This window comes from Corvus cornix, chromosome 2 (assembly GCF_000738735.6).
Source record: "Corvus cornix cornix isolate S_Up_H32 chromosome 2, ASM73873v5, whole genome shotgun sequence".
Taxonomy (NCBI): domain Eukaryota; kingdom Metazoa; phylum Chordata; class Aves; order Passeriformes; family Corvidae; genus Corvus; species Corvus cornix.
The window spans coordinates 16,845,845-17,110,367 of NC_046333.1; the positions used below are offsets into that span (position 1 = coordinate 16,845,845).

The window sequence follows — 264,523 nt, forward strand, 5'->3', positions numbered from 1 at the left end:
ATTGCCTTCTAAATTACATGTGCATGGAAAATTTAGAGACCTTTGTCACTCTCGATGTCTCATTTCTTTCTTCCCAGAAACTAACAGTATTTCTATTGCTCTTTCCCCACCACAGGAAAATAACTAATGCAATTTTAGCCACATTTTGGTGCCTCATTTTCATTATATGGTTTACAACAACTCAAGATCGGGGGCAATTTTTCATAGGGAGGCACTTCCACTGAAGGAGGCAGAATTGGTATGCTTAGAACATTTTGCTTTGCAACAAAGCAGATTTGGAGTATGACTATGAGGGCAGACTGAAGGAAAGTGAATATTTCTCATAAATTTCCTGTGGAAACTCAACTTCAGAGGTGACTGGATGAGCTTGTCCTGGATGCTTCTGTCCCTCAAAGCATGACTGAAATGCACATAGGTCATGCCCTTTGCTCAAAGATGAAAACTTGAAGCTCTAAGAAATACAATCTCCTGATCATCTGGAACCTCACTGAACTCTCTGGCTCCTTTTGCCTTCCTGGAGGGGCCAAAACTTGCACTGTAAAGGTTGTGGGCTTCCCTGTCACCTCCCATGCCATCCCCATTCACACTGAATTTTAGTTCCTCCTTGTGCACAGCTCAGCAGACAGCACCCCTGCCACCCAAACCTGCCCATCTCCATTTTATATAGCATCAGAAACACTCTCATTTTGCTAATACCACAGTAAGTGCATATTTTGAAACTGAGGCAGAAAGAGGATGCAACAGCCATGAGAGAAACAGCTACCACTGTGAAAAACACGGCACCAAATCCACAGGTTGAATTTCAAAATGAAGAAAATGTGTGTGACTCTGAGGGGGTCTCAGCCATGGGAAGGAGCAATGGCTGCTGCTCCACTTTCCTGTGCTGTCATCCCCGCAGTGGGTGGATGCAAAAATTTTTGAAAGCCTTCATTTGTTTTAAGTCCCTTGTGTACAAATTTTGCAGGGTGACTCCCAGCTGTTGTAGGTGGAGCCTTGCTGAGTAACTGCTCACCTTACAGAAACTGTCACTTATAAAATGTTCTAGTGGTTCTCCCTTTGATCATAATGTTTGCAGTGATACTCTCTTCAAACAGTAGCTGCTACATACACTGATCATTTTAAAGAATACCTTTTAAGGCCTTTTTTATGCTTTTATAGTGTGGGGAAAGAAGGTGGCTCAAATTTTGCAGTATTTACACTGCGGCATGTGGCATTGCCTCTTTTAGTTACTCTCATTGTTAATTCCTGAATATTTAACTTTCCTCTTTGGCTGCTATCAGGAACAGGGCTGAAGTTTTTCTAGGACTCTGGGAAGTTTTTCTCACTTATTCAGGTGCTATTTTCCATTTGCAGTTTGTATTTTGTCTCCTGCTCACCTGCCATTCCTGCAGCAAGGGTAAGGCATGGCCACATGGATGACCTGAGAGGATTATGGGGGTCCCTGCAAGGTCTGGCACCTCAATGCCATCAGCAACCTGGCATCAAAACCTCGACTACTTGTTTAAAATTAAATCCTCCATTTTCCAATCCTAAATTTGTGCTCACTAACTTGTAGGCTAAGTGCCCTCTTGGAGTAAGAGGATAAGTATGGAAATAATAAGGAGCTGATGTGTTCCAGCTGTTACATCCCTCCCCAATGTCTCTGCTCTACTTTTCATTCCTTTACCCTGTGCATTTTGACAAAGACCAGCTTCTGTTTTTATGATGAGACCCTCCCAGAGCTGCATGTTATGCTCAGGTAGATGCTGCTCCTTTTCACTCTGTATCCACTCTTGTTTGAGAAGATGATTTTACAGGGGTGGGAAGTGTGGTGCTTGTTAGCCCATACCTTAGACAGGCTTGGTTATATAGCCCCATCCTTCCACTGCCTACAACCATTGTGACTTTATGTCTGTTTGCAGACACGTTACCCTGAATGTTAAACTTTTTTTGCTGTCATTCTTTACTTGCAGGGTCTCAGAAAGCACCAGAACAAACCCAGAAATATGCTGTGGTGACTTGCTCTTCCCATCCCATGCCTGCTCCGAGGGGGCTGCCCATGGGTGTGACGAAGTGCTGCCTGCATAGTTCTCTGCACCAGGGCTGCTCTCAGTGCCTGTGCCCGCCCTCTGCAGCCTGGGCTAAGGGCAGCCCTCGGGGAGGGTGCTTCATATGCATGCTCATCGCCTCAAACCGAGGAGTAAAACTCCGGTCCTGGAAGCACAGGCAGTTCCTTTTATTCTGATTACCAAAATGCCATCTGGAAATGACTGAGCAATACAGTAAAGAAGGGAGGCATAACTACTTTGTAGCATCCTTATATATTCACTCACCTTGCATCTCTCTTTTCTATTATTTTGGAACCATCATATAAATAAAGGATTTTTTCCTTCCTCTGTCATCCACATCTTTTACTTTACGTTGCAATAGACTTGGAAACCACTTGGGGGAACTTTTCCCACTGCATTTAATTACACATAAAAGATTATTATCAAAAATACCTACGGATCTGACTCAGCTGCTTTTATGAGCAGTGCGTATCACAGAAATCCAGCAGATTTCACTACGAAATGTCTAATACTTAGGACATTTGCAGATAAAGCATTCTTTAGATTCTTTACTCTGATCATACAGTTTGGGAAACTTTGAGTTTGAGTGAGCGCCTAATTAAGCATTGAACTGGCACTGAAAGAGCTCTTTTAAAGTCTTGAACTACATTGTGACCTATACAAATGGAGAAATGTTATTTAGTTGCGAAGTAGGACTTCGCGGCGCTGTGAACAGTTAGGGTAACGTCATGCACAGATTAGTGTGAATCCCGTATGGATTTTCCCGCTTATAACGCCTTTATTTGAAGCGCTGCTCGGGCCTCCCGGGCAGAAGCTGGGAGCGGGGCGGGCGCGGAGGGCCGCGGGCAGCAGCGCGGAGCTGCGGAGCCGCCGCGCCGCCACCAGGGGGAGCCCCGAGCCCCCCAAAAGCGAAGCCCCAAATTCCTGCCGGGCCAGGCCGCGCGTCCCGCGAGCACGGGCCTTCAGGAACAGCCTCCGGGCCCAGGTTTCAGTGCTGGATGGCACCGGGGCGCTGTGCCGCCAGTTTGCAGGGCAGTGCCCCGGGCCCGTCACTTGCAGCCCTTTCCCTCCGCCCGTCACTCCCGCTTTCCGCGCTGCCGGTTTCCAGCCCGGCTGCAGGAACCCGGCGCTGCCCCCACGTCTTTCGCCCGTCATCCAGTTCCGCCCCTGGGATGTTGCCCTCTCTCCTGCCCGCCCTGCTGCCGTGTGCAGCCTCGTCCGGCCGGGCTGCCCAGTGGCAGACACCGGGATCACAGCATTTCTCGGATACCAGGATCACAGCACTTCTCATGCTGTGATTTTTTCACAACACACCAACACAATAATCCAATAAGCTTCTAACAACGGCAGGAATCCAAAATTACTCAGTATGAGGCCCAGTCACATCCCTTAATGCATCAAACTACATCTAACTCCAGGAACAGCTTTACTTAAAACAAATGGACAATTAAGGCCTTAATTTATGCATTTTTACAAATATCTAAATCCCTTTACCTGTGGCAAATCATGGAAATATCTACGTATGTTCCAGTGAAACCAATGGAGATAGTTCCAGGGCTGAGGTTAAGCATGCAGCTGGTTGCTATCCAGGACAGGGGCCCTGTCCTCTTCCTCTCCCCCTCATGGGGCAAGGAGAAATGCTCTGAGCAAAATTTTTCTTTGTAAGGATGTTGAATTCTGTGGCAGAGGCACCAGTGTCAGTCCCTGGGCCAGTGCCCAGAGTGCAAGTGGCTGGAAGAAACTAATGGATATGTGTGAGAAAGAAAAAAGAGAGGAGATGCAAGATGAGGAAGGGGAAAATACGAAAAGAAAATAGAGGAGAGGAGAGGAGAGGAGAGGAGAAGAGAAGAGAAGAGAAGAGAAGAGAAGAGAAGAGAAGAGAAGAGAAGAGAAGAGAAGAGAAGAGAAGAGAAGAGAAGAGAAGAGAAGAGAAGAGAAGAGAAGAGAAGAGAAGAGAAGAGAGAAGAGAGAAGAGAGAAGAGATGAAAAAGTGGCTCTTCCAAGATCCTGTAAATATCTTCCAAGACCCTTGTCAGATGAAGCCAGAGGGACCACCAAAGTCTGTTGCTCCCTTCTGCACCTCCCAGAGAGAGTACAGACCTGCAAACAGCTGCAAGGAGTAATAGTCCCAGAGGATGTTTTTAGAAGTCTTTCCCATAAGGTAACTCTCCAGCATTGAAAACAAGAGAATAAATGCAACATATCCATGCAAAGATAATTCAAGTACTTAGTTCTCATTTTCCTTTTTAGGTAAACCCAAGGAAGTTCTGATGTTCCCTTGCAGAAATCATTGCCCCCCCTGGGAACTGTGTACCTGCAGTGTAGCTGAGACATTTCATGGTCTTGTGTTATTGAACCTAAGGCACCCTGTGGTGCCTAAGTGCTGTTGAATAACCTGGGAGTGTCGTGTCAGCTTTTTAAAGGCAGGAGAGCATTTCTTTAGGCTGAGGTGAAAGTCTTTAAGCCACAGCCACCGATGCAAAAGGGACTCACTAGACCTCACTACCAGCCACAAGCAGGGGAAAAGCTCCACAGAGTGAGCAGGGAGGAGGCTGGGCATCAGCAAGCACACACATCCTTTTAGAGAAGGGAAGGTTAGAGAGCTGGGAGGAGGAGTATCTGTCACTTTGCTGCTATTTTAGCACTCTGCATCCAGCAGCCAAGCTGATCAGAAGCAATCAGGACAGGGGTTTGTTTGATGGCCTAAACTGCTGCTTCTGTGGAAAGTGGATTTCATCTATGTCTCCCAACTGCCCAGATGTGGGAGATGCTCTGAGAGAAGGACATGCACAATCACCACAGAATATTTGGCCCTCCAGGCTGCTGCTTTCCTTGCTGAAGCCATGGCAGTACTGTTCTTTGCACTTCCCACAACACAGACAGTACTCCCCAGGAAGGGGGAGCACCCCAAGAAAAGCCTTGGCTTCTCGGTTTAGCCACCTTTTGAACCACAACCAGTGCTAATGGTCCCTTCCTCTGGCTTCTTCTTCCAAGACATATATATAGTTATTTTTAAGGTTGGGGTTTTTTCTGTAATATATATGATTTTGTGGTCTCTGTCAGGTCATTGGATAAACCTCAGTGAGTCAAAGCAAAGCTGGGCTTATGCAGCTGCCCTTGGTGGAAGGTCATCGTTGGGATTTGCAGAAATTTGCACTATAAAGTCTTGGCTTTGACTGAACCACCAGGACATTTCTGCCCAGGCAAAACAACAGATTGGCACTTGGTATCTCCCTGGTATGACTTTACACAGTTAACAGGAATCAAAAGACATTACCATGCTGGAGCTCAGAGGCCCAGAGCTGCCTGACCAGCTCTTGCCAGGGCTCCAGTTTGCCCAGCAGCCTTGGGAGAACTGGCAGGAAACTCCTCAGCTTCTGACTGGGACATCTTGAGCTTGAGGATTTATATCACCCTTTGAAATGTCTGAGTCACAGCAAACATTATTTCTATTATGACAAATTTTTGAATAGAGATTGAAATGATAATTTTTCTTCTTGGTGTAGGAGTAGATGTTTTCCTTTGCCTCCTAGTCTAGAGACTTAGGGTTGCCTGGTTACTCTGACTCAGAAACTCCGTAAGGTGTCTCTTGTTGAAGGAGCAGATACAATTTGGCAATTAGAGAAGCTTTATTTGTCATCTAAATGTAGAAATCCTCAGGAAAAAATAACCATTTGAAGAGCAGTTGTACAGAATCCACAGTGAGAAAACTCTCAGAACATGCATTGATATTGAACATTGCTGATTTGCTTATTGTAGAGGCATGAAGGTCATTAATAATATATGCAATAATTAGGAATGTTTTTCAGTGTTCAATTAATAGAATCCTGTTCATAGCATATATGAATTGCAAATGTGATCAGAAAAGCATTTTGTTGACTAGTGCTATAAAAAGACTCCATTCAGCCAGCAATCTGTTCATTTTGGGCTGGAGTTAAAGGTATGTGATCAGGTATATGGTAATAGGTAAAAGGTATATGTACAGGTGAGGGCCCCAGTACAGCCAGCACAGCAAGCTAAAGCATGTCTTATCTGCTTGAGTGTGCATGTGGCTACATATGTATTTATATATAGTACACGTGTGCCTGTTAATGTGTGCAGATGTTCTTACAAAGATACATTTGTGCTGATTTGGAAATTTGTGATTGTAGGAATGATTTTATTTTGCAAAGTATTTCCTTTAGAACTGAAGCCATGTTGTTTCAACAGTTGCTTTGTAGATGCCCTTTAGTTGTTCACATTTTGATGCAAAAACACTTCAAGAGCAAGGAGGGTCATTTAATGGTTGGGACAGTGAGAAATGTTTGATGAAAAAGTCAGATCTGTGGATCAACAGTTTTGCTATCCAGGGAGCAGAAAGGCTCAGCTAGCGTAAAGTCTAAAAGGTCAGACTTTGATTTAATGAACTGAACTTTCAAGACAAGCAGCGTTTTTCATACAGGATATCCCCTCAGGTTTGCTTTATTCACATAGCAAAAAATGCAGAACAAATAGAATGACAAAAAAGTCCTGGTTTGTATATCTTCCCACGTTTTTTACTCAAGTGTCACCACTATACACTTATGATTAGATTTTGGATACCTCATGCTGTATTTAGTAGGGCTAGGGCATTAGCTGTTTCCTTTACAGCCTTACGTTATGCTCAGTACTGTATCCACCATCACCAGGATCTGAATCGTTGTCTGCAACTTCTGCACCACGTCTGCTCACAGACTTACTTTGGACACAGCCCAGTTGCAGTGGGCTTAAACACCTCCCTGCTGTCGGGATCTCCCACTTCTCAGTTTGCTTTTTTTGGCTCTTAAAATGCAATGGCTGTAATAGGAACACAGAAAGTCACAAGTGTTTGTCCTTTTTATTAAAAAATAGGGATAATTCAGGAAAATCATACATCATCCAGGGCTGTTTTCAGAAGTATATAACTTGCTGTAGCAATCATTTTAAATGTGAAATGGTGAAACTGTTAGGTAGTCATGATATCATGAGATTCTTGCCAGAACTTTGATAAAGAAAAGAAGTGGCTCTCTTTCGTAAGTTTGTTGGGTGTTTTGGGGGTTTTTTTGTTTGTTTGTTTACCAGAGTCAATTGCAGTTAACAATCAGAACACATACCTTTTCAGCCAGGCACAAAGTAAGCCTACAATATTCTCTACAGAAATGGTATGTAATCTGCTTACTAGATACTGCAGGAAAAGTAAAATAAAATGAGATAATTTGCAAATAAAACTGCCCTCCAAAAATATTTACATTAAAATATGAGAAATGGAGAAGAGTTCAGGAAGCCTTACTGCAGCAAAATTGTGTGAGCGATGAGGTGGGACATGCCATGCAGAGAGTGGTGGTTGGCAGGAATAATTAGAGTTTATGTTAATCTGAATTAGTACTGCCAGTTAAAAAACAGGTTTGCAGTTCAGGTGCTTGAGGTGGATCATGGATGGCCTGTGGTAGCTCCTCTCCTACACTGCCTGAGGGGCCCTCCACAGCCTCCCAGGACAGGCAGGACCCCAAGCTTGGCAGTGGCTTTCCTACTGCTCAGCATGCAGTGGCAGCAGGGAAGGGAACAGGGAAAATTAGATTAGGAAGAATGGAAAAGAAAATGGCACAAGAGATTGCACTGAGGGTTTGTTGTTGCAGATCACAAATCCTCAGTCTGGCTGTGGCTAGAAAAAGGAATTGAAATCTGGTCACTACAACAAAGCAGGATTTAACAACAGGAGAGTGAACATCAGGATACAGTTATTGTGAGTGAGGGCTACCTCCTGACAGGCTGCTCCTTCTATAATGACCTATGAAAGCAGTGACGACCTATTTGTGTCCTCCCTCTAGGATTGTCCACTTGGTTCCTTTCTGAGTCAGTCTGCTGGGTCAGAGGTATATTTGTTTTTATATTAAGGTTCACTCATGTTTAATATTATTATTCCGACCACTATTATAGTTTTGACTGGTATATCTTATATTCTGTTTTCTGAAGTTAATATCCATGTTAAGTCTTGGAGTCACAAAATAGAAAGAATTTCATCAGCCTATTTTGTATGTTTTCACTGACCTCATGTGTGCAGTCTAATTTGTCTATACGGATAGTTTATTGGGGAGGACTTAAAAGAGGAAACTGCAAATCAGAGATACATTATATTTTTATTCCTGTCTGTTAAAACTATTTATTTATTACAAATTATGTTTGTCTTGAGTGAGAAAATGGTCTCACATCTTTTGCCAGTCATGTTTTGACTTACAGAAATCGCCATAGTAAAGAGAGACATTGCATTTCCAGGTTGTCTTCCTCCAGCAAATGACCCAATCATGGTATTCATAGGATTTTTGTACTTGCTATTGCAGGGGAAGAAGGAAGCAATAACAACCAAGTGGAAAGCCCAAGGATAAGAACGATCTGTTTTTACCCCAAATTTCTCACAGCATCAAATGCTTCTTTGTAACATGGCAAGTATCATGGTACTCCAGGAAGATTCATTTAACAAAACCACCTGAGATATACACAAACCTGATACAGAAAAACTTCCAGATCCAAACTTGGATGCAAAAACTTTATGGAGAAATAAAGAAAACACAGTGGAGAGAAAGCGGACTTCTCAAGCCCTGAGGGACTGACAGTCTCCTATCAGAATTAGGTAAATACAGTTGCCTCAGTGTTTGCCTAAACTGCAGTCCTTGGAACAATCAGGCTGGTGGCAAGCTGCTCTTTCCTGCATTTCTGATTTAATTTTAGTACAAGAAAAGGGATTTTATTATTGCTCTTTCTTGCCTAATGAATAATCAAAGTTTTCTACATCTTTGGATGGAGACATACTGGGATGAATTCTTTTCCCCAGTTTATGTCCACTATTAATGCATTCACATATGAATGCATTCACAGCCTCACAGGGGAGTAACATTAGTTGAGGCTCAGAGAAAGAATAAATAAATAAATAAGAGACAGTTGTAAATACACATCCACATAGCTGTGAGGTTCTGGCCTCATAACTGGAGATCCTTTTTACAGATTTATCCACAGCCTGGTACACTTCTGGCTTCCTACTGTGAATTAGTTTACCCTTTTTTAAAAGTCACTTTGTTACCTATCTGGTACATAATACTAATGATGTTCTCAGCAAATGAGGAGAATTATAAACACCAGTGATGACAGAGAAATAATCAAGGATCAGGAAGTTTCTAATGGGAAAATGGAGCCTCCCACAGAGAATTCTGCTTAAAATATAATCTTTTACTAATTGATACAGTCACTGGTGTTGGAGATGTAGTTGTTTTGCACCTGATTTAAAAAGAGTTCAATGAATACTTAAATAAGAGTAGGAATCTGAAGTGTTTATTGTGGTTTTTTTCTGAAAGGATGTTGTAAAAAGAGTATTTTAGAGATGCTGAAAACTCAGCAGCTAACATCAGTGATGCTCCAGCTGTGTGGGAAAGGGCTGGAATAGTGCAGTTTCATATTGTTAGGTGGCCTAAATACTCACCCAGCTATATCCACCTCTGCATGAAGGAAAGATTTTGATGATTGCCTGACTTGTTACTTCCCAGAGACCAGTGCTACTGGAAAAGGAGGAGGAGATGAGAAAAATTAACTCACCTGGGCGGTGAAGGCATCCTTATGAAACCTGTGTGGGGTGAACATGGATTTGTAAGAAGATTTCTGAAATGTAGCAAAGTCCAGGCTGAGTTTGCCAGGCTCCTGTGAAGGATTAAGTGCACCTTGCAGTGGATTTTCTTGTGTGTGAAGCTGTGAGTGCAGAATGACAACATTCACACAGGACCCCTGGGACCCTGGAATCCATTCCTGACAAAAAGTAGGCTGCATGTATGTGTTGCTGCATGTAGGAGGTAGCTGCTTCACTGCCGTGGAAGTATCCTCCTCAAAGTTATTTTTGTATAGCCACTCTTTCTCTCAGTATGTGCAAAGCCTGAAGTTTTAATTGCCTCTGATGTCTGAGCCTTTAGGATTCATGTTTTTATGATCCTCCTTGCAGCTATTTATTTCATACAAATTCCTGTAAGCAAAAGCTGATCTTTTCCAATTAATAAAGTCCCTTAATTTAAGTAAGGAAACTAATGATACACATTCCTATCAAGGAACTATTTATTTCAAATGTCTTCCTGCATTATTACTTAAGGGTGTAGGAGGAGGAGGAGAGGGAAGGAATGCATTTCTCTCTGATTCAACCACAGAGGTGCAAAACCTAAGTGAAGATGCCCCTCCAGCTCCCTTCCTAGCAAACAATGGTTCTTGGACACAGTTTTAAGATCACCTTTTCATCTTATTGTTGACTTTCTCAGCATTGTTGACTTCCTCAGCACTAACTTTGAGGAAGAGAAGTAATGCCACACAGCGATCTGTCTTAGTGGGAGATGGCAGCAATAGCTACAGGAAGCTTTTTTAAACCTTTCTGAAAGCAGCATATCAAAGGGTAAAAGCTAAGCTACAGAGGATGCTTATTGTGCCAGGACAATAGCACTGACACCCTCACTTGAGATGGTTAAGGTTTATTTTTCATGAAGCCTTTCATACTGCTGCCAGAAAATGCCATCCCATTGAATGTTTTGATGGCAATGTACTGCTGTACCTTTCCTCAGCAGGAGCCTCTTGAATTCATAATGTACACATGGTCAAACAAGAGACGAAAACACTGCATGGTGTTGCCATGATTTCCAAGCTGCAGTCAGTCTTCCCAGATTTTTTAAATTAAGCTTGAAAAAAACCCACCTAAGCAAATAATGACACTCCACAGAACAGGGTTTTTATTTCTGCAGCCCTCCTTAGTCCATCCCTAATGGCAACACACTTTATGTTGACTCAAAGTACAGATATCTCAGAGAAGCTCTGTCAGGAAGAAGGAAGTTGGATTCCTGTTCCTAGAGGGACAGAGCTGGAGTTTCCAAGGTATTTTAGTTATACATTGATTTACTTTCAAAAATGCTCATATTTTAGGTCTAAAAAAGAGGCTGAATTCGTAAGTTGCTACAGGTTTTCTTGTAATTTAAATATTTTTGTTCTCTTCAGGCTGCTGCCATATATGATGAACCTTAACCATGTTCAGTACAATCCTAAGAACACAGTATATTGCCAGCATCAATCAAGACTATAGATGCAATACCATAGTCATGTATAACACTCATATACAAATGTACATGCATTTTGTACATTGGTAACCTCTGAATGAGAAAATTAACACCATCAGAACCTTCCTGACTCTGGCAAAAACCACTGCCAAATAGGACCAAATAAACTGAGACAGAAGACAACTTGGATTAGCATCTCATGCCAGAGTACACTGGAGTAGATAGGCTTCTTTTTACATTAAGGGATTTCTAGAACAAGGCTGATGTTTCAGAGCTTCTTGATATTTCAGTCTCTTGTCTAAAGGTCTGCCTGCAAAAATCAGCAGTTCACTCCATAGTGACTCACTTTATGGATAGAAGACAGAAAACCTCCCCAACAGCACTTCATTCTGAGTCACAGTTTTCCAAAGTAGCATTTATTCAATGTACATGGACTGACTGTCATCTAACTTGATCAATTAAATTCTGGAGCATTGCATAAACATCATTGAAGAAAGGTGTAGCCTGATAGATTTGCAACTACAGTGGTGATGGAATACATCTGCATAACAAGAAAGTTACCATGTAGTACCAGTGTCCTGCTTTTAGAGCTTTTGGTTGGATTTTTTTTTAGATAACTGCTGGTTTATGTCAGGGTCTTTAGGCAGCACCTAGGAGATAAATCAGGGATATCTGGATATAGTTGTGTATGATTCTGTGTCTGCCTATTTGTGTATTTAAATGCATATATATACACACACCACACACGCACATACACATACATGTATGTATATACATTGTATATATATATACAAAAACACATGCACAAACTATTTTTTTCACATAAATTGCTATGCATTTTGGTTGGGTATTCATGAAAGTATAGTACAAGACAGAGCTTGAAGACTCTTGGCAGAGAGTTGTGATCCACTGCTGGCCACCTACTGTCAATTCTCGCAGATGGACTCTGGCTGAAGTCAAAGCAGCCTTCATGGGGCAGGAGAGCACAGCACAGTGAAGAGCCCAGGGTGGCCAGGGGGCAGGTGGTGAGGGACTGCAGGCACAGGGACAGCACGAAGGATAAGAACTTCACTTACGTACTGACAGCAAACTAATTGCATTGGTGCAAACTCAAGACTCACACAAACTTCTATGAAGTGTTTCAAGCATATTCAAAATAAGATTAATATGGATAATTATAATTCTGGAATATCAGGGGAAAAATTACAGTATACCCACTAAAGTTCAGTGAAACTTGGCAATTACAGTTTTTGACAAGCCTGACATGCAAAGGTGTTTTTGCTCATAATTAAGTAGTAATCCTGCTTAACAATATTCTGGGAAGAAAATACGGCTTTATCAGTAAACACAACAGTGGTGGCTTTTACCCCAATTAAACTTTAGACATGTACATGGTCAGCATTGTTGCTTGAACTTGAACACTGACATCCTTCATATTCAAGAGAGAGAAAGTAGTAGCATCACACAATCATTTAGGTTGGAAAAGACAATTAGGATCAAGTCCAGCTGTTGACCCAGCACTGCCAAGTCCACCACTAAACCCTGTCCCTAAGCACCACATCTACACATCTTTAAATACTTCCAGGAATGGAGACTCAACTACTTCCCTGGCAAGCCTGTTCCAGTGCTTTGCAAGAAATTTTGGGGGATGTTTTATTTGATGTCTTAGATATGGAATTAAAAGGAGACTAATTGTGTCCCAGACTCCATCAACTGTATTGATTCAATGTCTGTAAAGGGGACCTAGGGAGACTCACAGATATGTTGGCTCTTACTCAGATGGATACTATTTTGGGGAGTCTTTGCAAAGTAAGTTGATGATACTTCCCAGGTTTCCTCAGTTCCCTCCTTCATCCCTCCCACACACCTTTCATGGTGGAGTTCTCTCTCTTGCTGCTTGTTTCCCCAACCCCTGCAGCACATGCAAATCATGGCTCCTCTCGGTTCCCAGCACAGATTTGGCTGGAACATGGTGTGAAGGGCAGTTCTCTCAGTGAGCCATTGTGATCTGAACAGCAGGTTTGACAGAAAGCTCCATTTCACCTGCCTGCACTGGGCTCAGCCCCTTCGCCAGGTCACGATGCCAACCCTGCCACATTAGATGTGCAAAAGAGGTGAGAGGAGCCTCTGTGCACTGGGATGACTTGAGCACACCCCAAGGCTGCGGAGTCCTGCTGCCATTCAGAAACATTTGGTACCACTATTGTATTCCTGAATGAAGATATTGACACAGGAGAGCTGTCCTTGCACACTTAAGCAGGGTTAAGAAGAGTGTTTAAGTAAGAAAGTGTTTGGAAGGAGGTCAGGTCTCATCTGCGTGCAGCTCTGCTGTCTGTTCTTGAGGCCATTGGGGGAACATGGTATCCACGGTGCATTACTGATGCAAATAGTTTACTACACTCATGGTTACTATGGACTGCAGCTATAATGCAGGGCAAAACACAACATTCATGTACAAAGAAATGTATGGATATCCATTTCTCAAAGAAAGAATGTTATTTTGTTGAGTGGGGTAGAAGATTGGCTTCAACAGCAAGCAGACCAGCTATGTGACTTGGGAGGTGTGATCACACCGCATATATCGCACTTGTGCTATGGCATATAAGTTTCTGAGGAAGAGAAAGAACTGAAATGGCTAAGTAGATGTGCTGATTTACCTCAGTGATAAGTGACATTTCAGGGGCAGAACAAAGGGGTGGCTGGATCTCTGAGTGGGTTGGAGTACGATGTACAGTTTTTACCTTCACCATTGACATGGTGAATGTCAGCTGCTCCCCGTAACTTTACAGTGACTGTCCAGCTCTCTGCACTTGTTTGTGCATGGAGCATCTTTAAAGCCTCACCTCATGTTAAGCATGACCCACCACAACATTAGCATTATAATCCATACACTTCATGGATATCCATTCTCACTGTCATACATATTTTCAACCTTGGCAAATTACAGACCCCAAATTCATCATATCCATATTTAATGGTTTCCAATGCTGGAATAATACAGTACTACCTAGCACTACCTATGATTAATAGCCTTAATATTCATCTCACTATGCACATACATTTTACCTGATACTGATAGTATGCTGACTCCCTTAATTTCATTAATTTAGGGTGTTATTTCAGTGTTTAAAAACTATATCAATTTCAAGCTAAATTGCAATCCATATATTATTTAAATAATTCTAAGCTTCCAGTCACTTTACATGACATCATTTCAATTACATCCTTGATCAATATAGAGAGCATTTACTCATAAAAGAGAATGAGTTAGTCAGATTGTACAGAGTTTTCAAGGTCACTATATTGTTAATAAAACTTGTTAACTGACACAGGCATTAGTCATAAAGCTGAGTAAATGTAATGATTAAGCCACTCACAGCTCCTCACCATTCTGTTATATCCTGTCTTCTAAAGAGAGAATTTTTATTGTGGGGCCTAATTTAAACCTACTTAAGTCAGTGGAAAAACTGCCTGTGGCTTTGCTGTGCTTCATATCAGACTGCCACTAAATAACAGAACCACACTCATGAAAGGAGCAGACAACAAGCTGGTAACTCAGGCAGACTCCTACACATCAGCTCCTGGCAGTCTTTAGCTGTAATGTTCATCTCAGCAAGACAGATGGAGCTTGACCAAGCTCTAGGTGGAACTGTAATTACATTTTATTCCTTCAGACACCTTACTGCAGAAAGCACAACATTTTCCCTGCTGCAGAAAGAGTGGAATAATTATTGTTTAAACTTGATGGGGGGTTTGGTGATCCCCCAAGGGTGGGCTGGTACCCATTTGCTGGGTGCAAGGGACCAAATGAGAGTATACATACAACATGCAGCCATACAAAGTGTGCAATAAACAGAGTCATCAGTACCCAAATGGACACACCTCAATTTAATGAAAACCCCACTCAGCTCCTGGGAGAGTTCACAACAGACAAAGCTCCCTTTTCATGATAAGAAGTACATTATTTCTGTGTACATGACCACTCAATACTATTAGGTGCTATGGGTTCCGTTTAAAAGCGAAGGATTTTGTCTGGCTGGTGTCTGTTTTGCCTTACTCAGACAGTCACCAATGATGTAAGATCAGGAATTTGAATTATCTTTGCCTGATGAAAAGTTGGGAGGCTGGAAAGAAGACTAAGGCATTGGCAGTGCCAATATGTACAATGACAGAATGAATTACATCCTATGTGGGATCCCACATCTCACCTAGTATGAGACATCTTGGATACCTCTAAATCTGAGATAGTCATCCTAATCTTCCTCAGAAAATGGAAAGATGGCAACTACCTCCTGTATGCACTGGCTTTAGTGTGAAAGGAATTACGCCATTGACTCCAGGGAATATACTGAGTAAGTCTCCTTTGACCATACAAGGGCCCAAAGAAGAATCACCTCCATGTAGGTTTCTACATGGGGAGATTCATTCAAGGCAGTCCCAAACACCCAAAAGCATCTGCTGCTGGCTACCACAAGGCAAGAGAAACACCAAGTTGCCAGTAAACAATGCCACCAGAATGGGCAGAATCCCTCCTTGGCAATGCCAAACTGCTGCAATACACCTCTGAGGGAGCTGAGTCTGACACAGACACTAAGGGAGCACAAAACCCTTCAATGAGTAGACTGTACATTGCAGTTGCATGTTGAAACCCCTAGGGCTGCATACAAGAGAAAATGTCCAGTTAAATGGACAACTTGCTAACCACAACCACACTTACATGACAAGTATAAAAGGTGTTTACAGACTCCAAAGAGCAAGGCATTAAATTCACTACAAAGTAGCAGGAGACAGGCAGTACCTCATCCAGAAAGCTGATCTGGTTAGGAGCAGCAAGACAGAGAAGTCTGGCATTACACAGAGCAGGGAAAAACAGAGCATATGAAAAACAGAGCATCAGGATGTCACATGGCAGAGGGACAACAGCAGCAAGGTCAAAGGACTCCTCCTCCTGATCATAATAATAACAAGGGAGCAGTCAGTACAAAATCCAAGGTACTCAAAGGATGTATCTGGAAGGTACAGCAGAACAGCAGCAGAGACTTTGTCCTTCCATGTCATTCATTTATCAGCACCACAGCCCCTGCTACAGCCATCTGCCAATGAAACAGCTTTTTCTAAACAAAGCAAATCCTAATCCAGCATGGTCTGAAGAAAGGAAAATAATGGGTTTGGGAGCTGGACCTGAAAGAAGCAGCAGTCTGTGCACATGGCTATACTGCTGTCAGCAAAGCATTTAGAAAAAGGAGCTACAAAATTCTCTTAAGAATCTGTAGCTTATGTAAGTAAACAAGCATGGAGTCTTCCTACATCACTGTAGAGTTCCTGTTTCATGAATCAGTATGGATACATGCAGAATTTAGTTTCAACAGAATTATCTTAATAATTTAAAATTATTTTTGTCTCTTTTGTATTCTACTTTTGCCTGAAAAATACTCTTTATGGATCTTAAACAGTATCTTAACAGGCAAGTATAGCTGAAAAACTGAGGAATTTTTTTTTAGTGTCAGTGATGTGTTCATTATACTCACGTGATAGTCATCCCTCTTCCTCTTTTGCTTTTGTCTTTGTCTTCCCATAATCGTAGGCTGTAAAGACTAAAAAAAGAATAAAATTGGCACTTAATTTTGCATGTGCATTTTTGTACAGTTCCCAGGACAACCTAAATTGATGCAATGATGCTGTCACTCCTGCCTGTGCTGCTCAGGGAATTCAGAAAGACTGGGGAGGATGAGGGAGAGGGGGTTTGCTCAGGTGGGCAGCAGTGTCTGGAGCAAAACACATGTCCATGGGGAGAAGAGAATTTGAGCAGATGTCAAGGTGAGGGGTGATGACTGTTTGGGATGTCAGAATGGAACACATGGTTTTTGCTAGCTGAAATGATCTTGAAGCTGAAAGAATAGGAAAAAAATTGGGGGCTTTAACAAAAGCACAAGCACAGACCTAGTGGAAAAGGCAGAGGAAAACTGTAAAACAAAATTTCTGTGTCTGATGGAGAAGCTGAGAATAAAAGACAAGGAAGCACATGGGAGAGATGGGGTAAACAAGATTTTTGAGAACACCTAAATTCTTAGGGCTTCTAAGTGTCTCTTATTTTCAGTGTCCTACTTGGAAGCAACAGGCTGAGTTGACAAATCCCCCTGAAGGAGAAGAGCTCCAATCAGGGCAAGCAAGAGCTGGACATCAGGCATGCAAAAGAGGTTATAAAAGAAATATGCAAGTCTAGGAGACATCTGTGCATCTGAGCCAGTGTTGATACATGAGCTCATTATGATCACTCTTCCTAAGAGAAGAGGGGGAGAAAATGCAGCCCTTGAAGGAGATAGTAGAGAACAGTAGAAAGGAGGACGAGGAAATGAACCTAAAGCTTTCTTCAAGATCTGAGTTTACTATGCATGAAAACTGTGACAGTGACATTAAACACAAACAAACTGGATGCTTACAACAGACTTGGTCTCCACATTGTGCCTACCCTTGGGGGATCACCAAACCCCCCATCAAGTTCAAACAATAATTATTCCACTCTTTCTGCAGCAGGGAAAATGTTTCTTCTGAGCAGAGTCAGCTCTGTTTAACAGAGCCCAGCTATTTTAGTTAAGGATGTAAAGAGGAACAGTCTTTGAGCTCCATGGAATTGAACTGAGACGAAGACCTGCTGAAATTAAACAGACATATAAAACTGTACCAGATGTACCAGATGTACCAGATGTACCAGAGACACAAATACCCAAGACCCTCCCTGTGACATTTGGATAGTATTTGAAGAAGCAAGGAGGATTTTTAATTTGCTCTTTACATGTACACAGGAATGCTGCAATAGCACCAGCAAGCTGTGCAGGTGGGCAGGGGAAATTCTGGACAACTCTTGCACTGGTGCTAAAACCAAACAAATATTAATTTCTTACATCTAAACAACTCAGGAGACTATATGAATTTTAATATAGGAAAAAGTTAGGTCATTTCAGCTCTGAGTTTGTCTGGGTTTTATCTATTTTGCTAAGAAAAAACTCAAATTATAAAAGAGCCAAGAGGAAATTTCACACAGTATAAAATGCTTTAATTAACCCAGCTTCCATAACCCAAAACTTGATAATATCCTGCTTTGTGAATCACCTTTTGTGTCATTTAACACTATATAATCCTTTGTCATGTAGAAGGTGAGGAGCTGTATCATACATGGGTTTCTTAAGGCTATCAAAAGTACCTGAAGACTGTAAGATTTTAACTGCATCCTTCTTCCCATCAGTAGGAAGCAGTCAGGTCTTCCTCACACAATGATAGAAAATCAAGGCACAGGGAGCCTGGGAGCCAGACCAGTACCTGTGTAAAATGTGTGCCCCTTAATGGTTTGCCAAGTATTACATTGGGAATTTACAGTTAGGCAGAAAAGTGAATGAGTGTGGCTTTGTCCTGGTTTGAGATGGGGGGAGGTATTTCACAAAGATAGCTTTGGTCTGTATGGTAGCATGTTTTTTAAAAATAAAGTGGAATGTTTGAAGGAGATGAAGATAATAGTGCTGCCATCTGCCCAGGACTCAAGCTTGGGAAAGTGATTAGAGGGAGCTGAAGGGACCTGAACAGCCAGGAGAAAAAGCTGAAAAGAGCTTTAGTTTGCAGCACAATGCTTCTGGCCTCTGGCTGAAAAGAGAGCAGAAGCAAGTGTAAGCTGCTGCGACATTTCCAATGAAAAGGCAAACCTTTTGTACTACCTGCACGGTGGCAAAGGGCAGTCAGCACCTGGTGGGACCACCAGCTGGAAAGCAGGAAAGTGAATGAGCAGTGGCAGCTCTTGGAATGATGAATGCTTTTTTGTTCCTTCAGGGTTTTGTATCAGGTGGATTGCTGACAGCAGGTTTCTGTTTCCCCGGTATGAATATGAACCAGATCCTGACTTAACACGGGCCAGCTCTTCGGTGGCCTACTTTGTATGAGCCTCCTCCATCCCAGCCCGGCTGAAAAGGTGTTTATGCTGTGAAAAGTTTTCTTTCCTGTTTGGCTCTAATAACTCATTCCTGGTAGTGCAAAATTAATTCTGGATATAGGCAATGTGTGGTCCTGTGTGTTGTTACAAACAGCATCCCATGCCAAGAGCCCACCTGGCTTCCCACCAGCTTTTTTCTCCAAGCAGCTGTACAAGGGCATGGACTCTATTGCTGACTTTGCAGATTTGTTATTGCCATTTGTAAAGACTTGGCACAGCATCAAAACCAATAATCTAGCCTGTCAGACTGGAGTTTTCAAAGAAGTCACTGAATTCAAAGAGAAATGGTGACGGAATTCCTTCTCCAGTGGCTTTTAAAATCAGCAACTTCTGTACTAAGAATTAACTTACAGTTTGCCTCTTATTCAGTAACTGATATTGTCCTCTAAGTCTTCTTATGGGTCATGTTAAGTTACAGTAGAAAATATGTTTCCTATGTGAGGAGACAACAAACAAGCAGAGGAAAATGGGAGCTCTGCTTAAGCAGCCCCCAAAATGCTGCTTTGTTTACTTTGTGTCAACGTGTTTCTTTATATAACCTACCTGCTTGACACTTCAAACATGCACACACTTTTGAAGAAACAATATCCAAATAATTTACTTCCAGCAAAAGGCAATTTCCTGCAAGGTGAAAGCAGGAACAGCATAAAATGGTGGATAAAACCCAAAAATCATAAGCAGGCATGGAACTTTAATATACATATATGTGGTTTTGGCACCTTCTGTTGAAATCCATCCCCACTGGGCAATTTTTATCCTTAGTAAAAATTGAGTTTGGGGCAAGAACTAAAAGATGCATACCTCTTTCAGCTGGAATCTACAGAGCAGTATTTGATCAATCATCAGAAACGTACAAGTTTTCTCTAAGCTTCTTAATACTAAAATAATTTGTTCAGAATGTGAAAGAATAAACAAAATCCTCATTGTTTGGTTCTGTTTTCTTCCCCAGAAATGCCAGGGTTTTCACATTTTCACTCTCACACTTTTAACAAAATAAAGAATATGCAGTTTTATCTCATCGATTTTTGATTTTTATCTGTTTGTCCATTATATTGAATTATAATGTTGTTCCCCAGGAATTAAGAACACTATCTACATTTACAAGGCAATGAATAAAACACCAAAGCAAGTAGTTTAGTAAGAAGTTTAGCTTGTGTGTAAAAATGCTTGTCATACATGCATGGGATGGCAAATCCAAAAAATCCAATCCCTACCTAGGCACTGATTATTTGTAATATGACTTTGCAGTTCTAGTTGTAACATAGACAACAAACAGTTGCATGGAAAGGTCATGCAATGCACAATTGCAATCTACAATTAATCATAAATTGTAGAAGGAAAAATGCACCTAAATGACACCTAGAAAGTAATGAATGTAGCTTTTTGTTACCAATTCTTATTACTGCAATTTTCTTGGTCATGAAAACAGAATAAATAATTAATCAGAATTAAAAATAACAAAATCTGTATTTTAAAACATTTAACTATTTCTGAAAGAAAATTCCACAAATTGTGGAACTTCTTTCTGACTTCAAACACAATAATTTTGTGGGGATAATGCTGGCCTTGCAATGGAGCCGCTAAGATACAAATCAAATTTAGTAGCAAGTTCCTGTAAAAGGATAAAAAAAATCATCACAGAGCTAACAAAACTTCTATAAACAAAGAGAAATTGAGATGTTGTACACCAAAAGCATTAAACTGAATATAAACATAAAATGCACTGCATACAGAGTAGCACTAGCCAATTTTTCTGGCTTACACAAATCCTGTGCATTTGCCAAGGATGTCATAAAACATGATGTGAGAACAGAGCTGGACAGGTGGCTTCTCAAGTGCTGCTGTGATTTTCCTTTGATGATGTCTCCAAGATGACTGCTTTGGAACCACACAGTTCTTACCCCCCTGCAGCTTAAAAAAAACCCTTTCATGACAAAGACATCATTATATGATACTATTTTTAGCACTGAAGTATGTCAAATCAACCTGGTTTTTATCTGTAGTACTGCAGCCAGTCTAAACTCCTTGCCAACATCATCTGACAAGCAGTACAACTAATAGTGTTCAAACAGAGTCAGGCAGCCTCCACTCTGCCCCGCTTTGGCAACCCTGCAGCATCCAAACCCACGTCATGGCCACTGCTCTGGTCACCTCTGCAGAGCAGCAGGGGAAAAGGTACTGCAGGGAGCCACCACCATGGGTGTTTGCCAAGCAGATCAGCCAAATACAGCTTTTTATGTCTACACCATGATTCAGCATCATTAAATAAGGGCACAGCAGGTGAACAGCAAGCAGGAGAGTCAGAGGTCACACATGTGGGCATGACAACCCAGGCTGTGGTGGGACCAGAGAGGTATCCGCATTTGCTCTTCCTCTGAACACCTCCTCAACAGCCAAGAAGCAAAGGCACAGACAAGCCCTAACTTCACACACATTTTATACCCACAGATCCAAAAGACACCCAGTGGTTTGCATTTCATTAAAAGACTTCCATTAAGCAGGCTTAGCAATCTTCTCTTTTAATTGCTTCTAAAAGCAGCTACTTGTCTACTGAAAAACTTTGCCTTCTGCAGCTACAAGGCTGCAGGAATCATTCTGTGCCTCGTATGTAAGATATGTATATTATATAGAAGACCATAAATGCACATTTCAAAAATATATATGGCTAATTTGAATACAATTTAATGCTTTTTCATGCTTTGACACAATGAAAAATTTAACCTGGTTCATATATCCAGAAATCTAAAATCCAGTGATTTCATGGTAAAATATCCAGGGTTTGATTTAGTTGTACACTTTCAGTGACTAAAAGAGCTAACTCATAAATAAATGAAAAAGAAAAAAAAGAAAAAAATCATCTGCATAAATGGAGTGACAATGTTTAATTTTCCAGGTGTTAAAAGAACCAGAAGATTGAATATTGCAACACGATGGCAGCCTGCCAACTCAGTGAAATAATCAGTATCTTTTATTAAATTTCAAGCATTGTTTGTTGATGAACAAGCTCCTTCAGAACTGGAAAAAGTTGGCTTCAACCTGTCAGAAATACTATTTTATTGTAAAAACGCACATTCAGTTTGAAATAATTTCTTTGCAGGCAGGCAGGCAGGCAGTCCTGTAACCCTGAATCGAATCAATTGCCTTTTTGAAGAATTGAATTCACAAAACTCCCCAAAATTTGGAATTTCTTTAACGGTTCCTTCAGAATCCAGTACTGATTTTTAAAAAACCCTCAAATTGTTAGATAAAAACATTACAATTTTTATAGGGCTTATTTCAACTGTGCATCAGCTCAAGTACTCACTAAACACAGACAGCTAAAACTTCTTCCCAACCAGCTCTAAACAAAATGATTTTCCTCTTCACTTTTTTACCATGGTAACTCTGGGCTGTGGGGTCAGAGGAAAAGCCAAATGCCTTTCTATTTCAGCAGCTGGTGTTTGTTAGGAGGGCTTGCCCAGAGTTCTCTACTGTATAAATCAAAGTGTGTCCTGTGCTCCCGGCTGGGAGTCGGAGCTGCCTGGTTTTCCAGGGGATGGTGGGAAGAGTAAGTTCTAGTAGCGAATACTCTTCACAGGATGATAGGATCATTGAGGAGGTCTCCAATCCCACCCTGCTGCCCAAAGCTACAAGATCAGGTTTTATCCAAGAAAAACTCCAAGGATGGGAGCGGCACAGCCTCTGAGTAACCTTCTCTACTGTTTGACTTCTTACGGTGAAAAAGTTTTCTGAGTATCGTTCTGAGCTGCTCTTGTTTGAGTCTAGGCCTGTAACTCTCTTCCCCCCACCAAGCACCACTGTGAAGAGCCCATCTGTCTTCTCCATACCCTGCCCCTGGGTGCCAGCAGGCTGATTGATGGTGGGACACCCCCTGCCCCAGACTCGCATGGCTGTGCAGGTGCAGCCAGTTTCCTCTCATGAAATATAACAGGAGAAGCAAGAGGGTGTGTGAAAATACATCTCTGGATGATTTCCAAAGCCACAAAACTGTGGAAATAATTTCCTTACTTCTTAAAAGCTGTGAAAAATTTAGAAGTGGGGCTCCAAAGGCACCCAGCACCTGAAAGAGCAAGCTGCCCTCAGTTTGAGCTGAGTGCCTTGAAGTGGTTCAGTGACAAATCTCCAGGCCTTATTTTTCTGATATCTAGACTTACTGCTTTCAAAGGACTTGTATACAGTTCATTTAAAGAACGTAATTCATTCCCTTCCCTTCTTTCACACCTCATGTTTCCATTACACGTGACACCATGACTCAGACTGGTTACCCAAACGGCAGCTTTTCAACCCAGGAGACACTGGGAGAGGTACAAGTGAACACATATATATGCCCATGCAGAAACCTACCAGAGCTTGTACATCAATAATCAGTCATTAAAAATCACCAGGATGACAACTGAAAAGAAATGAATTGAGCCTACACTATCCGCACTTATGCAGACATAAGAACGTACAGAGGCTGTGCTGGATGAAATGTTCATGTAGCACCATATCCAGCAGTGGGTGATTAAGCTGAGAGAACTGGGTGATTATGCAAAGAGAATTATACTATTTATCAGCTACCTAGAGGTTAGGGATTTAAGAGTTTTCTATCCACCATGTTCAGGGATCTTGATGGATTTGTCTTCCATGACCTCTCCAATGCTTTTTTGAGCCCACGATAAGCACAGTGATCTGTTAAAATGAGCTCCACAATTTATTTATGACAGATGCAGAAGAATATTTCATTTATTTTAAGCTGCTGCATGATAGCCACCCTGGGTGTTCTGTAGCTCCTGATGACAAAATTCAGCAAATTCCAGTCTCCTAATTACCTTTGAATCATTCAAAATTTTATAGGTCTCATCCCTCTTTCTGAGTCATCTCTTTCCCAAGGTAAACAAGTTGCACTTACATAGCTGCCATTCTCTGTCTCTCATCTTTTTTGTAACCATTCTTTGTATGTTTCCTATACCTGTTAAGACACATATTTGAGATGAGAAATTCAGGCATGTGCACACATAGTACAGATGAGCTATAGGGTTTTACAATGACATTGTAAAATTTAGTCTATTTATTTTCCATTGTTTTCTAACATTGTGGTTGCCATTAAATTCAAAAGAATATAGAACAGACTCTACAATTTTGACCTCAAAATTGCAACCACTGAGAAAAGAGAGCTATTTCCTTAACCTGAAATCTTGAACATAGTACACATCTGCTCTGATGAAAATAAAAGGAAAATCCAGAAAATGATAATGGCATGATCAGATCATAGAAGCTGTAAAGTTAGTTACTTCACAAGTTTGATGGGAAACCCGTTCAGTTTGGATCAGTAATGACTTCACAAAATCACAACACAAAAGCCTGCAGACAGATTTAATATAAATGTGCTTTATTGCAGAGAAGTTACATTATTTACATGCTGCAACACATTACAACATAAATCTATCAAGTATTTCATGGTGGATGCTGTTGGTTGCCAGACAACATTGTCATAAGAACCACATTATAAAGTGAAGAGACTTACAGCTTTATATACTCTACATCTTGGAGTAGCTAAAATTTTAAAAGTCAAAGGCAGTGTTTTCTCAGGCCTGCCTGTTGTCATATGCATGCAAAAGCCTAAGGAGAGCAAATATAAACGTCTTGTCTGGTTTCAGGTCTATGATGCCACCAAAGCTGATGATAGGTATGTACTGATTTATATTTTAAAGCGCATAATCTTGCATAAATTATACAGGTCTAATAAGATTGGTATAAATCTAATTATTTATAAACCATGGCTTAGAAATAAAGGAGAAATGCAGCTTGCACATGCATTTAGAAGGGCAACCTAGCAAATGTTTGTGACCTTCACATTTATTGTCTTTTCTCTTAACATATCTGCTAGAAAACATCTTTATAACATCTTTACTCTAGTTGCGCTTCTCTTGGCTGAACAATGACAATGAAATTCCAGAAAAAGACATCTAAGCAATCTAGTCAATATATGCTGGTGGAGAAAAATCTATGAAATACAGAACATTATTTATGTCTAACTTAGTATGTCTTCATTAAGCAATGCTTCTAGCAGCATCATAGTGAAATAGAACAGTTGAGTGAAGTTTGGCCCCTCATTTTCTTGAATGTGAAATAATTTAAGTCCCAATTGAATCTGTAGCCCAAAGATCAGTTGTGATCTGGGGAAAGCTTTGTTGTTTTCTAAAGGAAAGTTCTCCAATTGTGTCAGTCTTAAGGGATGTAACTTCAACGAGCCTAAAGAACCATAACAGACAGTTTTTAAGAAGTGAGGGAAAGGGTCAGGATGAAAGAAATCTAAACCAAATGAGAATATACAAGCCAATGCCTTCCCTGGTAAACCAGCCATCAGCTTTCGCTTGCTGTGCAGCTGGGCTGTTTTACACCAGCCAAGGAGTGGGCTTTGTTTCTGCGTTTCTAATGAAGTTACCTTTTAAGAAAGAAAGAACGGGAAAAGAAACCAAGCAAGTACAGATATATAGCGATGGCACAGACACAGTCATGCATAAAGGGCTTGATCCTGCCAGGAATGCAAGGGGCAGTGGTACTGTGTGGACACTTTGCTGATGTGGATCCCCTCATCCTTGGTGCACACTAGGATTCTCTACACAACTCCTGCAGAGCAGAGTGTGGCCTTGCCCAGCTCCCAGGTAAAGGATGGAGGGCCAGATGAGCAAGGGCACAAGGGCTGGTACCTTGCAACCATCTGTCTCCAAGAGGCAGTGAGTACATACAAATATCTCCTTCCATGATTCTTCCATGGATGCCCACTTCTAACCTCACAGTCTGGCTCCTGTAAGTGAGTCAGGGCCTGACATAAGCTGTCCCCCCATCCCAGTTCCAAAAACCACTGCTGAGACTGCAGAACTTCCTTTCAAGGGTAGGAGAGGTGTGGGATGGTCACCTTTTCAGCAGGTGTAAAATTGCATATTTCTCTGCACACAGGGTCAGTGTGCTCCTGGAGGTCTCCCAGAAACTTCTGTTCCTAGTATAGACTTCTTCCCATGGAAATACAGGGTTACTTTCTCTCAGAAAAGCTGATCAAGTCCCATTGAAGCTGACAAGACAAGTTACAGACAAATCCCATAAGTGTCTGGGACTGGAAAGGGAGAATCTAAGCACACCAGGTCTAATCTCAACTCTTTTCCACATGAAGGACAGAGGTGGATTTGGGTTGCACATAGGATGCCAGTGGCACTGCGTGTGCAAAGTGGGTGCACTGATGTCCAAAGCACCCAGACCCATATGCCTGACTCCCTTTCATGGGTGGAACAGTCAGATCTCCTAGACCATAATTATGCCCTACAAAAGAGGGGTGGGAGAGCCAGACAAGCCCAGGGTAGTAAAGACCTAAGTCAGCACATCCCCGTGGTGGAACTGAGCACTATCCTGGATAACCAGGTTGGCTGGGGCAGTTCAGCCACTTGATCTGGAGCTAATGAGCAGAATTTATGAGTGAGGTAACAGGCTTAGACAGCACCAAGACCTGAGTCAACTTGTCCCCAGCTGGCTCAGGTGTTGGCACATTCCAGGTTTGGGCTTAGCAGCGGCAGTAGGAAAATCAGATCCATCTTGATCTGTCAGTCTAGACATGCCCATAAACTCTTCTCCTCCTCATGCCCAGGTTGTCTAAGTCCCTCTGCTCATTGCATTTTATCTTAAGCCACTTTTTCTATGATGCCACAAAAAATCAGTTTGTACTACATATGTGTATGTGCATGTGTGTATTAGATATGACATTTATATATATATATTAAACATATATAAATATCTATTTTTATATATATTATATATATATTTAACAACACATTCTATTAAATCATCCACATTTCATGTTCTTTGTCTGAATCCCATCACTTCTCTCAAATTGCACAAGTTCTTTAGGACTGAGCTGGTTTTCTGGAGTACACTACGTATAGCCAATTCCTGTGAACAGCACTTTACTGGTACTGCATTGAGATGGCTGGGGGTGTTTCATTACTACTGATACTCCTCAGAACCTTTCAACACGTCCTCAGGCCCTGATGGTGAACTGCCACTAAGACTCAGAGTTGTGAATGAGCCACCTATGAATTAAGCTCCTATGCACGATGAGGACTGTAGCTATTGCTGAAAAGTAGCACTGTATCAAACACTAACTTTTACTGTAAATGTACATATAAATTTAAAAAAAGTCAAAGCATTTTGGAGAGTTGGAGAGAGATGCCATAATTTCTGTTCCCAGTATCTATCACATTTGCATATATGGAGGAAGAGTAATATTTTAGACTTCTCACTCCAATGGCCAATTTTTTGAGGTTTGCCAACAGGGATAAACAGTACAGTGTTGTTCCATACAGGCTAACTGATATATCTTCCAGAGGTGTCTGGTTTTAGTAAAACAGGTGATCATTTCTGGGGTATTTTCACTGTCATTCTTGCTTGTCTTATTTAACAGGATAGGTTCAGGATGAAATACTGAACAAGATCATCACCATTGATGCTTAAAGTAGGATTTCTGGTTTCTTAGATGGTATTTTCCAATTAGTAACAAAAAACCCATGTAAGTTGTCCTAAGACATACCAAAATAGGCAGCTAAGACGACTGAATTTCCACTATTAACAAAGTCTATGAGCATTAACAGGGAAGTGCATAACTTACTGCATATAAAACCCCTGAATAATACAGTATCAAACCATAAATTTAAATAACAGAGAGTAAACAAACAAACAAAAAAAATCACTCTATATAAATCACAGGAAAGGAAAAAAATACAATCTCCAAAGCCCAAAAGAATTTCCTGATATGAATTACAGCTTCCATAGCCAGTGAAAGATTACCGCAATTCTACATATAAACAAAAAGGTCTACAGCAGGTATTTTAACTTGCAATTAGAAGACAGTATCTGCAGATTTCATAAATGTGTTGTTGTGTCACATAATATCAAAGTTATTTGCAAAAATCATATAATCTGGAATGCTTTAATATGAGACACAACAATGTACTTAAACACACAGTAATAAGAAAATGAGAGCAATCATTTTATAAAATATTTTTGGGATGCATTGAGTTAGCAGTGCTATTTAGATTAAATATGTAAAGTGAAAAGTCGTCATTTTAATAAGCTGCTCGTTGATACCCCTTTTTGCCATCAGGACATTTTCTGTGCCCTACTTCTGCTGGATCTTTAAAGTCCCAAGGGCAAGTTACAGCCAGTTATGGCATCCAGAAATAATTTGGTTAAGATCTACACTGTGCGTTTGTTACCATCTTATTTGTTTTTTCTTTTAAAAGAGAATTGATTTCACAAAGGCAAATTTCTTTCATTGACACAGTAAAATCCTTGGAGCAGGGACCATATTCTGGGCACTGCTAATCACATTGTTGGCACTCAACATATAAATAATAACAACATTAATGATAATTTACTTTGCTTAATTCCTACTTATTTGTAGTGCTGATTCCCTTGATTTAAGTGATGCTCCTTAGGAATTTTCAGATCCTTTTGGCCTAAGTCCCCTCTGTCTTTCTTCTTGTCTGTCTTCTCAATGTTGCTACTCTCCTCAGTCCAAAAGCCTCTTATTTTCGAGGTGCTGCTGTTTTATTTGCACTTATAGCAGAGGTGTTCAATAAAGCTACACTTCTTTCTGCATTTGGTAAATCTGCTGTATCATACTCCCAAGGGCAGACTTCAGCTCGAGATGCTAAAGGTTGCTGTAGGTAACTACTTGGCTTATGGGAGTTAGATGAAAGCACATTTCCCTCAGAAGAGGCATTTTTTTTCTGTTCAGCCAATTTATTGAGGTTTTCCTTTTCTGCTGTTTTCTGGGGCAGCTCCTCCTGGTCCACAGCACGAGTATTAGGTGTATATCTATTAACATTCTCACACTTCAGCCCAGGAGAGACCTGGGACTTGGAATTTGACTGTTTTTTCTCATTTTCAAAGATCTGCTGCTCTTGCATCTCCTGAGTGGCTGTTTCCACCTTCTCTGAGCTCTTTTGATTTGACTGTTGGTACCCCTCAGGTGTCTTCAGCTTATGATGAGTCTTCCCCTTTGGCTGGGAAGGGTGATTTTTCTCTGGCTCTGAGGAAGCAATAGACACATGTTTTTGAGCTTTAGAGTCAAAAGGCACAGGACCAGGAATTTGGTCATATATCTCCCAAGGACAAACTTCTCCTATGTTGAAATTGTCCTTGTGCAGAGACTTACCTGGGCCTGTGTCTGGATTTGCAGGTGTTTGACTAACCCTTTGCTGTTTAATAATTCCAGATTTATGGGTTTTCTTTGTTTCCTCAGACTGGGTAGAGTTTTTCCGGTGGGAATCCTTATGTTCCCCTTTATCGGAGGCTGAGTGCTTTTTGCTGGCCTCCTTACCCTTCTGCTGAGGTTTATGAGATTTAGTGCTTTCTTCTAGACTTTGTGTTTTACCCGTTAGTCCCAGAGTCTTTTCCTTGGCACTAGCAATAACACTGAGAGATTTTTGTAACACAGATGTTCTTGGATGCAGAGGCTTCTTATCAGCACTTAAATTATGCGCACTTACTGATTTGCACACCAAAGGGACCGATTCAGTTGAGACAGCTTCAACTTTTTCAGGAGCATTTTTGGTTAATTTGTTACCATTCAAGGAGTCCAGAAGCGTTTTCTCAGCAGCTATAACTTCTGCACTTTCTGTAGTTAAGCCATTTGGTTCTTCTGTTTGATCCCTAACATGATCGTAAGTGCTGTGGGACTTTTTTAAGGAAAAGACTCTGTTTTTCAAAGTCTCTTCTTTTGGCTTTGCAGAACTTGTGGAATCCGGTGTGTTTTTCTTCATTGTGGCCAAGTTCTTCACAGCACTGTGCTCCATCAGGTCCTTCTCATCCCTGGAGCATTGCCTGGTGACTGTCTCAGGGATTTCTGTAATACGTCGCATTATCGAGCGCCCCAAGCCCTTTTTAGAGCACCTTTTTTTCTGGAGATGTGGATTATTAGCAATCATCTTTTTCCTTTTATAGATTTCAAGCTGAGCATATAGTTTCTTCAACTCATCCTGCAAAGCAAAGTGAATGGCAAAACTAGTACGTACACAGAGAGTATAGTAAAACAAGCAGCTTGATGAGCAAGACCTATTGCTCTAAAAAGGGCATTAAATTCATTTCACTGTCTTTTCTAATTCTTGGATATGCCATTTCTCCATCAACGTGAATCCCATTTTTTCCCACTTTAGAAAAAGTTCAACCTTCATGCACAAATGTGTTACTTTCCACAGCATGTACACTTCATATTCATTTGTGCTGCTTCAGATTTCACAATGCTGTAGTGTATGCCTTCCTGCTGAACTCTGTAGCTATTCTTTGTTCTCAGAACATAACACCTTTAATCATGTAAAATAAGACTAAAGTATTTTTCTCCATTAATCACATTTTAAAAGTTTTATCTTTATAGTTATGTATGCTTATCTATATGTTACATACAAATGACTGATTACACTGAAACCAAAAGCTGTTTGCTCTTCAAGATAATTCAGAGAACCTGTGTAAATTGAATAACAGCTCTTGCTAAGGATGATTCCTCCTCCTTAGCCACCACTATGACTTTTACTACAACTAGTAATGCAGCATCTCTTCACACTAGTAAATACTTTCCATGAGAGTTTACATGACCTGATACCACAATCATAAAAGATCTAAGCTGGCATTTTTCAGCTGGTATCTGCAAAGAGAAACAAATGCATGCAGGTTGGAGTTTTCTTGTAGGAAGAAGTATTCTTGAAAACAAATGCTATTTAAATGAGTTATATATACCCGAATATCTTCAGGATCCAAACTATGTTCACTCCATGCTGAGTTGATACTGCTGTTCAGATAGGATCCAGACCGACCCATATCAAGCTCATCTTCATAAGCTTCCGTAGCTATATCATCTCTTGGGTTATTGCTTGAATGTGAAAACTGCAATAAGTATTCACAAAAAATATGTTGCCGTGAGTGCAAAAGTTTACTTCAACATCAATGTAAGAGCTTACAACAGTTTTTATGGTACAATGACCCTTCTACAGATTTGATGTGATTCTCAAACTCAAGCATTACTGTAAGCTTCACTCGCTTAAATAGTGTTCTATAGGGTCTCAGTATTGTACGGAAGGAACTCTTATTAATGATGGCTTAACTTTAAATCTTAGAGATTCACATCAGCTAAAAAAAAATCCTACTTATTTTGATACTTATTTGAACCTCTTTAAATGGCATTTCAATTAAGCTGGCATGAACAGTATTTCCAATTAGGCTGCTAAAACAGTAAGACACTATTTTATACTACATACATCTTAATAATCCTGCAGAAAGCAATTCTCCCATTTTAGATCCTGACCCTGAAAAGGAAGACATAAGGTGGAAAAATAAACAAAAAAAGGAGAGAAAAAAAGAAAGAAACTAATGAAAAAATAGACCATTTTTCTCTTCTATGTTTTAGCAAATCCTTGAATCAGGAGTTGGAGTGAGGTTGTCATTATTGTTTTGTTCATATTGATTCACTCATCTGGAGTTACTATTGTCCACATAGTCATCTGTCTTCAGGACTTTATGAATAGAACTAAACCTTGTGAATCTTAATTCTCTGAATTCTTTGGAGTGCTGGAAGGCAAGTCTGTGCAGCGTTACACAGATAATAAGCTGAAAATGAAAATGTTGATCAGTACTTATGAGTCAGCTTCAGAAAGGTCAACAAATTTTCTAGGCTATTTTAGAAAGACACCTCTGAAGAGATCTAATAAAGTACATGAATATAAAACAGAAAATACAAGATTATTGCTAAAGACCAGAAAAGTAATTTAAAATAAAACAAGGTTATGCGTATTAAGGCTGCGTCAATGAGTCCCCTGTTATGACTGTTCAATGTACATATATGTGACAGTCATCAGCATACCCTGTTCTGACACACAGGAAAATGGGCAGGGATAGCAGCTTCATTAACCTGGAAATTTTATCAACTTGAACTACTTAGTGCTCCTTCTTCATATGTAGATTTCACCTTTACTGTTATTTTGACTCTTGAGCTTCTGATTAATATGATTAGTCATTTCAAAAGCCATTAGACAATCATTCCTTCTGCTGGGATACTGTCTTAAAAAGGAAGTTCCACTCCATTCCTGGGGACTGTTGCTGGGGACAGGTGGAGCCACCTGCAGACCTCCTGCCCCCGGTGACACTGGGGCTTTGCTTCCAGTGCCCCATGGGAGGTGTCCGGGCTGCAGCTCGGGGGCTTTCCCTGCTCTTCCCTGACTCCTGCCATCCCCATTTACTTGTGCCCCTACACACCTATCTTGGCACCCAGCACCTCTCCTGGCTCCTTGTCACGGGCATATCTCCTCCCAGTATGCAGCATCTGTCTGTCCCAGGCTCTGACTTGCAAAGGGTTCTCCTCCTCCAGCCTGCAACTGCCTGGTTTAAATCCCTACATCCCTGTCTCATGGCTAGTCCAGCCTCCTGATTCTAGTGTTTCTAAGCCCTTGCCTAAATTCTTTTCTTGATCTCAGCTAATTCTGGCAGCAGCACAGTCACACACAAAAAAAAGCATAGTTAGGCAGGATTCTTTCCTTCTTGTATTAATTACTTCAAAATTTTAAGTACTTTAATTTTGAAAGCTGAAAGAAAGAATCTTTGAAAATCTATACTTTTTAAAAATAAAGAAGTTCCAGTTTTTAAGGTAAAATAGCCAAATTTTACATCCTCCTTTTCTATCAGTTGCTTGCTAGCTAGATTTAAACAGAATTGCTTCTGCATGACAACATTTATCTTCCTCAGTCTTGGCAAAAGAAAAGAGACAGGAGACTCAAATACCTTAGGGATCAGAAGTAGCCCAACAGTGACTGTCACAGTCAAATGTGTGTGTGCAAAGAACAGCATCAGCATCCAGTCAGACTGAAGTCTTGAAGCAAGAATGAATCTGAAAATAGAATTCAGGGTTGCAATTCACTGCATTTCTCCAGTGCACTAGATTTAATATCTCTAATATTCCTTAGGTTTCTTTACACAGAATGGCCAAACACAACTGGTTTTGTTCTGTACTTCTTTCATACGGACTAAAAATTACATCCACATGCTTTCCGTATATGCTACAATTTCAAAACAACTCTGAAAAAAACAATCAACAAACCAAAATATAAAAGGAAACACCAGACCTTAAATTATACTCCATATTCCATCTTTCTCACTCTATTGAGCTGCCCTTTTTTTGTGTATATTGTCACAGTTTCTTTGGCCTGAGTTATGGCAGCTTACATACATTAAGGAGCTGAAGGGATGATTTTTAGGTTATGTAAGCACATGTACTATGGTGAATTGCAGTGCACTTCATAAACACAGGATGTCCACAGATCACAGCTACTGAGTACAGCTGATAAGCCATCCAAGGGAGAACTGAACTGAAATGCATTTTAGCAGGGAGCAGAGAAATGGTCTTTATTGCAGGACTGCCCAGCTCACTGCTGCGGGGCCCAAGAGCCTGTGAATGCTTGGAAGTGAGTGGCTGAACTACTCAAACAAAACAGTTCCTTGCTGAGCTTTCTAAAGGAGTGGTAGAACAAGGGGTGCATTTAAAGCTGGAGCATGCTTGGCTTGTCTGGTTTAGTGAGCTCTCAAAGATAGAAGCAGTAAGCAATGCAATGGATGAATGGATGTACTGCTGGCTTGCAATTTCCAGGTTTAAAAAAATCATTCAGACAGGAATGACATTCGCAACTTATCCAAGTTCACAGATGCACATTTTGAAGAAGCTTTTGTTAACAGATATAGTCTGGCATGAAACACTGGCTTACATGCTGTAATAATACAGTCATAATTACTTGTTTAATACTTTGTAAATGAAATGTTTTATGTACACAACAAAATATTCCAATTAATTAATTCTTAGAGAGATGTTGCTTTGGGGTGTGCAGGAGTATGAGGAAGCTCAGGCCTGAGATTTTTAGTAAACTGAACACAACTGAACTGATGAAGATGACATGAGAAACTGATGGATGTAACAACAGAGCAAAAAGTGAACAAAAGTTACAGACAGTGCTGTAAGGGATGGCAAGACTTCACAGGTGGTTAATAGGGAGTCATTTGAAAGATGGCCAAACTTCACAGGTAATTGAAGGACCTTTGAGGGAGTAGAACTTGCAAGGTCAGTGGCACCAATGTAAACATATCAGTAAAAGCAGATAAGACACTGACTACCTAGCTAATGGCATCACAGATACCAAATTTGAGCACAGATGTAGCAAAACTGTGACCAATAGGAAAAAAATAATGAGGGTGGGTTGTTTATTTGGGAGAAGACAAGGACTGGGACAGATAGGGGATTGGAAGGGGGGGGGGGGGTGTAAAATGGCTAGTGACATGTAAGCAAGTTATCACTGAGCCCTCTACCTGAAATATCTCCTATCTTCTCATTAAATCCTTCTGATATGTGTGATACTGAATCAGGGGGACGGGGAAGCAGAGATTAAATGATTTACTAGGAATTGGTTTGTTAGAAGCAATGCATACCGCTTGCCCAACACTTATTGTACCCACCAAAGCAGGATGAGAAGATATGAGACTATTGATAAAGGGAAGGAATCTTGACCAAAGATCCTGTTTTTAACCTAAAGCTAACTCAAACCAGTCTTGAAGTTTGGACTTAGCCCAGGGGCATAAAGAGCATGCGCAGGGAGGAAAGGTGAAAAGTTCAGGATGAGGAAGACCCTTTACTTCATCTGAGGAAGACTCTTATTTCATCTCGGAGACCCCTGCCCACGACCAGCAGACAGCACTGCGCAAGCGCAACGCGGATGTCAATGACTTTTGGGCTCACTGCAATACGGAGCGAGGCTGGGCGGGGCCAGGTGATGAATGTGTATAGGCATATGGGGAAACTCAGTGAATATGGAACTTGTAACCCGATAAATACCAGGCTGAATGCAGCTGTGGGCACGCATGGCTTTGGAGGAGCGATCTCCCATGTGTCCCAGTGCTGGAATAAACATACCTACTTTACTATTTATTCCAGTAGTGGAGTCTTTCCCGCTCATCAATAGCACTTCTCTCCATGGTGCATGTGGGTATGTGCAACTGATGAGCAAACCTCAGGCAGCACGTGGGTGACCTGCCCCTGGGAAGACCCAAGGTCTCAGGCCAGGCCCAGCTGCAGAGGAGGAGCAGGACCAGGCTGTGAGTGTTGGACCTGCGCTGTTCCTGTGGCCAGCCAGGTGTTGTGTGACTGCCCTGATGCAGATTTGCTCAACCTGCAAATGGAACCAGCAGCAGCCAGATCCATCAGACAGACAGGAGAAAGCACCCACATCCTGATGGCCACTGGATTTGGTTAACACTTACGAGATCCAATCCTCAAATTCTGTGAAGGCTTTTTTGCTTGTTTTATGCTTGAGACCTTGACTGATTAAGGTATACATGCCATACCATGCCTCTGAAAGCAAAATTGCATTTGTAGTAGCCATTCAGCCCTAGAAAGATGGAATTTCTATTTGAATTAGATTTTTTCCATATAAATTTTGGGTTTCTCAGTAATATAAGAAAAAGAGCAATGCAGGAATTTAATACTATACTGATCTGAAGATAATCCAGAACCTTCTGTTTCTGAAATGGGAATACTTTCAAAGGAAAACAAAATGCAAACAGTTCAAGGTTTTATTTAGTGCTCACATCAATCTCCTAAGAGCTTTGGGAGTTTTCAAACTGGATGGCTGCCTTGTAGGTGTCCTTCAAGGCTCCAGTACTTTCAACTTCATGACAATTCAGGTATGTCATATAAATCTAAGTTTTACATTTCCGCCCTTTCAGTTGCATCCAGAACTTGGCAGAGAAGATGGAAGCAAAAAAAAAAAAAGGTAAGGAAATGGATTAAGAGTTGTGCATGCAGAAATGGACATAATCTCAGGAGGGATCATGTGCATTTTATTCAATCTTATCTATAAACACTACACGATATTTCGTCAACAAACCAGCATATATCAGACAGATGGCAGAGAATCAATACAAAATGTACATTTAAAAAAAGAAGAAAATAAGGAAGAATAAGATCAGCAGACCTTAGGCTGCAGGCACAGGATTGTCAGTAAGAAAAACTGAAAGACTTAATCCTTTTGTGTCTCCTTCATAAAGCATGTATTAAAATGTCACATTTTCCCCTTTTCCCCTCTCTTTAATCCAAGATTACCTGCCTCCTGTTCTATTGTTAAAAGAAACTTGCAGCCCACAAAATAGCTCTGAACTCTATCTTCTAACATGGCTCAACACACAGTTTAGGAATATGAATTAATGGGGGAAAAATTGACTGAGAAGCTGTCATATTGGTTATAATAAATTCAAAAGTATTGTAAGTCAATTTTATATCTATCAGGAATTAAAAGAAAAATGCTTCCATCAAATAAAGATTTTAAACAATAACTTTGCAGATGTTTGTGTTAGGGAGTAGAGATTTTGAGAGTATGTGGATGTTGAGATACAGGGTTAGGAGAACGGGAAGGAAAAAAAATGGCAAGTCTGAAAAATGCAGCGAACTCTGTAACAATGATAAGAGGAAAGAACATCAGGAAGGAAGAGAGATGAAGGACTTGCTTTGCTGATGTTTACTCAGAAAAAAAACACAAAAGCAAAAATCAAGAAGACAGGGAGAAAGGTTAGTGCCAAGACAGAGCAAGGAACAGAGAAGAATCTTTGAAGACTGTCAGTGAAGCAATGCAAATTTAAAAAAAAAAACAACTTAGTAGATAAGGTCTGTTAGGAGGCAAAAGAAGGCGTGAGAATGTCAGAAGAAAGCCTTAATTTACAGGGTGACATGAAACTCATGTTATCTTGCTCTTTTGCATTTTCTAGGACCAATTCATTTTTACAGGGTACTCTGTAGGAAAGGCAGATTTAGTAATTTTCATGTAGCTCTAGCAAAGACCCTTTTTTATTTGTTACTACCCAAATAACTTACAAGTATGAAATGTAGAGCTCATTATACACTTTAGAAGAAACATGGGCTTTATATTACTGATACAACATCATACCATAACAGCTTTTTTGTGTTTGCATATAAAACACTATGCTTCATGCCCAAACCAGTACAATAATCTTAACATACAGCTGCAGCTCGCCAATCTGCTACACACCAGCAAAAGTTCATACAAACCAACATTCTTACCTGCTGTTTTTCTAGGGATACAAAACAGTGAGCAGTATGCAGATGACTGAAGACAGACAGTTGTTCTTCTGTACCTAATTTATCATATATACTGAACTTTGATCCAAGAAAACATCACCTAACTATGTTGAAAAAAACCCTAATTATACAATTTCATATCCTTGAATCTCATGGGAACAGTTTTAAGTTTAGTAATCACTTAATTTGCAGAAACAAATATTTATAAGACCTTCCATTATGCATCCTATCCCATTCAACCATTCTAAGTTGCACCATATGAAACCTGAAAGATAAATGGTTAATTACTAGATCTACAGATCACTTGCCTAATTGTATGGAATATAGCAGAGATAATGAGCTCATTGTGAACTGCAACAGCCATATAACGTGGCTCATGAAATGCTGATGGGACTGTCCGCACTGCATAGCAGAGATAAACACCCCACAAGAGGAATAAAAATTCAGCTGTGAGAAGAACAAAAAGAAATAATTTGCAATTAGTTTTATAGATGGAAGGAAATTTGAAGCACTACAGTATCTTCTGTATGTGCGAGTATCTATGCAAAGACAATACACATGTATATACGTACACACATAGGCATTCAAACTCTTTTGGATATTGTCACTGTACATGATATATTTGGTTTTAATTTTACACATCTTTTTCCAGATCAGGAACCTTTACATTCATGGTGTTTCAGTTTTTCAATTGACAAACTTTGAGACAATGTCTAAAAATGTCTTGCTTGCTTTTATAATCAGTACTACAGAAGTCTGACATCACTTCAAATACCAACTATTTTTAATTGTAGCTCTGGTTCTTGTTACAGAGGCAGATACAGTGCTACTACCAGGCTATATGCTTTTTAAGACAACACTTCCATTTCAAAGGTTTATAACTTAGATAAAACAATATATTTTGTGTTTAAAAAATTCTTCTTCATGACAGTTAATTCTGTTGATACCCATAATATGATGAGTCACTTCTGAGGGTTTAATGCAATTAAAACAAATTATGTGCTTCTGTTAGGAGAAAAATCAGTAGAGGAAGAAAGGAGAAGTAGAATGTCTGGATCAGCCTAAACTATTTAGTTAGAGCTAGCTCATCTGTACCCAGCAGTATGCTGACTTCAGCTTCCAGTGGACAGACTCTGATGTGACATCATTTTGATCTTGATAGGAACGAAGTGATTTCCTAACCATCTTGAAAAAACTCCCAGGAAAAAACCCTACAGCTCTGCCATGCAGTTATGAATAGAGCAGGTGCCAGTCCCTCTTGCCTTGCAGTGGCTGGATGTGTTTGAGTGTCATCCAGCAATGCGCAGTTCTGTGTCAGGCCCCTGCAATGCCAGCACTGCTCCACACCAGCTTCAGAAACTGTTATCCCATTGTTATTCATACACTGCTTTTGTCTTGTTGAATTTTTCCACTAAAAACTACAATTAAAAGCAGTATAATGGAAAATTAATTCTTTTTCAGACTTATGTTTGCCAATTATTTTTCTATACTGTAACTAAACCCAGTGATCAGTGACATCATGGAAGTGATCAGCAAAAAATTACTGGTCTGGTTTCGATAATAACACAAATGCTTGTGAACCCCACCATTAACAACAGACTAACATATAACATCAGCACTGGATATCTCATTAGAAAAGGTCCTCTAGTTCCTCCACTTTTAGTAGTGCATGACTGCTGTAACTTACCTATAATATATTGTTACACCATTTTGAAACTTCTAATTTTGCTATTAATTTCAGCTAAAATCAGTAGGAGACAAGTCTGGATAAAGTGAATTCAGTTACATAGGTATCTTGTGCTACAACAAAAGTTCAGTTTAAACTCTGAACAACACTTTGCACGTTTCTTAATGAAATATAGATGTTCTAGATCCAAGATCATAATTTTTACTAGAACACCCATAGACCCAGCAGCCTTACCAGTTACATAAACCCAAACATCTGAAGAGGTATAATCCATCCATACTGCTGGTTTTGTGTTCTTCCTCACCAAATCCTAACAATAATAAAGTTTTTGATCTTTTGACTAAGTAATAGTATGATTTGAGGCCTTACTGAGCGTCAAAAGGAAAAAAAGCTTGGTATGAATCTTCTGATACTATGTGTCCCAGTCTGGTTTTGAGCTCAACAAAACCACACATTCAGGTATGTTTTTCCCAAATTCCCTATACACTTGGGCAAACTGGATGCTACTTCCATTTAATTCCTAGAAAATTAGCTATTCTGTAAATGAAGTCTATCATTCTGGTTTCTTAAAACCTCCTGCACAGAATGACTTACTCAGGCATTTTGATCCTGACATCTTTCCTGAACAAGTGGAATACAAATTTGGCTTCAACGAAATAAGAATAAATGGTTTTTTACAAATGTTAGCAGTTTGGGTTTTTTCTTTAGGTCATTGCCTCACATATGCAGAATCACGGCACTGAAACGTATTGCTCTTCAAATTGATGCCATGAAGATTTTTTGCCTTTTCTTTTATACCCCTGTTATACCTTTTTACAACTTCTCTATTCTTAGTGCTTTTTGCCTACATTCTTGGACTTGTTTGTCAAGCTGAGAGACTAAACATTTTAGAAGCTTTGTAGCTAGGGATCAGTGTGCCCCAGACCCCAAGGTCCTCTCCAGAACACATTCTGCAAACTAAGATAGAACCATCCAAGGGAAGGTTCCTTGGGGAGGGGGCTCACTTGAGCCTCTCATTGGGGAATCTTTGATAGATATGCTAATTAGTAAAACCTATAATGTTATACCCGATCATTGGGGAGAGACTCGGCGGGGTGCATTTCCATGCATATGACCTGGACGTGTGCACCCAAGGATCCTTAAAATAAATACCAAGGTAAAATCCCTTTTCCCCTTCTAATCATGCATGACTCTTGATTTTAAGGAAAAGGCATCAAAATGACCGTAATTTATTGCATTAATTGCTCCATAATGATTTAGAAGTCATTGAAAAGCAGAAAATGGTTAGAATTAGGCTGCTAAAGCCAAATCACTGTATCTTACTGTCCTATCTTCCATAGAAACTCTTCATACTAACACAATTCAGCAGGGCTCCTCTAACATGCCAGACAATGCCTATTTCCTCACATTTTGCCTTTCATCCAAATTTCCCCTGCTCCCCAACATGAGAAGCAGAACTGAATAGATGAGCTAATTGTGCAGCAACAGGCACACTCCACAAAACTACCCATGGTCTGTTCTTCTTCCTCTTTCTCAGCTGAAGCAAGAAGAGCCCCAAGTCTCTTTCTGACTTAAAAGATCAGTTACAAGCGCTAACAGAGGCTGAGAGTTTGGAAAGGTCTGGCTTTCAAAGTAATGAAAATACCCATTGTATGGGTAAAATTTCATGTGCTGAAGGTATTCTTACTTGAACTAAAGAGTGAAGGCCAAATTTTGCTTATTTTTAGAAGAAGAAATAAAATTACTGTAATTTTGAAGATTAACAAGAATTAGGTTTTTTGTTTGTTTGTTTTTTGGTTTTTTTGCATACAGAACAAATGAAAATGAAAAAGCCATACTTCCATTAAAAAAACCCCAACCTTTACAACCCAAACATTTCAATTAGCTGGGCCAAGTAGGAAGGTAGGTAGCATTTGATCTCCAGATCTGATTAATTTTGAAAATTTTTCAGTTTCACAATCATAGTTACAAGGAGTTCTTAAGACAAGAGGCAATTACAAAGTATTAATATACTGGAACATAACAGTAGTTTGTACCATCAGTGCATAATGCTTTTAGAAAAGCTTTACATTTAGAACAGAGTTGGCATTCCTGTCTGCAGATAATAATTATAGTGACATCTGGTATGGAACACAAATAGGGAAGAGCTCTTAAAACGTAAGGTAAAATAACAGAGTTCCTTTACTTGCTAAGCCCAACATTACAATAATTTCATTAGCAATGGCAAAACAAAGCAGACTGATAGAAAACCAATTTATTATCTAAACCACTAATTAGACAGCTTAAATGTATCATGTAAAAGCTGTGTTTGAGGGGGGAAGATTAGCTACAGACTATTAGTGCAACTTGCAACAAAACCTGAAGGTGTTATAAAATTTTGCTGTATTGTTTTTCTAAATGGCCTCTTTTCTTTCTCAATATAAAGTAAGGTGACATATTAATGTATTTATTGCTCCAAAGAAAAACAAAGATATAACTAACTAACTAACTAACTAACTAACTAAAAATAGACAGATAATTGAGTACATCTGGCCACCATGCAGCAAGGTTCTAATGTACAACTCAAATCTGATGAGATTTGTTTACGGGACACTAGCAACTGTTTTGGACCAAATATCTTTAATGATCAAAATCTGTGAAATGTGACATGAAATTTCTATTTGGCTTGCTGAATAATTTTCCACTAAAAGTCTGGTGTAGAAGAGTGACTCTCTGACCACTAAAGGAATATCTTAGCATACTGCATAACTGTCAAGAGCAAACTCAAGGCTCAAAACACATGATCTTGCTCCTGTAAGTATGATTTAGCACAAGGCTTATAAATGATCCCATTTTACATATTCAGCACAAAACCAAGAAAACCTTCTTCTCCCCTTCTGAAAAATTATGGAAACTCCTAGGAGAGAGAGCCGTCAACTGTTCTCTAGACAGAAAATGCAGAGTCAAAACAATAAAACATAAAAGCTGTGAAAAAACCTTGCAGTAGCTACTCTATAGTTGTCCAAACCAGGTGTTCAGATTTTGGGAGAAAATCTCTGCTAGATAAGAGGTTATGAAAAGGCACAGTTGCTTTAAAGGCATAAATGGATGCAAATACGAATGGAAGGTAGGAGATGAAAATGTAAAGTGACCTCAATATGCCATGCGCACAAATGAATTAGTCTTTAAATATATCTCTTCTTAGTCACTACCTACTTCTTATCCACAGAACCTTTTATCTGGTCTTTGCATTATCTGATCAACTTGCTTAGTATATTCTTTGGTGCTTAAAAAGCAGCATTCTTCCGTGTCTTCATGATGCTGATTACGTTTTTAGAAAATGAAGCAACTTGGAGCACTTAGCTTGATCATCCAATACACTGGGCCAGACTCACCTGATGCCACGGGCCTGTTACAACGAAGAGTGTGTCATGCCTACTCACTTGAGATCTTTTTAGGCCATTGCTTACATTCTGCATGTTCTGATAATGAAGGACAATGATATATGTTCACAGTTGGAGGTATATATCTGCTTTATAGAAAAGGATGGACTCAGGGTTGTTATTACTGACTTAACCAAACTTCCTCAAAAGATCTGGGTTAATATATTTTCTAGGTTTTGCTAAATGTGCAGTGGTGTGTGTTGCTCTGAGCAGAAGGAAATCCCCAAGTTAATCTATCGCTGCTTTCATTCCTGCTATGCAGATGTCTGTACTTCACCTGACTGCACTGAACTAGAGAGCAAAATATGACAAACTGAGAGCAGTGACCAAAGTTACTGTCCTCTCTTTAGAGATTTGAAGAAGTCATTGAGACTCATATAAGGAAACATGAAAAATCAAGAAATGTGAAAATGCACCTTGGAACATGGCTTTCATACCAACTCTTCTCAGAGGCCTCAGCAAAGTACTTCACCCTTACTTCTACAGCTTTGTTGTCTAAAAGCCACACAGCACTCAAATAAAAATACCACACATGCAGCCCTAACTTGCTCTCTTTTGCATATATCATCTTCAGCTAAATATATAATGTCTTAAGAGACCAGACTCATTTAATGCATGTGACAGAGCATTTCCAGGGATAAATCAAGGCTGCCTAATGAAGAAAGCTCTGCAATTTTTTGCAAATGACATTTAGATGTCTAGTGAATGAGAGGAAAGACTGCAAGAGGGAAAGGTGGTCTAGCACACATGCACAACTGACTTCTAACTCTGCTTGTGCCTCAAGCTCCTATGAATATGAAAAAAGCCCCAACTTCAGGTCCCCATTCAATCCAAACTTTGCAGAGGTGATAATTTTTTGCAGAGGTAGGAGTATTTTTCTTGCTATTTGGGTGCCAAAGATGCATTTCTGCTGAGATTTGCAGCAAAAATAAGCATGCAGGGCTGTATTTGTAGCCAGTGAGACCATACATAATGTTACAAATACATTTGACTAAGCTCTGTAACTGAGCCAAAGGCGGTGCAATATGGACACCCGGATTAAATGGACCATATAACCCTAATCTCACTGTGCCTCAGCTCTGCCTGTGTAAAATGGGGGTAATGCCACCCCCATTGCACAATGATGGTGGAAATAAATTTACCCATATTTGTAAAGAGCTTAAGTCCTAAACTGTGGGTTTCCTTCCTGCCATGGTCAGGAGAGGAAAGTGAATTATTTTAGACTTTCCTGGTTGCTTCTCAGCCCTCCTACCCTGGCAGAAATGCCTTTCTCTACATTCTCTTCTTCATGCCAGCCCCTCGGTGAAGATGGCTGTGGGCTCCCTGGAGCCAGGACACCCATTCCTGTGCTCGCTGGCACTCTGTTGTCCAGAAGCTACTTGCAAAGACAGCCCTGAAAGATTAAAGCCCATTTTCATGATTCTCTATGAAGCTTTATGTCTGACCACACTTACTTGTTTAAAAAGCACCATCATATGCCAAAACCAGGCCACTGATCCCCAGAGATGGTGACATTAAAAAAAGCTGTGACTTGACTACGTTCCCTTGGTGTTCCGAACTCTAGACTGTTTGTAAAATAGTACCATTCCAACAGTTATACCATTATTTCCCCAGGTTTTAAACTCAAATTACTGATTTCCACTGTACTTACATCCATAACACAGCTACGACAACTCATCTATTTCTCGACCACCTCACTATATTTTAAATCCCGTTTACTGAAATAAAGTGAGCTATGGATCTGGAAGCACAGCTCTTCCATCCATTCATTCACTCAGGGTGCCAGCTGGAGCTGAACATGCACCATTTTAAAACTGGAAAAAAACTGTGTCCTCGATTGCTCCTGTGTTGCCAGCCAACGCAATCTCTTTCTGCATTGCTGTGCCCAATCTCCCACCTGGAGAGTTGCACCATGTCATAGGAGAAGCTTTTTTCTTCAACTGAAAGGATTTTCATATATTTCAATGAACTGTGATTACAAGTCTTTAGAGTTATTAGAGTTATTCCTAGCAAATTATAAATTACCAGAGGTTTATCTGTCTCTCCCACCATATCTCAGCATCATTTTAATTAGCTATGCACAGCAATAAAGAGACCTATGTGTGGTAAAGGAATTGACGGTGCCAGATTCAGACTTTTTTGCCTCCCAGAACTTCCATGGCCTGTGGCTGTGAAGGCTGAGAAAGGTGACTGGGGCCCTTGGGCTGGTGGGAGGCATAGCATACTCTGTCCCCCACACCGTCACAAGACCGCCTTGCAGGTCCACTCAAAGTAATTCAAGGGACATGCTGACCATGGTCTGTGGGTCCCATGGCTTCAGGGTGCCCTAGAGATAGCTTTTTCTGGCAATGGAGACATATCCACTGACTTAAGTGCAAGCAACACACCTAGGAGTCTCACTGCAATAAACACATGCCAGTGCTCGGGTCTCTAGGAGCTCCCCTCATTTCTGCACTTCTTTTAGCCCTTGTACTCAAGCATTTTTTAATTCCTCTACTCAGATATGCTGCCCTGCCTCCTGACTTCCATAGTTCATTGTTGTTATTAAAGTCAGCTGGACATTCTTCTTGTCTCCATGTGCCCCATCATCCTCTTCACTTGCTTGTGGATGAAAGAGGGAGAACAGGATCAGCTAAAAACTGGCTAAGTGTGGGGCCTCTTCTCTCACATCTTAAAGAGGATGCAAGCAAATGCCAATGGTGTCAAAAGTACTTGAAGTGCTGGAAAGATTTGGAGCAGTGCCACTAGAGGACTCCAAAAAGAGCAGTGCAAAGACAAAAGGAAGCCAGAGCGCCTTCCAGCCTCTCCCAAACCACAGGTGACTTGCAGAAGCAACTAAATATGGCATTCACCAATACATAAACACGTGGCTCAGACAACACTAACATGGTTTCCTGAACAGAAATATTTTGTAGAAACCATGCCTAAGTAAAGGGTATGGGATTTCACTTATCACGTAGCAGGTAACAAGAAACAGCAATGTTACTACAGGGGGTAATGCAACTCAAATGCTGAACCTGGGGGTTCCAGCAGCACTCCCCATCTTTGGTGCTGTCCCCCATACTCTTCCAGATTTACCTTATCCTAGCGATGAGTGCCATAAACCGCACACAGTGCCGGCGATGCGGACTGTGGAAGGACTGTGAAAGAGGTGTACATGGTGGCAGGAGGAGTGGTTTACGGGCACAAAAGGGACAGAGCTGAAGGTACTTTGTAAAACAGTCTTCTTTTCCTATTTCTGCTGCAAACATTTTATACAGCCCTGGCCTTATCACTTAGAATAAGCTTTTCTCAAGTGATCACTACTTTTACATTATACATTTTTTAAGTATCTAATGTGAGAAATGAAGCCAGATCCACACCAGTGCTGAATTCTAAGCATCTCCTGGTTGTGCTTTCCACAGAGGAGGCTATAAACAGTACTCGGAAAAACCAGTCCCTCAATGTCTCAAGACAGACAGCAAAAATAGATAATTTTGGCTTTAATCTTTGCACATTGATGCTAAGAGGAACATGTTTTAAAAAGCCCATTTGGAAACGAACAGTTCTTTATTCATTGCATGCTCTGAACAACACATCCCAAATATGGCATAGGGCCACATCAAATGGGGATAACAAAAAAGAAATAATAATCACTCATTCATTGAATGCAGCAGAAGGCCTGTAGAAAATTTAATACAGGGCCTCATAAGGATGTATTGCAATGCCCTAGCTCAAAACTGTACAGGCAGTCTTAATGCCAAATTTGTCAGAGCCTGTCCTGACACCTCATGCCCTCTTTAGATACAAAGATTATATATGTTAAATATCAACAAATGAACAGTGGGAGGGAGTTCTTCTGGCAACAGTCCAAAATACTCACTTTGTTCCTTCTCCTGGCTGAGAGCATGCAGTAATCATGAGGAAGCTTCATATTTGAAACAATCCTGATGCCAAGACCCAAAGCATGACCTATGGATGTGTGGCCCATGGCAGCAGCTCAGCGCAGTGGAGTAGCACTGCTCCTTCCAGCCAGAAATCAAACAGATGCAGGGGAAAAACATCTCCCTGTGCTTACTTAATACCTGTCATTCACTTCTGGTCTAAATAAAAACTGAAAAACACACACAGAAGGCAAAGGGGATTTTAAAAAATCTTGCCCTATCTATTCTGGGCAAAACTGGCCCTGCTGAAGTCAGGAACATCTACCTGTCAAGATTTCACCTCTGCTTTTTGTTTGTGTTTGTGCATGTTTATCTCTCTGCCTGCCTTTGTCTCCTCCCTGGGGCTTTGTTCATTAAACTTATTATATTGTCTCTTTTCACAATTTCTGGGAAGCTCTTTTAAATCCTGTGCCACTATCTGTTACGCTTACGGGATGTTTTCCCCTCAGGATAAAGAATAATAGTTTGATTTGCGACACTGCAGGCCCTTAGGTACCAGAAGTTTATCACTTGGAGTTTTTTTCTAAGTCACAATCTGACGGTGACAGGTAGTGGTGTAGAATATATTCAGGCCATAGGAAAAAGGCTTTGTGGGTGAGTGTTTTCAAGGCCTCAGGTCTTTCTCTGCAATCTCAGATTGTCAACCATGCCATGGCTTGTCAATGAGACAGATGCCCCGACTTTGAAAGGGATGCAGAAACTAACACAAAGGAAATAAAAGAATATAGGGAAGTAACAAATAAGCTACCCACAAGTAAACAATCCTAAGGAAAATACACACTAACTTACAAACCCTAAGGAAATAGACACTAACTTACATTATATTATATAGATAAAATAAGATTTACTGAATGCTAATTGTTCTCATCAGCATATCACAGAGTACAGAGGCAATGCTAGAAATGGTGATAACCATTGTGTCTAAGTCCCTCTTCTCTCACAGAGAGCATCCTCTTAAACTTAATGGAAATGTAAATATAAAACATTCACTGCAATAAAAGTCTCCGGAGATAGACTCTAAGTAGTATGATTAGTATGGAAAATGCTTCATAAATCCCAATTCCAATAACCTCTGGTAGCATAAAGGATTCATCTCATTACAACTTTCTAGCAGAGCCTTGTTAATTCTCACTTCACTAATCAGTGACCTTGAAAATTCCCTGTCCACATTTCAGTGAAGTGTTGACAGCCGAGTGAAATAGGGGGGCATTCCAGCAAGGGCTACAAGTGACAGAATATATCGCAAAACACTCACTAGATTTATATAAAATACTGTGCCTGACTAAATGAAATGAAATAACAAGTCTTTTATAAATTACCATCCACCATTTTTATTTTAGCATTTGAAATCAAATAGCAGAATCTATCGATTAATTTATTACATATTATATCTTGCAAGGCTGCTGCCACAGGAATAAAAGGAGTTCTGTGTTAAGGACATCACTTCTGACACATTTCTGAGATGAAGTATCTAATTCTGGGACTAGTTCCTATTGACTGTAAGCTTATCAAGCTGCTATTAGCAATAAAAATCTTGAAGTACACATGCACACACACATACACATATATAAATATATATATAGACCACACATTACTACAGTCTTGTAAGTGCACATCTCCTGGTACCACTAATATGACTGCATAGTTTACTGAAGACTTGCATAATTCTGTTTATGAGGTAGCGTGGGTAAGAAGATAAAGTGACTGAACAAAATAAATTCTGCCTGATTTTTCAGGCTCAAGCGCTCACTTTGCTTCTACTACCCCTGAGTGTATTTTGAAAAACATTAAAAAATCTTCAAAATGTAAGTATACCTTAAAAAAACCAATCCTTACTTTTTTTCAAAACTGTGCAGACAGCAACTGATGTAATTTCTTGCCAAAAGAGACAATTGATCATAATTGGGTATGAAGATCTGAATTGTGAATCACTACACCACCAGAATTACAAAATCCAGAGGCTAAAAACATTTGTTACCATTATGCAAAAACCTCCACTATCAAAATATTAATAAAACTACACTGTCGAATGCACCAAAGTTTTGATCCAAAATGCGTTAGTGCAGATGACATCATCAAGTGTTTCACATTTAATTCTTTTTTGTTAATTTTACAACATCCCTGGCAACACTAGTATTCCACTACTGCAAAGTACACCCTCCAGAGGGACCCAAATCGAGATGCATTTCAAAATGTGCTCCTTTCTACTCCTCTCTGTGTGGTTTACCAGTGAGCACATTGACAGATGGGGTACCCCTGTGCCTGACGGTCTCTGAGATCTTACACAAAGGAGAGAAAAGTGGAGCACAGGGTCACCTTGGAGCCATCAGTGAATCTGGCAGCAGTGTTTTGTCATACGCTGACTTTCTGTACACTACGCTCAGAGAAAACACTTCTGTCCATCTCATCTGCACTCTCATGCAGAGAAGCCATCATTACCTCTCCCTAATCCTCAGTAGCAGAGCTCTGTCAGTGGGATGTCCATGGGAGAAGCAGGGAAAGGGCAGAAAAGTAAGAATTTATTTCCGATTTCAAAACACTGATATATTTGAGACAGTGGGTGGCTGGCCTGGGCTGTACAAGAAACACTGGCTCTAGGTGGAAGCACTGAAGCTGTGAGGCCGTGGGAGAAAGCACATTACACCGTTTAGCTGAACCCTGGCATGGGGAACCCACTGTTTGCTATGGAGTTAAGGAAACAAAAACTAATCTTTTCTCTCCTTTATATGACTTCTGCAGGGTGTCATTTTTTAGTTCCTGCCTTTTCCATGCACATCTAACAAGTACATCAAGCTGGCGCATTTGATGTTCATTTCCTATTCCCTGTACTTTGATTCGAATTTCTGTAAGGTTATGAATGAGCAGTCTTGGAAGTTCTTTCCCTCATCACACAAGACCTCTGCCCAGTTCTGTGGTGTACAATCAAAAAGCCTTCATTAAACTAGCCACAATTTCTCATTTCAATAGTGGAAGAACTGTTGAAGACCTTCAATAGTAGAAGAGCTAGTTCTTCCTTCTGCCTTCAAAGATGAACTGTCTTGAGCACCCATCACTTTGTTACTACAATCCAAGTTACAAACCTTTGAAAGTCATAGAAGTGTCAGCATATTTTGTTTTACTTCTCAGCCCATTTAAAAAACATATATGCCGATATTTTACTTCCATATAAGTTTGCACATGATATTAGGCAGTCTGACAAAACTTTAAGATATTCTAAAAGAAGAAAAATTAAAAGGCAACCAAGCTTTATTTTAGAAATTAAAGATAAGCTAGAAAATTAACATACCAACAGCCATCATGTAATCCCAACGGTCTATGAGGCACATATTGAAGATCAGATGGTCAGATGTTTGCCCTTGACCAATGAGTGGAATGTTTCTCTCCAAATTTTGGGTTATTGCAGAAGTCCAGCCAATGAGAAACCAAAAGACTACCAGAAGAATAACAGACAGCATCCTCATCACTCTCCCACCTGTCATATACGGAATACGCTGAGCCGTTCGGGACAGAAATACCTTCAAAACCCTGAAAAATTCAAACAGTGCAGAATTAAGAAGAGCACTAGCAGTGTCGCAGGAATTAGACTTTCATTTTATTTCAGTATCAGATTATTTTTAAAAAATCAACAGTCTTTCCTCTGACAGTATGTACAAGAGTGAAGTTTGGAACATTATTACTTTCATATTAATCATATTTAAATTGAACTGATTGCTGCCCAGAGAGTGTTATACAGCAATAATAGAAAATATTAGCTATGCTTATGTTAGAGACACACATTTACAGGCTGTGTTGTCAAGCTGTTTTGTACATTTCATCTCCCAGTGGAAGACTTCTGTCTTTAAAAGACAAAAGGTCATTTCCATAAAACAGCAACCATGTATGTGAGATTTTATTGTTTTGATGCTGTCAAAAATGATGCTCACCCCTAATCCTGCTATTTCCAGAGAACAAATTAACACTTCTTAGATATTTTTCCCACTGAGTTTGATGCTGCTGAGACAATAACCTATTCATCATAGAAATCACTGTGGAAGGCACTTTGCTAATTAAATGGGGTTTGATTTGTTTAGAGGAAACAACATGTTTTTTGAGCTAGGACAGAACCATCATAAGAAAAGCCACACCACACGTCAAGCACTTACACCACATAACAGCTACTGAACATGTAACACTCACTTTAAAAATAATTGCACTTATTATTGGGATAAGTTTACTCCCACCAGGAACTGTTCAAGCAAATATCACCTGCATTTTCTATCCATCACCACCTGCTAATGCAGAAAAAGGTCCTCCTGGGAGCATGAGAACAACCAAACTTTGAGGAAATCCCCTTGGGAAGAAGGAGTAGTTTGATTCTTCATGTAGCACAAAATATCTCTCTGTGCTGCCTGTAGCATGGGATCTGCCAGAAGCATCTTCTGGGAGCATTGCAGTGCTCCTGCCTTGGCCCTGTTCAGCTACCAAGGATGAGCACTGAGGAAAGGCTATCACGGAAGTTTTTATGTACCCAGACCTTTAGAAGCAGATCAGCAGAAGTTTAAAGGCTGTTTTAGAGACTGGGGTGAGGAGTCTTTCAAATTGAAGAGGTAAGCTGTTTCAGTGATTTTGTTTTCAAAATCATGGTGGTTCCTGACTCCTGAGCATGAGCATGTCCAATGTTGATATCCGTGAAGGGACAAATTATCACTGAAGTTTCAGGATCTTGATTATTTTTTTCCTAAAGTTGAGTTTTTAAATGCCATTGTCAGCTCTTAAGTTATTTCAGTGTACCAAGCACCACACCACCTCCCAAGACATTGGCCTACAACCAGGCCTGCCTTTTCAGCAATACAAAACCACACTTCAGATTAACATTTATGCTTATATTTGTCTGAGAGAAGGCAGAATCAACTAGTGTTGCCTCTCAAACAACTAATAGAGCAGTGTCTTTAAAGGCAGAAGCACAAAAGCTTTTCTGCATCCATAAAAATGAATCAGCATTTGACTACAAACACAGCCTTCCCAGGTGAAGTCAGAGATCTGAATATGTCCAACATTATTCAGCTGTTTTCCCCCCAACAGTTACTCTACAGGGAGTCACAGTTTTTGATCTTTCCATGTTTGATGGATGTTCTGCTCTCGCTTTACAGATGCTAAGTGCCTTATGTTGGAAACAGACTCCCAAAGACTTCAGCCAGGAGAGACAGAAAGGCAAGGCAGGCCACATCCCTCTGCATTGCTCAGCTACAGCACTACTGTTCCCGGGCAGCACTGGTGAACTCTCATTTTCTAAACAATAAAAATCAGAAAGCAAAGGCTTCCCTTCTCCCTATTCTGAATGCTGGTCAATAGTCAGCTTCTCTGAAGGGAAGAAAAATGTATTCTTTTTGTAAGGAACTGGAAAATTTCACAGCTATAGTTTGTCATTTGAGAAAAAATCTCATAGTACATTCTTATGAATGTTTAATTGTTAGAGAAATACCACAAACCAGCTGAGAACTATTAGAAACTTCTTGTATTTTGGCTCCAAAGTCAATTCTTGATGATTCTATTGAAAGTCAACATGTGAGCCTTTTATGGGCATGATAAGGCAGAACCCATTAGATTTTTTTCCAGTACTAGTTCATTAACAGCTTTCTAAGGGAGAGTTTCTGTGGGCTGCTGTTACATTATTTACCTAAGCACAGTGAAACAAATAATATTTTGCAGTACAGCAGTCAAACCCCCTCCAATGTGGATAAAATCACATTTCTTTTTTTCTCCTCTTTTTCACAAAAATAAGCATCCCCCACCACAACCATTTCTACCTTGGACACATAGGCTTACAAGTAAGCCAGCATTTATGCTTCTTTTTTCAAACATTCTTTTTCTGAAAAGCTGTGAAGTTGGGTTACATTAGTAATGGTGCAAATCTCATTTTCAGAGGTTGTGGTATAAAAGCAGTCAAGCAGAACACAAGCTCCCAAGTTGCAACTCCCTCATCCTCCTGTCACAATGTGAATCCAAAGAATTGCTCACCACCTCAGCACGGACTTACATGCTCGGTCTGCTCTCATCTTCTATGTATTATTGAACATGTATCAAAGCAGAGACAAGTGCCCAAGACTTCCTCTCCCAAGGGCACGCCTTCTCACCAGACTGGAGGGTCATTATCCTTCCTGTACCTCTCACTCATACAATCAAAGTTCACTGTAAAAAAGTTGAATTGTTGCAGTATGAGACCAAACTGCCTCAGCAAACACATAGTGTTTGATTACTGGTACCCTCTATCAGAAAACAGGAGTTCTTGATTCAAATCCTTGTCCTGATTTCTGGACAGACAATGATCAAGCCCCCTTTTTTTACTCAGTTCAATATCTCTATATTGGGTCAAACTAGCTATTGAACAAATGAGAGAGAATTCTTACAGGAAGGCAAGAAATGGGGCTGGTGGGCTGCACTGATACTAGGAAATTAAATATGCCCTGGGTTGTTCCTGGCACGGAAGCCAACTGGCACAGAACAACCAGCATCCATACTATTACCCTCAGCATTACAATTCAGCAGGACAGAGGATGGAGTCCCAGTGCCCAGGAATGTTCTCAGATGCTAGTTAATTTATGAATATAAAAGTAGCTCTAGACTCAAGTTCCCGAGCAAATTAATGTTTAATTATGAGTATCAAGTAAGGCAAACTGGACAGACTCCTCCTCCTGTCCTATCTACATCCAAAATTCCCAGTAGTGCCAGTCAGTGCCCTGGTAGAAGCTCAGGGGTCTGTTTGAGACATATGGTCTCTGGTCTAAAGCAGAAGAGGAAACTTAACCGTTCCTCAGCATCTTCTAGCTATACTCCCACCTAAAGCCACTCAGGATATGCAATCCACTTTCCTGCACTGTTGTTGGATCATCAAACAATCATTTCCAGTGACATGTTATCAGCTCTGTTTACAGGCAGATCAGACAGAACACTGCAATGTGTTTTATCTGCTTTTCTGGAAGACGCAGCTGCCTTCAAGCAAAGCTTTGACTCGCAGGCAGCTACAGGCAGCATTAAAGCTGATATGCAATAGCCATTCTTTTTACAGAGTAAACAGAAGGTGAAGTTCAGGCTGAATGAACTGCCTGGAGATCACCACATGTAACGCCCAACTCTGCTGGCTGCACCGTCAAGTCTGGGGAGAATTAAGCTACATGGTCTGAGGATTTTCTTTGGGGTGCTTGGCTCCATATAAATGGAAAAAAGGAAGGCTTGGTTGCAAACACTGGGAAGCCAAGGGAGGCAATGCTGCAAGTGGATCTGAAGCAGAGGGACAGAGGATGCTAGTTCACAGGACCAGCTGGGATCACCAGCTTGGAAACATTAAGTGAAGCACGTGGCTGCTGCTGTAGTTATATCCTAAGATGCAATGTGTAATCTTAGAAAATAAATAAAACCATATTAAATTTTCATGTCATATCAACAAAATGATGGTCCCCAAACTACCACTGACTGCATAAGCAGAAGAAGCAACAGGTGAAGGATCCTGCTTTGACAGCAATGACCTGGCACAGTTTATTTTTTATTTCTAGCATCTGTCATTTTGCAGCTCGACTGAGTCATTCTGTCAAACTGTTCTGTTCCAGACTGGTGATTTTTATTGTGATACAAAAGCTACATCAGAAAGACAACAGGTCAAGCTCTTCGGAAGTATACTGCCCTCCTACAGTGCAGGGATGATGTCTTATCTACATTTTTTGGACTAACAGTGAACATGCCACTAGTTACTTTGAGTTTGTAAACTGATGTGATTCTACTAACAGTGAAAAGGTACCAGTGGGACATGTATGGCATCATGTCAATACAAAAGATTGCCTACACTTCACACTTGACACACAGACACACACACAGATACTGACTGCAGGTATAATTTCCACATCAGGAAAGATGGCTGAATAAAGAGTATCAACATTTAAGGCCCAAGACCTCAGAAAATATATTTAGATAGACTTATACCATCAGTTACTGGCTTTCACTGGAAAGGATAAATCCCAACTGAGGGAGAGAAATTAACAGCTTTCTAAACAAATCCCCAGCTGAAAGTGTCCAAATTAGTCATTATCTACTTCCCAAGTGATTTCTCAAGACCTCAGCACAGAACAAACTAGAAGCACACCACTGAAGAGAACACTCTTTTGGGATGACATTTTGCTTTATTGTTTCTGACCACACTGAACCTGAGCAAACCTGGACTGAGAGGCATGCCATGTCAACAGCATGACAACAGCATGGCAAGACCTGCATCACATGCATCATGTCCTGTCCAGAGAAAACATACAACAACTAGAAAAAGAAGTTTTGGCAATTATGGGGGCATATGAATACTTCTGAGAGCCCCCATCTTGTGTGTAGCCAGCAAACTTGGCCACATACCACCATCAAAATATCTCAATTCCACCACACTTCTTCACTGTGCAGGTGATCACACACCGGAACATGTTGCCCAGAGAGAGTGTGGAGTCTCCCTCACTGGAGATATCCAAGAACCATCTGGATGCAATCCTGTGCCATGTGCTCTAGGATGGCCCTCCTTGAGCAGGGAGGTTGGACCAGACCCACAGTGGTGCCTTCCAACCTGATCCACCCTGTGATTCTGTGAAGGCCGGTCTGCACACTGAGGCCACTAAGGGTATCATAAGCTTGCTCAATAGTTACAGGGTAAACCATAGGTACCAATAGCACTGGAAACAGGGGGAGGCAGACTGTGCTGCAGGATTGTTTCCTCCATACTGGAAGTGTACCTGACTTCAAATCCTTACCTGGAGCTCTGTGTTTAATAAACAGCAATATTAATATGTGAGGATATCTTGATGGTACAGTAAAAATTCCCAACCAGATAATTTTGTATACTGAGTAATGAGAGAAACAGTGCTGTTTCCAAAACATTTTCTGCAACATTTCTGCTGCAGAAGCACTTTCTGCAACAAATTATATTTACTTTCAAAAATGTTATTTTGAAAATACAGTTTCCTTCACATCTTCCCTAGAGTTTTAAAGTGATTTTCCATTGTGGGAAATTAATGCTATACAAATTTATAATGTAGGGCGAGCATAACAAGCTGTGAAGATGTATTTTACCTCAGTGCCTGGTAAAATCTACCACTAGTAGGCAAAGAGACGTGTCATGACTTAATGCTAACCTACTCCGCACAAGAGTTTCCTAGATTAGTTTTAATTCTACATATATAAAGGTAATCCTACAGTGCTTAAATGAAAGTTCCCTTTCTGGATCAACACTGACATAATTTCCAGGAGTTTAAACAGACTGAGGAAGGTGGGAGGAAAATCACATGCAGTTCAAGGAAAGGCTCTGCGTATTGGGAGACAACAGGACAACAACAGATTTCCCACTGTAATCAGATCCACTCACTCCCATCTGAGCAGCACTGGACTCATATTTTCCTGCATATTTAATAACATGGAAAAAGTCTAAAAATATTGCTTGCTTTGATGAAAATTTATTGATTTGAAGTAGCTTTTGTCTGCCAATCTGTAGGTAAGCCTGGAGTGAGCAAACAACATTATTTCTTTAAACGTAGCCTAGGATTCTGACATTTTTCATGCTATGCATAGGTTTTATTTTCTCCTTTCACCTGCAAGTCTAAATTCCCACCTGAGAAAAGCTCAATTTCCTGGTGGATCATAGAACAAAAAGCTTTCTCTGCCTGGAGCTAGTTCCAAGAACTGCAGCTGGAGTCTTTTGACAGACCAGCTGAGCTTTGCTTTTCCCCAGTGCCTCCTTGCTCCCCAGCTCACTGCCCTGCTGCCTGCATCTGTTCCAGCTGCCTGCCAGCTCCCATTGCAGGAGATAGTGAAGCTTCTACCGGTGTGTGTGTTGCTTTTTGATGTGCTTTTGTTTATATCACCATATCATCCAGGTAGGTCTTATCAGAAATGGTCACTCCTCAACAGGATTTGCCCACCCTGAATGTGTGTTGATGGATGTATTAGGCACTGGGGAGCTCAGAGGTAAAAGTCTCAACAAGGGGACTTGCCATGTCACGTAACTAGGTTTCAAGTGATGCAGACCAAGTCTCCTTATTTATTAAATCCTCATCTGCTTTGTGCTAATTATCTCTTCTAATAAACTACTTACTGCACTAATACCCCCACGAATGCTGCTGGGATTAGCAGAACTACAGAGGGCCAGTGAAACATCTGACACTCCACTGTCAAACTCTGATGAGGCAGAGCTGCTACAGAGCACACTGTAAACCATGAAATAAAAAGCCCATCAGTCTGTCCCCGGACAACTAGCAGTGACATATGACAGAATGGTTAGGTTTGGAAGGGACCTTAACAATTACCTTGTTCCACCCCGGTGACATGGGCAGGGACACCTTCCACTAGACCAGGTTGCTCAAAGCCCCATCCAACCTGGCCTTGAACACTTTAATGTCTCCTGTTTGTCAACTACTTGGTCTTAAGGTTAAATCACACCGAGCTCATGACCACAGAATCTGATGCCTAAAGTTCTGAAAACCCCAGGTCCTTGGGATAAGCACAAAGCCATCTCTTTCCAAGTCCGCTATTGAATGGTCAACACAGCCATTTAAATACTCTCCTCCTAACAAATCTGTTTAAATAACTACATCACTCTCTCAGTGAAAAATGAGGTCAGCTCCTCAGACAATTTTCTCCAAAAGCAAACCAATCTTGTTGAAGTCTTTCCTTCATCCAAATTTGTAGTGACTTTGTGACAAAAACTTTAACTCATAGATCCTCAAGACTCCTGCCACTAGTAGTTTGGTCTAAAGATTATAAATCCTTCAGCCTATATAAGCTCTGGCTAAGTTAATTATTTGCATTTTAAAATTCATCAGGTGGTTATTATCTTTTTTGCAAATCTAAAGCCATTGAGTTCTTTATCCTTACCAAAGACTTTCAGAAAGGCAGTACAAAAGATCTCAAGGTCACTATTTATCAGGAAGCTTACACTGTGAAAACAGATGCAAGAGCTGCCTCCTGGTAATCTTTTCCTACAACAGGTCAAGAACATTTTCAAGGCTTTAATTCCAAAATTTGCTTCACAGACTACTGTGGAGTTGAATATACAAAAGGCAACTCCTGTCGTTAACCTGGCTTACAACATTTTATTTGACAAAGGCTGCTGAGTAAAACCAGCTGGGATGAAAAATTCCCCTCCTTGTTAATGCTGCTCTATCTAACACTGCTCCTCTACCACTGAAAACATTCACAGACAATTTCAACAACCTTTTCAATTTTCAGAGGCATTTTCTACCATCATCAATAAGGTAGCTGGGCAAAACCTTATGCCAAAGCTTGTACTTTTGTTCTTAAAATAGTCATACTACAAACAAGGAAAGTCTTGAAATGGATAAAGCCCAAACCCAAACTCAAGTAAATTTGAGAGCGGCTATTTATATTGATGAAGAAAGATCATGGTGCTAATAACAGCAAGGTCGGGGTTCGTTTCCCTCACAGGCCATTCACTTAAGAGTTGGACTTCATGATCCTTGTGCGTCCCTTCTAGCTCAGAATATTCTGTGATTGTATGATTTTCTTTCCTTTCTTCTCCTCCTTAAGTTCACTGGCAAGCATTGTACTTCTGATCAGAGAATGATAAGCCCCACCTAAAAAAGACAGTACTTTTCCAGCATTTTTAATGTGGCCAGAAAACCAAAATACCTCACTCTTTTTAAGCTAAAGATGGTAAATATTCTGGTCCATTTGCATGATGTGAAAAGCTGCCACTTTATTAAAGATTTAGCAATCCACTGCAGCTGTACTACGTGTTTCACAACTTCTATAAATGCATTCGATTAATTTATTCGGGTACTGCATAAGAAGAATCTAAGGCTTTTCACTGGATCAAAAAATAGTGAATAAAAATTTAGTGGGCTTGAGTGAATTACAATTCACTCTGCTAGCAGTTATTTATTGTGAGGACTGAACTATATATCCATGGCATATTTACAGATCACTATACTTCGTTTTTTGAGAACTGCACTAAACAGTAGTTGGCAGCTGAAGGAAAACAACCATAATTTCACAGATAAATGTTTTCATGTTCACAGATAGATGCCTCATTGTTTTACCCTTTGTATCCTACTTCACTAGTAGTTAATATGATACTGTAACTGTTTGTTTGTGTGTGCTACATTGTGGATTTGAACAAGATAAAAAGCTTTCACTTAAAATATCTCATCCTTTACTTGTTTTTAGTCCTCATTACATAGCGAGTTTCTACACTAAAGCAGAATAAAATGAAATGTGTTGCTATGTGATCTCTTTTGTCTTATTAGCTGTTTTAACAAAATTAAAAACTATTTAATAGTGTTCTTCTAATAATACCATACAACTATGCTACTGAATTTTCTAGAGCAGCATCTGTGATCCTGCAGCTTTCAGGGCAGATGTAGCTCTTCATTTTACCGAGGCTGACAGTTCATGGCTGACATCCCTGGGACCCCATTAATGCACAGACCAGTACAGGTGCTTGCATGTTCTCCACAGCCCCAGCAAGGAAGAGGTTCCCAACTCTGCACTAAAGGAACAAATACATTGATTTACAAGATCTAACCACAGAGTTTGGGTTTGGATTTGTTATCACAGAAGCTTCAGTGACCTAATGATTTTTTTGAAAATTCCACTTGCAGGAGATGAAAAGCAGGAAAATTGATTTCTCCTTGGAAGTCAAATTGTGTTTCCTTTATAAAGTTTCTTGTGATGATGACATTCTCTTGTGGATCTTCAAACTCCATGTGATGTCTGGCAATAGCTATATTTGTAAGACATTAAAGATACAATTTTTTAAGAAACAGTGGGGTCAGTAGACTTCTCTGACAGAAGTGCTATTTCTCTGTCAATCTACGGACTGCTGGGCAAGCTCAGATCTGGGAGACAGCAGCAGGTAACAGTAGGAGACCTAGAATAGATGCAGGAATCTGGAAACAAAATTCCCAAGAAACAGAGAAGACTGTAGAGAACTTGATGTAACTTCAAAATTCACCAAGCCAGACCAAATCAAGACCACCCTGCAAGAGCTTGGCACACGAATCAAGAATTAGGCACAAGCACTGCTGCTTCTGGTCTGATGCATCTCATTGCTTTGAGGTTTTTCCATTAAAAAATAAGTCACCTTGATTTTCTGAGTTTTCTCTTTGTATTTTTGGAGGGGGATCCTGCAGGAGCAGCTGCAAAAAGCTCAAAGGTGTCACTGACTGTGGGTCCAGCTGCATTTTCAGAGGATGCTCAAGAGAAGTATTTCTCAAAATAGACTGGTTTAAGTATACTACATGGAAAAAAATCCAGTAAAAAGGAGTCTAGGAAAAGAACTGTATCTGTGAAGCACTGACTAAAGCACCATACACAAAATCTTTTGGCACTAAAGTATCTCCTCACAGATTTACTTGCAAGCACTTACTTCCTTTTCTGCTGTGCAATGACATTCCTACACCGAACTTTAAAATGGCAATTCATTATTAAAGATGCAGGAAGCAAACATCAGCAGTCGAAGGGACAGGAGCCTGTCCTGTCTTTATACACTGCAACAAGCCACATTTTTACGTCCTTATATCTTTTGGAGTGTGTTTTTGTTCTTTCACTTTGCTTCTGTCAGAGCGTTTCAGTGCTGGCTAAATTGCTTCCATTTTAAATGACCAGAAGCATGTGCATCTTTACATATCCAAATAAAGCCACATTTATGGTAAACGTTTACTTTTTTAACACATCATCCTCCTAATTTTATCACTTCATTGATAATCATAAATACGCATTTCTTTTCAACCATGAGGACGGAGGAGGATACATTGGAAGGTCCAGTCTTTGATGAGTTGTGCTCTCGCTTAGATACATTCATTGCCTTGCCAGCTAATTAAACAGCTCAGATGTAGCAGAAAGAACTTGTCTTGACTTCTTTTCCTTCTTTTAGGTGTGAGAAAGAGTAATAATCACACCCACTGGACACAATCCTTCCCTCAGATCCACAATGCAGATTGCTGTACCTAGCAGAGCTCAGAAGAGGTGCTGGGTTGCCAACACCCTTATTATATGATGCCAACTTGACAGGGGCTAATGAAATGTGGTACAGAAAGACACATAACTGCATTATTTAGTTATAATATTTGTTGCCAGTTTTTTGCCCACTTTAGTAAAACAAATGTTCACCAATTTATAATGAGATTGACAGGCAGCAGTGTTTTGTATAAACCCTACTGCAAAAGAAGCTCTTTATCAGCACTGTGTTCTCCTTCCACTTGTGGAATAAATATTAACTTTATCTCATGGTTGTGCTTGCAGGTATCATGGCTAAGGCCTTCATGTGTAGTTGAAAGGAAAGTTTATTCTTCAGCTTGCCTGCAAAAGATAAGATTCAAACCACTTTTTTAACAGATAAAATCAGGAACATCTCCACCTGTCACAAAAAATAAGTGTCAACGCCAATAGAAATTGAAACCATAAACAACGTTAACTTCATTGAATAAAATTTACATGCTATATTGTTATTATTAAAATATTCCTCTGTAAATGTGCACCTGGAGTAACTTACACTGAATGGAGGGAAACTGCTGGCCAGGGTATTAAAGCTCATCAGGCATCTGGGGAGTTATTACATCTCTGGTTGATTAACTCACAGAATAGCCAAGGTTGGAAGAGAGAAATTGAGAAATTCTCTAATACAACCCTGATCCAAGCCAGATCAATGACAGGAGGTTACTGAGGACCTCGTACAGTTGGGGTTTGAGTTATTAGACTATGTCAAGAACCTCCTGCAGAGGGGAAAGCAAGAGACCAGTTGCTGGCATGGAGGAGCAGTGACCCTCTGTAGAATAGAAAGTCTAATATACAAGTTAAATGGCAAAGGTTCCCATAGAAGCTTCATGTCTTTCACTGCAAGTTCCAGGCTCTCAGGAGATACTTAACACGAAGGAAAATCATCATATAAAAATATGCCTCTAATCTATCAATATAGGGGTGCAGATATGGCTATTAGAGGTTGCAGTACTACTACAGTCTGTTCCTTGCTTTGCTAGTCATCTTATTTTACATTCTCCATTCTCAAACACAACAATTGCAAGGGTTCCAAGCCTTCATTACTTCAAACTCCCGTCTTTTCTTCTAAAGACAGATGATGTAGAGGACAAACAGACATTAATTCATAACCAAGCAGAGTCACATAAGTTCCCTGACAAATCGCCCCAATTACTTGTTTCCTTCACTAGGAACTTTAGGAAAAAAAAAATTCTTCAGTAAAGGTAAGCAGAACAAAATAGAATTTTTTAGGTACTTTAGTATGCCAAACACCTCTCCTGCTGGAAGAACAAGTGCAAGAAAATGAACATTAGTATGTGCAAAACAGTTCCTCAGCTAAAACAAATTCTGGTCAGAACAAAGTTAAATACAGAAGGATTAGAAGAATGCACTTCTTCAGTTTATAATACTATAGTAACAAGACAAATAACTAAAAAATCCAGCAGCCAAAAAGCCCCAGCTGTATAAAACTGACACCTGATAAAATGCATCCCTATGGATTCCTGTGCTCCAATTAGCTTCAGCTTGGCTTGTGCAAGCAGCACAGTACACAGCAATACAAATGAACCCTGTGTTCTGGCATATAAAATAAAATATACAGTTATAAGACATTTAAAGAATAGTAGCCTGGAATCATTGTATAGTGTTAGCAATATCTGATTAAAATTAATTCTTTGATAAGCTTCCATGATCTTATGCCAGGTAAATGCTCAATCGACTATGTTTACTCTCAATACGTGTAAGCATGTGTGGCAATCAGAAAAAAATGCTAATTAGGTTACTAATGAGTACTTCTGAGGAAGCTACAGTTTCTTGGAAACTAGTTTCTGAATGTCTGTCTGAATTTAAATTTTGGGAAAATGATTAAAGTTGCATGTCTCGGTAATTGCTTGCTGGGCAAGAACAATGCCATGCAGCAGCACATTCCGGGGGCTGACTGGCTGGAAAGCAGCTTTGCAGAGGATGACTTGGTGATACTGGTGGACATCAAACTGACCATGAGCCAGCAGTGTTCCCTTGTGCCAGAGAAGACCAACAGCCTTCTGGAACATATCAGGCAGAGCATGTACAGCAAGTTGAGGGGGGTGATCCTGTGCTTTACTCACCATTGGTGAGACCAGAGCTGGAGTGTTCTGTCCAGCTCCAGGCTCCCCAGTACAAGAGAGACACGGACATCATGGAGATAAACCCTGTGAAGGGCCACAAAGATGACTGAAGGACTTGATCACCTTGCAAGGGGAGAGGCTGAGGGCTGGGACTGTTCAGCCTGGAGAAGTGAACGCTCAGGGAGAAACTTACCAATGTATATAAACATCTGATGGGAGGGAGTAAAGATGATTGAGCCAGACTCTTCTGAGTGGTGCCCTATGTCCAGATAAGAGGCAATGGGCACAAACTGAAACCCTGGAAAATCCATTTAAACATAAGAAAAACCTTGGAGACATTCAGAACCTGACTGTACATGGCTCGGAGCACTCTGATCCAGCTGAGCCTGCTCTGAGCAGGCAAGTTGGACTCTATGATCTCCAGAAGTCCTTCCCAACCCCAGATTTTCTGTGACTCTGTAATCTTTGTGCAGTTGATATACAGATGTATAGATGGAAGAAAATATATTTTCTTAGTATGCTTTCTGTAACAAGCTTTTTAATCAGATCTTAAATCTTAAGATTTAATATGCTTTAGAACCGTATTAGTATTAAAAGCAGTTAGCAGTAGAAGCTCTTTTGTGTAACTTGTTCTATGATCTTCTGAGCTTTGACTAAATATTCTACAAGGCATCACAAATTATGCTCTCAGGTGCCCACTAAAGTACACATTTTCACTTTTTTTTCCCTCAAATTTATTACTATACAGTGCCGTCATCCATTCTAATGAAGAGGGCAATGCAATTACTCATAATCCTCAGCACGATTATATACATCACTGCAACATAAAACTTCAATAAATAAGTGAAATGTTCTCTTTATTTGTCATTCTGCAATAAAATACTCAAGTTAAAAAAGTTAACTGCAAGAAATACTAACTCTCATCTTCTATGTTTCATCTCACAAACAGAAGAAGAAATAGCATCATCTGACAAGCTGAATTCCACAAACGGTTGTTTTCTGTTTTGACCATAAAATAATGAAAGAAATTTTAATTTAAATTGCAGTCAAAGGTTTAGTTGTCAAGAAAAACAAGAATAATGTTTCTATTTAATGAGACACAGGAGAGCTAATTTAAATGCCACAATTTTCAGGACAAAAGAGGAACAGTTGATTGCTATGAGATAAATAAAACACTCTTGTATTCTCACTGAAATCAAATGTAAAAGATGTAAGAAATACAGACACAGGCAATCTACCCTCACAGAGCAATGAGACCCTATTGCCAGCAACATGGACTGAACAGAATGGGAGTAAAATGCAATAAGCCTGAAGCTCCATAAAATCTGCAAAGACTAAGGGCAGATCAACCCCATCTTTACTTTGTGGTCACATACACTTTAGAAGTGTTGATAGCCATGATGTTTTTTAAAGAGTAGTTGTTTACAAAGAAATATTGCAATTAGAGAGACATCAAACAGTGCTAAGAAATGCAGTGGCAATGACCTTGCTTCACAAGCAAATAATCCAAGGAAGAAAACAGGGGGGAAAAAAAGGGGAATTAATAAGATTTCTCTTTAATTAATAGTCAGATATTGACTCAAGTTCAGACTTGGTGACATCCATGCAACAAGAGCTAATCACACAAGAAACAGATTTGTACTCTTGAATATAACAGCTTAAATGTGGTGTTTCATGTAGCATGAAGATGAAAATAAATAAGCCTGGTCTAACTGAGCATGCAGACAAAAAGGAGCAGAACACTCACTGTGTTTTCACTGAAAATAGTCTAGATACATAATTTGGTTTCTGTATTCTATCTGATAAGTCTTGCAAATGGCATTGATGACTCTGACTTTTCATGCTAATGATGCATGATGACAGACTTGAGGCTGTCCAGGGCAGGGCGTGCTGCCAGCTCTTCATACATCTGAGCCTGCTAGGGCTGCATCCAGGCTGCAAACCTAGGAAACAGCTAAGCTTCAATGCTCACTGCATTCTGAGAAGACAGCTACAAAACCTGTCTTGTTAGTTTTGATTTCCAATATATTTCAGGGTACTCAATTTTGCTGTTCTCGACAGTCTTGTGTTTATTCCAGAAACTGAGGAGCACACCCAGGAAACCCTATTGGGATTTGGGACAAATAGCATTGTGTGGGTTTGTAGGATGATCTTTGTCAGTGGCTTTACTACAGTCACTATGCTTCTAGTAAATAGGTGCAGAAAACAACTACAAAGTTCACGGACTTGATTTATAAATTCTACCTTTTTTCTTACAAAAAAGCCTCACAGTTGAAGTCTCAAGGGCTTTGGGTTTTTTGTTTTGTTTTTTTGTGTGGTTTTTTTTAGAAGGCTTGTGCACTCTGGCTGGACTGCAGATGTCACAGACAGGACACTCTGTCCACCCTGTGACTCTGTACAAGAAAGTGTTGGTCAGCTGAGGGAACTGCATCTTTAGGAAGGTGTGGCAGCTGGTGGCTGTGCCCCTCCTGTCACACAACACTGGATTGTGCCCACTGAGTAAAGCAGACTTTGGCTCTTCATGAACACTACAGAAGGAAAACAAAACACAGACAAGTCTTAGCTCTCTGTGGTCAATCTACCTTTCTCAGCGCAAGCAGAAGGTTAAAGTGTTTCATGGTGCCTGGGGATAAACCCAGGCAAGCTGTGCATGTGCAACCAGGAGCACTGAGGCATGGGCAGCAGGCATAGACAGTAGCAGCAAGCTATGGAACTGCTGCACTGACATTTCAAAGTGCAGGACCTCCTTCTCAGAAGCGGTATTTCAAACAGACACCCCAAAGAAGGTGAACAAGAGAAGGTGAAAAGAAGGGAAAAAAGAGAGTTTGTAATGTACCTATGACAAAGAATTGGTCTTGTCATTTGAGGCGGAGAAACTGAGCAACAGACCTGGTTGTGGCTGACATTTGCTTGAAAAAAAAATCAGAAGGGAATTACTGGGACCCCAGAATTAGCCCTTTAAAAAGCCATAAGAATTTGTCTAGCAATTAAATTACCTAAACAGAACTTTGGATCAGAAGACCTGTGGGACAAAAGGCATGTGAAAAAATCTACAATAAACACTGCACTGCACCTGATGGTGCTAGACAAGACATCTGTATTCTTCAAATACCAGTTACAGTGTTTGAAGAAAAAGATGCCTTACATGGAGGCATCTATGCCTGTTTGAAGAAGGGCTGAAGAGCGACACAAACCTGCCTGCCCTTACATCCTACACAGGACTAAACCAGCAATGCTGCTGGCTCCACAGGAGTGATGAATGAACCAACAAAGTACCCTGTGGTCAAGCTTAAGGTGATCCAGGGCTTACAAGCCAAAATGGCAGCTGAAATAATGCCTAGTGCTCAAAGTAAATGCACAGCTGATGTAAAGTAAGTGTAGTTTCGGAGTTAATTAGTGCTCAAACATCCTGTAAGCTGACTAATTAAATATACATACAGATAAATAGATAATTGGAAATTACTCAGTTTATAGCTTTTACCAACAAAAACATGGGTGAATTAAGAGGATAACAGCATGCCTCATTCTTGGTCTTGCTCAGCTTTGGAGAGGCAAGGAACAGGCAACTGAGGAACATCCTGGCAGAACACAGCACATTCATAAGAGTCCAAATGACCTATAGTTTTATGGTGATTTATGCTGCTTACCACAGGGCAACAGCTTAAATGGTGCTCTGACAAACAAGCAAGGAAGTAGGTAGTTCTGGTTCTCCAGAAGGGAAATAAAGACAGCTAAATATGCAACCCTGCCTCTGTAAGGCTAAATACAAATAGGAATTTGAAAGAAATATTTGGTTGTCCTAACCACGGAAAACCTGGAGGACATGGACTAGGCCAAATGCTAAGGCAACTGTGCAATACTTTCATCTTCAAGGGACAATATGGATATGGCACAGAAATGCTGTACTAGTTAAAAAGCACACCAGTATCAGGACTGGAAGCACCATCCCTATGTTACTGAGATACCCACCTCAGCTATTTGTTAAGAGTTAGATTTTTTGTTCAGTTTGGCCTCAAGCTGTGCCAAGGGAGGTTTAGATTGGATATTAGGAAAAATTTCTTCCTGAAAAGGATTGCTAGGCATTGGAACAGGCTGCCCAGGGAAGTGGCAGCCTGGAGGTATTTAACCCTGGAGGTATTTAAAAGATGTGTAAGTGTGACACGCAGGAACAGAGTTTAGTGGTGAGCCTGTCAGTGTTCAGTTTATGGTTGGTCTCAATGATCTTAAAGGCCTTTTTCAACCTAAATGATTCTGTGATTCAGTGTTTGGCACACTGCTGCAGGGCTCTATGTATTTTAGGTATCCACATGATGTTGTATCATGTGGAAAACCATCAAGTAATAGCATTTGTTTGGTAGTCCTGCCCCATGCTTCTATGCACGGCAGATACTCACGTTCTCCTTTGGGCAAGGTAGTTTATCTTTGGCATACCAAAATTTTCAGCCAGAAAAAACAAAAGCCATTTGCTAGCACAAAAATCATTCAGGAAGAACTCCAGGACAGTTATAATAGCTGTCCAAGATCCTGAGAATCTCTGATGAGACCTAAGAGTTCGGAGCAAAGATAAACAAGTGCCAGAATGCCACATGAGAGAAACAGCAAGCACAGAAACAAAGTTCAAAGATGAGTATAACTAATCAGTGGGCATCACCATCATGTTTGCCACCCAAATTAAAAGGAGCATGAAAACACACAGAATGGTCACAGAATGGTCAACAGAATGGTCAACAAGGATTTTGTGCCTTGCTCACATCTGTGGCCCTGATGGTGCAGCTGTGCAGCACACGTGAGTGCAAATCCCAATAAAGAATGCAAAAAACAGTAGGAGTTTGTTCACTGAGCTTCCAGACCTGAGGCAACATCTTAGGAAGCAAACAGAGCACCAGCCAATATTTCTGAGGCTACACACTGACAAAATTTCCTTATAAGAGACTGAGCCAGAGACAAAACTGAACATTCCATAGCATATGTTCTTGCAAACCCCTACATTTTCATACATTCAAATGGTAAAACAGTCTCTTTTTCCTGGGTACAACAGTGTCATGGCTTACCAACCAACACTAATAGGCTTTCGCTCCTCACAGGCCAATGGTAGCTGACACTCACTGGAAGCCATCAATTGCTACCTTAACACAAGTTTGACAATCATGCCCTACAAGGATCTCAGAGCAACACACAGGCCATTTTCTCAACTAGGAAAGTATCATTTTCAAATTGAATAGAAACTTAGAACTGAAATTTGGTCATTGCAGCCACATTCTCCAAAGCATTTGAAAAAGTGCAGTGGAGCAAAGTCCAGAGCTGGATTATGTTAATCCGATTTAAAAGAAAGAAAAGCCTGTTCAGTCTAAGACAGAAGGCAGACTTATGGCTGAGGCAAGATCCTGCATAAAGCAATTAAAGCTTTTACTAAGGGATGGCTGGGACAGTGTAATTCCAGCTCTTTTATCAGTTTCAAGCCTCTCAGTACTGTATGGAGTTTTGTTCAAAGCCAACAAGAGAGTGATTTCTGAGGTGCTAGAGAAATATCTCAGGAATATATGATGGTCATTTACAGACTGAAGGAAACCATAGGAGAGCTAGAAAGTACATGGTTTAAGAAAAAAATAATTTAAAATATTAATTTTAATACATAACTTTACAAACAGTGGCATGAAAAAAGTCCTAAAAGCTTGTCACATGCAAAAACTAGAAAAGCAAGTCAAGGAGAAGACTAGAAGACTGCAAAAATGTGCTCAAAAATTTGATTGCAACATCTGGAACTAAACAGTTCACAGATTTTTAGCCTTGTTTCAGTAAGACAGTGGTACCATACTTGCTTATACATATCAACTTTCTTGTTACTAGCCCTTGTGAAATTGCCACAGTATCTTCTGACATTTCTCCTTGTTTAGAAGCCATGAATTTATGTAATTTGAACTGAAGTATGATTTCAGACATGTAATGCTTATTTGCATTATTCCCAAGCGAACAGTGGAAAATATTATCAAAGAATTGCTGAAAAACATCTCTGACAAAGACCCTGATCCACATAGAGCAACAAAGCAGAACCAGTGAATCCCTGGTTGCCAATGCCTGATGCTTCTTAGAATAGAATGGTGAAAACAAGAATACCTGCACTGGTGAGGACTGATACCAGAGAGGCTTAATGGTTGCACAGAAAGATAGGCAAGGAGAAAAAAAAAGCTTAGCAGGATTTGTGGTCACAAGAGTGGCTGCCACTTCCCAACAGCTCTGTGCAAGCCAGCGCTTGAGGCACAGGCTGCCAAAAGCTGGGGCCTCCCCACCAGCAGGCCCACACTCACATGGAATTGTAACCTCCCCTAGACACACCTGGGAGGAACAGGTGACATCTCCCCAAAAGCCCAACAAGGGGGGAGAAGGATTTTTTTTGCTCAAGAAAATCTCAGAAGAAGAGACGTTGCTGTAGCAGAGGCCAAGGGCAGAACACGGCTCCACCAGCACAGCTGTGTTGCCCTGAACTGCCAGAGCATAGCACTGCTGATGGCTGGGAAGAGACTCAGAGACCCTTGAATAATTCAGCACCCCCAGCTAACTTAGTTCACACATTGGAAATAGGCACTCAAAATTTTACACTGATTACTAACACCTGGTGTTTTTAGATTTGCCAGAAACAGAGGCTCCAGCTTGAACCAAGTACAGTAACTGCAAGTATGAACAGAGGCTGACACTGTGCACACAAAGGAGGTAGGACTCAAGAACATCCAAAACTTGTCCTGTACTGTAATACTCTACAGCAGAAAAACAGTTTTTATTTTTAATACTATTTTTTTGGTAGTGAATATCAATTGAAAATACTACAGATTAGCTCTAAAAAGAATAGCTTAGTACTTACAACTGAATTAATACTGAAACTTTCTACAGGACCTACTGTGTATGTATTCCTGAGCTTCAAGCAGTCAAGCCAGCATTGTCTTGGCCTTTCCAGCTCAGATCATGGATCCAATATACCGCATGTTAAATTCTTAGAGCACCTCGGGCTTCTTTCAGAAAACCATCTATGAGGGTAACTCACCAATGTGCAGACCAGTACAATGCTGAATGAGCTTTATCCCTGTCTATGTTACAGCAGAGCAACACAGCATTTTATGTCACCAGTAGCTGGTTACCACTGATCAGATACTCAATTTTTCAAGAACATAATGGCAATTTTTGGCCTTCATAGAAATCCAGAAAAGAACAACTAATATGTGAGAATATATGGTCCAGGGACTGCTTTCCCCCGTACTTAAGATCCACATTACAGTAAGTGATCAGGAATAATGAATGTCAAAGCAGCTGGTACACTCCAACAAACAGTACCACTATATGTCATTTCAGTTTACAAATACACTTAATATCTTAATAGATCTATACTAAAAAGAATGCTTAATTTAATTTTTATTGCATGTTTGTAAAATATAGGCCAAATGCTGGATTAACCACTAAATTATACAGCTTGATCAGTTGTATAACACAGACCACTACATTTTTCTATTGAAACTCCTGCCATTTGTAGTAGTACTTAGCTAGAGAATCTTCCTAGAGAGGAATCAGTCTTGAACTGAAAGCAGCACAAAAAATTTTTCATTTCTCCTCCAATCTATGTGGAGTTTTCAATAGCTAAGCACCCTTCTGAGAAAAACGTATGCCAGATTGCTCATTAGAATTTCTCTGGCTTTAGCTTCCAGCTACCAGATCTGATTAAACCTCAGTCCAATAGATTAAAGAGTCTTTTGTGACTACTTTTCCTCTCCCTGCTTGTTTATACACCACAGAAGTCATCTCTCAATGTTCTTGTAGATCTAAAAACCAGATTAGCTTTCACAGTATCAAGCATTTTCCCAGCCCTCAAATAGTTTCTGAACCACAACCATCTATTGTACACCTCCTTTAAAAATGCATCTCAAGAATAGGACATAATGCATTTATACGAGTTTTGAAGATGTTGTCTCCTGTTGTAAAATCAATTCCCTACTGATTAACCTCCTATTCTCCATACATTTTTGTCTTTAAATAGTCCCTAGTTATAATTTGCCTTTTGCTTACATTCAAATGCATCTCTTTGACAAAGCCCAAGTTACCAAACAATAGCAACAGGGACATGGACAGAGATGTTTAATGCTTTTGTTGCCTCTGTCTGCAACACTGATGATGGGCTAAGGGGGTCCCAGTGCCCTGAGCAGGAGAACCATGGCTATGAGAATGAAAAACTCCCAGTTGATCCCTGAACAGGATCTGCTGTTCCAGCTGGATCCCTCTAAGTCTATGGGGCCTGATGGGATTCATCCAGGAACACTCAGCTGGATGATTCATCGCAAGGCCTCTTGTAATGCTTTTTGAACAGTCTTGGGAATCTGGAAAGGACCCAGTTGATTGGAAGATGGCTAATGTTGTCCCAATGTCCCAAAAAGGATGACCCTAGGAACTACAGGCCTGTTAGTGTCTCTTCAGTGACCAGTAAAATTCAGAAGATTATTATTGTGGGAGTTATTGAAAAACACCTGAAGGACAACACAGTCACCACTCACAGACAACATGGCTTCACGAGGGAAAATCCTGCTTGTCAAATTTAATTTCCTTTTATGACAAGGTAACCCACCTAATTTATCAAGGAAAGCCAGTTGATATAATCTTTCTGGATTTCAGCAAAGTGTTTGTTACTCTCTCTCACAGTGTCCTTCTACAAAAGATGCCCATCTCACAGCTGGATAAACACATTATGGGATGGGTGAGCAGCTGGCTCATGGGTCAGGTGCAAAGGTTTACAGTAAATGGGTTACATCAGCTGACTGGTCAATAGAAGGGTTTTGTAGGGCTCCACTCTCAGCCCAGTTCTCTTCAAGATCTTCATAATGACTTGGACACAGGACTCAAAGTAATACTAAGTAAGTTTGCCAGTGATACTAAATTGTGAGGAGCTGCTGACTCCCTTGAAGGTAGAGAAGCCCTGCAGAGAGACCTTGCCAAATCAGAGGGCTGAGCAATCACCAACCACATGACATTTAAGAAAGACAACTGCCAAATCCTGCACCTGGGATGGAGCAACCCTGGATGTACAGACAGACTGGGGAATGAGAGGCTGGAAAGCAGTGCCACAGAAAGGAACCTGGGGGTCCTGGTCCATGGTAGATTGAACATGAGCCAGAAGTGCCCTGTCAGCCAGGAGGGCCAAGCGTGTCCTGGGGGGCATCAGGCACAGCATCACCAGCCGGGCAAGGAAGGGGATTGTCCCGCTCTGCTCTGCACTGGGGCAGCCTCACCTCGAGTCCTGCATGCAATTTTGGGCACCACAACTTAGAGCACCACATAGGAAAGACATTAAAGTATTAGAGAGTATCCAAAGGAGGGCCATGAGGATGGTGAAGGGCCTTGAGGGGAAGCCGTATAAGGAACAGCTGAGATCACTTGGGCTGTTCAGCCTGGAGAAGAGGAGACTTCAATGCAGTTGCAACTTCCTCATGAGGGGAAGAGGAGGGACAGGCACTGATCTCTTCTCTGTGGTGACACAAGAGAATGGCCTGAGTTTGTGTCAGGGAGGTTTAGGCTGGATATTGGGAAAACATTTTTCACCCAGTGATTAGGCACTGGAACAGGCTCCCCACGCCAGTGGTCATGGCACCAAGCCTGTCTGAGTTCAAGAAGTGTTTGGACAAAGGCTCAGGCTCATGGTGGGATTCCTGGTGCTGTCCTGTGTGGGGCAGGAGTTGGACTTGGATGATCCTTGTGGATCCCTTCCAAGTCAAGGTATTCTATGATTCTAGTGAAGAATACTTTTCATTATTATACTTTCTGAAACAGAATTTACTATTTCGCCAAGCTTTGTTATCCAAAATTTTGTGAGTAATCATTTTGTGCTTGGTTGTTCATTGCAACTGAAAATGCTAAATAGTATCCGGCTTACTCCTCACCCTTCAGAGTAGCCCACCAGAAGCTTCCTCTCCAGTCATGATTCTTCACTGACAATCAGCATACGTGATCTGAAAATCTCTGCTTCCACTGTGATCAGCCCGCCTGTGAGTCACATACTTCACTCCCTCATCATGCTCCTCCACAAATAGCTATAACTCAAGTATTGCAGTGTAATGCCTGGTTTCTCTTTTATGCCATAATCCCACTCAGCAGAGATACCTTGCTCCACTGACCAGTTCCATCCTTCCCACATAATGAGAAAAAACCAGTCTGTAGAGCTATTATTACTGGTATTGCAAATGCACGCACAAATGCACACCTACCTGGAAGGTACTGCATCACACACAAAGTTTTGCTACCCGAGGGAGGTCCTGGACTTGGATAAGGTCTTGGAAAGGATAGGTTCCAGATCCACCTCTGAAGCCCTTCTCCTATCATGTTTACCTCGTGCAAAACCAGCCCTTTCTCACAATATCTGCCAGGGTGCTCTTGCATGCCATGGAAAGACATCTGAGAGGCCTTGTGATACCTGTGTATCATTACAAAGTGCCTTCCAACCCACCGCTGGTTTTTTTCTAATCATGATAACAATGTAATTGAATATTAAAACACCAGATAATTTCTTTATCTTCTCTTTGAACCTTCCTAGCCAAACTCAGTCTGCTATGATAAAGCAGGATGTTTGCTACATTAAGGTGATTAAAAACCCAGCCCTTGGAACTGTACAGCTGTATCTACAACATTTTTATATAAATTAAATATTAATAGGAATATGGATGAGAATATTTTCCAGGATCCCAGTGCTCTAATAATCTTAAATACATTATATGCTGCTGATTTTTTTGCTTTAAGATAATGTTTATTAACCCCACTTCTACATGATGCCCCATCAAGGTTAGTTCTGCACTGTTTTTTAACAGCTGTGCTACATAACAGCTAGTTTATACATAAGAAAGTAGATACTTTATTCAGAAATATGAAACTGAACCATTATACTGTCTAGTTAAGGCTAGTTATTGCTTGACAATGGCAGGGATACAAAAGAGCTAAATAAGATTTTAATAATGCAGGTTTTATTGAGAAAAAAAGCCACAGCACAACAGAATGTGACTCATTTAATCTAGAAGAACTGCAAAAATGAGAATTTCATCTTGAAGGTGCATCATGCAAGAATGCTATTTGGAATTTACTCTCTAAAGCCCTGTTTTGTTGTATACCATAAAAATAAGTAAACAAAGTAGCAAGGGTTTGCAGCAGACAAGAGGCATGAATTATACTCATGAAATTAATTAATTAAGGCATGCTAACAAGAAAACCGATTTTTCCATGACTGGTCTAATTAGTGAAACTTCATTCCTTATGAACTCCTACTGTATGTGCGGACACTTTTTCAGCAAGCCCAGCTTCCTCCCTCCCTAACCTGGATCCCCAGCCTTTCACTCAGTCACCAGCCCTTAAAACCTCGTTTCTCTGCCACTTTCTCCAGCAGCCAGGCCCGAGGCACAGTGTGGCAGCCACCAGCACAGTGTGCCTACTGACCACCCAGGGCATACCAGGCAAAGAAGGACCTGATGCTGCAGGTTTCAGCCTTTGCTCTGTGGGAACACTCATAAGGTCTGTTTTCTGCCCCAAAACTGCTTTTCACAAAGCTTAGTAAGACTCAGCGCATACAACCTCAGGTATTAATATATGCCACTTCCAGGGAAGAAATAGATAAATGGTTGGAAGAGTTACAGAAAGTCCCTACAGTGTAAAAATCTCTACAGCTTGACCAAACCACTGTATTGCAAACAGACTGAAATCCTGTCAGTCAAGTTAAAGCAGTAAAAACCCAAACAGTTCAACAAGACAGTATCAGACCAGCACTCTGGACACTGCCTTTCTGCAATAGTAACATCTGCCTTGAAAACAGATGTTCCTCCTTTTGTTTCATGTGAGGTAACAATAACTACAGAAATCACTATGGACCACATCCAGTGGCAAAATCCATCAAAACAGTGACTGCATCTGTCTGAAGCTACTTCACTCTTACCTTCCACAAGAAAAAAGAATAATTCAATAGGAAGTAAATCTTCCACTTTTTTTGTGTGTTCAACCAACATAACTATGAGGGCCTGACTCATTTCAAAAAAACAGGCTGGTTCACCACTACAGCCCATGCCCATCTCACTTTGCCTGCCAATTTAAGCTATTACCAGTAACCACTTCTCCGAGACAAAACTTCTCTCTGCAGTGCTTCATCACCAGTGTCCCATTTCATGGAACCATGGGGTAGAGGTGTACTGGCACTATGGAGCTGTTACCTGTTGGCACTATGCCCTGTGAAATACTGGCCATGGGATTATCCAGCTGTACAGGTTCCAACTGCCAAGGTACCTTCTGCTCCTTTCTGCACCACATTCCCACCAGACACTTTTAGACAAGTTCATCTGTATCCTCTTTCCCAGTCCTAGCTGACCTAGGGGAGGTGATATATGCCATGTGTTGTAGTTAGGAACGGTATTTCCAAATTTAGTGTTCCCACTGAAACAGCCCAGACCCCATGTTGCTTGCTGACTTTCCCCAACCTTCCCTTGTGGCAGGATGAAGAGAAGAACTGAAAGCACAAAAAGATAAAGATCACAGGATAAGAACAATTTAGCAGAAACAGCAATGAACTAAGAAAAGGAACAGTAACAACAAATAATACTAATAACAGAGTGTACAAATTAGGCAAATGAGTCATACACGAGTGCTCCCCACCCACACACCCACCCTTCACCCTCAGTCCCCCTGCACATGGTGTGAGTCGATATCAAATAACCCCAGGGTCCTGGCTGTGCCCCTCCTGGCTGATGCTAACTTTAACCCTGTCCTGGCTGGAACAGGACACCATGTCCTTACCACTGATGCTTCAAGAAGCAAACTGACAACTTCTCTGGGGTCTCTGCTAGCATGAGTCTCCTCTTTGGTTAGATACTGAACCACAATCCAGAGAAACAGAGAGTCATTGAATTGTCTGGGGTGGAAAAGACCCTTAAGATCATCAAGTCCAACCATAAACTCAGCACTGCCAAAAGAGCCACTAAACCATGTCCCCCACTAAAACATGCCTCTAAACACCTGCACACTACCTACCCACACTGCTTTTTTCCTCTGTTCTTTACCACCTCCAAAACCTGTAGGAAGGTCCACTACTTGCTCCAACTGTACCAGATGGCAAAGCACAGCAATATAATCTTAGCACAGCATTTAGATGAAACGCAGAATTGCATCATAGTGTTAACATCTTGTTCTCCCACTAACACTCCCATCCCACCATCATTGCTGTCAAAAAAGTGTGGATTATGTCACTGTCATGTTTCCCATACCTGAAACATTACCTTCCCCATACCTTCTCGTTCTCCTCACTTTCCCACTCTCCTCTGTTTCTCTTGGTAATATAAGAAATGGAGATTCCCACAAACTAGAGACCCCATACCTGGGTTTCCTTTCCCTAAAATAGCTGAAAGCTATCCTATGTATACACACACATATGCATACTTTTGTCTGTATGTAGCTTTGTTTCATTCTTATGCTTTAGTCCAGAATTAAGGATTCTGTATTAATCCAGACATGAAGATGACAGAAGTTCACACAATATCAAAAATAATGAGATAACCTGTTCATAAAATACAGGGCTTGAAAAAGGACATAGAGAATCTTCAGTTACAGAAATATACTGAAAGGTGCAGCATCAGCAGCCCCTTTAAACCCAAAAGGTTAAATTTGAAACATCATTATTTCTTGAGTTATTTTGAAAAATTCATTGTTAAGGAAAGTGTTTTATTTTATGTTCATAGCTCTTCAGCTAGATTTCTTAAATTAAGCTCATTTCCATGCCCCCATCTTTCCACCCCCATAAACATCAGCTCGTTACTTTAAAAATGCACAGTGAATAAGAAAGAGGCAATTAAGGATGAGGCACTGTAGAAATTGACTGTGACAGGTGTTCAAAGAATGAATCAGTACATGACTTCCCTGTTCTTTTACTCTTCCTTAAGCATCTGCTTTTGACTTATTTTCGGATTTCCCCTTGATGCCTGACCTGAACAAAACCTCTGAGACCTCCTTAGGAAGTGAGGAGCTACAGGAAAACTAAAAAAGCTACAAAAACCCCAAGTGTTTCCAGTGACTCCTGGCTTTGGTTAACCTTCATGCTCCAGTGCTACTCAAAGCACCTCATTTGTTGAGAACTACAGCATTAGACTTTCTCATTATCATTAAGAGCTACCTCTACACAGTATTGGTTTTCCCATTTAACCCAGAAAAATCACAAGTTCCTTGCTGGCAATTGCTTCTTCCCCCAGGCAGGACACAGGTTAGCTGTGGGAGGGAACCAGTGCTTGTCATGAGTATTTGTGATGTCTGCAGTATGCCATTCCTCAACCCTGTAAGAACTGTGGATTGAATTAGATCTGCCAACATTTTCTACCAAATTTCTATTAGTATCACATTATTCCTAACAGCATAATTGCTGTGAATGTGTATAATAACATATATATGTACCTTGACTCAGTCTTTTGCAAGGCACACTCTGGGACTGAGATATTCCGCACCAAAAAAGACCACAATATCACAAATGTAGGAAAGGAATGGTTAGGATATCTGGGTGGAAAACAAAAGATAGATTCCTAGAGAAGTACTTCTAGATTAACATACTAAATAGGTTTTTTCCCTCTTTGTGTTACACAAAGAAATACAGAATTATTCAGAAGGCTATCCAATGCTCACAGCATGCTTAACAGTGAATCCAGACAAGGTTGCTCAGGGCTTTATCCAGTTGGGTCTTGAAAACCTCAGAGTATGGAAATTAATAACCTCATGAGCAACCAGCAACCTGATACTGAAAATTCTTTCCTTGTATAACACTGACCCTGATAATAATTCATACTATATGAAGTTGAAATCTCCTATTTCAATTTGTCATTGTCTTTTGTTCTCCCACTATACACTGCTGTAAAGAACTTCCCTGTGCTTCACCTCCCTGTGGGTGTTGGATAGCTCATGTTAGGTCCCTCCAGTGCTATATTTTCTTCATGCTGAACAAACCCTGTTATCTCAACCTCTCCTTGCAGGACAAGTGCTCCAAGCCCTGACCATTTTGATGGCCTTTCACTGAACTCATCCAAGTTCACTGATGTCTGGAGGCATCATCACAGATATGGTCTGAGTAAAGGAGAATAATCACTTCCCTCAGCCTTCAGACTACTGTCCCGTTGATACAGTCCAGTCTGCTGCTTTCATTGCTTTGCGATGATCAAGGATGAGGATGCAGTGCATTCTTGGTTTCTTATTCAGTTTTGTCCTGTTTGCTGACCCTGTCAGCACATGTGCCAAGTAACACCAAACAGCTGAATGAGCAAAGCAGAAGACTTTCTGCCCAATTTTGCAGCCTATCCTCACTTAATATGAATGGAAGATCAACTGTCCTGTCAGGATAGCTGCTTCCTCACATCATGTAAAATCATATAAACAACCTGTTAGGATAGCAGAACTGCGGTGACAACATGAGCCACCCGCAGTCATAGGCTTTTTATCTATCTGATCTATAGATAACAAAGCATCCAAGCAAAGTCACCAGCTCCCTCTCTTCTCTACTGCTCTAGTTGTTTCACTTTTTTCATCAGAAATTGTTCATCCCAGAAAATACCATGGAGGTGTGGGATTTTCTTGATCAATTTCAAAGCAAAGATGTGACCAGACACAGCATTTTATAATTGGAGTTTACTAGCCTAAGTGTACACTTGTAACCAGGGACACAAATAAAAGGAAGCTGCAAGAAGGAACTCTGTTTTAATGGGAAAACAGGGGTTTCCACCCAAAATGCGACAAGCCAATAATACATCATGAAACACAAGATATTTTTAGTTCTCATTCAGTTTGTGAGCATAATATCAAACCTCCTCTATCTAACATGCCAACACAGTAATGAAAATAAGATAAAAAGATGAGCGAGTGTATGTTATTCAATATGTCCAAGTATCAATATACTGCTTATCTCTTTGCTTGAATAAAAATACTTACAGAATGTATCAGTAATTTTTTTCATTAAAGTTTAAAGAGGGGAAAGTATTAGGATTTTATCCAGCATACACAGAAAAGGCTTCAATTTTTAAGGGGACTGTAGGAGTGGGAATTGAAGTTGGGCTGCTAAGTTGAGTCACATGTGAATGCACTGCCAATCCCACGGAACCCAGAATTTGCCCCACATTTTTGCTGGCAGGTACTGATGCTTGTGAGTGTGTAGCCTGTCTGCTACGACTCCCTGAAGAAAACAGTCCTTGACTTAAAAGCCATAAGAAAACATAGTAAGTACATGCACCACAGTCCATTGTTTTACCCACCATTGCTGTGTCTTAACACTTCAAAAGCATCTCTCTATGAACATTCCACAGGGAAACTTTTGGACACTCTATGAACACTTCTTTATTTTTTATATTCGAAGAAAATACATTCACCTCCTGTGAAAAGGGGTTCTTGCACAATTTTACAGTTGATGCATATATATTTTTCATCAAATCCTGTCAGCATTTATAGCTCTCAACTCAGATTAGTGGCATATAATTTGAGCAGGAAAATTGAAGAGAAATACACAGTGAGTTTAAAACCAGAAATGGCACTTGTTTATGATAATATTTGCAGCTCTTCCATCTAAGTACCCACACAGATTGCACATACTCCCACAGAGATGGAAATTAATATGTGAAATACCTGTGCAGCTTGAGTGTCACAGTTCCATAAACAGTAGCAAAGCCCAGAAGACGAACCCATCTTAGGAGAACACAGCGAAATATACTTGGCTCAAAATACAAAATGACAACCTATAGAACAGAAAGATAGAGAGAGCTTCAGTACTGCTTTCATGAAAAAGTAGTTCTTCATTCAAATGCAGAATAGTTGCAAAACAGGACAGCAGACACATTTCAGCTCGTACTGCTGTATATTCAGATTTTCTAGTAAAGCGTCGGGATGATCAGATCAACCAGCTGGCACAGTTCTAGGCACCAACTCCATTTTGAAGAGAGCTGGCAAAAACCCTGTGACAGACTGTGAAGTGACAACACTTTTAAATGCAATTCCACTGACTTTTCTTAACTGAGTGAAAACATGTACCCAGAGAAGAGGATAGAACAGACAAGGACATTTTCCTTGAGCTATTCAAGTAATAACGCAGCTGGCTTAATTCTGGTTTGATAGGCTGTATTTACTAGGTTACACTTCAAAGTCACTCCTAATAAACCTAGCAAAATGATAGCTGCTCATTTTTCTCTGCCAAACTAAAAATGATTGCACTAGTCTCTATCCAAAATACGAAATATTTATGACACACTTAACTCTTTCTGCCCCATATATTTTATCTAAGCTATACCAAATCTCCCTATGCATCACCACTTATTTAAGGAAAATAAGCTTTTTGTTCACCTACATATTTCTCTAATCACAACAAAAGAGGTCCTACAAGCCTTTTGCCCTGTCTGCCAAGGACCATGCACAAGGACAACACTCTGTAAGCAGTAACAGAAAGCTACTTCTGTAGGTACAGTGCATATAGAAGCTTCACTATCAAGAAAAATAGCACTCTTCTCTAAAACAGGGTTGCTCAGTGAAAGTCACAATTTGAACCAGGAGTCCATTTCTTCTCCTTCCAACAGACATTGTCCCTGGTGTCCTGAGGGTTGATCCCATATACCTTCCCACTCATCTGGTCCCACCAGGAGCCTGCTGTCCCAGGGATTTATTGGTAACCTGTCCTTACCCCACCTGTGGACCCTGCTTGGTCCAACAAACCTAGATCCCGTGCATTCAGTGTGTCTGACCACAACCCGGTAAAACAACCCAATGCACCACAGTACAAATTAATTAGGTAATCCTGGTCTAGAGAAAGCAAGCACTGAAACATTTCAGGCCATCTGTCACAGCTTCATTTACAGTCAGTACATTCTGGCAGCAGAGGTAGTATTGTGCCTACTGGCTGTCACATATTATTTCCCTAAGTAAAAGCTCTTCTATGTGGAATTCAAGTTCAGGATATTGGCCAAAAGCCCAGGACTACATCCTTCGGGTGACATAGACTTCTTCAGAAGAGTGGGGGCAAAAATGGCAGATGTGGGCTGAGAGAGATGGAAGCCGCTGTGCTTCACTGGCATGCTCTTTTATACAGCACAATCAAACTATTTCTTTTAAAAATATGATTTGCTGAATCAAACTGTGCTGCAAAATTTAACCTACTTTTTTTCACTGTTATTGGACTGACATAGAATCACAGAATATACTGAGTTGGAAGGGACCCACAGGGATCATCAAGTCCAACTCCTGGCACTGCACAGGATACCTCAAGAGTCACACCGTGCTTGAGACTCTCCAAATGCTTCTTGAACTTTGTCAGGCTTGGTGCTGTGACCACTTCCCTGTGGAGCCTGTTCCAGTGCCCAACCACCCTCTGGGTGAAAAACTGTTTCCTGATTTGACATGCTTCAATGTAGACATTTTCTGGGATTCTGACAAATTCTGCATGTTGGAAAGGCAGCAGCATTCAGCTTTTCTCCTTGGAAAATCAGCTGGAAAACCAAAATGCATCAACATGTGCATGACCATGCTTGGGCAAACAGAACATCCAGCAAAAAGCTTCTCAGAAAGACCTGAAAGGCAGCGATGACCTCTTATCCTAATATACAGTTATATACATTAGGACAGTTGCAGAACCTGAGCAAAGTCTGTAGCAGTAACTTGTCTCCTGAGGTTTGCCAGGGGGTAGAAAACACCATGTTTCGTTTTTGATTCTTCCAAAGAAGAAAAACAATGTCAAAAAAAGACTGGCATACAGAGACTCTGAACATTTCAAAGTTGATTTGAAAGCAGAATTTTTCAGATAATTGAAATGGGAAGGTCTGAAAACTCTCCAGGCATAAAATTTTCTGAACAAGGGCAACAGCTCTCTTTGCCATGCAATCTGACACAGCAATTTCATCTGCTGCTGCTTGTTGAAACATTAACTGCTTGTGTCTAGAAAATCTCATTGATTTGCATTGAGTCATTTGTATGAGCAGCTGAGGCATTTGGCTAGATATCAACCAAGAAACCACCACTTCAAATGCAGCCTGGTGTGAGCTGGCATGTGACAGCTCACCGTGAAGGCTGCAGAGGCAAGGCTCCCATATGAAATAGACACATTTTAACGGCTCCTTCACCCAGTGGGGATGGATATTGCAGAAGAAAGACTTTACCCAAGTTTGAGTCCCTTTTGGATCTTCCTGTGTTTATATGATGGAGAATTGTAACAGTGCCTTCAGTAGGGCCAGTGTCCATTTCTGCCTATTCTTGCACGTGGTCTGTCATGGACCCAGGCTTTGAAGAGCAAGAATTGCTATGTGTATATTTTGCTTTATTCTTAGGCATCACAGAAGGCTATTCTAAGAATATGTCATTCCCATTCCCATCAGGGCTCGCGAGGATGTTCAGGTGACTGCCCTCTCTAAGTTCTTGTTAGCATTACATCTCTTATAAGCCCCATGAATTTTAGAGGAACGATTTCTAAACTGAAGAATCTTTAATGGATTGGAGCCAAGAGGCTACAGAAACACTGCCCTGGAAGCCTTGCTCAGTTTTTTAACCCAGGTGGAATACAATTCTTGCAAAGAATCTGGTCCAAAGTATGGCTGCTGCATTCCATCCCTCACTCTCCCCTAGTTAAAAAAAAAACCCAAAAAACCCAAACAAAAAAAAAAGAGGAACATAACACAGAAAAGTCTCCAGTTTGTTTTGTATAAGCCTCTTCCACCTTATCAAAACCCCCATTCCCTACTGTTATCCCCAGAGTTAAGCCTTCTTCAAGTGACGACAAATGTGCAGCAAAGGGTTGCTGAGCTCCAAGTGAGGAGTGTAGGATGAGCATCAGATTCACCCACATATCCAGGCTGCTCTCAGCAGAACAAGGGAATCCCTCAGTTCTAAAAGACTACCCTACCCACCAAAAATCTGGCAATATTTCATTTTCCCTTTTTGCACGTGTGATCCATTAGACCATTATCTCCTTAAAAATGCTGGGATATTTTGCTGATGGATGTAACAAAACCTTTTTACTGTACATAAAGAAATGTGTTATCATCAGTTCTGCCAGCTCCTGGCATCCACTTAAATACTAGACATCAGTTTCTGCTACTTAAACAAAATGATCTGGGGAAAATCATTTGGTAACCAGAAGAAGATAAGTCAAACAATGTCTGTTCTTGTCCTGGTTACTGCAGCTGTGCGTGAGATTTCATGAGCTGTGGCTCATCTCTGTCATTTGGACAAATGCATTTAGATGTTTGCTTTTAAACTCAGCGTGGTTTAAGCTATTATTATCCTTGCCAAAACATTGTTCCAGTAGTCACGCTACCACTTGTGGAGTCAGAGATGAAAAGACTTCCTAAGGTCACCAGCTAACTGTCAAGTGTGTTTAGAGCTGGAGAATTACAGACACGGAAGAGGGACTTAGCTTGCTGACACAGAGATCAGCCGGCTCAGTTATTCATCTGACATGGTGAACAGACACACGCTCTCTAAAGACAACAGCTGAAGTCAATAAAAGCACCTCACATATTACAGCAAATTTTCCTTATCGGGACAGGTAGGAAAGTAAAAGTGTGAAGAGAACTAACACTGAACAATTGAACATTCAAAAAGCTAACAGAGTTCATCCACACAAAAAATTGGGAATTATTGAGTTTTAGAGCTCAGTGCCATTGCTTCTTAAAAGATAAACAGCATTTTAGAAAGATCCTTTAAAAAAAAAAATAGACCTTATTATAGCCCTATAATGTTAATAGTGAGCAAAACTGCATCACAAAATGCTCTTGAGTCTTTCAGATTAACTTTACTGTGCACATTAAAAGATGGTTAATTCTGCCTTTCACCTTGGCATCAGATGTAGGCAAAAATATTTTTATACTGTGCACTTCCCCAAGGTGCACTGACCAGGATTTAGTCTGGCTAAATCAAACATATAATTTCTTCCTACACTGTTTTAGGGGGTTTAGTAAATCAGGACTACTAATGCAAGTTTCATAGATAACCCAGTACCTTGAAGAAATTCAGCTTCAGCTACTTGGACAGGAGCTTGGCCTAAAGGTTTCAAATACACATCTCCATTGACTAGAAAGGCACTACAGCATTTATTTTAGGGAATTTGCTTCACTATATGTCAATTAATAATCTGCATTAGGAGGACTAAGCCAAGCACTTTATAGCCAGCTGTAATTATACAGCCAACTTTGTAATGTATTTAAGACAAGTACTTTTTACTTAAATTCTTAAGCCACAGAAGTCACATGAATAGATCGAAAACTCATTTTCCTCTACAATCATCAAATTGCTATACTTCATGTTGAGAGGGAATTGGCAACACTACAACATCTCATAAGATCAGAAGTCAAAGAGCTTTAAAAAATACGAGTATTGTCACTGCTAATAATCCTAAAGCTAAACATGAAAAATTTTGAGCAGGACCTTAACTCCAAAAGCCCCAAGGTGTTCGAAATTTTTGAACTCTTCTTATTTTTGCCCTCAGTTGTAGACTCACACTAAGATTTAGGCTGGAATGGACCTTTAGAGCTCATCTAGTTCCTAGTGCTGTGGACAGGGATGTTATCCACGTTCTATAGATGAAAATGAAATTCAGAGCTTAGAATTTGAGCATAAGCATCATCTGCTTAGAGATCTGAGGTGCAAGTCACCCACTTTAGACAAAAATGACGCAAAAGTAATGGGTTTTTTCTCATTTGCAAATAACCAAATTCATCTTAAAATTGTGCCCACTTAACACAAAAAACTTTACAGGAAAACTACCTACTTTTTAATTGAACTTCAGAGTTTTCTGGAAGTACTCTGCACAGTTCAATGCAGGACATGACACAGCTATTCAAGATAATACCTTTTGGGCTAATTCCATTAACGAGCATCTAGGAGATACTGTGAAGAGATCCATCGGATCTGTTCCACTGCCCAGCACCATCTGCCCTTGCCTGACTGCAACAGCTGTCTCTAGGCAATTCTGCTATGCAACAAGCCATCAGATACTTCCTCTCAGTATCCTGCCATGCTGAGGGATCAGCAGTCTTCTTTCTTCTGCCATGTTTCAGCAGTTTCTTTCAACTAGTCAAATATCCTCCAGGGTATCTCAAGTCACCTATTAATGCTTCAATCCTAACACTGAGGGGGGATTTCCTGCAGCAGAGATGTTGTTTGCAATGTTAGATAAGCTTGCCATCCAAACTCATAACAGTCTGGCACTACACTTCCTAGGAAAGGGACCAATCCACTTGTATGTGGGCACACTGCCATCTCAACAGATGGGATGAATGAAGGCACTCATGAGCCTGTGCACGGGCTCCACATACCACTGCTCGCAGCATGAGTCACAGCTCAGATCATCTGCTTAAATATTAGCGAATGCACAGCTCCTTATCCAGCCCTGTACCATCCACAAGCATTTCCGGTGCAGCTACACACAACATTTTAGTATGATAATAACTGAATATAAGAACACTTCCTTCCACTTCCACCCCATTTTTTAAACCACATGTGCTTTTTGAGACATTACATCTTCCTATAATAGGCCTGTGAGCACACAGTACATCAAACCCTGCTATCCTTGCAAATCTCACCATTTTAGAGCCAAGCTGCACCGGATCATTAGCTCGATGCCTCTGTAAAGCACACATTTGCTGCACAAAACAACGGTAACTACCCAGTAGGTTTTATCATTATAAATTCTATATTTATAATAGAATAATATTCTATATGCCTCTGAATTGGAACTGAATCAACTTCCCAGTATACAGCATTGGAAGCACTCTGCTGCTGGGGGCAATGCATTTCAGATAAGATGTATCTCATAGGCAAAATCCTTGCAGCCATTTAAGTAAAATCTTCTGGGTTTCTTCATAAAAGAAGACAAACTTTTCCTCATCACCCACACAAAGTCCAGATTGAAACTCTACCTACTGAAATCTTTTTTTCCTTCCCACTATACTTTCAACTGTAGATATTGCTGTCTTCTTCATTGCCTATCTTAAAATATCTATTAATAAAATACCTATTAAACTTCTGTCTGTGTTTTAGCAAAGATATGTCTTGCCTGTAAAGTCTTTTGGAAGACCAAGACCCAGTATAAACACATAACCACCAACACCAGTGTAGAATGAAAGGGCAGACTTCTAGAACTTGATTCATCAGAATGTTTTGCTATCACTAGGTTTTATTACCCTTTGGATTCATCCTCACCAGGCAGTAACAACAGAACTCTAAAGTTCTTTATGGAACGCATATTTTACAGTAGAGACATTTAGCCTCCTGAGAGATTTCACTGGAGATTAAGCAAACAGAACCTTCAAGATCATTCTGGTTTGACAAAAGACTGCATACTTAGAATGCCTTTTTATGGATATATCTTCGATTACTTTCCCTCTTTTTTTTTCCTTCCTCTGTTCATAAGGGAGATCTCAACTAACTATTGACAAGACACCCCTGAATAGGTTATTTTGAGGAAAAAAACCCCTTCCATGTGGTTTCCAAGATGCTGTCATGTATTTCCTCCAATCCAAAGAGAAAAAGTGATATGCCACAGATCCTACCAGCTCTGGAAATATTTATTCATAAATGACTTGAACACATGGCCTGAAAATGCATTTATTCCCCATAAATTCTAGCCTTTGCTTAAGCCTTACTAATGATCCAGCTTCACTGTTCCTATTTGCTTTGGTCTAATAAATAGTATTTTAAAGTCAAGTAATGAAAAAATCAACATGTAATCCACAACGGCTTTAACAAGAGACATGCTTGCACTCTTGTAGATAGATTTGATCACAACAAATGAATTTTTATGTCCAACAAGGTCCACACAGTAGAGAAGAGCAATCCAGGACTTTTTCCTAATAAAGGATAAAACTTTGTCACAAAGCAGTTCATTAGCTTATGATAGACATCAACTGATGCCCTGGCTGAATTGGTTATAAATGCTAAGGGTTGAAAGGTACTCCAAGTGTCAATTCACAACCAACAAGAGAAAAGGGTTACAAAGAAAGATATCACACCAGGTCTGCACCCTCTTTGGGGAAAAAAAAAAAAAAAAAGCATAAAAACTAGTATTACCAAAAGGACTAGACCTCTCCTCCAGGCTGCTGTGGGAACCCTTTGAGGAATTGAGGAGAAACAGGAATCACCTTGAAACGCTGGATTATCACATATGTTCTCTGCATCTGTTTCCAAACACAGAGATCATGCTTAGCTTTTCACTGTAATAGAATAAACTATTTAACTTCAGCTGCAAAACTCTCAAATACAAGGAGAGATTTCAGTGGTACTGGCCCAGGGAGTGGTGACACTAAACAGGTAAAACATGATCAATCAGTAAGTATGACATCTTCCAGTCTAAGGGGCTGTAGGCACTGAGGTGGTGGAGGTGGCAAGTCCAGTTCCTTAGGGGCAAATGTTTGTCCAAGACAGGTGTCTTCCTGACCACTGCTGGTTATTGGATGCTTCTGTAGAAGCAGTACAAGACAGGGAGAAGGTCTGAGGCTCAGAAGTTCCATTGAGACCACGCCAAAGTGTACCACAATGAACAAATTACCTAACACTGAAAAATCCAAGCTGAAAAAAAAATCTGCTAGCTTTAATCATGTCCCATGTAAGGCAGAAGAGAAAATAAAGTCAGAATTTCACACTATGCTTTCCCTTTCACTCAAAGGTACTTCTGCTTCACCATTACCATAAAGCAAAAGAAGCAAATAAATACTTTTCAGGGAGTCCAAAAAGTAATGAGCTTGGTTGGCCCAACTGACCTTCCTACTCATCTGCTTGGATGTGCCACTTATTTCTCTGTCTTTGGTAGATGTCTATGCCACACATGTATGTTGGCTCCCTCCTGACAACCTCACAGTCTTTAATACAGTTACCCTAAAAACAGCCTGAACAGCCTCAGAAGTCAGTCCCTGAGGACTTGAGAGTTGGCTCATCTCAGCAATTCAGACACTTCAAACTGGCCAGATGTGGACTTGGCTGGAGGTCTGAAGTTTCCTCTGAAATCAAGACACTGCCTCAGAAAGTTTAAAATGTGTTTGAACAAGATTCTTTAAAAACAACAGTAACTGTTGTGTTTGAAAATTTAAAGCCTACCAGAATCCACGTAGTTTGTGGATTCTCTGTTTGTGTACAGAGCAAAATGCTTTTCCTGACTCACGTAGGTCACCAACCACAGCCTTGAAGCACAAAATTAATGCATAGTCATTGATCTGACTTTAAAGATTCTAAGGGCCTAGCAAGGGAGTCAGGAGCCATCGACTTCACTGAAAGGCAACTACCAAATATTTAAAAAATATCTGGCTTCTTGTCTTCAAAAAGAGTGCTAAGAGCAGTGTAGATAGCACTGATGTTCTGCACTTTTTCATTTGATGTTTTTTAAACTTAGATGAAAAGGTCTTCAATTACTTTCCAGTTAAATACTGAAAGATACATGAAAATGTGGGTTTCCTGACCAAGCAAATGGTCAGGTTTTGAGTGAAGATTATTAGACATGATCTGCCAACAGCAACACTAAAAGCAAAGATGAGCAGATGGGGCATTCAGGGCTCCAGCCTCATGCACACTAAGGCTGAGAAGAGAAACACAAGTGAAATACAGAGGAGAAGCTGAGCTCCTTAATCATTCAAAGCTTCTATTTTCATAGTTTGCATTACACTCAAAAAACGTCATTCAAAATTAATAGAAATAATTTCATCCGAATGTTTTATCTAGGCAATGTACAGGCACACCAAAAATTGTTCATGCTGATGTTATAAAAGTGGAAAATCAAAGGAAGCTGCAAAGTCAAAATATCTTCTAAAATATTTGCTTCTTCTGCCAGTTAACTTTTATAATCCAACTGCTTCTTTCATCTGTTCAGATACATTTTCTTCCATGTGCCATGCCACCTGGGTAAATGACAACAGTCAACTGAATGTCCTAGTTTATCTACTTCCTATGTGAAAAAAACCCCTTAACTTACTTATTGGGTGCATTACTATCATCTTTTCTTAAAAAGAATGTGGTAACCGAAGAAGCAGAAACATTTTAACGAGCTGACCCATCTCTAATGAAAAAACCTTGACATCTCTTCAGTCTCCTCATTTGCCAAATCACTGACACATTTTAATAATAGTTTTAAGGACATGTATTTCCATTATTTTATTAAAACTACGGAAAATCTAACAATTAATTTTAAGACCACATCTGTGATTTTAGGAAAAAGGAATCTTTTAAAAACATAATTGTGAAGTAGTCTATATTAAAATAAATCTTGCAAGAGCTGCAGCTAAATCAAGACAAAATAGATTAAATTATTCAGAGCAATTTGTCAAGTATACTTAATGCAAGACACAGGTCACAAAAGAGACTCACACAGACTTTTTTTATCTTGTTACACCATAGCTGAAATCCCTACAAATATACAGTGTAAGATGTGGGGGGGTGGAGTGTTATTTGAGTATTTCCAAATAGTGACTCCTACCTGGGGAAAAGAAAACTTGCAGTATTCACAGTTCCAAAAATACCTATCTCCTCATTTTAATCTAACAAAGCCAGAGAAGTATTTAACACAAACTTCGTGAGAAAAAAAGCTATCTGATGGTTTAGGTTCTTCAGAAATGCCTCCTTTCTGTCTGCATGCTCTGTCTGAACTGCATGCTGGCAGGTTCATGAGTCATTGTAGGAATTTTATTGACATCAACTATTAAGATGGCTATTTGGAAAAGATAATGGGGACAGACCAGGACTTTGAAATACCCTGCTAAACCACAGCGAAGAGCAGGACAGAACTGTCTGCTATCCTCCTCAGGACAATTTTTGTTGGTATTTATTTTGACAACAAGCAATTTAGAAAAACTCTCTCCACAAAACACCAGCCGGACATCTCAATCCAGCCAGTGCTGATTAGTTTACTGCAGACATCTCTGCTGGAACTATTGACTTTTCATTTTCAGCTTATGCACCTGTAGCAACAACAGCAGTGGGGACAAGCCAGAGACCATGGCGTGACCAGCCTCCAGAAGAAGTGCTGGGAACACTCCATCTCCTAATGTTCCCTAATGAAGAATGTCTCTCATAAATCTGCTTTAGGTAAACTGAAGCTATTGGTAATTGGATGAATTGTAAAAATGAGTGATATACCTTGCTGGCATAATCTACATTAACCTTCAATCTACACTAACTGTATCAAACAAATTATGTTATTAACATAATTAATTCATTACAGGTAATTAATGAACGCCAGAAGAAACCAGCCAACCAACCAACACCTGCAAACTCAAAATTCACTCCATAGTAGAAACTATGGAAATAGGAATGAAACACAATTTTTCTTCCTAGTAGGAAGACATTCTTATTGTTCTTTTATCACATGGATACAAACATTTCCACCTTCCAAAAAAATTATTTGGACAGTTTGCTTGCCTAAGAGGGCCAGAGTGCTCATACTTTTTTAGTCTAGTCAAAAGGAAAAACAACCCTGTTTAATAGAAATCTATGCAAGAAGAATATTTGTAGAGTGTTGAGCAGATATTGAAAAATTATTATGACTGAGAAATTAAAACAAATTTAGCAAAATAAATTTCTGTATTCAAGATGATCAAGCTCTTCTGTCATTTTCTTTCAGTCACATATGCCACCCAGGTGATTTTTAAAGAACAGCATAAAATTAATCACGTTTGTATAAATATTTGAATACATATATATTTAAATACAGAAACAGATTTGGTGCATTTGTTGTGATTTTTTTGCCTGTAAAATCATGATTCTCTTTCAAAAGTTAGTTGCTTTTCATGCAGATTCTAAAGCACATTGATTCCAAAATAGCAGCATAATTTGAGTGTATCCGTGCCAATGTTTTCTGCTTTGTGAAAAGCAACACAGAACGTGATCAGCATCAGTCTCCTGCAATCCTAAGCAGCCCTGAAATACACTTTATTGCAGAATGATTCACAGGGCATCTCCATGAGCCATAAACCACTCCTTCACACAGTATGTGAGAAGTTCTCTATATGCATTCTCTTCACCACATTCAACTAGGGTGGTTTGATATTATAATCCTTCTATTTCTATTGGGACTAGGAATCTGGAGTAGATATTCTACACACCTGAGCTAGGGAAGACAAGTGAATCATTAAATTCCAAGACAGTTGGCCCAAGCTCCCTCTGTGTTGAATGGGGAGCACTGTAGGCAGAGGGCAAACCACATCATCCTTCTACAGGTACCTAAGGTGGGTTACGAGTGCTGTCCTCCAGAGGTGCCTACTTCCCTCCACAGGCAAAAGGGAGCCTAGGGTTAAATGCGATGTTCAGAGTTAAAATTAATTTAAAAAAAAAAAAAAAAAAAATCCCTGCACTGCAAATAGCCACTCCAAAGTTTTACTCTGAGTTTTCAGTACTCCCTCTTTTTTCAAGTGCAGGCAGCAGCTAGTAACCTCTTAGACCATGTAAAGCCCATCCTTCAACTCTGAAATACTACAGAGGAGAACAAGCTGGAAAAAGCTTCAGAACTATTTAGACTAATTTCATATTTATTGCTATTTTAAACTGGGTGTCTCGAAGCAAAGAACTTTAGAACACTGAACTGATTTGGAAAGAAATGGGCCTAGAACAAAAGTCATGTTTCATGGATCTAATGCAACTCTTGAAAAATGCAGGAACACAGAAATAAGATGGTATAGAAAGTAACAGAGACATCAGCACGTTGAGGGCCATGTTCTCAATGGACACGTGACATTTCCATTACAGAAGAAAAATTAAAAAGTCCTAAAATGGAAAGCGTTGATCTCAAGATTAGGCATACAAGCTGTCACAAAGCAACCTCAAGCAATGTATCGGCAACAGAGCTGGATGGCCTGAGTGGAGCCTGAGAAGAACTCTTCATCACAGAACTCTTCATCAGGAAGAATTTTTCTTTAAGAGTTTGAGAACAACATACTTGACTCTGAAAGAGCAGTCTTCAAAAGCTTCAACACGTGTAGGTGGCAACCAACTAAACAGAACAACTCAGAACAGAAATCTCCCTTTGGAAACACTGCATGGAAGTGGAAAGTAGGAGATGAATCTTGAAGCAGATTTTTAGGAAACTGAGTGTGGACTTGAAAAACTTTAAGGAGTCTGTGGAGGTCACTGAGCAGTTGATGAGAAGTCTGAAGTACAATGATGCAGGAAAGAGAGGAATCAGGTTGCACAATCTGGAATTATTGACTGGGAGAAACTAAGGGTAGTAAATTCTCCTCCTCTGGAAAACAAAGTTTCATGACACCTCAACAATCTATATAGCTGCTCATCACCTGTAACATCAGCAACAGTACAATCCCTAAGGGATAACAGGCATATCATCTTCCAAATATTGCATTTTCTAACCTTTGCATACATTCAGCTTTTCCAGAAAACTGCACTACCAAACGCACAAGTTAACTTATTGATGAATTCTTAATTGTTTCACATGGGCAATGTTTTTTTCAAAAAGAAACTGAGACACCACAAAAACATTTGAGATGTAAGGTTGCATTAGATAGGCATATCTTTGATATTTAATGTCTTTTTCAGTTATCATTAAAAACTTGAATCCTTTTCCTCACATGATATGAAGTCTTTTCAGGTCCTAAAGATTTGAACTCAGACACTCAGAACAACTCTGGGACTTGGAGTTTGTTTTGCTGAACTATGCTTCCCCTGTAACTTAGGGTTTGTTTCATGTGATTATAATGGCCATTTATTTCAAACATGCATTAACTACAGAGAAATTAATTGTGAATAAGGAAAAAACCCTCAGAGGAGCCAATTTTTTATTATTTTGAAAATTTAGTGGGATTAGACAAAACAACACACCTGTCTGCAGTACAACAATTAGCAGGTTTCTGAGGAAAGCTCTTGACTGTGAATGATTTAACCTGGAAAACAACCAAATTCAAGCTGTGTTTTTTTCAGTGACAACAGTTGAGGCCCATATGCTACTTTCTGCTCATACCTAAAAATAAGTTAACCATTCCATGAAGCAGTTATAAAGCCACGTCACCCCATTTTAACCAATATGTAATCTAACCAATGGGTACAATACCTTTCCTACTGCTCTGTAGTTGGATTTGTGTTTATACCCATTTACTACTGTTTAGTGGAGCAATGTGAAATGGAACAATATCAGCACAACAGGCTGAACACCTCTCATGCTATGGCATCCTAGAGACAAATCAGTAAATCTTTCTTCAAGGTGGTAAAAGTTTGTATCTTCTGAGCCAGAGAGGGGAACAGAACCCAAGTGCCACATCCAGAAGGAAAATATTACCAAGTGGGATACTGAATAAAAATGCTGTCTATAGGCTGGGTTTTTTACCACCTACCCTTGGTACAAAAGTGAGGATTCTGTACCTGAAGAGGGGGTTCGAGTCTGCAGCCCTGGTGAAGGAAGGCACTTTCCCATGCAGAAAAACTAGGCAGATGATAAGCACAAATCCTTCTCTCTACAGGACATCCAGCTCCCTAAGCAAACAAAGCAGGCACGCTGGTGTCTGTGTCCCTGACTGAGCACAGTCATCTCATGCAAAGAGTACCTCACTTGACCTCAAGGCACCAAAACTGAGCACGGCAATCTGAGGTTGCAATGCTTACCCAATGGTAAGCTGAGTCCTTAAAAGACTTGGCATGATAAAAATTGAGGCTGTATTAGGAAACATGTTCCCTACTAATGGCTAAACTATTCAAGCATCTTTGGTCTCCTCCTTTGAGAGACACCAACCAAAATACCTATAACCAGTACCTGCTGCTTCCTTCCTGTTGCTGCAGTTGCAAAAATAAAGCATTAGAAATAGCAGCCTTCTCAGGCAAGATTGCTTATTGGCATTCCTGGCACAGCTCACTTGCACGGTCCACAAAATGCGTTCATTAACAGCTAACAAAACAGCAGAAGGAGGCTTTCTTCAAATGTTCCACTCCTTCCTGAGCACAGGGGGAGTCCTCCAAACATTTCACCAATTTATCAAAGAAAAGGCCCATCTTCTAGCAGGACAGACATATTCCACTGCATTTTGTTGCTAGGCAGTCCTCTGCATTTAACTGCAATTATTTATTTATATGAACTTCCTTCTCCATCCTCCCTACCAAGATGCTTGTGGTGTTGAATAAACAACTGCACAATAAAAAGAGCATAAAAGCAGAAGGGCAAAATATTTAAGAGCAAAATTAACAGTTGTCACCAGAGCTAAGAATGAGATGGCAAACAGAAACCAAAATAACTGAACTCCAGGGGGCCAGGGAGAAACTTCTCTTTTTTAAAAGAGAAGTCAGGCTGCTAAAATAGATAGAGAGATAGCAATGAGATAAACCAACCAAGTGGTGAGACCCCATATGTGAGACTGCCCAAAACAAACATTTCAAGACTCATATTTAGTTGAGGAGCTGTGAGTACTCAGAAGGCTGTGACCTTCTTTTTCTTCAAGGTTCTTGAACATTTACTATATATATAACAAGTATTTATGATTTAAAACAAGTCCATCCAGGCAGATTTTGACAGGATTGTTTGTGACATGTCTGAGAAAAATGCATTACTTTAAACAGTCTGAGGAAATGAATCTAGCAGATTCGGTGCATCATGCCACAAAATTTCATCTACTTTATGAAAGACATACATGGAGGGTGAAAAAACCCATATTTCTTTGAACTTTCTTAGATAACTCAAGATAACTCAAAATCTCAAGAATGTCTGCTGTGCTCTCTAGACCAATAGAGCACTCTGTTTAGCAACAGGGACTTCTCTGTGCTCTATACAATTTTCTCTCTTTCACTCTGAACGCTTTCAATTTTTTTCAACATTTTTCCTGTTCTCTAACATATTTCTTAATGATTTAAGACTAAACATTACTTGAAGTTAGATCAAGGTTCCAAACTTTTTCTTGCATTTGTTGAAATTAACCAGAATTTTTCTCCCCTTTACTGTCGTCTCAAGAATTCATTCTGCCAACTTCCTTGTTTAATCTGATCCATTATCATTATAACTATTAACAGCAACACATACTAATTATGGTATCGAATATAATTAGTTATCTATCAATTTCACATCTACAAGTTCTTGATCACATCTGATGTTTGCTATACACACTGGAGAGTCAAACCAGAAAAGAGTGCCTTGCACAACTATGTCATTTGGTACGAAAGGCTTTCCATGTTACCAGGTTAGCCAAGTCTGTAAACACTTGTGAAAAATCTAATACACTAGAGGGTTGCTTTCCAAATGTAGTAAGCACTGATGTCCCTTATCCTAAACAGACAAGATATCCTGCCTGAGAAAAGAAGTGCTCCTTATTATTTGTTAATCCCACACCGACAGCAGTAACTGCAGCCCATATAAAGTCAGCTCAGGATCAAAATAGATTAAGTTTCTTGTCCTGCAAATCTAGTAACTTGGAATGTGCTTTGGTTCCAGAAAAGTTACATGAAGAGCAGCTAAAAGAGAAACTTTGATTTTTTTAATGTATTCTTGGTGACATCTGAAATTGGCAGATATTGTTGCCAATAATAAACGTATTAATCTTGCTTAAGACTTACATGGTAAGCATTTAGAGTATTTTGCTGATTCAGCTATCTTTCAAAATTCCTGGGTCTTCAAACAACTGAGCATATGAAACTCTAACAGAGCCTTACATTGAATTAATGGTCAACAAACATGTTCCTTAGGGATTTAAAATACTTGTTATGACAGCATTTTGCCTTCTTGTAGCAACAACTGGTGATTACTTGAACAGAGTGCCTGCCACTTTGGCAGTAACTTATTTTGATTGTGATTTCAAAGATGTAAATATGCCTCAAGGCTTGGAAAGTAGATACAAATTTAATAAATATGGATATAAATAGCTGACTAAGTAACTTCTATAGATCACTTCTCTACAGATTTCAAGGCAATGCCATCAACAAAGACAGAAAAAAGGATGAGCTGACTCTACGGGCCAGCAAGCTCTGTCAGATTTAAAGAAAACCCCCCACATTTCAAGGGTTCAGCATGCTGGTGATGCCAGATTAAGAATTTAAGAGAGAGAGCTGAACACTGAGAACACTTGCTCTGTATATAGCACTCCAGTAGGTGCTGAAGATTAGGTAGTTAACAAATTGAGCAAGATTAATACATTCAACAACACACTGGTGGAATATGTACAATTTTTTTTTTTGACTCTGACTAATGTGAGAACTTATACACTTGGACTGACATAGAAGAAGATAATCTGAATATTAAATCATAGCTCCATGTTTTTAAAACAGTGGTTATTTAACTATTTCCTATAGAAAATTCCAAAATTTAAAAGGAAGATTAAAGTTTGAACAAGACAAAATACTTGAAGGAAAAGTGGAAAGGACTTCCTTATACCAGCGTAATTTCCTTTATTTTTCTTCCTAAATGTCACAGAATCACAGAATATGCTGAGTTGGAAGGGACCCACAAGGATCAAGTCCAACTCCTGGCCCTGCACAGGACAGCACCAAGAGTCACACCATGTACCTGAGGGTGTTGTCCAAACACATCTTGAACTCTGTCAGGCTTGGTGCTGTGACCATTTCCCTAGAGAGCTGTTCCAGTGCCCAACCACCCTCTGGGTGAAGAACCTTTTCTGGATATCCAACCTAAATTTCCCCTGACACAATTTCAGGTCATTCCCTCCGGTCCTGTCTCTGGTCACCACAGAGAAGAGATCAGTGCCTATCCCTCCTCTTCCTCTCACGAGGAAGTTGCAACTGCAATGAGGTCTCCCCTCAGTCTCCTCCAGGATGAACAGAACAAGTGACCTCAGCTGCTCCTCACATGGCTTCCCTTAAGGCCCTTCATCATCCTCATTGCCTTCCTTTGGACACTCTCTAATAGTTTAATATATTCCGTATATTTACCTTTTTTAGATTTCTTGTATTAATTTCATCATAGTCTGCATAAGTATCAGCATATGCTATACAAAATATACCTGTGTGATATACATGTGATGGGTTTAAATATTTCTTTCAGTGACATCGATCAAAAAGGTTTTGATTATATAACAAAAGCTGCATCAATATAAATTAATTAGAAAAAATAAGTTAAACAAAGAACTATTAAAATTTCCCTTTATCAAAAGCTGTTTCTTCCCCAAACTTTGTACACGCACCATGAAGTAGTCCCAAACCTCTTTGTAACAACCTCTCAGTCTGCAAATGCTGTCAGAGATGAAGCACTGCTGCCAGAATGGCAGCCAGCCACGGCTGCAGCATAGGGAATGCTCTCCTGTCAGGAATTCCTAACACAACTTTACTCCACCACAAAGCACCAAGATTGCAGCACACCCAAGGAACACACTCTGCCTTTGTGGTGGATCTGCCCACGTGCACCAGTGCAACACATTCACAATATGTCAGAATTTATGTGTATGCTATGACTGTGGGTTGCATTCCCCCATGCATTTGGCCCTTCAGATTACTTTTAAAACCAATGACCCTGGCACTGATAAAGTTTCCAGGTATTCCAAATAACTGCTTAGGTTTACTTTTGCCTGCTTTTTGGCTTACTGCCTTTCTCACCAGCCTTGAGTCAATCTCACACAGGACATACAAAGCAAGGACCCTCTCTACTCTACACTACTGTCTGCAATATATAAGAGAAAACCAGACAAGTAACCCAGTAATAATTACTTGCCAAGGGGTCTGAGGCATCTAAAGGACTAGCTTCCAGACCAATTTGCTGCTGTAAGTCACAAAAACCTTGTCTAACCTAGCAAGTATCTGAACCCACCCAACTCATGCCAGTGCTGAACCATGTAACATCTAACTCCCTTCTAAGCCCTCCTCAGCTGTTAAGGCATAGGATCCAGTCTTGCTGCCAAGGAGAAACCAAGGGACTGATAACCCTACTCAGGCTGTGGAAAAGCAGTCTTAAATCCCCGGTTAGTTTGAGAGAGTCTGAAGTCCCTTATGTGTAAAGGCATGCCCACCATGAGGTAACTCAGGGATCTGAAGCTGGCCGGTTTACAACCCATGCCAACAGAGCTGCTCCAGTTTATATGGAATGCTTGAATGCATTCACTGTGACAGTCTGCACCTTATGAGCTCAGGTCAGCCCCCTAAAAATGGGCAAAATCATCATTCTGTGTCTATTCAGAAGAAGACAGAAATATTCGAGTAGAACTGGGACCTCTTCTTGCTGTTGCCCCTTCACATTGCCAGCTTTTCCACTATTCCCCGTTATCTTAAATCCCACAGATTTCTACTGAGAGCAATGAATTTTCTTCTACTATTTCTAACTGCTTTGTTTATCACCTAACGCATGTCTTCTCATACAAGTTGGGTGCAGCTCCACAGAAATTAGCAGAGCAGTTTCATGTGGGATCAGTATTAGGCTTTTTTCTGCTAGTATTATTATGGCTTAATCTTTTCAAACATAACTCAAATATTCTCAGATAATTCTCATAAAGTTCCTATACTCTCTAGCAGTATAAAAACAGTTGCATGCTACCAATCCTTTGAGGAGATGAGAAATTCACCGTTAAATGTGTCCTTGCTCACACCTTTAATAAAATACTTTTAAACACTTTCACTGTTGTTATTATTAGTAACAGCCATTTGTAATGTGATTCTTACTCATTGATTAGGACCCTGCCGTGCATGGCACAGCAATGCCAAACATTCCTGTACCAAAGGGTTCATAACTTAAATATGAGAAGAGAAACCACACATCAATAAAGAGGAAGCAAAAAGAAAGAATAAAAGATTTATCTTCTACAATTATGTAAGTGGTGTTTTAGGAAAGAAGAAAGCTTGCAAGGAGCAGTGAGAAATAACTGTATGCAAGTAAAGAACAAGCACTGAATGTACAATCTGTGGTTTTATAAATATCTCCTATAACATGTAGTCGTGACAATAAGAGTCCTCACTGTATTAAGGTGCAAGATGTCATTTGTGTCTTGTTTTCATTTCTGTACTGTTTGGTACAGAATTTTGGATAAATTTTCCAGTTGTTATATTAGACTTTTTGCTGTGTTTTAATCCTCAGGGGGAAGTTCTCTATTTTGTTTTCTCACTATCGTTCTTTTCCTTTTTTCTTTACTTTGCTTTTACTAACTAAACCATATTCAATAAGGCTCTGGCTTATTAAAATATTAACATCAAATAATAATAAAATTGTGGATGATTGAAATAATTGAATTTTGATAAATTATCATGTAATGATATGTAAGAGAACTGTATAAAATGTTGGTTTTTTCCACTTACAACCTTTTGTGCAAAGAAAGTCTCATTTCATCCTCTTATTTTCTATATGTATTTTGTTCATATGTATTATCTCGGAATTGCTTTAAATTTTTTTTAGCTTGGAAATCCTGCCACCCATTTCTGAGTTTTGATTGAACTGATATATTTCTCTTTGCTGTTTGGTTGGTTTTTGTTTGGTTAGTGTTTTTTTACCCAAAAATGTGCAGAACTTACTGCACGACATCACGCCACTACAAGAAATCTACTTTGGATTCAGATTTCAGAGAGATCAGAGAAATGGATACTGTATATTGGTTATAAAGGACAGGATATTTCCTAATAGCTTCCTCAAAACTTGCATATATTTGCAGATCTGTGCTTAGTCCCACAAAGGAAGAAGATCTAGAAATCAAATAGTGAAAATATAGTGCTTTTTGTATGTGATCCTAATAAACAGAGTTATATCCAAGAAATCAGAAAATTTGTATCACATAGAAAAAAGCATCTTTTTGTAAAGACTAATTTCTTGCTCTAATGAACATCTTTTGTTGCATCTGCAGTACTGTTGTTACTTCTAAGAACAGAAATTTCATCTCTCCCTACTTGATGTGATGTAGATTTAGACCCAGGCATGAGTTGTTTGAATGTCTCCTTTTCAGAAATCCATCTGGCTAGTTACATGGCAAATTTTTTACCTGCTGGGCCCTCCCTCTTCATTTTTTTAACCCTGGCAAACTAAAACTTTGGTATTTTCGTCGGACGACTCTACTATTGTCAATACTAGAAGAAATACAGAATATCTTGTACACTGGTACTTGTTGATGTGTTTTGATAATTTCATATTGCAACTTATATTGCAAACTTGTCTCTACTCTCATAATTATTTATATTACATTTCCAAGTTCCTCTCTACACGTAAAAAGCTAATTTCCTATACACATCGGATGATACGTGGCTTTGGGTTAAAAGCACTGATTTAAATTCCACTGATCTCTTATCTCAGAGTTTAGAAATGAGATGTTTAGAAGTGCTATACAGTAATGAAAACTTTGCACTATCAGTGTTATAATTCTTTAAAATTTTTCCAGTGCAAAGATTTCACTAGTTGTCATATAATTTTGCCTGCAAACTGCTTAACTTTTAGCAGTTGATATTAAAAACCATAAAGATACCATTGCCTGCATCTTCTCAGTTCTCAGCTTGTAGAATGACTAAGAGCAGCCTCAGCTCTGATGGATGAAATTCTCCTTTCTTAAGGATCTCTTCCAAAAACATCAACTCTTCTCTTCCTCCATTGTAATGTATTGAATTTCTTATCTCTCCTATCATTAACCATTAATCATCCTTCATGGTGCAACACTTAAAATCTGAGTAGATGGTTAGGAAATACCTAATGCATTCATACATAAAAGAAGAGAGACGGAGAAGAAAAACTAAAGGAGAAAAAAACCCATAACTCAGCTCCTGTATTATTCACAGGGAACAGGCTTTGAGATGGAGACTGACTTGTCCTCTGTGTTGATGCAGTACTCTGTCAAGTGACACAGAAGCTGATAGGTAGGATATCATGTTTTCTCGCTCACCTGTACATTTTGTACTGGTCAATGTCTTACCTCGGCCTCATATTCCAAGGCATGGTGAGTTACGATACCGCCAGTTTCCTCTGACAGCGTTGGTTTAGAACTGCAGCCAATTTCATATCAGAAACAGCATGGTAGTATCAGCTTATCTAACTCAAGTCTTCCTTAGGCATGAACTGCTTCTGCTTTCACTTAGCTTCAGATTCTTGTTGATGCAGATCACAACAACCACAAAGCAGGCAACAGCTGAATCTAATGAGTTCAGCAAGATTTTCATACAGGCTTTTCACTTGACTATAGCTGTTGTTCCTCGGCTCTTAGGTATGAAAGCATGAATAAACAAAGAGAAAAGGCATTTGTTGGATAAAAAGGAACATGCCCCCAGCTTTCACTGAAGGACACCTGGATAAGTGAAAAAGAATGACTGAAATTTATCTCCCACCAATATGCAGTCTCTCCGGTGCGAAACTAATGAGTGAAGGTAAATCTCTGATGCAAGGACTATGCCTTACTGAGAATATGTACGTGGTGACTACAATTCTTAATATTTTCCTTTCCAGCACAGTTCAATCCTGGCTCATCTCTACTATCAAAACCTATTGCCTCTTTAGTTTTACAATTTAATAAAAATTTAATATATTGTCTTTCAATATCTTTCCTGTAAAAGTTTTATCACATATTTTGAACTAATACATGAGAGTGCCTTTTTTCATGTGTCAATTTTTTCATAAATTTAAGTCACTACAGTAAAATTCAAACATATTCTAAGCATCATGCCTATTGACTCAGTTCACTTGCCAAGTGATCAATGTGGTCATCAAAATGTTTGGCTGAGAAAATTATTCCACTCCTTTCTAGCTTATTTGCACTGAGATCCAACAAGCATTATATAAAAGATATATAAAAGACTATACATAAAAGAGTTCTGTAAAAGACTTTCTTCCTGTTTTCTAATTCAGCAGCAACAGTAGGCCAAATGAAGACTTCCACTGATTAAATTTTTTCAATCAGGTGTTTTTCAGTAATTCTTTGGCATGGAAGTGGCCCTGCTGTGGTCTCCTGCTCAAGTGCTCGCCAAGCACCGAATGGTTCAGCTTTAGAGAGCAGAACAATGAGGATGGATTATTAGAGCATGGTCCAGGCTTTAGTAAGGAACATACCATGAATATGTCCAGCACTATTTTCCTCCATATGAACACACCCACATTTTACCCTCTGATAATTTTTGTATTTCAAGTCTTTCTGTGATCAGAAAAGAGTTCCCCACACTTTTACTTTTCAAATGTAGCACATTTTTAACTTGTGCATGTGTTACTGCTCATGCTATATCAAAAAAAATTTAAATCCCCTGGCTAAAAATTGTTCACTGCTTTTTAGGACTTCAGTCTGGTTTTTTATATCACTTCTCTGAAAAATATATTAATGTAGAGTTTTATCTATGAATTCTTATATATGTAAGTTTATTCATTCAAGTTACTTCAGTGGAATTATGAGTAAAGAGGAAAGACCACAAGATCTTTCTCTGCTCCCTTCACTACAAGATTAATTTCTCTGAATGAAGGGCTGGCAAGACTGTACCACATAAGTCCTTGCAAGCTGGCAGTGCAACATATTAATTTAAAATAAAAAGGTCAAGGAAAACCCAACATGGCAGTTGGCTCAGGTCACTGGCTGCTGTCCTTTTCTCTCCTACTCTCAAGCCCTTCACACATACACTTGGCTATTCAGTGAACCCAGACTCTGAAAAATGTGCCCTTTGAACTCAGTTCTCAAAAAAAGCTTTCAGACTAGCAAAAACAGCAAGGCCCTCTTACAATACCATATTGTACCCTCAAATTCATAGAAGGGGAAGATCGAGCTTTGTCATGGTATCAGAAGTAGTGCCACAAGGATGTGCATGGGAGTCCAAGAGGTGAAAGAATAGTAAAATCAGTACCTGTACCTTCACTGACCTATTTTCAGCCTGCTATGTATAAATTCATTTAAAATATGTTCCAGCAGCATCACATATTTTATCACTATCCAAAAACCTACAACCATGTGACTTTATTGCATGCCTGCACACTGCCTGATTGGGTAGTCTCTATCCTTGCAGGTTTTTAAGACCTATTGGATAAAGCCCTTAGTAACCTTGTGTTGTATAAAGTCTTATAGCTGACTGTCCTTTGAGCAGGAAGTTGGACTAGAGGCCTCCTGAGGTCCCTTCCAGCTTAAGGTATCACAACACACTGATACACACAAGCACACAGAACACACACAAATACTCTTCACCAAATTCCACCTGTATAATCTCTTAGAATTTATGATCTCATAGCTCTACTGAGTTTCCAATACCCCAAACTTTTGTCATATACACCAATATATATACACCAATATATACCAATATGTAATTAAGATCAGGAGACACATAGCTCTGCCTAATCACAGTTCTTAAAGTGGATAATATATACAACAGCCTCTAGTTATCTCCTTGAGATAACTAGAGCCTTGAGAGTAGCTGACAGAATTTTTTAGGATAGCTATGTAGATTAGTGGCGACACAACCATGAAGAATTATCACACCATGTATCTTGTTTTTCTGACATTTAAAATAAACTTATTCAAAAGCAGAAAATATTCAGTGCTTGCTTCCTATCAGTAAAAACAGTCACAAACATTTTTCTTAGCATGGTTCAGGGCAAGGACACAAGTGTTTCCAGTACCTATGATGTTTCTGTACTTTGTAGCCTCTAATGCAGAGGCTATACCAGCTGACTACTGGATTTTGCATTCAAAGCTCTCAAAAAAACTATTGGTTTACTGGTTGCATGTTAACTTCAAAAAGTATGTTTGTCTGACAAGGACATTGACCAAGAGAAACTAACTACTGCATTGTCTTCTGCCTGGTTCCCTCACCTCTATGCCCAAGCAAGACAACGCACATATAAAATCCTTGCAACATGGTATTTAAAATCTGCTTTTTGCATTGGCTGGATGTCTAATCCACTGTGATCCAAATAAAATAGAAAGACTCTTTCCTAGAGTACTAGGGAAATCTGCAGTGACTAGCTCAGAGCAGGTATTTACACTGTGTCCTTGGACTTCAGTGACACCAACACCAAAGACAGGCAAGTTCTTTACCCGAAAAAGAATAAAATGACAAGTGTTCATTCTAAAAGCTTTAAGCACTATTTTGTGAGTAAAGGCAATGTAGTTATATCCTAAAAAAGAATCAACCTAAAACATCTAGGGTATCAGAGCAGACTTGCAGTGCTAATTGTGTTGGAAAAAGCAATTTTTTCAGTTGGCCTCAGTGCACATCAATGTGTATGGAATAAACAGTGACTGTGCTTTAGTAACACATCCCTCATTTGAGGGACAAATGCATAAGAGTATTTTGCAGTGTTCCATTTTCACATTCATTAGCGTCAAAACCAGAGCTTCCCAGTGACCTTGCTCTGCTCAGGACTGTTACCACTAATGGACCTACCACAGTCTCATGCTCCCAACCCTCACCACTCACTTCTTCCATGCTAATGCACATACAGATCATTTGAGGGGAAAAAAACCCATATCCATATCTAAGCTCCATGACTCCCCACTTTCTATTCCTTCTCATAACACAAAAGAGTAGGTGACTTCAGCTTGAGTGTGAAAGAGGGAGTAAGACAATCCCAGAAACAGATCTTAACACCTAATGCATGTAACAAATTGTCTGAGCACAAAGTTTACTCCAGGATTCACTACTGAACTATTTCATGAGCATTAGGAAGTCAATGCCCTCCACCCCACAGCTCCGTTTCTCTAAACTGATAACAATATTGCCTTGTTACAATTTTCAGTTTGGAAAAACAGGGCAAAGCTGTAATGAATCTGGATTTTTTTAGCCAAAGGAAGAGTGAAAGAAAAAAATCCTAAGTTTTAAAAATGATACTCTGCAGCCTCCAAAGCTAGTCCATCTTATGATCTAGCTGAACTTACTGTTATAAGATTCAACCTCACTGTCTAACAACTTTCACTTGCTGGAATTTAAATCTAGTACTTCTTATCTGCTATATCAAGAACATGGAGAAGAAATTATTCCCTTGCCCTTTGAATCATCATACTCACTTAACTTTAATCACTGACTGTACAAATTATATCATATCATATCATATCATGCAATCCATTCCATGGCATGGAGTTTGGAGTTTCAGTTAACGTAGACTAGGAGCATGATAGGTATTTAATATATCAGATAATCCCAGATGCCTAGGGTGGAACTCATCACCATTCGAGGCAAGCACTTCAGACTTTGTTTATAGTCCATGAAGTGCTGTCCATGATGCACCTCATCTTCAAGTTCCAAGTCTAGAACAACTCATAAAAGGCCCAGTTCCTCTTCAGGATTTGGTGAGCATAGGGTGACAATCTCAGCTATTGATGCATATTTAAGAAACACAGACTCAAAGAATTTCATTTGCAGGGGAGCTTTGGAGGTCATCTAGTCCAGCCCCCTGCCCAAAACAGGTGTACTAGGTCAGGTTGCTCAGAGCTGAGCCCAGTCAAGTCCTGACACCTCCAAAGACGGATATTTCATAAACTCTGGACAAACAGTTTTGGTAATTGACAACCCTCACAATTAAAAAAAGGTTTCCTGATATCTTGTCAGAATCTCCTATTTTTCAACTTGTGCCCATTACAGATGTCTAAAATCACCTAAGGTCTGACCCCTAATACAATTAACAGGCTACTCTCTTACAACATTGTGCTACTGCTCACTTTATTTTAAGGTCTTTGTAGCAAGCAAAGAGTCTTTAAACTTGTGGTAGCATGCTCCAAGCATTAGCAAGACAGGGAATTAAGAAAGGTCTAAAGGTTTCAAAATAGTTAGTATTTCTGGAAAAGGAAAGTAATGAGAATCCTCCCCTCAGATGCCAAGTACAGAAATTAAGAGACCCATCCATAAAATGGTTGGGTTTTGGCTTTCTGTTCAAAATCTAAGAACAAAGAAATAAACAAAATCAATTAGAAAGCCTAGTGTTCATTTAGAGGAGATCCTTCATAATTGGAAAGACTAAGTAAAGGGAAATTAGAGATGTTACTATGAGACTACAGAAAATATAAGAAATTAGAGTTTCAGAAATGTGAGCTGCCCAGCAACTTCTGAGTAAAATCTATGCATTTGTAATAGAAAAAGCTCATCTGCCTGCTTATAATTCAGGAAAGATCAGTGTTGTTATCAGTATAGCAGAACTTGAATAATAAATTTAGGTGGAGACCATCATTTGCACTTCCCATTTGGTTAGAAGGGCATCGTAACAGCTGTTTTTCTCACCAAAAGCAGCTGACTGGTGATACTATTTTTCAATTAATGATGTTACACTATGAATAGATCACTGCATGTAGGCATGAAAACAACAACAATTAGTGAAAGAAATTCAGCAATGTAACAAAGTAGGTTTTGGCTTCCATTTAATTGGAGGGTAGGGAAAGTCAGAGATGCAATAAACCCCTTCTAGACACAGTGAAATTTGTATGCTGAAGGCTCTCAAAACAATCCGAGACAGACTGAGTAAACAGATCTAGAAAAAGCGAGAATTATGGAAGTGTAGAAGAGCAGAGAACAAAGAGGCCAAAGGCTTAAAGCAGTGTTGAAAAAATCTAAGAGGATTTTGTTTTTTAAATAAGAATGTAATTTTGCATTGAATCCTCAAATGAATAGAGATTTCAGTTATTTAGAACTGAAATGCCGTCACTTAATGTCCTTACATTGTTACATGCACTAAGCCAAGCTGTGTAATTCCACACTTGGTTGAGTGTGAAAGTAAATATTTTTAGTTTTACATTCCAAATCACAATAGAAGAAGAGATGATACAAAAGTAAAACAGCCTTATGTTAAAAGACAACACTGTAGTGCAGTAATGCTTATGAACTCCATTCCATATATTAACTCGCATTTCATATTATCTATGGAAAACATAGCCTAATTTGGGTGTATAAGATGTGAGATCTATATTAACTAGCCTTAGAGCTCTCATGTACTCCTCTAGCATAAAATGAGGACCAAATCAAATAGCTGAAACAATGACCTCTGAGAACATATTACTACGTCTTAAATCACACCTCTAAGACACAAAACATTCCCATTTCTTCTTGGAAACAAATAAAAACACCAAACAACATGAAAGGGGTAAATAAACAATGTATATAACCCAGGAAAAGCAAAATCTGCTTTGCAGGTACCTGACTTATGACAAACATGTATATTGATAATATATGCTCTGCACCTGCTATGAATGAATATGTGTGTGAATGTCAGCTGATGCAAACATGATTCCGTTTAAAGCTTGGGTTTTCTTGCGTCATTCTGCTCTGCTTTGTGCTTCTTTCCCAGACAATAAGCAGGTGAACACATTTAGATTCTGGACATGTACAGCAAAACATCAAGAGTTCACATTCCAAGGGCTCACCCCTCATAATTCACGCCTTGCAGTTTTTCTTTCTTAAAAAGACTATGCTTTATAGTTTTCACACATTTACCGTTTCACTGTTTTGCCCTGAATCAGAAATTAATGAAAACTTCCTTGCAGTGAATTGAGGGACAAGGATATTGAAAAGCTGATCTTTCTGCTCTTCTTTGATTTTATGAAACCATATTTTTCTGGTTGGTGAAATCAGGATTAATTTCTCTGTCTGAACATGCAAAGGACCTCCCACTATCACATTTGCAACATCCCTCCCCTAAAACTAGAAATGATAAAATTGCTCTCTTTTTTTTTTCCACCCTGTAGGAGTAAGCAGCCTGATTAGTATTTACCCTTGTAAGAAAGAGTGCCCCAGCAAAGAGTGTGGGAACATAAAACTGTTAGAAAGAGAGAAGCGTCGCACATTTTGCCTATTCATTTCTGATAGAACGTGTTCTCAGTGGAGTTTTATACAGTAGGAGCTTGAGATGTGCAGAGAAAGATAAACTCTGGTCAAGTATTTACATCCCACCTGGGACACAGGCTAATCAGGAATTTCCAGCAAAAACTTTTTCCTCATAATACATCAAACTGTCATTTTGCACTTACTGTACATTTAACATACTAAATGTCAGTGAAAAAAAGGGGGAAACGCTTAAATGTCAGTGAAGAGCTGAGGGGATGCTTGGGTTACTGAACTGCTCCCTCCCAGAACCATTTCCTTTCTTCTTCCTGTGCATTTAAAGGTTGTGGATGGTCACCAGGTCTGGCATCCAATGGCATGGTCCTTCAAGTCAAGTGCTGAGAGAAGTCTTTTTCCACAGCAGTATCTCAGTGTCCCTGGTGCTGAAGACCTGAAGCCTGAAGACAGCCAGCCACCAAAGGACATTTGTCCTTTGTGAAATACAACAAATGGAGGACCAGGACAAGAACTGGGAAATGAACTGAACAATGGGTGACAGGTGAGCAGACTGCAGACACAACTCTGATGAGCTGTGATGAGGCTTCTCACACTTTGGAGCTGAGGCTGTACAGACACTGACGGGTTCTAATCGAGCATCTGCCTGGGGAAGCCACTCCCTGGCTCCAGGGTTCTCTGAGAAAGCAAAGAGGAGACAGACATGGAAAGGAAACCCCTTGCATAATGCTTTATGCCATGAATTCCTGTAAATGTTCCACAGCACCAGCTGAGGAAGCAGTGCATGGGCTTTCTGTTCTGTTCACCGGAAAGAAATGTGAAAGAAGCTCTAAAAACCCACGGGAGGTGCATTTATTATAAGTTGTAAAAAACATTTGTACAATATGAAAAAAAAAACTTTTGTTTCCCTGACTTCTGAAAAGTGAAAGATGAAAAAATACATAAAACTATCCTAGAAGCCCATACAGCTTTTCTTTAGAACTTGAAAGGCCCACACGATTCAAAAAGCAATGTATAAAAATTCCACCAGGATTTGTGTTTATTATAGTATTCTTCACACGTTCTACTGCAGTTTATTTCCTACTTGTTCTGCAACTACTGAAGAGTTTTGTTATCCAGCTCATCTTTTAGTTACTACATGATGGTCTGTAAAAGCACAGAAAATTCTGACTACTGAGGGAAAGAGAACATAAACATATTCTAAAAAGTCCACAACTCCATCTCTGATTATCTCCTGACATGCATGCTTTCTATCAACTTCTTTCAATCTACACTTTGACGTCTCGCTTTATCTAGTCATTGTTTTGGGTTTATGTGGCAATTAACAAACTCAGTTTTTCTGGGACTTTTGAAAAGAGAATGGACATGTGCTTCTATGACTTTTGTGATCTATTTCTCACATGACTTTTTTTTTCCACTTACAGTGTAAGGGTAATGTCATCTAATTTTCCGGGAGACATGGCACTGAAGATGCCACATACCTTCAGAAACATCAAAATACATGCCACTGAAATAATTAATCTCTTTTGTACTACATTCCAGAGAAATACTTGGTATAATCAGTGTCTTCCTTTTACATACCTTGCTTTTTTTGGCCATAGCATAGATTAGAGAGGTATTGTCTTTCAAAGCCAAATCTCAGCTTAACCCAGAACACCCAAAAACTTCCAATTAAACCACTGGCAATATTACTAAACTGAAAATGGAGAATTATTACAAATACAGTAAAACATTTGACTGTTTTTAAGCATATTTACAGAACACAGCACATTTTGTAGTCAGATTAAACTAATAATTAATAAATACTTTTGACATTTGTATTTTCACCACAGTCATTCATACAACGTTTTAAAATGTCGGCAAGGATAGAATTTTTTTTAAAAGTTATAGTTTGACTTACTGGGAAGTACAGAAGAAGTGATCCAAAAAGAATGGTTTCCAACAGCACCAGTCCTGAAGCCCTGATACTCTAGAAGACAAAAGTCAACACAAAATATTAGAAAATTCTCTCTGTTTCCCACTTTGATAAAGGTACCTTCACTTTTGTCAGTATAACATTTCCACAGTAATGTTTACTAAAGCACAGTATTAAGCTGTCTGTCATACTTGCATGCTCTACACTTTTTAATTCACAGGCCTGTTAGAACGGTTGTGTTTTACAAAATTCAATCTAAAAAATCTTTTTCCTATGTTAAATACTATTAAACACACGTTACCTGAATATGATTTGAAACTGCTAAATTTGCTCTCAAGTGTCAAAAATTAGAGACCATGGGAATTACAGACATGAATTTTACTGTAGGATTTGTTCTGCATTGTTTAAATTTCAAGAAGTCCCTTGAAGAATATTATGCTTATTTAATATTAATGACTTGGTTTCCATAATAAGTATGAATAATCTACAACTTCACTGAATATAGAGTGTGCTCTTAGACTGCAAGTGCATTTACTTTTTCTGAAATTTTTGTACAAAGATGTTGATTCATTAACTTATCAGGATTGTAAAATATTATGCCATTTCCTCACTGATTCTAATGTAGTCTCTCCAATGTGGTTTTCTTACATCTTAAAATTAAACAAAAAAAATCAATTATTTTCCCTAATACAAAGTGTATTCCAGTAAGTTTGATGATTTATGTACAGTGCAATTGTGCCTTATCTTAGAGACAAAACACTTGTGAGAAACAGAAACGTTACGGGTTAATGACTCAGAGAATCAACCACTGCAAAAGCAGGGGTGGATTGCTGAGATGTGTGAGGTACAGCCCAGGTGCAGAGGCTGGGAGCACCAGAGGATGACCACAACAAACCAACCTTTGTTTAGCAAGAAGCTGAGACAAATAAGGGATGGGGCCAAGAACAATCAGATCCTGACAGGTGGGATAATGCTTTTTATCATTCCAGTGCCCTCCCTCACACAAGTGACTCCAACATCATACAAGACGCTGGCAGAGGTCAGTGAACTCATGTCTCTCATGACTGAGCAATGCTCAAACCACTAAAGAATATTTTTTTTCTTATTATGTGCAATGAATCTCTATATACTGGAATGACCAGCAAAGCAACTGAAATGAGCTTCATACAGAGAAGATGGAAATTCTCTAAAACATCTGATCTCCATGTAACTTCTGTATGGATATCCTTTTCTAAACGAGTCTTTCACATCCTGATCAGTCTTTTCTTATCAAGCTTGTTTCTGGGCAGCATGATGATAAGATAACCTGCCAGGGCAAAGAACTTCAGCATTTCCAGTTCTTCTTCCATAACAATAAATTATCCCATGATTTTCTTCTCACCTGTGTTCCAGTAGGGACCATTCTCTGTGAATTCTACCTATGCACTTCTGCTTCCTGCCCTAAAAGAAGTGTGGCTTGCAGAGCAATGCTGGAATTCAAAATGAGCTTGAATCCAGGTTTTGACTGTACTCTCACCTCAGTCTTTGATACCAGGAGAACAGGGGTTTCACCCAACATTTACAGATATCACAGCTCTTCTAAACAGGATCCTTGGCAAATGGAATAGACATTCTAGCAGAGATGAATGCTATCCACAATGATGAGGAAAAGCTCAAAACTTCAAATACAAACAAGTACAAGCAAAGAACTATTTTTGCATAAGTGTAGAGAAAAGAAAAAGAAATCAGTTGGAAATGGTAGTATAAGAATTCTCCCAAACTGCATTTTTGAAACTGTTGGTTTTCTCTACTGCAAAGAAAAAGACGTATTTTAACACTTGATTTTAATTTCCTTTTTTTCTTCCATAATGACCACCATAGCCCAAGAAGTCCAGGAAGAAAAGACTATCTAGCACTGAATGGATTAACTAGAGAGAAGAAAATCAAAACTAAAGCACAATGTTTCAAAATTAATTTATTAAAAATATTTTATATTAGATATACAGGTATTTCCAGCAGTCTCTGGCTAATAGATTATCCACCAAAAGCTGAATCTTCCACTGTAAAGACGTTGCAAATACGAGTCCCTAAGGCATGGCTGGGGACAGGATCACAAATGCTTGACTTTATGGGCATCAGCAACATAAACAGCAGTGAATATGCCCACACACCTCAGGAAAAAAAGCCCTTGCTCTTTTAAGAAAATAAACAGAAGAAAGGAAACTAATGATAACCCAAAGTCTCCACCAGCTGGTGTCCACCTATAGAGGCTGCACAAATAAAATTCTCTAACAGAATTCACAGAAATCAGGGCATTTTAGGATAAAGCCCTCAAATTTCAGGCAGTGGGAATTTCTTCCACTTGCGTGTAATATTCGTGCTTTTTTTTTTTTTGGTCTTTTTTAACAGCTGCTTGGAGGTTTTTGCATCTGTCTTGCTTGTTGGCATTTATTTTGGTTCTACTTATTTAGTTCTCTGGCTGTTTATCTTGTGTACAGTTTATTGCCACTTTGTGTGTTCATTTCCCATTCAGGGTTTCATTTCTATGTTTACTTATTTGTCTCAGTAAAACTGTCCTTTCTGGATTTCCTTGTCTCACTCAATGGTTACATGTTGCTGGCACCTAAGTAATACTGCAATTTATTTTGTTTCTAGCTTCATACTAACTTTTGTACTTACACCATTTACTTATCTAAGCCTGCAAAGAGTACTGCTTGTGAAAGATTGATTTATGCCTTGGGATTTGCTCAGTCTTCCATCTATCCATTCTATCCAGACCACATTAGTAGCCTTTGAGATAAACAGTCATTCCTTATCCTTGAATCTCAGAAAGTAACACCATTTCTGTGAAAAATCACATTAAGAAAGTCATAGGTGTCTCTTGGCCACTGCTAAACGGTCATAAATAAATGTTTAACAATTATTTGCATAAGGAAAATTTTTAAAAGTGTAGCTGCCCAAGTTGCATCAAGTGTAACAAAACAAAAGCTGAAACGATGTATAAACAAGCACAGAAGATACTGCATTTCAATTGTCTGCGGTCCTAAGCAATCCAGGAAATACAACAGCATTAATTAGCACTGAATTCCTGAATGTCATCACATAAATAAGTGATACGAGTGTCAGAGTATTTTCATAGTGGAGAAAAAAGAAGAAATTAAAAGCCAAAAAAAAATTAAAGTCATCCTGTATCGGTTACATTGTGTAATACTGAATTAACTGAACTGTAGGCTTTTGGTGTCAGTCCAGGAAGACTGCAGGTTCCTCCAGGGCCACATGTCACTGTGTATTATATGAGCATGGTACCATGGAAACCTAGTGAGGGGAAAAGGTTGGCATATTTTGATTTTTTTTACTTTTGTTAAACAACTTCTGTAACATAAAGAATGACCAAAGAAGGCTGTGATTTACAGAAAATTTCCTTTTACGAAGGTGGTTTCACCATAATGTGAGCTTGCCTTTCAGATAAATGAAGCAGGTCAGAAATTACTAGAGAAAAAAAATTCAGATACATGTCTTCTTTGATCTGAACTTTGAATACATTCATATTTATTGAATACATTCATATTTATTAAACTGGACAGTGTATCTATCACTCCATGGAAAACACGTATGGATACATGACAGAATGGTAGAGAAGCAAGGAAATCTAGAGAATAGGCACAGGTTTGCTCAGCTATGCTAAGCTGATGTATTTGAAGTGACTAGAAAATTACTATCAAAATTTCCCTCAAAACAAGTGAAATAAAAAGCGTAGCCAAAGGTAGATGTGAAGGCAATGTGCTAACTCTGCAGCGCTACCAGGACAACCCTTGTGGTGCAGATCTGGCAGATCCATCCCACTCTACATGTGAGGACATGGCAGATGTGATGAGACCTTACAGGATTGTATTCCCAAATCTATCTCTTCCTTCTCTGAAAATTCTTCCTGTTCAAATTCTTTTTTTCCTGGTACAGGTGGTTCTTCACTTCTCTTAAATGACAGAAGTGAGAAGAGATTTTTGTCGAGTTGAAAATACATAGTCTGGAGCTGGTTGAAATGTTTTATTACCAGTTGCTTTTCTTACTAAAACACACCTTCCCAACAAATAAATTTTTTCCAGTATGACTATATTTCTGTCTTGATTTCCATGTGCTGTTTTTCTAAAGCCCATTGAACCTTTTTCCTCTTTCTTATCCTATATACCTTTTCCCAACCACAAAGACACTGTTATCTTTCTTAGTGAAAGAGCTGATTGAGAAAATTTTCAGAAATTTTATCTCAATTAAAATTTACTTTTAAGAAATAGAGCACAGAGGTTCTTCTTTCTGTCCCTGAGGCAGAAAGCAAGATGTTTGGCTCTTCTGTTAAGAGACGGAAGTTGGACTTGCCAGTTCCCAGACACTGATATTAAGAGTTGCAGAAAAGAGTGGAACTACATTTCATTGAGGTGGTTATCCTAATACTATTCACACCTGGAAGAGAAGTACTGGGGACTAAAGAATGGGCACAAAACTCACTGGAAGGAGTCTTCTGAATCTTCAGTTAGTACCCTGTAACAGTAGTGTCATAAGCTATTTATTTTCTTGATAATAAATTCAGGGATTGATTAGGACTGCTACCCAGGAAAACATAAATGTCAAATTCCATGACAAGGCTTTGCTTTAATTTTATTATTGTTGGTTGAGGTACAAAATTCAAGCAACTCATTCCCAGCTAACTGCAGGAAACACCCTTCAATTCAAGGGAGAAAGAGTTGTACCTCTTTTAAAAATTTCTCTGTAAAATAATGAAAAGGAAATTGTGTGTCCTGCTCAACCTTTCATCACACTGACAAATACATTTAACCTATTTGAATCATAGCCTCCGAATAGATTACAGATTGCAAGCACAGAAATATTCATACCAAAGGCAAATTTTCCAAAGGCAGGCCTACGGTTATGGGCTGCCACTTAAACTGTATTGACAAATTGTCAGAATTTTCTGGCATTTGAAGGTTTTGTGCAGTAGTCCTAAACCAAATAAATATAATCCTCATGTTCTTTCATTTCCCTTTCAAGCCTTTGAAGAATACTTACGTGAAGGTCAATTTATTTTTCTATTACTAGTTATAGCTGAGCTCAAACAGAATATAACTATTAAATTTACTTTTTACTTGAAAAAAAGTCAGGAAAAGCAAAGGCCATCAATCATAAAGCAATTTCATTAAAAGTGCACAAGATGTCAGGCATCCAAGAAATCCCCAAATACTTTATTTTTCAATTCATGTGGCCCTTGATCCTTTCTGTTATGCAAGTAACGAAACCTCTTGAGACATACCATGAGGAAGGTAAGGTGTTTTGCATTTAGAAACATGGGCATTGCTGCATCTAAGTTGTGCTACACCACCTACAAGACAGACATTTGAGAAAACAGTATTTGCTGGTGAAGAACCCTCACAATAAAAATGGTTAATGTTCCAGGGACATCTTTTCTTATATGGGCAGAAATTCCTTCCGTGGGGACATACTGCTTAGATCAAGACACCTGCTTCTCATCAAATAATGGTGAATATATATGTGAAAGAAAATCAGTAATGAGGTAAATAGCACCTAAATTCAATTTCAGTCTATTCAAAGCTTTATCGTTAATTTAAAAGATGAATACGTACAAGGACAATCATCAAAAATCTGGATCACTTGAAGTACCTGTTTCACTAAGTTATGCATTCAATTAACACAGAAATTAAATGAAGATCCTAAGACATTACTTTCAAGAATAAAATCCATTCCAATATTGATAGTTGCTTAATCACCAAGAGATAAAATGGAATACACAAAAAATCTGATAGAATAGGAAACCAAATTTCAGGAGCAGTTCCCTTGTTTAGTTTACAAACAGCTTCAGAATACCTGAATTTCAGCTTTCTTATTCAACTTGGCCTCACCCATTACAGAAGATAACACCACAGCTCACCGAAGTTGTCTGTATAAATTGTAGTGCAATCATGCAGAAATAAACAGTTTATGGTAAAATACAGGATAAAAAGATGAACCTGACTGCAAAGCTCAAGATTCATAATATCTCAGAGGAAACAAACTGAGAATGATGTGAGAAGCGTTAGAAAAAATCTGATTAAGGTAAAAAAATCTCATTATTTTCATGACTTAGAAGGCAAATGAACTATAGATGAAAATCATTATATTAATTTCAGATCAGTCAAAACCTCATAATTCTGAAGATTTTGAATCCAACTTCAGTTTATTTTATTCACTTTCAGTTTACAAGAGCCAAGTGCTAAACCACTCCAAACTAATACCTTATGACTGGATCTGAGAAATCCTGATCCCAAAAATGGTGAGATTTTTCAGCTCTTCAGAATTTGCTATGCTAAGTAATCTCTCATAAAGTTTAGATCATGGAATGTATGTTTCACTGGAAATAAAAGCACATTTATCTTTGAAGGAAATACTGCTATGCATAACTTAATTATTCTTCCTACCACTGTATTGCTGAAAGGCCCAACCCCAGGGAAGCTTCAAGTTAGTGCAGACCCTGCACAAGGAAAAAGTGGAAATGGCTGTACTATCTGCACAAAGTTAAGAGTTTAAGACAAGGGACAGCATATGGATAAGGGCAGATGAGAAGAACACTGGAACAACAAGGCAATATCACATTTCAGAACTAGAAATTAGTAGTCCCAGCCTATCAGTATCCCACTCTAAGTCACCTACTTTGTCAGCACTTGAATCTGAAGACATGATATGAAGAGCAGGGGATACTCTCAGAAAGCCTCCACCAAGCATGAGGAAAGTATGAAAGGAACAAGGAGTGCTTTTTGGAAAAGGTAACAAGGTGAGACTGGTGTTGAAACATCTGCACCAAAGAAACAGCATTAGGAGAGAGAAAAAAGTTCATGTGGGAGTTGAAGAAAAAAGAGATATACAGCTCATGTATGATGTCAAGAGGGAGATGCAACAAGGACAACACAAAGTGGCAGAGGAGTAAAGCATTTGCAGCATCATTTCGAACAGACAGGAGCAGGCCGTGGCTGCATTTGCCAAGGCCAGATGAAAGGACATCACAGTAGTCAACTCACAAGACACCAAGCTGAGACAATAAACTTAGGTCTGCAGACCAGCAGAAAACATGTATTAAAAGGGAGTTCAGAAGGAGTTCAGCAAGGCTTAGACATAGCCAGAGGCACGGTGAGCTCCAGAGTCCAGAATGACGTTTGGTAACAAGCAGGTTGCTGCAGAAACTAAGGAAGCAGTAGCTGGGATGTCCTAGAGGGAAGCAGGAGGAGATCAAGGTTTTTTTTCTGCTATATTGAAGTTGATAAGAAGATGTCAGAGAAAAATGTCATGATTTTATTCCAGACAGGGGGAGGCATAGCTGGAACAAGGAAGGCAGAAAGCAATCTGACTGTGCTCATAGCACAAAGTCCTAATGAGAAGCTGACAGCATGAGCTTGCTCCTAAAAACCTTCAACTTTCACCCAAAGAAATGAAGAAAAGAATGAAGAACAGGCATATGTTTTAGTCTGAGTGATCTGTATTCAGCTTGTACCCCATGATATAGCCAAAACCAACTGACCAAAATATTAAAACCAGCACGAAGTTTCTCTGAACATTCTACCATTAACTAAAAGTTTTGCAGTTACAAATATCCAGTAAAAAATGCAAGACTTCCTAGAATAAGGTTTCCAATACAGTTTTATTTCTACTGCTTGAAAGTTCTCATGCTACATTTTTTTCTGGTGTTTTCTTTCCCTGTATCTTATTTATGTTACTTCTTTCTTCTCTCTGAGTAAAACTTCTAAAAAACCCTATTTTCGCATCTTCATAAGAGCTTCTCCTTAGTTAAACTGGTTTTTCAACATCAAAATGGGGTCCTACTATTAGACCCTTAAAACAAAAAGAAAGCCCTGCTTCAGACAGAAATCTTCTTTTGGAGAGGGAGGCATGCCAAAGACCTCATGCAAGCCACCAGGGACTTTGCTATTGCTATTGATTGTCCAAGGAACGTTCACAGCAGGATATAACTCCAAGACAAATAGCAGAATAAATAAATAATGTAGCTGTTATTCTGCTGACATGATAGCAAGTCTCTTCCCAGCAAATCTGTAAATGCCCATTCAGGAACCCAAGCGAAACGCCTAAATTATTTGTGTGGGAGTTAACAAAGTACAGCATCCCTAAATGCACATCTTAACTACACAGAAAAATGGGAAGGGACATGCAAATAAAGGAAATGCGAATTCCACTAAAAACAAGAGTTTTGAAAAAAACATCAGCAATGTCTTTAAAGTTGCACACCTGAAGGCTGCAATAAACTTCCTGTGAAATCACAAGAAACTAGGTTCTCACCCTAGGATAGGATGAAGAAAGGGTATATAATGCACTGCACAGAATGTGGATATGCTGAGTGAACTATCAGGTATGCCCACCAGCACAGCGTGTAAAGGCAGCTGCTCCATCTGCACAAGATCTCTTCCCTCTATCAAGTTTCCACTTCAGCTGAAATGTCAGAAATTGTTGTCTAGGGAGAAAAAAGCAGAATGTGCACCAAAGATGAAAGGCATCCAGGCATAAGCACATCGAGATGCCACTGTGGAGTCAAAAAAAGGAAAAAGGATTGGCTGATTTACATTAGAAAAAGAGGTATGCTTGCAAAGCCAGCATGCTTTCATATTTAAAGATGTAACACACATCAATAGCCTGTGATTACCTCACTCTGAATTACTGTATCCTATCATGGCTGCAGCAAGGGAGAAAAGACATTCTTGATTTCTCAGTATTAGAAAGGGGAACTACAGCATAAATTTGCATGTTGCCTTTCCATCTACATGCAGTTCTGTGCAGTGTTAAAATTGCAGTTTAGGGACTATCTTCACAGTTTTGAAATCATATTTAGCAGAACACTTAAATATATTTACACTAAATGGAAAAATGGGATAGTGGTGGCAGCCTGAACTCCAAACTGAAAATCTGTATTTGACGGAATAAAAACCATATAAAAACAGTCTGTAGCTATTATTTGCCCAGTTCCCTCAAGAGAGGTAAAATGATTTATTCCTGTTGATGATTAGCCATGTGGTCCTGCTAACAGTGAGTTTTTATCTTCATCAGTGTCCAAGATGAGTATTTTCCTCCTCTCATTAGAAGTATTTGTATTTCTGTATTTCCAACAGTTCTTGAATGTTCATAAATGGGGGAGGGAGGGGGGAGACCAGTACAATGAAAGGTCATTTAGCTAAAAATTTCCAATATTTGGGGTTGGAAACAGTCTTGAACAGGGCAAGGCCCTTCATTCCAATGGGCTGTATCACAGTCCTTCATCATTGTTAATGCCATATGACAGCACCATTCCAAATTAGTGTTGGACTCCAAGCATTTTTTCCATTATTCTATGGAGCTGAAAATCTTTTCCAAGTGTGCTCACTGCTACCAATTTTACCTTGACATGCTGGATTTACATCCACAGGTACATCAAGAAGATGGAAAGACCAGATCCCTACGCTCGCCCTTCATTCCCCTACTTTCAGAACCTGGCAGCACCATAGGGTGGTGAGATGAGGGCAAAGTAGTTTGGCTTTAGTGCAACTACTCTGAAGCCTTTAGCATTGATCTGAACGAGAATTCCCAGCAAACAAGACCTCTGAAAAGGTCTAGCATGAGTCAAGGCTGGCAGCACATTCTCATCTCTCCTTCATCACAAAGTAGCAATTAGTCTCTTCCACTCTATAGCTGAGACCAACTTCTCTGTTCTCTTTGCCAGTAGAGGTTCTTGGCATTTCTTAAGGGCACTTAAAATTTCTCACAGCAGCTGTATTCCACCTGAGAGCTCCCTGTTTGAGTTGGGAGGCTGCTATGCAAAGGTCAGTTATTTTCAGCTCTTCTTTCCAATTCATTTGAAAAGGCAGCCTGATAACTGATGAGCCCTTTAGGTTCTTTGCAGGTAATGTCCTTCCACAGTCCAGTACTTTCACAAAAACATGATTAAAATGCAGCTGGTTTTCTCTTTAAGGCTCTGGTAGATTATTAGCCCTATGTTAAGTCTGAAATTAAAAGAAAAAATCTGATTTTTATTCATAGTTATTTAAATGTTCCGTTTCTTTCCAGTAGCTTTGCTACCCTCACACTGCATGTAATCAATACTGCAGTTGGTCATTCCCTGTTTGAGCTCTCTCTTGGTCCACATAGCACTACTTGCACAGGTGAATTCTCCTATTCTGTTGATGCTTTTTCTTACAAAATCACTGTTCAGCTTCTCATTTTTGAGAATATTTGTTTTAACATCCATGATTTCTGTCCTTGTCTAACCAGCTACTTTTGTTAGCTTAGCCTCATACTTTTTGGACATGTTTTTGTAGCGATGTTTGCATTATTCAATCAATAATAATGCCACAGCACATAAAGATGTTTACTAGTATCACCTTGAGCTGTTTTGCTCCTTAGTTTTTCAACTTAGAGAATGTTTTGCACATCTGTATACAGCCATGAAAATCTGACTTGGTAAGGCTGAAAGTTGTTCTGCAAGATCCTCTTGTACTTATACTCTGTCAAAGCCTTTGGAAACCAAGGAAGTAAGAGAAGCCTGTTCCTTTACAGACTCCTCTGTGATTGCTAAGACTTATCATGACCATCAGAAGCACTGAGCCTGTTCCTGGTTTTGCATCCAGCGTCCCTTTACTTTTCTGAAGCCTCACCATCTTCCCAGGTCAGATTCAGGAAAATCACTCTGTCAGAGCAGTCAAATAGAGTTCCAACATTTTCCTTATTGAGGAAAAATCTCTTTTTCCCATGCTTCATCACAGAACTCCCTCAGTGTCATTAAACTGGTGCTGTCAGGTGCTGTCAGCTTTTTTGATGTGATTTCACAAATTTTCATCTCCCTTGAGTTTTTGAGCCTCTTGCACCTTGTGTCAATGCCAGGCTCATGGCTTCCAGCTTTTACTACTGATTGGCATGAGGGCTATCCGGAGCAAAGATTTCTTTGGAGTGATCCACACATCTGATTTCCCTTCTGTATTAGCTATGAATAATTTTTCTTCTTTTCTCTTTGTTTGGCCCATTTCCCCCATTTCTCTCCTGCTAAAATGCTTCGTCTTTTCCCATTATAGCAGTAGCATCTCCTCTTTATCTATGTTTCATCTTTTTCTGTCTTTCCCTACAAAGCTTTTCACTAGTGGTTTAGCTTCTGCTACTCCTTCTGTACCTTCTTCAAAATTTTTTGTTCTTATCGTTTTGGAGTTCTTCCTTCTCTTGGCAAAGGGCTACATTTTCTGCATGTGACTTTCTCCAGTTATGACTCCTGCAGTTTAATACCATTGCTGCTGAGCTGATCTCAGAGCTGCTGAGTCATTTTCACCTGTGTTTGACAAAGCCTCAAATGAATTCCTCAGCATTGATCTGAGCTTTGTCACAGTATCTTTTTGCCATTCTATTTTGTTCTTTTGGCCAATTCTAACTACTGCTTGAAGTCACTACTTTGCTATTACTTTTACAGGTTGGCAATGGTCAGATTGGTCAGTGGTACCAGAAATTTGGACCAACTGTGTTTTGAATGAACAAGCTGAATTTTGTTTTGCCACCTATCAAATGCGCAAGTCTACAAGAGTATCCACAAGGTTTTTAAAAAGAGACATGAAATCTAACTGAATGACTCTTTGCCAAGAGAGCAAAAGATTTTCTGATTTAGACTCCTGCCTCACTTCACAGTCTGTGGTGCATTACTAAAGAAGCAGTGAGTGATCCTTCCTGATCTGTCCTCCAAGTTTCCAACAATAAAATTATGGCCTTGTGGCACCAGATATTTCACCAAAACCACTGCGTTTAAACACCCTAGAAATATAAAAACATATACAGAAATATAGAAATATCCTCCATGATTCCTTCCTGTTTGAATTGCTTTATACTTTGGGATCTATGATATTCTTTGCCAATGAGTGACATAAAGCAATTAAAAGTGGTGTAATGCAACTACTTCATCTTTTGAAAACATTTGAGAGATCTCTTGAACATTTGAGAGACTCCCTTGATCCCTAATCCCTCTAGTGATACCATAAAAGGAACCATGAATATATATATAAATATGTTCACACATCCACATCTCTCTGCTGTACATGATTTTATACCATATTTCCTGTCCTGTCTTTTCCTCTGTCATCCCTTGGTTACCTAAAAATAGTGCAGCTCACCTAGTCCTTTGAGACCATAATTTTTAAGAGCTTTTGGTGGCAGACCTTGGAAGAAGTACTCTCATATCCATAATCCCCCTCATGCTTATAATCCCCATTCACAGAGCTACAAATACATTTGTAGGGCATCACTTTCTCACAAAAGTGCACTTCCCACACTTGCCCATGGACCCAGTAGTTCTATTATTATTACTGTTACTCTGAATCTTCAGGTGTCTAAGTTGGACCTACTGGTCTTTAGTTCTTGTCACTATTATGGGGAGTCTTCATAAATACAGATGTCACATTTCCTATCTTCCATTGCTCCTCTACTGCTATTAATGTAAACTTATTACACAGTAAATAGTTCAGCAGTTTTCTAGACAGACATCTGAAGAGGATTCTTTAGAGGAACCTTAGTGAGTTCTAGAAGAAGACTCAAAACTTCAGAGACCTGTAAAAGTTCCTCCAAAAAGAAGCCTGGCTTTTAAAAGCCAGTCATCTGGCTTGCTATAGGCTTTGCCTGTTTATTACCATTCATTAACCATCAATATCTGAGTGGGAACTCACAAGCTGCTATTTACCAGGTTTTCTGTAGAGTCTTATTATTATGGCCTAGGTCAGTAATAAAGATCATGCCAAAATGAAAGTTGTATCATCACGTTTTGTTAGTAACACTTTGGCAGTAATTGTCCAGGTCTCTGTTCTCATCCATTCTCCATTCTCTGCCACGCTCTGTGGCAGTGCAGCACTCTATCTTTTACGCATGGTTGGTGCTTGAGTAACTGCCTTGGATCTCACGTATATTCCGCACTGTTGACAAAACTAGGCCGATGGCAATGTTCCATTTTAAGTACTGGTCATAAGAAGTGCAACCAGTATGATCTGAATAGCTGAGGTATTTCTTCACTTCCCTAAAACACTTAGGATCTGCATCTGCTCTTACTGATATGTTGATTTCTTAAGACAAAACAATGTCTTGTCACTTCCATCATAAGCTAAAGGATGCTTATAGACCTTTATCATTCTTTCTGTGAATTATTATACTCACAATATCACTGCCAAGGTGCCTGGGGTGTTTCTTCCCAAGTGCTTTCTGTTGGCAGACCTTAACTTTTCAGGACCTTAGCTTTTTGAAGGTAGTAATTATCAGGAGTAATTACCCCCATGAAGTACAAGCATTGAGAAGTCCTCTGCAGTCACTTTTACTAAAGAGGTTACCTGATCCCATTTGCATTCTGATTTTACTGATCAACAGCCGAATCAAAATGCCACATATCTACTCTTCATTCCTTTCAGCACTGAAAGGGCTTTAATTTAATATCTTTTATTCTCAACCCCCACCTTCTGCTCCCTTAAACACTTGGAAGTTTGCTTCTTGATATAGTAGCAGTACACCGTTCTTTCTGTTAAAATGTTGCATTAAAAACTATTTTTGCAACCATTTGAATATTGTAGTGCTACACGTGGGAGAGAATCCAAAGAAATGCTCTTCTCTGACACCCACACAGCACAATGGAAATGAGCAGTTTAACACAGCAACTTTAATCACAGACATATATACTAACCTAATTGTGGTTTGCTTCACTAACAGTTGGAAATTCTCAAAAAGGCAGATATTTTGAATATACTTCAATATGTGTTCTTTCATTTTCATGATTTTACCTCCTTGCCAGAGAGTACATACTAAGCTACCAGTTTTCTTTCTTCACTCCCAATTTCTGTCATTTCCCAATGTAACCAGCAGTTTCTCATGCAAATACTCATTTTTCTCAACAAGTTTGCCCTCCATACAACTTCTCATTTCATGGTAAACACACAAGATCTTTTTCATGCTGTACCAGCAAGATAAAGAACACGAAAGGAATAGCCAAGAAAAACTCAACTGAATGACATGAAAAGCAATGAAAAATCTATCAGTTTCTATTCCTTGAAAACATCAATCAAAATGGAAAGGTTTGTTAATCACCATATTATTTTTTTTGTCTCATGTTTCCTTCCCTTTTCCTTGTGAGGTACACATTTAGAGGAAAGTCAACTTTCTTATAAGGTACCAAAATTGTAACTGAATCCATCTCTGGTCAACTGAATGAACTGCAATGTCTCAAAGGCATCATTTTTCTTTCTAGGAAAAAGAATGCTTTGTTCTATGTCTGGTTCTCACTCATTCATATGTCATGATTTCTAATGGTAAGAGGGAATATGGAAAAAATACCAAACTTTTTCTTTATGACTGAAAAGCACTTCAGAAACAATGAAAGATGTGTATATGCCTCCTTAGTATTGCTTTGGTATGAAAGATTCAGATTCCATGTGTTTGTTTACTCACAGACTACTTTGGAGAAATGACTAATCATCACAAACGTAAAAATGTGCTTTTCATGACTAGCAGGTTTTGCGAAACACAAGATTTTTGTGTTATGTCTGATAAAGATATATCTTTTTACTGTAGCAGATATCTATATCAGAACTTATGCAAATGTACAAGTGCAAGAGTGTACACAGTTTTACATGTGTCTGATCTCAACCTATTTGTGAGAAAACATAAAAATTTCCTATAAAACAACCAATATTTCAGTGTGTAAAAAAGAAGCTGTCCAGCTTGCAATAGCTGCATATCACCTTGCAGGTCTAGAAATAGTTTTCACTCACAAGAAATGCTTCTGTCATTATGTTGTCTATGACACTAAAAGTGAGTAACATTACCATATTAAAACCTCACAAAATCAGAATAAAGTTCTTCCGCTAAGTTAATGTCAAGCAACTAAACAGATGCCTACAATAAACTTTTCATAACAAAAAACTTTATGAATACAATTAAGTCTGTAATTTGACTCATTTAAGGCAACATCATTAAATACAAAGACACTGTCAGAAACAGAAGAAGAAAAAAAAGGAATGTTATTGCTCGTTCTGTGATTTCCTGGCAGGATATTAAAGTCTTTCAAAATGAGCCATGCATCTGTAACAAAGACACTGCAGGATCAGGAAGACTGGCGGATCAAGTGTTCCAAAAACCAAAATGGAAATACTTATCTGGTTATAGAATGTGGATGAAGCTATTAATTTCAATAATGTAGCATACTGTGTGCACACCTACGTCTCCCAAATGTAGGTAGTGAATATATGCCAGCTTCAGTTAATTTCTTTTTAGTAAATTTGAAGTTTCAGAGAATACTCTGCTTTTACTGAGGCAACAGTGAGATTCCAAGAGATGTTACCAGATTTTCAGTGAGGTGAAAGTTGTTAGCTTAGTATATAAATGCTGCATCAGCAATTTACAGACATTCCTTAATATACTCATGCTTTAGCGAAAAAAATAATAATCTTTAACCATAGAATCACATTTAAACTCTCTAGGAACTAGAATTATTCAGAAAAAATTCTCTTTGCCGTAATTATTTTCCAGTTAGTCTCTCAAATAGATTGAAACCAAACATCATTTCCAATAGTGGCAAAATAGAGACCTTCAAGATCCCCAGTTTCTAAAATCCCCATGTCCCCCTAGATACGTGCATTATCGGTCTGATTTTCCAAAATTACTTTGAACATAATAGTTTCCTTGATTTTGCTGAACATCTATAAATGTAAGCATATTTCATTGGAAGAGACAAATTACTCAGCTTTTTTTTTTTTTTTTTCCTCTAAAACTATATCAACAATTTAGGAAAACATTCCTGTTTTGGAAATCCCATCCTCCCCTTGTGCTGAGCTCCTAGCCTGAGAAACTGACTCTCCAAATGGGAAGTTATACATCTGAGATAAATGATTGTGTACCACACAGTGAGCAGGAACATCAAAGTAAAACACGCGGGTTTACCTTTGCCTTGCGGAAGTGGTAGACCACCAGCATGCTTATGAAATCCAGCAGCATACAGAGCGTTTGGAAGGAGATGATAGCCAGCCGTAAATACTTGTCCTCTTGTGCATAGCAGGGAGTATCATCTGTGCAGAAAGAACATCCTTCTCTGCAGGGTAGGCAGGTGTAGACTTCCTCCGACAATTCACCACCAGAAAAGCGATTCTCTGCATCCTTTCCTGAAAGTATCAGAAGAGCAAGGGGAGACACCTTCAGTTGTACAGGATGGGGAGTTCAGCACCAGTCCTCTGCTGGGCTTCCTCTCCCTCCCCTTCTCTCTCTTTAGGTTACAAGATAGCTTGGCCAGTGCTGCTTTTCTCACTGAACCATCCTTTATAACATTCAGAAAACACAGACCCATCTAGACATGAGGGAATGTGAACTTTAACATTAAACATCAAATGTTTTCCTGTTATATTTAAAGTGGGCTAAATCTGCACGGGAAATTCTACAAAGAAGGATTTTGAATGGGGAAAAAATTACATTAAATATTTGGGAATAAGGAAAGGATTTTACACAGACACATGAAGGGCAGACCCATTAACAACCTAATGTTCATAGTACAAACTCTGATCCTATTTCAGATTGTCCCTCAGTTTTATAAACATGCTATCTAGTGAATTAATGAGCTTCAAATTAGATAAAACCCCTCTTAATTAACATTTGTTCAACAGGCTGTTGCATGATTGCACTACTCTATCCCCAAAGCAAAACCAGTGCACTCAGACTAAGTATAATTTTCCATTGTTCACACAAGGACACCAGGAAGAAAACCTATTGGAAAGTTAATATTTTGTCTAGGAAAATCAATGACTCTTGAACTGACATCTCATCCATCAAAGTGAACCCATCAACAGTGCACACAGGATTCCTAATTCTTCTGATCCATGACACTGGCCCATAAACCCCTCTAAGGCTGCTTGCCCTACAGGCCATGAATAGAGTTAAAAGGTAAAAGAGAAAGGGGGCAAAAAAAAAAAGAATATTGTTAAATAAAAGGAAAAAAAGGATTTGTTGAAAATGTTTATTATAGGCAAGACAACCTTAGGAACTCACAGAAACAAGAGAATGTGGCTAAAGCCAAATCAACGGTGTGTTAAAATGTGTGATAACTGCTCTCACTTTTCACAATTCTAGAGAATTTCTTCAATTTCTTTGATCAAAACTCTCCTTCTCTGTCAGTGAAAGTAGTAAATCATGCATTGTTGAGTCCTTCAAGAGACAGCCTATTCCACCTATGCTGCACATGCACATAGCCTTATTCAACTCTCTTCAGACTTTTAGTTTGAAACAATTGAAGGGAAGGTTATCTATACAGGAAATTACCTCTTGCTTTCTCAAATCTATGCCCAAATGCACATGAGCATACATCTGCTGCCAGGAAAAGCCTGGGAAATGGACACATACTCAGGTCTGTTTATCTGGCTTGTTGTTCCAGCAGCCCCATGCTCCTTGTCTTCAGTGTAGGATGCCTCACTTCTACATCCCATAGTGAGCAGAGAACAGGATGGTGTTTCTCATGAAAATCATTAATTCCTCCTTGGAGCTTTTCTTAAACAAAGATGTTGGAAACCTGAATATACCATAGTGCTGACTCATGTTAGAAGTCAGATTTTTAGATACAAGGAGTGAGCAAGAAAAGATCTTGCGCTTTTTTGACCCAGACTGTGTGAGACAGGAATGGAAATCTTGGAAAATAATGATGCTTGGGCATACCAAGCAGATGGAGAACCTCTAAGGAACATTAAGCTTGAAGATACCCTAGGACTGGAATTCCTCTTCAGAGCACACACCCATGGACCTCAGCCCTTTATCATTCCAAGAGCTTTAACAGAAACCACCTTCTCCAAATCTAACATTAAATCCCTGCTTTCTTAATTACAGCTAGAGCAACAGACTCATACTGTCCTCTGTCAGAGACAGAAGTCATAGCCTTCCATCTCCATATCCAAACCAAGAGTGCATTCCCTACTGTCCAAGTTTTCCACTTCATTTCCTCAACATTTAAGCTCATGTCAACCTGATTTTTCACCATGTATCTGTTCCTTTATCTCTTCTATAGTTGCCCTTCAATTGGCCCATCTCTTTTAAACCTCACATTTCTGAGCCCCATGAGCCATTCATTAATATATTTTTATTGTGTCAACTAAATAAATTATTTGCAGTATAAAAACTTACACACTGAAAAAAATAGTTTAAAACCCACAGTTATGAGACTACTTGTCACAAATATTATATGAATATGGCTGGATTAATTTTTCATGATCCTGAACTTGATGCAATCACTTTATTTCTGAAATGTTCAACCTTGAAAGTCATTGCAAATACATTATATTCCATTTCATCAAGCAGCTTCTTATCTGAATCATATGTGGGAGTTTCTTCATGTGGATGCTCATCACATACTACAGGGCTAACAGCCAATAAACAGTTGCATGTTGAAGTAAATATCCCATGGATATGACTTCATAACACAACAGCAAGCTTTTGTTTAGATGTGTCTGGCATCACGAGTAGAGGCTGCCCGGGGAGGTGGTGGAGTGACCGTCCCTGGAGGAGTTTAAGGAAAGACTGGACATGGCACTCGTTGCCATGGTCTATTCCATGGCAGTGTTTGGTCATAGGGTGGACTCAATGATCTCAGAGGTCTTTTCCAACCTACTGGATTCTGTGTTTCTGTGTGATTCCTCCTTATACCAAATAAAAGAATGATCAAAAAAAAATTATCTATTTGAGATTTTCTACAATGTGATAAGGAACAATTAAAAATTCCCTTTTTTTTTTTCCTTTTTCTTTTTTTTTTTCCTTGACAAAAAGAAAGTATTTTTTTCAGACCCTCTAAAATAAATTCTTGGGAAAGAACTGTTCATTGTATATACCACTGACAGGGATCTTGTCCGCCCACACCCTTGCCCTGACTACATGTCTCAGGGCACAGCTGCTCAATGCATAGTTGAACATTTCTGCCCTTTTTGTCTGGTCCTGTCCTCTCACCAAAGCCAATGTACCATCAATTCAAAACACAGACAGTCCAAGCCAAGCCTGGAGTGCCTCTAACAGCACTGCTAGATGTTTCATTGTGCCTTCTCCTATCTCAGCAGTTCTTTGGGATTACACATCTCTTGCAGTGAATAAAAACAGTTTTTCCACCTCAAAAGATGACAAAAGATTCTAGACACTGATAAGGTAGATGGACAAGAAGTCATTTCTGCTCTGTGTAAGGCAGCAGCAGTTTTAGCACTGTCACAAATGAGATGGAAGCAAACACTGTGCTGCAGGAGTTAAAACTGAAAATGTGGAAGGTGTAAAAAAATACCATTCTAAAGGAAAGAAGAACAGAAAAAAATGCAGCAAACCAAAAAATAAAAAGGATAAAAAAGAAGGAGAAAAGAGCAAAGCAAAGTAGGTGGAATGTAGGAATAGAGACACAAACTAACATGAAGTATAATAAAATAAAAAAAGCTTAAATGTTTCATCTATTTCCAGTCTACCATATTTTTTTCTTAGCTCTTCTCTCTTCTATCCCAGCCTTATTTTTCTGTGTGATTGGCCCATCTGTTTTTGAAATGTTCTCCTGAGGGCAACTCTTCATCAGCTGTGGTTCTCCTAAGGACACTTTGCCACGCAAGGGATGCCTCAGCAGCTGCGACATTGCCAGCTGAGATCTTCCTGCAAAGTAAGAATGGCACCACAGACTGCTGAGAGCCAGGGCAGGGATTGCTTTGTCCCTAACCAAATCATCCTGCACTCCAGTCAGAACTCAGCACAGGAACACAGAGAGCACAGTGCATGCTGAGCACTGAGCAGAACAAAAGACTGATTCTGCTCTTGTTCTATAATTGAGTAAATTAGGAACACTCCAGTCACATCAGCAATGTTGCAGTAACTTAGTGAGAATATACCTGGACCTCTTGGCACCAAAACCTGGTCATCAGCCATGGTCATAAGCCTCACCCCAGAAAGGGATCACTGAAGTCAGTGACAACCTTCCTATGTGCAAAGATCTGCACATGTGAATTCTGTTGAAGAAGCAAAGCCAAAGGGCAGGTGTAAAAAATAGGAATTCCTGTTGAACTGGAAACCCCTCTTGGAAATTTTTACGTAATCATAGCAATGTTAGAGACTGCAAAGTCCCATACTCAGACAAAAGAGCCACTGCTGGTGCAAGCAGAGCAGGTTTCACATCCAAACAGCAAGAGCTGAGAATTTCTGCAATATATAGATGATGCATTGCTAAAGAGCAAACTTCAAGGTTGAACAAAGCACCATTGTTCTGCTAAGGATTTTCCAGTGCAAACCTGATTACCCCAGGAGGCAGAGAACAGAAGTGCTTTGGAGAAGGGTGTTACAGGAATGTTAAAATATAAGTAGTCATCAGTTAGTCTATTTTACCTACGCTAATAGTGCTACCTAAAAATAAGCCATTAGGAGAAAGTGCACAATCATGTACTCAAGCACTTACAGGTTAATACAACCTGTGCACATGAAATGTGGTTTTTTCTAAAATCAATTTCCAACCTCAAAACACACCCTGGAAGTATGGTAACAACTTTGTGCCCTTCTAGTACCCAAGGTCCTCATTAACACATGTAGAAAAAATAGAAAGGTTTTACATATTTTGGCACCATCAGTTCTGAAGAACTTGGGAGGGAAATGCCATCCTGCCTGGCTTCTTTTTCAGTAAGAGAACAGCCTGAATTCCAGCTGTGCTCCTGTCCCACAGTCTTTGGGAACCTGCAACACATGCAGCCTCTCTGGGAACAGCAACACCATGCTGCTTTAAGATAGAAAAGCAACTGATTTGCAGAATCTTTCCTACACAAGACACTATTTATGTCACGTTGCAGGTTCCCAAAGAGTCTTCCAGTAAACTCTGTAGAGTATTCAATGTCTGTGCAAAGCCATATCATACAGCTATCTTTCAGACTCAAACCAAAGCATTTATCTGGGCCTAAAGCAGAACCTTTCCCCCACTCAAAAGCTGGACACTTCGGACACAATGTGCAACTGTAGTTAACCATGTTTTGCTGCAGTGCAGAATCCCAGTATCGTTGAGAAATGCTCCCATGTCAAGACACAATACAATCCAATTTTTCAATCGAGTGGAGTACAAAACTGGTCATTTTTTCCTATCTGTCTTCTTTCTTATATCTTGAGACCTGCAAATCTTTGCTGCCTCCTTATTTTTTCCCACTAGGAATATTTTCTAAATGATTAACATTCCTATTCAGTTTCATCTCTTTTATCATCAGATTTCACCAACCTAGCTCCACAAAGAGATCTTCAGGTCAGACAGCTTCTGTCAAAACTGCTTGCAGAATTCGTGTTTAGAGTTCCTATGTTAACATAATTTTGAACCACCAGATACATACTACAGCCATTTTAGCCGTGTTAGTTTTTTCCTCTTTTCTTTTTACAGAATGCAGCTGTGTGACAGGGCCAAGTTTCCTTTGAATCACAGACTTTCCTCATTACTTTAGTCATTTCCAGTCTCACTGTTCACTTTTTGAAATCATCTATAGAACTTGGCAGATGGAGCTTCATCTGGATGAATTTAAAAAGTTCTTCATTACTGTTCCAAAACTCAAGTTACCTCACAGCAACAAAGGCTCAAATCAAACTGGCCTCCCACATTCTACAATATCAGCATATACGAACTTTCTTGAGACATGTTTCACTTTATCAGGCGCTAAATAGCCATTTTAAGGTAACTATATGGACTCTTCATTCTACAGCAAATGGAGAAAAAAAATGGAGGTATTACTTTTTCCACCTAAAGACAAATCACCCTCCAGAGGAGTCATGCTCTTCATGCTGACTGCAGTTGAAACCTAGGTGACTAACACATACCAAGCATATATATTTTGCACAACTGATATGAAATAAAATTAATCTCATCCCTAATGATCACTGTTGTTATGATCTCTAGCCACATTTCTGCATGTGTTCTAGAGCATTTGGTATGACAAAAATCAAAGTTTTTCTTTATATGCTCTCTCAAGGAATTAAATCCTAATTCCACCAGAAGTCACTGCACTTCAGGAAGAACCAAACATCTTCCTTACTCTAGCAAAAGGTTCACACAGCCCAGAGAAACAGCACTCTCACAAGGTTGCCTTCTGCAACACTTTACAATATGAAAAGGGAAAACAGTCAGCAGATAAACTGTTGAACAAACTGTGCTATTTATTCTACAAATATATACAGAAAACATTATATACCCTATATATATATTTATGTATTTTTTTACTTATATATATGCACACATTAAGTGTTGATTAGTACTAGAGGTATTTCTCTAGGGGAACAGAAACAGCTATTTGCACACAAGGCAGGAGATAATGCACACAGTCCTGGACCAGGCTCTGGGAAGTTACTCGTTGCCATTCCCTGGATATCTCACACAAACTGATCTCACAGTGAGAGCTGATGACATGAACCTCTGGTGAAAAGATGGTGCAAAGAAGCTGGGCATGATATGAACCTGAAAGTAGGAGGCAGAGAAGGATACCCTGTTACACTTTCAAGCAGTAGCTTTGCACCTGTGACTGCAGCATGAGCTCTACCAGTACAGCTGTAACAATTTCAGCACAAAATCCGTACAGAGACTTGGTCATAGGATGACAGTAACAGACACCAGCTTTGGGCATGCAGTTTGTCTGTCTTCCCTGCTGAGCATCAGCCAAGTTCTGTTTCTCCTGTTGTGGGCAACTCAGTCTAAGAGCCATACGATGTGTGTCCTGGGCATGTGCAGGATGTATGTCATCCATACATCCAGCCCAACAGACTCCCAGGCTTGAACCACCTCTATTACCTCATCAGTACATAATAGAGTTCGGATGCTCCTTTGAATTCTCCTTTGCAAATGAAGTAAAATGAAAACAATTAAAGCCCGCACAAAGCCAGAGGCTAGGGCATTCTCATTTCCTCTGGCTAAACAGAAAATGAGTAGATTAATTTTCAGAATACTTGTGCATGAGCACAGATGCCAGAAATCTCTATTTCCCCTTAGCAAGACTTCTTTTCATGTTTTTTAATTTATTTACAAATCAAATATTCTTCAAGTGGGTATGTTTTACAGGATTCTCAAGAGTATCGTGAATGACAAACCAAAGGGCTAGAACTCCTTAAGTGATTATATAATCCGAGAGTTGCAAACCACTGGGATTTTACTGTATAACCCTGATGAGGATAAAAAGCAGCCCTGCATTATTAATGCTAGCTCTCTTTTTTTTTTTTTTTAACTCAAGCAAAGGCACTTACTCTGAAAGCTGTTCACTGAGAAGATGTTGGGATGATAGAATCCAGCCTTGCAAATACATTTGTAGGCTCCAAGCACAAATCCAAGGCCTTTAATTGGCATGCACTGTGAGAAAGGAAAAAAAAAAAAGTCATGCAGATAATCATACAACTGGATACTCAGAAGTACATTCAAGCATAAAAACATTACAAGATGCTCTGCGCAGACTTCTAAGAACAAATAGGCACTCCTTCCAGACTGACAGTACTTTCTCAGCAGCTTTTCCCATAGTCATATATCACTCCAGGTTTTTTGCCTTGTTGTTCATCTCCAACAAACAGCAAAGACAGCTATAATCAAGCCTGTCCCACTGATAAACTGACCAAGTGACAAATTTGACTCTTGCACATTTGATCTAGACAGGACATCAGACAGTTGTGGTTTTTCCTGAGGGGTTTCCAGCACTTTTTCCCAGCCCAGCAGGTGGGTTTCAGACAGCTGGAGCTCACACTACATGAGGAAGACCATGAACACCTGCAGCCAAGCCCCAACCTCCTGCTGGCAGCACATGCCAGTGCCCCTGCAGCCACAGCAAAGTGGAGATAGTCCAGCTAAGAGAAAGACAACAACTGGTTACAGAAAACGGCTGCAGACATAAATCTGACCTGGGTGAAAGAGAGAAAACCTACACCAAGAGGAGCCCCATACTTTTAAAATCTCTGGTAATTTTTCAAGGTAGCAATGTGTGAAACAAGTTTTGTTTAAACTCAGCTTCACGCTTGCTTAGTTTTGACATCAGGTCAGCCACAGCAAATTTATTACCATGACAGAACATCTACTGTCAGACCATTTCTGTACATCAAATAGACTTTGCCTAGTACAGAGGGAAGAAACAGTCCAGCAACATAAAGGTAGAAACACTTGTAAAATGATGATTCCCAGTACCGTTTATTTCACTTCATCAGATGAAAGTAGACTACTATACTAGCTGCCTTTCCCATGAGTACAGGTGTACCTATAATGTAGGTGTACCATGAATATGAACTAGACACTAGCAGCTCCTCAGTGACCAACTGAATGACTTAACTAAAACAGCCTCTGTCCTCTCACCTCCATATTTTTTACTTGTTTGTGACTGTCTGTGACTCTAGGATATGCTTCAATATCTAACTGCCTGTGACTGGGAGGAAGATGCAGAGGACAGAGTTCAGCAAAAAATACCTGAGTACAAAAAAATCAAATGTACACCAAGAGAGGACAGTCTGCACTGTAGACACTTGAGAAAAACTCAGGAAAAAAAAGTTAAGAGTCTCGTATTATCTCAAATTTCAGCTTTTTGACATAATTCTGCCTGATGTTAGGAGAGACACTTTGCTTTTCTTTGCCTCAGTTCCCCAGATAGCATCATCTCTTCTTGCACTCTTTGCCAATCTGATGGCAGTGCAGGCAGTGCAGGCAGTGCAGGCCTGCAGGCACTATTGGAAAACAACTAGTAAGTATGAAACCGGTATGCAAGAACACTGAAAATTCATTCAGCCTTTGTACAGACATGAAAGGAAAAAAAAAAAAGGAAAGAGAAGGCCCAAACCTATTTTTTTTTTTTCACACTTTATCTTCACCCTGCAGAAATGTGACTGTTGACAGGGTGGGGGACGGGAGAAATTGAAGTGGGATGAGTGTATGTGCAAGTCCAATGACAGCCAAACCTCTTTAACCAAGCACAAAAAGGTAGTTAAAGTAGTAAAAAGACTTTTTCAGAGAAAAATTCTCATCACCTTTCTGGCTTCTTGCTCTGTAAGATGAAGATACATGCTGCTGTAGAGACAGCATTTTTTTTTTGAAGGAAAGGAAGAAGCAGCTCCTACTGTTTTGTGTGAACACTGCAGCACCCCTAGAAATGCATTCATAATCCTTTGCCACTGAACAAATCCATAGAGTCATAGAATTGTTCATATCAAATATGCTGAAGGTTCATGAATCTGTTCTGCATTAAAACAAATGCTTTACCAATGATCCTTTCACAAACATCCAATATTCACACCAAATAAACGCCTGTAACTTTTATTGTCACTGAGCAGTCTAGAACTTGAAAATGGACAAAATACTTCAAATGCTGTTATCTTTCATTGGTCTAGGACATTATCCTTGTTTCCAGATGTTGGCAGCTGTAATACAGCTTAAAAACCATCAGTCAAATTGTTTCTTGCAGTCCACATAATCCCAGGCAAAAGTGTAATAGAGATCAGAATATCATGTTGAAAGGTGGGATGCAGAGAAGGAGAGAAAGAAGCCTAGATCCCTTTAGATGCAATTTCAAACTCTGAAATTCCACTGTGCTCAACATTGCATGCAAACAGAACTATTTACAGCCTCAGTTTTTTAAAGAAATTGCAGCATCTAGGCAGGAAAAAACACTAAATACCATGAGGCCAAAAATGGGAAAAATACTTTCTCAGGAAAGAAAAAATTTCATTCTTTTTACAAAAGATTTAACGGATAATGTTTTATTAAGCAATGGTGGTAAATATTATGGTGAAAAGGGTAATAAATAAACTGTTTTCTGCTATACAAAAGGAGTTTAGCAAACGCAGTCCAGATTTGTTTGTAATGTTTATTTACAGATAAAGGCTTTTCCTGTAGGTGAATCTGTAGGTGAATCTACACAATACATAGCAGGCACAAGTAAGCAGCTTTTGTCCTTGCCCTGACAAGTGGCACCTGTTTCCAGTGGCCCCAGTGGCAGACTATGAGCCCAAGCCCTGCAAAGCTGTACTAGCTCAGCCCACAGAACTGGCCATGGGCTTCAGACCCTCAGGAGCACAGGAACTCAGTGATGCAAAACACGCTGTGTAGACACAGCCAGTAAAATATTAATCTGCTGCTAAATTACCTAAGATTTGATCCATATAGAATTTAGCATTGAATAAAAGCAGATGCGTGAAAAATATCTGCTTCCACATAAGCAAAAAAGAGGCAAGCATAAAACTGACGTGGTTTCAAATTTCATTATAAATGTGAAAGCAAAGCTCTGGGAATAAACCCACCATATTCCTGAGTATTTTTGCCTCATCAGTAGTCATCAGCTTTTTTAAAACCATACTTTATTCAATTCATGAAAGCAGCTACCTTAGGTAGCTCCATTTAGGCTTGTATCACACCTCCTATGTGCCAGCAGCCAGTGTTGAGGCAAACAGTGAAAGATGCAGGTGGCTATTGAATGATCCTTCACCCATATGGCCTTCAGGACATCACACTCCTAAAAGGAATTGGTATCGCTTTAACTTCCAGTCATTAGTTCTTATAGATGGCTTGGTTACAATTAAGATCAACTTTATCATCATGTTTGCTAAAGAGAGAGTAATAGATATCTGTAGAATTCACACAGTGCATTTATTCCACTTGTCTCTTCCCTGGTATTATATTTTTAGCTTTACAGCAGTAGTATAATATAATGACTCCCAAGCTTTATATAGTAAGCTTTAAATCATATGTTCAGCTCAAAAAAAAATTAGATATTCCATGAATATTTATCTTGAAATTATAAATTAATAGCTCTTGAACCAACACAAGATTCTAACACATTTAAACACAACATCTAAACCAGTTTTTTAAAAGTATGTATTGGTTTAATTTTATGCTGCGTGTTGTAAAGGACTAAGTTGGTAAAACCTAATGCAATAAAGATTATCTCTGTTGGAAAGAAAATAAACCCTTCAAATAACCTGTGCAATTGCTTTGGAAGTCTGAGCCAAAGCCCTTCATCAGATGTGATTAGCCAGAAACCAAGTGACAAAGTATTCAGCAGACACACAAAGCAGGTGAGACATCCAGAAGGGGAGAACAAGGCAAAAACAAACTAGTAGTTTAAGAGAAAGCATGTGGCATCGTGTCCCACATGTAATTTAGAGACTCAGAGATAAAGCACTAAACAAATCCATCTTTTGGCATTCTGGAGCAGAGGGGGTAAAACCAGTAATTTTAGAATTTAGGAGAAAAAAAATAAAGAAAAAAAGAAAAAAGACTAAAAATGCAGCCAGCCTTGAGTTGGGTATTTCAAGTTTCTCTAAAGAGCAGCTTTCAAAATCTATATTTCCACATGCATACAGCAGTGAGAATGTCTCCCTTTTCTAAAGTCAACTCCTTGTTCAAAGGACATAGTAAGAGCAATGTCAGGATAGATAAAGCTTAACAAAGATATTACAAGTCAGCCCATGTTTCTTTGCTTTGGTTAGGGGCAGCACATAAGGGATTCCTAGAAAATGCAATGTGTAGAGTAATTTTGTGCCTGGCACACAATAGCAGCTGGAGCAGGTTGGTGGCCTGCAAGACCCCAGGAGGATTTTTCTGATCCTGCTTACCACTCAAGTCAAGCACACTCACTCATTAAAAAAACCCCAAAACAAAAAAAAACCACCACCAACAACAAAACAAAAAACAACCAAAATAAAAGGAAACAACAACAAAAAAGAAGATAAAAGCCAAAGTCTCCTTGCCTAAGTCAGTGACAGCTCTGTCATTGACAAGGCTTTACCCACTGCATTTTCTCACTTCATTTACCCTTCAAGACCAGAGTGTTGTGTTACACTGTGTTTGCAGCCCCACAAGCGAGCAGTGAGCACATCCATGCATCCATGAACCTTGTGCATCACCTGGGAGGCCCTGCTTGCCTCCAGACAGCTTAGGAGGCAGCCAGCTTGCCAACCACACTACTCATTAACCTTTCTTTTCAAATACAACATTTTGTTTCAAGGAGACAGGACAGGGTTGGACACTCCGTACTTTTACTGCAGGGTTGCTTAGGCCCCTGTAGCTCTTCTCCTCCTTTCTGAGTGCATTGGTGGAGTTAAATTATTTTTTATATTCAAATTAAAAATGTGTTTTCCAACAACAAGAGACTTAGAATAACATTGAGTTGTTTAAATCTGAGTCAGTCAAAGCACAGCAAGAGCTGATCTGATTCAGCTTAGAGCAAAGGTAGCTGTCAGGACAATATTTGTCTTTATAGCTTGATGCTTTGCTAAAAATTCTTCAGTGCTTTCAAATTTGATTTTTCATTATTTTGGTCTTGTTAAGCATGGGATGAGAGTAAGCAGTGATGGAAAGGAGCCTCAGCTCATTCACACAAATAATGATAAATGACACATGACTACTGACAAACCATAAGCAGAAAAGTTAATGTCATTCCCTGAATGTAAGGGACATTTAGTGTTTAACATCTAATTAACCTCTTTTGAAATGTGACTCAGTTTGGTGATCAGGCTGTATGTTTGAGGAAACACAGGATTGATTCCCTTCTGGTTCTCATCTCCTTCACTTCAAAGATGATGATGTTATCAGCCCATTGGTGAACAAAAACTACAAACACGCAAGTACTACTGAAAAAAAAATAATGGTGGAAGTGGAGTACTTTGCAAAGAAATGAAGAGAGGAGATCAGAAATATGTACAAATCATAGTACCTTCTTAGAAGGTGGTGAAAGAGGAAAAAGTTTAATTGAGCAGTGTTTAAAAGCAGGTTACTTGGGGGCCATGGTGGGGATAAGGAGCAGAAAACTCATTGACAGCTGCTGTCATACACGTCGAGAACCTGTGGTCAGCTTACAAATTAAGCTTCCCACAAGATCCTTTACAGACAGATCAAAGTACAACAATTACAGCAATTTTCAGAGGATGGGTAGCTCGGACACTCATAGGTTCTCAGCAATGACATTTTTAAAGACAGATTTTTCATTACTGCTGAAAATATCTGTGCAATCTACAATCAGACTACTTTAAAAATAAAATTCTCTTTATTTGATAGTCTGGAATTGACATTGATAACCTGAATATCACTTTAGAACACATCAAACTTCACTTCTGGTTAACATACTAAACAATAAAATTACAATTTCTCCTCTCCTAGAAAACTGCACTGCAATTACAGGGGAATCTGTTAACAGACACCAAAGGGACTTAGAATTTTATAACCATTAAATAATGCAGTGTAATTAATTCAAAGGCACTTTCTCAGGGCCAGATATCCTTGGCTTTGAAGATAAGACATTTTTCATCATTAGCACAGGTTAAACTTCATTTAGAGCAAGGTTTAGTTCACTTCCTCAGTATCTTAACTAAGAGAGAATTCTCTTCATGCTGTCTCTCTAACACTTTCTTCCTATCACTAGGGTAACTGCAGGCTCTAAACACGGGCAATACTGGAAAAATCAAACATCGGTAGAAGACCTTCCAGAAGGTGTAAAACAATATGCCAAAACACACAGAGGTCCCTCACCTCTGGATGTCTGCTTCTGCCAGCTACTTCTGCATTCATCTGTAGCTTGGCAGCAACTGTTGCAAAGTTTGCCTGGAAGATGAGCCACACAGTGAGACAGGGGATTAAGAAAGCTTGCCAAACGCTGCAAGAATGTGACTCATTTCCGAAACCATTTGGGGAGGGGGGCGGGGAGGAAAGCTGCATCTATTTCTGATCCCTACAAAAGATGCAGCGTTTTAAGAAACACAGAACCCCTCAGCTTTGTATTACTTATCAATGTCCATTTTTTAACCAAATTTCAGTTGGCCCACCTCTGCCAATAAATGCAATTAATGGCCCTATGACAATGTAATCTAGTTCCATTCTGAAATCCATTTTGCACATTTATAAACTTTATTAAAAATATTTATTTACAATACTAAAAACAGTCTTTCACATTTTCTTATAAGGGCCAATAGAAACTATTAGAATAGCCAATCCAACCCAGTAACTTCATCAAGACAATTGTGGTGCTTAAGCAAAGAAAACTCAATTAGAATAGGAAACAGTAACGGGGGTGCACGGGAATTCCACAGCTCATCTCACAGAAGGGCTCTGCCAAACATCCAGGAGACTGAACCATTCTTTGGAAAGAGTCTGACTGCTGAAGTGCTTCCAGCATGGACAGCCTGCTGGCCCTGCTAGCTGGAAAGGGAAAAAATTTTCTATGGTTCATCCAAAAGCTAACAAATAGCTGCTATAATCAGTAGGTAATTTAGATGCATAATTCAAAGAGGGGAATAAAATGGTGGAAAACAGTGCATGATATCTTAATAAGTTAACGTGGACAACATTGCTAAACCAACATTTTCTAGCCAGTAGATATATCTGTCATTTCTATTGCATTTCCTAGCAACCATTCATGTAATTACTTCTTTATTCCTAAAACATGATTTTTAGGCTGATTCAACACACTAGCAACCATAACCACATTGAAAAGATCTGCAACAGTTTGTGTCTGTTTTCCCAATTCAATCACTCTTTGGACTTCGTGCCTGGTTTCAGACAGTGCAAGGGGGTCAGAAACTTGCTAAGCTCCCACAAGCTTCATGAAAATAACATCCTGGTAGAGAAGATATACCCTCTGAGTGTCCCTTCTGAAGGAGACACTACACCACAAGGACATACCTTTTATTAGACACCAGAAAATGCTCTTTGAGCATGCCACAGTCACAAGGAATGCTTTAGCTGGCACTGGTGCCATCTTAGACATCAGTGAACAGCATAATATCCTCATAGACAAACTCAGGAAGTGTGGACTGGATGAGTGAACAGAGAGGTGGATTGAGAACAGGCTGAATGGCAGGTCTCAGAGGGTCATAATCAGTGGCACAGGGTCTAGTTGGAGGCCTGTCCCTAGTGGGGTCCCCTGAGCCCAGTATTATTTAGTTTATTCATCAAGGCTTGGATGAAGGGGCAGAAGCCTCCTCAGCAAGTTCACTGTCAACACAAAGCTGGGAGGAGTGGCTGATACCCCAGAGAGCTGTGCAGCCCTTCAGAGAGACCTTGACAGGCTGGAGAGATGGACAGAGAGGAACTGTCTGAAATTCAGCAGGGGCAAGTCCTCAAGAATCATCTGGACACAATCCTGTGCCACGTGCTCTAGGAGAACCAGGCTCGAGCACGGAGTTTGGACCAGATAACTCACTGTGGTCCCCTCCAATCTGACCCATTCTGTGATCTATGATAAGAAAATATATTAGGAAACCAGGCTACAATAACCTGACGTTCCCACTCCTTGGTATTCAGCCCATCTTTAGGACTTGTTGCCTATTTTTCCAGAGCTTTTGACTACTCAAGACTGACAGGAGTCTTGAGTTGAGTCCAACTGTGTGAAGTTGAATAAATGATGTTCCTACTTACAAAATTAATTCTTACTGAAATTCTACTTGAGGATTTCGTGTGCAACATGGTTGAGAAGACAGCTACATAAAGGCTCGGATTTTGATATATTTGGTCAATTTTACAGCATTTTTTCCCTTTTATATTGGTGTCACATTAGACAGAAATTGAAGGAAAATACCCACCTCACTACTACGTGAATGAAGACATGGCATCTTCTACCACAAAACATAATCAATTACACAAGTCATTCTGTCTATTGGGTGGTCACTGGTAAAACTAAACTCTCAGATATGTTCTGTCCATCAGCAGCATGCATTTTAAAAGCATATTTCTTTAATTCAAGACAATCAAGTCCTGCAGCAGAGTGCACTCTCTGTCCACAACTTGGTCAATATCCTTTCATTAATTTTGGTTCATTCTGGACTGTAGCCTCTACAGTTTGACCATGTGTCAACTCACCAGGAAAGTTAATCTTAGTTACAAGATACTGTCAGAATTTGAGTTTTTCTACTTGTCAAGCATATTTCCATGTTCAGACACAAGTCTCCCATCCTCAGAGTTGGAATGTCCCCCAGAACTGAAGTTCAGAGCACAGTTTCTGGGTTTAACCACGATCTGAGCTCTGTTAAATTACAGATTCTTCTTGATTGCTTTCAATCCCTCAGTGAGAAGAAGCACCATATTGTTGCTGTCAGAAAAAAATCCTCCCCAAATCCCACTACTTGACAGCAACAACTTCACACTGATCTCCACAGCCTGGAGCTGCACACTCACTCATTACGAGGCACAAGTCTCACAGAGGTGCTGCATGTCCCACTAGCACCATGAAAACAGAGCACCCACCATTTGCCAGCTATTTGATAGCTCATTCCACCTCTTCTTCAGCACTAGGCAAGCACAAGAGTTTTTAAAAATGCTTTGGGCAAGACAGTTAAACTTTTGGGTAACAAATCAAAAACAAAATGTTATAACAATCTAATATGAAACAGCAATATACTTGATAAATTAATACCTGTCTACTTGCTTACTGCTTCTCATCCAGGACACCTCAGAGATCATCCAGGAGAACACACCATGAAATCCTGCTTTTTGCTCTGAACACTTGTTTTTTCCTGCAACCTTTATCAGATTTGCTGAAAAATGCCCTGAATAGTAACTGTTCCATAGGCATGTCCTCACTTCTAGGTCTAAGGCTAGCCAGAGGGTTGGTGATCAAGCCCAATATATGAAGCCACCATATTCTAGACAGACATCTTGAAAATAGTTCCTCTATTCTTCTGCTTCACTTATTTCAAATCTAGATTGTTACTTTTTTCCAAAGCCAATGTAGCTTTGATGACTCATACCTCACTCCTCCATTGCCTTCTGGAGCTGGAGGGTTTGGCCATGAATGTAAATTTCTTAGAAGTTCCATTCTAAATGGCTGCTTTTGATATTTAATGATGCTTCTCTCTGCCCATCATTATTTTTCCTTCAGGTTTGCACTTACTCCAACAAGGCTATTCCTGTGCCCTGGTGATTAAAAGACACTTTTCCTTGTTCTGCTCGACTGCCATTTCCTGCCCAAGCTGAGCTCCTTAGGAGGCTACAGCCAGCCTCCATTTAACATTAGGAAAGCCACACACTATAAAGCTGTTCTTTGAAGGTCACAGTGTAACATGAGCTTTGATACAGTAAAGAGCATTCAGACTAAGAGTAAGGTTTGTGTCCAGGTATCTATAGGAATGCAAATATTCCCTTGTCCTGTCTCCAACAGGGAGACCCTGTGTTACAGGGTCCTCTCACACCCACAGAAATTCTAAGTGGGTGGGACTCTGCTGGAGCACATCACCCACGCTTAACTGGTCCCAGAGCCCTGCAGGGGCTGTGGGACAGTGTTATACCAGGGAATCCACAGAACCGTCCAGACTCGTAAGTGTGCCAAGGTGGCTTAAAATCTTGGTAGCAGCCCTCCTCTGTTGTGAGATCTTTAAGCAGGGCAGCTTTCTTCCTGTATAAATATGAAGTACAGGTTCCTGCATTGTGAGGGCTCCAACCAGGACAGCTTTCTTCTTGTATAAATCTATAGTATAACTAACCTTACCACAGAAGTGCAGCCACAGTTAATGAGCCTTATGAGATGTATAACGCTACACATTCCAAAATGGTGAAGTTCAAATGTAAGCTGGAAGGATGAAATTTACTTTTGGTTCAATTTGTTCAGTACTCTGCTTTCCCTTGGTTCAGCAATGCCTTGTTTTTGAGCCAAGGTCCCAACCTTGGGACAGATTGCCCACTTCCAAAATGAGTTCCCTGCTAACCCAAACAGCAGATGGCCACACCACATAGATACATGATGATGCTCCAGCTTGCAGCACGAAGCTACAGCAAAGCATCAAACAGTCTTTGGAAACAGAAACTTTGGAACTTTGTATTCCTTCTCCTGGCAGGGTAACTACTGATAACACTATTTGAAGCACACATGACTGAAAATTTGGAAGCCAGTTTCCTAGGAATCATTAAGAATGTCAGAAAATCCAGCAAGTTTACTTGCACTGTAATTATTTCTTCCTCAAGTATTTGCAAGTATACCGTGGCAGAAGACTACCACTAAAACACAGGAATCAAAGTGGCCTTCAGGCAGTACAGTACCTATCACTCACCAATTCTATTTAATGAACTTGCATGAAAACAGGCTTAATGAATAACAAGTAACATGGTACATCAACTGAAGAGAAAGCAAGCTGGAGTTTTCTCTCTATTACTCAGCAGCTGCCAGGAGCTGGTTCACAAAGCGATGGACTGGATCTTTTCTGACATCATTAAAATTAAAAGTGAAATTGTTTTCCATTATTAATTCAGAGCTCTCAGAAATGGTGAAACAGCATGTGGTAGCAGTACATTGTAGACATACAAACCTCAGCAGACAATAGGATGTTTGGAAGAGTTTGCCTCAGACTGAACGAAATGTCAAGTTTACTTTCCGTCTGACAGAGCAAACCCATTTTTATTGGAAGCCACTACAGAAATAGCACCAAAGACCTGCCAGCCTTAATGTGACACAGGCGTGTGCACACAGGCACCCACCCTTGCTCTCTATCATTACTTTTTAACTCTCATTTTGAAATAACTTTTTGAAAATAACATTTGAAGATGTGGCAACAGTTACCACTTCTATATACTAGCAAAATCCTGCAGACCAGTGAAGCTACAGCCAGGACTAATGAAGGCAGAACCAAGTCCTTTCCCACATCCATCAATTTTAGTTGGTAACATGTAGATGCTATAAAGGTCTCAATGGAAGAGGAAACAACTTCGGTTAAGAGAGAAATTTTTTGGTTAGTAACTTCATTAACCTGCACTCTAAAGGCATCAGGTTTTGTTTCATATTTATAAATAAATAACACTCACAGTTTCCTGGGTTAACAATTCCAGAACAACATTATTATAGCACAGAGGCTTGTAAAATTACATTACTACTATGTTTTCTGTTACTGCTTTCCCCTCTCTGTCCTTTCATCTCTCATTCTGCTGCAAAATGCAACACATCACTAAGGACACGGGACCTGTGACTTCCCCAGAAAAGCCTCCCACCTCACCCCAGGAACGACACAGACTCTCCATTTGCCTCACTCCAACAGACTTGTATTTCAAACACTCACGAAGCAAGACACAAGTCCAGGAACCAGCCCGTTTAGTCTGAAGAGCCTTCCCAGTTCAAATACATTGACCAGTACTTTTCCCAATCTTCTAAAAGTGCAAATAGGACACAAACTGGGTCTTCCAGATTTCTATTCTGAGATTTGAAAAATTCCATCTCAACCACTCACTTTATTAATACAAACAAACAAACACAAACAAACACAAACCACCAGGTAAAATGTGTTAACATATTTCTGCATGGTAAGCAAATTATAAACCAGCAGAGTTTGTAGACAAGAGCTTCTATTGAATTTTTTTGAACCCTCAAAATGTTGAGAATCATTGCTTCACAGATTCCAGGAAGTTTCTGAATTCTATATACTAAAGTTGTAATTCTATAATATAGTGAAAACAATCCCATAGTATGGCAACTATATCCAAAAGTTCAATCTTAGCTATCTCATTATAGGAGTGCGTTCACTGTGTTACAGAATTACAAAACTGCATGAATGGACCATGGCAGAAGCTTATGGTGAAATCCTACCTCTCTCACACCAACCTTTCAGTGAGTCAGCTGCAGAACACGTATTGAAAACCCTAAAACCCAGAGGCAATGTTTTGAGAGCTCCAAAAGTTCAGAAACATCAGAGGAAAAAGCAAAGCCCTCTCTACTAGCAGTATGAGAGCCCTGCAGACCTGCAGAGCCTGCAAGCTTCCAGGTCAAGTTCAGAGGTTCTTGGTAAGGTTCAAAGTGTTCAGAAGTTCATAGGCATGGTTATTCCAGGACAAATGCTTCCACAGACTGTCAATGTGACTCACTTACCAACAATCCTTACCTATCTCTCAACAGGAAAATTGATCCTTTGCTTATTTACAGGCTTCTTTCTCACTTGTCTTGTAGATGATACATCTTCTCCCTGTCTATGGACTTCTCCGGGGTGGGGGATTTTCTTTTTAGGTCCCACTTGCAAATCCTCAAGACATCTCAAGATTAGTGATTTCATACAGCCTTGTACCATGAGAAGTGTTTTGGTGAAGTAGTATATATATCAGGCTGTTTAGTCAGCATCATACCCATAGGGAAATAGAGGAAAAAAAGAAAAAAAAAAAGAAAAAAAGAAAGGTTTCTTGCTCTAAAAAGTAGTAACTTGCTCACTCCAATGTAAGTATTTTTAAGTATTCCTGTGACATACAGAAAGTCACCTGACAAGCTAAATTGTACTTGGGTTTGCTATCTTTTGAGAGCGTTATGCTGCTTATAATCACTCTGACTTGTAAAAAAAAAAACCCAAACAGTTAATGTTGGTAGTGATGCTAGTACTGACAGAGCAAGTTACAGACACTGAAATTAATTATATTCAAACTAAAGCAAATTTGGAAAACATAGTGCATTTGGGATGCACTCAGCATTTGGCTACTTTTCAAATTACAATCCACCATTTTTATAGGCTTGTGGTAGAGCAATTAGTTTTGTGAACACAAAGTTCCCTGTGTAAGGACCAAATGGAAAAAAGTGAATGGGCAACTAAACACCTCCACCCACAGAACACACGCCTCCAGCAGCAGCCAGGTGAGTGCTGTGCCCCTTCATCCGCCTCCAGCTGTCACACGTGACACAGGAGAAGGGTGGGCCTGGATATACTGCACCCATCAGGCTTTTTCTTTTACAGTTTCTACACCTACAAGACAGGTGATTTAACACAGAAACTACCTTCAGTTGCATTCTTTAGCACTTTACAAAATTTTACACAGGCATCCATACAAACTATTAGTATTCTTAAAACTGTCTTTCTCCCTAGAAATATGCCACAGGCTCCTCAGCCACATCTCCTAACAAACTCCTATTAGAAAACACCAAAATAAATACACAGAGAGTGAAAAAAAAAATCTCATCTTGTACTAATCTCATCTAGTACTAATACTACTACAAGTAAATACTACTGTTAATTTAAAATAATATTAATTATATAAATTCACATGATTACCAACCATATAAAGTTAATTTTAAAAAAGGACCCCATTCTCCCTCATACTTCTTGTAATCTCTAAATCTTCCAGACAAAGCCATTTATCCTGTGCTGCTGAACCCCAGACTAGAACTGAGGAAACATATTTGAAAGGCAAACCAGCTTTTAGTGGCATATCAAAAGCTGCTGAGAATAAACAGCAGTTCATCAAAAAGGACAATTCTTCAGGAAATGATTAGAGGCTATTTTCAGAACCACACTAATATGCACAGAGCTGCACAGAACAAAAGACATATACAGCCTCTGTCACATGAAGTTTATTGTAACAGACACTTGAAAGACAAAATGAGAAGGATCCAATTCTATTCTCATTTGACCTTACTTTAAATAAAACAAAATTCCAGTGACTCCAGTGCTTCCAGTCACCTCACTGGAATTACTGGCTAATGATGCTTGAATCAAACCCACTTTCCCTCCTTCAGCTTTTATACTTTAATTTATACCAAATTTCTTTAATATAAATTCATTTGTTGAGACTATTAAGAAGTTATAAAACCTAAGAATGAAGATCACCTCAGCATTAAGTGCCACTTTGACACCAGCTTCCAGCAGATTCCAGAAGGATGAGAAAGTAGGGCAGCCCTGCTACTGTTGCCAATTAGCAAATAGCACTCATTAAGCCACATGACTCCCCAGGTCCTCATCAAATTCCAGCTTTATCAATGAATACTTTCCTAAAACTGTTAAATGCCCAAATCTTTTCAATCCACAGCTTGAGCAAGCCCCTCTCCTTGCTGCAAACTGCAAACTCGCCTTGAGGTGCCAAGTTTTATCATTGAAACAGCTGGATTTCAGTATTAGGAGGTGGGAAAAAATCCCTGAGCTATTATAGAAGTCCATAAAGTGGATTGTGGGATCTTTGAAGGAGGAAGAGAGTAATACAATTGTATGACTGCTTTCCATGAAAACCAAAGATCCTTTGGAATATTTATTTATAGCATCACTTGAGATTACAGTTAAAGCTGGCTTGGAATATAATCACAGAATGGCTAAGGTTGGAAGGGGCCACTGGACATCTCTGATCCAACCTCCCTGCTCAAGCAGGTTCCCCTAGAGCACATTAATTGGGCCTGTGACCAGATGGTTCTTGAGTATCTCCAGTGAGGGAGACTCCACATCCTCTCTGGGCAGCCTGTTCCAGTGCATGGTCATCACACAGCAAAGAAGTTCTTCTCATACTCAGGTGGAACTTCCTTCACATCAGTTTCTGCATGTTGCCTGTTGTCCTATGCCCGACTCCCATTTTATTAGCCAACCAAAATAGCTAATAGGTTGCAAAAAGCCTCTGTTCAAAAAGAGCAGTTGCACTGGCAGAACTGACAGCCCAGAGGCACCTTTTCCCTGTCAATAAATTAGCTGGTTTTTACACAGCAGTAACACTCACCTGAGCTATGAGAATTTCCCATTCCAGTCATCACCCAGATCTCTCTATGCACAGCATCCTCTTTCTTTACTGTGTAAACCCACTGTGCTTTTTATGCCCTAACTCACTTTTCATGAGAGCTGTCTGCTGGACTGGAAAGGCCATCTGCCCCAAAGCACAGGTTGGGTTTTCCCTCTCCCTCTCCTGTCTGCAGCCCGTTTGCTGTCTTGGGAGGCTTCCCTACCTGCACAACCTGAAATTGTGCCAGTTAAAGCTCTCGCTTTCTCTTTCCCACTTCACATATTCCTTTGTTCCACTTTTCAATTCAGTCCAAGACATGCTCCTTAATTTATAGAAAAACTGGAGGAAAGTCACTAAACGTTTTTAGGCAACCACCCTGGAGTTCATATTCATTACACATCTCCTTAACTGGATGTGTCAGCAGCTCCTTAGAAATTGAAATCATTAGAATATTTTTCCTATTAGGATCGTATAGATTTGAATCAGGATTCAAAATTTCATCCTTTAAAATAACCTTGCAGAATTCTATTAAACCCTTTCACAGAGGTAAGAAGCACTCTGCACTTAAAGACACTAACTTCAGATATATTTTCTCCTCATTTGCTCTAAGAGAAGAAGGTGTCATGGCTGCATACGTCTTATGGCTACAACAGAAATTCCTTCTTTGCATGGGAGCGTCTGCCACCTTCCCGATCCTGATTTGCTTCTTACACTGAAATAACCCTTTATATTCTCATGGTTGCTTTGCTGGTGCAAGAAACTACCAAAATGAGCAAGAGAAATAAAATATAGCCCTAAAATAAGGTGCATAAAAAAGCTGTTACCCTGTGAAGATGTCAAGTGTTTCTCGAATTTTGGAGGAATCATTTATACAAATATTTAAGCTGTCAAAGCCAAAACATTTACCAATCATTTAGACATAATCATCTTGTCACTTACATAGAGCTCAACAAACATGTCATTGGGGAAACCCTACAGCGTAATTAACATTGCGTTGAAAGACAACTGAAGAAAAACATTATAAGCAGTCTCATTCAAACCTGAAAGGCAGTATCTACTATGTCAACACTTGCTTCACCAGTAAGATTGATCTTCCCCATTATTATTCTTAATTGTACACATGCAACTTTCAATTTAATTTCACTTTTTTAATCATAGCTTGACTTTGAGGTTTTCTGTTTAGCAGTGCAAAGTTGTATTCTCAGAAAAGCAAGAGATCGAGCCACATTGCCTGATGGCACAGTTAAGAGATCTGATGGTCAGAAAGGAGAAGAAAGAAAGAAAAACTTACTGCAATTTTTATTAACTTTCAATTTTGTAGGTAAAATTTTCAGAACAGTAACCAACAGTAAACAAACCAAATAAAACAGTAAATGCTGGTTCCACTCCAATAATCATTATATTTTCCTAAACGTATTGTCCAGTCTTCTGAAGGAACTGTAGTCCCCAAAGCTCTTATTTTTCTGTCAGTGTTGTTAAATTTCACAGAGTGAAACAACTTGCAGTAATGTTTACCTATGTTATAATACATTTCCTCTACAATGACTGCAGAGATGAAAGCAGAGCTATCTGTCGATCTATCATTTTAAAATATAGACACCACTGTTCTCTAAGCAGCACAGCTCTAAGCTCTGAGATGCAGCAAGGTCTCACCAGCACATCTAGATTCTGCATAAAGTACTATTAGTGTCTGATTAAATATTAATTACAAGAATGTAGTTGTACAGCATTTAACTGGGGAAAGGCCATCAGCAAATTGCAATTTTTCTGCCAAAAAATACCTAGCACAGCACTATGTTACTTTCTGCCCTATTTAATGTGGATCACAAGGAAGGTAGTAAGTGGTCTGAAAGCATCAGTCCCATCCAGTGGCAAAGGCTATGGTCCACGGTCCTCCCCAATTTAGCCAGACAGAATCCTGCCTAAAAACCATGCCTGGGAAATGTGAGTATTATTTATTTCAACAAGAGCAAGAGGAAAAGGTTCAGTTCCAAAGAGAAGTTAAGCCTGTACAGGGGAAGCCAACAGCACAGATGTTCCTGACGTCCCCTGTGATCCCCTCCTGAGTGACGGAGGGTTTGGGCGCCTGCCCTCACACCCAGCTGCCTGTTTGGGAGTCCCTGCTGACCGCACAGGGACCACAGCCATCCTTCTTCAGGAGGAAAGGACCATCTCTCCAGCTATCCACACACATTTCTTGCAGTCAGCCTAATCAGCAGATCAAACTGAAGACCATTCCCTCACCTCCTGTCATGCATGTAGGGCTACTACATGCCCTATCCCATGGATGTGCACCAGATCTGCCTGTGAGTGCTGATGGCAGCAATGCAGCTGTGACACCACTTTTTCCCTAACAAGCCTATGTCATGTGAAGTATGTATCACAAATACTTGAATTCTACCAACTGAGGAGAGCAGAACCAGGGCCTCCATTGAAAATGGGGGCCATTCCTATTTTGCTAACTTACGGCTATGAGATACGGGCTGAAGGGAAGCTCTAGCACTACCTTAGATCAGGGCGGAGAAAATACTTTTCAACTATTATTTGCAAAATAAGAATTGTCTGGGTCATATTTAAATTATTTAACTGTCTGAATCCACTCCAGTGAAAAATACTGTTGAGGAGAGGGAGAGCTTAAATTTTGTATGATTAAAACACAGATTCAATATTGGCTGCAGAACTGCTCATCTCCAGCTGGGACTGAAAAACCAGGAGAACCTACACCTACCACTGAACTGTAGGCATCACAGGTCCAGGTCCTTCTCTTGTGCTGAAGGACCCAAACTTGCATCTCTCATCCCGAGAGGCTGCTCTAGCACTCAGAATTATTCTGGAAGTAGTTTGTCTCAGATTCAACAGAAGACTGTAAAATAATGATCTCTGAGCATTTTAGTTCAACTGTCTGAATGTGCCTTAGAAAAAGCATCTCACCTCTCAAATGCACCCTTTATCTACCAGGCAACTAATCCATTCACACCTTCTTGGTGCTTTCCATGCCTCATGGCAGCACTCTAAGTAATTTATTAAGTGACACTTAGTAGGGTGTAGTTGAAGTGTCCCATCTCCTCACACCAAAAAACCCTGGTACATTTTTTATCACACACTTCCGTCCTCAAGGTGCCCTCTCAGTTTTCACGTTTCACCAGAGCACTGAAATATTTTATAGTACTCACGAGAGTGCTGGATGGCAGAGACACATGATCTCTGCCCAAGGAACTCACAGCCTGGCGAAGCAGGCGGGGACAAGGCAGCAGGATAGCAGAAGCAGTCGGTGTCAGAATTTCTGAGCTCTGGGATATGCCCCTCCCAGGCTTTTGCCTGGGAATTTACTTAGTGCTGCATCCCCTCCTGTCTGCCTTCTAGAGCACTTAACTTCCAGAAAGAGACATCTTCACAGTCCTGAGCTGCATCTGCAGAAATTACTCTGCTGATCTATTTTTTCCATTTTTTAAATTTCCTTCAGAATCCTTTTCTGCTTCTGACTTTCCCCTTCTTTTCAATTCTATTGTTAGATCAGTTTCATATGATTACCACTTTTGATTAATGAATGAAGGACAAACTCAATCACACTGTTCTTCCCAATAACACAGGTCACATGAAATGCTTAAGAGTTTAGAAGTCATCAGAGGTTTATGTGAGCTATTTTTCAAAGAAACTACACAATCGAAAAAGAACAGCAACTCAGAAGGCACCTTTATTTTGGCTGGAGAAGTTGGGCATCCTCAGGCAGGATAAACCACCTCCCCACAGCCCCAAACAACTTCTGTCCACTTCCCCAGGCACTTTGTCTCCAGAGATCTGTATCACAGTATTTTTGTGTCATCAGTGCAGTTGTTAATGGACAGCTGGTAACCTCCAAGGGAAACAGAAACAAGGATACAACCTGGTAGAGCACCATCACACTAAGTGCTCCCAAGGGCTCTGTGGGAAGTGCTTCTCCCACCTGGGATCTGTAAGAAACAGTGCTGCAAATAGCACCACATGCAGAAGTATGAAACAACACCTGGGGACAGAATTCAAGAATGTTTTTTCAGTCCACTTTGCTTGCAGCTGCCGTAAATACACGTGAAACTGCTCCATGTGATCCAACTTCTTCAGTTTCTACACTGGGTTTTAGAATAACAGAACCAGCTGAGCTTGCTATTTTTTATTTTAGTCGTTGTCTCTGCATTAAATAGGTTATGCTGAATGTTGAGGAAGAATGAACAAAAAAGATTTCTTCTTAAAAGCTGTCAGTGTAGGATTAGCCTACGAGGAGATGAATGCCAAGGAATCTCTCACTGGGCAGCCTGGATTCAGGCACTCTGGAAATGCGGACACCCTGGGAGAACACAGGCTTTTAATTGCAGATACACTGGATCCTAGCTTACACTTGTAATTATTTGTTACTGCTCATCTCCATAGAAATTAAAGGATTTACATATTTTTAAATAACTGCTTCAGAATTTCCAAACATATCTTACAAAGGCAATTAAAAGCATTCAGCCTGTGTTATCTAAGCTGCTAGAGCAGAGAAGCAAACAAACTAGTATGATTCCCCCTTCTTTTACTAATGCATTTTTATATTCTGCATACGTCAATTTTTAGCAATAGACTTTTTAAACTGATAAATGGAGATCTGCAACAACTACTTGAATATTACAAGTAACACTGCTGTGCCATTTCTCAGGAGTCAAAGGGAAGAGTTTAAATTTTATTCTGTAGTGTTGCCCTCCTTTTCTTTCCTATGTTTTTCAGCTTTCTACTGTGTACTTGAAAACAAAACTGACCAAGAAAGCCCAACAATTAATTCCAGAAGCAGTAATTGCAACATAAAGTTGGTGTAATAGATTTAAAATAGGCTAGTGCTCCAATATCCCTGCCTCACACAGTCAACAATCATAAATTCTAACTCATTCTTTGAAATCAGAAGCAGGTTGCTGATGCAGACAGATCCAGTTTCACCTGGGAGGTAATGAGGTGAAGTCATTGCATGGGAGAGAAGAAAAATACATCCAGCTGGCTATGTTGCATTTAACTCAATGGCTCCCGAGTGGGAAGCATCAACAGCAGGGGTGAAGCTGACAAGTGAAATGTTGCTTTGTGTAACACTTTACTACCCATTTGTGTGCTATACGAATAGCAAATCGTCAAAAGGCCACAGAGGAACAGAGTTCCATCAAAGCAATCTGCAGAGGTACCCTTTGTGGTTAGTAGGCAAGAATTCAGCAAGCTCACGGGCTGGCACAAAGCTCTGTCCCCTGAATTTTGTTAAAAATTGGTTTTCTGAAAAATGCCTGCCCAGGCTGTGCAGTGCTTTATAGTATTGACAGAATATAAAAGTCCCTGCTTTTAGACCTTAGATTATATAAAGGGTGCTTGACAATAGGATTTAACATCTCTCCTGCTACTCTGGATGCCACTCTTACCATCTAAAAAAAAATCTCTGCAGTCAGTACAATGAAGGAAGTCTGGTTTCTTAAGAGATGCACCTCATCTTTCACTGTGAGCTCTTCTTCAATCCTCTTACGTTGTTGGGACTCTGACAACATCTCCTGCCTGAAACACATGAAGTTGCCCCACATCTTTCACCTCATGGAGAGCTTGTGCCCTCCTCCACTCCTTTCTCTTCATAAAACACACAGGACCAGAACATATTTGTGACTTCCATGTCATATTGACAAATGGCTCAAAATTTCTGTGTGAGATGATCTGACAGTCACACAACACAGTTGGTGAATACATATTTTCAATGGAAGTCCAGGCTAAAATTACCATAGAAATGCATCCAACAGTAACACACTCTTCCCTCTAGAAGAACTCAAAGTTCTGTGCTTATTACCCAGTGAGCTACGAGACTGTCCCAACTTAACCTGGACAGCTTGCCTCCCAAACACGTCCAAGCAGACTTCCAGTTTAGTAAAATTGTGATATTGGAATGTGCTGACAAATTAGACAACATCTGGTTCTCTTTATCCCAGGGCTGCACTGAACACCATTAGAGAGGGCTCTATTTCAGCGTCTTTTTACTGTTGAGCTTGTAGATTTCTGCAATCACAACTTCAACTGTATGACCTGGATAGAGAAGTGACTGTAGAAACACAGCAGTTTCCAATATGTTTGACATTTTATCAGTTAAAAGAAATCATCAGAAAAAAAACCCCATTCTTTTTCTTAGAATTCTCTCTACCATAGCTTCCACATTTTGCACAAGCACTGCCCTGGCTGCAGATTGGGTCATCTCACTACAGCTAATCAAGAGCATGTCTCCTGTGTCCAGCATCACCACTTGAGTGAAGCACATCAGATAAAAGTCATTACATTAGCACACTAATAGCTGCTGCAAGTACCCCAACAGCAGAAAGAAGATGGGAACCTACCGACTGATGGTATCTTGAAAAGATAGAGAATTGCCCAAAACTTTGTGCTTACTGAGCAAAGGGATTATAATATAATTTCCAACCATTTCAGAGCAGCAATGAAGCAAGGATCATTATACAATCCAATTTGCTTATTGGTCATTAATAATTTGATTATCAGCAGCAGAAACCAGCTTCCTGGGCAAAATTTATCCAATGGCCTCACCATTAGATACTCTATCCTTCCCTCTTAAAAAAAACCCCCATTAATAATTGCTATAATAATTTCTTCATGAACCCTTCCCAACCAGGAAGGTCACTTGTCTTCAGTCTAAAACAATCTGTCCTAAAATCCAAGTGTCCAAAGATAATGCAAAGCAGCCTAAACAGCTTGGTAAGTACCACTGACCTACTCCCAGCCAAAAAACACATTAGCATTTGATTCACCATCTGCCACCTTTGTAGCATTGACAGCAAGCTGAGCAGCTTTGACATGCATCATACCAATTTGAGAGAGAATCACTGGAAATTTGAAAATCACTGGAAATTTCCTCACAGCAGGGGGCTGCTATACCTTGTTGAGACACCTGATTGTCAATCAGACTGTCCTCAATCTTAACAAGGCTGCAGATGCAACTTTACAGATATGAGATTGGACTACAGAGAAACACTTATGAAGAAAAAAATGTACTTTCTAGTCTTGTTTTCCTGATGAATTCAATTCAAGACATTCTGGTTGGCTATGTTTAAAAGCAAGCACACAGCAAGAAACCAATTTTCCTTCTCCCACATATGAGGAACACTGCTTTGCTGTTCCCTAAGCACTGCAACAATGGTGTCAAAAGATTTCTAGGAGAAATAGAAGTCAGAGTCTAGGACACAGCAACATCTATTCTCTTTTTCCCCATAGTAAGTCTCCAGAATTTTAACAATTATTAGATGCCTTCACTAAGGAAGAGTTTCAATGTAAGAACGGAAGCATATGAATAGCAAGAAAACATAGGAACTGAAGTGTCAATTCACTAAGGTAATTTCATAATTTAAAAAAATAAAATAAAGTTCAAGGTTGACTAAACCACTATTGGGTTTTGCAATTATCCTTACTGACAGACAAAAAATGTCTTTGATTTGTGTGCTGCTACTCCTTCCAGCGAAGATACGGGTATGCATTTGCATTTGTGCTTAGCCTTTTGTTTGAATTTATGCATTTGCATTTGTGCTTAGCCTTTTGTTTGAATTTAAGATTTTCTTTTTGGTGGATTGGGAAATTCTAATAACACTTGTGGCAGGGCATATCACCCCGCTCCCCACCACAGGTGGCCTGTGCATATAGGAGAGACAACCTAGGCAGGCAAGGCCCAGTGGGTATCATCTCCTGGCACCAGAAGGTCTGCCAGCTTAACAGATGCGGAAAGAGATAAAAAAACCATGGGTGACCAAAAAGCCAGTTTTACACTATAAAAGTACTACAGTTTATCACAGAGGCAGAATTCTCTTGCACACTCCTTTGGAACATGCAAGACGCTTTCTCCCTGAAGCTTGGATGCAAACTTCGTGGTTAACTTTTCCAGAAATTGAGGGAAAGGATTTTGATGTGTGCCCCTTCAACAATTTGGCGGTAAGAAACATTGCATCCTAAGTTATACTATTTCTTAGCCAGCTGTAAATTTAATGGTACCATTAACCCCACGTGTGTAATACTAGTATTCCCTTTGTCTTATTCCTGTGTAGTAATAGTCTGTTTTAAGTTTTATGTCTGTTAGTTTTGTGTCTATAAAGAAATAATCCATTTTATAATAGACTGAATCAGCCATTATTAAAGAACTTGTGAATGAGAGTGGGTCTTGGGGTGCTGGACACCTCAATAACGCAACTGCCTGCTGCCAGAGTCCTGGGCAAAAGGCAGGGACTTATTTAAACCCACATCATCCATTCATAACAACACTCTAATAAGATTTTTAATTAGCAGATATGTATTTACACTTTCAGCTAAATTAAGGAATTTTTTTGTCTGGGAATGACATGATTTTTCATTTAATTTCTCAGTGGATATGGACTGAAAGCACACAATGCTGATACTTCTCTAGAAGTGGCTATCCTTAAGAGGATTTAAATTTTATATACCTTCTTCATTTTTGGTTGTGCAGTTCAAAAATGCATTTATCTAGATAAAAGGACTTATATTAGGATAATTGTATTGCTTTCATAAACAAGAAGTGATGCTTTGTTTAACTCTCTACCCATATAAATAATTTCAAATATACATTATCTTTATCTTTCGTAAGAATGGTTTTAAATCATTAAATGGAAATTTGATATCTTTTCATATTTTTCACATAATACTCTGGAATGATTAAAAGTTTCAATGAATCTTCCATTATTTAAACTCCCACATATAAACAGCTAAACAGTTTACCCACAGAAATAGCAGTGCAAACAATGAAAACCAAATGACAAATGCGTAATAGCTGGATATTTGTAAGATAAATCAGAGTACAGAACATATGAGACAAATATGTTCCAAGAAAACCAACAGAGATTGCTTGAATTTGGAATATTACATTGTGGAGAAAACCAAGAAAAAAAACATATCTACAAAGTCAATTTCTAAAACAAGCCTGTATATTTTTCAGTTCTTTTCAGTTCTAACTAGTATGCATGAAATAAAAGAACAAAAAAAATTGTGCAATAAACAATTTAAGTCAAATACACTCTAAGTAGTAAAATCCCTCTTGCCTTATTACAGCATTTGAACCAAGCTTTAAACCAATACCAACACAAAGATTCTACAGATTTCTGCAGAAAAATAGTTCATAGCATCCTGTTTTCTTTTTTTTGCCTTACTAGATAATTGGTTGCGCAACATCTTTGCTGTGTATTACTCCTTTCCCATTTCATCACTCCTTTAGACAGTTAGACGAAGGCTGCTCAGGTAGTGGTAGCTTCCTTCTTTTATTCTGCTTTTTTCCTTCCCTCACAAGATTAATTGCATATTTATAGATACCACAAATCTTTCCCAGACCATATGGGAATAATTTCAATCTGCCCCAGGATCATTTCTGTCATTATTGGCTACTCATTCCCATTAGAAGCTGTTATCCATCCTGTTATTCACCATAAAAGTGAAATCCAGTACTATCTATTCAATGCTTCACAGTTATGCTGGGGCTTGTCTCCTGCCATTTGAGCAATTTGTGGCAGCAACAAGACCACCACCTTAGGAAGTTTTCAGAGAAACTCTGCTCATTCAAATGATGCAAAGCAAGTCATCTCACTCATAGATATATTACACATAATTCTACCAACTGTATTATTAGACTGCCAGGAGTAGCATTATGTGTATAAACCTGGAGTGTGGAAACCTGGCCACAGAAACATGAGAGGTCATGGGTGTCTCTGCCACCCCTTCTAAACTAAAAACTCATCTTCCCATTCTGAGAATCTTTGCCCATGCTTTACTTGCAGAAGGCATGAGTCTGTCTCAAACACGTATGTACCTGACACACTGTATTTCAAAGGACTACAGCGTAAACTGTGAACAGTCTGTCCCCAGTTCTGACCAGTTCTGCCACAGCTTCTGACCAGCGGGAAGGAGTAACTACTCATGAGGCGTTTTTAGCCCCAGCCCTGCCTTGTACCATGGCTCCCAGGAGCCCCCGTGCTCGGTCACAGTTCCTTCCTACATCAATCAGAAAGGTTGCTCCTGGGAAAGCTGGGGAGAGCAAACTTCAGCCTCACTCCCCTCTTGTGCTTCCCTTCGTTTTCTGATTTTTCCAACACAGCTCACCAAGATGTATACCATGCCAGAAGGTGAGGACCACTCCTGATCACCATCCTGTGACACTCCTGGGGACACACCAGCCTTGGTCTCCATTGCAGACTCCCTGGACTGTCCTTTCACGGCCAAGCCATTAGCGGCATTTCTGAATGCACTGCACTGGCTCCTTTTCCTATCTATATTCTCAAGCTATGTACCATAAATATCACACATCTACTTGCTCTGAATTCTATGACTGATTGTTCCATTACAAATCACATCCAGCTCTACCCTGTTGCCATTTCCAACTAAATTACCTGGCCTTCTTTTAATTTATTTTTTTACATAGCAATAGACTTTTTAGGATGGCTTGCCTGATTACATCTTCTACCTCCACCCCACAGTCCCAAAATTCATATTTCTGTGACCCTTACAGGACTGCTTTATCTGACACCAGAAGCAAGGAGAGAAATTGAGGATGGCCCAGCAAACACTGAGACAAGCAAGAGAATCACAGGATAGTGTGTGTAACTGTACAAGTCCAAGGCTGTTGCCTCTTCATCCAGGCTAGACCTGGATTTTGGACAAATCTCAGTGCTGACAGTGCCTGCTTTCTGAGTAACCTTTGCTTCATTTGCTGCTGTAGTTGATCAGTACACTGAAAATGAGACAAAGCATTAGAGGACTTGCAGGATGATTTCATGATCTGGGTAACTATGAAGAACAAGCTCCTCTTCCAGCCCATGTTGCAAAGGGTACTGTAGTCGATCTGGTAGACTTGAGCTCACCCTGCCAGTGAGCTGATTCAAGACTCTGCACATCCAGAACAGAAAGCCCAGGCTCATATGCCCTGGGCAGGAAGTCAGGCTCTTGGCTGCATGTAAGGTGTCTGAAGTCAGTATAGTGAAGTATTAAGAACGTGACTTTTTCTACTGAGGTCTGTTTGGTTGAACCCCATCACAGTCAGGGATAGGTCATGCCCTTTCTCAACAGCTGCTGAAAGGAAGGTGTGCAGCTAGGAGCACTTCTCTGGGGTCCTCCTGATAGCTATCCTATCAAGATGTGGAAAATAAGGGTTTTCCAAGAGGCAGAGATCTGAAAAAGCCTGGACACAAAGCATTTTGGTTAAATCAAGCAGCAGAGATCAGAAGAAAGAAACAAGTGCCCTGCAGATGCCATTGGAATCGCACATTTTGGCTGCTGTGAGGGAAGCCAGCTGAAGCAGTCTGATAATCACACATTATGATCAGCCAGACAGGAGCATGAACAAGAGAAGATGGCACACAAACAAAGCCGATGAGTAAAAATGGAAAATAGTTCCAGGGAGAGCTGTCTTAACAGTCCCTCTAAAACTGCTGTGTAAATAGTCCTTCAAAGGTTGCCTCATGAGAAATCTGAAATAAATGTTACGCAAGATTGCTCAGCAGCCTGCAGTTTTCCACAGGTTAGGAGCATCCAACACGTCGAGCACAATCCTCATGGACTCACCGGGTGCTCATTCACCCTCCCAGCTGCACAGACCCTGACACCACTCAGCTCTGGCAGCAGGAACAAGCTCTGCTGGCTTCACTGCACAGCCACCCGGCCCCAAAGCACTCTGCACACACCATCTACATCTTGTGTGGAGGTCACCCCTGTCCCTGGCTGCCGCCTCTGCCAATGGATAAAAACAGCTGCAGTTCTTCCTATATATTTACACGCAATAATACAGCTCTACATATTTCTGCATGGCCGAGCAAACACAAGGTGTGTGGCACACTTGGTTTTACTTGTGTAATGCTATGTCTAAACTACTATTCCCAATGGTGTTTTATAGTTGAATTAACCAGTAAATATTCTAGGATGCGGACTGTGCTGGTTTATTTTTAAACAGGCAACTACTGCATTTCATTCTAGCAAGCCTTTCCCTTCATTCTCATTAAAGGGGAAAGCTGTTTTCACAGGGGTTGATAGAAACTGAGTAAAAGGATGCTATATATATCTTATGAATACTGTGTGGTTCCCAGATGTCACAAGCCTTCAGAGTTAACAAAAAACCGGAAACACCCAGCCAACATTTCAAACCATTTAGCAAAAAACCCCTCAAAATCCAGAAACAAGTGTTGGGTGTTAGTATGTTCTTAATGACTCCAGCAATAACCTTTGTATAAAGCTCTGAACAGTTTGATGATCAGATGGCATGCAGCAAGGTGACAAGAAGTAAGTGTCCTCAGACACAAGTCATTGTTTTCCTCCCCCTTCTTATGATCTCTAACCCTGCACTGCAGTGATCATACACTGCAGTTTTCCTTTTATCTAAAAAAAACCTCTTGAGAAGGTTACAATAGGTGAAGTGATAGTGCTGTAGACATAGCCTACTTCTCTTTTTGTGTGGCAGTTCTCTGAAACACTCATAAAATATGCATGTTTTAAGCTTCTTCATGGCACTGACTATTGTGCTAGTTAGCTTGATGAAAGCACCGCAATAACAAATTTAAAGGGACACTATCAACTAGTTTGATTCACATTCAGCACGTGTTTGGAGATGCTGGATATTAAACAAGTCTAATAACTACAAAAATGCATGTTGCAACAAATAATAAACTTTAATTCAGAATAAACTGAATTCCTTCAAATTATCTTTCATAAAGTTGCGAAGCCCCTTCCAAAACATAGCCATGGCGAAACAAGTATATAGTAGAAAGAACTATGCAAACTGTTACATAATCAAAATGATGTGATTTTTAATATTACTTGAAATGTTTTCCTGTTTTTGCACAAACATTCCCAAGCAAAGATCTTTCTTTGCTCCACTGTTGAGATCTTCTAAAAAGATTGATCGAAAGAAAAGATAGTACTGCAGGGAAGTTCAAGCATCTTGGTTAAGTCTGAAAACTTCCTGGTCTCAGTGACATAACCTTCCCCAGCCTTCAGCACTGAGTATCCATTACCTCAGTCCACTCAGGACAACATCCAAAACCAGCAGGTGGACTTCAGTCTTAACATTTATTCCATTACTAACGTTAATGACCCACGCACCCATCCCTTACAAAAAGAGTCAGGACTTGGGTCATAGAGTACTGAAGGCCCTTGGTCTCTTGACAGTGTCCCCTTAACAAGAGCTCACCAGGCTTTTACACTCTTTGAACAGAGGCTGACACCTGAGGAAGGTGCAGAACTCAAGTACTCCTGACCTTTCTGCCCCTGTACCTGGCAGGCACATCAGTGCTGACAGGAGCAGGTCCCTGCCCAAAGCAGCTGCTGCACTTTCCTGGTTGAGCATCCTGCCACCCTCCAACACTTTTCTAGTAGTTTTTGGATTATGGCAGTTGCACAGGACACAAAAAGACATAGGTTTAGGTCCCTCTTGTCTGAACATGGTTCAATTCTCACCATGCAAATCCCAAGACAGAGCATTGATCACCAGACTCCGGACTCTGCACATGTGACAGGAGATGAAGGGCAGGCGGAGGTGAGAGTGCTCCTCAGCCATGTAGCTGAAGTATTATTAAACACAATTAAAGATTCATTGTACAAGACACGGAAATTACACATGCAGGAGGAAGAGGACAAGTTTCCTCCAGATCTAATGAGGTCCCTGACCATCTGGCTCCAGAACAGAGCTTTCCACAACCCTTTTCTCTCATCTGATTTATCTTGGTTCCTTGGTTACACAAGTCAACAAGAAGAAAGGTTATTGTCCCACCTAAGAAAAGCATTAGCCATGTGGCACGTTACTCCTTTGATCTAGAGGTTTTATATTAACTCAGAAAGAAAAATATTGGAATCCGGTCTCCTTCTTCCTGTCTGAGAACTTTAATTACTGAGCTATTGCAGCATGAGGATACTAGCTGGAGCTCTTCTTCCAGCTGTGTTTTAAATTAAAGGAGTGAGGCATGGTGAGGTTCCATGAGAAAACATAAAAAAGGCTGCCCATAATGCAGGGGGGGCTCACCAGCATGGAAAGAAGCCTCTTTGCTGCCTTCAGTGGCTTGCCAGGAGTCATACGATGGTCAGAGTGGGGAACTGAATCTACATCTGCCTCCTAACTCAGTGCCCTTTCTGCTGCATCTTCTGACCTCCCAACTTCCAGTGCTGAAGTAGAGCTCAGCCACCCAAGATTCCCCAGCTTTACTTCAGTTTGCCTTGCAGGCTCCTGAAGCCCTTCAGCACATTTCCTCTTGGACAAATCCAAGAAGACACACACACACACAAACACACAAACAGTTCCCCCCCTGCTGCTTTTATGTCTAGGTGCCATTCCTCTACTTTCAAGAAAAGGACAAAGGAGAGAAAAAGCCAAGTGGGGGAAGATTCAAAGAGACAACCTGCCCGGGCTCTGGGGAACCTTTTCAGAGTGCATGTCCGTGGTCACATCATCAAAGCAAAACCCATTTTTGCTGTAACCATTCTCCTCTAGGTCCTTTGAAGAGAAGAAATAACAGCTCACAAGAAAGGTAAATATTTACTCTTGTAGTTTATACAGCACATGATCATTATCCCACTTCTTTGGCTTTTGCCATACCTGCTGACATGCTTCCTACAGCTATTGGAAGGGAGAAAGGCTTCTTATTTTCAGACATCAGCTATTTCAGTCTCTTAAAGATTTTTCCATCTTTCTCACAGTTAACTGGCGAAGAATTTCTCTTTAGCAGTCTCCTGAACTGTTGTCCATGGAACTTGGCAGTCCAAAGAAGAACATCAGCTAATGTCACCAGAATAATCTATACTTTATCCCCATCATCTTCTTCCACTTCCGATCTCCCCCAAGAAGATAAATCAAACTATCACTTGAAGATTTTCCCTCTCATTTGTTACCCCTCACTACTGCTAACTTAAAACTCAGTGCTTCAGAACATTTCCAGTGTACAGCAGATAACACACTGATAGAGAGTAGGACAGTTTTAATGCCAGAAAATTTGGAGTGACTCATCTTCATGAAAGCAAGCCATGTGAGTCACAGCCATGATGACTCAGAAGCCTGAGAAGAAGGCACCTTTCTGGGAGGAAGAATTGAAATTGTCCTACTTTACCAAATATATAACTTAGAGAGGAGCTTCCCATAGGGGCAGATTGAATCATGGGGAAGGGAGAAGCAAGGAGTGATGTGGAATTATATCATCAAAAAGTAAAGGGACAACATGTGTATTACTGAAAGAAAAGAAACCCACCAGTTACATGGTGACCTGTCATATTGTCATTATTAGATCATCCATTTAATACATAGCATCCTTCTTTCTTTGTTATGGAAAATTAAACAGAGTTAGGTTTTCTGTTGAAGGGCTTGGTTCCCTGACTCCATTGGTGCTTCAATAATGATTTCATGAGTGACCATGGGGAAAATAAAACTTCTAAGACCTGCAATTCATTAAAGCTGTCAGCAGAAGTGGATAAATATGACACGTTGATTTCGATGGTTTTAGATGTAAATATGATTAGGCATTTATTCACTGAGCTTCACATGATGGTAGTAAAAATATCAGACAGGATAATCTGAAATAAACAGCATGAACTTGTAAGTCTACTGGTCATAATTTTTATACCAGCTAGAAATTATAAGTCTGCTCATCAGAAAATGCACAAAGATCTAAAGTCACAACCCAAATATGATGGCAGAAGTCATGCTAATTCCCATCTGTGGATCACATGTGGTCTGGACTATGTGAACCACAATGCACAACAGCTTTCTTTTCTAAACAGTGTGAAGATGGTCTCTTTCATTTTTTTACTGCTGCCCACAGGGTCTGCACTGCTGTTGATTAAGTTGCCTCTTGAGTGCTTCCAGTGCCAGATCACTTTTTTCTTCAAGATTCAGCCCTTGCTGCCAGATTTGGCACTAGAAATCTGATTTTTCTTCCTTCAAATTGACCATCTTACCTATGGCTGTTCTGGCAATGTCCTTTAAGCACACTGTCTCATGGACTAGACTAATCAATGGCTGTCTCTAAATACCTTCTCTTCAACATGCTTCCCATTCCCCTGAATTTCTTCTTATGTTTCAATTCCCCATATTTGACTTAAAGTTATGAAGTGATGCAGCTTCACTTAAAACCTCAGCAAAAAGGTTAAAGCTAATACATTTTACTTGGGAAGACTAGGAGTATCTAAATAAACTCCTGGGGGCCTTCCAGTCTGAATCACTCTGTGAGTCTATCCAGTTGATAGTTACAGTGCCTCGAATAAAAAACAGCAGTCTGTTATCCCAACAGAATTTTGACATTTATCTGAGACCATATCCCCATTTGAAGGCACAGCTTACAGCACATGCTTAAAGCACAGGGAGTCACACAGAGGGCTGTTCTAAAGGCTGGCAGTGTTCAGATACTTCACAAGGAAAGGAGGCACATAAGCATGCTAAAGAGACAGATTTTCACAGATGTTCCCTGGAGAACCTACCTGTGGTTAATTATCTTGAATATTTAGCCTGACAGTCAGCAGGGCTGGCTCCAGCTGCCACTGCTGAGGACATTGCTGTCCTGGCTGTTTATTCTGCCTCAGACACATCTAAATTACTGATGGCCCTATCATCATCAGCTGGTAAAGGTGGGTTTGCATTAAAGCTCAGGATGGAAAATTGATGCAGGTAATGTACCTGCCCACAATCTTTTGGCAGCACCCTGTAGCAGGGGCGTAAGTCTCTGACAGCAGGGACAGACAGAAGGCTGGTGGTAGCAGTGCTTCAATCCACCATACATAGGTTTGCTAGGAAACATCTGCCACAGCCTGCAATTTCCCTGGTCTTAAATTCAGGTAATTTTTTGTCTTCCTATGGATGCAGGTGGAGTAATGCTCCCCTCTGACATTTCTATTACTACCTCAAAGGTATCTTGGTAGCATTTTCTACAGCAGCCTGCTCTTGTATGTGTTCTGATTCCAGGATGCCTCAGCTCAATACACTTGAAAAGGCCCTGTTAACAAACATAGCAAGTGCCAGCTCTCTCCAGAAGCAGGTCATGTGGAGGAAGCTGAGCCCCCTAGTCCCTCTGCACAGCCTGTCTCCCCAGCTTTTCTTCATTAGGAAATCGATGGCAGGTGTGAATCAGCAAAATTTCCACTGGCTAATAGAAATTTTTGTTACCATCTTCTTGCAGATTTTCTACTTCAGTTGACACAGACATATTGCCCTTCAGTTCTCTCAGTTTTCCGTATTTTTTGGTTACCTCTTCAAAACAAGCTTGAGGTCACACCCCAAAGCATTTATTTTGAAGCAGCAAGTAAAGGCAGCTTAGAAGAAAAAGCACAAAAGAGAAGTACAAAACAGGCCAAACTGACTTGCTAATCTGTGTGTATATGTGACTGCATGATGCTGCTACTTTTTCTGACATACACTATTAGAATCAGTGGCTTGAGGGCTGCCTGCAGAAAGAGAAGCAATTGATTAGAGATCCACGAAATCCTCTGACACAATTGTGTTTATATTTATCAAAGTCCTATTTCCCTGAGTACAGGAGGAACCAAACAGCAGGAGACAGTGGGTGTGTTGATGCTGCAGGACGCAGTGCAGCACAGAGATACCATCTTTAAACAGGCTGGCTGGCACGCTGGGAAACCGTGGTGCCGCAGCAGCGCAGAGCTCTGGTTTGGACCAGCACATCCACCCAGGTTTGCATGCTAATTCCTTAAGACTTCCAAAAAAATTTTTTTTCATGAATCCCTAGCTCCTTGACTGTAGTGTTAAAGTCAAAGTCAGTGTGATGGGGGCAGGCCAAAGCAGGTTGGACTGGTGCTGCTCTCAGCCAGTGCGCAAACCATGTGGAAAATGTTAAAGCAGTAGCAGAGGCAGAGCCGCCTGCCCATGCTCTCTGCACAGCAGTCAGGCAGCACAGCCAGGACTGAACTCCAGGCTGCTCCAAGAAAGCACAAGTTTCCTGAGCCAGAGTGGCTCTTCCCTAATTTGGGGCTCTTTATGTTTAAGCACCTTCAGTGTCACTGCCTGTCTCCTGCTATTACTTCTCCCACTAGCCAGAATAACTTCCATGAGACTTCAGGAGCTGTTGCAAAGTAAGGCTGGATGTGAGAACAATGGAGTCACTGTAGCTTGCAAAACATACTTACACCTTGGCAAATACACAACTATTCTTAAGGAGAACCGATAAACAGAACTTCAGCAGCTCCAGGAGCTAAAATCTGGATTAGGCTCAGGCTTGTCCATACTCTTGGCTCAATCTGTGAGCTCTCCTGTCTCTCAGTGTAAGAAACTTTGCTCTTTCCTTAGTTCTTGTCATTCCCTGTGGAAAAACTCACTCAAAGATGCTGAGTGAACAGTAAGGACACTTATTCTCCCCTGCATCACACCCCACCTTCACAAGCTGCTTCTGCAGGCAATTGATAAGATCCTGAGTTACATCAACATCAGAAATGGGAGCTGCCACACAGCAGTGCTAATGCCTCTATTAATCCACAACCTCCATGAAACCAAGGCCAAAATTCATGGTCCTCACTTACAGGAGACTCCAGGAACAGCCCAAATCAGACATAATTAGCAGATCATGCGTCTAATGATAAGGCATCGATACTATTCAACACTGAAATTACTTCAGAACTTCAACTCGCGAAGGCTGTATGTTTTAATTACAAAGCTATTTATAGCCTTGATAAGAGGATAAAACTAAGTCCCTTCTGCCTATCCCTGGCTGCTGAGCACATGGATGCTAAAGATCCCCCTTGCATTCAGGGATCAGGGTAACCCATCTAAATTCTCTAAAACAATATTGCTGGCAAAACTAAACTCACAACTGTTGACATTATGTTTGAATGTAAGTAAATAAACACTGTTAAAGAGATCTGTCTACACTTTAAGGTACTAGAGCAGTGTCTTGTTAAATTGGAAATAAAAGTAAATTGTTCAGTTTTCACTGCTTAAGAACACAGCTCAGAATACAATAGTAAGTAGATAGAGATAACTGCAAACGTGTTCTGAAGAAAATTGAAAGTAATACTTTTTAGAAAATGTTCATTACTACAAAAATATGGAGGATTAGATTATATTATGATTTTTCTTGTTTACACAGCCAGCTGAAACATAATGTAAAGTTATGTGGATAAAGGAGCATATTTGAATATATCTTTCAACATCCTAGATGTTGGGCTGCACTGCAACTGGAAGAACCTATGAAAAGCTGCATTACATTATATTCAGAAATTATCTCTATAAAACCACTTTACAGTTTACTAATTCTGACAAAGTAGTTGGCTGTACCAAAAATGGTGTCACCATCTTCCAAGCTGGAATCACAGCATGATCATTCATTTGTAATCAGATTTTCACAGAGAGAGAAGTATAAGAGATGGGTGACATTAGGAAAAACAACCCCTCCCAAAATATTTTCTATTGCAAAACATTCTTGAGCTCAGTACCCAGAAACTAACAGTTTGTTAACAGAAGAGTCACCAAAAAGTCAGGCGAGAATTAGTGAGAAAGTAAAAATAACTGAGCACAGCAGACAAGGAAGAACCCTGCTAAATTCAAAAGTCAGAGATGGGTCTTTCAAAATCCTGCCTTGCTAAGCCTTCCTGAATCAATAAAGAGATAAGCAAGATAACTTCCTATCACTTTGTCCACAATTCCCAGTTCAAAATATAGGTTAGTTGTGCAGTCTTAAATTCACAATTGCATTGCAAGACCTAACATCCTTCTCCCTATACAAGAGTTTTGCAAATAGAAGCTCTATAGAAGAAATACCGTGCATGATGAGCAGAAATTCCAGAACATTTGGATGGGACTGCTCAAATAAACATTAAGGACATCTGTTCAGAAAACTAAACCCATCTTTGTGTTTTTATATGAGTAATATGCTAAAAATGGATCGTAAGTGGCCAAATTCTGTTCTCAATCAAACTTAAACAACTTTGGTGATTTAAACACTACTACATAATTATCTCAGTTGATACGCACCACTTCTGCCCATCGGCAAAGAAGCTGCAATATTCGCTATATTACAGGATGAGGTGGTTTCCATGGTTGATATTCTCTCCTTTCATTGTCTTTTCTCTGGTAATTTTATTTCCTGCTACTCTTCAGTCTACTATAACTTAGTCATTTCACATCATGGTGCAGTTTTTCGCCAAGTTGAGAACTACAGTTTGTAAAAACTGCACTAGGACAAAGGCAGAAATGGAGAAAGGACAGCATTAGCATACATTGAATCCACTCAAATAAGTCCTGCGTTCAGCCCAACAGCAGAGTATGAGCTAGTCAGAGCCATGAGTAACAAAGTGATCACCAAAGGAACTACGGAATTTCTCGATGATTAGTCCTTAATTTCATATGGTAGGTTTCTCTCAAAGATACTGAGTTCAGTTACAATTTATCAGACTTGACTGCTTTTACTCACACCTTAGAACAGATGAATTTCCTCAAAGCAGGAATTACTGAGTGACATTTTGTGCTTTGAATTACGTAGCTGATAAGACCAGTTATTTGTATTTTCTCTTTGTGGCCTTGAAATTGGTGAGCCACAGCTGAGGCCATGATATGTGATTTCATGTGTCCTAGAAGTTCCAAATTAATGTTTCCCTTTACAGACTGGTCTCCATCCAAAACAATTTTAAGGTGGCACACTTCATCAAGTTACAAGGTCCTGACTGATTCCAGCTCCCAGTCTTCTTGGATAAGAACACGTTTCTTAGTTTTGGTTTAATCCAAGTCCAAAATTAGGGAACATTTCATGTATGCACCAGCCATAGCCCTAAAGTAAATTAATAATCATGTTTAGATTGTATGGGGGAAAGAAAACAAAACCCACCAATATTTTCTTTCAATAACATTAATACAATCATTTTTATAACTATTGGCCTGCAATTATTTTGAGACAGAGGAATACTGATTGTGTAATCTTTACCATATTACTTCTATGTCTTTGAAGAACTCAAAGATTAAATGTTACTCTGCAAGATTCAGTGAACTCAAATTTCCACAGCTCCCCACAGAAAATCGTTCAAGGCTGGGAAAGTTAATATCTCATGGGCCAGCAGCAGCACTACACTGCCTGTGCTAATGGAACACAGCAATTCTCAATTACCAAATGGTAGAAAGCATTTTATTCTATTCCTGGCAAGTGGCACAATAGCAGACATTAAAATCACATAACTTCATTTTTATAACATTTTTACTTTCCTTTTCCCTTATTTCAATTTGGATGCAATATTAGCAACCAATAACTCAAGTGCAGCCAGAAATAGAAATCAGATCCTTGTACTAGCCAAGAATAGCTTAAAAACATTTCAAAGGCTATGAAGCATTAACCTTCTCCTTTAATTATTTTAAAAAATTGTTATATACTGGATCCTTAAGTTATATCTGAAATGGGAGGAGGCAAGATTAGAAGCAGATATCAAAGGGTCACATCTCACAATTCAAAGTAAATACTCTGGCAAAGGCATAAATGATACAAGGTTACATAAGAATTTCCAAGTATACCCTAAAAGCTCTGTCTGTAGCAGCACCACAAAGCACTTTGTAACCAACTGCAATACACTCCTCGTCTCATTGCTTTTTACACTGCAGTAACCGCTGAAATGAAAAAAATATCATTAAGGCTAAATTTGATCAAGGGAAGTAAACAGGCACCACAGTCCTTCTGTGATACCACACTCCAGTGGCAGCAAAAGGGGATAAATATAAGGCTGCATTCAGGCCTAATATAGAGGAAATTTAAATCTGTGGAGTTAAATAGAATTGTTCTACTTTCTGTCTCACTCTAAAGAATTCTCAGAATTGACAAAAAAAAAGATTAGAACCTCTTTTAAAAATTCATAGAAACAATATAGAAGTTGTAGCAATCTTCCAGTGATCCCACTACACATGAAATTTGGAGTCTCTATTTTTTCAGTACCTACACTAAGATTATAAAAAAAAAAAAAGAAGAATTTATTTAATACTTTGATTTTAATAACCACTGGTGGTGTAGAATGATATTCTGAATTTTGTAGTGCTACTGTCCAATCCAAGCTTCTGTGAGAAACCATGTTCAAGTCTCCTTTCAAACACAGTGCAAACCCAAGATCATAGGAGAACCCAGATTATCTCTCCATACCAGAGACAGGATTTGTCACCACTTTGACATTACTGCAAGGCTCATCAAAGGTCTTATGATCTCTTGACCATTTTCATCCAGAGAAACCACTTCAAGTGACTGAGGGATGTTGCCAGCTGAGCACATGGGTATCAGGCAGTAGGATTTTTGGCTGTGTTATTATGACAGCTCAGCAAGGTCTCAGACGGCTTGATATTTCATACACTGAATATATAGTGCACATGCCAACAGGCAAAACTGCTTTACACTGTGGAGGGACTATGCTAATTGCACAAACCTGTAGATGAGTCAAAGTAACAATGATGATCCCAGTAGTACAGACAGGGTTGAGGAAGCAGGTAGAACTAGCGAAGCTAACAAAAACTGGAATGCTTTCAATCTAATTGCTGTACTTACTGCTTTAACTGAAAATAACTAGATCTGGAAAGACAGTGATGCCTTTTGCTGGTCTTAAAATCAAGAATCAAACACGGTTAGAAGGGAAAAAGGGATTTTACCTTGGTATTTATTTTAAAGATCCTTAGGTGCACCACGTCCAGGTCGAATGCACCTCAATGCACACCAAAATGCACACCCCCAAAAGATCAGGTACAACATTATAGGTCTTACTAATTAGCATATCTATCAAAAATTCCCCAGTGAGAGACTCGAGTGAGCCCCCCTCCCCAAGGAACCCCCCCTGGATGGTTCTATCTTAGTTTACAGAATGTGTTCTGGAGAGGACCTTGGGGTCTGGGGCACACTGATCCCTACCTACGAAGCTTCTAAGATGTTTAGTCTCCTAGCTTAATAAAGTAAGTCTAAGAATGTAGGCTAAAAAACACTAAGAATACAAAAAGCTATAAAAAGGTATATAAAAGTGGTATAAAAGAAAAGGCAAAAAATCATCATGCCATCAACAGTACATATTTTTTGCATACCATAATAATTTGAAACAGCTACAGACTTTAAGTGTACACAAAACGTGAAGGAATAAAAGGAGCAAGTGTGGCATACTTTTGCACTGGGCAGAGATATGCACGTGGAGCGTGAAAAGTAGCAGCTGCCTGATGTGATACACTGGGAGGTGTACTGGGTAAGAAAAGAGCTATAAACCAAGATGCTGGATAGCAAAGCTGTGTGGGCTCTTGGAGGTGCTGCATCAGTGAGGGAACTCTGCTGTTGGATCATGTTCATGGCTTAATGGTCCTGAAATCATAGACGCTAAAACACAAGAGCAAGCTCACACCTCTCCATGGAAAGCTGCATCATGCAGAGTGACGTCTGCACTGTCTGCATACAGTGAGTGCTGCAGACAAGTTAGTAAGGCCCCTTGATGGTAGGAGTTACCAACAGGACAGGCAGCTCAAAAAAACTGCAGAGAAAACACAGAATTGTCATCTACTCCTTTTTGCATCCTGAAAACCCAGGGCCATATGAAAGAGCCTGTATGACCTGCATCACAGCCCCAGATGAGCAGACCAATGGGCCACACATGCATTAGGAACCACTCCTGGCTTGACACCACAAGTTGACTGTAGCAGAACTCAAGAAGCTATTTGCCATCAACAATCAAAAAATAATCACACATGCAGTAGACTTAGCAGAAAAATAAAATGTAACCATACTTAGCAGGAGGATAAAATTTCTTCATCTACCCATGTATTTTTGTGTGATTTGTAGTGTAAATTTCCAATTTTAATGTGAATTTTTATAATGTTTCAGCCTCTAAGAGATCACTGCAGAGTTGTGTGTGTCCTGTCCAAAATTTGCTTTTAAGAGGATCTCTTAAAAAAAAAACCCCATAGATTCAGGACTCAGTAAGGTATGGTGATAGAGAACAAGGGGAGACTTCAGAAAATTAAGCAAAAGAGAGAAATTTGCTACTGTTTTTAACCTTTCCCATTCTCCATAAAGCCAGAAAGCCACACAGGGCCAACAATTCTTCTACATTCTGCTCCATACAGCCAGAGACCTCATCTGGTGCTCTTATTATGAACATCCTTTAAAGACAATTGCCAAGAGGACAGGACAGCCACATTAAATCAGACCAACAAGTCACTTAACATCCAGTCTGGTACCATGGGTAGGAGGAAATGTAGGAAAGCCCATATGGACTGGAACAATATACAGCGATACTCCTCTACAACACTCTCCCAACTTCCAGCTCAGGGGGAAGACGCAGTATTACTGAATTTCATAATCTGCATTTGATTTAATCCCCATTTGATTTTGCTTCCTTTCATGTGTCCAGACAGTTTTTGAACATATGTGAACTTTGAGCCTCCACAGTGTTCCCTGTCAAGGAATTTCAGTGCAGAACTATTCAGCAAACAAAGGAATCCTCTCTTCTTTTTGTTACCTGCTTGATGCGTTTGGTATCTTCCTTCCCACACTGTCACTATTATGGAAAGAGAAAAGTATCTCTGGTACTTATTCTCCATTTGTGGGGGAAGGACTAAAAAAGAATAAGATCTTACCGTATACAACAACAAACCAGTGTTGGAAGAGAAGGACAATGAAGGATGGTGTTCTCCTAACAACCTGAAAAAATAGACCTCTCTTCCGTGGGACGGAGCTGTATCCAAAAGGCTACAGCAAACAATTAAAGCTTGTGGTTGTAACTGTAGTCAGTAGCAGAGATTGCACGGTTCTGCCTTCCTGGGCTCTTGTAAGAAAGTCAAGTCACTGCCACAAGTATCACAGCCAGGGAGGAACCTGAATTGTTTCTCGGTCTCCCAGCCTCTTGGGGAGTGATGGGAGGCAACGTTAAACACATTGAACAGACCGTGGATACAAAAATGCTGTTAACTAGAAATTTTCCTGCTTCTTTCTAAGCCCGTGAGATACTTTTCTCTCTCACGAAGATATTTGCAGAAGTTCTGTAAACTATGAACACCTGCGACCTTGTAGAACTATATTAATGGTACAGCAGAAAAATATTTTGACAATGGATGTTTTAGGATTTTAGCCAATCACCCCCAAGGGGTGGCTGATCCTTGTCCAATTAGACTATGAATAAAAAAGTCTATAAAAGAGTTTGTAAAATAATTAAATAAATCAATCTTGCTGCACAATTCCTGCCTGCTGGATCTTCTCTCCTCTCCTCCCTACGGCTGTGGGATACAGTAATAACAGACTAATCAATAAAATTACTCACATTCAAAGGAGTTACGTGCATGCTCCAGTGTGTATTTATATCCAGCCACTTAACAAGAATTTTACATACATGCTGAAAGAATATTCCCAAGAGAAACAGAAATGCTCAACATATTTTCACAGAGAACTCCTTCCAACTGCATTTCTCAGGTGAACATGACAGGCAATTAAATAAAAATGTGAGGGTCAATAAGCATGGACTACGGAAATTTAACTAATATAAAGCTAATCCCAAGGAAGGGAGCTGAAAGTAATGAGAAAATAACCAGCCTACAACAAGAAAAAAAATTGCAGAGCTTTTGCCACTGCAGTCTTCCAATAATGTCGTATCATCCTGGGAGACAGACAGTAGATTCTGCTTAAAAGTAACCACTGCTACGAATACATGGGGAGCAGAGCTGACCTGTACCAGAGAGCCCAGGAAAGGCACAGCCTGTCTGATGGCACAGGGAACAGCACACTTTGGGCTTGGAGGCAGGTATCAGCCACCATGAGCATTCCTCCCCCATTCCAACAAGGAGTGCACCCCTGCACTTCTTACACACCATACACAAAATACCCTGTAGACTCCTAGTCCATACCGTACAGAACTGTTTTTAAAAAATCTCTGAACTTAAGAGATATTCACCTATTTTAAAAACAAAGCTTTGATTTTGCTGCATATCATGTTTTAAATCTTAATGTTTTTGCATTTTCCTGTTTTGTTATTTGGAGAAAGGAATAAATGTCCTTTTCTGTAAACCTTTCTTCAAATAACTGTTTCTCCAAAATAAAATGCAGATCTTCAACAGCTATGTTACGTACACACATATACACACACAGAGCCATGCCTTTTCACATCCACTGTTTTAAAGACAGCCCTCAGTCAAAATCAAGCACATTTCCAAGATAATTTTCAACACTCTATCCATTTAACAAAAAATTGTGCTCTTTTTACTAATACAGAACAAGAGAGATATGTTCACCAGGGAATCCAAGATCTCTTCCTTTTCCTCTTTGCTCACCATCTCACTTGGCTGTTCATTTCTTAAGCATCTCACACTGTGTGTTTCATCAACATGAAATTCAATTTAATGCTTAAGTAGGAAATAAAAATAACTAGACATTTGTAACAAGAACAACTTTAGATTTTTCATTCTTATTTTATTCCCATTTGATTTAGTTTCAATTACTGTCTGTTTACTTTTTTAGTAGCTGATTAAATTTGGGAATGATGCTTGATAACAAATTTTGCATTCTGCTTTTCAAACATTATCCAGTGGGTTCTGCTGGTGTTTAGCATACCAGACGTGTTCCAAGTAGTGTTTTCACTGACTCTCCAGCTTGGCAAAGACTTGCTTTACTAGAGGTATTACTGACATTTTCAAAATGACAGACACCAAGCAAATTAACAGGGAAGGACAATTCACAATTTTTTATAACACAGCTGGAGGCAGAAGAAAACTACTTTTTCCCCACAAGATTTACGGGGTGAGGAACTGAGATATTTTATGCCAGTCAAGTCAGCACTGAACTCTGATCAGCCCTTAAGGATTTTGTGTGTGGCGAGAGAAACACACAGATATGAATATTAATAAATAAAGTTAGTGGTTTTGTTGTTCTCAGCATAGCAGAGCATCAGTTCTAGGAAAACTTATCCAGAAGAGCAGAAACAAAATTTCACAAGACCAAAGGACTTTAATTTGTTCTACAGAATTATCTTTCTTCTGTTACGTTAGAGACAGCCTAAGTAGATCATATTTGCTTTCCTGAAGTTTTGAAATGTGCCTATCAAAACCCATTACTACAGCAGCAGCCATTCCTACTAGAAGCCATTAGCCAGCAGGAAATAACAAAACTGTTCAGACACAAGCAAAAAAATAGAGCAAAAATTAGAAATGTGCAGAGACAAGAAAAGGCTAAAAATATCAACGAGCAAGTTTCCAGATATAACCAAAAAATACAGTCACAGAAAACATCCATTTTCCAGCAAATGCTGGTTCTACATAGGCAATGGTCACTAATTAAAAGCAAAATATATTACACAATACATGAACAGAGTAAACTCTCAGAACGTGGCTGAAAAAGCTAAGAATGCTTTTGAAGACCAAAGACCTACCCTTTCTGTGCTAACAGAGGCAGATCTGCTTCTCCCAGGCTAACAGTTACACAGGATGAAGAACTATCTTAGCTCTGTAAAGGATTCACCATTTTTCATATCGTTCTCACTTTATGTTTATGACACGATTTATTTTGACCCACCAGGTTAGCCTTTCAGAAATATTTAACTGTATTACAGAGAAGAAAGAGAAGCCTTTTATTTTGGATGACAAGAGTAGCCCAGTCAGCATCTTCAAGATGACAGAGATCAAACTATTCTGTTTGGAGTGTGGCCGAAGACATCTAGAAAAGTCATTAGAAAAGATTTAGGCCTACCCAGCCTGTGAATCGTTCCCACTGCTGATCTTAAATGGTACAAGCTGATGGGAGTTTCAACCACTTACTGTGATCTCTATGCTCCAAATTACTGACTGAAGAAAAAGTGCCTGTGGGTGTCTCTGACACAGAAGAAAAGGGTGATGATACGGCTAAAGAGCAGACAGGAACAGGATGCTGCATCTCTTTAATGACTCATTCATTTGGCTGGACCTTATTAATTCGTAGGTCTTCAAAATTAAATGCTGTCAATTTTAAAAGGCCACAGAACATGCAATAATCAGTTTTATCAAGAAAGATTTTTAATGAATAGCAACAGCTAATATTTATAAGCAATTCAAGTGTTCAACGAATAACCTCAGGAATACAAAGTCATTTCTTCTGTTACTAAATCCATGTGCTTTGTCTTTTCCTGTTTGTGATTTTTTGCAATTTTTTTCCCTGTATTCCTTTTCCCCACTTAGTACATGTGACAGGGACCTGCTCTGTGTCAGGTTCCATAACCCAATGCAGTTATTACATTGCACATCCAAGTCCCAGAAACCACTAAATTCCTACAGCTGCAGCTAGAGGGAGGAGACTGGGGAGAGTAGTTTGTAGAAAGAAAATCTCATGCCCTGAGAAACAGCACAAAACCATCCTGACCATTTCCATTAGGATGCCAGGAGATTCTGCGTTCAGAACTATCCTAGCCAGACAGGGATGTCTAGACATGTTATGTAGCTACTACAGACATGAAGCTTCATCTGTACCCTGGTTGCTGGTGCTGCCAGGCTACTGCTGAAACTACAAAGGAAAGAGTTTATGTCCAATAGGCTACACTGCCCTTCTGCTACAGAAACATCTGCAAACATTTCCCACCTTTATAAGCAAAAATACCCAAAATAATGATTCAAAATTCTTCAGTTCTGAATAACAACAACCATTAACTCCTAGAAGCAAGAAATCCAGGGCCAGCAGTCTGGGTAGGGTTACTCAAGTCTTCTGATATTTAAACAAAAAATGGGCAGGCAACTCAGCTATATGTTGAAGATACCCAATTTGAATTAATAAATTCAGTCACCTTTTTCCCCTAGTAGGAAATGCATAAGTAGTTAATGTAAAAAAGCTTCATGAAAGAGGAATATATGAGAAACTCCTCCTGATGTACGAGGAAATGCAGAGCCAAACTTGGAAAACCACTGTTTAAAAGGAAGGCATAATCAAGAAGTGCTACCAAGACCACATAGGAAAAATAGGAATTTCATAGCCAGTTAAGGAGGTTCACGGAGTGTGCAATCTGAATTTTACACCTAAAGGAGCAAGGAGCTAAAGCAGATGAAAGACAGAGTCAGAGAAAGCAGTTACACAGAACATGACTGAAGTACAGATCTTCAGAAAATTCACAGGAATCTGCTAACCACTGAACTTGAAATCAGCAAAAGGAAACTCTGAAGGACTTTTGAATGATTAGAAATCAGTGATCAAAAATCATCACCAATTACTTTGGACTGCTATGTCAGCAGAGTTAATGCTGACATATATCAAGACAGGAATACTGCAAGAGTGAAGAGACAACATTAATATCATACTGTGGCATTCATGAAGCCATAATTAAAAGGCAGCATCTTGTCTTAGCATCCAAATTTCAGAAAATGTAAGGAAAAATAAAATGAAGAAGTCAAAAACAGCTACAGGAATGAGTTAAAGGTTGGGAGAGAATGATAATCTGATTTATTAAAAAATAAAATAACAATCAATTATTTTCATAAATACTTTCCTGCCAGACAGACTTTTATTACTGGTTGCCTTTATCCAACAAAAGCGCCTGAGTCATTTCAATTATTAGAAATTGAAGTTACATAAGCTCAAAATGTAATTAAGTTCATTACTTTTTCCAGTTAAAGTGACAGACTTTTGAAACAACCTGTTGCCTCCTGTGGTTGGCAAGAGATGACTGTAAGAAATTCAACCATGTCCCAGTATGTTTATAGAAACCTTATTGAAACTGAATGAGTAATTACAAACATGCTGTAGAGACAAATGACATTTTTTTAACTGAAATGATACAAAAACAGTGGTTCCTCTCAGTCCTAAGCTGACAAAGCTGTTTTAAAAGTTTCAAAATTCAGTGCATCGAGGCAACTTCATTGATTTCAGGTAATTTATCCAAGACTTGCTTCAATACACCTGGCATGAAGCACTGGCACAGTGACTCTGCGTAACACATCACAGCTGACAACACCCAGTTCAATCCGAAGTAAATGTATTTGGAAAGTTTTAAGGAAAAGTGATACCTAGGCATGTTATATTGTTGAATATTGCCTCAGAAGGGTGTTAAGCAAAATCATTTGGTATTATGCCATCTGCTATTTTCAGTGATACTTTTTAAGTGTTGCAAGGTGTAATAGACATATCAGTGACAGGTCAATCAAAAAAATAATTACAGTTGGTTCAAGTAACCCACCTGCTTAGGGAAGCATCCTGTCTAAATACTGGAGCATTATGGATCTGCAAGTGCAGTTCACTTCAAATTTCCATTTCTTTTACTTTTTTGTATCAGTTACAGATATACAAACACAATACTTGCATGTAATTCACATTTTAATTTCTCAAGAGCAGCAAAAAGCAGAATTAAAATATCAATGCATACAGAACTTATGAAAACCACTTCCTATTTTACTAAAGGCTACATTCAAGGATACCAATCAATTTTTAAAATTTTTTCTTTCATAAGTTTTGATGCACTTAAAAGTCAAAATACATAAAAAACCCAGAAAGTAAACATTGCAGTCACCTGGAAGACTGATAGATAACATAATCTTTGATTATAATGCCACAAAAAATATCAAATAGTGAAGTAGAGATATTACATCATGACTGAATTCAGCCAGGGTGAAGCACATTCTGGGATGTGTGCCCATTCCTGGTGTATACATTTTGTGACAGATCAGTGGTACACTAGAGTAAATCCAGGGAAAGACCCATAAAAATGAGCTGAACACCAGATAATGGATTTTACAAGAAGACTTACTTTAAAAAAAAAAAAAGGCTAAATAGTTTAGATTGAAACACATTTTCACAAACAAGGCAGACTTCATTTGATTACCAAATATCTATAGCAGAAGTTAGCCAATAGTAAAGGAGATACAGGACAAGAGACTTATTTTTGCTGAAAAATGTACCATGCCACCAAACAGTTCATTTTCCATTTGAAATCTAAAAACAAAAGGGGATCTCGCTCTCAGGAACATGGTGAGACTCTTGGGTCCTTTTATTTAATGAGAAATTATTGAAAGCTATTTTCAAGCTTTTTTTTTTTTTTTATCCTTCTACCTTCAGTCTCCCATCTTGGCGGCCTTTGGGTTTCTTAAAATATAGAAATATCTCAGGCTGAACAGTATTTTTTGCAAGATCTGGTATTAGCTGATTCCAAGGGATTCCTTGCTGAAAATTTGGACTCGATGATCTTTGTGGGTCCCCTCCAACTCAGTATATTCTGTGATGCTGTGAACCTGTGCTGCAGAAGTGGGTTTTGGTTTTTGCCTTCTTTTCTCAGGAAATTACTGCACCGAACTGTTTCACAAAAGATGTAACAAAAAAAGCCTGGGGTACTCTCTTTCAGTAATAACATAAGACGAGAATGCTTCTTGTTCAGGCCCTCTGCCTGCTACCACTCAATGATTTTTAATTCTCTCAGTAATTCAGCTGGTGCCTTTGATTTCTGTTTGCTTCACCTTGCAATACTTACAGTCTTTGTGTTCTGCAGAGATAGGAGATTGTGAAAGAGCAGCTCCAGTCTATTACAATAATACAGTGAACACAACCATGAAAACTTTCCTGAGAGCCAGAGAAAAACAATCTGAAATAAAAGTAACAGCAGACTGATGGAATATGGCTATTCCTTCCGTAAAAATGGATGGCAGAATCCCTTAGGGTTTTTTGACTGAAAAATATAAGTCTGCTTTTAATGTTCATGATAGTTAAGGCTAGTTGTGACTAGGGTGACAATGAGAATCATTCCTCCTAAGAAATAAATCAGCATCACTATTCATTAAAAAAAAAAAAAAAAAAGAGATAGAAATAAATTATTTTAGAAGCCAAAAAGAGACACATAAAATCAGATATTTTTCTTGCCCTTAAGAAACCTTAATGAAAAATAAATCTTTATCCAATGGCAAGATAACTGATCTTAATCAGAACAAGCTGTGGATGCAGAGGGCAATAGATCTTATCTGTGTTAACCACACAGTAAATATTCTTCTTTCTTTTTTCAGCAAGGAATCCCTTGGAATCAGCTAATACCAGACTTTGCAAAAAGTAATGTTCAGACTGAAATATTTCTATATTTTAAGAAACCTGAAGACTGCCAAGATGGGAGACTGAAAGTAGAAGGATAAAAGAAAAAAAAATGCTTGAAAATAGCTTTCAATAATTTCTAATTAAACAAAAATTGATGTTTTAAAATACACTCTATATTGTGTGACAAAGAAATCAGGATTCCTAGGTTCCACAAGTCTTACATTAAAAAGCACTTTTTTCCAATATCACCTCACTATACCCATTAGAGCTGCCTGTGAATTGAGGTGCAACTAAAGTAGAGAAGTGCAATAAGCATCTTTCTCAGAGAATGCAATGGAAATTGTTCTGTATTTCATTAACTTTATATTCATCATGGTTCTAACAACAAAGCTGTGATACACATCTTTCTGTGTACATAGAAAGATGTACGCATTTTTACTGAGCAATGGTAGAGACAGTGACCCACATCAGTAAGAAAATTCTAGTATTTCTTTCTGATCTATTAAAACTAATAATCAGTTCTACTATTGTGACAATGCTGACAAGTCAAAAAATGTGACTTTTACTCAGTAGGGAAAATATCATTTTTGCCAGAGAAGAGAGACTGCAGAGATTCCCAGTAGATAACAAATCGACAGGGCTCAACCCATCTCTGAATTCCGCAAACCTCTGTTACTGTCCCTTCCCACCATGAAACAAACTCTAAACATGGTTTTCCTTTCCTGAAGAGTCTCACCAAGCCCACTAGATGATATATAAGCACTCTTAGCATACTTTGTATGCCTTGATCAGTCTTCAAATAAAAATGGCTTGCTTTGTGTCTGCCAGACATAATTAAATTACTTAGTGTCCAACTACTGAGACAAATGCTGACACATCCATTTGATTACCACAGACAAGGCTACGCCACCCATTGTGGTATTTTCCTCAGGTATTTTTCTCTTGATATTGTTCATACTTTTTGGACATTACTTATGAGGTGTGGTGTCCTGCATGTATTTATGCAACACTCAGGAAATCACGTCTTCAGCACGACCAGGAACAACTCACCTGCCTGTACCTCACCAGGCAGCATAAAGAGCTGTTTAAATTTGTGTAAACTGCTCCAAATTTTGTGCTACCTATCTTTTTTTGGTACTGCTGCTAACTGAGCCAGGCAAATGAAAGTTGTCTTATGTCACTTATGTCAACTTTTGTCACTTATATCCTTATTAAAATGTGAAAATACCTTTGCTTATCAAACAATCCTTTTCAGTATTACAAGTCTCCTCCTGGAGGCATATAAAAAATTCAGTACAAGGATGGGTAACCCACAAATCCAAAGAGATGCTCTTGTAGACTTTTCTGATTGAAGACACATTTTACAGTGTGCTGACCCCATTTCTTCGGTCACTCACAAGCCAGACTTCATATCAGGAATGCACTTAAGCTTGTGCTGAAAATTAAGGTGGCATTTCAGTACCATTGAAGTCCTTCTGTCCTGTTCCTAATGTGTTCCTGATCATGAAATCATGTAACAGCTTTGGGCTGGAAGGAACCTTAAAGGTCATCTTGTTCCAAGCCTGCTGCCATAGGCAGGGACACCTTTCACTAGATCAGGTTGATCAGAGCCTCATTCAACCTGGCCTTGAACATTTCCAGAGATGGGACATCCACAACTTCTCTGGGAAGAAGAGGTCTGATCTAGGACCTTGAACCAATCTGAGAAAAGATTCAAGGTCAGTCTTCATCCTAATTGTTGGCTCCTTTATTGCTGATTCTCATATTGTTGTTTGCACTGTTATACTGAAACAAGGCTTTCAAGCCTTTTTTCCTAACATTGTGGGATTTTTTAAAATAAGATCATTAAGGTCTAACTACCCTACAGCCACTCAAGACAACACAGATAATTGTAATTAAATTCCTAAGAAAAGCAATTCCTTAATTTTTCACTACATTCTTAGGAAAAGAATATTTAGACTGCTCAGCACCTGTCACAAAGGAACTGAACTTTCAAAGTCCCTAAGAGATGAGCTCTGCTTCCAAAAACAGTTTGTGTATTTATAGTCATGCTTCCTGACCTCCTTTTCTTATTTTCTGGGGGAAATACAAAAACTGAAAAAAGAAAATTAAAAAAAAAAAAGTAATTTAATTATAGTAATGGTTCATAAATAAAAATTCCATCTTGGTACAGTCAACCATACAGGGTAAGCCCTGGTAGCCTTTTCACAGACTACATGGACATATTGGTTTGCTTACCTTTCACTACTGGTATTGCTACCTACTGATTAATTGAAAAATACTGTAGGCAAAGTGCATAAAAATACTTGGGAAAAGCAAGTTCAAAACAACACCTGGGACATTAAAACGCTGTACTGGAAATTGTTAAGATACATATCTGCAGTTAATACTCAATGTTAAACAGTACTGTATTGTTCAAATTATTCATAAGTTTGGTCCTGCAGTAGACCTGGGTGCAAAGAAAGTTCAGGAAATCCTTCCCCCTAATTTTAGCAGTAACACACACAAAACCTCAGAGAAAGATGCTCCTCCTTAAAGTACTTTAGTTTCAGGTAGAGAAATGAATTTAATTCTTATTTCTGAATTAGATCCTTGGTATCTATACAATACACTAACATAGCTGGACAAACATAAACCTGATTTTGTGTCATATAAAGAAGCCAGAGAACATTAATTTTGAGATCTTGAGTTCGGATGGGTAGAAGTTAGAGTGTAGAAAATATGCAAAATATCACGACCACAGAAATTAGGTAGTAGGCACAAATATAAAACAGCAAAGAAGGGAAGGAGCAATAATGTTAAAAACCTCTGAGTCACGCTGTGAGACTTTTGGAGAAACTAAACACCTTACACATGCCAGTTGCTAGACCAATGCCTTAGGGTGAAATTGCTCAGGAACACAAGGCTTGGTGATGAATTCAGTCTAACTCAGAAGCAATTCCTTGGAATCTGTGCAGTCACATTCAAGTAAACCCTGTGTAAGCAAGGGGAAAATGTAACCCTTTGTCAGCCTATCAGTATTAATCTTCCAGTACTCTATAATTCCTCCGGTCAAGGTAAGAGTGAAATGTGAAACAAGCAGAAAGATATGCTCCCTGCCACACAGTTCAGTTGGGTTCTTTCTTAGAATGCCTGATTCTCAAATCAAGTGTTTCTCATTCCATCCAGGTATGCAATTATGTATCCATTACCAACTGTAGCAGTAAAACAAATCTCAAGATTTGTGTCCACTGCTGAAGTCCTGAATTAAAAGTAGGTCCAGCCTTTTCACTTTGGGCAAACTGGACACCCTGACCCTGATTTGACTTTTTACCAGACAGCACCAGCAAGAACACTTAAAATACAAAGGGGGGAAAAAAAGAAGAAAAAAAGAGCTACTTCAGGGGTTTTATCTTCTTCATTAAATGGAAGGAAATAGATCATATACAAAATGCATGAACTGGGAGCGACAGAGATGAATAATGCATCTGTTACTTGTTTGCATAATGGAGTTATTTGATCTACTTTGACTTCTCAGGCAGAGCAAAACCAAAACATAATGGTTTTCCCACCTTCTTCAAAAAAAGTCCTCAGGAACTCCTGTCCTTTGAAATGCCATAGGATGCTATAGAATACTAATGAACTTCCAGCCATTTTAGGTACACCTGTAAAATAGCACAGGTGATTTTGCCCCCTTGATACCAATCACTGGACACCTCTGCCTGATTTAATGAGTGAAGCTCAAGCACTCATGAGGAGGTGGCAGACAAGTGTCCATTTATGCTCAGATGGCAAGAGAGAATTTGCACAGGGGATAGAAGCACAAAGGTATTTCAGAGAGGTTATTTTAATGGCTTCATGGTCTTTTTACCCATAAACAACACATACTTTTGTGAACTTTTAATACAGTAATTTCTCTCCAAATAAGCATTTTAGAAAGCTCTGGAAACTTCTACATGCTTTCAAATGTCTTCGTCACTACTTTATGAATTCAAAGGCTGTCTGATAATGTTCAGTCATTTGAGCAGCAAAGTTCTGTAATGAAAAGTTCAGTCCTAAACTGAAGTCAAGGGCAGCGCTCTCCAATGAGGAAAAAACTAAACACCTGCCCAGACCAGCTTCTGTTGACTCTGCATGTAATAGCCATACCTGTGCAGGTACACGCAGTACTAGAGCTGCCCCTGCATGCCCCCCCCCCCCTTTTTTTATTTCTTTTTTAATATTTTAAAATACCCTTGAAAGGATGACATTCACCTCAAAACCAAAAGACACACTTCTTCTGTGGCTCCTCTGCAGTAATTTTCTGCTAGGATATTCTGCAGTAGGAAAGGAATTTTCTGCTTCTCAACTGAAGCCACTCCACTGCCATAAAAAATTACAGCCAAACATCAGTGACAAAGACGTAAACCAAGACATAACTCTTCAACCATAGCATATTTTTTTCCCCTCATTTCATCCCAAAACCTAAGTTATTAGTTGTCAGATTCCTCTGGTCCTTCAAATAGTGCTTAAGGTCAGTACAGAACTCAGAAGGTTTGGTCCAGCAGCTGAGCAGGGCTGCCTGGCCTGCCCAGATTGTTACAGTGGCTCTCATGTAGGTTTTTAGGGTGTGGGCACATGGTATAGTTGAGAACCCTGAGATCACATGTGGACAAACTAACTTTACAGGTACTCATCACCATCTCAATTTCTGTGCTTCATCTGAAAATTGCTTACGAATCCTTGTCTCCTGTAATGGCAGAACTATATTTATTGGGTAAAAAAAGTCTTATTACAGAACTACTTCAGCAGTACTTTCATTCTAGCTAATCTAAAATTACCATTAAACCCAGGCATTTACCAATAGAAAAATACTACCTGATAGAAATTTATACACAAGTCTAAATTTTGAGTCTAAAACATAAGTTAGTTTTAACTTGCATATAATAGCTTTCTACAGAGTGCTCTACTGAATAAAAGTAGTTCGCTTATCTTAAAAAAAACAATTACATTACTAGGACTGCATTTTTCTCAGTTTACATATTTGAAACTTAATACAACGGCTTTTTTCCCATCTGATTTATTTAGTTAATATTGTCACTAGACTCTCTAAAATAATTTCATCTAGAAGCAAGAGGCTCCTGTTATTTATCTTTCATTATACTAATTTTTTTTTCCTCTAAGAACCCTGCTGATCTCTTTCCCTCATTACTTCTTATACATGAAAGCACCTTTTACTTACTGTTGTAAATTTTAAGTTCTAGGGGTTTTTTCCCTAAGAAAGGATCTTCTCATTGTGACCTAGAAGATGCTGAGCTGTGTTGTACAAAGCAATAGCACATGGCTTCTCCATCAGAATTTGCTTGGGTGTATTGACAAACTGTACATTCAATGTACATTCAAAAATGAGTATTTTTTTTTCAGCACTCCTTCAAAATAGTGGTTTTATCTACTTCTCTTTCTCCCAAAGAATTGTTTGTCTCTGTCAGAATGCCATTAATCGAGATTTCAGTTCTGATGGTCCTGAATGTTGAGACACAATCTAATCTTCACAGGAAGAGCCCCTGCCACTGTTTCTTCAAGCAAAATGATAAAGAGAATATATGTTGTAGTGTGACACCATGTGCCAGAGTTGCTCTAGTTCTATGAAGCTGTGAAAACAAATGTTAAGAATGCTTGCCTAAAAAGTCCACTTTTACTGGGAAAAAGTGTGATGGGTTGTACATCACAAAAAAAAGGAACACAGACACGTTTATTGTCACGGAAGTAAATGTTCCTAAAAACAATTGTAAATCAGACTAGAAGAGGTAATCAAGTAGACTGTATTCAAGTCCAGGAAAAGGGATAGGAAGCTTGGAAACTAACTGCTCTCTCTCATGACTTCATTGAAAATATTCATGAATACATTCAACTAATGTTAGCATTAGTTGAATTACGGTCAGCCTCTGTCCCTGAAAGCTATGCCATTAACTTAGTTCTTGTATAAGGACAGTAAGCTAAAAATGAGGTTCTACTTGGCAGTCACTTTTGAAGCAATTAAATATCTTCAGGTGTTTTGACAATGCACTAACCCTCCAATACGTAACCTTTTCCTGCCAGTCAGAGCACAGTTTCTCGAGTCAACTCTCACAAGATCAGTGCTAATAGCATTTTAAGGGAGAACCTACTTCAAACAAGTAGAGAAAAATAGCAAAAAAAAAAAAAAATTAGTCTAAGTTCACAGTTCTGACTCAGAACTTTTTCCTTAGAGATGGCCACAGTGATTAGAGGTGAATGAGCAAACTCTGCAAGCTGCTTTTAAAAAGCTGAGGTGCTTCTTTTATCTGTCCTGAAGAAAATGCACTCAGTTCGTGTCTGCAGCATTTCCTCTGTAAAAGCCAAACAGCCAGTATCAGGCAGGCATCCAAAATTGAGTTGTTGTTTTTCTTCTTACAGGCTATTTTCAGGAAGAGATGTGACCAGTCCAGTGGTGCTCCCCAGGAGAAGCACAGCACCAAGATACCTACGATGAAATGATTCATCACTTCTGAGACTTTACAGTATATTTTAAGACAAAAGCAAGTATTAGATGATATAATCTGACCACCTACAATAACAGACCACATGAATTCAAATAAAACATCTCTGTCTGGATCCCAATGGCATGGGAATGGCCAATAAGGGTTTTCCAGGAAGGTATCTAGTCTGCATTTAAACACCAGGCAGAAAAGCAGTTGGGCCATATTTGTACTTGATTTTCCTGGTTAACAATGCAAATATCCCCAGCATCAGGATATTTGCACTGACAGTCATCAGGGCAAAATAAATAATAGGCTGTGACTCTAAAGCCTTTCAGTCAATCCAGAGAGGAGAATAGCAAAACCAGATTTAAGGCAGAGTTGCACACAGGTTAGTATTTACATCTGCGTACTTCCCAAAACAAGGAACACAATCTAAACCTGAGGCTAAGCTAAGTAGAGACTCCAATCTAAAATAAGACTGCATACTTAAGAAAAATTTATGCAGTTGTTTGGGGTTTTTTTTTTCCAAAAAGACAACACGTGGTATGGGATTTGGTAGGGGGAGAAGGTAAAAAAAAAAGGGCCTGATTGTCTCAATTACGACATTGTATCAAAAGGCAAAAATAATTATTGGTAACATCCTTTCAAAAAGAAAAAGCAGAAAAAGACCTCTTTTAACCTGCACAAAGGTACTCCAGAAGTCAGAATGAATGCCTGCCAGAAACCAGACTGATGTTAACAATTTGGATCATGTCCACAGGACTGTGTTTACTAAGAGTGTGTTGCTTGTACTGATGGTTAAATTGAACATAAAGATCAATAGTACCTGGAAATGTGATAGAGAGAATGACCCCCTGAATGGAGGGAAGAACATATCCCACCTGCCTTCATTCTCCCTCCAGGATCTAAAATGTCTCTCTACAGAGTATGCCCTCAAAAATGCTGGTGTCAGAACAGAGCACAACTGGAGCTCTGAGGGCCAACACAACAGGTTAGCAGCTCCACTCCTCTCTGCCAAGATCACAGGTTACACTGCCTCTGTTCTTCAGGACCAAACAAGGATTCAAATGATATTAGTGAGAAATGCCTGCATGCTACAGACTGGAAGACCAATTCCTAAGGTAAAGCTATTTCTATAAACTCACACAGCTATGGATGGTCTGAATGGATAATTACAAACATTCTCACGCTTGCAACCCAAAATTATTTGGGACTTAAGGCAAGAAATAATATGGAAAAAAAACCTCACAAAACACAAGGACTGTTCTTTGTAACAGTGTTTATATCTTTGGAGAAAACAAATGGAGTGGAGCAAGAGCACAGTCAAATGCTTGATGCTTACAATGGACAAGTGAGGTATTCTTTCATTATAAGAAGTTAATGGCAACAATGGTACTATTTCATGTGACTCTTACTAAAAAGGTAAGTATACAGCTGAATATAGAATTCATGCTTTTTAAGCCCTCCTCTTCTTCCATCACTCTTTCCTTGATAGGACTTTCAAGGTTGTAGCCCCAGTTTATGGGGACAGCTGCTGTGGCCCCAGGGTCCCAGTGACATACTCAGTGCTTTCCATACACGCCAGCTTGGCAGCCATTTCTCGTGTTCACACGTACAAATTCAAACACAGAATTAACGTAAAGCCTATGGGAAATTCAGTGAGAAGTAAAGACTTCAAAGCTGACGCATCTCTATTACATGTATTTCAACATTTTCACCATTTAGCAGTGTTACAAAGATACACAAATAGGGGAAACACTTAAACTTGCTGCAGTATAACACAATGACAAAGATGCAAAATGTCTCTCCATATAATCATGTAATCACCAAAGAAAATATGTTAGGTTACACTTGTAACAAAAATGACTGCTATAATGTACCATTTTTTTAAACAATGTTAGAAAGCAGTTAGAATAATCTACTTATGCATAATTAAAAGCAACTCTCAATCACCTATGGATATGAAACATAACTGAAATGTGCATTAAACATGCAAAAATATTTCTTCCTTAAGTAGCTTACTGAATAATATTTCATGAGAATTTGCTTTTTATAGTTCACACTCTGTGTAGCAATAAAATGGTCCCTTAGAAAGCAATCATCATTATGGAGTTGTATCCTGAAAGAAAACTCAAATTTAAAAATTAAAGTTTATTCTACTACCAAGAAAAAAAAAAAAATCAGTCTTGCCATTTTTCACAAAAATATTCCAGAATATTCATATCAGGATGATGGCAGCATTTTATTTAGACATTTATTTCAAACACGCATCATATATTAATTATCCATACAAAAATTCTGTATACCTAAGCTACCAAGAAATGCCTCTTCAGCCAGTGTCATGCAGTATTTACTTTGAAGGGCAGTGGAACAATATTAATTATGGAGTTTAAGCTCTACAGGGCAAATATTTGCTCTCACGTGCTTAAAACCAATTTGTGCCACGTCTTGTACATATTGGAAGGTAATGATGTTTTATCATGTCTGGTAAAAGTTCACAAGTTCTAGAGTGCTGCTTTATTTGACTTCCTTTCTTGGAAGAGAGACAAGCTGCTTCAGCTGAACTGAAATAACCCAATGAATATCCAACAGCATAAGATAGATATGATTAGCAATAGAACTGGACAAATAGTATCAAAACTTTCTAAACTTTTCAAGAGGGAAAAAAAAGACATGCATTTGGTGTGGCTTTGATGTTTAGATAGGTTTCTAGAAACGCTCAAAATGTATCACAAAGCCTTCTGCTGTTACCATACAACAGGACACTCTCAAAGTGTATTTTTTTCACTTTCTGCCCTTAAGACATTAATTTAATCACAATTTTTGATCAAGTTTTATCAGTCTTTCAAATTATACAATTTCCTAAAGAATCTACCTGAAATGCATGTCTTCATATTTCAAAATTAACACTTTTTAAACATGTTAATTCAGGAAATTGCACTGCTGGTGTTCTTTCACTGCATTTTAGGATGAAAACAAGTATCAAAGTGTCTTAATTTCAAAAGAGCCTATAACAATTTACTAAAAATCCCTAGCAATTCTCTAACTCTATGACAGTATTCTATACATTGTAGTTTATTTGGAAAACTCACATTTTATAATGCAGCATTTGTCATCCAATTAAATGCACCACCAAATCTATATTTTAGATCTTTTCTCCACTCAAAGATTTAACCATTAGATACTTAGATAATATATATGAAGGGATAAAGGTGTTTCAAACCTTGTGCAAGTAGGAAGCCAGTACAATTCAAAATTTAGTGTTTTCTCTACTAAATCAACTTTCCTAGAAGTTCTGAAAGTAAGTAAGTTGAAATGGTTACAGCTATCATCTTTAAAAAAATAAGAATCTGGATATACTGACTCCCTTTCTTCTATTGTAGTAGAAGGAAAGTGTTGAACTTGTTCTAGAAAAAGTGTCTAAAGCAAAAGACTTCTCAAGAAACTTACACACACATCTTCATACACTTATTAGAAGTTTAAAAGAAAAAAGTGATGAGCAAAAGCAGTTGGCCATGGAAGAGAGTTTTGACATAAATATAAATAAAGCAGTGCAGAAATGCAAAGCTCAAAAGGGATGCCATGTTTTCTGAACATAAATCAGACAGGAAAACTGAATCATGTGAAGGATGAAAGAGCAGCTGACCAGAGAATCACAGAGCAGCTGAGCCTGGAAGGCACCTCTGAAAACCATCCAGTCTCAAGCTCTACTCAGAGCAGGCTCAGCTAAACCAAGTTGCCCAAGGCCACATATATCCAGGTTCTGAACATCACCAATGGTGGACACTCCATCTCAACTGTGGACAACCTGTTCTGGTGCCTGACTACTCTCACAGTGTAATCAAAAAATGGGGGTTTTATATTGCTTCAGTCTGAAGCACTACATCTTACTCTGTCACTGACTACCCCAGAGAAGAGTCTGTCTACCTCCTTTACACCTTTCCATCAGGTATTTACACACAGAGAAAATCCCCAAAACTTTCTCTTCTCCAGGCTGTACAGTCCCAGCTTGGTCAGCCTCTCCTCATTCAACAGATGCTCCAAACACTTCACGATTGTGGTGGCCCTCCCTGCAGAGCATCCATGTCTCATGAACTGAGGAGCCCAGAAGTGGACACAGCCCTGCAGAGGAGGCCTTGACCAGCTGGCAAAGCTCTGCCTAATGCAGCCCCTGAGGCTGTTGGCCTCAAGAGCACACTGCTGGTTCATGGTCAACATAGTGCCCTGCCAGGACCCCCTGAGACTTTTTCATAAAGCTGCTTCCGAGCTGCTCAGCCCTACAGCCTGTCCTGGTGCATGGGGTGAGGTGCAAGACAAGGACCAGTATCCCCCCAGCCTCTGTAACATCTCAGCACAAAGCTGCTCTGGCAGAATGCTTCTGTGCAAAGGACCAAGCAATTCACAGCTCCAAGTACATGTATAGATAGACATTCAAACACATGCATTTATATGATGTTCACAAACAGGTTAGCTGTAAATAAACATTAATATAAAACATACAAAAATATTTGAGGGTTGCAAATATTTCAATTTATTAGCTATAGAGAAAGTTCAATTTGTTTCTCAGGTCAAGCCAATGTAATTAGTTTTATTTTAAAATGTAACGGTAAGACTATAACTGGTTAAGATGAAAGATATGGGACTCACTTTGCTTAAATTAGAATGCATGGTTATACCACTTCAGGAATACTTTTTTCCCCCTAGCCAACTGTATTTGAAAGAGGAAAAAATCATTAGAATGTTTAGATGGGATTGGTGGTGAAAAATAGTAGCTATTACATTCTGACAAAAAAAAGTAGAGCTCAGTAAGCAAATCATACTACTTCTTTCATGAAAGTAAATGAAAACTGGTTGCCTTGAGAATAGTTATGGAAATCTGGGGACCAAATTTAACTTCAGAGGGATTCTGATCCTGCACCAAGAAATAAACAGCTCAGTATAACAAATATTAAATTGTCTGATTGTCCTCTAAGCAGTATCTACTTTCGCTCACCAATAATCAAAGACAATAAATATTTATCTCAAGAAGTTTATCCGCATAAGATGTTGGGAAGAAGTGTTTTTCTTTTCATTGACAGAAAGAATAAAACCCTTATAGGAGATGAATAAAGATACAGAAATGCAGTAGGATGAAGCTCAGCAATGGCTTATGGAATAGCCAAAACACAGAAAGGCAGTAATACTCAAAAAGCTGAAGATCAAAAATCAAATGTACCATCATTCCCATGTTGGTACTGATGCTTAGTACATTCACGATCTCAAACAGGAAAGGGCAAGAAAGTATTAAAGAAACACAAAAGATGATGCTAAGTAGGTTAGTAAAGACTAAGAAATTTCCAGGAGACCAGTCCCTGACAGCCATCAGTACTGGCAAATGCAAACCAGAAGAAAAAAATCATATGAATTACTGAGATTTTAAAAAAAACATAGATAACCCAAAAGCAGTCATTTTTCATTTCCAAAGAACATTTACCTCCTACCAGAAGTCACCAACAAAAATGACTGTATTTGAATGTCTAGTGCTATAAAATTGTGCTTAAAAATAAATCTAAATTAGGTTTTTTCCATTAAGATTATAACTATGATTCAGTACATTGTTTTGAATATAAAGATTCAGCAGCAATTGTCTCCAGTTTTTCATCACAAGATCTTTAATATGTTTCCAAGCTAATTTTAATTTATTATAGAGAAAAGAATGAACTTTCTTCTCTAGATTAAATTAAACTTGCCTCTTATGTACATATCATGAAGTATTAAAAAAGCAGGAAAAACAGTTGCTACAGTTGATAAAAGCTTTTTTTAAGTAAGGTAGACAATAAGTTTTTTCTATTGGTTAACCGTTTCTCAAGTCTTGAAAAAAACCCAGGTTTTTTCCCAAGAAAAAAAATTAACTGCAGTATGTATGCATGAGCAGAATTTTCCTGCTTTAACAATGCGGAAAACTGTCTGCAGTAAACTGATAGTTAACTGTGTCACTCAAGAACAGTCTGCACAGTTCATAGGAAGCTGAGTCCTTTGCAATGACAGCAAGTGTAGCAACAGTGTGTTTATCTAAGAGGAGTTTGGGTGACTTTGTTTTTGACCAAAATTCTACCACAAGTCAAGATCACTAAGAAAACTACGAAGCTCATCAGACGCAGGTTTCAAAAATATATCAGGTTGCTTAAGTCTTGCTGGAAGTATCTGAAGCATGGTGTGAGTACATGCTGTGAGGCACTCCAAAATCCCATTCTGAAGATGATCCAGCCTGAGCCCTGGCTGGAGCACATCGGGACTCTCAGCTCATATGCTTGGCACACCTTTCTGCAGAAATCAAACTCTGGAAAAGGTAATTCACACACCCGGCAATCACTGCTCAATTCCAGTCCATCAGTTTAGAGATAATAATTTTGTCTGTGGGTAAGCTAGAAGATGGGGGTAATAGTATTTATATTACCTCACATGATATGGGAGTACTTGGCACCTTCCAAGATAAGCCTGTCAGATCCCTCACAGAATGGGCCAGACCAGATGCTTTGAAATCAAAATGCTGCGTATTTATCTGATTGCATATATCTAATTGTGCTTAATGCTACTAGAGGCATTTTTCAGATACTGTACAGTCCTCTGAATGTAGTGATAAGAAATGGTGTGGGAACCCAGAGTGCAGAGAATATGTCTCTGCCTGTTTTGAGGGGTTTCACCCCCCTGAACAACACAGCTTTTGACCTCTGTCCATGGGAAAAACTGCCTACTATTAGAAAAGAACTAGAAACTACACTAGTGTAAATTAGGTGACAGACTACTATGCAAGATTGTCACAGGGTGAAAAATTTAGAGGTTTTGGGTTTGTTAATGTAGTAAATAGATAAAAGCAAAAAACATCAAAATGGATTATTGCTGTTCTCCAAACCTTCTTCTTCTTCTACTCCTCCATATTCTGCAGTAAAAGTAGTTTGGGATGATTGGACAAAGAATTCTGCAGTTCCTGGCTGTGTCATTAAATAATTGGTAGAAAAGTAAAAATAATGTACATTTTTAGTAACCATTGGCTAATTTATCTTTAAAAAGGCCATGTAATCTTGATAATTCAGCTTTCTCCTGTATTCCCTGCTTTGTGCTATGTCTGGATCATGCTAGTGACTCTTTTTCTCTGATAAGACTTAATAAACAACTATCAAGAAGCAGCGAAGGCTGAGAGTCCCGTTTGTCTCTGGAACTCCTGGCAAGGACTTTAAAAACTCTCTCCCATCAGGAGAGGTTTGATTACAGCATGGTCAGTGTCAAAACAGGAATGAATGAATGAAGCCGTGCTCTGTTTATGCCTGGATTTGATACAGCTTCTGCCACTTCACATGTGGGAAAGGGAATTCACAGCCAGTCTGTCATGAGAATGGTGCTGCCTGGTTACAGTCCCCAGGCTCCTCACTTAAGGTTTTCTGTGCCTCCCAATACACCCTGATCTTCCTTCTCTTGCTCCAGCCTCAGTTTCTCAATCTCTCTCCTGGAAAGAGCTCCTTCCCATTCCCCTCCCTGCAACCTCCCTCTGCTCCCACCAGGTATATTATGCCATGTTCCACCAGCCAGCTAAACTTCTGGGCCTCACCACTTCCCTTCCCAAACACAATGGGAAGAAGCACCAGTTCAACTAATCAGCATTGCCTAACAGGATGCTCTACTCAGCAGAGAAAGATCCAAAAACTGCAGCCATAGACCTGAAAGAACTGGGAATGGATGCAATGCTACCATCATCTGTCATATGCAAGAAAAAACAAATATCTCCCTGCTATTTTAATTTGACAGACAACATCATTCAGCCAACCATCTACCCCTTTTCATGTTTTAAGTCTGGGGGAGGGAAAACCGGAAGCAAATAGAATTGACCCAGATGAACTTAAATGCTCAAGTTAAGACAGCTAACTAGGATGAAAGGAATTTTTGCAAAGGTTTTCTTCTTTGAAGAAAACATTGATAACCAAGATTAGCTCCTGCACAACAGACTCATTTAAATTTTTAGTCTTAGAAGCGAAGATGCTGTAGCTAAGCAACCTGGCTTTTCCTCAAACTGAAAGTTGGTTTCCACAGCACCTTGTTTATCACTGAGAACTCTGACAAACCTCTACCTTATTTTATGTAACAGTGTCTGGGGGAGTGCCAGATTAGATTTGGTTTACTGTCATAAGGGGACTTTTCCCATGAATGCAGATGATGCAGTTATTTTTAAAATAGCATCCAAAATGTTCTTTGTGTCTACTGCAAGCTTTTCAAATACCCTGAGCTCTTGGAGAGAACAGATACACCTGTCTGCTTCTGAATCCAAGAAGTGCTGGCTATGTTTCCTTTACCTGCATACTGAAATGAGCCACTGCCCTTTCTGCCTTAGATTTCCCCTTCAGCCCAGGAATTGATATAGCATTTAGAATTTGTTTTCTATCACTAAAGATGTTTTAAGACAATGCTCTCTGCTCTGGTTGGGTACTTCTCTTGTCCTGTCTTAGATGCAATCTGTAGCTTCAAGAATGATTATTATTTCCAAATTAGAATCTAACTATAGTCCATAAACCCATTCACTCAGACTGAATCACCAAACATCTTTCCTTTCTAATTCTTCTAATTCTGACTGCACTTTTCCTAATGGATAGGACAGAAAATACATGCAAGTAATAAGCAAAATCAATGACACCGAATATGACCCACTGGGTTATAACTTCAGATGCTAATCTCTTGCCATGCTTCCCCTCCCACAGACTGTGCATATTAATAGCCTTTTCCCAGTCTGACAAGGGCACTGAAAAGCATTTCCTTGAAAAACCTGGAAAGCATTAGGTTCCCCCCCCCTCCCAACTCAGTCCCCATTACAAATCTATCTTTAATCAGCCCCCCCCACCTTGTTCAGTTGCTTGTAACCCTGCATGCAGTATAATAAAATATGATGGTCCTAAATGTTTTGCTAAACAATGGAAAAAATATTTTGGCTGTACTGCTCATTTGTTTTCCCTTCTCAAATGGTTTTGTGTTTGTGCTGAATAAATACACACACAGTAGGCCTATGCATCCTTCTACAAACACAGATATGCAGACACTGTATACAGACAGCAGTGCAGCTTTCTTGTTTACTCTGCCTCCCTCATTTCCTCTAGATATTTTTGCACGCTGTCATTTGTGGAATACTGTTGAAACCCAAAGGGATCTCAGCTGAGCCTGTCTCACATTGCAAGCTGCTGGCAGGCTCATTAAGGCTGGGGGAGCAGTGTGGAGTCTGCTGCCACTGCTCACAGACTGGTGCTGCTGGCTGGAAGGATTCAGCCAAGCTCAAGGGGCCACACCAGCTGATTTCTTCAGACGCTCCTCAGCCTTGACATTATTGTTGGCGTCTCAACAAGGACTCTAAAGTTGTTACTAAAAGTGCCAGCAGCTGCTGTCAGCTTCTTGGAGAGGAAATCCAATATAATAAAAGTCTTCAAGGATTTCAAACAGGGTAAAAGTGCATGTTTTCTTACTCCTATAACCAGCCTTTACTGTATATTGTACAATGAAATTACTTTGCATTTGTTACTGGGTAACTACACTTCTTCTGTTTGTTAATTTCAGAATGGTCTGCATCATTTTATGATCTACCCAACTTCATTATTTCTAACTCTGCAGATATTACCTGTCATACTTGTTGCAGCCCCAGAGAACCCATATCTCTTGCCCAATAGCTTTTGGGGAAGCTGTTGCCTATTTCAGAGTCAAGGTAAAAGGCAGGAAGCAGAACATAGCTCTCTCACACATAAGTAATGCCTGGCCATCAGCTTCTTTGTGGCCAATCCAGTTACAAACAAACAAACAAACAAACAAAAAAAAAAAAAAAAAAAAAAAAAAAAAAAAAAGGAGTTACAAGGTCACAACTGAAGTAGACATTAGTCATAGCTGTGATTTGGCTTTCCGGTGTTAAGTATCACCTAACTTCCTGCATAATTAGGCTGAGCAGTGTCCAGTTACCCTGAGGTTAAAGGAGGGTACTCTTGTTCTTCCAGTTCATCTAGGCTGCTATGAAATCAGGGATGTATGCTTACTGTCCACAAAAGAGAAGAAATTGGGTAAAAATTTCACTACAAACTAGGAATTTGGTAGTTGAATTAAAATGGGGAATCCAAAGTTCTCGGTGCTTGTTTTTGTTTTGTACTTAAGGGCACCATACATAAAGCAAGATATTTAAGAGCCACCAATCCTAAGGCAGAACACCCAAAGGACAGAAGGTAATTAAAAGGAAGATTAGTATGTCTCAGCATTTTGCCTATTTGAGTCATAATATTCTTAAATCACTCAACCACACACTATTTTCTGCCAAGCAAGGACTAGCACTACTATTCCATCACAATCAGGTTGCTCTTGATGACCTTCCAAAGACAAATCTCAGTGTCACAGCTAGCATCATCTCCTAGTGCTGCTGTGTCAGACTATGTGAAGGCAACACAGTACTTTCAACAACAGTCTCAATTTTCTGGTAGAAGTTGGATGCCACCCATGCCTTCCCTTTTTTCTGTCTAGCACACACAGACCACTGGCTATATGTTTCCATTCACTGTAATGCACCTCCATCTCCCTCATTTCAGCCAATTTTTTATTTAGAAAACAAACACTTCAGAACAGCACAGAAAGTAGGAGAATTTGTCTGCTATGTGTCTAGTAGATTTTAGCCACTATAAAATTTACTGAAATATAAAACAAAGAAGCATTTTGATTAATCTGTTACTTTGGTTTTCTCCTCTTATTCTTTCATTAAGTCACTCTCTATGTTTTCAAGCATTAGGGAAGAAGGGAGTTATATTTCTGAAATATCGATCTTTATGCCTTTGGTTTAATGGTACTGGTAGCCTGGCCACATGGTATGGGCTATGCAGTAAACACTTTCAGAGCCAAATCAGAAATTCACTATGGCAAAGACTTACCAAACAGTCTGCACAAAGTCTATGCTGCAGTGTACACTCAAGTCACCTAACAAAACTAAAGCAAGCAAGGAAGGTCTAACTTAACAAGAACTGGAAATCCAGAGATCTCCATTCTCTTCCTACTCTGCTAGAGACAGACTTTGTAAATGGGGGCAGAGCATTCCACCATCAGCAGGTGTTTTTTTAACTGCTCCTAGGTATGTAAAAGAGAGCACAGGAAATATGATTTCATTAGCATTTATAAGCAAAACTGTGTGGAAAACATTGTTGCACAACTATATAAGTTATCCCTATTCTACACAGTGGATTCCAAAGGAACAAGTATGAAAAGCAGCACGTGGGAACTTCTCCAGGGTTCAGCTGTGGTAGTTTCTTCTCAGTTGCTGGTACAGTGCCGTGTTTTGGATTCTCTATGAGAGTAACGTTGACAGCAACAGCCAAAACATCAGTGTGTCAAGCAATGCTTACGTTAAGTCAAGGACTTTTCAGTTTCCCATGTTCTGCCACTGAGGAGGTGCACAAGAAGCAAGCAGAGCCAGGACAGCTGACCTGAGCCGGCCAAAGGGATATTCCACACCATGGAACATCATGCTCAGTATATAAGCTGGGAAGAGCTGGGCAGGAGGGGTCACTTGTGGTGGGGAACAGGACAGGCATCGATCAGCAGGTGGTATTGTGCATCACTGGTTGTTCTTGGGTTTCATTTTCCTTTTTTATTTCTCCATCATTTTAGTAATAGTATATTTTATTGTCACTGTTATTATATTTTATTTTGTTTCCATTATTAAGCTGTTCTTATCTCAACCAACCAGTTTTATCTTCTTTCCCCAGTTCTCCTCCCCATGGCAGTGAGGGCAGGGGAAATGAGTGAATGACTGCATGGTACTTAGTTGCCAACTGGGGCTAAACCACAAGAGACCTAAGACTGGTTTTTTTTCCCTTTTACTCTTGGCTGCAGAAATGCCACTTACAATCCCACCCCTCTGCTGAAATATTTTGCTCATAAAACATTAGGAGAAGGAGAAGCACTTGTCAAAGTGTATAATCACATTTGGGATAACTAGAATATATTAAAAAACAAGCTTTACCAGATCACATGGGAAACAATATTTTCTTCCAGGAAGAAACATGAGCTATTTAAAAAGTATTCCCTCAAATTCAGAAGTCAAGAAGTACTTGACAAAGAAAAACATTTTTCCACATACAGAAATATTTAGTCGTAAATCAGTCTTTGATAAGAGACTTCATTTCTCATTTCAAGAAAAAAAAAATCAAAGTGAAAATACAAAAAAAAAAGCTTACAAAAATTCTGAGTTCTTCTTGCTCAAATATGTTAGCAGCTGAATTCATCAAAACCAACTGTTTTCCTAAATTTAGACTTGGCTTTGATAAATTGGCATTTTACAGCAAATTAGGCAAACAGCTCCCAACTTCTGGTAGACAAATGTCAACTTTCCCTACATTTTAATTGTCCTTTCCAAAAGCACAGAAGAGCACAAGGTGCTTACTCTCACAGAAAACAAATGGGTGCCTTGGGAATCACCTTTACATGGCAGAATTAAAAGAAAAATCAAAATGCATTTTGTTTTAAAGTTTCACTGAACACATATGACTTCCCAGGCAGAATGATCTATGATTTGCTGACAGATGGAACCAGACACAGACCTTCAGAAGAAAGGGGAAGCAGGAAGGAGCTGAGCACAAACATTTTAGCCAGCTCTGTCAAAATGTTGGCATTTCTACTAAGAAGGAATTACAGTATCCAATTCTGCCTGTTATTCTGTATCACTCTATCAAAAGATCATGTTTTTCTGAATAATTACTATTAGCATTTCAGCTACTTCTATTATATTTTGTAAAGCTGTCCAAGGAAAGTGACACTGACATTAAAAGCCTATTTTGATTTTGGGTGCAAAATAATTGTTAGACTTGCAAAGCAGAACCTCATAAATCATTTCATTGGTAATCTTCTTCCCTGTAACTGTTATCTCTTCACAATAACTTAGCTTCTGTTTTATTTAACACCAATAATTCTGAAATGCAGGCAGTCCTGAAACTCATGTATTCCACAACACCTCGCACAGAAAGATTTCTTCAGCCCTACAAACCACATTTAATGTCTATAAAATAAATAACATCTATACTACAGAACACTACTCAGTGTAAAGATTTGTTATTGAAGTGAGGCCCCTTAGGGACAGACGTACCTCAGAATTGTTGAGATGACACCTGTGCGTCCCTGAGAACCATCCCTCGCTCGAACACTGGTCAATGTCCACCTTCTGCAGATTGATGTCGACTTTGACAACACCTCTGAAAACAGAGAGAAACAGCCTTGAACATAACTACAGAAATAGGTTAAACTTTATGATGCTGTAGCCTGAAAAGCAGAACTACATCTTTCTTCTAAATATGGAATTTGATAAAATGTCTAAAACCAGAGAAGTTTTGTGCTCCCAGAGCCATCATCACAGACACATATTCTTATTTTAGACTTTACTGAGATGTATTATGACAAGAGCTCAGTAAATCTAACACATTAAGAGTAGGGTGGCAGTTAAGAACAAGTTATATGTTCAAACAGTGTAATGCCCTTCACATTTTAGAGTGCAGCAAAGACCCAAAATAAATACAGTGAAAGACCTGCACTACTTTTTCTGAAGCCAGCAACCTTCCCAGCCAAATCTGAGAGCAAGGAACCAGGCACTGCACCTCACTCCATGTCCAGCAAAAACTACATTCTCCCCTTTGCTCCAGGGAATCCTATTTGCCAAAACAACTGGCAAAAGCCTTTTTTTGTACTCTCCCCAGTGACAACCCAGCCTCCAGAGACATTCAGGCCTCTTCTCTGCAACTCAACATCCTCCTCCAGCAAACATCCAAGCCCCTCTCCCCACACCTCTGCCAGCTGGCCCTGCAATAAAACCTGATACAACATCAGAAAGTTGCACAAGCCAGCAACAGACCACTGATGTCTGTGAAGCAAAAAAAAAGTTTCCTACACACACAGGTCCTGAAGGACTGTCTGAATTGTGTAAGTCCTACACCAAGTCGTCTCCAGGTTTCATCATCAACAATTTACCTCAAAAATTCTTTTGAAAGAAAACCTAACAAGCCAATTTCAAAGCGGACACACTATTTTATAAAAAACTTGAAAATTATCAGAAGAAAGGTACAAGACTGTAGTTGTATATCTTAAAAAAAAAAAAAAATCCTTCAAAGATTTACATATTCTTCAGAATGATATAGGACATTTATAGCATCATTTTGTGAGTGTGTGTCATCTATGACTGCTTTGCTGAGGTCCAGACTTGACAAAAATGTCAATATGCAACTTCGAGGTGCTAAATCATTACACAAACTCATTCATAGTGGATGAATGCTCTGAGTTGATTTCTTAAATCTAGAATACCATTCCTTTCAAGTCAATAATTTCAACCACTTGGGACAGATATTTTCATTTCCACAGTCTGGACTTCTACAACTACAAACACCATCATCCCTTCTTTCAGGCTGCGAACTAACAAGGGCATGGCCCAGCCTCTATCTCAGAAACACCTCACTCACCTCAAAGCATGTTCCCTTGTGGAGATCTGTTCACCCGCTGCTTTTCCTATCCCATATTGTTCCCCCACCCCACTTTCCCTTGCCCATAGCCCTGGCCACTCCCTCGAGTCCTACCTATTGGTTCCTGTACCCCAACCCCACCCATGTACCGCCCCTGCAATCTGACAAACCCCCCCTGCGCCCAGATCACGAGGTCTCTCTGCCTCTGGGGGCCACCGGGAGAAGATGTAACCATTAAAGGTCCTCTGAAACCCTTATATAAGGAGAGACCCTTCTCACCTCCTTTGCCATCAGTGGTTGTAACGCTGATAGCTGCCAGAGCAAAACCGTGGAGCCGTCTGAAATGGACTACGGAAGGGCGACAATGGTCGCACTGCCCTAAGCAGCTCTGCTGAGCTCTCAGGGAAAGCTGCAGCTTGCTAAACTAAACCTAGCACTACAACAAATGGTGCCCAATGTGTGGCATCTGAGAAGAGGTGCCCAGGAGAGCACAGTTGCCTTTGGGAAGCCAGTTCCCCAACGCAAAGCTCACATTTCAGCGAGATGACCGAAGGGACAGCCATTAGCTCCTTGAGAAAAGTAGCGGTTTTGAAAACAGGTCAGCTGGACAGCAATGTACCACGCTGAGTGCCTTAAGTTGATTCTCTGTTCTGGCAAGCCCTGAAGAGGAGCCTGGATGGTCTGGTATGAGAGTGGGAGACTCTTTGTGCTGGTAAGCTTCAGAAGGGAACCAGGAAATGGCCTGGTTCAGAGGATCGTTTTTTCTTTTTAGTTTAATCCTTTTGCCTCAGTTTGGGTGGAGGGTTGGGGGTGGGTTCTTGTTGAGGTGAAGGAGGCCATGCCTTATGTCAAGCCCCCACAAGAAAGAACCCATCCCTAACAAGAGAAGATGCAAGTTCAGTGCCCCCAGTTTGGGAGTTAATTTTAGCAGTGCATGGGGGGTCCTTGCATGTGAGAGATAAAAAGAACTAGCTTTTGTTTTGTTTCACTCAGTCATCTGGAAACAGAAACCTCTGATCCTCTCCCTCTGACCTTCAGGAGAGATTGGAAAATGTTCTGACCATTCCATGTCTCCCCTGTCCCCTCACCGAGCTAGGGCCGATCACCCTGGCCCGGGAGCTCCCCCTAAACCCTAATCCCAATCCCCCAAAACTCCCACCATGTTGGCTCTAAGTAGCAGCCAAGATGGCCACGACCGCATGTTTGGCTCCGCCATGTTGCCTTCTCCTTCTTGTACTCCATATCTTCCCGCGTGTGCGAAAACCCTTGGCCCCTCCTTAACCCCACCCCCTGCATCGCTCAGTATTGCTGCATTGGTCCCTTCCCATCCCCCCCTCAAAACGCAAAGTGCCTTTGTGCCAAGTCCCTGCACTGCAGCAGCGCACGTGCCCCCAGCAGCCCCTCCCCCCACCACCAGGGGTTCCATTCCGGCCATGGAACCCCACCTTGGGCTACAGGGGCTGCCGCAGCGGCCTCTTCCCTCCTGGCAGCAAGTCCTGTCCATGTTCACACCCCGCTTCACTGGCGAACCCATCCCATCCCTGTCTCAACCCCTCCCTCCCCTCTCCACCAGTTTCTTGCTTCCTGAACCCGGAAGTGCACGCGGCTCCAGTCCAGCACCGGTGCCACATGGCCTGCCACGGTCCTGCCCCACGCCACCCCTCCCCCCGCCAGCCGGCTCAGACTGCAGCGCGAGAGCAGCACCCGTGCCAAAAAGAAAAAAAAAAAAACCAACCTCACCAAAAAACCAACCACACCCAAAAAACCGGGACCGGCTCGGCTGCAAGTACTATCAGTGCGGGAGCGGCAGTTGCACTGGGGAAAAGCCCCGGCCTGGGACCGGATCCGCGGGGCAGGCCCAGCCCAGGGACCCTGAGACCCGGCCTGCCTCGAGGGTATCAGCAGCTCCGCGCGCCACACAGAGTGGGAGCAGTGGCATAGCCTCCCCTGTTCGCCACCCTGCATGGACCAGAAGTGAAACTAACAGCAACCAGAAAGATGCCATCCTAGCAGACCCAGCAGAAGAAAGAATGGGATAAGGTACAAAAGCAGCTGCTGTGTGAGAACCCAACCAGCACCGATCTCCAAAGTCAACAACAACCAGCTGCCTCATCATTTTAAATTTATCTATTTTGCATTGTTTTACCATTTTTTCTGTTGTATGCCCTTCCCTTTTCAACTTAATATGAAAGGGGGAGATGTGGTGAGCTGTTTACCCCCTGCTTTTCCTATCCCATATTGTTCACCCCCCCCACCCCACTTTCCCTTGCCCATAGCCCTGGCCACTCCCTCGAGTTCTGCCTATTGGTTCCTGTACCCCAACCCCACCCATGTACCGCCCCTGCAATCTGACAAAACCCCCCTGCACCCGGATCACGAGGTCTCTCTGCCTCTGGGGGCACCGGGAGAAGATGTAACTATTAAAGGTCCTCTGCAACCCTTAGGGAGAGACCCTTCTCACCTCCTTCACCGTCACTGTGTTGTAGAGGTGATAGCTGGCCAGAGCAAGAGTGCAGAGCCATCCAAAAACTACTCTGGGAGGACAGAATGGCTGCCCTGCCCCAAGCAGCTGCGCTGAGCTCTCAGTGAAAGCTGCAGCTTGCTAAACTAAACCTAGCACTACAACATTCCCTCTTTTAATTAATGCTCATAACACAATAATAGTAACAAGATAGCTACAGAGTCATATTTGAGAGGGAACAAACAAAACAAAATTAGAACAGGCATAAGAGTGAGTTTGATCAAAACCAGGACAATACTGTTCCCTCATACCTGACCCCAGTACAACAAGAGTCCACAACAGCTAAATTTGGACATTCGTCTTCAGACATGCTATATAGTAATTGGAGAAGCACAACTACATCATGTAAGTGGTCAGAAGAATGCATTAGAAAATTACATAAAACAGACAGTAGGAAGTTAGACAGTACAGGAGCACTTCACCCCCCTCAGTCTCCTGCCTAGAATCTCAACAATCTAATGCTGGGCACATTTAGAAATTACTTGAAATATTTAAGTGCCGGTTCTAGGAAGTTCAATTAGCACACATCACACTTCTAGAATATTCTGGTATATTTTTAGTTTACAGCTTTGTGCCTTCGCACACTTGTTTTGAACAGCAGTTTTCCCAGGGACTGCTCAAACCATACTTCTATCGCAAGGAACTGTTTCTTCCATGTTTCAGGTGAGCAATAACCTTAAGAGGAAAAACTGCCATACTGCACAGATTATCTCTTTAAAATGTTGATATCAGTGGATTACAAATTTAGCCTGGCAAGACAGATGCCCAAACCAGTAGAGGTAACAGATTACTTATCTGGTCATGTGCAGATCCCATCAGGTAGGTTTCTAGTATCTTCTGGACCTTTACAAACAAATATTAGTGTGTGGGCTGAGGACAGGACCTGTTCTGCAAGTGAATAATCTCCCCATGGCTGCACAGAGGCACAAAGCAGGAGCAGGACCAACACTACTCCTTGCTCTCCTAATTCATGTTATACACCAGTCACATCAGCAAAGCTATCAAGGATTAGCATCATCCTGACTACTCTAAAGAAATCAGTAGGAAAAGCAGTGATGATTGAACTTCAGTAGAAATGCAACCCATTCACGTGGGAGACCTCAAGCACCTTAGGGAAGAAGGCTTAATTTCCTTTACACAGGAAGTTTTTCCCTTGTGTACATTTTGTACACAAGGGAAACTAACTGGTAGGAGAGGAAACTCACCTTTCCCTCCTCAAACACTTCTGCAAAGAGAAGTACAGATTACAAATAAAGGACAAACTAAGCGCTGCCAGAAGAGAAGAAACACCTTTAAGAGTCTGCTGTGTGGTATCACGAGCAAGCCCTGTAGGAGCAGTGTGTCAGTAAAAGAATATAAATATTTTCAAAAGAAAACTTACCTAGAGGTTACTTTGAGAAAGACAACACACACAAGCCAGAGAAATTAGGGTCAGTAAGAGCACTGAGAAAGCATTTGAGTATGGCCTTGTACCAGAAGTACTGCAATTTGGAGAATTCATGGCATGTTCTAGTGGGACAAACATCAGAATGCAGAAGAGTATATTAACACTCAGAGCCACGTACTAGAAAGAAAGGAAAATACTTCTGGACTTCTTACATCAGAATTGATTAAAGAACTTACATCCTTTGAAAGCTCTTTAATACAATTATTTTGTTAATAATAGATGCAAAAATCAGATTCATTCAGCAACTGTCATTGGAAGAAGCTTCTTGTGATCATTCAGTCCAATCACCTGCTCAAAGCAGGCTCCGTTAAGTTCGGGGTTTTTTATACCTTCAATAATGGAGACTTCACCATCTCTGGGAAACCTGATCTAGTGACTGACCAAACACAGAGTGTCAAAAAAGAAATTTTCTGATGTTAAATGAAATTTCTTGTATTCCAGTTTGTGCCTCTTGGGCTTTCCAGCCTTTCATTGAATAAGGCTGAGAAAGGTCTGTCTCTCTCTCCTTTACCCATTTTCACTGGGTACTTACACATAAAATGCCCCTGAAGCCTTTTCTCCAGGCTGAACAGTCCCAGCTCACTCATCCCTTCCTTGCTCCAACTATCTGCGTGGCCCTTCACCAGATTTGCTTCAGTACATCCATGTCACCTGTGCTGAGGAGCCCAGAAGTGAACCTTGCACTCTTGATAGAGCCCCACCAGGCTGGGTAAAGAAGAAGGACCACTTCCCTCAACCCACTGGCAAAACTTCCTCTCACAGACCAGGAGGCTGTTGGCTTTCTTTGCCACAGGCACACACTGGTGATTCATGTCAAACTGGTGCCCACCAGGAGTATAGTAAAGTGACTGACCTCCAATTGGACACCAGTCATCCACACACAGAAGGCTGCTCGGTTGGTTAAACACTATTTCCCCCTCAGAAATCCATGCTGACTACTCCCAATCACACTCCTCCTCTTCATGTGTTCCAGAAGAGGTTTTCACAACTATTTCCTCCATCACCTTCCCAGGGACTGAGGTGAGGCTGATCAGCCTGTAGTTATTGGAAGATATCGAGTACCTTGGATTTCTCAACATCTTTTGTCACAAAGCACACTTTTCCATTCAGCAGTAAAGACCTTGGAAAAGACCTTTTAAGATCACTGAGTCCCAACCATTAACTAAGCACTGCCAAAGTCACCACTAAACCATGTCTTTAAGTGCCACATCTTTTAAATACCTCCAGGGATGGTTACTCAACCCTGGCAGCCTGTTCCAATGCATGACAATCCTTTCAGTGAAGCAAGTTTTCCTAACATGCAATGTAAAACTCCTCTGGCACAACTTGAAGACATTTCCTCTTGCCCTATTGGTTGTCACTTGGTAGAAGAGACCAATCCCCACCTCTCTACAACCTCCTTTCAGGTAGTTGTAAAGAGCAATAAGGTCTCCCCTGAGCCTCCTCTTCTCAGGCTAAACACACCCAAGCTCTCTCAGCTGCTCCTCATAGGACTTGTGCTCCAGACCCTTCACCAGCTCCATTGTCCTTCTCTGGACTTGCTCCAGCCTCTTTAAAGTCTTTCCTGCAGTGAGGGGCCCCAAAATTGAACACAGGATTTGAGGTACAGCCTCACCAGTGATGAGTACAGGGGAACAATCACTTCCCTGGTCCTGCTGGCCTCACTGTTGCTGATACAAGATACTCATGATCACAGCGTTTCCATATTCCTCCCAGGTTACCAGGCCCCACTCCCACCTGCACTTTCCATTTATGCTTAAGTTTTGTCAGGATCTCCCTGTTAAGCTATGCAAGCTTGAAAATATTTTCATAATACTTCTTCCAGAAACACTATAAAATTCTACCATTTCAAACTAAATGCATGTTCCTTTTGCTTCTCTTGTACTAAAGCATTTCTTACAAGAGTGTGTCTTTCACAAAACCTAATCTTCATGAACTCAGTGCAGACTTTTCTACCTACACTCTTCCCATCTGCAGCACAACCTGAACTTTTGATATGGTTAAGTTGTCCTGGTTTTCCCTTTTCTCAGAGCTTTGTAAGTTTCTGGGGTGAAAATTCACAGCAAGAAGAAACAGGACAGTGCAGAAGCAGGAAAGCACTCTCTCCCAATAGTTACAAGCTGCCATTGGATTTCAACTGTTTCCCCCCATGGTGCGTATTATCCTTTTTTCACTAGACCTCTGCAATAGATGTTTCATAGTAACATCACACTTCTGAAGTAGTACCAGGGTCTGAAACTACTTGAGGATACAGTGCTTTCAAAAGCAAAGTTTCTTTAAGCGTATATGTGGCATTTACAAAAAGTATCATGATGGTACAAGACTTCTACTGTGTTCATTCGAGATCCTTTGCCATTTTAAAACACCATCTCAGACTTGTACCCCACTGCTATTACACAGAGTACACCAATATGTACACGATATATTTTTGAAATTCATCTGTGATTAATACAGTAGCTGGCACAGCCTGTTTAGCCACCCACATTTCCAGTTATTTTTGATTCAGCATTCGGAAAATGGAACATATGGAAGAACACATCCTCCCAGAACGTATATGGACCAACTCCCTGTGTTATATTTATCGAACTAATTGGGAATAATTGCAGTGTTGCTATCTTGGTGGAAGCAATCAAGACAAATATCAAGGGTGTAAGACTAGACTCTGCTTGTCAGCGTAACACATTCATCCACACTGGCAATGCTGCCTGGCTGAACCAAGCCACAGCCATAAGTTAATAACAACATTACTGGTAATTGTGGACCATCTGGCAGGTAAGTATATTTTGTTAATCTCCTTGTAACAATAGATATTTGTTTCCTGCTACAATTTTACAGTCCTTACACACACAAAAGAGGTATTTAAGGATTGCATGTCCATGCTAAACACACAGTTAAGAACGAATTAGTTGAATTATACATAAGATAATCATTGAAGAATGATGTTATCAAGGATTTTCTGTCAGGTCAGAGGTTTGATTTAAGAGGCTTTAATGCCTGTCTGTATTTCCAGTACTACTGTTTGTTGGCATGCTGCTTGCCTTGAAATCTGTGCCAGAAATTGATTTAAGCTTATTTTCCCAACCTACTAGCTATCCTGATAGTTTCAGTATTTATAATATTTCATTGTAACAACATGTTGTAAAACCTATCTACAGAATATTTTTTTTGTGTCTACCGTTACATCATAAAAAAAGCAGAAGGAGCATGTTCTCCTTCTCCTAGTCAGTTTTAAGCCAGAACAGTACAAAATAATAGCCTGCCAGCATTTAAATGGTGATAAACAGCATCCTTGTCCTCTAAGTCTTCAAAAGCTTTTTTGGCACAGAGGTCATCACAGCTCAGCTAAACACGCAGTTTGCCTTCTAAGTTTGTACACTTATTTTTGAGCCCATAAGCATTGTGAGCACTCATAATTAAGGTATAAGGCATGGTTGTCACACACTGAAGTGGGCATCATCCCCCACATCTAGCCAGCTGCTCAGATTCTTGCTGTCATATTCATTCAGCCCTCCATGCTGTCCTTCATAAGTCCTTATTTACCACAAAACAAGGAGATAAAAACAAGTTCTCTACAGCCCTCAGAAATCTACAAATGCCCACTCCTCTAGACAAATACACACTGTATTTAGCAAAGCCAGTGTTTTCAGGGCAGATGCCTTTTTTCTGACCACTCATTTTTGAGGTTGCCACTTTCAATAATATGTCTTCAAGTACTGCATACTACCTGACACCTGAGGCTCCTCCAATGTACCATCAACTGAGCATCCAAAAATAATCCTGGTGTCAAATTCACAAATGAGTTTCAGCCATAAGTCGTACTGACAAACAGCAGCTCCTGCAGTCTGCTTGCCTTTGAAAGTTAAGATTTAGGATTCTGCATCACTTAGACATTGTTAAAGTTGTCACCATGCCTAACCAGCCAGATTCACAAAAGGCTACTGGGACATGACACACACAATTTTGACCTGGTCACAGAGTTACCACCAATTCCTTACTAACAGGACAGGCACCTCCCTAATTCCTCAGCCACAGCATGACTGCTGCTCTTCAGCACACACACACTCCTTTCAAAGGAGAACCAGCTTTCACTAAAAATAAACTTAACTGAGGAGTAAGGTAAAGCAGTGTGGGCACATAAATTAGGATTCACCTGCAAAGAAAATCCCTCTAGGCCATTTGAAAAAGTACTACAAGGGCAGAATACTTAAAGCTGAATTCTCTATTGTCTGAAGAATTATTTCAGATTTAAATCTGACTTGAGATTTATGGCATGCAGTGTTGCCTCCCTGGGGATTTCCCTGCATTTTAGCCAGAGAGTTTCTTAGATACTCTGAGGGGCAGAGATGGTTTGGGGGTTTTTTTGGTTGGTTTTTTTTTGGTTTTTTTTTTGTTTTGTTTTGTTGTTGTTGTTTGGTTTTTTTTTTTGCTTGAGGATGCTCAAGTTTCTGCTAGCATCTTCACTCTGTCACAAAACATCACCTTGTATAGGAATACCAGATGTCAGTGATGGTGGAGTACCACTTACATTAGATTACCCCCATGAAAAAAGGTCTTGGAGCCAAATTCAGGTTACTTTTTTTGAAATCTTTCCATTACCATCCATGAGGTGAAAGAGGCAGGTAGAAAGAGTCCCAAGGAACAGAGCATGATAGAAGAAAATATGTCAGGAACACAAAGAGCTTCTGAAATAGAAGAATCCTACACAGGAGGGATGGTCTCAGCCTAACTATATCAAATCCTGTGACCCTGAAGATTTATTTAAAGGTAACAAGATCATTTTAAAACTCAAAAGTAAGTGGAAGCCAACCTCAAAAAAACCCCAAAAATGGAAAGGCATAAACCTGGGCAAGGAGGAACATACAAATTACAAGAATGTAAGACAAAACCAGGACATTTTTAGAAACAGCATGTTAAAAGGACAGGCTCTACTAACTAAAAACATTTCAAATACCTCAAAGTGGAAGGCTGAACTAAAATCTCTAACACAATACAAAACCAAGATATAAAAATTGCTCAGAGTAGAGACGGCTTTTGTTAAAAATTAGTTATTTTCATTGCTCTTGAAAGAATCAATGAAACTAAAGTCAGCTTTCACATGCAGGGCAGTTAACAAGCTGGACTTCACAATTCTTTTCTTTGTTTGGCACATTCACAGATGACCACAAATGGATAGCCAGTGACAAAGTCTGTGAGTGATAAAAACACTTAATATAACCCACAACTAAACCTGCCTGACACAGAAAAGATGTAAAAAACACTTTGGGAAATGTTCATTCAAGAATCTGGGATCTCCCAATGAATTTAGATTCACAAAGTGAATCTAAAACCAGAAAATTATGGAACACATAATATATGGATATTATGTAATAAATAAATAGATTATGGAATACGATGCCAAACTACATTGCAGAAGACAAATGCGTTAAAACATGGATTAGAACCATGAAGGTCAGTTTAATCTATACTTATTATCCAGTCATTCAGATAAAGTCTGAAAAACAATTTATTTTTATTGCTTAATATTGGTAAACTGGATATAATCAGGTTAGGAGAACTTGACATTTTTCCTTCAGTACCTGCCAGAAGCTGCTTTTGGAGCAAGGGCTACGGAAACCTTTCATCTGACCTAACACAGCAATACATTTTTTCTTACCCTTAGGAACATTTCTATCTCAGCCCACATTCACAAACAGAAAAGATGACAGTCCTACAGCTGAATCTCAGATAGTAAGGACTGCCACATGTCCATCCCCTTCAAAAGAACTTTGATAACCTGCTGTGCTGGAAGTCAGGCCCAAGGGGGATGGAGGTGGAGAACAGAGGAATTGGAAACAGAAGTTTGACCCAAAAAAGAATAGTTCCTTTTATGGCAACTTAGCACATGCTACGTAATTGCGGACATGAATGCAGTATGTGTTTCAATCCTCTCATGGCCATATTTAACTTTTTTCTTCAAAGACCCACTTCTGTTTCTCCAGTACTGAAGAAAGACGAATCATGGTTCTAAAAAGAAAAATCCCTTATTTATTGTTCCTTTCCTATGTTTCATCAACATCCAGTTTTCTATCCCTATCCATGACCTCATATGAAAAATGCTGGCAGGGACATGACTGATTGCCCAGGGAACACTTACAACATCCTGGGGGTTTCCACAAACAGACAGTAAATCATTAGAAGCTTCTTTGTTTTAACTTCTTTTCAGGAAAACAAATCCAAGACTTTCAGAAATTCTAGGAAATAAATTATTCGTTTTCATTTTTGAAACCTGTTCTAAATCCACCCACACCTTCAATCATGTTAAGAGCCAGGACATGTTATAAAAAATGTCAACTACACCATTTCAAAATACTTTCCGTATTATACAACTAGTGTCACATCACAATGGCACAAAAAATTAAAAAGCCTCCTTAAACAATTAAAATTAATTTTCTCTTAGCTCAGTACTGAGACTAAAGAGAAATTGGGAGAAACTAAAAAAAGGGGGCTAAAGGAAGAAATTAAAGCATGCTTAAAGTAATTGCCCATTTTTAAAATTTCTTTTTTTCATGTCTACATTTGTTTAGGTTTTTTTACCAAGCAATTTAACAGCTGTGAAATATTTAGCAGAATATGAAATTATGTCTAATCCCTAAGAAATTACTTATTTGTCATAAATACTTCTATCTTCATGGTTTAATCTGCCTTTAGTAATGTCTCCTTAACTAAGAGTCCCATCATAGTCCAACACTGGAGTGGTCCAATTGTTAATAGTACAGTGGAAATCACTACATTACACTGCCTTTAGGGAAGAAACAGTTCAATCTAACTGTGCAGTAAAGATTATCTTTGCATCAAGGAATATCTTTCCAATAATTAAGAAGTAGCAAGCTTCTGGAAGACAGAAGATATTAAGATGTAGCACAATCTGGCCAAACTTCAGAATGAAGTCACCTGTAAATGCTCCAGAACAAGATTCCATTCAAAATAAAATAAAATTAAAAAAAAAAAAAAACCACAAAAAAAACCCACTCCCAACTTATTCAGCTTGCTGATTGAGTACCTTTCTGCCAAAACAGACATTACTCCATTGGATTCTTCCTAAAAACCTTAAAAAAAAAGATAGCAAATGCTGTGCTGAATTTGGTGAAAAACTTGCTGGAATGTGGTGGGAGGGGGGAAAGAAAGCCAATGCCCTGTATCCTGAAGCCAATCTGACCTCCACAATGAGAAATCATGTGAGACCAATGACCAGTTCCCAAAATGTAGATGTATTACAATACAACATTAAAGAAAATGAGAACAGCACACAAGGGAACATTTTGAACTGCAAAAGCAGCAACTCATTCATCAGAGTTTGGAGATAATTGATGTCATTGCACAAGGCTGAAACAGCGCACATGAATCTGACTAACCACCTTCAAGAAATACTGGGACAGGACTTGAGAAGAGGGACCATGGCAACAGAGAGTTTATGACAGAGACTAAAGAAAGCCACTTTGTGTAGTCTAGTAAACAAAGGTGGAGAAGGGGCCACTGTCTATAAATAAGTCAGGGCAGTAAACACCAGCTAAGAGTGCTAAGTCAGATGGAAGACAGTTCTGGACCAGAAAAAATGCATGAGAACTGACTGTGAATAAATTCAGGTCAGAAATCAGGAGAAGCTATCAGCCATTAGGTCTGGCATGCCAGTGAACTGAAGAGTCAAGAGGGAAACCCATCTACTTTAAGATGGGGATTTGTCAGCTGATGACATTAAGTGGGCTTGTGACAGCAGAAGACTGACTCAGTGACCCAAGGAGGACTTTTTTTTTAACTTGTGTGTTCCTATTAGCTGACTATTTGGTCATCTTTCCTCTAGAGTAAGTGATCTTCCCCACTTGTCTCCTGGACTGCTAAAGCAATGAAGACCTCTCATTTCTTCTCTGGGGCCAAGAAAATACTCTAGAGAAAGAATTGTATTTATAAGAATCAGCTTCCCACACTTTCCCACCTTCTCAGTAGGGCTGCAGAGAGGACAGTTGGCTCATTACCTGCCATAAAATATGGTTCATTCTCATCATGTGATAGGCAGCAGCAGAGGAGGGACATGGAAGATCAGCGACAGATGCTACTGGGCTCTACCCCCTGCAGCACTGGAGTAGTAGAGTGATTAGGCACATTAGGTGGTGAATTTCAGCTGCAAACAGCATCAGTTTAGACAGAAGGGATGGTTAACACCAAGTGACTACTTCTAGTCTCTGTGGATCCTCATTTCTGAATGAGAGCCTACACTGCCTCTTGCAAGCAGGCAGTAGTAATGTTCTCTCCATGCACTTTGGGTGGAAAGACCAGCAGATGTTGACAACAAAATACCAGCAAGCACTGCTAAGAAGCTGCAGACAGCCAGCACTGCTAGCTTAGCATTGTACTAGGCTAATGTGGCCCCATTGGGCCTGAACAGCCTCTGGTACATTTATCAGCACAACTTCATCTCAGTATTCATCTATAGTATTAGTCATGGCAAGACAATCATGTTCTCTTCCTTGGCCTTCACTCTGGGCAGTTTGGCAGTAATCGCTTGGGAAGGAGAGAGGTGAAACTGAAGACAGACAAGCTGCTTGCAGGAGTCTCCTGGCCTGTAACACTCACATCCTCAGGCCAAAAGCACTGTAACTCTTCCCAGTGTTAAGAGCAAAGCTTGCTGCTTTTGGCTGCACTTTCAGAATGTCATTGACAACAGCACTGCAGTAGTAGCATGCACTGAACACAGCCAGTAGCAGTTACCAGTATTGCCTCCATTAAACTCTTTCCTTTGCTATGCCACATGAACAAACACATCTGTTACTACCACAGAAGAGATACCAAGAAGGAGCAACGGCTTTTCCTTCTGTAATCTGAAAGAACTCTTTCATGAATGTAGCATGATCGAATGTATCTCACCCTATTGTACCATGCCTTGACCTAAGGTGAGCAAAGAAAGTACACAAACAGTTCAAATAATATTAAAGGGGCATACACTAAATTACCATTAAGGACATCATGCCAGACTATTAAATAGGAGGAGCATGTACACTGATTCATTAAAATGTTTCTAACAGATGGTTCAAAGATACATTTTCTGGAGAACCAACCTAGCTGTCCCAGAAGGTGAAGGTTAGTAAACACTGTTTTATCATATGAGCCTTAAATAAGGATTTAAAGTCAAAATATTGTGTCACTCAAAGACTGTTGGTGAGGGGAAGTAAAGCTTACTTCAAGAGGCATCTTATAGTAATTCACACTAATTTTCCAGTAACCACATTAGATTTTACAGTTTTCTATTACGTATACATACGTTAAACCATTTCTTCTCTTAAAAATTCACATTGAGGCTGTGTACCTATTAAGTATTGAAAACATTGTGTAGATAGAGACAAACTACAAGTCTTAGAAGAAGCATATTTTGTGTATCCTATTTTCTGTGTAGCTGAGAAGTTACTTTCTCAATATCCCAAATGATAAGCTTACATTAAAGCGCATCTTTCAGCTAGCATACCTCAAACCAGGAACACAGGAACTATCCTTTAGCCTTGCCAGAATGTGCATACATGCATTTATAATTTTACTTCTTCCACCTGCTTCTTTAATAGTTTGGCATAAAACATAACCCATTTTGGCATAAAACATAACCCATTTTTTAGAAATGCTTACAAACTCATCTCTTTTGATACCACAAAGCTTTGTTAGTTTTGTCCTAACTGTTCAGTACAGCAGGAACACAACACTTTGAACTTGCACAGCATACTCCATCTCAAGATCTTCTTAATAAGAAGTGGTTCTCCAAGCTTAGATGAGCTCAGTGAATGCCATTTGAAGTATCAGGGTTATAAGAGGTTATTCTATTTTTTAACAGAAGTGACCCCCACATGGCAAACAGAGGCTGGGAAGATGAGGCAGGGAAGGCACTGCTCTGTACCGCATCCAGGAGGACATCTACTGGTTGCCTGGGTTGGCCAGGGTTACTCCAAAACAGAACTGGTGTGCTCTGCACACCAAAGCCACCACAGCAGAAACCAACACCACTGAGATGCTTCCTGGCATCACAGAATCTTGGCACAGAGATGGGATTGAAGCTTTAGACTCTTTTGCTTAAAACATGGGTTTATTTCCTCTTCAATTAGGTCAAGATTGAAGCTTCTTTGAGAAGCTTCATATCAAAATTTATATGCTCCGCTAGTTTGTGGCTGCCACCACACCTCCAGCCTAGTGGTCCTGCAAAACTCTACCCCCAACAAGAGACTATCAGCCTACATTAACTTTCATCCACATCCTGAAATTCATCAAGTGTTGAACATTGCATTTCAATGATCTCTGACAAGCTTTCTGACTCCTCTGGACTCCCTAGGGTCCAAAAGAGCTTCTTACAGTAGACCTATTCCTGGGTTTTAGTCTCGAGAGGAATTCAGCAACAAACAGCATACAGATGAGCTCATTTTATCTTAACCCTACCATTCCCACAAGTGTGAAAATTTCAGGGCAAAATGTAATTCAACAGAGAAATATGCAGCCATTATCCATTCAACAGATTCTGGGTTTTTCAAGGATTTATGACTCCACTCATATCTCTGATCTCACTGGATTTCAGACTAAGCCAAGAGAAACAGCTTTTGCAGACACTATTGCCTTGCCACCTAGGTGTGGCAAAATCTCTTCTGCATCTGCTATGTTCTTATCTATCTTCACTTACTACTAATTCATAGCACAAAAGAAATCCTGTGTTCCTTTCACACCCTGAGAAGTGCCAGCTGCTTCTGGGCAGCAGACATTCCCCGCTGGGCAGAGCTACCTGTGAACCCCTTGCAGAAGTGCCGGGGAAAAATCTGACATCTTACTCTACAGGTCATTCTTTGAGCAAACTCTCTTTGCTGTCAAAATACAAAGACACAAGAGAGTCTTTTTCTATCCTCCTCTCTGCTAGTTGCAGCTCAGTGGCAAAGTATATAAAAGCAACAAAAAGTACATAAAGCAATAAAAAATAAACAAATCTTTACATATGCCAGGTATCAAATATAAAGCTGGTGGTGTCCTACGGAAAGCTTTCCTACTGCCAGTCGAGGTTATAGCCACATGCACTATGACAGAACTGCAGTCACCAACACCTGTTTACCTACAAGTGTGCTGACCAGGTTGGAGCACCCCACAGTGGATGTGCTCTGGAGACCAGAAACAGCAGTTTACCAGCACAATAATGTTATTTCCCAGCTGGTTAAAAGCATAGCTGGGGTCAAGTTAGGTTTATTACATAGTTTAATAACGCCCTGGTGAACATTTTCCTCTTGCAGACAGAGATAAACTTCAACTGGCAACTGCTGCTCTCGTCTCCCCACCACAAGCACACCAGGAACGTAACCCACATGCACGCCTGCTCCAGTAGGAGCAGGTAAAGCAAACGCTGTCTTACAGACCGAGACGACAGCGATTCTTGTACTGAGCAACAGTTCCCTAAGGCACACCTCGACAAGAAGGCCTGAGGTTGCTCTGCGGTGTGATTGAGCAGCCGGTGCGGCAGAGGTTGATGAGGTCACCCAGAGACCCAAAATGCCCTTCCCTAGGAGTGGAGCAGAACCAAACTACCCCCTCCCCTTCTCGACAGAAAGCAAGCAGAACACTCCTCCTACCTGAACTCGGGCAGGAGGTTTGGCCGCAGCCCATAGAAAGCTGCCGAGAGAGTCACTAGCCAGCCGGGTTTGTAATTCCCATTCTCACACTCCAGATATGGTGAGGACCACCTGATGTGGTTCTTCTCAGCAGTGAAGCTCTCCCGCCTCTTCCAACTGTTTTCCAAAGTTTTGGGGCCCGTGTTTAAGACCTTCCTGTGCAGATGTGGCCTCCACTTGCGCTTCAAGCCGTGGAACCACTCTGTTTCCACGGAGGCGTTGGCCAGGCGGTGAGCCGAGGAGGACAAGTCCTGCAGGAGGACCTGGCTCTCGTGCCTGCTGGCCTGGAGGAAAACCTGGGGAGTGGAGGAAAAAGGCTCCGTGCTGAAAGTGATAGCGGCCCTGGAGATGTTGGGGTCCTCCTCCAGCAGGCTCCTGATCAAGGCGCGGTACCACTCCAGGTCCTCCTGCAAGTTCTGCTCCCGCGACTTATTGCTCTGGAGGATCATGTTAAGTAAGTTGGTGGCGTGGGTGAGGGTGCCCAGGGCACCGTGCAGGGAGGGGTGCGAGGTGAAGCGCGACTTGCCGGCGAGGCTGGCCAGCTCGTACCGCCCGGAGCAGTTGGCTCGCCGCAACTCCCGGGAGTCGCCCGTGTAGAGGAACGAGGCCACGTCCTGGGGCACCTCCTCGGCGAGCCGCTGCGCCAAGATGGTGCTCTCTGTAGAGCGGCTCCGCGGAGCCGGCGGAGGCTCCCGGCTCTTGATGTGGTTGTAAGTAGGCTGCTTCCCTCCGAGCGCCCGCTCCCGGCCGCGCACTGCCTGCCCTTGGTCGGCGGCAGCCCCCAGCCCGCGCTGGGCGAGGAGCAAGAGGAGAAGGAGCCGGAGCAAAGCCATGTCCCCCGGTGCTGCCGGTCGCGCCGGCACAGCGAGGCGGCTGAAGATGGGCTTCCCGCAGGCGGCCGCGGCGCAGGGGTGCGAACGCGCAGAGGCGGCCGAGCGGCAGCGGGGCGGAACGCGACCCCCGGCCCGCGAATCACCTGTGGCGGAGCCGCCCGCAACCTCCCCAGCGCGGGGCTCCGCACAGCCCCACCGCCGGCTCGGAGCTGCGCGCAGCCCCTCCGGCGACGGCAGAGCCGAGCCCGCCTGCGCCTCCTCCCGCCGCGGCCACCGCGCTCACTGAGCTCCTGCCCGGCGCAGCGCGCAGGGGCGGCGGCGCCCGCGGCCGGCGCAGCGGCGGGTCCCCCCGCGGCGCCCCGCCGCCGCCCGCGCTCCGCCGCTCCGCATCCTTCGGGCGCCGCTGCCGGAGAGGGGGGCCCGCAGCGCGGGACTGCCACTTGCTGCGGGGATCGGCGGGCAGGGCTGCTGCCGGGGAGCCAGCGGGCAGGCGCCCGCCTCCGCCAGCGCTCGGCTCCGCGAGCGTGGACGCCCGGCCGTGGGAGGATGGATGCTCGCCGAGCGGCTCGGTCACGGGCAACCCCACACCTCACGGCGCTCCTCACGGCCGGCCCTTATAGGTGTACGCCAGCCAGCGGCCGCCCTATGTGGCCGCCCCGCCTGTCAGTCAGCCGGCAACCACTCACGGGGCAGGAGGACGGCGCCGTGCGGTGCCGGGGGAGGCGGTGCTGCAACCGCGGAGAGGCGTCGAGGCACCTCTCTTCACCTGCAGCCGGCTCCGCTCGGGACGGAGGCGGGGCAGGTGCCCGCCCCACTCGGAGCCGCTCCGCTTTCCAGGGGCTCAGGGGTCGCGGGCGGAGAACCTGCGGAGGCTCCGCGGGGCGCGGGGCTCGTCCGCGGCGCGTGGCAGCGACACCTGGTGGCCGGGCCTGGGGCGGCGCCGCGGCGGCTCCGCGCCGGGGGCCAGCGGCGGGACCCGCGGGAGCGGCTGCGGGGCGAGGGCAGGAGGGGGGAATCAGGGGCCCAAAATACCCCGCTCCGCCTCCCTCCCTCCTCTGCAGGGAGCAGGAGAAGCCTGGCGCTCCGGGGGAAGGCAGCTCCAGCTAGATCCGCAGCGTGGGCTGGTGCCTGTCAGGGCTGCGTGCCGCTGTGGGGAAGGCGCTCTTGCTTCCAGCATTTCTAGGGTGGGTGGCGGGGGCACAGGCTGTTCCTCGGCTTCCCTCGGGACGCGTGCGGCCAGCCGGGCTGCTCAGGAGGGATGCCTTTGTCGAAGTGAACGATGTTTGGGTGGGAATGGGAACTGCGCCTTCGGGATCTCCGGGCCCGCGGCCCGCGGGCGCCTCGCACGGGCCGCCGCGCTCGCCGCCTCGCCTCACCTGCCCCGGGCACGGAGTGCATCCCGCCGGAATGGGCACTGGGCCACTTTCCTTCTCCCTGCAGTACGGTGGCTGGCTGGTTGTATCTGTGTAACCGTGATCTTTCTTCTTTTTTTCCCGTAGTGTTTGAACTCCCAAGGTGCTAATTCCTACAGCTGTTTTCAAAACTAAACCCTTAATCCAGTGGCTTTTAACACTGACCTTCAGAGCACCTCTGTGGAGCCACAGCAGCACAGGCTGATCACCCAGCTTTCCTCCTGCTCTGTGGAAACCCCTTTGGAATAACACAAATGCTTAGAAGACATAGTTGGGATTTTCCAGATAAGCCATCATGATCAGTAATAAGGATGTAGTTTAGTAAAACAATTCAACATGTGTTTAACTTTGTACATTTTCTTTGGCAGAAGTATGCACCTGCTCAATATCTTACCAATGGATGAGGGGTTTGTGATAGGAGACAGCAAAGGGTGAATTTTGGAGGAGGTGGTCCACAGCAAAATCTTCTAACTACATTCCATTGTCATTTAATATAAAATTCCATTTTGGAATTCAAAAGTGTAGATGAAAAGAGTAGTAAAAGATCTTTTGTTTTTATTTTCTCCCACACACACACATGCATGCACATCCTATTTCAGTTATGCAGAATATATGATCTAATTTTAAACCACTTTTAAATAAGCTATATCTGCTCCTTAAAGCATAATCTTATTTTAGAATTTCTTGAAACAACACTTAATGGAGTAGTCACTCTAACACAGCTAAATGTAAATTACATTTGCAGTCCATATATCCTAGTGATATTATGCACTTTGCCTATGGACACCTTTAATAATTATAATATCACATGTTGGTTAAGGGAGAAAATTATAAATCCTTTTTGTCTCTTGCTGCATGCAGTTGAAGAGGATATTCAACACGTAACAATCATTTACTTGTACTGAAATTTCCCTCAGGTGAAGAGTTTGTGAGATTATTTGGAAACTGCTTATACTGAGAAGCTCAGACACTGGTATTTACAGTTTAGCACAGCACAGGAAGTCTGTATTTCCAAATCTGCTCTGAGCAAATACCTAAAGATGCATCGTTTGCCATGGATGAGAGATAACTAGGGCTTTTGACAGCAGCAGCTCTCAGGTCTGAGCTAAACTAACATGGGATCTGTTACATGGAGAGATATCACTGGCAACATAAATAAACACATTTTTTTTAATGGTGTGCCTAGGCTGATTCTCTTTATTGACAGACAAGGGCTGCTCTAAAGGAAAGGTCAGTTCCCTGTTGGAAATTCATTTCCCCTACTCTAGCCTGACTATTAATTCCTATCTGAATTGCGCTAGGCCTGCTCAATGGCCATATCCACACATTCTCAGAATAATCAGATATCCCCTTCATGTCCTTGCATGGTAAGTCCCTTGTATTTCCTGATCACCTTATAGTCCTTCCATGTACCCTTCTTCAGCAGCACCCACTGCTCCCCTGGCCCCTTGTCCTTCACTAACACCCCAGAAACTATAGTTCCGAACCCAAAGGCTTGCCAGCAGGAAAGACCCAAATGGGTTAGTGCACACCTCCAGCTGCTGGAAGTCTCCCGGAACCTCAGGCATTAGAAGTCTCTCTTTTCCCCGTCTTATTGGTCTGCTCTGTGTGTTTGGTCTCTTTGCTACAGTTTTTGAGCCAGAGGGAGAGGATGAGGGGTTTAATGAGGACTTTCTCATTGAGGGTACCAGGATCATGGTTGAGTCTTGTACAGGTGTATCACAGAGGGTTCAAAGAGGCTTTCTTTATCCTGTAGGGCTTCTTTCTGCAGTCAGTTCAGAGCTGATCCCAAACAGCTACTGTGTACAGCCAGTCCAAAATGAGACAAATAGATTTTAAGCCATTGCAAATGTGCATCTTCTTATGACTTTGTAAACACTAAGCTGTGGGACCCAAAGCCTACCATTCATGGCCCAGATCCAGGGAATTGGCAAAATGGAAATGTAGTATCCTCCTAGATTAAGGAAATCTACCAAATATTTTATTTACACCAGTTTACTGAGGACTGGAAGAGGTGTAGAAGCCTTTGACCATTGTATTTTTATTTTAATATTAAAATGCATTAGTTTTTCTGGACTGTTATTTGTAATCAGTTGAGTGTGTCAGAAATCTCTTCAGCTGTGACCAAGACAATGTGAAAATGGACTGGGAGTCCCCTGAGACACAAGATTACTGTGACTGAATAATTCCTGTGCTTCTGCCTCAGTTCTGCCAGAGGTGCTGCATCGAGCCATCCACTGGTGAGGAATGAGGAGGCACCTGACCACTGTCCTGAATATTTCTGAGGTTTTTTACAACTATTGCAATTACTTCATGCAATGTACATGCACATGAAGCATCCAAATTCAACCTATCAGGATAGAAGTCAGCTCTACATGAGTCTAATTACAGTGTAGAAAGAACAGTAGTGCAAAGTGTTAGCTGTTATTAACAGACCAGAATAAGTGTAACTTACTTTCTTCAAATATGGCCTATGCAAAAAGATCTTGGCTTATCTGAAGTATTTGAAAGCTAAAAGCATCACAATTACTGCATTATTAAACCAGTTAAACCAGTTGCAAGCAAGGAAAGAAATATATTTAAAGACTCATTTATTAGTGCTTGTCCTGAGCTATTTAGGAGATATACAGAGTATACCCACAAGAGTAAGTGCCAAAACTTGTAAAATTATGTGTTGTATGTCTCTCACAAAACAGAGACAAAATCACTGCTTATGGTATTTAAAAACACATGAAAAATGAAGTATTCTTAAAAGTGCTCTTAGCTTGAGTACTTAAACAAATAATGTTCTAACAGAAATATTTTCTGTCTGCCAATGACTTCTGATCCCTTTAATTCATTTCAGGTAAGTTTGACAGCAGCCTACAAGCTTCTACAAATGCCATGAAACTCACAGCTGGATCAAAGAAAGCAACCCACGTTCATTTTTACACTGAGGGAAAAGCTTCAGAGTGAATTCAACAGTTAGATGGTCTCTTTGGTGTTTCATTTGGCCACTCATATTGGCCAATAAGCATAAATATACCCCCAAAACAGCTGGAATATATGGGATAGCCCCCCCTATGCAACAATGAGGGAACAGCCAAGGGGGCTGATGGGGTGGAACTCAAAAAGACAAGGGGGAGTTGCAGGTACTGTTGACAGTGAGCTCAGTGCTGTGAGACTTTAAGAAACAATGCAAGGAGTCCATGGGGGCTGGGAGAAATGCTGGTGTTACAGCAGAGGGTGAGAGAAAAAGTGAACACAAGTCCATTGGAAAGCAGGCTTTGTTAGTTCTCTTGTTTCCTCTCACAAATGAATTAAAACCATAAGCTAAATATTTCAGGGGGAAATAGTCAAAATGCAGAGCACTAAAGTTCTTACTTGGAAGTGGATGAAAGAAGCAGCAGGAGCTTGCCTGTCAGTTAATGTTCACTGGTAGTGAGAAATTCCAACCCACTGGATATTTCTTAGAAACATTGGGACAGAAGGAATCTGACAGAGGTTCTCTAGTAGAGCACTGCAGCACTGCAGCAGGAGTCTGGCAGCTGTCTCTGGCAGGGGCTTGTCTGCCTACTCTCAGAGACTTTCAGTCAGGTAGACCACACGGCCACCCTAACTACCTCCTTCCAGATTTCATAACCTTAGCATCAGGTGTGGGGTTAAGGGGGCCCTATAATATACTCGAAGTCTTCTTTACTTTCTTTGTTTCTTTGCCTTCTTCTCAGGAGCACAATCACCATAAACTAGTATCTGTCTGCAAAAGACCGCTTTGACTTACTCCTTTTTTTCTTTATCTGGGCTAAATTAATCCAATTTCTTAACAGTCTATGCTTTGCTTTCCAAAACTGTTGTTGGCCCTGCTGTTTTCTTCTTGACTATCCATTCTGCTAGCCTGTTTCTCTAGGTGTCCCAGACAAGGCCTCCCATTATGCATCTTCTCCAGGATGTGTAAAATTCTCTGTTAATACACCCACATTGAAGTCTGCCTGCTCTTTCACCTTCATCATGGTATTGACCAGTACTCAAGTCTGTAATGCTTAGTAATCCTCATAACCTTTCAAAACATATTGCTTCCCAGTTATCCATAATCTATTTTTATTTGAGGATTTGAGCTCGCCTACCTCTGGGTAGTATTTTGTACTTGTATTTGCTGAATTTTACCAAAGTGATTTTAGGCACCCTCTGATTTTTCCAGATTATATTTAATTCCTTAAAAGCATTTTTCAAAATGCTTTTAACTATCTCCTTGTTTCTTGTAGTCATTTGCTAATGATTTGACTTTTTATTTCCTTAGCCAATCTGTTCATTAACCTATTTAAGAGAATGTATCTGAGATCAGAACCTTTCAGGAACCTACTAGAAACATCCTCCTGGTTTGATAGTACACAGCTGATACTTACTTTTGAAAATGAATTCAGGAGCAATTGCTTACTGACTCATGAATCACCTACACAATATTTCCTTAGTTTACTGATGAGAACCTCAAGCTACGTATATAGTGAATGCTGCTGATGCAGATATATAGAATATCTACTGCTTCATCACTGTCCATGAAGTCAGTTATGAGTCAAAGAAGAAAATTCAGCTTGTTTCATGTGGAGTTTCCTTGACAATCTCACACTGGCTAATCTTAATCAGTTTATTACTTCTGGGTGATTACTAAAAAGTACTTTAATAATTCTTTTGTAGTCTTCTGGTGATATCTATTTCATTCGTTTCTTTATAATCTCTCTCGTCTCTTTTTCTGAAAATACACAGCATGATTTTTTTCCAACTTTAAAATCTTCCCCCCAAACACTTGAAATAGCAAGTGGTAGTATATGCTTGAAAGATTACATCTTATCTCCAACAGAGAATGTTATTCTCGATTAGGAGAAAATGTCAGAAAACATTTTGATGACTTTGGCACCTAATTGTTTACGGAGAACTTGCATCTGATATCTAATATGCAGATGCAGACTCTACAGTTTAAATAAACACTATTCAAAGCTTTGTTAGCTTATTCACAGTTGGGAAAAGATGGGGGATGCTGAAGTTCAGGTCTAAATATAGCCCATATAAAATACAGATAAAAATACAGTCCACTCTGCTTGTACTTTACAGACATGATGTGAGTGTTGGGAAACACTGTGCACAGGTACTGAGAGCTGGTGGTGCTCTCAGCCTCTGTGGCAAGGACACACAGTGTAACACACTTGCACTAAGGAGAGCAGAACTGCAGTTCAGAACACATACCCAAAGCAGTCAGATCCCTGAGGCATTTTCCACTAATTCTTTATTTGAAATTCAAACAAAGGTAAACCTGTGTCAATTAAGGCAGTGTGCAGCAAATGGAATAAATGGCTAGCACAGTACCTGGGCTGCCTTCACAACGCAAATCCCACTTCCCCTTAATTTCCAGTGTAAATGTTGTGCTAAATAAGGACATTAAGTGGGCAACACCCCTAATAATGGTAGAAGAAGACTCACTGCTATATCTGAAAAGAGACATTAGTATTTCTGGCCCTCTTTTATGAAGCCTAAAGGCTAACATGAATCCCCAGCCCCTGCAGCAGAACAAGCTGCTGAGCTCAGACCCTCAGCCATCCCTGGGTGAGCAGTAACTCACATGGAGAGGAGGAGTGCTCGATCCCCTGATAATCTTAGCTGCAGCAAGAGCAGCATTCATTCAAAGGGTAAATATATTTCTTGTCCTTAACTACCTAACTCATGTATTTGGGTACAGATTAATGGATGTCTGCTTAAACACAGACAGAGGTGGTGAGAGTGCTTATTTTTGGATTAATAGCCAGGGCCTAGAACATTCCTATGGCAAGTGAGAGGTGGAGACCCTTCTCAACAAGAGCTTCAAACCCGCAACTTTGAGGACACAGCTCAACAGCAGTCCAGCACCTTGCCAGGGTCAGAATGAAGCAGGCAAGAAATCAATGAGAGATAAATGCACTAAAATGAGATAAAGGAGGAATCACCTGAAAAATAAAGTTTAAAAATCATTATAAGCATCAGGAAAATAACATCTCAACCAGGATGTGTTATATGAAGTAGCTAAGTTTCTTCTGAGCACCTTGGTTTCAGTAATGAACTAGTTAATTACAATGAGCATTCAAATTAATACAGTGCTTTTTAGCAACTAAATATACATCCTTTGAAACTGTCAGGGAAGAATAATCACTGGGAGAAGAGCACAGGCAAGGTGGGTTTATTTGTTCTCTTACAACAAGAATACCATTCATAGTACTTCCAACAATATCTCAAGAAAAATAATTTTGCTATCAAGCAATAAATCATGAATGTACACAATCCTAATCCAGTCTGTACAGCAGTAAATTGCTGTCTGTTGTTTTCTTCCTTGCTGCTTTAGGGATTTAGGGTATTATAAATGTTTTTTGAACTTTCAAAGATGTAACCTGCAATATGATGGCATGGTAACTACTTTGGATTTAACTTTATGTCCAGATGAAGTATTCTTCCTCCCAATTATTATACCAGTTACTTTTATTTCAAATTTATTTCAAGACTAAAATCATCTTGCATTTTCTCTCTGTTACATAAAACAGAAAAAATTGTTATCTGATGTAGATTAGCATATCTTTACTGTAGCCAATGAATTTATGTTAATTTATATAGATAAGTATTTGCCCACTCACCTCATATACAGAAGGAAGAATACAGAATTCCTATTAAAATGTTACAAGAACCTACATCCTGTTACATTTTGTTCTAAGAATTTGCAGATGTCAGCTAATGAAAATAAACTTCAAAGGGAGGAATAATTTGAATTAATTGGGAGCTAAATCACAATCTCAAAATAAGTTCTGTTTGGAAATGGTTTCTTTATGCTGTGTTGTTAAGTGGGTCTTTTAACAGCTTTGCTGTTTCATGTAGAGCTGTCCACTTGAAATAAGATGCAAAAAGCAGAAGCTACTGATCGTGGACCTTGAGGTTGGAGGCAGCCCTTGCTTTCACCTGATAAAATATTCAAAATAAACCCTCAGTTAAAATGCTGCTTTTATTTTTCTTCTTGGAAGAAACAAGATTTATCCAAGAAAACCAGATTATCCTCTCCCTACTCCTGTCCAGCCGCCCCATTCCACATTCAACAGAAAAACAAGAGGTGAGACAGAGTAGATGCTTTTTTTTAAACAATGAATGAGAGGGACATATCAATGATATCAGAGACGGAAGGAAAAAGTGGAGCCAAAGAAATTTGATTTTTCTGACCCTTTTTTAATAACTTGTAAAAAAGAGAGGCTCTGCTTGACTATAGGTCAGACAGACTTCACTCTGGAAGAGAAAGGCAAGGTGTTGGAGGTAGTACAGTGAGAAAAATAAAACAATGATACAGCCTTTTGTTATATGTAAAAGGCTCCAGAATACTCATCTTTTTGATTTATGAAAGCAGTTTTAATGGACAAGAGGGCACATGGCCAGATAAGCTTTTGGCCAAACCTTCAAAAGTCATACAAACCCTATAAAGCAAGGACAGCAGATGAGAGATGAGACAGTCACTTGCCACTGCAGTGTTGGAGTGGGAACTCTGTGAGTTGATCTGGGCAGTCCTCTGGCACTGAAGAGGGAGGCATGACACGAAGAAATAAGGCAGACAGTGGGTAGGAGCAGACTGACAGATACACTTTAGGGTCCCTCATCACTGATGCCCTTTATTTGCAACTCCGGGGTTCATATTTCCTGATGTGGATCACTGGTCACTGGGACCTGTAGTGAATAGTGATGCACAGAGCTACATCATTCATACAGATGGTAAAGAGGTCTTTTGGGGCTAAGAGCTTTGGGTCTTTGAACTCAGAAAAAAATCCCTATAGAAGAAGAAATCTCTTCAGCCAATCCAGCATTCCTCTAGAATTATCTTCAAAATTAATGTCAGTTCAAGAGCAGCAGGGAATTTTTGTACATGTCTGTAAAACTGGGGAGACTTGAGTCTATGGTTCAACTGAGCAAGGATGGCATTCAGCAGAAAGTGCTTGTTCCCCACTGATTCTAGAAATCAGAGGCTTCTGAAAAGATTGAAAGCTAATACTGATGATGTATAGAAAGGATTTAGCCATTATTGTCAAGAGGAAAGCTATTTCAGTGGAACATTTCAATGTGCCTTCTCTAGAAAGAGTGATGATTTCCCATAAAAAAAACCCAACCTACTTTGCAGCAATAGAAAAGAAGGATAACTGTTTTTCTACATCTAACCTCAGCCTGCAACTCCTCTCTCTAAGGCATAATATAGCCAGTGGTTTAGTTTTTGCATTGATTATCTCAATTACTTTTCTAAGGCAATTCAAATAGTAAAATCAAAACAAAGGTGTGTCAGTTACACATTAAGCTGTAGCTTCAAAGACAAATTTGTTCATACTCAGTTTTCATCTAATAGACTGCTGGTTATTTTCTTACTCCAAATCATAATTTGTGAAAGGTGCCTATTTTTCGCAAATCCTGTCCAGCAGTGTGGGATGGGTGTACTTGAGTTGTCTTGGCAGTATTATCCAGCTGTTATTTCAATCTATGGAACACACACCAAGGGCAGACAGAGTGGGGACTTGGGACTTAAAGTGTCAAGAGCTTTGTTACCCGTACCTTCCGCTCTCTTTCATTAAATGTTTTCAAGAGACAGCATCAGTCCAGTGCAGGGCTTGATGTCTCTCTTTTGCCAATGCAGGCTAAAATGCTAGCTCTCTCAAGAGTCAGAATGCTTCTTGATCCCACTGTGCTCCAGAAAGAGAATGATGAGCTGGGTCACTTGTTAAACCTGTGTCTCTTCTGACTCAGCTGCACCAAATGACTAAAGGCAAGGAAGCCACGTCAGTGTGTCCTTTTCCAAGAGTGTAAGTAGTGACCCACTGTGATTGTAGCATAAGTAACAGGACTGCAGTCTGCCAGTTTTCCTAGACATACAATACTTTTACCAAGCATAAGTTTCTTTTTCCTTTATTGAGATACAGTAAATTTACTGATTCTGAGTAACCTACATAGGGACATGCAGTTCTTCATATAAAATAAACTTCCAGTAGCTGAAAGAGAAGCCAGCCAGCTCTAGGTATTTCATTGAAACACAAATGACAGCTTTCAGAGCAGTAAAAATACTGGTGGTAGTAAGATAATCCAGGGACCTATTTTGATAAGTGCACCGGTTTTAGTGCTACTTCCCTATTCAAAATTTACTTTTTTTTCAGTTGGTCTGTCCAAACTCCATATTCATTTTCAAATAGATGCAGAGGCTAAAATCTATCTACACTGCAATCAATAGTAAACCACTCACAGATTTTGCGAGAGTCAGTATTTTAGTCTACACTGACAAAGGAGAGACACCGTCAAGTTCTGCACTGGACTGATGTTGTGCCTTGCAAACATTTAACGACAGAGAGGGGAAGATATGGATAATGTTGCTTTTGACACTGTAAGTCCCTCATTCTGTCCATGTTTGGTGCATGTTCCAAAGTTTGAAACAGCACCTAAGTGAGAGACAGATCAAGTATATCCAAACCCATGCTGCTGGGTTTGTGGAAAGTGGGCTTCCTTCACATGTAACTCTGCCGAGGACAATTCAGGTCAATGTCTTCTTTTCACTTCCAAGACAATGTCATCTGGTTTTACCCTGCTGTGATTAGAAGATACATAACCTTCAGCTTTGCTTTCAGCATCAGTCATTTGTAGCTAATAATTTCAGCAAGTGTAAGCAGCCTCTGTGCTGCTGATTCTTCTGAATCACGATGTTTTAGCTAAAAATCATTTTGGAAAGCAAGACTTGGACTCTGTAGGTTTGGAAAATTCACAACATTCTACTTTTTTTCCTAAAAGATATCAAAGAATTATGTTAAGATATATGTAAATCATTCATTCTCTTCCACAAGCAGGAGGGGCATCTTCTATCTGATAAGCCAGAACTTATCAGCCATCTTATCTCAGATCTGCTATTTATACTGCCCCTCTGCAAATGTGTTATCACTGCCCTGCGTGCTGTTCTAAGGCATTTTCCACAAAAACTACAGATTTCCACATCCGAAATGAGCACAACCCAGGTCAAATTATACAGAATCTGGAACTGAGTCTTCACTTTGGATGGCTGTGTGTGGGCGTGTGTGCATGTATGTGTATTTGTGTAGGCGTATCAGCATTCATTGCTTAAATTTTGTTCCTGCTGTAAAAACGACTTGCATAGAGGTTTATTTTAATACCAAATTGCAAGGTTAGTTCATTTTACAAGATGGCAGTTTAACACATTGGGAGAAAGAGGGAAAAGAGATTTTTTTTCCTAAGATCTGCAGTGTCTGTGATGCTCTGCAACAAACAGAGCAGAACAAAATTCTGGTGACCATTTTGATGAAAAAGTGAATGTGCTCAGTGAGCCAACAAGAAGCAGTCAGGGAAATCAAATATGAGACTAGATAATTTTTCCTCTTCCAGCCATTACATTTGACTTTCTGTAATTTCATTTAACGCAGAAATGTTGTACTTAAGGGGTTTTAATGCTTTTTTAAATTCAATATGCTAAATTAGTTTGTGTAGACACATTTCTCTATAAAAATCAGCTGCGATATTTGGTGAGTTCATTCTTTCCTTAAAGGTAAAATCAGCTGTGATTTTCCTCCTAACTCTACAAAAACCCATTCTATAACTTTGGCTCTTAGATCTCCACAAAGTCTGTATAGAAATAATCACAACAAATGAAGACCAGAGAATGAAGACAAGCTGGCTTTAGGGCTCCATTAAAGCCATTAAAAATGGGAAGAGAAAGGAAGTGTGCCTTCAGAGCCTGTGCAGTACTGTAGCTTATGCTACACATAAATGGGAAACTCAGCGGCTGGCAGCTGGATTGGGTCCCCTCCATCTCTGTGGTTCAAGGCAGGAGGACTCTCCTTTCCCTACCTCTGCCCAAATGAAAAATTTTTTCTTGACATTGTGATGCACCTTTTGGGTAAAATTTCCATCACCTGCTTAAAGCACATCATATCCTCTCTCTGCAGCTCAGTGTCCCAGTGTCAGGGTTACCTTTCCACCTCTCGGTGGGACCCATCTTTCAGGAGTGTGTATCCCAGCAGCCCCACCCTGATGCAAGAACAAAATTGTGTACTCGTGGCAGGGGTTCACCAAGGTCTGCTTGAGACCAGGTGCTGTTGAAGGAGGAGGCAGCACCATTCAGTGTAATACAGGTGCAGGTTTGGTGTCTTGGAGCGGTGCTGCAGATGTGTCTCCTCTTGCCTTTGTCTTTGCTGTAAATGAAAATGTTTTTGTACTGGGGAACTGTCACATACCAAACACACCAAGTACCTCCATTAAACGACCAAATGCTGGAAAAATAGCCCAAGACTGGGGAAAAAATCCCTTCCCTTACCTTCCAGTTCTGCTGAATAGCTCTGATCCTCTGATACTAGTTAAGGTCTCTGCTTTGGTCTCTTCCATTGCACTCATATATTCAACTACGTAAATACACAAACACTCACATCCACATCCTTTGAACCCTATGGATTGTCCTAGCCATGTTCCTTTTATACTCCAACCCCACCTACATTTTTAGCTCTGAGAGTCTCAATTACTCACCTGAGGCAACATCAGAGCCAGCATTTGCAATGACAGGAAGAGGAAGCTGCCGCATCTCACACAGCTGGGAAGGAGCAGAGGGCAAGAGAGGTGGAAAAATTCATCCAGCATTCCTCTTATGTCCAGGAGTACTGCTTAACAAAGACTGCAGTGCTGAGAGGTAAGGGTTAGATCAACTGAGTTCCAGGGCACACCCTCTGACTGAAGCTTGCAGAACTTTTATTTTTTCTGCACCCTGTGAGCTCCACAAAGGTGTCCAGCCATCTCTGCTGTGCTTTCTATGCTGTTCACTATGCTGCAGATGTTCCCCTGTCCCCCCACTGCTCTAGGACATCAGACTTGATAAATTGCTATTGCAAGCAGAAGATAAGCTCCATGTTTATCAAAGTGGAATGATACCAAGCCTATTTTCATTTCTATTACTCCAGGAATATGCATCATGCATACATTTTACATTTATGCCAGTTGGACTCAATTCTGCATCGTCCTGTCAGCTGAAATGATTACCTTTGTTCCTGGCAGCAACATGATGATGCTGTATTTACCTGAAAAGGCTTTTTACTCATGATCCTACTCAGCTGTTCTGTTTTGAACCACCTTATTTTTGATAATAATATTTGTGTGGTCCTATCAGTAGCAATGGTAAAGCACCCTCCATAGACTCTTACTCTTCCCTCTCTCTTGAAGTTTTGGGCCCTTTGGGAGTCATCTGTTACAGGAGGAGCAAGGGCACAGTCCTGAGCAGCAGCACCCAGCCTGCACAGGTACTGCAGACCCTGGGAGGGTGCTGGCCTTGCCCAGCACTCCTTCCATGGCAGTGTTAGGACATTGATGCCAACCTGGGACCATTTCCAACAGGCTTTCTGGTCACAGCAATCCTGTTCAGCGGTCTGAACATGTAGCTCTATAGGTGCAATCTGCGCTGGGCCAGTCAGTCTCCAAATGGTCCCTGGGCTGTTTCATAGTGTGAGACAGCCTATAACTCTCATCTGAATTTGCTCTTGTCTTTCCTATTTTCACCCCATAAATTCAGCCATTTCAAGCTTAGCTGCACCTCTCTAAACAGGATATCTCTCTCTTTTTCTCCCTCCCTGCTCTGCATTCTCACTTGCAGACAGCCCTTGGATGTTGCCTCTTTGATCTCTTCCCTGTGTTCAGTTTTATCAGTCGACCAACTCTTACCATCTTCCATTTCTTGTCATCTGAACACTCTCCTTCAAATCATCTGTAAAACCCTGGTACTCTTCCATCTTTGCTATCTCCCTTCTTCTCCTTTTTTCTGTTGATTCTGGCGGCAGCACCCTGGTAATGGCACATTTTATTGGGAAGTGATAATATGTGATGGTAAAGGTTTTAAATCTCTTAGTTCTTCTGTTCCTCTCTCATTCCTTTTTCTCTGGTTATCTTCTCCATTGACTTTCTTTCCAAGCCATTTCATTTTCATTTCCCATATTTTTAGAACTCACCTGTACCTTGCTATTCCCTCTGCAGCTTTGACAGCTTTGGAGTTTTTCCCTTCTTTTTTTCCCATTTTATTTTTTAGAGGCAGCGGACACTCTTAATCTTCACAGGAACTATTAATCTCTGTGCAACACCTGTCATCTTTTGTGCCCCAGCTTCTCACTTTATGTCTGGTCTGCATTTGCATAGTCTAGTTTTCAGCTATGTTTCCTGGTGCCTTTCATGGCTTTCCCCACATAATTTTTAATCTGCTCTGTACTGTGTCTCCCTTCCTTTTTATCCCAGAGGCAGAAGGGCCTTGTGTAGCTAGTTCTGTTCCATAGGAAAATTTCTTTCAACATTTTCTTTCAGAGAATACCAGATTGCGAACAATGTTAAATTTAGCACACAGCTCTCTAGATCCTGGTGAGTTAGAGCACTGGAGAAAGGTTTGTGCTCTGAGAGTTCTCATTTGTCCTTGGGGTTAGTGCAAATCAATTCTGTCTAGCCCAGAGGTTTTGGCCCTCAGTTTCTCTCTTTTTCCATGTCTGTACCTCTATGTCAGTTTTGAAAATGGTTCTTCCCCTAAAGCTTTGCCCCACTGTTCTCAGTCACCCACTTTTGCCACTAAAATGCACCTGAAAGCATACTTCTTGTTCTAGGATTAAGTAATTTCTCAGAATTCCTTAGTGGTGGAGATTCCACAGACTTTCCTAGCAACCAGATGCCTGCCCCACTAACATTGCTTCCCATCCTTGCTTATCCCTGTTTCAATGTCAGTCTATTTTTCCTGTGCCAACACAGTGAATATGGTGAACTATTCATTCCTTCCTCTTTGGAGGTACCATTTAGATTTTGCACATATCCACTTTCAGATTTCTCTGGATTGAGCTATCACAGGGACTTCAGTCTTTTTCTTCTTTGGTCATATTTTCTAGAGCTCTGACGACTCTTGTGCTCTCTCCTCAGGTCCCTCAGGATCTCTCTCCCTGCCAGATTACTCCCAGCAGCACACTAACACTGCTTTACTGAAGAGAAGCCTTTGCCTCTTTGTTAGTCTGCCCATTCCCCAGTAAACATTATACTTACATTCTTCTGTGTTGGAGAGGAGGTCTCAGTGCTCAGTCTGTGGTTTAAATATGTATGATCTAAACATAAGTGTGAATGCTTGTTAAAACATTTTGAAGCATTTGCAATAATTCTGATACCATGTAGCACATGCTTCCTTCACTCCTCGGCCACCCTTTCGGCACAGGGTATGTTGCTTTTCCCTAACTCTTCTCTTAATTCTCTTAGCAATGTCTCTGGGCTGAGGGTATCCTTGGTTTCACTGTCAATTCCCCTAGTCTGCAAGACTTTACTGCTGAGAAGCTCATTTCATTTTCACTAGCAGTTTTCTTTCTCCCTAAAGTGGCAGGGGTTAGTTATGGGATTTGTGTTATCCATCAGTATTTCATTTCTAGAATTTCCTGAAGATATATAAAGGGCCAAACACACAAAGTTCAGTGCTGTATTTCTATTTGAAATAACAGAAGTATATAAATCCACCTACAACCGGTGACCTTTCAGGATTTGCAAAATTAGATGACATTGAAAAAACTCTGATGGATGAAAAATATAAGTGTAGGGAAAAGTAATATCTGGGATCCCTGGTGTAATGTTTTCAAGAAAAGATTTTATAGCAGTGATTTTACCCCTTGATTTATTCACACCTTTTGCATCTATCCTCATGGCAAAGTGTTCAAACTTCTCATAAAAAAATCCACATTTGATCAGAGTTTTCTTCTAATGAGGTGCTGGCTGCTTGTGGTAGATTTTTCTGAGAGTCCTAACGTCTTCTTGTGACAAAGGTTGCAGCTAATGTTAAACCTGTAATTTCCCTACAATAACTTTGTGGGTACCATAGAAAATGAGGATAACCTGAAGGGCAACGCAGTAAAATAAATGGTGAGAATTTGCTCTGAGTGATAGGTAAGAGCTGGTGGAGGTGGATGTCCATCCACAGACACACACAGAGTATGGGAAGGTCACAATGTGAACTTTTGCACTTACGTTTTTTACAAATCTCAACAGAGAGTCTCTTCCACTTCTTAAAATTTGTTTAGACATTACTCTGAGAGAACCATAAAATCTGAAATCCCACTTTTATGATAGATAAATCCAAGAGAATGAGCAACACCACTTCTTGCACTCAAGATTCCTCCATCTATAAGGTTTCCCCTCAAGTCACACAAGGCCAAATAAGTCTTTCTAAAAGTTGTGTCTTCCCCTTCTTTCAATAGTTTTGCTGTGTAAAAAGCTATCCTGATGGCTGAGCCCAGAAAGTGTTGGTGAATGGAGTTACATCCAGCTGGTGGCCAGTCATCAGTGCTGTTCCTCAGACTTGGTATTGGGGCCAGTTCTGCTTAATATCTTTATCAGTGATCCAGATGGGGGGATCAAGGGCACCCTCAGTCAGTTTGCAGACACACTGAGCTGGGTGGGAGTGTTCATCTGCTGGAGGGCAGGAAGGCTCTGCACGGGGATCTGGACAGGCTGGATTGATGGGGAGAGGCCAGAGCTCTGAGGTTCAACAAGGCCAAGTGCCTGTGCCTGCCCTTGGGTCACAACAACCCCTGCAGTGCTACAGGCTGGGGACAGAGTGGATGGAAAGATGCAAGCTGGAAAAGGACCTGGGGGTGCTGGTCAACAGCAGCTGAACATGAGCCAGCGAGTGCCCAGGTGGCCGAGAGGCCAATGGCATCCTGGCCTGGATCAGCAACAGTGTGGCCAGCAGGACCAGGGCAGTGATCGTTCCCCTGTACTTGGCACTGGTGAGGCCACACCTCAAATCCTGGGTCCAGTTCTGACCCCTCACTACAAGAAGGACATTGAAGTGCTGGAGCAGGTCCAGAGAAGAGCAATGGAGCTGGTGAAAGGTCTGGAGCACAAGTCTGATGAGGAACAGCTGAGGGAGTTGGGGGTGTTTAGCTTAGAGAAAAGGAGGTTTGGAGGTGACCTTATTGCTCTTTACAACTGCCTGAAAGAAGGTTGTAGAGAGGTGGGGGTTGGCCTCTTCTTCCAAGGACGAGAAGAAACAACCTGAAGTTGCTCCAGGGGAGGTTTATACATTGGATATTAGGAAAAAATCTCCTTACTGAAAGGATTGTCCAGCACTGGAACAGTCTGCCCAGGGAAGTGGTTGAGTAACCATCCCTGGAGGTATTTAAAAGACAATTACATGTGGTACTTAGGGATATGGTTTAGTGGTGACTTTTGCAGTGTTAGATTAATGGTTAGACCTGATGATCTTAAAAGAGTTTTCCAACCTTAATTCTATGATTCTGTATTTACTCAACTCATTAATGCCAATATTAGCATCCAGAATTTGTTGTGCTCTTTCAACAGCTGGGAGTGCTTTGTCCTGGTAGGTGGGTTGCAGTAATCAGGTCTGACAACATCCCTTCTCAAATGTGTATCATCCTGCCAATGGCCAGCCAAAGCTGACACACTGACCAGCAGTTCCTCCAGCAGCTTTATTTCACCTCTTGATTTCTGCCAATGCACTGAGCTTGGGTGAAGCACTAGGTAGTGCTCCAGGCTTTAGATGCTGCACATGCCTTCTTTACACTGTTTTTGAGGGTATTCAAATGTGTTGCCAAGGACAGAACTCTGGCCATTTCAATATTTTGTACCACATGACATTATTTCAGATGAAGCTCAGCCAGCCAGCAGCCTAACTCAGGACACTTACCTAACCCACAATGCCACCCACTCCAATTCACATTCATTTCTTATAAGTATCTGTGCCCTGTACAGCTTACAGACTTTTGCAGGCTTCTGGACCTCTGAATGGAAACAGGAATACTCCAGATTATAATCCTTACCTCGTGGTATTTCATAAAATAATCTTTATTTGTGAAAAGCTTGTGCATGTCAGAACTTTACACGGGCCTTGAGAAATAAGGTGTTTAACTATGTATAAAATAAAGTGGATTTTACACTCCATAAACAACAACCCCCTTCCATTTCTTCTTGTGGAAACAGGTTTAAAAAGAAGGGGGTAAAGAGGCTCTCTCTACTATATAGGATCTGTGTCAGAGATCTGTGGCTATAATAAAACTAGCCATTATGCCTGAGCTCCTCAAGGCTGATGAGACAACCATTACACAAAGCTGTATTCAGTGAGTAACAGAGCAGCTGGATAATTCTACCAGAGTCAGTGCCCTGGGACCCACAGCAGTAAAAGGCAATCCTCTGATGTGCCTGTGAGTGGAGTCTGCCTTTAATCCTTAAACTAGAAATTCACTTTTCACTTTGTTCCTGCTTTAGTGTAAGCAACTTGCTTAGCTATGAAGAGCTTTTCCTAGGAGGCTTAACAGTAAGAATAGTCATTATATAATTAATTAATTAATAACTACTTGCCCAGAGAGGCAAATCCCTGGAAATGTTCAAGGTCAAGCTGGACAGGGCTCTGAGAAACCTGATTTAGTCGAAGGTGTCCCTGCCCGTGGCAGGGGAGTTGGATTAGATGGCCTTTGGAAAGTGTCTTCCAACATGAACCATTCTACGATTCTATGATTAAACTAATAAGGCCCAGTCCTAAGAGTGGAGCCAGCAAGCACCTCTGGGGCGGGCCAGCAAGGGCTCCTGGTTCGGGTTTAGTACCCCGAGCATCCCTCCCGAGCGACGCGGCGGCTGCGGGCAGAGCCCAGCCCCAGCGGGCCCGCCCCCCCCGGGCAGCCCGGGCTGTAGGATGTGGAAACAACATTAGGGGGAGCTCCGTTCCCTCCTCCCGCTCGAACGCGAGCGCTGTGCCGGGGGCAGAGCCGCGGCTCCCGTGTGGGGGGAGCTCCGTCTGTCCCGGGCCGGCTCGGGGGCCCCGGCAGCACAGCGCATGCTGCTGAGCGCTAAGGTCAGGTTCATTACAGGTGTTTTCTTACTAGGAAAACTGGCCGCCAGCTTATCCCGCCTCTCAAAGTGGCCAATTACCAACAATGGTTTTACCATTTCTGACTAAAAAGTCATAAATGCCACAGACTTAATTATTGTCTTTACATCCACCATCGGTTTAGTTAATGAGACCAATGATTAGTCATGGGCACTTCATGCTCCCAGGTTGTGGCGCTTATACAATGAAATGTTTTGGCATTTTCCCTGCAATTTTCAGGGCTTATTACCCAGACAGTTTACTATAGTAATTGTGCCAGAACATTTATTATTTTCATATAAGCTGTAATGTGCATAATTTACTTCATAAATAATCATTAGGGAAGAAATGGAGAAAAAGTAAAAGAAAAGCTCTGATTCAAAGGAGATGGAATGGATTTGAGTTACAGAGAATGAATGTGGGCAGATCACAGCAGAGCAGTTGTGGGGAAGGGCAAAGATGGGTGCTCTAGGGGAGCAGAGGAGAGCGGGAGACACTGGAAGAGATAACAGAGTCTGTGCAATTGACTGCTAGTATTACACAGAGGGATTATCAAGCCTTTTTTTTTTTTTTTCCCTCTGTGCTGGGACAAAAGGATCAGCTCGAAGCTTATTTCATCAAGAAAACAATAAAATCCTTCACACTAAATGGTCTTTTACCCATCTTAAAATGCTTCCTACCCTCACTAGTCCCCTGCAGACAGCAGCAGTGGTCGCACAGCAGCCCACAGTTCTGCCTTGAAGCACGTTTCAGGCACCTCAGACAAAAGGAGGAGGCTTTGTGTTTGGGTTCTGTGTGCACCATCTGCTGAGAGGAGACACGCAGACTTTCAGAAGGCTGCCAGCTGGCTGGCCTTTCCTCTCATTTCAAATAAACATTCAACATGTTTTCAGTAAATTCTGAATGATAAGAAGTCTGCTTTTTTCCTTTCTGCAGTTCTCACTGGAGAGGGTGAGAGCTTTTCTTTCTCTTGGCTATGTTACATATTTCCAGCAAGATGAACTTTCACTTCAGATTGTTACGATCTCATAAAAATAGCCCACATGGATTAATATTCATTATTAGGGTATTTTATTATGAACTTTAAAGGTGTTATTAGTTCTTTGAAGCGTACTAAAGAATAAGATCACTAAAAGATCCCTTGCTGAGCCTATACCTGAACTATTCTGAGCATGTTCCAATAAAAAATTTTAAAGAGAGATTTTTCTTCCTAATGTGTTTCATTTATTAGAAGTGAGGAATGCAAAGAGTTCTGGGGTGAAATTCAAGCTTTGCACTACCTTCACTGCACAGTGATCCAAAATGACAAGCGAATGCCATATTCAGGTACAGGACACTAATAAGCATACATCTCTCTGTATATAGCAAAAACCCTGCAGCCAACACTGGGTGTCTTCAGGAGGAAAGATCTCCGTTTTACGTCTGGGATGATGTTCATCATCCATGGACATCCAGATGTCCATGGTCGAAGTGAGCAGGATGGAGCAGTCTGGCATGGAGAAAGATACTTTTGTAATCTAAAAGCAGCACAGACCTGAAACACACAGTCACACTCAGTAGGAATGCAGCTCTACTCTATAACACCACTTCCAACTTTTCATCTCCATGTGTCCTAGATAAAATCATGGAGACTGTCAAAGTTGTTGGGGTGCCTGATTCTCTCCGCCTCTCTTTCCAGTGCCTGTAAGAATATGCAAGCAATCAAGTTATTGTTACTAGAGGAAATTCCAGAGCGTCAGCTATTGTCTGATAATTGCTCATCTGAATGTTCTTCCTTGCAGGACGTGTGAGGTCATTTTCCCCTCTTCGACTCGCAGATAAGCAGTCTCAGTCCCCTTGATCCAGCGAGGTAAACACAAACAATTGCCGTGTAGCCCCAAACTGTAACTCCCATTTTGTCTGCCACCTAGGAATCTGTGCTGATATGTGCTGAATGACCATAGAAGCTCCACTCAGACAGGGACTATTTCTTAATTTCAGATTCTTAATCTGTCCTGGCACTTTCTTCCATCTTCTGCTTTACATCTTGCATAAAATAAGGTTATTTTTTTGTTCGAATGTTTTAATTTTATGAGCTATTCATTACGTAAAAGGCTTCATTGTAGGACCTCAGGTTTATGTCAAAGGATTCAAAGCAGGTTGGGGTGGCAAAAGACAGGTGGACAGGCAAACTTACAAAACATAGTGTTCTTTGAGAAACCTGGGTAAAAATATTCATAGCAACAGCGTCATCATTCAAACAAAGATTAAGGTCAATAGTTTTTTGGTGTATATTCTCTTACCACCCCGGTAAGTTTATGCAAAATTATTCACATGCATAAATACTTACAGAAGCTTACCAGAGGTCATTTCACATCATTCAGTATTCTAAGCTCATCTTTTCCTTTGGTGATATTTATTGTTCATACATCAAGGAGCTAAATCAAAAGCACAGTGGTATTTTACTAGTTTAAAATCTTTTGGTTTAAACCATAAGATAATTTCCTTCCCAGAAGACTGTGTCATTTAAAAAAAAAAAAGTTCTTTCACCCTCCACCCACCTCAAAAATGTAAAAAATTTCATATTTAGCTCATTTCCTTCTGGGGTAGAGAAATAATGTGAGTGAGAGTACATGGGAGATTTGTGACCATTAATTTACTGGCAATGCCAATAGCCTGTCCAGTGAAGTAGGAAGGAAGTATAGTTCATCTCAATGGCAATTCCTGTTGTAAGAAGTGTTTCACATGCTGAATGTTCCATATGACCATGAAAATGCATCCTCATGCTACTAAAAACAGACTAGGAAATTGTTATATACAGAAACATGAACAAAAAAAATCCCAAAATAGCATAAAAGAATGAAGAAAACTATTAAGGAAATTCTGAATGAACATAGTAACTACATCAGGCAGTGGCATAACAAATACAGTGCACATAAATAAAACAAGACATAATAAAAGGTAGATTTACTGAAGTGCATTCTGCACAACTCATATCCTGCTGCATTACTTCCTGTCATTAATTATCCTATCTACATCCAAATAATATCAATCAGCCAACTGGAAGAGCAAGTTAATGAGCAAAATTTCATACTCTGGGGTCAAGTTCCTTTTCCTTCATTTGTCTTCATTAGCAGTACCTCTCAAGGCTTTTCCCCAAATAGAAGGCAGTGAATTAGCTGAAGAGATTTTAAAAGTCACACTCAAGAATGCTCGGAAATAAAACTGCTGGATTAGCCTCAGAGCTCTTAGGATGAAATGGAGATTGTTACTGTTATTAAAAGAGATTATCAAAATGACGTGTCTTGCCTTCCTAATTATTTTCACCACCTGTAGTCTTGACCCATTTGCCTGGCACCTTGGCACTGAAGGATATACAGATGCTTTACAAATTACTGGATGGTCTGTAAACTATAATGACTTTCCATCTCTGGTTACTCCTGTTGAGTACACTGCAGTCAGTGAGTTTCCCTTCACAACCTCCTATCCTTTCTTCCTGCTCCAGTTAAACAGGGCTTATCTCTTTTCTTCCCAAGGACAAGGCAAACAAGCCCACCACCAAAATCCTGTAGTATCTGCACAGCAATCAGAAGAGCAGTTCAGTCGAGGGACAGCCACAGAGATGTCCTCTTTCTCCATAACCTATTCCAGGGAGTTTGAGTCTCCTCCAGCTCTGTTGTCCTTGCAGAAGTCACACACACCAAGACTCTTCTGAGGAGTCCATATCCCTCAAAAAGATAATTATGGACAGGAGCTGGAGAGGCAAACAGCAAAGTGAGATGTTCCTGCATTCATCCTCCTAGGAGATCTCTTTGGTTTACATCATTTCTGCTTATGAGCGGCTGGGGAAAAAGAGAAGGGAGTGCCTCTGGGAGCCCTTCTTCAAAACCTCTGCCCTCGACCCACAGATGTAAAAATATAGCACGGCAATATTTCCTAGTCCTAGGAAATATTCCTGTCACCACAGATACAAGCCAGCATGGGGTGAAAATGCAGCCATTATTTAACGTCTCCATCCAGCAGTCTGCACACTTGTGGGAGGTCAGAAGCATCAGCATCACTGACAGGTAGCACAAGTTGGAAGCATTTGGAGATTAAATGTGCACACAGCACATCTCTGCACTGGGGCAGGGACTCCTGGGTCTTCCAATGACCCTGTATAGAAGAATCTCAGACTCATCTCTCATGAAAATAGATGTTCCTGTTCTGAGCTGTTCCTATTCTACTTAGCACTAACACAGAGTCTGTTTTTAAAAGAGCAAGGTGATAAATGACAAAAAGCTGTTCTTGCCTTATACTGGAGCAATTTTACTTGAGGGATGTAAAACAGATTTACAGGGATCAAATGGAGTCAAATAAACACAATCAAAACCATCCTGTAGGGTGGTTTTGCCTACACATAAAGGAACAGGAAAAGGAGGAAAGATTTGCACACTTGGAGTTAGGATGCAGAGGTTCATTGTGTCAGTGAAATTCAAACAGTTGGTATAGTTTGAGGTCTCCAGCCCTGTGAAGGTTGAAGGCACTTGCAGGATTCAGACTGAGGTGGCAAGGCATGATTCCTCCGCCCAGTCCCCCGTCAGGATGCTTTTCAGGATGACCTTGGCCAAAGGCCTATTGCATTCTCTGCCTGCTGCCAGCTCTCTAAGAAGGGCAGGAGCATTTAAAAAAAATGACAATAACATGTGATTTTTTTATTGTGGATCTTTTGATGCTGACCTTTCTAATGTGGTGTTCAGGACCAGGTGGAAACTGAGCCTCGTGTTAACGACACTCAAAAGCAAGCTGATCTTTGTGAGGACATGACTGACCCTCTCAGAAGAACCACTCATTTTGACACCCTTTTGTAGCCCCAGTGCAGCCTTTAAATTAGCCAAGTTAAAAACTGCAGTATCATTGTGGAAAAGAGCCTTTTCTAAACAACTGTAATTTCTTTTTGGTTTTATTCTTATATCAGAATTTAATCGACAACAGTTCCTTCGAGAAAATAATATCCTTCTCAGCTGCTTGGCTTTGTTATCTCCTTGTCTCCACACAAAACCTCTCAGCTCTCTGAGTCAGATTACCTTTCAGGTCTGGGCCAGGTCGGTGAAGCGACAGCAGGTCACTCCTGCACAGAACAGGCCCCTCACTGACCCCTCCCAGTGCACCACTGAAATAAAGCCAAATCCTGCCTTAATGGAGCTGCTGACAGCGAGGGCAGGCCATACTGGGGTGCTGCAGATACCACATGGTTCAACTACCTCTGCACAGCAATGTTCCCTAAGAGCAAACACCATGGACCTGGGAAAGGAGGTACTGAGGGAGATCGGTGGCAGAACATGGTGCTTCCTCAGCACTGGGGCCCAGAGGGAGGTAATTCCCCACCAAGGAACAAGAATAACTGAAAAGTTCAAGATGCACACTCCTACCTGGAGGCTTTTCCACACAGCACAGCTGGACATAGAGAAGAAAGGCTTGTTTTGGTGTTTTATAGCTTATAAGAAGGCCTAGCTATGGAGCCTGAGTGAATATTCAATAGATAAAGCAGGAAAATTAATTTATTTAATTTTATCATAAATTTTCCTGGAAAAACTCAAGATAATTGCAATGCCAGACTCTAGATAGAAAATTATTTCTGCACAAAAACAGATGCTGAGCTGCAGAACTGGTCTCTGGAATATTAGCCCAGCTCCTCATACAGGAGGCTTTGACATCTTTTGAAGGAATATTCGAAAAGTAATTTGAACAGTTCTCTCATTTCTGGTGTTTCTAGATCCCTAGATGGTCTCTGTGAAAGAAAAGTTAGGCCAGCCAATGTTTTGGTCCTGCAAAGAAGCTATATTAGTGACTCTGTGATGGCCCTAATGTGACAGCTATTTATTGCTGTTGATTGTCTGTGGAAAATGAACAGAATTGTGTAGCCAAGCCTGATAAAAGGGATATAAGAAAGATTTTTATACCAACTGTGTACCTTGGTCTGTGTACCTTGGTCAGTCGTTTATGCTGGCAAATTGATGGTAAGTAGAATAGTTTTGGACATCAGTCTGTCAACAATTCATGAATCTCAATTAAAAACTTCTATTACAAACCCTCAGTATGCAATGGCAACTATGTATTAAACCAAAAACATCAGTTTGGGAGGCTAATGTACCTTTCTTGCCACTGTCTTTCCAGTTCTTCTGGAGAGTAGATGCCAACATTAATGACAAAAGGCAAATTGCAAGATTTGATATGCACCTCCTACTCAAAAGGAAACCTTCTCTAGTGGAGAATGTGGACAGGTAAGTAAAACCAGGTAGTGTCTACTCAACACTGTGATGACTTGAAACATCTGGTAGCCTTGATCAAAGGTTACATGATAGGAAAAAGTGAAACCTCAAAGCCCTAAAGCTGTGAAGTTTTATCGTTGCATGTTGCACCACTGAAGCGGTGGAGTGCTTCAGCATGGGGCAGGTAAGTCATGAGGGGTTGTGCCTCTCTGTGATCCCTCAAAGAACTGACAGAGGCTGAGGTGAGACAACTGTGGTACATGAGCACCGAGCAGCACACACAAACCAGAAAATGGTTACATGTGGCATTAAAAGATGTGCAGCATGATAATATTAATTATTCCATGTATTTCAATATTCAATATTATTGTGGGCCTTGGTATGTTAAATTGTAGTAAGCAATCTAGATGTAGTTTAAAGCAGGAGAGGTAGAAGAACATGAGTGAATGATACCACAAGCCTCAGCCTGACTTTGATCATTCAAATTAATGTTAATGGGAAAAAAGATAACAGGAAAGGCATTAGAGGCAAAGAGTGTCAGATGTGAGTGGTAAGCCATGATATCTTATCTGCTGGATCAACAGAAGGAAGCTGGACTGCAAACAGCAAGGAGGTATATCTGCTGGCCTTAAAAAGACAGATAATTTCATATTAGGGATAAGCCATTAAAGGAAGGAATCGACCCATATCTGAGCTCATGTTCAAGTGAAGATTCCTATCTGCAAATGGCTTGGGAGCTTCCTCAGAGCTCAGGTAAACTCAAGTAAGACTTCTCCCCTGCCAGAGAACTGGCCTCTTTATCAGTGAGTGATCTTGAAGGTAGGGCTCAGAGCTTCCAGCTATAATTCTCATTCCTGCTCCTGATATCAGAAATTTAGTACTGAAGCCTTATAGAAATTCTTTTGCTTTAGCAGCAGCAGATTGTCCTTTTTCTACTCTTTTCCAACCACAAGTCTGAGTGTAACATTTCTGTGGAGGGCATTCTTCCACTTTCTTCCTCTTAGCTCATGTTTACAGATCAACCACTGCAAACAATGGGATCTCACTTAGCACATACTTAGCATATAGATAATATAATTAAGTTATTAGAAAAATGCACTGTAGGAATATGTCATATCATAAAAGAATGTATGCTGCTTTGTATTGGGAGGGAACTGGGTTGTAGAAGAGATGATCATCAGCTGCACCTCATGGCTGATGAGTTTTCTGCCGTCATCAGGGAAAGAAATCTGCAGTGCAACCCTGGTGCCAGGCTGAAGGCAGGAAGGCAGAGGGAATTTGGTCCTAAAAATATGTGACTTTAGAGCAGGCTCCTGCGCAGCTGCCCATGATGGTGGGGGAGCAATGCTAATGGTGACCAGTGCTGATTGTCACTGGTGGCTGGTAGGGGAGTAAGCCCTGGAAGGGGCATTTGTTACTTAAGACAGTGAAAGGAAGTCACTTAGGCTCCTTGGCTGGTACTCAGCAGCCAGGAATGCATTTCCATTGACCCTGCAAGACAAACTTAACCACCTAGTAGTTGGAGTTCTGGGAAGAGGTGTGCCATGAGATGTGTGAGGTGAAGAGTTTGTGCCCTGCAAACCTGCAGCCACACCAGGTGGACACCAGGCTGGAGCTGCCCTGCCAGTGCAAAGAAGGCAAATCTCATTGTGAAATGCTGCCATCAGGTCAGCATCAGTGCCAGGTACTAGGAGAGGACCACTGGATGGGGTGTGAACCTCCAGGGAATGCAGGAGTGCAGGGGAACTGCTCCAGCATGCCCTGGGAAGTGCTGCAGAAATCCTGCACCTGTGGGGATCAAAGCAAGTATTCCCAGCAGCTTGGACCTGGGTAACCTGATCCCGTTTATGTTGTGCTCCATTTGAGCAGGGGAACTAATAGGTCTTTTCGATGGAGCCTGATGTCTGTGTTGGGAGGACAGGGAGCAGGAGTCTGACACGAACCTGCAGGGTTCACCTAAAGGGGCACAGGCTGCTTTAAGCTGAGTCCCCTACAAGTGCTTTGGCCTGTCTGCAGCTGTGTGGCACAGCAGGGCCATAGCTCGCTGACTGCCACGTCTGAGGCAGTTGCCTTGCCCAGATGACTGCAGCAGCATGTTCTGTCTCTCTGAAGCAGTGCCCATAGGTTCACTGAATTTTGAACGGCTGGACAAACTCACACATGCACAGTCCTTGTCACTGTGGTTGCTGTCATCACAAGGGAAAAATATTAGCATATGAATTTGGGTGAATCCACAGCTTGCAAGACAAACAAAAAGAAATACAGATTTATTACATAGAAAATCCTGTGATTTTAAGTCAATCCATCCCCTAGGGATCAGGGCCAATGGTATAAATACAGCTAAATGAAGTCTATGCAGTGTTTACTGCATGACTTAAAAATGCAAGCAGTGGATTTTCCCTCTGGCCACCACTCTGGCCACCTGCATGTTGCCATGCTCATGGTGCCAGTGCCTTATCCACAATCACAGCTCACAGCAATGGACTCCTGGGATTTTACCTGTCCTTTTTTCTTTTCTTGTCTTTCCCAGCATCTTCTTTCCTTCTCCCAGAATCTGCCTTTATACCATCCCAAGCATCCAGCCTCAGGCCCAACAAGCAGCTGGGTGTCCTGTCAGCTGCTGACAGTTGTGTTTCCTTCACTTGAAGTGGGGCTAGTTCCTGGCAATGTTGGAGCTGATTAAAACTATTCAAAAGATCAGTTGATTAATCAAGACAACAGGAACATCGATCAGCAGGAACAAGAATATAATAAGTACTCAGGAGGCCCTAAAGAAAAAATTCTTTAATAAATTACAACCTCTCTTTCATGAAGTCTGGAAGTGTCTCATTCTTGTCTACTGAGCCAGCAGCTTCCCCTCCAGCCTCCTTGCACAACAGAGTTTGTTCACTATCCAGCTTAGGAAATAAGCTGGAAACACTCAAAGAGATTTGTCATGAAACCAAGAGAAAGCAGTAACCTAACCATGATAGAATAAAGACATTTTTTACAGTGGAACAACCTTCCCAAGAATATGGTGGAGTGCCCATCACTGGAGGTGATGGGGCAGTTGGGGCAAGCTGGGGCAGTCCCAGGGTGGCAGATAGCAGGTTCCTTTTTCCACAAGAGGTTGGACCAGAAGATCTTTCATGGCTGCTTCCAATGTGGGCTCTTCTATAATGCCATAGCAGAAGTGAATACGAGCTCCTGAAAATATAAAGCAGGTGATCAGGCTCCACAGTTCTTTGTTACTGTTAGCCCTGACCAGCTGTACCTCTGAACCTACTGCAGCCTGGTAAAGCGGGCAATGCCAGCCTCTGAGTCCCCTCAGCTGCAGTGCCTCTTTTTCCAGGCAGCTGCAGCAGCCAGCAGGACTTGGCAGGAGCAGGGAGTTTTGCAGTGTACCAGGACCCCAGCCCAGTGCAGAGCAGCTCCAGGAGCAGAGACAGGGGTGATGTCTCCAAGGCTGAAGTCCTCTTCTCTCCCTTTATCATGATATTAGATACAGGTAGTCTGGCATATTTCTATATACAGAGAAATCTAATTGGATTCATCATAGCAGTATTTGCATACATTAGCATCACCACTGACACAGAGTGGAGTTATTATTATATAACTGTTCCTGTTTGGAAGGAGCTGTCCGTCAGCCACCTACGGTGCTGGCAGGAGGCATTTCGTTGGCGGAGAGGCTCCTGCAACCTGCTCTCCTTGCCATTTGTTTGACAAACAGTATTGTATCAGCCAGGGGACTCAGCTAGCTGTCACTGTGATGACACATGTCTGGTCTATCATTAAAAGGGAAATCTCTCTGAATTTATATGTGTATAAATGAAAAAGGTATTTTTTCAGCAACTTCTTAACCTAGCTAAATTCTGAGCAAAGTGATCTAAATTTTCCATTAGACATTTTGTCCTGTTTTGTAAACCATAATGGAAACTGAGCACTTTTGTATATGACTTTAACCAGAAGCAAGTGCTGAAGCAAAATTTATTACATCATCAGTTATTCACAACTTTTTGCAATGTATGGAAAATTATAAGCTCTGTAGCACAGGCAATAAGTAGGTGGTGTATTCTGAATTAGAAGACATTTCATAGCATCGTAGAATTGTTTAGGTTGGCAGAGACCTTCAACTTAATTGAGTCCAACCATTAACCCAGCACTGCCGAAGTCCCCAGGTAACCATATCTCTAAGTGCCATCTCTACATGTCATTTAAATGCTTCCAGGGATGGTAACTGCACATCCTTCCTGGGTGGCCTGTTCCAGTGCTTGACAGCCCTTTTGGTGAAGAACTTTTTTCTGATATCCAGTCTGAACCTCCCCTGGAACAACTTGAGGCTGTTTCTTCTTGCTACCTGGGAGAAGACACTGGTCCCCAACTTGCTACAACCTCCTTTCAGGGACTTGTAGAGAGCAATGAGGTCCTCCCCGAGCCTTCTTTTCTCCAGGCTGACCACCCCCAGCTCCCTCAGCTGCTCCTGATCAGACCTGTGCTCCAGACTCTTCACCAGCTTTTTTTGCTGTTCTCCGGACTCACTCCAGCACCTCAATATCTTTCTTGTAGTGAGGGGCTTGAAAGGATTGGATTAGATACTCTGACTTCTAAAATGGTTTAATGCATTTTTTTTCTGTTTTTCTTTCAGTGGAAAATGAGCATACAGGATGACAGCCTTAGGAACCTCATGTTAACCTCGGCCCCTGACAATGACATAATCCCCTCTGTGTGCCCAGATGAGGTCAATTCTGCTGATGGAAAAAGAAAACAGAAAATTTGTGAAATAGAAATTGAGAATACTTTTTGATACAGAGTTTTCCTGGAATGTTTTAAACACAAGAGAGATACTAAATTTGAATTTTTTTTTTCAAGTAATACTCTGTATTTCATATGCAAGTACATGTCTCATGAAAAACAAACCATGTTATCAACCTGGGAGGCGCACTTCTTTATCACACAAGTGTCCTAACAAACAGGACTGAAGGTCACAGATAAGGAGCAAAAGCTGACCCATTAATGCCTATGTGGATATCACAGCTAATAAAAGCAACAGAGCAGCTCTTCAACCTGCAGAAGCCAAGGCTTGGCAGAGACACATCTCCCTGCTGCACCAGAGGAATTTGCTGATTAGACACCCGAGGTCTAATCAGTAAACTAGGTGCTGATGGGTCCTTGCAAGAAGCTGGGGGTAAATTCATTTGTGACAATCTCTGTGATAAGAGCAAAGCAGCCCCTATTCTCAGCCTCATTAGGGATAAAACTTGTAACGGGAAAATAATGGGAAAGGTGGTGAGATACTGTCAAACCCCTGTCAAGGCAAAAGCCAAATGTCATTTCTTAGACAATACTGCTCTATTAAACAGGCACTGTACCAGAGTACATTATGCAAAGGAGGAGCAGGATGGACAGTTTGACAGCAATTCGGTTACTTTGGACAGGCAGATCACTGCCAGTTTTTCTGGACAACAAGTATTTTGCTAATTGATAGGAAACACCTATGAATGAACCTCTGAATCACAGACCAAACTCAAAACTTCGATTGAAGATATCTACCACTTATACTGAATGGCCGTGGTGGGCAGTGCTCTCCAGGGGTTCCTTGGGGCTGCTGTGGGATGGAGAGGATGAGGGAGTGTAGCTAAGAGAGGTTTGGAACAAGGCTGTTTTCTTCTTTCTTGAGATATGTGGGGGTTAAAGAGAGAAGACACAGTGATGCTCTCACATTCCCACTTAGGAAAGACCAGTCTGGTACACCCCTAGCCATTTCCCAGCAGTGGATTGCACATATGTGTAATATATAACATGCTCAATATGCTTTCTGGAGACTTCTTCATCAGCACAGAAAAGTAGCCACAACAAAATCAAGCTTGGAAAGTATGTGAGAAACCATTTTAAACCCAAGAGGAAGGGCGTCAGAGGACATACAAAAGTGAATTCAACCACAGCATTCTTCAAAATGTGTTCTGGGCTCTGTTGTGCCTACAAACAGAGGATCACACTTTTGCAGAGTGAGAATATTCCCAGCCAGACATTCGGAGTCTGCTGCAAGCTCTGAGACAGAGCTGGATCATTCATCAGCAGAAACATTGAGCTTCATCTATTTGCAAAAAAAACCCCCAAAATCCAACCTGTGTCAGACATCAACAGGAAAATATAGGTGGTTTTATTAGTTACAACCTGTTAAAAATAATCAGCTTTTAAAAACAAAGCCATGATTTGGAGAGCACAGAGATAGCCCTTCAAAAACAAATTGTTCTACCCTTTGGTCCCCTTGAAGGAAGGTGTCTGGCAGCTCGCTGCACCTGGCATCCCACAGCCCCCTCTCTGGAGAACATGGTGCTGCAGAGATAAAGAAGCTGTTACAGCAACCATCGCTTCCCTCCCAGATAAGGATGACTAATCACTCACTCAGCAGGTCCCTCTTTTTTGGAGGTGCCATTTTTAAGGGCTTACAATTAGTCAAGTCTGATGGAGGAAAATATCGTTTCTCTGGGAGTGGCAACCAGCTGAGAAAGCTGGTGGCCCCAGATGAATTGATTAACCCTCATCAGCCTGTCCCCAGAGCAGTATATCAGCAGAGATCACCAGGCTCTGAACAACAGCCCACTTTTTCCAGAGCATGAACCACCATGCACTGGTACCCAGGGCACTTTTACAGAATGGGTCCCTATTGTGGTGGTCAGCAGCTGGCCTGAAGGCCTCGCAATAATAATTAATCCCATTTTATAACTGCCTCTTTTATAACTGACATAATGAAGACATAACTGAAATTACATAAGTACCCTGACAGGTGGGTTGTGTAATCCAACCAGTGTGGACTGTTGGAGAGCAGGCCCAGGCCGCTGGGGACACAAGCAGCCATTGGCTGGTTGGCCAGGTGGCCACTGGCTCAGCCCATAGGGATTGACCACGCAGACCTTCAACTCTAGATAAGTAAAGGAGGACTCCATAAAAGTTGGCTGCTGTGCATGAACCCAGTGTGTCTTGTCGCTTATCTGTCTCTGAAACTGCAACAGGTCCCTGTCCATCCACCAGTGTAAAATCTTGGCAAGACTAACCTGCCTGCAGGAGAGACTACCCAGACTGCTAAACCCTAATGTGAGACTGTTTTAATGGGTGTCTTGGTCTGATTTTTACTGAAAGCTAAACCTTCCAACAGGCTGGATAGGCAAGGCTCAACTGGAGGAATGTCAGCTGTCAGCAGCTGGAGCCAGAGTGCTTTCAGCAGAAGGGAGTGCAAAAGCATCCTTACCCCAGCGCCTGCTGCTGGAGCCTGGTATTAAAGAGACGCAGCGCCTGAGCTGCTGCAGCTGATGTTTCCCCAAAGGTGAGCCCCATGGCTGCTCTTGGTGCCTTCAGCTGCTGTACTCCAGCACTGCTGCTAATGCACATGATAGAGGAAGTTCAAGCACCCAGAGGAGTCCCAGCAGCAAAGGCCAGGGCTGGGGATGCCTGTCAGGAGAAAAGCAGTGCTTTTCCTGTTGCTGCAGAGAGCTTTTCTGCAAGCAAATCCCTCAGGGAAGCAAAGCCAAAATCTAAAGGCACAAAAGCAAAGTGGGTTTGGAAACCATAAGGCAGTGTCTAATGCATCTGGTGAAGGCAGCAGGATGGTTTGGCCGCAGGGGTGTTACCAAGGGGCCTCGGCTCTCCCGCTGCACCAGTCCAGGCACAGTCACTGCTGAGCAAGGAGAGACAGGAGCAAGCACACAGTTCCCTGTGTGTCAGCAAAGGGAAACAACAGTCAGATTAAACCCTGCACACTTCAGTCAGCACCTGCTGCTTATGCCAAGAATTTCAGGCTGCAGGTAGAGGTTGTATAGATGTTTACATGCAGCATTTTAAATCAGTTCCTGTGGCTCATCATAATACAAATATTTTTCTATCTGAATGTAGGCATATGAAGATTGCCTTCAGAACAGCAGCCACATTTAACTACTGCCACATTGTAAATATCAATAATTAAATAGTAACCATTCTGAAGATCCCAGGAGAAGACAGCAAACTATACTTATAATGCTCTGAGAAAAGGGTATTTTTCTCTAATAGCTCTGAGAATGTCTTAGAAAACCATCTCTAAGATGGTCAAACTTTAGAAAAACATGAGAGTGCATGTTTTCCATAATCTAACTAGCAATGCCTCAGCTTTCAAGCAAAAGCAATACCAAAGATTAAACCAACTTTAATTTTAAAAATTCCATTAAGATAAAAAACCTCATGGAATGGCACTTTCATTCTGCACGTACATGCTCTCTCCTGATTTATCCAGCCACATTTACTACCCAAAAAACCTTGATCTGACAGCCCCACAAAGGCAGTAGCACAAGAGGAGAGCAGCAGATTCTGTCTGCCCTTCACATCATCAGGAAAACTGAATGCTGCCTTCTACCTTTCAGCTACTGATGCACACACACTGCAGAAAGCCAGCCTGGCTTTCCAGAATACAGGTTATGTTTAAAAGGATTGCAATGAAAAAATGTCAGTTGTAAGCTGAGCAAATAGTCTATGGTGCTTACTAAAAAGATAACAGGCCACCCCACAATTTGTAGCTTCAGTTACAGCTCTAATACTGCTTGTTTTACAGAACAGAAGGAGAGTTGGGAAATGGTACTGAAACAAAAAACCGGGCAGGCCACCATTTAAAGGCAGATTAGGTAGCTACGTTATGATCTGTATGAAATGAGCTGCTAATATCACCCCACTTTGAAGGCAGTAGATACTCCCATTAGAAAAATCTCCATCAGAGGTATTGTTTTTCTTACCGGAGGCAATTCAGTCCCAAGCCTCCAGCTGTTCCCAGAAATGGTTCTTCTGTGCAGCTCATGGACAGACAGGAATGTGGATGCCCAATCTGCACTCCTCAAGTGCCATACCCACGCCACTCCACAGGCAGGCACAGGAATTCGCCTTCCTGGAGTCTCAGGAGCACTTCTAACTGTGCAGCAGCTCTTTTTGGTAGAAGAGCTGAACCAGCATGTGCTGACATGGCACTGCACATGATTACAACAATGTTGGTAATACACCCCCAGACATGGTCTTATTCCAGGATCAAGGAGGTTTTTTTTCATTTTACCACTGTGGATTAGAAATCAAAAGTCCCCTAATTCCAGAAGGGGGGTTTCCCCATGGGGATTTATTCCTGTGTATCCATATTGGCTTACATGTTCGAGAAAAAAAATATTGGTGACTGATAAATATCCCTAAGCTGTTTGGAAGTATAATGTAAACAAAAAAAGCCTGGGTAAAGGGGAGAGAAAGATTAGAGGAAGAAGGAGAGGAGGCAAAGGGCTGGTCTGTTTACTGCTCTCCAAACAAAGAAATTTTGGAGCTGTGTCTTTAAAGTAATGTTTTCATGGGATTCAGACATCCCTTTCACATATGCTTTATCAGTTCCAGGAAAGCTGATGAGACTCTCCTTCTGAGAAAGCAGGTGGCTCTGCTCCATCCAGCTCTTTGAAATCACCTAATGAGATCATTCCATCCAGGAGACAACTGAAGAGCCCACACTGCACAGCAGCCGCTGCACGGCAGAGCAGTTGGAGAGTGAAGGGCATTCAAGGTTTCAAAACCACATCCTCCCTCATCTCGACATAATCAGATCAGTGATGAGGTGGCGTCTGCAACAGCCCTTGTCAGCTACGAAGACAGAGCGACCGGTCTGTCGGCCAGCAGCCGGTCGGTGAAACGGGGAGCACTGCAGTCCTGGAGAGAAAGTAATGAACCTCCATTTCCACTGCCGTCTGCTCTGTGACAGATAAAAACTAGACTGCGCTGCCGAGTTTGTCAGGTGATAAATTCAGGTTACTTTAAGGTAAGAAATCTGGAAAATGCCTATGAATGTTGTCAGCTCTGAGTGCACAGGGGGGACCCTGGCAATGCCCCTCATGTCCAACAGGAGCAACTGAGCAAGTATAGAATCACGGAATCATATAGGTTGGAAAAGACCTTTAAGATCATCAAGTCCAACTGTTAAACATAACACTGCCAAGCCCAACACTAAAGCATGTCCCTCAGCGCCAGATCTACACATCTTTTAAATACCTCACTGTATTTTGGAAGTGTACAAGCCAAGCAGAGACCTTACTCTAAATGATCTTAAAATTCATGTAGTGTCATACAGCAAATGTCATCCCTATGGTGTCAGGAGATCTGTTCTTTCAGACACTGATCTTTTTATGCCCTTAAAGAAACAGCCTGCCTAGTTCCTCAGTCTGGCAGCATTTCTCCAGTACATGTCTGTATCAAAAGCAGGGTGGGCAGCAGGTGAAGGCAGTTGTTTCTGCCCCTCTGCTCTTGTGAGACCCCACCTGGAGCACTGAATCCAGCTCTGGGATTCCCAGCACAGGAAGGACATTGGCCTGTTGGAGCAAGTCCAGATGAGGGCTACAACTTGATAATAAGGCTGGAGCACCTCTGCTATGAGGAAAGGCTGGGAGAATTGGGATTGTTTAGCCTGGAGAAGAGAAGGCTCCAGGGTGACCTAATTGTGGCCATCCAGTACCTGAAGGGAGCCTACAAGAAAGATGGAGAGAGAATTTTTACAACAGCATGTACTGACAGGACAAGGGGCAATGGCTTCAAACTGAAAGAGAGGAGGCTTAAATTAGATATTAGGAAGAAATTCTTGTCTGTGAGATTTGTGAGGCACTAAAGAGGTTGCCCAGGGAAGAGGGGATTCCCCATCCCTGGAAGTGTTCCAGGCCAAGTTGGATGGGGCTCTGAGCAACCTGGTTTAATGGAAGGTGTCCCTCAACACAGCAGGGGGGTTGGAACTTGATGATCTTTGGCTACCTTCCAGTGAAAACCATGCTATGATTCTATGATGTCCCTGGCTTATGGGAAGCCAGTTGGAGTTCAAATTCTTTTCCAAGTTTTTCACATCCTACTCAGAAAGGAGAGAGCGTCATTGCTGGTAAAACAAACTCAAAATTCATGTACTGGATTTACAGCCCTTCCTTGGTGTCAGGCTTTGGCTGGGCAGGAGATGGGGTAAAGGTCTTCTGTTGTTGTTCGTCAGTAGATGACTTAGGGCATAAGCAGAGCTCTTGACATATCCGTCTTATATCTCCTCAGATTTACAGCAGGACTGTGGGGTTTGGAGAGCTGATTTTTGCCAGCAGCTCTTGCTTTTCCTGCTGTCCATAAGTGATTATCCAGGGTATAGAGGAGTTTTAGTTGGGAAATGCATCCCTCAGGCACTGGTGAACATATTTAAAGCATGAGATACTGGGTTCAATAGAGGGGGCTTTATACAGTAGCTGTTTCCTACTGAGCCACAAAACACCAAGATAACACCAATACCAATTGTCTAAGTCAGAGTTTAGCTTGCTGTGCTGCAATAAGATACTAATTTACTTGGTTTTAATGAGGATAATTCCTTTTCTTGTATACAGACAGTGTAGGATTTACACTCACTTGAGGATAAGCAAGTTTAGAAATGCTGAGTAACTGGGGGAGCAGAGAGGGAAAGTTCTTGAAGGCAGAGAACAACAGAGACCTAGAACAGCCAGACAGGTCATTAAGTCTCATCCCCTGCTGTCAACAGCCCAGATGGTGTCATTCCTTCCAGATGCCAGCCCCTTTTCTTTGGCAAAATAGCAAAGCATTTGATTTGTGAAAATCTTAGAGAGCTTATTGCAAAATCTCAGTGTCTGGGAGGTAAAAGGTTTCTGACTGAAATGTACTCTGTGTATGTCCTGTCTGAATGACAGTTTGTGGGCTCTTTCAATAGATACATCTCTTCTTTCTCAATGTTTTCCCTTTGCATGTATCGGCAGGCAGGGACAGTAGTTTGCTGGACTTGACATGTCCTTGAAATTTGCTAACAGAGCTCTGCAAGGAGTCTGTGCAGCCATCTCCCAAATGGCAGAACACCCTTGCTCTCCTGTCCATTATGATGGGACAAAATCTGTGTCTCCCTGATGAAATTGCCCTGATGGGGAAAGAGAGTGAGCCAGAAGAAGGTCAGGATAGGCATATGAGCCTGCACTGTGGCTGAGGCACTTTCCTTCTGTCCATCACTCAAGTTAATAGTGAGAAATGAGTGAGTTTTCTATTACTATGTCTTCTTGTTGTCATTGTCATCTACAAAATATGCTGTGTTTAAAAGAGATTCATACAAATATTTCATTAACATGCTTTAAACATCACTGCATATTGTCCCAGTATGAAGAAATAATGTCAGGGCTCTGTTTTGATCAGAATTTTCTCTTGTGGGATATCTACTCTTCATTTGGGTCCTACAGAGGCTCCATCCCAACTAAAACCTCCCTTCCATTTCAAGAACAGCACCTGAGCTGTCTTTAAAAGGATATAGTGATTCCATTCCTGAACCCTGTGCCCATGTCATTGTGGGGACAGTCCTCCAATCCCACTGTGGCAGCAAGCAGATACAAAAGGGCAGCCTGGCTGGGGAGGCACTAAGGGTTGGCACAAGTTTTTGTTGTTCCTGTTCTGCAAAGCTCCCCAAAGGCTCAAGGACATTCTTTAAATTCCTTTCTCCCAGCACAGTTGTTTGATAACCCATAAATAGCTCCTTTTCAAACACAATGCTGAAAGCCCTGAGTAATGAGCCAAGAGTGAAAATGTTTCAGTATTTAAATACTTTATTGAACTTGTGGAGGCAAAAATCTTCAGTGCTCTGTTCAGATTTAAAATAAAGAAACAAAACCAAAAACATATTCAAGAAAGGCTCTTTCATTCCCAAGGTTCCCATAAAACAGGGCTGTTTTCCTTCAGTCATCACAAATATACCTATGGAGCACAAAAGGTCGTGAAAATAGTAAGAATGAGCTGAGCTGCAGCCTCTCTATGTGCTTTCAGGAAGCTGTCTTGGAGATCACGGCCAGGGTCCTTACAATCAGATACCTAAATATAGAACTATGCATACTGACCACGGCTGAATTGCCAGGAGCCTTTACATTCAGAGCTGGAATATGATCAACAATTTCTAAAAAAATCTTTGTGATGTCTAATTTTGGGCACTAAAAAGCAAATTCATTTCAGAACCCAAGTTTCTTAAGGAAATATTGAGATTTATTTCAAGTGTCATTCACGGGATTGCTTTCTTCCATGGCTGTGAAGGCAAGACCAGGGAGCACTGACCCTGAGCTTTCTTGGTATTAACATCATACAATATTACCCTATAAATATCATACCAAGATATCCAATAAAACGTGGTTATCTCACTCTGTTCATTCAGCATATCCTCCTAGCAACATGAAGTCAATTTTTTGACTTAAAGGCAAAGCAGTGCTTTTGGAGAAAGCACTTTCCAAAGGGAAAGAAAAATGTTTTGTCCTGAAGACTTTTCACCTGTGCCAGCACGTGTTGTGTTTACTGCCCCACTCAGCACAAGTCCTGCCGTGGTCACTGGGATGCCTTTCTGCTGTGCTTGCCTGTGCAATGCTGTGTTTCTGAACTCTGTGCCACAGGTTCTCATTATTAGCAGTAATTTGATGTCACTAGATGGTAATCCATGGACTGTAACAGAGTAAAATACTGTCATCAGCTTGGCTGTGAGATCTAGAAATGCTGTCTGGTCATTTTATCCTGCCAAACCTAAGCCCTCTGTAACACAATTAACATTTCACATTAAATGCCCCTGAGTATCAGGGATACTTATTTACCTACTAACCTAGCCTTGCTCTGAAGCATGTGTTTACCTTTCCACCTGGGAGTATTCCTTTTAAATGACATGACCTGTTTATTAGTTTCAGTACAGGCTAAATCACCACAGGAAACGAGGGTCTCCAGGAGAAACACTTTCCCATTCCCTGCTCTCTGCAACCCATCTATCCTCGACTGAAGACATATTGCACTCATTTTGGTGATAGCTGCTATAAATATTAAGAGGCCCATGAGGCTAGGAATATCCAGCAGAAAGCAGCCATGATAATAAGCCATGATAATAAGTCATGATTAAAGTTTTAGAAATGCCTCACAGCTTTTCAGCTAATGTGTCTTTGCTGAGGACATAATCATGAGGAGCAGAAAACTCACTTCCAGACTCTCTCACATAACTGTCTTCCACTGACAGGTGGTGGTTGAAGGTGCAATTAGGTCTTGTGATTGTTCGGCTCCCTGTCTCCAGGCATCGTATTAACCTCTGCAGTCCACTGAAATGCAGCCTGGGAATTCACTGATGAGACATTCCCATCCTCATTTTGCAGAAAAAAGTATCATCTGTCACCCCTGCTCACAATGCTGCCATCACTCCCAGTCAGGGAGAGGTTTGTGCCTCCCTGAGGTCTCTGCTCCCACTTGCCCCAGCAGTGCTGTGCAGTCACAGATTGACATGGATAAGCTTGTTCTTCTCCTGGACTGGCTCTGTATCCTGGTGCTCCCCTAATAAAATTACTCTTGTTTGAAGATATTGTCTTTTGAGTTTTCTTCCAGTTTTAGGAAATTAGATTTGGTTTTCAGCTTGATCTGTATCTCTGAGAATTTGACCAGCTTCTCAGTCAAGTGCAAGACCAAACATTATGACATTTTTCTTCCTTCTGTGGGGTGTAGATCCAACTTTTTCCAAACATCTTTCTACTTTCAGTAGTAGAATTTTAATCATTCACTCACACATCATTAAGGATATAATAATGACCAGGAGCTGTGAAAGATGTGGCAACTAAATATTTGAGAAAGACCTTCAGCTGGTGCAAATGGTATTTCTCCAGCTGGATAGAGAGCGCTGCAGCTGTAGAGCAGCTGAGCAACCAACCCTCATGGTGCCTAGGCCATGGGGACTTGGCACAGTGTGTGTCACAGTGACAGGCTGGAAAGGGCAACAGTAGAGGCATCCCCAGCCACACAAATCTGGAGTTTAGACAAACCCAGGGTCACCCCACCTTGAAGGAATGTCAAGAACTACTTCTAACACAGAAAAATGGGTGCACCTTTGTGCCCTTTGCAACATTAAGCCTGTAAACACGAGAAAACTGCAGGTCCTTTTACAAGCAAGAGAACAGACAAACTCCAGAAAGACTACCAGGTGCTTCCCTGTTGCTGAACTGTGTTTCTCAGGAGGTGGCCCTCTGACAGTGCTGGGATCTCCCAGGCAGCTCATCACAGTTTCACAGGTTCCTAAGCAAGTCAAAGGAGAGGGGGGCTGGTTTAGCATGTGTAACTACTTCTGCCTCCTGCTCCCAGGGAGCATCTTGCGATACTCACACTTAAGAGCCAAATAAGAATTCAGATTAATTTATAAAATGATACTAAGGAGTTGAAGATAAAATATATTTTTTCCTTTCTTTTGGGATAAAATGTAGTATTACACCTTCATAAGTACGACTGTCTCTAGTATAGCAGTCAGCAGTAGACTAGGCTAACAGACATGCTGGCAACTGTTTGACTACCAGTCAAGAAAGGGAATTCCCTGCAGGCCAATGTGGAAATGATGGGTGAAGAGAGAGTATCTTTGCAGCGGTGATATTAATAGCTCATTTGCAAATTTTTACTCAAATCTACTCACTTCAAAAGCTCAGCTTGGGGACCAAGAGAGATATTTTTCAACAAAACATTAGTCTCAATTAACTAAATGTAACCAAGATAAATGAGCTGAAAAAAACAGAAGCAGATAAAACTGGTGAGGCCATTAAATCCATAAAAGGAAGATGCTGAAATTTGGAAGGTATCCGAATACAATCCTGCAAGTATTCAAGGCAGGGTCAGAAAGGGATAACAAGGCAGTCCCAGGCCTCAGGTGCTGAGTGGCCAGACAGTATTGACACAGTCAGTCAAACAGCAGTGCAGCCCACAGCAAACACTGTGCACTAAGGTGGGGAAGAATTTTAATGAGTAATTTCAGTCTCATACATGCTATGAAAAAAGGACTTGGCATTGTTCCCAATAACAGTGCCCTCCAGATCAGAGACTAAATCACAGCATCCTCAGGGGAGGATGAAAAGAGATAGCAATAGAGTGTCTTTCTTTTTTTCTTTGATGTTGATGTACAAATAGCAACATGTGTGCATGCATAAGAGCAGTGTTGGAGTATAATGAGCAAGCTGAAGAATAAAATAAAATAAAATAAATGAACTAAAATAGAACCACTATAAAGTAATGTTAGCTGATTTTAAGGCATTAACCCAAAGTTTTATGAACACTTACAGCAGGTCGTGCACTCTTAGGTAAACAGTAATTTATTTAGCAAGTAGGGTCCCTTTAAAAGATGATTTTCTGATATCTTCAGAAGGACCAACGCCCCAGTTCTCTCAGACGAGGCAGATGTACCAAAGCAAGTAATACCCTGTGGGATGACAGGTTCTGCCCTCCAAAACACCACGGAGGAACCGGCATACATAGGGAAGGCAAAAGGAACAAAACGCTCTTTAGGCATCAGGAGGCACCAAAAAGCTCAGCTGTCCTCCGCAAAATATCTGCAATATGTTATCAGCCCAGGTTAAATGAGTCAGATGCTTCCCCCTGGAGCCAGTGCACCGCAGGCGGGCTGGGAGCGGGGGCCCGGCAGATGGCTGCTGAGGATGCCTTTCTGTCCGGAAAACGGGGATGAAAAGAGCCCAGCGAGCCCTTAATGGCACATTCCCGGCCCCAGCCCGGGCGGTGTCCGCTCCAGGGCTGTCTTTGCTTCCCGAGCGCAGCACAGACTGCCTTCCTGGCCTTCATCCTGCCTTAGGCTACTAAAGTATGATGAGAGAAGTCGGCAAAACTCCTGGAAAAGCCTACTAATACTATTGTAAGGCTGAAAGAGAAACGTGCCTGTTATTTCCACAGCTCTGCACCACGCTGTGCCACCTCCAGGAGAGCAGCATCTCGAGTTTTAGGAGCGATTGTGCTGCCACGCGATTGCGGGCTCGGCCCCCTTTGGAGAGAAATTCCGCAGCCAAGCTGCAGAGCCAGGGAAGGCCAGTTTGCTTCATCTGTTACTGCCACAGCTTGTAAAAGGACAGATCCTCTTACTGCCGTGCCATTCGCTTCCACTTGATCCTGTTCATTATTTCTACCCAGCTTTTTATATATCAGTCCTGCAAAAAACCCTGAAATTGAGCACAATGGAGACCTAGGCATGTACAGTACTCATATCCAGGTAAAGATGTGCCTGTTAAACTGTGGATGGGTCTGTGTGGTTCTGGATGTGCAACCTGTCTGCTGTTCTCATGCCTTCTGATAAGGGTCTTCAGGAACCCCGAGACAGTGCACAAGATCATTATTTAGAGTGTCACCAGGCAGTGGACAGACACATTCATCCTTTCAAGCTTTCCTATCAAAATAATCAGAAATTGGAACACTTGAAACCAACTAAGTCTTTAATAGCAAAGACTGCAAACTCTTTGTTTCTCCACCAACTTGGGAGCAGTGACATTTTTTTACCTATCTGGAGAGGTTATCATAATTTTTGAAAACATAAGGTAAATCTTTTACAAAAAAGGTTTTAAATGATTTGGGCTTTTTCTTTTATTTTTCCTCAGGTAGAGTCAAAAACCTTCACTGTTTTCTACATCAGTGGTTCCCCTCAGGTTTTTCACTTAAAAATCAAAAAGATCGAATTTTGCTTTGGTAGATTATTTCTATTATTTATTTATGCATTTTCCTGTAAACAAGACTGACTGCTTAATGGAAAGTCGTCTCCTATGTTTCTCAAAGAAGAAAGTAGCTGCTGTCTCAGAGACAGCAATAATTGCTTGAATGGCAATGAATAATTGCTTGGTAACAGCCAGTGCAGGGCTTTGCTTTTCACCGGGAACCTGTTCCTGATGAAGAGACTAATTAGCTACTGCCGAAAGGAAAAGGGAGACTTGCAGAGCTGCTCCTTTGCTCTTATTCCCAGTGATTTGCAAGGCGTTTCCTGACACCTTCCAGTCTCTGACCAACCAGAGTCCAAAGTCCTCCTTAGCATGTTTGCCTACCTGCTGTGTACCCTTCCTCTGTGACAGAATTTAAAATCACACTGCATTTTCCCTGACCCTAGAGCAAAATAAAATCCTGAATGCTCAGCTAGCATGGATGAGCTCATCCCGCTGGGCAAGGGGCTTTTTTTTTTTGTTAGTCAGTGAGTGATGGGGCTGTATTGCTGGGGAGGCACTGGACTGTCACTTTGATCACTGTATTTGTAGCAAAATATAAGAGGTGGACGGGACAAAGAGACGTGTGGCTCCACTCTCTCCTCTGTGGGCCCCCCACAGCTCTCCTCACTCAAGGCTGTCATGCCAGGTTGACTGCATTTGAAACTTCAGGAAATCAAGAGTTTAGATCGAGTATCTCTCTGCTAGGTTCTAATACAATGCTCTCTGGAGGAAATGAAGACCTAGCTCATAGGGCTACATAGATACACATATGCTCAAGGTATTAGGAAGAAATTTCAGGAATAACTTGTCTGTGATGATGTTATTAAATACTATATTATAAAGGGTATATACATAGGGAAATTGAGCTAAGGCTGCCTTGGAAGGTATGACTCAGTTATTTCTAGTAGCTGAATGACTTTGGAACTGTAGCACTTCTTTAGCCAAGTTTTCATGAGCCCAGTTAGTAGGGAATTTCAGTAGCCTCAGTCACAGACTCGACAAGTACCTCCAGTGACCATGTCCCTTGTTGTCTTTCATCTTCATTACACACAGCAAGCATGAGGAAGATGGAAAGAGTGAATGAGAATTTTAATTGTTTTGGAAAGCATGATGTCCTGTTCATGTTCACATTTAGAGCCACTTCTTGGGTAGCTATTTTAGGCTGTGTAAAACAATAATGAAAAGGTTAAGAGGGAATGTCATGGATAATTGTTTTAAAGTTAATAAATATTAAATAATTTTAAGCCTGCATTTTGCAATAATCCAGTCTTGCTCCCACTGGTCTCCATGGCACTTTTGTTATTCACTTGAAATGAATCAGGTTGCAGAGTTTCCATAAAGTAAAATCGAACACTTAATTAAACCCTTTATTCTGAAATTCCAGGGTCTTCAAAGACGTACAGTAATACTACTCCCATACAGATGTAGATGCTAATGTTACACAGTCACATAACCAGGTGATGAACAAAACTAGAATAATTCATAACCTGCTTAAATAAATGAACTTCAATGAAGCCACAGGTTGTATTTACAATGGACAATTTGTAATTTTTATTATTTACAAGAGAAGTTCAGCTTCTTCTTGCAATCCATTTTTAAATGCTGTTTGGAAACTGTATTCAGATTTTTTTCCAAATAAAATATTATCTTATCTATATGCACTGTTAGCATATCTGGTTTTGCCTTCCCTAAATGCCCAAATCAGCTCCAGGGCTCTCAGCAGTGCAGGTACAAACACTTGCTGCAGGGAGTGGTACCAGGCAGCTGTGGAATTGCAGCAAGGGAAGAGGGTGAAGTGGGCCAGGACAGGATGGTGCAGGCAGAATGGGATGGGGCAGCCAACACTGGCAGTGCTGGAAAGCAGGACCCAGAGCCCTGCCCTCACCTTGGGCATGACACCCTCGGCAGGGCAGCTGAGTTCCCCAATTTCCACACGGGGAAGGACGCATTGGTTTTGCTCCCCCAACAGCCACACAGGCGGCACGTGGCCTCTCCTGGACCTCAAACTCAGGCCTGGTATCTGCAGATTTGTGAAAACCTCTGATGGATCAGGAGTGAATTTTCCCAGCTTTCTCTAGAAGTGCCTGGCAAACACAGAAAATGCATTCACAGCTTGCACCTTCCAACACAGATTCTGAGCTACTGTGTGTTGGGTCTTTTTCCCATCAGGGCACCCATACCAGCACTTTGGTTTTAGGCATCTTACCAGCCCTCTAACACACTCAGATTCCCCTTGGACAGGTTGTGTACATCAGTGGACATTTGCTTTGCATCATTATTCTGGGTTCTGGATCACAGCTGAACATTGTTTGAACTTTTTGTGGCATAAAGGCACCCAGACTCCTCCTGAGAGCACAATGATTTCTAGTAGTTACTTCATACTAAGCACTGCTGATTTTCTCTCACAGCAATGAGTTATTTTTCTTCTGCCTGATAATTCAAAGTGCTTCTTTTGGAAATTATGTTTTAAAAGACTCAGCAAACTGAAAATTAGCAGTGATTTTCTTTTTTTTTTTTTAATAATAAAAGCAACCAGCACTTCCAAAAATACTTGTTTATGTATCAACTGCAAGCCAGAAGCTGCTCTCAAATTATCGCTGCTTGTAGGAAACTGCCTCAGCTTTACAGATACCAGAACAAAGTGCTTATTTTTGTTATCATGAAAGAAAAACTCGTATGTCCTTCAGTCTGCCAGTATTTCAAAGCCCATCTGAAGCAGAGCAGCAGGTGTAGCAGTTTCTCACAGTCAGTGAAAAGAGTGATGATGAATTGCATATATTGCCCCCCAGATCTCTGCCCCTCCTCCAAAAGCCAATCTTTCAGATTAGGCTGAACACAAACAGGGCTGCACAGGACCACCTGCTCTCCCTTGTGCTACATAATATGTTCTCTAAGCTCAGATGTGCCTGGAAATGTAGTGAATCCAAGTCCAGAGGAGGCAGCTAAGGGCAGTGGGGAATAATGGAGTAGGCTGCAGAAGAGGATAATTTATTTTCCAGTTGATAGACTGCTGTGAGTCTCTCTCCAAAATGTATCTTTTGCCTGTTTCGCAAATGCCCAAAAGTAAATGCTGTTGTACACTGTGCAATAATATTTCTGCCTTCAGCTTACACCAAACAGAGACTGGTTTCCTCAGCAGAGTTTGGGCAGCAGCGGTTTCTACAGAGCAGAAGCTCACAGTGTGACTAGGAAGCCTTTCTTTCTCCTCAGCACCTTTGTCTCTTTCTTGTGTATGAAATCCTACTTCTCCAGGTTCCCAAGTGATTTAACCACATGGGCAGTTTAGTTCACTGGATATATTTTTATATTTTGTCTATATCTAGTTCACACTTTGTAGCTTTGGAGACCTCTCAATGGTATCATGTCTCACTGCTACTTTGCAGTTAACATGCGTGGGGTTTTTGTTGTACGGAAAATCATCCAAGTACAAAGTTTGTAGGCCAGATTGAGGCCATATCTTTCTCTGTAATAAACAGCTTTCAACGTAACTGTAATCTGTAATTTTTTTCCAGTTAAAAGAAGCTCCTTTTTACAGCTACCTTTTTCCCCCTTGCTTTTTGCTTAATTATGAAACTAATGAAAAACCTTCCATTTATTTGCAGCCACTGTACTCTCATCTGAAATTTTGCCAAAAGCTCTAGAAAGCTATTGCTCTTCCCTTGTACACCATAACATTAATATCTTCAAATAATTCTCCTACATTAATGAGTTATGAACTTCCTTCTTAACATTACAGCCACTTTCCTGTCTTCTGCCCCTGCCTCTTGGTTGATTCTCCATCACTTGTTTATTCCTCTCTTTAGTTAAGAATACACTGAAGGAATTTCTTAACCACTTTAACTCTGAATTTTACTATTTCCAACCGCTAAGGTTTTTCTTCAATTATCAGCTGGCAAATAGCAAGCATTGTTCATGCATTTGAAGCTACAGCTGACATCTACACAATGTAGATATGAAATAATAAAAAATTGATTGATATTGGTATTGATGGGTCTGATTGCAACTAGTGAATCAAATGCAACTTCCACTCTGTGCCAGAATGGATACTCTAACAAAATCAGAGATAAATCCCATTCCAAATCTAGTCCTCAGAACTGACATTTCAGGGACAGCTAAATTGCCAAACATTTTATGTTAGCATCTTCATTTAAAAACAAACAAAGAAAACAATCAACAAAAAACAAACCCAAGCAAACAAAAACCTCCTCACATTAAAATGTATGGAATCCAGGTATACTTGCAGTCCAGCTTAAACTGTCCAGGTCGTCTGTCTTGTCCAATGCCCTTCTCCTTGCTTAATTACCTGCCATCAGAAGTGAGATGAAGAGACTGGCATCAAGATACACAGTGCAGGTAGAAAGGAGCCTGGTCTGAAGGACATGAGAGATAAGGAGATGCAGCATCTCCAGTTTGGTCTGAGGAGTTGCAGAGCACATGCCAGAAGGCACACACATATTTCTTCCATGTCTATGTGAAAACCAACAGAAGTTCAGTATGGCTTTGGCTGCATCTCAATGCCATCTATACAAATAGTACATCCAAACATGAAGCCTATGAAGGCTACTAGACACTCCCAAAATGAGATGATTTCTTTAATCAGAGGGATCTGCAGGCAGCAGAGTCTGCCATGTATAAATGTAGTGTGCTTCTGGAGACAGCTGCTGGCTTTGGCTGCGACAGCAAGGTGGGGAACCTCTGCCTGGGCTCAGCAGCCCTGGTGACTGCTGTGATTAGAAACCAGAGTTACTTTCACCTGGGTGCTTGTATAAGCAATAGTGCAGAACGTTTTGGGCCCCTAGTCCCTACCCTGACCCCGGACACTCACATCAGGGCTGAGAATGTTGTTCTTCCTCCTCCAGCCCTGCTGTCAAGCTGGGTATCTCTGTTGGTAGCCAGGGGCATGGATGG

The 264,523-nt window shown here is 40.5% G+C and overlaps 1 protein-coding gene across 1 annotated transcript; it reads right to left on the bottom strand.

Annotated features, from left to right (window-relative positions):
- Window positions 1–24,444: 24,444 nt before the first annotated feature.
- Window positions 24,445–216,876, bottom strand: GPR158 (G protein-coupled receptor 158). Its single transcript, XM_039548501.1, has 11 exons — window positions 215,732–216,876; window positions 198,789–198,894; window positions 132,123–132,225; window positions 124,821–125,038; window positions 108,867–108,935; window positions 79,019–79,128; window positions 49,564–49,802; window positions 37,554–37,692; window positions 32,895–33,000; window positions 30,861–31,007; window positions 24,445–30,106 (listed from the first exon to the last, which is right to left on the bottom strand). Exons 1-11 carry the CDS (start codon window positions 216,601–216,603, stop codon window positions 28,652–28,654), a joined length of 3,564 nt encoding a protein of 1,187 aa, XP_039404435.1. The 5' UTR covers window positions 216,604–216,876; the 3' UTR covers window positions 24,445–28,651.
- Window positions 216,877–264,523: the final 47,647 nt, after the last annotated feature.

Bases quoted from the DNA above. Each gene is read 5' to 3' on its own strand.
- GPR158 (XM_039548501.1), bottom strand. From the start codon at position 216,603: ATGGCTTTGCTCCGGCTCCTTCTCCTCTTGCTCCTCGCCCAGCGCGGG. The intron at 37,693-49,563 runs GTATGTTAATTT...TTCTTCTCACAG, and splicing joins GGATTACATGATGGCTGTTG to CTGAATTTTTATTCCTCTTG. The intron at 31,008-32,894 runs GTATTTGAGTCT...TACTTATTGCAG, and splicing joins GGCTACTTCTGATCCCTAAG to TTTTCACATTCAAGCAATAA.